At 47.0% G+C, this 288,358-nt stretch overlaps 2 protein-coding genes across 5 annotated transcripts; one reads left to right on the forward strand and one right to left on the reverse strand.

Annotated features, from left to right (window-relative positions):
• Nucleotides 1-16,196: 16,196 nt before the first annotated feature.
• TGFBR3L (transforming growth factor beta receptor 3 like) lies at nucleotides 16,197-195,731 on the forward strand. 4 transcript variants are annotated; one of them, XM_069603994.1, is made up of 12 exons: nucleotides 16,197-16,369; nucleotides 29,169-29,240; nucleotides 49,375-49,632; nucleotides 87,108-87,355; nucleotides 117,315-117,476; nucleotides 118,391-118,483; nucleotides 128,023-128,196; nucleotides 139,110-139,427; nucleotides 143,848-143,980; nucleotides 169,551-169,616; nucleotides 178,394-178,504; nucleotides 195,396-195,731. In XM_069603994.1, the coding sequence occupies exons 3-12, from the start codon at nucleotides 49,563-49,565 to the stop codon at nucleotides 195,500-195,502; spliced, it is 1,482 nt and encodes a 493-aa protein (XP_069460095.1). In that variant the 5' UTR covers nucleotides 16,197-16,369; nucleotides 29,169-29,240; nucleotides 49,375-49,562; the 3' UTR covers nucleotides 195,503-195,731. The 4 variants fall into 4 exon arrangements, with proteins under 4 accessions (XP_069460095.1, XP_069460098.1, XP_069460097.1 ...); XM_069603997.1 differs by having other exon boundaries at nucleotides 49,375-49,512; XM_069603996.1 differs by lacking the exon at nucleotides 29,169-29,240.
• A 51,942-nt stretch (nucleotides 195,732-247,673) lies between these two features.
• Nucleotides 247,674-258,122, reverse strand: LOC138581971 (zinc finger protein Gfi-1b-like). Its single transcript, XM_069652877.1, has 2 exons — nucleotides 257,743-258,122; nucleotides 247,674-248,541 (listed from the first exon to the last, which is right to left on the reverse strand). The coding sequence occupies exons 1-2, from the start codon at nucleotides 257,942-257,944 to the stop codon at nucleotides 248,312-248,314; spliced, it is 432 nt and encodes a 143-aa protein (XP_069508978.1). The 5' UTR covers nucleotides 257,945-258,122; the 3' UTR covers nucleotides 247,674-248,311.
• Nucleotides 258,123-288,358: the final 30,236 nt, after the last annotated feature.

A 288,358-nucleotide genomic window follows, 5' to 3' on the forward strand; every position in this document is an offset into this window, starting at 1 on the left:
ATTTATTTTACTGGATATCTATCATGGATGTCCAGTCAAAAATACCATGCTTTCCCACTTCGCCCCCCAGTGCCAATTGCAAACATTTTGGCTTTTTACCAATTTTTTTTTAAGTATGCTCTAAAATGCAACAGTTTAACCCATTATTTAAAAACAATTCACGGGCAGAAACCCCCCCACAAACACCCATTGATTGGTTCAGGTTCCCTTGCTGCGCTCGGTCGCTATGGCATTTCTGTGGGAAATATTTATGTCCCTCCACTTACAAAATTCAGCAGCTCCCACTGGCCTTCGGACTGTTTTGGGAACGGGGTGAAGGGAGCTCAGGGACTGTGGTGGGAGTAGGATGGGCAGAAGAACTGGGATAGTGGTGGGAGCAGGGTGGGGAGAGCCCAGGGTCTGAGAAGGAGTGGGATGAGGGAGCCCGGGGACTGTGGTGGGAGCAGGTGGGGGAGCCCAGGGACTATACTGGCAGTAGGGTGCTCTGACAGCGTGCAATAGTTCATAGCTATTTTTTGCTATTTTTTTGCATACTGTCCATTTGGCATTTTTGGGGGGTCCCGGCCTGCATTGTCCACATTGATGTTTCCCCGATTTCAGGCAACCGACTCATGTGTGTAAGTGCTGAAATCTGGGAAAGGGAGGGGTGTCCAAATGTCATGTAGCTAGTAATGTCCGGAGGGCCCTAACAGGTAACTATGCAAATTGTGGTGCAGATTGGTGAAACGGTGTGGAATTGTAAAAGGAACAACACTTCATCAAGCCACAAACCCACAAACAAATTTGGACTTGTGCCAAAATCCAGGGAACGGGGTGGGGTGTCCAAATGTCATAAATAGAGGTTATCCGAGAAGATTGGTGAAAAATCATATGAAAAGAGCAGAATATACCAATTGTGATATATGTCTAACTACTCGAGAGAAACCTAAGAACAAACGTCTAGTTTGTGTAACCACATTTAATCCAATAAGTGGAGATGTTAAGAGAATTATTAACAAACATTAGAATCTTGTGAAACAGCCTGGCTCACTAACGCAAAAACCGATGTTTGCATTTAAAAGAAATCAAAATCTCAGACAAAGTTTGGTCCATACTTACAAAGATCCAATGAAAGAACAATCGATTAACAACCAGTGGGGATTGCCCCCCCACTGTGGGTCATTATAAATATGGAAAATGTGTGGCATGTCCACTCACCAAGACTAAATGTGAATTCAGTTATGGAAATAGTGTGGAAAATGAGATCCCATACAAACTGTTTGACAAAAACCGTAATTTATGTGGTCAGTTGTCCTTGTCAACTTCTCTATGTTGGTAAAACGGCACGGGAGGTTAGGCAACGTATATCCGAGCACAGGAGTTGCATAAGGAATAAAGTAGCAGACAAACCGCTCGTCGAACATTTTGTGAGATTACAACACAAAGACACTGACTTAAGATGGTTTGTCCTCCAACACATTAAAAATAACATGAGAGGCTGTGATATGAGTACAGTACTGCAACGTATTGAACAACTATGGATCCATACTCTAGATACGGTCCGGAATGGGCTCAATGTCTCAGTGGAATGGAACACCCTCATTACAAGAAACTGAATGAATGCAGATGTTATTATGAACCGATGTGATATACCTATTTACACTCATGGTTTACACAATGTTAGTCAAAAAACTAAATCATAAAATGAATAACACTGAACATCTATGCACGTTATTCCATTCCCATGTGTTTAGATGTACGTAGATATTGAAAAAACTGTGGGACTAGCCAATTGATATAACTGCTTTGGGATCGATTGACATTGGAACTAATAAACAGACTGTATTATCTGTCATACCCTGTTAGATGCGGAGATGGTGTATCACATGTGAGTGAAGGGTCTAACACAAGATATAGTGGTCTAATACAAGAAAGAAGTGATTTCAGTATGTTGTCTATGTATCTTATAGACATGGGACACATCGAATGAAAATCTATGTACAAGTATAATAATCTCTTGTGGGTCTACTACACATTCGATATGCACAAAATTGAAATCTATGATCAAATCTAAATATTATGAAATCATGTGATAACGACCTAGTTCTTAGGCTTGGGGAGTGTAGTCAACTTGATGTAGGGTTCCACACCAGTAACACTGTTGGCAGTCCTGCATTTGTGGTTATTTTGAGCGCTATTGGGTACTAGTCCATCTTTAGGGTCTAGTTAAGATTAGCAGGACACATATAACAGCTATACTGATTGTTTTCCCCTTTAGTGTGGATTATCAGCACAATTAACCATACGTCCTTCTTTTGTGTCCAGTAAAGATGATGAGGATACATTCCCTCCTCCCTCTTTGTGCTGTGTCTAATGCGAGCACTAGTAGGGAGTAGTCCATTGTTTGTGTTTAGTCAATATCGACTGGCTAAATACAGGGTCCTTCCCCCATTGCTATTGTCACAGGGTCCTTCCTCCATTGCTATTGTCACGGAAGGACTTGTGTGCCGGGGATACGCTCGGCTGTGTGTAGCAGCAATACTTTCACACACGGCAAATACAAACACTGGTGAGTTGTTCATAATAGATCTCTCGTGTGTCTCGCGTTCGCTGTATGCGATAGAGGATTGTGCATATACTGTCATTATGCATGAGACGAGCACAAATTTCTTAGATACGGTCAGGAATATTTTTCGAGTGCAGACCTATGGGTATGCGCGTGTAATGTTTTAGTGTTTCAAATATTGGATTATGCGGAACTTGTTGTGACCATGTGAATATGCCATACTGTAGGCATGGACTTATAGATATGTCCCGGCCAGTGTATTGATATAGTAAGAATTTCTTTAAGAAAACCGGCCCATAAAACTCTGTGAGATATCGCCCATATGGTACTCACCCATTGATATGGGACAGTTTTTCAACACATGGGTGGTTTTCATTGATCAGGTGGCTGACCTTTGCTCATGTTCCCTTTAGGTAATTCAACGGTACGCTGTTGATTGGAATACTATACCCGAGCCGGATATATATATATAGTATCCAGAGGGTGAGTCCATATATACAGTGTGCTTTCACGTCAAAAGAAACTATCTTTTAAAGGCAAATGCAAGTGGATATGTTGGTTTACAATTTGTGTTCCTCTAGATTGACGAGTCTGAGGCTGTTGGCTGACACTCCAGGACATCATAATATAATACTGTGTGTGTCAAAGTAGAGGAGAATGTAAGTGCAGTTGGCATTATTTTGTATTAAATATAAGTTTGAAATAGAGCCATATATGTTGTATGTTACTCACTATATATGAACAAACAGAGAACCAGTATTTTTCTCTGTTGGTCCAAAGGCTCTTAACTGGGTCATAGATGCCAGTGGAGGATTGAATCCGACTACCTACCCGCTTTCTCTAAAGTCAAATACGTGGGGGTGAGTAGGTGCTTATGTGTTTATTAATTATTACACATGCAACAATATCAGTAAACTATCACAAGAAATAGGGATGACAGGTCCTGATGGATTTTTATGTATGTTTTTTAGATTTGAAATTGGCCTATACTATTCCAAAAGCGTGGATCAACTATATCTGGCCCTACGTCCTGAAGAAGGTCTTTGTTAGAAGAGAGACAGTAATCTCTATATGTGGACCAAAACACGTGTCGACGATTAAGTGAACAATCTGGAAAATAAAAAACAGATGTGATATGACACCTGATACTAAGGACTGGGTCATTAACATATTATTGTAACCTATGGAAATTTCTGTGTAGTCCCAGGAACACACAATGTATTATAAGCCAAATTGGTTGTATTTAAGAATGTGCGAATGAGGAAGTATGGGATTGAGAATGAATGTTTGGAATCTGAAAGAGATGTTGATGAAATTAACTAACAGTTTTAAGCTATACATACAGTTATTTTGTCACATGGATATTGATTAATATGGAACATTTTTGAATAATTTGTGTCATCCCGTTCCACTGGTCCACCTTCTGCTTTATACTCATGTACTTTGCCTGAAGCACCAGGGACTGAATTGCAGGTATACCCCTTTATTTACAAATGTCATGTAGCCAGTAATGTCTGGAGTGTCCTAAAAAGGCAACTATGCAACATTTGGTGCAGATTGGTGAAATGGTGTGAAACTGTATAAGGAACAACGCTGCGCCACAAATCTTTCCACAAACACACAATTTCATTGTTATATATATATATAAATGCCAAATTATTATTATTTATATATATATATATTGGCTGTTTACCTTGGGTTGGAGGACGTGACCGCGGCGTCACACGGATCGGCAAAGTGGAGACGTCTGATCCACAGACGGAGACACGGAGCCAGGTGAGTGTGACGGCCGCGGCCAAACCTGCAACGTTAAGCCTAGTATATGCGTATTAGCAATATATGATCCTGTCATTTCACTGCATGCGCAGGACATTGATTTATGCGCACATTTGCCTCATTTCCAACAGTTGTGAACTGCACGTCTGAACATTGTGAGACATATTGTGAAACCAAGTTCTCTCCCGCACAATCATGGCTAGCTCCCAGGCAAATAAAAAAGCAATGAGAAAAGCACAGTCTGTCTCTTTGTTTAATGAAACTTTGAAATCGGGGAAAACGGCCCCCAGCAGTGTAAAAGCTACCGAAGATAACACTGAGATAGGATTATTGAAAGAATTGGAGAAATTGCAAAAGAAGGAAGTAAGTAAATGGTGGGAGGTACACTCCCTGAAAAGCTACATTGATGTAGGAAGGATCCCAAGAGGACTGTGGATCCTAACCATTCCCTCATTTGAAGAACAGGACCCTGCAATGCTCAATGAGTGGAGTGAGGCAACAAACACCTGTTCAAAGACTTTTCTCCAACTCCTAATAAAATAAGCAGGAGTCGACCGATTAAAAATATTGGAAAAGATTGAGGAGGTGGAAGCCAAATTGACTATGACACCCGAGAGTGAAGAGGGTAAAAAACTAAAAATAAATATGGAAAAAAGTCTCAAAAGCTATGAAGAAGAGATAAAACTACGGAAACAGCGGAAATTCCTGCGTGATAAAGAAGATTACGAAAGAGGTATTGTCTACACGTTTGCTCGGAGATTCGACCAACTAAGACAAGTGTCTAAACCAGGGGCACCAACTGTGACTAATGAAACAGAGACAAATGTAGAATCCTCTGCATCCGAATCAGATGCCACAGCAAGCGAGAGTGAAGAACCATCAATACGTCTTAATTTTTTAGACAAAATGAGGCTTCTATGCCAAGATGGGAAAAAACAAAAACAAACAAGAGGAGGTTTCCAAAATCGAGGAAGATGCAGAGGCAGCCGAGCAAAACGAGGAGGAGACAGAGGGGCAACCAATGCTACGGGCAGTATTCCGGACAGATTGCTGCGCTCTGGGAAAGAGACAGCATAAAGAAGGAGGATAATATAAAAATGGTCAATCTGTCTAATCACGTTTTAACTGCAAATCAAGAAAAAGTGCTAAACTTGGGTTTGAACTTCTGTCCGACCGCTCATTTTAATTATGTGGAAACCAGAATCGACTTTGATTATTTTGTGCAGAAATTACGCCTAAGGAAATTCTTTGCGATCAACCAAGGCACGATGAAAAGGCCACTAAAAGAAGGCGAGAGAACTGAAATAACCATTAACGATCTGGAGGCACTAGCAGGCCTGATTGATCTCGAAAGGGAAACAGAACTTGACCTGATCTCAGAGGAAGACATTATCAACCTAGAAGGATTGAATATAAGAACTGATTGGACAATGAAGAGCAAGCTAAAACAGAAGTCTAAATTCAATCCTATTAACAACTTTTTGGGCAATAATATTGAAGCATTTCAAACTTTAGTAATTGAAGACCTCAAACATTTCAGGAGAAAGAAAAGATTGAGATCTAAAGAAAATTTGTCAGCTGCAAACAAGACAGCTCTGCATGAACTACAGACTCTGAATACCTGCATTATTAAGCCCTCGGACAAAGGTCGAAACATTGTTCTTATGAACAAAGATGATTACATCAAGGGGGCATATTAATGATAAAAAATGCTAAGAGAGAATGACAGGTAACCAAAGTCAAACACTGGAGAAGAAAGTGAAAGAATACCTCATGAAATGGGAAAAGAAAGGCATTTTGACGGAAGACAACTGCAAGTTCCTCTCCACTCCCAACTCAGTCATCTCCACAATATACTTCCTTCCGAAGATAGATAAGGTCATCAAGAAACCTCCGGGTAGACCCATAGTTTCTTCCATAGGCTCGACACTAGAAAACATGTCAAGATACATAGATGATGTACTCTTTCCCTTGTATCAGCTCTTCCAACTTACCTGAAAGATACAACAGATTTTCTAACACGTATTGCAAATATACCTTGGGATCCGAACTACATGCTGGCTACGATGGATGTTGTTTCCTTATACACCTCGATAGGACATGGATATGGCATAAATGCATGTGAAAGTTTCTTAAATACCAGATCTTTGAACTACTTAGAACATACACAGATGGTTCTCGAGATGATCAATTTATGCCTTACTAACAATGGCCCTCATTACGACCCTGGCGGAAAGGGGTTTACGCCGGCGTAAAGCATGGCGTACCTTTCCGCCTGACTACGAGTTCCCGTAACGCCATGGTGATTTTTACGCCTGCTTTTTGCAGGCGGAAAAATCCATGGCGCTACGGGACTTGTTGTTAATTACGCCACCGTAATTTACGGTGGCGTAATTAACGCCTTCCCCACTCCCATTATACCCTATGGGGCAAAAATGGGAATGGGGAAGGGTAAATGGGGATTGGGGACTTACCGCCCCGCCAAGGTCGGAATGGGGCGGTAAGTCCGCCAACCACCATGGCGGAGTTGGCAGCTTAGCGCCATGGACCATGGTGCAAATTGCACCATGGATCTCCGCCAGGGTCGTAATGAGGGCCAATGTCTTTGTATTTAACAACGAGTACTTTAGACAAGTGCAAGGCACAGCGATGGTCACAACATTTGCCCCACCCTATGCAAATCTAACAATGGGGGCATGGGAAGCAACAGATGTATGGTCCGATCCGAATCAAATATTTGCGGCAGACATCGTATTATGGTTGAGATATATCGATGACCTCTTCGTGATCTGGAAAGGGTCTGAAAAAGCATGGGTAGACTTTGTACAACGCCTCAATGATAACAAGAACAATTTGAGGTTTACAGAAACACACAGTCGAACCCTTCTAACTTTCCTGGATGTCAACGTTAGGATTGTGGACCAGACACTAATGACCGAATTGCACAGGAAACCTACTGGAACAAACATACACGTGCATGCAACCAGTGGGCACTCAAAACACTTGATTTGGAGTATCCAATACGGGGAGTTTATTAGAATCAGACGGAACAGTTCCACACTAACAGCCTACGATTGAGACAGTAAAACTGCAGCAATCGGCTTCCTAGAACAGTGCTACCCGAAGAAGGTTATAGAGAAGGCATTTGTTAAAGCGAGACAGAGAAAAAGATCTGAGCTTCTTACAGGATCTCGAACATCGGTCGAACCAATTGATGAGAAAACAACTACAAGAATAATCTTGACATTTGATAAAGAAGCACCAGAAATAAGACGCATACTCCGTAGACATTGGAGAATCTTATTGGCTGATAAAGATCTGGCAAGAAGCTTAAAAATGAATCCAGAAATAAGCTTCAGACGAAATCGATCTCTAAGAGACAACCTGGTTCAATGTTTCATGGCATGGGACGGGCCGCCAGACAGAGAGATGTGGCTGACAACACAGAAGCCCGGCTTTCGAAAATGCACTAGGTGTAACATCTGTAAATTTGCTAAAAACTGTACTTTTTATAAGCACCCTGTTTTGGGAAACTCCATTACCATACAGGAGAGAATTACATGCGAAACTGATTTTGTTATTTATGTACTGGCATGTGCGTGCCAAAAATGGTACATCGGCAGCACTATGTGCAAATTAAAGATCCGCATCCAGAAACATGGAAGGGCAATTCAACACCAAGATGTTAACTATCCCATGGCTAAACATTTCAAGGATCACCACAAAGACAAAATGGATACCTGCTGTATTTTAGACTTTGAGAGCAAATCACCCGGCAGGCATAATATAGATGAAGAGCTTTATACATTCCCGGGCTAAAATATTGATAAGAAGACTGTAATCATTGTTGGATCATCACCTGACATATCCGGTTACATTTACACCAAGTAATCGTATGGACATATTTATGTACTGTTTAATGTCTCTCTCTGTCACATTACATTACACTTACCCCCGCACCTGAGCAATTGTTGAGATACGGTTATCCATTTCTATGTGCTTATGACAAGAAGGATGTTGTGTCTTTATGGTTTTATCTCCTCTCTATCCAGTATTTGAAAGACAGTAAAAGCTGTGCAATTTTGTTTTAACTCACATTTTGGGATTTTATGGGTCTGTTTGACCCAACACACATATATCATAGGAATTGTTTTGTAGCTTATAGACATGTGAATAACAACAGAAAGTTTCAACACCTTTTTATGGGCAGGCTGCACTGATATTGGTATTTGTTGTTCTTGAAAACCATAAGCATTTGCACTTTATGATAAAAGAAGAGTATTGGCACTTTAGATATTGCTGCTAGCACGTTGCACTTTAGAATTGAATTTTAAATACCATATTTGTGCTAAATTGGAGGCCAATTGGTGCCTTTTGATAAATTCCGTTGCCATATCGAATAGAATTCGATGATCTCTAAATTAGTGAGTGTCATTTGAGGCTAAAAAACGGGTGCATTACACATTTTTGAAGTTGGCCTTTAATATTCATACTAGTCTATTAGACAATATGATACTATTGTTAGTGGTAACACTATGCGCACTATGCACTTTATCAACAGGCTGCTAAGTAATTACATACTTTAGATCTAAAAAATAACAGTGGAATATGAGTGACACCTTGCACATCGATGATAGTTACATCTTCCAACTGCGTTCCACAAACAGTATATGCATTTGCATACTCAGTACGTCACATCCATATGTATATAATGCCGGCGAGCATTATGCGCAAACAATATATATACTTTATATTTATTGATGACAACACATTGGTGTACACGCTATTATCAGTAATTTGCTGATTAGGATACATTTTAGTACTGATACACTATAGTATGTGGAAGCACAGATCTAATAGAATGTTTTAACACACTAACCCGTTCTATAATGGCCGACATCGTTGGGACTGACACCAAGAGCAGTCCCCTTTCTGTTGTTACTAGCGAGTCACATGAGGTATTTTAACTCACAGCAATGTTTGGGTCATTTGTTGTGAACAAGCGAACGGAAGCCTGCGAAATGCGTTAACCCCATCTAGGATGCGCCAGGCACTTTGGGAGAACCACTATGGGTGTGGCTTTTGACACTATTTTGTCATAAAAATGTGCGAGGATTTTATGCAATTAAAATAAAGTGGAAGATTTTTGTAACTTGGTTTCATATATATATATATATATATATATATATATATATATATATATATGAGTTGAGCAACTTAACCATAACTAAACGGCCGCTACAACAGACTGTATAATATATAGGCCAAGATAAGATTATAATGCAGCATAAATAGATTGCATATATATGAGAAAAAGCCCAGAACTATATAGGATACTATATATTAGAATAAACTGCATCACTAATGGATGGTCAATATGAGCCTAAACCACAGAACACAGGATGCTATATATTCGAATAAATTGCAAGTATGGCAGATATAAGAATACACTGCACCATACAAGGTGGCAGTCTGGCAGATAAGGGAAGAGTATGCATACTAATACATACTTGATATAATATTAAACAATAGAAGTCAAGGTTGCAAATCTGAGAATACATGGGAGAATACACAGTGGAAGATCTGAGAATTAAATGCACAATACAGCGGGTACAATATGAGACAAAACTGCAGAATACAGGATGGCAGTAATTTCAAGAAACCACAGAATCAGAGAAAGCAGGTATGAAAATAAAGAACTGAATTCAACGATAGACAATATAAGAATACATTGTATCATTCAAGGTGGCAGCTAAGAATTCAAAGAGTAGAATTGAAGATAGCAGATACGATAAAAAAAACTGCAGGACTCGAGTATAGAAGATACGAGGATACATGATGTAACTCAAGGTGGCAGATGTGAGATTCAGCTGTAGAATTTAGGATTGCGGATATGAGAATAAACAGCAGAAGCAAGGATAGGAGACATGACAATACGTTGCAGACACCAAGATGGCAGACATGAGAACAAAATGCAGCATGGCACAATGCAAGGTGGCAGTTTGGCTGATATGAGAATGGCATGAAGAAGGCAGGGTGGCAGATATAAAAACTAGCATTGGCAATGCCAATAGTTTTGGCGTTTATATTTGTTTATTGCATTTTACATTTGGCATGAGAGCACGGGGATGACGAAAGGACAACGTCGGAGGGAGGGAATCATTGTGTGGGGGGTTAACAGATAAATGGCAAGATGAGGGAGAATACACAAATCCAACCGATCAAAGCTTGACCAGCAACAGTACTTAGGAGTATTGTACTACATTTAAAGGAAGAAACGACAGTGCAAATGGGGAAGGAAAGAGTGACAGCGCAAATGGGGGAAAGTGACAGCACAAGGGCGAAGGAATGACAGAGCAAGGGGGGCAAGAGTGACAGAGCAAGGGGGAAGGAGCAACAGCGCAAGGGGGAAGGAGCGACAGCGCTAGGAGGACGCAGCAATAGAGCAAAGGGGTATGGAGCAACAACAACGGGGGAAGGAGCAACAGAGCAACAGGGAAGGGGTAACAGAGGAAGGTGGGGTGGAGCAACAGCAGAAGGGGGAAGAAACGACAGTGCAAGGAGGAAGGAGTGACAGTTCAATGGTGGGACGGAGGGACAGCACAAGGGGGAACGAGACACAGAGAAAGGTAGGAATGGGAGACAGAGCAAGGAGGGAAGGAGCAATAGCGCAAGGGGGGAGAAGAGACAGTACAAGGGGGAAGGAGTGACATCGGAAGGGGTAAGAAGCAACAGGATATGGTGAAGGAGCGACAGCACAAGGGGGAAGAAGCAACTGAGCAAGTGATAGGAAACGACAGAGCCTGCAAGTGGGCATATCAGAGCAAGAGGAAAGGAGCAACAACACATGGGGAAGGAATGACAGAGCAAGGAGGGAAGGAGCGACATAACAAGGGGGAGAGAGTAACAGTGCAAGGGGGAAGGAGTGACAAAGGAAGGTGGTAAGGAGCAACAGCACAAGGGAAAGAAATGACAGCGCAAGGGGGGAGGAATGACAGAGCAAGGGGGAAGAAACCACAATGTAATGGTGGGAAGGAGAGACATTGCAAGGGGGAATGAGCTAAGAGCAATGGGGAAAGAGAGACAGAACAAGTAGGGAAGGAGCAACAGTGCAAGGTGGGAGGAAGGACAGTACAAAGGTGGGATAGCGCAATGGGGAAGGAGCAACATCACAAGAGAGGAAGGAGCAACAGAGCAAGGGAAAGAGAGTGACAGCTAAAGTGTGAAGGTGCGACACTAAATGGGGGAAGGAGTGACATCCAAGTTGAAAGGTGGACAGCAGAAGGGGGAAGGAGTGGCAGCCCTAAGGTGGGACAGCGCAAGAGGGAAGGGGGGCCAGCACAAGAGAGGAAGGAGCATCTGCTCACAGGAGGAAGGAGTGACAGAGCAAGGGAGATGGAGTGACAGCTCAAGGGGGAAGGAGTGACAGCGTAAGAGGGAGGTGTACCGGTGTAAGGGGGAATGAGCGGAAGGAGTGGCAGCACATGGGAGAAGGAACAACAGCAGATGGGGAAGGAGCAACAGTGCAAGGGGAGGGAGCAAGAGTGCAGCACAAGAGGGGGGGCCAGCGCAATGCGGGAGGAGGGGCATGGTAACTAAGGGAGGAGTAACACAACAAGCGGGAGGAGGAACAGCACAAGGGGGGATGAGGGGCAACACAAGGGTGCAGAAGGGACAGTACAAAGAGCGAAAGGAGCAACAACACAAGTGGGCAAGGAGCAACACTGCAAGGGTGAAGGAGCGTCAGTGCAAGGGGGGAGGAGTAGATGCAACATGCGGCGAGAATAACTATATGAGCCTTGATGAAGCACGTCATTCTCTGTGATTAGTTCCTGAACATATCCAAAGACAGAGAATTCAGTGAAACCAGCTTTTCGCACTTAAACCTAGAAGCGCGAGAGTCTCTGTTTTTTCACATCTGCAGTGAATCAATTTGTCTTACACATACATAAAACTGCAGAACAGTCAGCCCACACTCAAATGTCTTTTCCTCATTCTTGGTGTGATCCCCTTTGTCCTCAACAGAATGGGTCAATTAGTGAAGTCCTGGTCCTGACGAAGGCGATTACATTGATGCCCTTCGCCGAAACATCCATATGGGCACAACGATACAGTCACAAAAGCTAATGAGCTAGAGGTGGGTGTTGACCCTCGATAACGAGTGCATCATTTGAGCACTTCCTCAACCAGCAGCACACATTATAGTTCTTTCAATCGTGTTCTACAAATCAGATATGATTTCATTAAATGTATATTTATTTACTAATTGAAGTGCATTTGTCTATAGAAGCTCAGATCTACATGTGCTTAAATCAATATGGAAAACCCCACAATAACGTTCAATTCATTTGAATTGTTCTCATTAATTAGAGAAAAGGAATGCAGTTATGATCAATTAATTTGAAATGGTTAAATCAATTTGAATTCCAAATAATGCAAAAAATACATTGTCATTTCTTGAACATTTACTTTTTTTATATATATATATTTGAGTTGAAATAATTTGTTTGCTTCAGGACTGCAAATTCTTTATCATTGATTGATGTATTGAATAGTTTTTGTAGGTGAGATAGCAATCATTACCCTTGGAACACTTTCTCTGTGTAGTTTTCAGTTTTGTAGCCCAGTTCCTAGCAGGCAGGGTTAGGCCCCACGTATATATAGACAGGGGGGAAGGAGTGACCGGGCAAGGGGGAAGGAGTGTCATTGCAAGGGAGAAGGAGTGACAGAGTATGGAGGGAAGGAGTGACATTGCATGGCGAAGGAGTGATGGCACATGGGGGAAGTAGCGGCAGTGCCATGGGTGTAATTTTAGGGGGGACAAGGGTGTTTGTCCTCCCCCAACTTTTGTGGTACACCATTTTGTCCCACTCATTTGTTAAGGACCCCTTACATTTAGATATCACCCCTCCCACCCAAACATTTTCAGCAAAGTTACTCCACTGGATAGTGCGATGGGGAGGGAGCAACCGTGCAAGGGGGGGAAGGAGTGACACTGCAAGGGGGAAGGAGTGACAGTGCAAGGTGGAAGAAATAAAAGTGCAAGGGGGATGGAGTGACAGCGCAAAGGGGAAGGAGTGACTGCAAGAGGGAATGAGTGACAGCGCAAGGAGAAATGAGTGACAGCAAGCGGGAAGCAGTGACATTGCAATGGTGGGAAGGAGGGACAGCACGAGGGGGAAGGAATGACAGAGCAAAAGGGGAAGGAGTGGCAGATTAAGGAGGGAAAGAACGACAGCGCAAGGGGAGAAGTAATGGTACAAGGGAGAAGGAGCGACAGGGCAAGGGTGAAGGAGCGACACCACAAGCGGGAGGTGTGACAGAGCAAGTGGGAAGGAGCGACAGCACAATCGGGAGGGAGCGACAGCACAAGTGGGGTGTAAATCTGTTGGTTGTATGTATAATTGCAGCCTTTGGGCATAGTTGTCCTACTTTGCAGTTTTGATCTCAGTGGGACTCATTTTCCGCCCTGCGTAGCATAAGGAAAATGCATAAAAGCCTTGCGTAAAGGCTTTTATGCATTTTGCTTACGCTGCACCCCAATTTCCGGAGAGGAAGAGCAGAACGCAACCGGCGTTTCCTCCACCTTCCTTCCTCTCTGTCATACAAATGGTGCAGCATTTGCGCGGGCATGCATTTTCATGCCCCTGCAAAGGCTTAAGATCCCTAAGGGGTTCCCAGGCTTTATGTGCCAGTCTGAAGCAGGCAGACCCCAAAGAGATCCATTCTAAACCCTGCCAGGCAAAAGGCGGCGTACACTCATTTCAGCCGCCTTTTGCCCTTCACACTTGCTCTCCACCATGCAAATGACCAGAATTTGGCAAGAGTAGTTGCCTACCTCTATGTCTACACTTAATGGCTGCCCGCCGACAATTTACAGGGAGCTCAAAAAATGTGCCTTAATATGATTTCTTACAAGGACACCAATAGGTCGTCAGTGGTACTACACCTTTCCAAATAATGGCAAGTATGGGAACAGTATCCAGAAAGGGTAACCTACATGTAGCCCAACAGGGCAAGTAAAGTAGCCCAAATATAGCCCAACTACCTCAGTCTCAGCTTCTCCTCCACCTTCTCCCTCCTGGCCATACAAATGCAGCATTTGCAACTGCGCAAGTGGGAGGGAGCGCCATCGCAAATCGGAGGGAGCGCCATCGAAAGGGGGAGGGAACGCCATCAGAAGGAGGAAGGAGCGGCAGCACAAGGAGGATGGAGTGTCATCGTAAGGCAGAGAGGAGGGGCGGAACACAAAGTGAAGTATACAAGGGGGTAGATGTGAAAATAACTGCATGTGAGAATAAACTGCAGAATATTAGTGGGTAGATTTGAGATTACACTGCAGAGTACAAGGTGATAGATGTGAGAATAAACTGCCTGTGAGAATAAACTGCAGAATATTAGTGGGTAGATGTCAGATTACACTGCAGAGTACAAGGTGATAGATGTGAGAATAAACTGCATGTGAGAATAAACTGCAGAATATTAGGGGGTAGATGTGAGATTACACTGCAGAGTACAAGGTGATAGATATGAGAATAAACTGCATGTGAGAATAAACTGCAGAATACAAGTGGATAGATGTGAGAATAAACTGCATTGGAGCATTAATTGCATGAAATTAGGGGGTAGGCATGAGAATAAAATGAAGAATACAAGGGAAAGGTGTGAGAATAAACTGCGTGTGAGAATAGCTACAGGATACTAAGGGGTAAACGTGAGAATACACTGCAGAATATAAGGTACAAGGGGAATGATGTGAGAATACACTCACATTGCAAGGAGGTAGAGGTGAGAATAAACAGCAGAATACAAGAGGGTAGATTTGAGAATACACTGCAGGATACAAGGGGTAGATTTGAGAATACACTGCAGGATACAAGGGGTAGATGTGAGAATAGACTACAGAATACAAGGGGTAGATGTGAGAATAGACTACAGAATACAAGGGGTAGATGTGAGAATAAACTGCAGAATACAAGGGGTAGGTGTGAGAATGCATTGCAGAATACAGGGGGTAGATATGAGAATAAACTGCAGAATAGAGGAGGGTAGATGTGAGCATAAACTGCAGAATAAAAGATGACTGATACAGGAATAAACTGTAAAATACTAGGGGGTAGATGGCAGAATAAAGTGCAGAATACAAGGTGGCAGATATGGGAATAAACTGCAGAATATAAAGTGGCAGGTATGAGATTAAACTCATACAGAGAATGGAGTGGATGTGAGAATAAACTGCAGGATACAAAGTGTCATATGTGAGGATATAATGCAGAATATAAAGTGTCATATGTGAGGATATAATGCAGAATATAAAGTGGCAGATGTGAGGATATGATGCAGGATACAAAGTGTCATATGTGAGGATATAATGCAGAATATAAAGTGGCAGATGTGAGGATATGATGCAGGATACAAAGTGTCATATGTGAGGATATAATGCAGAATATAAAGTGGCAGATGTGAGGATATAATGCAGAATATAAAGTGGCAGATGTGAGGATATAATGCAGAAAATAAAGTGGCAGATGTGAGCAGAATACGGAGTGATATTAATCTGCAGAATACAAGGGGCAGATATGGCAATAAACTGCAAAATACTAGGTGTCATTTATGGCCCATGTGAGAATGTGCCGCGTCAACCCGACCCCCTCCGGCTCACACGTTCTTGGCACGATGCCCCATGCCAGGTGGATGCCAACTCCCTCTGCAGGGCTCTCTGTGTCTGCTCCTCCTCACGCTGAAGTAAACACACAGGGCGCCGCTCCTGCCAAGTCGACGGGGTGTTTGTTCTGTGGCGGCTTATGTGGCTAGGCAGCGGTCACAAGCTATGGCAGCGTCACGTGCTTGGCAATGCCTGCTGCCTATCACTGTGCATGTTCCTCCTGGGCACCCACCGGGCTGGTGCTCGTATTTGGACCGTTCTGCTGTCGTTGTTTTTGGGATAGTCCTGTGTCCGGGGAGCGGAGGGAGGTCGCAGCTCGATACACCCTCCACCCCAGGCCGCGTGGAGAGTGGGGCGCAGCGCCATGGGCGGCCACACCTGCTGTGAGTTGCTTTTTGTTTCCCCGGAGGCGAGGAGGGGCGCGCGCTTTATCGTTGGAACGCTAGACGGTGATTTTGGGCGCTGCCACTTTAGCTCCGGTGGGGGTGCGGCCAGCCCGCCCCCTGAGGAAAAACACGTGGAGCTTTTACGAACCCGTTTAACAACAGGACCTGTTTTGTTTCCTCAAACTCCCCATTTCCTCCCCAGACCGCGTGCTCTGAATCTGCTCCACTGATGGGCATGTTGTTGTTGTGGGTCTCTATAATGTGGTACTCTGGTGGTCCCAAGGAATGGGCAGCGATGGGTATCAGGGGGTTATGTTGGTAAAGTTTACCTTATTATTGCTGTAATACTTAGCTGAAGCAAATGATCACAAAAAGGTTCATATTAAAACACACGTTTTCTCTCTCCAGAATTACCACGTGATTTGATGCTTTTCAAGTCGGTTTTATTATAGTTATATAAAAGTTGCTCAACCCACAAGAAGAGAGCTCTTTTTGGGCAGCTTAAAACGTTGCACTCCTCCCCTACCCCCCCCCCCCCAGGATGAATCCTCCCAAAACTTTTTGCAGATTGATTTTGCGAAGTTTGGTGAGGTTTTGTGCACGGGGGCAGAGTAATAGGGGGGCCCCCAATATGTATAGTTTTTCCCATAGACTCAATGGCAAAAGAATTTTGCTCACAACTACAGCCCAAACCGCTGGATGGATTTTCACAAAATTTGCAGCAGGAGCAGCGACTTGCTCCCAAAATTGTGCTTTTGTAAATGTGGTGTAAATCTGTCCAGTAGTTTTTTTAAAAACGACTAAAAAGTAGGTAAAAAAAATGAGTGATATCCCAGTTCAGTCTGCGGACAGGTCTCCTATTGGCCCAGAGGACGACGTGATGTCTGCACACATCAGTCGCGCCCGCTGATTGGTCTATTAAAAACGTGAGATGCATCAGATTTTTGGAAATGGTCGGCATGTTGGATTCACTGACAGCTGCTGTTAACCACGGACATTGCGGTCAAAACATATTAAAAAACACAATATTGCACTTGTCAAACTAATAAAACAATCTCTGGAGAGGTGAGGGGTGATGAGGATGGGATAGGATATGGCATTAAAAAGCCAAAAAAAGGCTGGCATTTCAACTCTGATGTCTGCGAACAGTCCGGGTGTCCGGGGAAGTCCTGTGACGTTCGCGAACATCTGAGATGTTCGAGGACGTGTATGCTTATTTGTGCATTTGAGGGTTGGTGAAAAGCAGTTTTTTTAATGGTTTATAAATTTGGTGCCACTCAATGAAACTGCATGAAATTTTGGAATTTCATTTTGAAATCTGCTTGTGGGTACAAGTTGAAAAGCTGGATGAGATTGAAGCAAATATGCACCAGGATGGTCAGCAAGAACTTCAAAGCATGGTTTTGAAAATATGTCCTGTGTTTTATTTTTTCAAAAGTGGAAAATGTAGGTACACAACACAGTGATATAACATTGGTGTCTGGGCTTTGCCGTCAGCACGGATACATGCGTACTGTAATTTGCTTATTGGGGCATGCTGCACGGCCGAAGCGGTAGGTTTGAATGGGAAAAAATATTCTTAGCAAAGACCGGAAAGCATGTTTTTGGAAATATGTCTTGTGTTTTATTTTTCAAAAGTGTAAGAATGTAAGTAGAAAAATTAGTGATATACATTTGGTGTCTGGGGAGTGGGCCTGGCCTTCGGCAAACGCACATGTTTACTCTGATTTGCTTATTGGGGAATGCGGCTTGGCCGAAGCCTATGTCCCATGGATTTGGAGACTGGCCATAGCTGCAAGCCATGAGCACTGGCCATTGGTTATATTATTAGGGTATAATGGACACTGAGCTAGGATGCAGGGCAGGTGCAGTGAAGAATAGGGGTGGTTTGGTTGAGGTCATGGTGGAGCATTATGCCGTAGGCCATTGAATGAAGATGTCCATCCCCATCATGCGCTACTGATAACGACAGACATAAGTATGTGTTGCAAAAAATATGTTTCTTAAAGGAGGTTTATAGTTCTTTCATATATAAGAAAAGAGGAATTATTTATAACTTATATACAGTGATGTAACACCATGAAACATTTCCACTTATAAAAACCTATTACATTGACAGAAAATAAAGTTGTTAAAGGGATGTTACGGTTCAGATGTATCCCAACCTTGGGACTCGTCTGCTCCAGTAGTTAGCCAGTGGCATCCCTTGGCATCTAAAATGCAAAAGATTGTTAAGTAGCAGTTGGTGTTTGGAAGCTTAATATGGTCATAGGGTTATATGTACAGTTTTTGGAAGTGATTGGTGGAAGAATGTGTGACTGTTTGAAAGCAGGCATTGAGGGAATGTTACACATGTGAAATTAAAAAGGGTAGAAGGGCTGTCCTGTGCGATGGTGTGCACGTGCCATGTGGGTGTTTTAATGATGCATGGCCTGGAAGGTGGACTGTGGAGACCGTGGATAGTTATAAAGGTTCAATGATTATGGTCCTTATTTTATGCTAGAGAAAAGTATTTGAGACAGAAAATTGGTTCTGTTCTTTTATAATTTTCTCTAGTATACAATTTTCTATTAGCAGCCTGGCCAGGGGAGATAGCCAATTAGGTGGCTAGGAACACGGGCTTGATCCGATGGTACAAGGCTGCATTCCAAGCCACCTGACGGCTAGATCTCCCTGCTGCCATTGTCCCCGCACCCTTTGTCCCATTTCTTTTTTTCACTCCCTAACCCCCTCTACTTACCTTATTTTGGTGGCAGGTGCTGCCGCCGCATTTTCTCTTCCTTTTTGCCTCCCGCAGGCCGCCATGGAAAGGGAAGAGGGGCTCTGTTTAGAGCCCCGCCTTCCGTTTCCATGGTGGCCATCTTGAAACAAGATTTTTCTTCCTACAGCAGGACGCCACGCTTTTTTTTTAGCACTCCTGGTTAACGCTTTGGCACCCGGGGGTGCTATTGGCATTCATCCCCCGCTGCAGAGACTGGGACAGGGTATAACGGCCCAGAGCCCTCGTTATCTGCCTTTGCTTCAGTTGGGCTGATAACTTGGGCTGCCGGCCGTTATCCCCCGATCCATCCTTTGGACCCGAAGATGAATGCCACATTATTTCCATTAGCATAACACAACATGCTAATGGAAGTGTTGGAGAATCTTATTGAGTCTATCTACTTTATTGAGAAAGGTAAAGTAGATGGAGTCTATAAGATTATTTCTATTATTTCTAATTTTTAACTGTGAAAGATGAAGGTGGTTCCTAAAGGAATTTTTTTTTTGCTAGACATGTCAGAAAGTAAGGTGGGAGGGATATGAGAGAAGAGGCACCAATCACTAATATGGAGGGGCAGGTGGGCAGGGGAAGATGTTTCATGTGTGTTACATCTAACGTAGGAGGCAGTGTTTCTCATGCTCCTTGATTACAGCTCCAAAAGCACTTCAAAATTGTTCACCCCTGGAGAGTGGTGTGTTGCAGTATATACAGAGTACTGTTGTCTACGAAAGATATGGATCAACAGCCTCTTTTATTGATTGCAAGTTGATTTTGGGTCCCATAGAAGTGGAATGTGTGGTTACAGTATTAGTTGAAGAAGATGAGGTGGAGGAAGACAGCTTACTACTTGTTGAGAGAAGAACAACCTTTCTGAGAGCATTGCAGTGGTTGGAGGTGGTGTGGCGGCGCTTGGAGGTGGTCCTGTAGCAGTTCTGTGCAGGTAGTCTGCGACTGAGTTGCACTCAGCACATTTCACTTTGGTAGCTTTAGCCTTTGGTACATTCCCAACAGTTGTAAAGAACTGCCACACACATGATTGCTAGAGGTAGGCATCTTCTTTGTCCTCTTCATTGTCTTTGGAAGTACTATACTTTTTTTGGTGTGTGGCTCCTCCAGCTGGTGGTGTTGGCTCTTGGGGAGGAGGGATGGGCAATAGTTGATGCCATTTATAAGATAAATGGCAGTTTTGCTAATATTCTTCCAAGTATGTGCTCTGTGCTAGATTGTTAATGGATAATGAGTAAGAATAGGTGTAGGAGCTGTGCAAGGGTACATGTTGAGCTTTGAAGTTCCTAGATGAGCTGAAAAATGCAATTCCGGACTGTTCACGAAGCACGGACCCATTCACAAAGTGCAGAAGTGGTCGCAAACATGTCATCATGGTCAACAAACACAAAAACACTGGGAAAAGTTGCAAAAAGTGTATAGAAGTGTTAAAAATGACGCACGAAGATGGGGAATGGCAGAGTGTTAAGGTGAAACTTTGTAAATTGGACATACATGTTGTTCTATTGGGGTAAGTTTAATATTAGTAATATGTAGGACATTACAGTGCAATTGGGAAAACCCCATGAAAGTCACTGAAATAACTCTGCTAAAGGGACGTTATGGTTAAGTTGCACTAATAAAAACCTATGAAATTCAATGAAAAAACGTTTTTAAAGGGATGTTATGGTTACAAGTAAAACAGAAACCCCCCAGGAATGTGTCAGTTATGGTAAGCTAAGCAGCCATAACTCGCACCATCACCGGGCACTGCAATACATTCACAAGAAAAACCTTGCCAATATTGAGAGAAAATGTCTTTCTAAAACTATGCAAGTCTATATATTAAATAGCAATATGGATATGCAAAGGTTCCAAGCTCCTATAATGAAATGTGTTCATAAAAAAGGGCAAGACCAAGAAAAATAGAATTGCTATAAGGAACATCTGTTATTTTTCTTTTACTGTAGAATTATCACACTTTGGTTTAGGCAAGCATCGTTAAAGGATGTCGAACTAACTTGTCTGTGTATCTATATAACAACGAATGAGTCTTTTTTCCTTCTCGGTGCTGGTTGGCTCTCATCCTTGACCTCATTTAGACTCTTCTCACGCCTTCTTCACTTTCGTGCTCAATTTTGGCAGACAGGGGGGTCTCTCCTTTTTATGGTTTGACATTGCTGGGATGCAACCAGGCACACTTTCCTTGAACTTTAATTGCAGACTGTGTGACCGATCCACTGAAACAGGGCTTGTGCCACTGCCGTGTAAAGTTCCTGCACAGAACCTTGTCCACAGGAAACAATACCAATGGTCTCGACATGATATCTGGATCTGTTTGTTCATTTGCTTCATTAGTCTTCTTCCAGCCCCCCACGGCACTCGTACCTGTCGAGACATACATTTAAGAGATTCCTTCATAGCTGTCAAATAATCATGCATTTATTTCCTTATCACAGCAGCAGCATATTCTGCATAAATTTCAGATTGAGCGTGAGGGGCAAGGAGCGTATGCATTTGGCTTCCCATCACCAACTCATGTGGAGTCAGATGACGGTCAGAGCCGGGTTGATTGCATAATGCAAATAGGGTCAGAGGAAGGCAATGAAGCCAACCTTTTTACAGTGTCTCTTTTAGTTTGGCAATGCACTACTTTAGGAGACCATTGAGACACTCACAAAAGCTGTTTGCTTGTGGGTGATAAGCTGATGAGAATTTGTGATTTATACCTAACAGCATAGTTATGTGCTCAAACACCTCATTTACAAAGTGTGTTCCATTGTTAGAGTGGAGCATTCACACACTCCTCACTTGGAAATACCTCATGCATGAGGAATTCTGCAGCACACGGGGCATCTGGATGTGTGCATGGACCTGCTCCGATCCATCGGGAAAAAGGACATATGACCAATAGGTTGTATCTGTATCCATTACAAATTAGGAGCATATCTACATAGTCGATATGCAAAAGATGAAATGGTCCAGTGGGACAGGGTATTGCTCCTCTAACTGTTCACACAGTATGCCCAGCAGTGAACCTCTGGCATGTTAAACAATCTATATATATAAAAGTAAAATTGTGTTTGTTTGTGTTGGGATTTGTGGCACAGTATTGTTCCTTATACAAATTCCACACTGTTTTACCAATCTGCACCAAATTTTGCATAGTTACCTGTTAGGACACTCCAGATATTACTGACTATATGACATTTGGACACCCCACCACGTTCCCTGGATTTCAGCACAAGTCAATATTTATTTGTGGGTTTGTGGCTTGTCGAAGCATTGTGCCCTATAATGTTCACCCCATTTTGCATAGTTACCTGTTAGGACCCGCCAGAAATTACTAGCTATGGGACATTTGGATATCCCAACCCTCTCCCCAGATTTCAGCACCTTCACACATGAGACGGTTGCCTGTAATTGGCGCATCATCAATGTGGGCATAGATAGACCGGTTCTGGCCCAAGGAACAAAACTCAAGGTCCTGGCCCTAGATGCATGGTTTCCAAGATATTTGCACCACAATGAACTGCACCACATCAGGTTGAGTTGACAGGTGGGGAGAGAGCACAGAGGTTCCCATTATGCAGCAGCACACCAACTCTCACCTCCCCCCAACGTCTGCACTAGGGTATGTCAGCCAGCCACACATGCTCATTCTCAGTGCAGTTCTCTTCATGGTGCAAAGCACATTATGCGATAAGCAAATTGGAACAGCGACCTACAGGATCAGTGTTATCTTGTTTGTCTACAGAACCTATTCGAAAACGGGTACTTCTGCTAGTTTACAATGAAACCTGTGAAGAGTTCTGCCAATTTCAGAACAAACCAGTCCTCCGAAATCAGTACTACAAGACGCTCTCTTGATGTATGTGGTGTGTAGCGTGATTGGTCTAGTGCTATTGTAAGCAGCCCTAGGGAACTTACTGGTTTCCCAGTGCTGTCCTATCTCCACATTGCATCCGTGGGGGACACGCCCTTCATTTCCATAACTCTTGCTCTTCTGGTGGTGCCCTTCCCTGCCCTTTGGTATTTTGTGCTATGGGTTGCATATTGAAACCCTCCATCACAATGTTGCGTGCACATGTGTATTTGTTCGGTGCAGTCGCAATGTCAGATATTTTAGGAAAATATGCTGCTCTTTTTGCTTTGAGGTTAGCGGCCTCATTGCCACTAGAAATCAAATCTGCACCCCTGGTGTGCGCTGCACAATTCACCACAGCGATGACCAATGGCGGTTCGAGTGCATCTATGAGTCTGTCCAATAGTGGTGTATGCTGCACAGTTATGCCATCTGTGCACATGATGCCACAATTCTTCCAATGTGACAGTTCTGCATGTACTGTTGCTATCACATAGGCGTAGTTGGAATACACTGTTACCGCCTGTTCCAGCAATGCCTGGAAAATGCAGATGCCTAACAAAAGCCAAACTATTTGATTTGTCAGTTGTTTTTCCTACTTTTCACCTCTCTAGCTACACGCTTAGAATTCTGGTGGAACCTTTGACCCGTAGCCCAATTAGGGCAAGCTCCACTATGTTTCTATTTCGTTTTGTAACTTGTGGAAGGAACTCTGGTGTTTCTTTGAAGGTATGTTTCGATAGACCCATAAATTGCATGGTGATATGGTATGATATACGATATGCCGTTTGTAATGCACCTATACACAAGTGATTCAACGCGTGACGAGGCAAAGGAGGGAGAACAAAAGGGAATACAGAGACAACGATCTTACTAGGCCAGGTGCCATTGAGATCGTGTAGGGGAAGGGGAAAAGTGTGAAGGGAATGGGGAGGGGCAGTGCAGTACATGGGTTCACACAGTAAAAACAATAAAAAAGTGTGGCCAGCTGGTGGCAAGTGCAAGGGTAAGTGCAGGCATCAAGTGTCCAAGTGCTGGTAAGGGGGCTGTAGGGATAGAGAAACAGGCCCCTGAGTGCAGCGCAGGTTTGCAACTGGCAGGAGGGGACCTGGGCCCGAAATCAGATGGTAGCCAGGGGACCAGTGCAATTTCAGTTGCAGCCAAGAGTTCAGCAGAGGAGAGGAAGAGAGACAACAGAAGCAAAAAGGGAGGTCTTGAGGTGCTTCCAAAACCAGAGATGGTGCTCCTCAAGTTTCAGAGAGATGCAGAGGGCTTTCCAGAGGGAGGACCCGGCCGAAGAAAGAGATCTACCACCAACTCTTTGCTTGGAGAAGCGACTGACTCTGAGGGAGTTGGAGGCGGTCGAGTGAAGTTCTCGAGAAGGACGATATTTATGAAGAGAGAGTTGTAGGTATCGAGGCCCCAGGCCCCAGAAGGCCTTGTGCACAATGCAGAGGGTTTTGAACTTAATCCTCGCAGCCACTGGGAGCCAGTGCAGAGATTTCAGTCCTGGAGAGATACGATCCCTGGGCTTGAGGCCAAAGACAAGTCTTGCAGTCCTGTTTTGGATGAGTTGCAGAGAGCGCAGAGTAGAAACAGGCAGACCTAGAAAGAGGCTGTTGCAGTAGACCAGCCTAGAGACAACCAGAGCTCTGGAGACAGTGAGCTTCTGGGGAGGCAGAGGAAAGGAAGAATACCTCTGAGGAGGTGCAGTTAGTAGTGTGACTTCTTAGAGACGTCAGAGATGTGAGGCGAGAAGGAGAGTGTGGTGTCCAAGATGACCCTGAGGTTTTTAGCTTCACATATGAGAGCAGGAAGAGGGCCAAGAGAGGCCAGCCAGAGAGTGACAGGAAAGGAGGGAGCAGGTGTGCAGATGAGGAGAATCTCAGTCTTACTGGCATTAAGGCAGCGATCGTTGGCGGTACACCACTCCTGGATAGCAGACAGTCAGAAATGAGAGAAGGAGGAGAGGTGGCAGAAGGGACCCTGAAAATTAGCTGAGTGTCATCCGCATAATACTGAAAGTTGGGGCAGAGAGAGGCTATGAGGTGGACAAGAAGTGCCAGGTATTGGTCGAACAGCCAGGGAGAGAGGTTAGACCCGTGCCTGACACCACAGGTAGAGAGAGAGATAGAGAAGAGGAAGGACCCTAGTTAGATCTGGGAGGGTTGATCGGAGAGGAAAGAGGTCAGCTAAGCTAGGGACTGATTGGTGATACCCAGGTTATCATGGAGACGGTTGAGCAGGATGGCATGGTTGACCGTGTCAAAGGCTGAAGAGAGATCAAGTAAGATGAGGACACAGCGGGTATTAGAATCAGGTTGGAGAGCAGGTCTTCACAGATGGTCAGGAGAGCAGTTTGTGTGCTTCCGGCTGCTCTGAAGCCAGACTGGGACATGGTCAGCTTTTCCTGGAGTTTGCCCAGGAAAGGAGTGATGGAAATCGGGCGATAGACGGGCAGGAGGGGTTGGCTGAGGGTTTCCTTAGGAGAGGGTGCACAAGAGAGTGCTTCAGGAGGAAGGGAAAACTCCAGGGGCGAAGGAGTGGTTGCAGAAGTCAGTCAAAGCAGGAGCCAAGGTGTCAATGTGGTCCTTGAGGGTTTTGGAGGAACAGGGGAGAACCTGTTTTGCCAAGACTATCATAGATCAGACTTGTCTAGAAGCCAGGTGAGAACAGAGGAAAGGCAGATAAGGAGGGAGGAGAGGTGGCCACAGAGGGAGGAGGGTGACTGGGGGAGAGAGAGGACAGGATGTCCTGAGTTTTAGAGATGAAATGAGAAGCCAGTGCTGCGCAGAGGGCCAGAGAGAGGACCGGAGTGGTGGAGACTGCAGCAGGATTGGCAGCTCCTTGCAGATTTGAAAGAGTTCGTCCAATGTTGTTGGAGGCCGCAGAGACGTGGGCTTGGATGTGGGCTCTCTTCTTGGTGTGGACAGAGAGCCGGTATTGTCATTAGAGCAGGCGGCAGTCTAGTTTGTCAGAGGATGCCCCAGAAGCACGTCATGTCCTCTAAGCCACCCTGCACTTGAGTTTAAGGGTGACAAGGTCTGAGTCGTACCAGGAGTTGCACTTGGCTTTGGGTTTCAAGTGGATCCTCATGACAGGGGCAAGAACATCAAGTGTATCAGATATAGCAGAGTGGAGCATGGAAAGGGCCGTGTCAGGGTGTGAGTCAGCCAAAGGCAGAGGGAGGGGCAGAAAGTGGCAGCGCAAGCCTCAACTGACACATGCTTCATAGGTCGGATAACCGAGAAGGTAGGTGGCAGTAGTGGGTTTGGCTTGGCTTGAGGGGTAGAGAGGGTGAAATGGAAGGAAAGGAGAAAGTAATCACTCCAGGAGAGAAGAGTGGTGAAAGGGATACAAAGGGAAAGGTTTGAGGAGATCAGAACATCCAGAGTGTACCCTGCAGAGTGAGTCGTGCCAGAGGGGAGGATAGAGAGTGAGAGAGAGTCACAAAGGTCACAAAATAGTCCAGAGGAAGGACAGGAAGCATCCATGTGGATGTTAAAGTCTCTAAGAAGGAGGAGTTGAGTGGTCGAGGCCAGGAGGGAGGAGGAGAGGCATACGCCCACTCATAGACATAGGAAGAGATCTGACCAGGTGGCCGATAGATGGTAGCCACAGTAAGGGAGTGGCCAGGAGAGAGAGAGAGAGAGAGAGAGAGAGAGCCTGCAGATGAGGCATTCTAAAGTGGTGAGGAATACCTAAGAAGAGACTTAAGTCTAGGTGAACCTCTTAGTGACATTTTGATTATTGCAAGTATAAATAATGCATGGAAATCCAGGTAGCTGTGTGTTTCATTGGATGTTAACACCTAATCGTGAAGTAATCGTAAATGTCACCCTCCTTGGCAGGGAATATTTACATTCATCCCTATAGGATCTGCCTGCTTGATGGAGGTGCAAAAAGAGGCATATTTGATATGAATCCAAAGCTTCTTCACCCTCATCAAAACTGGTTGTGGGCCAAAATAGTCCAAGATGTGTCACACAAAGTGGCTGGGGTTGGTGAAATCACTTTTACGGATCAATTCCCCAGGTCTGTGTAAAAAATCAATCTATATGGCACGATCTCTTAAACTCATGCGTGAAACGGTTTATGCATGGTTTTAAGCACTGTCCACATCCCCTTCACTGTGACAATGACCACCTTTGTGTTATTTCTGATAGGCATTCCTGTTCATGTTGTATCTAGTTCTATATTTTGTTTTCCCTGTTCCACATCAGATCAGGAATAGGGCAGTTTGGTTTCTGCCTGATCCATGGGCCGGTGGGGATTTGGTGGACTAGTGACTGGCGTGGCTCTTCCATCTGATCACATGACACCATTGCATTTGGTACTCTAGTTGACACGGAAGAGGGTCTTGCAAGAGGTGCATTTCTACCTTGAGTGATGTGGTGGCTGCTCTTGCAAGGCGAAGGAAGTGCAACTTAAGTGCTGAACTGATTGACTTGATGTTGGTGCTGTTCTTAGTGTCAGTGGGAGGGAGGTCACGTAAGGATAGCAAAGAGAGAGAATGAGCAGAGGAATGAGGATGACTAGGGTTTCTGACTGCAGGGTTCAAGATGAAGAGTAGCTGGAGATGGAGGACATGAGGCATGGGGCGATGCTGTGCATGCATTTGAAGACAAGAACAAGGATGGGACAGATCTTTCCGGAAGGTTGATCTTGGTGGCAGTGCTGTCGAGGTGTTGAAGTGCTAGAGCTTAAGATCCTTGTCAAAGAGTATTCCAAGGCTAGAAGCACTGGGGGAGCATAAAGGGAAGACGGGGCAAAGACATCTGGGAAGGGGAGGAAGCAGCAGAAGTAGAGGCAAGAGGAGAGATGACTGTTTTAAGAGGAGAATATAAGACAATGAAGAGTAATCCAATAATGGCCAAGGCAACTTATCAGCACTGTACACTTTTGTCCTGTATTGCGCAGTTTTCCTGCACAGTGACAAACATATTTAGGCCTGAGGCGAGAGCCGAGCTGCAAGAGATCTGTGCCACTTGCTACACAAAAGAGGCAATACAGCAAGTGATTTTCCCCACACAGACTGCCACATATCATCACATGGGGAGACATCACACCCAAAGAAGACTATTATGAAGCATCAAGACAATTAAGCTCCTTAGTAGGAGGTAGTGGATTATTCTGGCAAATGTGTATGGGAAAACAAAGAGTTGGTGTGCCCCCAGCACTAAGATTCCTTTTCGATTTGCTTTACTTTTATGCACATGTGTGTGCGATTATGTATTCTCTTGTGCTTTGACACTCAAATCAAGTCATATCCAACACACAGAACTCCCACATAGCAACCACTATAATGCTGCCCCGGTGCAACGTTGCCGCTGGGTTATTTTTCTTAAATGCCACGAGTGCTACAGTAAGTAAACAACAATTCAGGACGGTGGCATGTAAAGTGTTTCCTGTGATCGTCCCACACTCAAAACCATCTTAATTAATCTTTTATTACACACTTAATACCAGAGAACTGTCTCTAAGGGCCTCCTTACATGGAAGGCGGTAAGAGTTAATGGTCACCGGTAAGGGTACCGGTGACCGTTAACCCTTACCGCCTTACTACGAGGTCCCTTTGCGGGACCCGACCTTAACGGTTGGTGTAGACCAGCCGTTAAAGTTGGGACCCGCAAAGGGATCTTGGTGCTAATTACGGTACCCTATGGGGCAAAAATGGGAATGGGGAAGGGCCATGGAGAAAGGGGGAATTACCGCCCCGCCAACCTTGGAATGGGGTGGTAATTCCCCTTTCCTCCATGTTGGTACCGGTATGGTACCAGCGGCAACCATGGTGCTAATAGCCTGTGTTGCTCTGCATTGTTCTGCTTTCAAGAGAAACACATTGCCCCTGAGCTATCCTACCGGCACCCGGCATATAAAAGGCTTACAAGCTACCTATCTGTTTTGTCATAGTAATCTATGACATGACACAAAATATGTGTTTTACCACATTGCATTTATCAGGTGTGTAGGAACACTGGGACTATAGGAGTTCCTATCCTTCCATTGATTGGGCACCCGGGTAACCTATAAAGTGTAATTAAGCTGTTCACAGGTCACAGTGGACTTTGACCTTAGCATATACACGGTATCCTTTGGCCAACATACGCTTGAGTTTCTTCTTTTCCCTCCATTTCCTGTAAAGTGTAGTAGCTAAATGTACTCTACTTTCTTGCCTTTTTCAGCTCCTCCCTCGGACACCTGAGTTTAAAATGGCAGGGCAGCGCTGGAAACCCTACTGTTGCATAATACATAAGGTACTGTACAAACCTGAACAACACACTACTGTTCACCACCCTACTTACTCACGCAGTCGTTTTGGCATTTACCAACTATGCGCTGCTGTTTTGCATCTGTTGCGCGATTATCGCTCCTTGTTGTGGGGGGTTTCTTCTATATTCTATATTCTATATTCTATATTACTGAAACAACCTCTGATCTTGCACACTTTAGTTTCCATCATATTGAACAAATATACTGAGCAGTCAAGGAGCTGATCTGATATCGATAAGTAAGGTCCTTGTACGGCTGTTGGGTATCCTGTGGTCCACTTTCACCTTCTTTGAAGCTGCGGCAAGGGCGGTGGGCTGAGAACTATGAAGGCTCACAGGGTATATTAAAAGTCTTGCAAGGGTAGAGTGAGCAGAGGAGGTTGCATTGGGGAAAGAAGCACTACAGGCATGCACTATTTCATGCATTCAGGATCTCATCTAGTCTACTATGCAAAATGTCAATAGGGGTTATTATTGTGGCATTCAAAAGCAAAAGAATGGTCAGGATAGCTCAGCGGCAACGTGCTCGCCTTGGAAGCAAGACAACACAGAGCAACACAGGTTCGATCCCCAGATCCGCCCTTAGAAACCTCTGGCTGTTAAGCGTGTTATAATTAACCCATCATATCATTTATTTATTATGACAGGTCAGGACCCAATGTAAGAGTGTAATATTCTGAACATTTGATGATTCGCAGTGGGAGAAACAATACTTTCAACATTGCATTTCCGTGACATGCCTTATTGCCACATTGGCAGTCTCATGGAAAATGTGTCTGTGTTTGTTGGATGGAGGCTGTGGTCATTGGTGAGGTGGAGCATTCTCATATTGGGGGAACTGTGGCTGTTGGCAGGGAGGAGAGCTGGTGTGGGTTTTATGCCATTATTTCCTCAAGAACCAATGTATCTTGTTCTTACAATGCTGGGCGTGATCAGCCAAGATGCTAAAGTGAGCAAAGGACAAACCAGTGGTCCTCAGATTAAGAGGCAGGGATGGCTTGTTGTGGAACCAATCTGAAATAATGTTGCTGTTAGTTTTGGAAACTGAACAAATGCTTAAACAGAATGTGGATTGTCCTGACCGCAGAGAGTGTTTGCAGGTGTCAACAATTATTTGTTTGTCCTCTACGCGTAATGGTTCTCGAAGGGGAATTGACGCGTCCATTTCCATTGCGCAGGAGAGGATGTTCTGGAGGGTACAGTCATGGGGCCGCTGTCATTGTGCCAGCAGGTGTGACCAGGAAATAGGCATGGCAGTTGGGCAGGGTGTTGTGGGGAGTGAGATATGATGTAGGGTTGTGACGTGGCTAAGTGTCTGGAGAAGAAGACAGTTTAAGGTGCACTTGCACTGCTCTGTGAGGGTGCTGGGGTTTTAGACATGAGTAATTCATCCACAGCTTCTTGGAGGATGATGCAATGGAGGTCAAAGAAAGTCGCACATGTGAGCAGCCGCTGTGATTTGCCCAGCTGCTTTACCTTGACTGCTTGGCCTCCATGCTGCTTTTCCGCAATGTCTTCTAAGGTATGCACACATTTCTTAGTAGGCCCCCATGCTGCTTTTAGCTACACATTTATTTGAGATCTTCTCGATCCATCATGGGCCTGGGATCAGAAAGGGTGGCCAGGTAACCAGTGCAGTCTCAGTATCAGCCAGGAATTCAGCAGGGGAGAGGGGGAGAGAAAGCAGAGAGGAAGGTTTTAAGGTGCTTCCGGAACCGAAGGTGGTTCTCATCAAGTTTCAGGGAGGCATGGAAGATGTTCCAGAGGGAGGCCCCAGCCGAAGCGAGAGATCTACCACCAACTCGTTGCTTCGAGAAGCGACTGACCCTCAGGGAGTTGGAGGCCTAACACCTTGCTGGGAAGCTATTCCTATCGACTTATGATGCAAACGTCAATGGCAAATTTCCGTGGCGGCTGTTGTGACGGCATCATATAGCAAGACACAGACAACAGATTCAGAATTCAAAACCAAATATTTTATTAACTTAAATGTCAGGATGGAAAAATGCCAACCTTGCCCTATGCTAGATGGGTTTCCCTACCACAATAAAACTAAGGAAAGTCTGAGATAAAGAGTTCAATTTAGGAATCTGTCTGTGTCCAAAACCTTTACGTGCCCTCACAACTATATATCTGTACAATGTCTAAGGATGTCATCAACCAAAAGAACAGTGTTTAACACAAAGTTCTGAGCTTCTTCCAGCTCAAAGCTTTCTTGCAGCTCCCTTCCCCAAGTGTAAAATAGCTCCACAGAATAGTCTCAAAATTACCTTCCTTGGACTCAAAATGAAATTTCGAATATGTAAATTTTGAAGACGAAAATGTCGACTTGTAAATGTTCATATTCGAAATAAGCACCCCACAGCTAAATGCCTTATCTAGACCCCACTCCCACCACCCCCTTACTTAACTTTTGACGGCACAGTTCGCTGTATGCCACAGAGTCCCTGCAGCACCAGTACTCTTCACTTCCGTGGATGGGAAGTGGCGCTGCAGGGACCTTTTGTTTTTAAACATTTTTGTTTTGGATGCAGGGGACATCCCTGCCAACCTAGATTACACCATAGCGAACAAGGGTGCAGTGGACACCCCTGCAACCTCCGCTTCCCTTGTTTGCTATTATGGAAAATGAATGGTTGAAATGTTCTTCATTTTCGGCTGTATGTAATTTTGGTAGAGCCGAAATGTGATCATTTCAACCATTTGTTTTTTTAATTATATTTTTTTACAATACTGTCTTAATCAGGACTCTGGGTTCCCTTCCCTGAGATTTAACTGAGCAACACAATTCAAAAGAAAATTATCCTTGTCTTCTTAATTTTAATTTCCAAAGTTCAGTTATTTTTGTTTGCAAAGATTTGTTCCTATAGCTTGTAGCTTTCACACAGATTGACATCAATACTACTTTAAACTTTTAAAGTTCCATTGTAAATTAAACTTCAGTATCTGTTGTTTTGCAGATTCTTTTAAATCACCTTCATTTTAGAACTCAGCCTACTGTGGTTTGCTTATTCTTTAAAGTTACTTTCATTTCAGAGTTTCAACATACAATGGTTTGCTTGAATTTGAGGTTCTGTTCCCTTACTGGGTTCCAAATATCTTAATTCTGTTTGTTAACAAAGTTTTGATTCAGTCCAGTCTTCAATAGTTATGGGTCTTGCTTACGGCTCATTTTCGCTTCATCTGTTGTGCAATATTCGTTTGTTTTGCTTTAATTGAATTGGCCAGTGTTTGGAGACTCAAAAACTGTGTGTTTCTTGATACACGCGACTATTCCAATCCAAAGTATTCCCAGCAGTTTGGTAATTGACAATGAAAGGATCTGAAACTTTCAAAAACATACTCATTTGAGGCACATGACCACTCCAATACAAAATATTCCTGAATGATGAAGTTCACACTGTCACACATTGGTTTCTCATTCAATAGAAACTCATTGGTCGCTTTAACAGTTCTTGCTGCAGCGTGGATCATATAGCCTCTGCTTATAGTGTCAGGGCTCCAGCTCCTGCTGCTCAGACACTCCTATGTTGACATGTTAACACAGGGGAACGAGTAGTTTGTACAAAATGGAAAGGCACTGCCTTTCCACACGGCTCCCTTCACCTCGTTCAGCCTGATCCAGGGAGTCCTAGCTCCCACACCACATTTGCATGAACCGCCTCTCCCTATACTCCCCAGCATCTCCGCGTCTCTGCTGCTTGCACTGGCCCCTTTGCTGCTTCTCCTGTCACTCTCTTCTCCACTGGGCTGATCTCCTTTTACACACATGCAGCCCCTTGATAGGCTACAGGGATGAAGGTCCAATTAGCTCTGCCTGACCACAATCAAAGGGACATGCCTGACCCTCACAGCTCTTAGCAGGCATCATCCTTGTCCCAGTACCAGAGTGGTAAAAGAGCATATTCTTCATTGCTCTTATTTGTCTCTTCTTCATCCCAGTACTGTCAAGTGTCAATTGTAGAGAAATGAGGGTTACTGGCTTTTAACAGCCACGAAGGTTAGGGAAGGGTTGGGTTGGTTGTCAGTAGGGAAAGGGGAACCCATGTCTCGCCCAAGGGCACCCCACTCCCAGTCCCTAAGGACCCTCCACCCAGGTGATCCTTCCTCTCTTCTCCACCCCCATGGTCGGGATTCAATAGCGATGGCCTTTCCCTGTACACCTGCGCAGAGGATCCAAGAGGGTTAGGAGTGAGAACACCCTCAGGTATCTCACATCTTGCACTAAGCCATATACTGGCCTTCATGCAGGGAAGGGGATGAAGAACCACAAGATCAGGGACGGCTTAAAATGGGGTTTCTTTTCAACACTAACAGTCCTGTTAGAATCCTACCATATTTTCCAGTTGATATTGCAGAGTATCACAATGTAAGGCTGATAAACAATGATTGAGCCTGACCCACTACTGCTCTTTATGGGTGATGTTGGGTAGTCACAAAGTAACCTGCACAGCTGTTGACAAGTGGGCGAGTGCAAAGATCACCTACCAAGAGTCTACGAATATTAAAGGTCATGCCTTGATGACAGACATTGATGCCCATGATTGTGAAGGCATCATCGACTGGCCAATCTACTGACTCAAACCTTGGACATTACTGTGATTGAGGGGAAGAACATCATTCCAGGATATTACTGGTGGTGACTATTGTAGGCAGGAGGAGGGGGATCATTGCCACAAAAAAAATACAAGAAATACTATGTAAAAAAAGGAAACGAGCCTTGGTTATTATGCTGCAGTATTGATGGCCATTAAAGAACATTTCAAACAATATCCAAAACATACACATATCTAAAAAAAACATTTATTATTGTTTGATATGTGTGATATTCTTTTTAAACCAGATTGTTTGAATTGCAAAAAATACAAGGAATGATCACTAGTTGTAAAGAAGACACCAAGTTTAGACTGACCTTTGTGTGGTGGTTGGACTGCCTGATAGTCCCTTTGATAGCTCATCAGGGCAACCAAATCCCTGATTGAATCTGCTCCTCAGAGGTTAGGTACCTACAGTAGATCACACACATGATTCTGAAGATCTTGGACATGCCTATATCCCAGTTAAAGCACTTATTTGGTGACTATGGAATGTAGCAACAAAAACTCAAAGAAATACATACGGTACACCAGAACAGAAAGGAAAAGAGTGTTAGTCGTCTAGGTGCAGCGGATCTTCCATAAGTGGAAAGATTACCTGCTCCTTCAACAGTTCAATTAGCCTATGAGCGCAGTGGCGGAATGCGTGCCTCACCTCTAAGGTGCCTATATTTTACACGCATGGGTGCTCAGGAGCATTGTGTACAGATGATTAAGATTTTTTTTTAACAACGGAGGGTCTTGTGGTTGACAATGACCAACACATAAAGGCAAAACAAAAGAGAGAAGCTCAACAAAATGATTAATTAGGGGCGGGGTATACATTGTGCCAAATAACAAACTTGTAGGGTCTGAACTACTAAACTAAAGAATCAGGATGGTTATTCTGCAGGATGTATGGTGTGCTTCGGGATAGCTTAACAAAAGGAAGTGTCTTCCAGGGAAGTAAAGACAGTTCAATCAAAAGGTTCACCCAGTTCTAAGTAAATTGTGCACTGGATCTCTCCAGGAATATTAGCACATTAGCCAGTGAGCTTCTCGCCCCAGGTTTAAGGGGTTCCTGTATCATTCTCTCAGCTCTGTGGGGTCCCTTCTTATTGATTCGCAGTCCTGGTTTAAAGAAGTTCCCACGCGCTTCTCCCATATTCTACAGAGACGTGCCTTGTCCCGGGTCTAAGCTGTGGAATGGGGCATGTGGGTGGGCTCTGTGTGAAGGCTTAGGAGGGCTTTCATGCAAGGGTGGGGGCCTGTGATGGCAGGGGGCTGGCCCAGTGTCTTGGTAGGTTTATCACTACGCCTTGCTCTGCCTTCCTCTCTCCAATGGTATTGGTAATCGAGCTACTATGACTCTCACCTTCCCATCTTCCATTCAATCCTCTGAATCTTTGATCTCATGAATCCCCACCTCCAGGGTCTACCTTTTCGCAGCATCCTGGGTCTTCCCTGCATCCCCCAGACTCCTGCTCTTGCTGGTTCTCCAGCTCCTTCTGTCCACCTCCTCAGCCAACCTCCAACGAGCTCTGCCTTCCAGCTCCCACAGACCCTGCCTTCTATATGGCTTTGGCCCTCCTTGGTGTCTCACTCTAAAGTAAAGGTACAAAGGTGTGGCAGCTAGGATGGGGATTGCCTGTCGGGCTTCACCCATGGGGGCAACTTAAAGCCCTAATGTAGGGCTGTGGCCTGACTCATCCCTTTGCTTGGGGAAGACTCTCTTTGCCTGCCCCACCCTGGCCCCTGCTTTCCAGGCTCTCACTGGGTATGGGCTCCCAGGTGTGCCTCTTTGGTTAGCTGGTTTAGGGATTGGTTGGAGGGCTCCACCCCCAAGAATGGCTTAAATGTTATGTGTGGGATTTGGGGCTTGCTCATCCTGCCCGTTGGGCAGTGCTCTCTTTGGTGGTCACTCCTTGAGCCTACACCCGGGGCGGACTCTCTCTGTTCTTAACTGCATGAGAGGGAGGCCTTGGCTAATGACTGAGTGACTGCCTTCTGAGTTTCTGGTCTTGTAGGATTTTATGTGATTCCTATCCTTTCGCGAGGGAAGCCTAAGCGTGCACGTGTTGCCGGTTCCACACCCTGCCCCGTTATCTATCTCATATCTAATTCACAAAGCCTTAATCTGGAGCAAATTTGGAACTGCCCAGAGACCCTATCATATTGCCTGGAGCAAATCTTCGTGCATCGCGTTCACACTTAAGTTGGGCATATTTACGGCTGCACCAGCAATACCCAGGTTTCTTCCAGTTTTAGGTTTTGTGAATATGTAAAAGGTTAGCAGCAGCAGATCGGAGTCTCTCAGGGCACCTCCCATTTTGTTGCTTTGGACCCTTGGTACTTTGATTGTAAGTGCAAATCAGGTGCAATGAGAGAGCCATGTTGAAGTCCACAGGGCTCTGACTGCAGAGGCGTCTCTGGCAAGCGAGACAAGCTGTTCACCTCATTCACGGTGCAGGACAAACAGGTGCCCGCAATCACTGGAAAGCAGCAGCGCCTGTAACGCGACACTGGCCCACTGCGCAGCACGCAGGTAATCTCCATCTAAGGCAGCGGCGTCCTCGGCACTTTGAATATTACCTCTGACCTTTAGCTGCTCCCGCAGCATCCGGCAGAAACCCAAGAACTCGTTACAGTACAAAAGGGACTGCAGAGCAGTAACACAGCTCACTGGGGAGAACACAGGATCTCCAATCACAACACCCAGGAGCTGTGAACTTACCTGCTGGGATGCACAGGGCCTCTAATCAGGACAGCCCGGAGCAGTGATAGCACCTACGGCATACCAGGGACCACACATCCTCTGCAGAAGACTAGCGACCACAGGGCCTCTAATCAGGACACCACGGAGCAGAAGACCTACCAGTATACAGGGGATCACACATCCTCTGCAGCAGACTGGAGAGCACAGAGCCTCTAATCAGTACAACGCGGAGCAACCGACCTACCGGCAGCGTACCAGTGATCCCACATCCTTCACAGCAGACTGGAGCGCACAGAGCCGCTAATCAATATACCAGCAGGCAACTGATCTACAGGCAGCGTACCAGTGATCACACTTCCTTCATGGCACACTGGAGAGCACAGAGCCTCTGATCAGTATACCGGGGAGCAATCAACCTACCGGCCGTGTACCAGTGAACACACATCCTTCACGGCAGACTGGAGAGCACAGAGCCTCTGATCAGTATACCGGGGAGCAATCAACCTACCGGCCGTGTACCAGTGAACACACATCCTTCACGGCAGACTGGAGAGCACAGAGCCTCTGATCAGTATACAGGGGAGCAATCAACCTACCGGCCGTGTACCAGTGAACACACATCCTTCACGGCAGACTGGAGAGCACAGAGCCTCTGATCAGTATACATGGGAGCAATCAACCTACCGGCCGTGTACCAGTGAACACCCATCCTTCACGGCAGACTGGAGAGCACAGAGCCTCTGATCAGTATACAGGGGAGCAATCAACCTACCGGCCGTGTACCAGTGAACACACATCCTTCACGGCAGATTGGAGAGCACAGAGCCTCTAATCAGTACACCGGGGAGCAACCGACCTACCAGCAGCGTACCAGTGATCCCACATCCTTCACGGCAGACTGGAGCGCACAGAGCCTCTAATCAATATACCGTGGAGCAACTGACCTACCGGCAGCGTACCAGTGATCACACATTCTTCACGGCAGACTGGAGAGCACAGAGCCTCTATTAAATATACCGGGAGGCAACCGATCTACCGGCAGCATATTAGTGATCACACTTCCTTCATGGCAGCCCTGAGAGCACAGAGCCTCTGGTCAGTATACCGGGGAGCAATCAACCAACCGGCCGTGTACCAGTGAACACACATCCTTCACGGCAGACTGGAGAGCACAGACTCTAATCAGTATAGTGGGGAGCAACCGACCTACCGCAAGGTACCAGTGAACACACATCCTTCACAGCAGGGTAGAGAACACAGAGCATCTAATAAATATACCGGGAGGCAACCGACCTTCCAGCAGCATACCAGTGATCACACATCCTTCATGGTAGACTGGAGAGCACAGAGCCTCTAATAAATATACTGGGGAGCAACCGACCTACCGCCAAGGTACCAGTGATCACACATCCTTCATGGTAGACTGGAGAGCACAGAGCCTCTAACCAGTATAGCGGGGAGCAACCTACCTACCGGCAGTGTACCAGTGATCACACATCCTTGACGGCAGACTGGAGAGCACAGAGCCTCTGATCAGTACACTTGGGAGCAACTGACCTACCGGCAAGGTACCAGTGATCACACATCCTTCACAGCAGAGTGGAGAACACAGAGCATCTAATAAATATACCGGGAGGCAACCGACCATCCGGCAGTGTACCATTGATCACACATCCTTCATGGCAGACTGGAGAGCACAGAGCCTCTAATCAGTATAACCAGTAGCAACCGACCTACCAGAAACGTAGTGGGGATCTCCCATCCACTCTGCACATTGAAGAGCACCATATCGCTTATGAAAACACTGGGGAACCGTGAACCTACCTGCAGTGTGTAGAGCCTCACACATCCCCATAGCACACTGGAGAGCACCAGCTCCCTAACTAGAACACCTGGGAGCAGTGTATCTACTTTCACGTCTTCAGTCGGATACTGAGGTGCATGGAGCACCCGAATAGCATACTGAGTAGCTGATAACCTGCCTGAAGTGTATATCTTATATCCTCCACAGGCACACAGCAGAGTACAGGGCCTTTAATATAAATACCTGGGAGCAGGGAATCTAACGGGAATCACATTTCCTCCATAGGGCACTGGTGAGCACAAGTACCTGAACACCTCAACAGAGAGCACAAAGTGTCTATGCAACACAACTGGGTGCGAGCACAACCAGAACCACTGGGCAATACAGAACATCCGACTACCACACAGTAAGCAAAGAGCATCCGCTCAGTACAAAGGGGTGCACAGAGCATCCACGCAGCACACCAGGAAGCACGGAACCTCCCTGGAGCAAACCGGATATCAGAGAGCAACCCCCGTAGCTTACAGGGAGCACTGTACACTAGGGAGCACAGAACATCCCTGCACAAAACCGGGGAATACAGGGAACTGCTTAGCTTACAGGGAGCACTGTACACCAGGGAGTACAGAACATCCCTGCACCACGCTTGTGAGCGTAGGGCAACTGCGTAGCTTGTAGGGAGCACAGAACATCCCTGCATCACACCCTCGGAGCACAGGGCAACTGCGTACCTTATAGGGAGCACAGTACACCGGGAAGCAAGGAACATCCCTGCACCACACCGGGAGCACAGGACAACCGCGTAGCTTACAGGTGGCACAGAACATCCCTGTACCACACGAGGGAGCACAAAGCAACCACGTAGCTTACAGGGAGTACAGTACAGCAGGGAGCACAAAACATCCCTGCACCACACCGGGGAGAACAGGGCAACCGCGCAGATTACAGGGAGGACAGAACATACCTGCACCACACAGGGAGCACAGTACACCAGAGCGCACAGACCCTCCCTGAACCACACCGGAGAGCACATGGCAAAAACATAGCACACAAAGAGCTCAGTACACCAAGGAGCCCAGAACATCTCTGCACCACACTGGGGGGTACCGACCAGCCACCGAGCACACAGGGAGCACAGTATACCAAGGAGCACAGAACATCCCTACATCACACTGGGGAGTACAGGGCAACCGTGTAGCACACAGGAAGCACAGGGCATTCGTACAGCCCACCGGTAACCAGAGACTGTCACTGCAGCACACAACAGAGAGCTCAGAACAACCTGTAATCATAATCGGAACACACACAGAGCATCTGTGCAGCACACCAGAGGGCACAGAACATCCCTGGAGCACACACCGGGAGCACGGCAACTGTGTGCTCAGCACACTGAGGAGCACAGAGCATCCACGCAGAACACTAGAAAGCAGAACACTTCAGCACAGCACATCAGGGTGCAGAGACTTCAAGTGCAGTCTACTGGGAAGCACGCAGATCCTGTGCATCACACTGTGGAGAGTAAAGCATCCACACAGTACACCAGAGGACAGGGAGGATCCGCGTAACAGTGCACACCAGGGAGGACACAACTTTGGTACAGCAGACCCGGCAGCACACAACAAAGCAAGGTAAGTTGCTTCTCAGATTTTATTAAGCTAGAGGCAGAGGGGCAGAGAGAGCGTTAAGGAAGGTAGAAGAGAGCTAATTAACAAAGAGGAGGGTAGAGTAGAGTGAGGAAAGCTGGGGATTATAGGAGACCAAAGAGGCAATCTTTACAAGCATGTATACGTTACATTCTGAACAGCCTGATAAGATGGTGCTTAGAAAACATGAGGTAAAGTCCATTGCCTCTAATTATTGTATGATTTTATTTTTTTATTGGGTATCATCCAACATTTGACTTTTCACAAAAAAACAAATGTTATCAATACAATACAAAAGATAAAAAATAAATCATAAAACAGAGTTAACACTCATAACATACACTGAAACTTCTCAATTTCTTAAAATGTGTTCACATTGATTTGCATGTCACCATCTGACAGAAGTACCCAGATCGCATTTAAGGGTGAAAACTATAGTCATTCAACTTATTGTGCATAGTTCAGTTCCCTTTCAAAACCTCTAATTTGTAGTAGAAATGCTGCCTTTGTTCATCTACACATCACTCTGCCCCCAAATACAAGCCTTGATTAAAGGATTTAATTCCTTATTAAGGGAGGTCAGACAGAACAGGTGTTCAGAATTTCACTGAGGAACACCTGCTTTTATTCCCTACTGAGCCCAATGAGAAGGTGGCTCCAATCGAGAGACCGCGCCACTTTCAATGGAACTTTGTTGAAGGCAGACGCATAATAACCCATACAGGCAAGAGCCAAAAACCAACAATCTTCTTGAATGGGATCAATTGTCTTACAATCCTTAATAACTGCACAAAACAAATGAATCACCTATTATCAATTAGTGCCAAGTAGTTTTAATTACTGCAAACATATGGTAATAGCCATTATTTGCAAGTACAACGATAAATACATGCAGAAATACACATTGGGCCTCATTAGGACCCTGGCGGAGAGGGTTTTACGCCAGCGTAGTGCATGGCGTACCTCTCCGCCATACTACGAGTTCCCGTAGCGCCATGGCGGCCTTTTCCGCCTGGTTTTACCAGGCGGAGAAAACCATGGCGCTACGGGACCTCGTTGTTAATTACGCCACCGTATTTTACGGTGGCGTAATTAACTCCTTCCCCACTCCCATTATACCCTATGGGGCAAAAATGGGAATGGGGAAGGGCAGAATGGGGATTGGGGATTTACCGCTCCGCCGAGGTCGGAATGGGGCGGTAAATCCGCCAACCCCCATGGCGCTATCGGCGGCTTTCCGCCATGCTTCGCGGTGCATTTAGCACCGCGAAATCCGCCTGGGTCCTAATGAGGCCCATTGTCAAGAAATGTTAATTACTACAAAAATATGGCAATAGCCATTATTTGCAAATGCATTGATAAATACATGCAAAAATTAAAAAAAAATGTGAATGTCACACATAAGTAAAAGGACACTCACAAAATATGAAGCTTTTATGTTATTGGCGTAATAGTCAAAAAGTCCATACCAATCACGTGACTACAACCATACAAGGTAATGCCATCAACTAGTTTCGACAGATAGCGACTCTGTCAACAGCCTCGTCTTCTTCAGGGAAAGCCCACACCATTCTATACATCTCAGATTTGAATTTGAATGTTTAACTATTTTTTTTTTATTCTATATTCCTTTAGTTATTTGTAATCAGATAATAGTATATTTTTGCCCTGATGAAGCGTGAGAATCATGTGATTTATTTGTTATTATATGATTAAGTTATTTTTAAGGATTCCTGTTTTTTGTCTCGATGATTGCAGACAGTGCTTGTACTGCACATTGCAGCTGCTGAATGTCCCCACGCGCTTATGCTCTATGCCCAGGGCTGGATTTGATTGGCTTGCAGGGCTTCATTTGCATACAGAGTAGCTTCCGCGCGCCACATTGGTGCAGTATTCGAACAGGTGATGAACCCAGATTGATATTATTGGTAGTTGCCCAAGGGCTGCCGAAATGACAGCCATTGCTCTCCATAATAGCGGTGCACAGAGTAGGCAATGAGTCACATTTCTTTCTGTGACATTGGTGCGACTGCCATTATTGATCCAGCACTGAATAATATAGTATTGATCTTTGACTTATTGTGTGAGGATCATGTAAAGGCATGAACTGGTGCTGCTGCGTGGCGCCGCCGCACAAGAGCATGCCACAAACAGATGTGTATTGTGCAGCATTTCGTAAACAAGAAACGTGCAAAGATATTTTCAAGGTATTCAATGTTGTGAACTGTGGGGGTGCAAGCAGTGCTGAGTGGGGTAATTGAATAAGTGGTTCAAGTTGGGGTGGTGGCATTTTGGGGACTTCATGTGCGAAACAGATGGTGAAAATGCTGAGAGGATATTATTGAGAATAGGTTAGTCCCAAGTCTTCAATACAGAGATATTTGTTGACAATGTTTTATCTAACAGTTATCCTCAGTTGTGGCACCCACACTTCTGCACAACATCACCGGCCGGCCTCTTAGTGTGCCCTACACCTGCAAGATATGTCTGTAAGTACTGCAATGGGCCTGAAGGTGAGGATGGGCCTCACAGAAGGATGGTACTGGGCTGATCCACTTGTCTACTCTTGCTCCCCTTTAATATCGGATGGATAGGCCCGGGGGGCACTCGATGGATCCTCCCCCACCCCTTTGCTTCTTCCCCCAGCAGTGGCAGGATTTCACCATGTCACCACAGGAAGGCGAGAGGGCACTCTCGCTGGACCCCCACTCCTGGAGAGCTCTACCATCCACACTCAAAATAGGCGGCACAGGTAGTGTAACCCCCAATTTGGGATAGTGCCAGAAAACCGGAAGATCCGGTTAATCACACATCTGGATTCTGTTGAGGCCTGCCTGCACTGCACCGGAAGTGACCTACTTGGACACGGTTGCTGTCTTTACCTCCACCAGAGGGAAAAAAACAAGAGGGTGTGTCATAACTCCAAAGAGCTAAGCTAGCCTTTAACGTGTCTACATGCCAAGTGGGTCACGTCTCTGTGTGCTAATTTGGGCGCGCAACGTGTGGTGATGAGTTTCGCAGCTTCATTCTGAAATGAAGTTATGGAGCTGCCCCAGTGCACGGTGAGCGGTGGCCGGTGGGGGTGGCAGGGAAGTTCATTTTGGCGTGTGGATGTGTGCACTGTGTGAGAGGAGGGTGAGGAGCTTTGTAGGAAACACTGTGGGCGATTTCTGACATACACAGCCAGGGATCCTGGCCCCTGCCGTGATCGCCCGATGAGCACGTTCTGTACACCGCCCGGCATGGTCCTGACGGGCACTAGTCCAAGCTGACCACCGCATACAGCGCTGAGGTTTCAGGTAACGCTAAGTCTGCCAACCAATACACAGGAAGATGAAATGGGTGCCTGGGGGTCCTCATACCTCAAGCAGTGCTTTCTCTGAAGCAAATAGCTTGCCCCCCCTCTCCCCCAGTGCTTTCTCTGAAGCAAATAGCTTGTCCTCCCCTCCACCCCGCAAGTTCCTCCGGAGAAAAAGAAAAGAGGGAGAGGGGGAGAGAGGGAGATGTAAAGAGTGAGAGTGAGAGAGAGAGAGAGAGAGAGAGAGCGAGAGGGGGATACAGAGAGAGAGGGTGGAGAAAGGGAGAGGTAGGGAGAGAGAGAGAGAGAGAGGCAGAGAGGGGCGAGAGAGGGAGACAGAGAGAGAGGGGGAGAAGGAGAGGTAGAGAGAGAGAAAGAGAGGGACAGAGGGAGAGAGAAAGAGAGAGAGGGTAGAGAGAGGAAGAAATAGAGGAGAGGATGAGAGAGAGAAGGGTAGAGAGAGAGGAAGAAAGAGAGAGAGAGGGGAGGGTTGAGAGGGAGAGGGAGAGAGAGAGAAAGATAGGGAGAGAGAGGGGGAGAGAGGGAGAGAGAGAGAGAAAGAGAGAGAGAGAGAGAGGGGGGTTTGAGAGAGAGGAAGAAAGAGAGAGAGAGGGTAGAGAGAGAGGTAAATAGAGAGGGATAGAGAGAGAGAGCAAGAGAGGGGGAGTGAAAGAGAGAGGGGGGGCTGATTTTGATAGGAGCAATTGAGAAAGTGAAACACCTTACACAAAACACGCAAATCTCCCACAGATGGACTTCACACCTCAACACTAATCGAATATCAGTAAGCTCCCCTTAGCCCTATCACCCCCCTTCCACATCAGCAGCTTATGACCCGAAGCATTGCAGACTATCAGATTTTGGGTTCTCCCCTTCGGCTATCATACTCCCAAGTGTTTCCACCAAATCCATAGAAAGAAGATCAGCACTCAGGACTTCGGTACCTCTACCTGCATCCACCAACATCACAGGTTCTGCATCTGCATTTGCCGCTATCCCACTAATGACACCCCAACCTCTCTTTTCATACAGAGCCTCGTGCAGCACAACCAACACACCTGCCAGAAGGGCGCTATATAGGAGGTTTATAGGGATCAAAAACCAGACCAAGACAGAACTCTAGTTGAACACATTTCATTTTGTGGAAATGCAACCCACGTTGGGCCAAATCAGCAGACATGGACCTATAACTATAAATCAGGAACTTAAAGGAGTAGCCGGTGGGGTTAGGCTCTCTCAGGGTGCCTGCCTGCAGCCAGCCTAATTCTGTGTGTAAAGGGATTCCTACACCCTCTCATCTTCATTCTCTTAGGGTGTCTCCTCAGCTGTCTAAAGTTGATCTTAAGCATTTCCAGCATCCTGCTTATCTGTACTCCTCTGTGTCTTTTCCCTCCTCAAGTTTTAGTCTCAGGTGGCTTAAGGGTCTCCGGTGCTCTGCTTCCTTTTGGTCTTCTTGTCAGATCTCAGTCCTGGGTTCAAAGGGTTCCCTGCAGCATATATCACTGCTCTGCTTAATTACTATCTTTTAACCCTGCGGTTCTCTCGTAGGCGACATTGGGTCTGTCAGCCACTTGCACTGGAGGAACTTCTCTGACCGACACATGTAGCTCCTGGGTTTGGTCCTACCCCAATAGGCATGTCAGTTGGAAAGAGTCCTATCACCTCCCACTCCTGCACCACTGATTTGTACCCTCTCACTTTCCTCTTTATGTCTATTTTGGGCCAGGCTCTCCTTAACACATCACACGGTTGTTCCTCCGCCTACTGTGGGTTTAACCTCTTTGTGTCAGTTCCTGCCCCAAGCAACTGCCTTAGACCATTGACCTCATGAACCCTCCCATTTTCCTTATCTGCCAACTTCTGATTTATTCTCAGCTCCTACTTATTCCCCTCTATTACATCCTCCTGCTGTTCTACACTCTTCTCCATGCTTCTCCTACCACTTCTGTCTGATGTTCTCTAGTCTCCTCATTTTTGCCTACCATGTTCTTCTAGTGTCTTCCAACCTCATCTTCTACTGCTACCTCCTTCTCATGTTTTCTAATCTCCTCCTCACTTTCTTCCTCCAGCTCCTGATATTTTTCAGCCTCCTTACGGCTTCCCCTTACCACCTCCTTCTGATGTCTTTAAACTTCCTCCTCACTGTCTCCATGTCACCTCCTTTGGATGTTTTCCAACCTCCCCCTGGCTTTCTTCTGCCACCTCCTCCTGATGTTTTCCAATCTCCCCCTGGCTTTCTCCTGCCACCTCTTTCTGAGGTGTTCCAACCTCCCCCTGGCTTTCTCCTGCCACCTCCTCCTGATGTTTTCCAACCTCCCGCTGGCTTTCTCCTGCCACCTCTTTCTAAAGTGTTCCAATCCCCACACCCCTGCTGGCTTTCTCCTGCCACCACTTTCTGAGGTGTTCCAGCCTGCCCTGGCTTTCTCCTGCCACAACCTCCTGATGTTTTCAAACTTCCTCCTCACAGTCCCCATGTCACCTCCTCCTGATGTTTTCCAACCTCCCCCTGGCTTTCTCCTGCCACCTCCTCCTGATGTTTTCCAACCTCCACCTGGCTTTCTCCTGCCACCTCTTTCTGAGGTTCCAACCTTCCCCTGACTTTCTCCTGCCTCCTCCTCCTGATGTTTTCCAACCTCACCCTAGCTTTCTCCTGCCACCTCCTCCTGATGTTTTCCAATCTCCCCCTGGCTTTCTCCTGATGTTTTCCAACCTGCCCCAGGCTTTTTCCTGCCACCTCCTCCTGATGTTTTCCAACCTCCACCTGGCTTTCTCCTTCCACCTCTTTCTGAGGTGTTCCAACCTCCCCCTGACTTTCTCCTGCCTCCACCTCCTGATATTTTCCAACCTCCCCCTGGCTTTCTCCTGCCACCTCCTCCTGATGTTTTCCAATCCCCCCTGGCTTTCTCCTGCCACCTCCTCCTGATGTTTTCCAACCTGCTCCTGGCTTTCTCCTGCCACCTCCTCCTGATGTTTTCCAACCTTCCCCTGGTTTTCCCCTACCACCTCTTTCTGAGATGTTCCAACCGGTCCCTGACTTTCTCCTGCCACCTCTTTCTGATGTTTTTCAACCCCACCCCTTACTTCTTCCCACCATCTCCTTAAAATTCCACAGCAGCACTGACCTCTAAAAACAGCCCAATAAGGTTGTTTTCATTGAAGTGTACATGCAGTTATGCTAAGGCCAGAAAGATGTCTTGCACCACGCGGGTAGTGTTGTGAGCTCTGATTTTCGTTCTTCTGAATGATGCGTCCTCCCTGGGGGTGGGAGTAATACTTTTGCAGATCAATGAGAAAGGCAGAGATCAACCGTTGATGGTCATCGTCTGAAACCTATGGAAAGAGAGCAAAGATGGGTATGGTTTGGCCACTTTGCATCCTAACTGTTTGTCTCTTTAGACAGACAATAAACCCTTAACGTGGCCTATGGCCATGAAAGGAAAGACTCCAAAGTTATCAGACGGTCCATCAGCCTGCAAGCGATTGGCTTTGATATGTGGACGATATGTCCAAGACAAGTCATGGAAATGCACATGTCCTTTCCAGGAGATTCAGTTGGTTAGACAGTGCAGGTTGTCCTGTTGGGGATTAGCTCTACCAGCTCATCTTTTAAAAAATGTGTATTTATTAGGTATGCTATAGCTCAAAAAGCTTTTCGTACTACAAGTTATCAAAAATACACTACACAAAATAAGATTATAAAAAGAAGTAATATAAAAAACGAACAATAGAAAACTAGTCTCCATGTCTCATGAATGGCAATTCATTCTAGCAATGGTATATTAAAATATGTAAAAGTTTTGTCATTCCATTGTTTCCCACAACTGAACTTTAAAAGTGTGTCAATTCATCAATTCTTAATCAAGCTTGGATAACAAGATTAATATGTCACCACAGAATTTCATTAAACCAATCGTGAGAGCAGGCTGCGTTCTGTCTATGCATCTACCCCAAAACATCTTAGACGCCAGCAAGTCACTATTGTGTACAAAACGACCCAGGTATTCCAGTCTCCTATTGCAGAGTACTGGCCTTTCAATCTTATAGTCTCCACTGTATTTTCTTTAAGGCATAAACGACAGTAACGGGCTTCAGGGGCCAATTCTAAACGAGCACCCAATATAGATAAACAAGGCAATAGGTTAAAGCGTGCCGGCCATCCGGTTGGGGATTAGCCCTACCAGCTTATTTTATGTTATCTTATCTTATCTTATCTTATCTTATCTTATCTCATCTTATCTTATCTTATCTCTAGACTGAAAGTCTGATTATGCCACTCTGTCATAAACTCTGTCATAAATACATTTGGCCAGACATTGTTCATACAAGAGAGTCGATGGCACAAATATTTGGCCATACGTGTTGTGGTTTCCAGCTTGACCTGAACAGTGAGAGCTTCTGTTTCCAGGACCACATATGATCTATTTGTGAATGGTGTCTATGATTCAATCCTGAATCCACACAGGAGACAAAGGCAGGACAACAAGTATTTTTAAATTGTTTGCAGTAGCTCCCACTGATTTGGTGGCTGCCAGAATGTTATTGTGGCGTGGGTTCCCTCCCTAGTCCCAATGCCCCTTAAAAGAGGAAGGTCTGCTACTTTCTGTTATAACCTGGGAACAATTACCAAAGCATGGAGAATGCTAATCCAAAGATTGATCAGATGATGGCCAAGTCAAACATGCAACCTGACAAGACACTTCCTGATGGAGAAGCTCTCTGTTATGTTATTACACATGTAGCTTGCACGTATGACGGAAGGTATTCTGGCGCAAGGATGCAACTCAAAGGAGATACCAACCCAGGCTAGAATAAGAAGGTTTTGAGATGGCGGCAAAATTGAAGATGGTTATTGGTGCATCGCAAACTCACTGCGAGGGCATTCCACAGCTTACTAGCTGCCACTGAGAAAGCCTGACCGCCCTCTCCTGGAGGGCACTGCCTTCGCGACACCCCACGCAGAAACGAATCATAATCCCCAGGGAAAGATGAGGATGCAGGACCCATACCTCTGTCAGGAGGTTTACCCCTACAATTAACCAGCATCAAAAGGAGTTACTAATTTCACAGAACAATCTAATGCAGAAACATTAAGCAATCTGGGAATTTCACATACCAGTGATCTGTTATGGTACTCCTCCGGTGCCGAGAGAAGATTAAAGAAAATAGATATTTGATTGTTTTTCAAAACTGTTAATCAGTAATGTCCCTCTTCCCTCGCTGAGTCTGAAATGTAACACTTCACGCACTTGCACTTGGAGAAATCCAGTCAGGCCTAGTACGCTAGATTTTCTGTTTAGATCATTTGGAAACTTCAAGGCCTAAGAATGACTACTGTATTCCCTTGTTCCCTTCCCACCTTGAAGTGCTTTGAAGCACTTTACCTGTGTATAAGTGCTTTACAAATAAACAATTACAATAACCTGGTTATATGATGGCAATAACTGTAGAATGGTGGGTGTGAGTACAGGAGTTTGGGAATCCTTGTGCATTATAGCGTGGGGAGTTATGTTGGCAGTAGTTTGCATGTGTTTTGAGAACCTGGGCATATGAAGGCAAGACCAAGACAATTCTGTGTGTTTCTATACATAGGATGTTAGTATCTGGCAAATGGTGTGGGTGCTTGGGTATATGATGGCAATGCTTGATATAGGGTGTGGGTACCTTCGGTATAATGCTGTTACATGGCATATGATGGGATTACCTGACCTTAAAATTGTAATAGATGATACATGCTACCTTGAAAATGCCTGGTCTCTGATGATAGTCCCTGGCAAATGATGTTACTCTGGCATTTGATGACTTTACTTCGTGATGATATATGCCATATGATGCAAGTACTTGAGAATATCATAGACATTTTTCTCAAATGATGGCAGTGTCTGGGTATACCAAATGGTATGGTTATCGGGGCAATAGCTGTTAGTAGCTAGCAACACTGAGTTAGTTTCTCTACACAAAGTAATTATTGGCTATAAAGTTGCTTGTTCCTAATACCCTGGACTTTACTTAATTCTTTCACTTTGACTAAGACTCAAAGATGAGTGATTAGTGCACAATACCTGATATTTGTATTTTGTTTTGTAGGTTTTTTGGGCTTTTCTGCTGCTCAGTTTTACTTTTGGTGGAGTCCGTTCCTGTGATCTACTGTGAGTCTGAGAAGCTACCACGCGTAGTTGGTGTTCTCTCTCCCCTGGAGGACCGGAGGCGCGCTGCAACACCGGGGTGAGACCACCAGCACTCTACCACCTGCGGCGACTGCACAGCCTTCTGCCATGCTAGGGGCGGCTGTCTGTCTGATTCTGCCGATCCTGTCACTGGTGCAAAGCAACCCCCGGGCAGGAGGTAGGTTGCTTTTAGTCCTGAGTTATATGAGAGGTTACACATCCAGCTCCTAAAGGGTGCTTGATGAAGGTTTGGTTTGAGAGTGAAATTGGTCCATACTGTTCCCCATGCAAACTGAATTACTTTTTGGAATCTAGTGTGTGAAGTTAGTGGTCAATAACTTTGAGTGAAGACAGAATATATATATATATATATATATATATATATATATATATATATATATATATATATATAGAGAGAGAGAGAGAGAGAGAGAGAGTATATATATATATATAGAGAGAGAGAGAGTATATATATATATATATAGAGAGAGAGTATATATATATATATATATATATATATATATATATATATATATATATATATATATATATATATATATACTGGCCACGGTAAACAGAGATGTTTCCTCAATACCCGTTATGCCGTAGTGCCAAGGACCAGCTTTCTTCTTCTTCAATGTATACAGATATAGCCTATAGAGACAATTTGAAGAGACTACCAAAAAGATTTATTGACAAACAGATTTTCTTTTTTTGATTATATACAAGTAAATAAAAAAAAATAAAAAAAAATAAAAAACCAAAAAAAAAATATATATATATTATATATTATATATTATATATATATAATCTAAACAGTTGGTTTTCTTTTATATATGTTCTAGTTGGGGATGCACCCCCCCCATATCCCAGTCCTTGGGTGTGCGTGGCTGGGAGGGAGCACTCAACCAGGGTGTCAGATTGTGAATCTCCTCTTCCCTCAGAGCACCTGCACTATGTGGCATGCACCCAGGCCTGCCACTGTGCTGCTGGATGTATAGCAGCATGAAGGATCCAGGCGTGGCCAGAGAGAATGCCATCCGTGTCCATGCATTCATGAAAATGAAGGCGCGGGGCAATGACACTCATGCCGCAGTAGCGTCGTAGTCAACAGTTTTAGGAAGTCACAAACGATGAGCTTGGAATTGGGAGTCCGTCAGACCTCTGCCAGATGGCTTGCTGGTCTCCGGCAGACTCTGCACACACCTTGAGTCTCACTTACAAATGAAAATATAACGTAAAGTTGTCAATAAATTGTACAAAGCAGGTTCTGTTCATAATAAGGAACTAAGATAATAAGTGCTAGTGCTGGGAAATAAGTCCTGGAGCGCATTCCTGGCAAACACCTGTATAAATCAAAATCTGGGGCTTCTTAGAAACCCACCACATTCTCAGCCCCCGACAATCTGGGTTCTGTCCTAGACATGAGACTGATACAGCCCTCCTCGACCTACAGATCCGATTCAGCGACTTCAGTGATGCTGGCAAACTCCCTCTCCTCTTGCTCTTCAACCTTTCCGCTGCTTTTGATCTCGTCGACATCCTGACCCTATACCACCAGCTGATTTCCTCTGCCCACTTCTCCCCTGTAGCCGCAAAATGGGTCTCTTCCTTCCTGGCCAATGGAACCTTCAGAGTCGTTTCTGGTGGAGCTATCACACTGTTCACACAAAACTTCTACAGTGTTCCACAAGGCTCCTGTGTCAACCCCACTCTTTACAGCGTCTACACGAAACCTCTATTTGACCACCTTGACTCTCTCGGCTTCTCTTGCACAAATGATGCAGATAACGCCCACATTCTGGTTGGTCTTCCGCGGCCTCTGCTTGTACGATGAGAAAACCGAGCTCCTCTGTGGTGGAACTCCTGCCCGCATTGCCAAACTTTACAATGCCTTTAGTTCATTCAACATTGATGGCCACAAGATCACTGTTGTGCCATCCATGAAAACGTTGGGTGGCTACTTAGATGCTACACTCAACATGTCACGCCAAGTCAACCATATTGCCTCCACTTCAGCCTTCAGCCTATGCCACGAATCCATGCAAGCAAACCTTTCCTCCCCTCTGACGCTCGCCTCATAGTTGCACAGGACTGCCCTCATTGGCTGTAAACTGGACTATTGCAGTGCCAGACTCTGCGGTACGGCTGAAAAAAAACCTAAACGAATTCCATGCAATACAAAACAGCGCTCTCTGTGCTGCACTGGACTCGAAAAACATGACCACATCTCTGATGCCAGAAGATCGGTTCACTGGCTCCCCATCAGTGAAAGGATCTAATTCACAATTCTTTCAATCTTACACACCTTTGCCTTTCAATCAACACGCCTTTGTACCTTGCTCAGAAACTCAACATACTGCTCCTGCAAGATGTTAGGGAGAATTCTCTGTTAAGGCTAATTTCCCAAACCTAGTGAGTCCCCCAGCAGCTTTGCTGGATTTTTGGGGTTTAATGTGTTCTCCTGCTAAGAGTGAGACTCTTTTTCTCCCACTTTTAGACATGATTTGAGATATCCTTTGACTTTGCAATGTGTTTAATGGGTTATGGGGTCTTTTAATCCATAGGGTTTCATGTGGTTTTTGGTAAGTGTGTTACATAGCACCCTCTGTGCAGTAACACAGGGGTGTCATAGTAACCCCCAAACATAGACTCCATACCCTGGGACTGACTACTGTCTCCCAGGGCATGTAAAGTCACCATTGACTTTACTAGTTTTAAATTGGGAACAGAACCAGTACAAACCATCATATTGTGGAAGTACTGGTAGGGGTAATTAGATTGCCCATGGGTCTGTTTTTCGAGGGGGCACTGTGCAGTCCCCCCTCATCGAGTTTCTGGCTGGTGGCAGTGGTTACCACGCGAAATATTCCTTAAGAATATTTACTATGGGATTTTCCCATTCATTTTAAACGCACCACTTTTTGGTGCAATGTTAAAGATACCCCCGGGTTATTTATTTAATATTTATTCCCCGGTTGGGTCTTTTCGCCAGGACTCGGTTTTAAAATGGCGTTTGTGTTCGCCTCTGTAACTCCAACCCAAGTCGAGCCCTTTGTTCCTCTTTTTGGCTGGCTTCTCCACAGATGCCTCCAAAAGCGGTGCCACTCTGTCTGGATCTACAGGATGTGTGGGAGGGGGGGTTTAGGCACCCTGGACTGAGTTGCCTCGGCAACTCAAGTCGCACTCTTCTGTGATTGGCCCAGTGGTGAGCCGCCCGGCTCACCACTTAGCATGTTTGAGTGACAGCTAGGACTGATGAATGGGGGTTTTATGCATGAAAGCAGGGCTTTGGGGACTGGAACTTCAGACGTCGCCACAGGACCAAAGAATCCGAAGAGGGAGAAGCTGAGCCGACCTGCAACGACGACACCACCGGTGGAGCCCTGCTGAACCGACTCACCACTTCTTCCAACGACAGAGGAGATCTTCATCCCGGGGAGTCTTCTTCCTTTGACTGGTGGGGATAACCAGTTTGCCTGCCTTTTCGCCTTCCCGGATCATCCCGTGGCCGCCTTGCCTGTGCCAAGCACCCCGGCAACCGGGATACCACGTTTTACCACTACAGCGAATAAAAGGGTAGTACCTTTTAACCGGAGAACTCCGCGGCTGGTTTCTTCCCTGGCAGTGCAACGACCTTCAGCTTTCCTCCACGTCGAGATCTTCTCTTCCTCTGGACGACACCGTGACTTGCACCTGCTGCCAGGAACAACTGCCCCCGCTGGAGGATTCTCTCCACTTTCAAGGTACTGTGTCTGCCTGGCCTCCCTCGCAACGGTCTGTGTGGGGTGTCTCTTAAATCCTCAAGCACTTGGGTTGGCCCTAGGCTGGCTAACTGAACTTTTCTGAGCTGAACTAATTCCTTTTTGAACTCCCTGCAAGACTTTTCAAGGCTTTTTAAACTGTGTGATCTTGGGCGCATTGGTGTTCTACTGTCTCCAAGAGGGAGCCTGGCCTCTGAACTTTTTGCTCACAAGTAGACTTTGACTTTCCTGCCTTGCTGGGTGCTTCTAAAGTATTGTGTTGTGTGCTTTTCCTAATTTCTGCCTTTTCCCTCCCTTTTTCTTAACTTATTGGAGTGCCATCTTTAGTTAAGCGCTCACCTCTGTCTGGAAATAAGTGGTGTTAACTAAGACTTGTCTAATAAGGAATAAGGGATGTATAAATATTAATAGTGACTGTGTTTTTTGAACTTGCTTACAATAATAGTGCTGGAGTGTTTCTAAGTGTGTCTTTTTAATAAATAATTATATACTTTGATACCAAAGCTCTGGTCAGTGTTTGCTTGTGCTACAGTATTTTGGTACCTATCTTGTATACTCTATATACTGTCTAACTCTTCTTGAGAGAGGTCTGGCTACTCAGCCACAGCTACCAGATAAATCTGGGTGGTACAGACTGCTACCAATTGGGTTTACTGCCAACATCTGTAGTCTTAAGCCTTTTGCAGTGGTCCCTAAGGGAACTGTACAGGTTTCTGCCTAACACTGGTGTACAGCGGTGGGATTTGTATTGAGTATACATTTTAGTGTGCTTATAGATACCTTAGTGCAACTAACCACAAAGCTTAGCACTAAAAAAAGTTATTTTCTAACCTGTCAACTATGGAAAGTTATAGTCAAGAGTCCCTTGCTACAAAAACTGCTGATTGTTTAAGAGTTCTCTGTAAGCATAAGAATCTCCTGACTAAAGGTAAGAAAATGGAGCTAATAGAAAGGTTGTTAGCAAACCAAAGTCTGGATGGTGGTTCAGAGAAACCTACCACTCCAGCAAATGTAGATAACAGCAATGATATTGATATTGATCCTAGTATTGATAACCCTGAGTCAGAAGCAGAAGAGGAGGGTGAGGATGATGTAGTTGTCCCCCCTAGGCCTCTACCTGCACTGCCAGCTGTACCTACTGGACCTTTACCAGGTCCCACACTTAGTCCTCAATATCTGGAACTAGAGAAAATGAAACTTGAATTGGAGTTTAAGAGACTTAATACTCAAGCAGAACAAAGACACCAAGAACTGAATCAAGAACTAAGGCTCAGGGAAATGGAGCTCAAGCATGAGTTAGAGATGAAAAAATGGTCTGTGGAAAATGCTTCTCTCTACGGATCCTCTAGGAGTTCCAGTCCCAAAAGATCCTGGATGCCTAAAGAGCTTGTGGGTATGTATGAGCCTAAGTTGGATGTGTTGGATTGGTTGAGTTTGTTTGAGTATAATCATGGGCTCCAGAACATTACAGGAAATGAGTTACTTTCCTGGTTGTTCTCTAGGCTCCCCCCTGTTGCAACTGATGTGGTAATGGAGTTGGGGGAGGAGGATAAGAAGGATTATGAATGTGTGAAGCTAGCTCTGATAGCTAGATTTGGGAAGACCCCTTCCCAGTACCTTAAGAGGTTTAGGACCCTCAAAAAGCATGATGGTACCCCTTGGGCTACCTGGGTGAGTGAAATTTTGAAGAACTTTGATGGATGGATTAAGGGTTACAAGGTGAACACTTATGAGGGAATGAACAATCTTGTGATGTTGGAGTCAATTTATGATGCCTGCTCTCCTGAGCTCAGACAGCACTTGGCTGATTCAAAGGAATTAGATTCCAGAAAACTAGCTAAGGCTGCTGACTTGTGGGCTGCCAACTGGGCTACTCACAAGGACTCTGGGGTAACTCAGAAAAAGGATGAGGGGAAACAGCCAAAATAGTACTCCAAAGAGAATTCTAATAATTCCAATCCCAAAGAGGGCCCCAAACAAAACAATAAGGGTAAGCCACAAGGGAAACCAAATCAGAGTAGTGTACCTTCTGGTGGTAAACCAGAAGGAGGTCAGAGCAAGCCACCATTCCAGAAAGCATTTGGTAAACGCTATGTTTGTAGCTCGCCTGACCATGTGAAAGGAGATCCCAGATGTAAGGGTAAACCTTCAGGGGTCCAGCTTGTCTCCTTAGCCTTCAATCCAGAGGAGGAAGTACAAATGGCAAGTGGAAACTTTCTGTTACTAGCTGATGAACCCATTGGAGTCGCAGCTAGTGTTTCTTTAGTGTCTCTGGGGTTGTGGGAACAACAGAATTTAGATGTATATAATTCTATCCCAGATAATACTAAAGAGTATTATAAGGACAGTGCCCAGGTGAATGGTCAGGAGACTCCTGCCATTAGGGACACTGGGGCCAGCATAACTGTGGTGGATAAACCATTTTTTCTTCAGGCAGAGGATGTTGCTAAGGCACCCAAATGCCTCACCAAGTTAGCTGGAGGGTCTGTGCATATGCTTCCCCAATTACCAGTTCTCATCCAGTGTAATGACATGACTATGAAGATACCTGTCAGCATACAAAGTGAGGTACCATGAAGGGTTCTGTTGGGTAATGACCTGAAGACTCTTGGAGTAGTGTCACATACCCCCAGACAGTTACAGGAGCTCACCAGACCTGCAAGGGAGAGAACAATGAGAGGTACTCCCAAGAAGAAGATAAAGAAGGAAATCACTCCTACTCCACTAGAGTTATGACTTGCTATCTCTGAACAACAAGAAGCAAAGGGGAAACCCAAGACCTCTAGGAAACAGCCAGCAGCAAGCACTCCAGTGCAGCCAACAAGGACTTCCCCAAGGTTGTCCAAAGTTACACCTGTAACTCCACCTCCAGCTGAGGCTGAGAGGGAGGTACAACCCTGTGTGGTTGAGCTAGACTCTGAAGAGGAGCTAGTGGAAGGCCAATAACTCATTGGAGATCTGGATCCTGTTGACCATCCTGAGCTGCAGTCTTTACTGGCAGAAGGTGGACCCAATAGGGCAGACTTCAGTAAGGGACAGAGGGAATGTCCAACTCTGGAAGGTCTTTGCCAACAGGCAGCTTCTCAGGCTGATGGGCAAGAGCCTGGGAAGTATAGGTTGCACTGGGAAGATGGCCTCTTCTACAGTGAACCAACTGAGTCTGCATCTGGAGACTACAAGCGGCTTGTAGTACCTCAAGAAAACAGACAACAGTTCTTGCAACTGGCCCATGAGATTCCTTTGGCTGGTCACTTGAGTTTCAAAAAGACCAAGGAAAGGCTCTCACTCTACTTTTATTGGCCAAAAATGGGGGCTGAGGTAGATAAGGTTTGCAAGAGCTGCCACACCTGCCAAACTTCTGGTAAGGTTGGTTCCAAGAAAGTGGCACCTTTAGTGCCTCTCCCAGTTGTGGGAGTCCCATTTGAGAGGGTAGGGATTGGCATTGTTGGTCCCCTTGATCCCCCAACCTCCTCAGGCAACAGGTTTATCCTTGTTGTAGTAGACCATGCTGCTAGGTACCCTGAGGCAATTCCTATGAGGACTGTTACAGCTCAGGCTGTGGCTAAGGCCCTCCTGGGTATCTTTACCAGGGTTGGGTTTCCTAAGGAGGTAATCTCTGACAGGGGGTCAAATGTTATGTCCCACTACATGAAAGCCATGTGGAAAACCTGTGGAGTTACTTACAAGTTCTCTACCGCCTACCACCCTCAGACAAACGGATTGGTAGAAAGGTTCAACAGAACCATGAAGAGCATGATAGGTGCTTTAGAAGATCCCCTTAAAAGAAACTGGGACCTTCTATTGCCATGCCTTCTCTTTGCTTATAGAGAAGTCCCTCAGGAGGGAGTAGGTGATTCTCCCTTTGAACTTCTTTATGGCCATCCAGTCAGAGGTCATTGGCCCTGATTAAGGAGGGGTTGGAGAGTGCTCCTTCCCCCAAGCCAGTCAGAGTGACTGACTATGTGAAAGGTCTCCGGAGGAGAATGCCACACATGATGGCAGAAGCTAGTGATAACCTGAAAGCTGGGCAAGCTTTGGTCAAGCATTGGCATGACCAAAAGGCTAACATGGTTGAGTTCACTCAAAACCAGCTAGTTCTAGTTATGATCCCCACAAGGCAGAGGGCCTTGCAAGATAAATGGATGGGACCCTTCAAGGTTGTGGGTAAACTTGGAGAGGTGAACTATCTGGTGGACTTGTGCAATTCCAAGGAGGCTCCCAGAGTCTTCCACACCAACCGACTAAAGGCGTATGTCTCCAGGCCTGAAGTAGGAGCCTTGCTTCTAGCTTCAACAGAAGAGGAAGAAGAGATTGAAGCTCTCCCTGATCTCCTCAGAGGCTTACCCTTGGATGAAAAGATTGAAGGAGTAAATCTCTCTTCAAATCTGACAACTGAGCAACAAGAAGAGTGCAAATCTATGTTAAATGAGTTTGCCTCTTTGTTCTCACTTTCACCAGGCTTGACCCCGTGGGGCCAGCATGATATACTCACTGGTGACTGTCTGCCAGTCAAAAGCAGAGGATATAGAATATCAGAAAATGTAAGGACCCACATCAAAGGGGAGGTCAAGAAGATGCTTGATCTCGGGGTAATAGAGCCCTCTACTAGTCCATGGTCTAGCCCAGTTGTGTTAGTACCAAAAGCAGGATCCAAAGAATTGAGATTCTGTGTGGATTATAGAGCTCTTAATGCAGTCACTAAGACTGATGACCACCCTTTGCCAAGGACAGATGAGTTGGTGGATAGACTTGGTTCAGCCAAGTTCCTCAGCACATTTGACCTTATGTCAGACTATTGGCAAATAACCCTGACAGACCATGCCAAGGAGAAGACTGCATTTCCTACCCCAGTTGGCTTATACCAATTTAAGGTTATGCCTTTTGGATTGAAAAATGCACCTGCAACATTCCAAAGGATGGTAAATCAAGTTCTGGCTGGGATGGATGACTTCTGCATGGCATACTTGGATGACATTGCAGTATTCAGCCAATCCTGGGAAGAGCATGTTAACCACATAGGACATGTTTTGCAGGCTCTTGGACAGGCGAATCTGACCATAAAGGCAAGTAAATGCCAGATTGGTCAGAGTAAGGTGGTCTACTTTGGGCATGAGGTAGGAGGTGGAGAAATAAGGCCTTTGCTCAGTAGGATTGAAGCTGTGCAAAATTGGACAACACCTACTACTAAAACCGAGGTGAGGGCCTTCCTAGGCCTCACTGGGTATTACAGGAATTTCATGGTGGTCGGTCAAAAGACCGAAAAAAAAATCTCGAAATACAATAATCTCGAATCCAAAATCCCGAAAAAAAAAAGTCGAATTTTTTATTTATTTAATTATATGCTTTTTTGGGGTCAGGTAAGTAAAAAAAATGGGTTAAAATAAAAAAAAAATAGAAAAAAGGGGGGTTGGGGGGGGAACCCCCCCATTTCGAACAAAAAACGTCATTAAAAAAAAATTCGACTTTTTTTTTTTCGAGATTTTGGATTCGAGATTATTGTATTCGGGATTTTTGTTTTCGGTTTTATGACTATAAACCGAATTTCATAGAGAACTATGGGACCTTAGTTTCTCCACTGAATGTAATCTCCTCTCCAAAATTATTCCCTAAGAAGGTCAAATGGAATGAGGAGTGCAATCAGGCCTTTGAAAACCTGAAGAAAGCTCTATGCCAAGCACCAGTATTGAGAGCTCCTGACTGTCACCAAACTTTCATTGTGCAGACAGATGCTTCTAATGTAGGTATAGGTGCAGTCCTTAGCCAACTGGATGAGAAAGGTAGGGAGCACCCCATTTGCTTCATCAGCAGAAAACTGAAGCATCCTGAGACAAGGTGGGCAACAATTGAAAGAGAATGTTTTGCTATTCTGTGGGCACTGAAGAAGTTTAGGCCATACTTGTATGGTTCTACTTTTGTCATTCAGACTGACCACCAACCCTTGAGATGGTTGATGCAAATGAAGGGGGAAAACCCAAAACTACTGAGATGGTCAATCTGCCTGCAAGGGTTTGATTTCACCATTGCGCACAGGTCAGGGTGTCACCACCAAAATGCTGATGGTCTCTCTAGGATGTATGTCATTGACTAGAGGTATGAGATTCATCCAGGAGTGGATTAAATCCTCCTGTCCCTTAGTCTGGGGGGGGCGAGTGTTAGGGAGAATTCTCTGTTAAGGCTAATTGCCCAAACCTAGTGAGTCCCCTAGCAGCTTTGCTGGATTTTTGGGGTTTAATTTGTTCTCCTGCTAAGAGTGAGACTCTTTTTCTCCCACTCTTAGACATTATTTGAGATATTCTTTGACTTTGCAATGTGTTTAATGGGCTAGGGGTCTTTTACTCCATAGGGTTTCATGTGGTTTTTGGTAAGTGTGTTACACAGCACTATCAGTGCAGTAACACAGGGGTGTCATAGTGACCCCCAAACATAGACTCCATACCCTGGGACTGACTACTGTCTCCCAGGGCATGTAAAGTCACCATTGACTTTACTAGTCTTAAATTGGCAACAGAACCAGTACAAACCATCATATTGTGGAAGTACTGGTAGGGGTAATTAGATTGCCCCTGGGTCTGTTTTTCGAGGGGGCACTGTGCAGTCCCCCCTCGTCGAGTTTCTGGCTGGTGGCAGTGGTTACCACGCGAAAAATTCCTTAAGAATATTTACTATGGGATTTTCCCATTCATTTTTAAACGCACCACTTTTTGGTGCAATGTTAAAGATACCGCCGGGTTATTTATTTAATATTTATTCCATGGTTGGGTCTTTTCGCCAGGACTCGGTTTTAAAATGGCGTCTATGTTCGCCTCTGTAACTCCAACCCAAGTCGAACCCTTTGTTCCACTTTTTGGCAGGCTTCTCCACAGAAGCCTCCAAAAGTGGTGCCACTCTGTCTGGGTCTACAGGATGTGTGGGAGGGGGGTTTAGGCACCCTGGACTGAGTTGCCTCGGCAACTCAAGTCGCACTCTAGTGTGATTGGCCCAGTGGTGAGCCGCCCGGCTCACAACTTAGCATGTTTGAGTGACAACTAGGACTGATGAATGGGGGTTTTCTGCATAAAAGCAGGGCTTTGGGGACTCGAACTTCAGACGTCGCCACAGGACCAAAGTGCAACAACCTTCAGCTTTCCTCCACGTCGAGATCTTCTCTTCCTCTGGACGACGTGGCAACTTGCACCCGCTGCCAGGAACAACTGCCCCCGCTGGAGGATTCTCTCCACTTTCAAGGTACTGTGTCCGCCTGGCCTCCCTCGCAACGGTCTGTGTGGGGTGTCTCTTAAATCCTCAACTTACCACTTGGGTTGGCCCTAGGCTGGCTAACTGAACTTTTCTGAGCTGAACTAATTCCTTTTTGAACTCCCTGCAAGACTTTTCAAGCCTTTTTGAACTGTGTGATCTTGGGTGCATTGGTGTTCTACTCTCTCCAAGAGGGAGCCTGGCCTCTGAACTTTTTGCTCACAAGTAGACTTTGACTTTCCTGCCTTGCTGGGTGCTTCTAAAGTATTGTGTTGTGTGCTTTTCCTAATTTCTGCCTTTTCCCTCCCTTTTTCTTAACTTATTGGAGTGCCATCTTTAGTTAAGCGCTCACCTCTGTCTGGAAATAGGTGGTGTTAACTAAGACTTGTCTAATAAGGAATAAGGGATGTATACATATTAATAGTGACTGTATTTTTTGAACTTGCTTACAATAATAGTGCTGGAGTGTTTCTAAGTGTGTCTTTTTAATAAATAATTATATACTTTGATATCAAAGCTCTGGTCAGTGTTTGCTTGTGCTACTGTATTTTGGTACCTATCTTGTATACTCTATATACTTTCTAATTCTTCTTGAGAGAAATCTGGCTGCTCAGCCACAGCTACAAGGTAAATCTGGGTGGTACAGACTGCTACCAATTGGGTTTACTGCCAACACCTGTAGTCTTAAGCCTTTTGCAGTGGTCCCCAAGGGAACTGCACAGGTTTCTGCCTAACACAAGACCCTTACACTCCTCTCACAGCCACTGCCTTATCTTACCAAGATTTAACTGCATAAAAGTTGTGGGTTCCAGCATCCTGGTTCGTGTGGCCAGGCTCTGAAATAACCTCCTTCCTCACCTTCGCACTGAACCATCCTACACCTTGTTCAGGAAAAAAGTAAAAACCCACCTGTTCAACTAATCTCACTGCATTCCATCGTCAAACTGTACTTTCTGTAGTTAGCGCCTAGATGCCCTTGGGCTTTGTGTGCTGCTATAAATGCAAAAAGATATTCATTAATTAAGCCCTCTGCCAAATATTTCATTCACCAGTATTCAGTTTTGCACATTCACATTCAATCTCCCAAATTGCAAAAGGCCGCTTTACAATCCAACTAAAAGATTTTTTTAAAAACATATATTGAGACCTAACATCCATCTTCTATAGCCTACTGTTTTTCATGTATTTCTTCCTGATTTACTGGTTTCGACCATCATGATGTCTGAGGACCTGGCAGAGCAGCACGTCTGATGCACTCCAGAGGTTAAGGGATTAGGTGCTGTAGGGGAACAGGCCTGCCTCGCTGGCTGTGCGGACTGCCTGGTTGGTGGCAGTTACTTGTAGTTGATATTGTGTTGCTTTCTGTCATCTCCACTTACATCCAGCAGCCAGCCTGTGTTCTCCATGAAGGATACAAGATAAGATGCTAAGATGGCCGGCCTTTCTCCAGGAAGCCTGCCCGTCATGAGCACACACATTATTAGTTTTCTCTCTCTGGCATCCTTACATGTCCACGCCAGGACGCTGCTGTGTTTTTCCACAAAGTTTAAATGGGAGACACTTATCTCTGAGTGGCAAGGACCATCAGATTTGAAAGAATGTGAAAATAATGTTGGAGTTGTGATGACCGTCCCAATACCAATGTCTAATAAATCCCAGTCGCTTTGGCCTGTACTTTGAAGAAAATCATGACAGGTCCTCAACAGGATCCACACAACAGCAACTTCTCAGATTGGGGCTTTGCCCAAGTGCTCATCTCCTCCCCCGTGGAGACATGTTTCTATGGTGCCTGCCTCTTTCTGTGTACCATGAGAGAAGCAGATTGGCAACATTTAAATGTACTCTACTGCCAAGAGCCATACCCAATTACCAACGAATTGTACCACCTGCTAAAATCACAGTGGAGCCAGCTATTTGTATTTTGAATTTTATTTTGAGATTTATATAGTGCTTTTTACCAAAGATATTCACAAAGAAGCAGTGAACAGTACATTAGAATCAGCATAAACAATTGTATTCGGTATCGGCCAATAGCAATCAAGCAGTAGACTGGCGTAGGTGATTTTTAAAGGAGGAGCGGTTATAGATCGGAGAGATAGTGGAATAAGATTACAGTGGAGAGGGGCCAGCAGTTGAAAGGATCGAAAACGAGATTGTGCACAAGAGCCACGTGGAACAGTAAGTAAGGAAAGTTCAGCAGAGCGGAGAGGACGAGACGGAGAGTAAAATGAAATAAAGAGAAGCGAGATAATCAGGGGCAGGGCCGTGTAAATAGCTGAGAATGAAAGGAGGGCCATCCAAGCGAGTCAAGCTAGCCAAAAGACTGAGCCCAGCAGACCCACTTTGTGGACTGATGCTGAGATGTCAGCCTCACCGACTACAGGCCCACGTGGTGAGCCACCACACCAAAGCAACCTTGAGGATACTGGCATGTTGACTGTGCCTGGTGGTAGCACCCATTGGCTCTAGTTTGCATGTTTCTGCCTGCTGTGCCAGCTTCTGACACCACTATCACTGCCTAGCCCCCACAATACTGAGTGCTCAGCCTTCGGGTATTGGAGAGCAGCACACATTGTGAGGATCCCATGTTGCTACGCCGGCATACTCCTGTGTGCCCCCTCCACCTGAACTGACCCCCATTCACTGGTGAGGTCAGTGCTTTGGTTCCTTTAAGCATCACTGTTTCCATCTTTTTTGGCGGTTGGTGCCCTGCCTCTGCATCTCCACAAAAGCCATCTAACCATCGCTGCCAAATAACCGTGTTTGACCATAGGAAAGCCTGACCGCTTGGGAACAGTGATTATTCTAGTACGGAAAATGGGCCTCGTTATGTGTTTGGAGGTAACCGAAAAAACAAGAGGTAACAGTATTATCTGCTGTTTCTCCTTCCTGAACAAGGCAATACCTCCAGCATACGCATGGAGGTATTATCTGTAAAGAACTGAGGCACTTCCTCTGACGGTATTACCTGCGAAGGTCATTCCTCAATTCTCCAGTTAAGTCATATTGGAGATCAGAATGGAGAATAACAAAATCTCCTTATCCAGCAGGCGGTCAACGATTACCATCGGTACCAACTGTAATTCTCCTGGACCATTTTAATGTTTGAACAGAACTTAAGGAGAAATCTTTGGTCAGGGCACGTCTCGTGGATCATGGCTCATCGTCATGCCACTCTGCTTGCCCAAACCAGGTACTACATGAATAAGCTACAAATGCTGTAAAACCCGGCCACCCATTTGGTGGGTGGCCTACCCAGATATGCTCATATCCTCCCAGTGCTTCGAAGCCTTCGTTGGCTTCTCGTGGAGAGTAGGGTAAAGTTTCAAGCTCTTTGCGTTGTTCAACGCGCGTATTGCGGGTTGGGTGCTTCCTATCTTTGTGACAGGTTTATTCGTTATATGACACCCAGAAATCTTCGGTCTTCTAATCTTTGTCTTCTTCGGGTTCCCCGGTTTCGGAAAGTGACTGTGGGTGTGAGCGAGCGTTCTCCGTGACTGCTTCTATTTTATTGAACCCCCTGCCCCTTTCTCTTCGTTTGGTTGAACACCATCTTTCTTTCCGGAAAGCTCCGAAAACGTTCCTCTTTGTATCACCGGTAGGCTAGTTCTTTTGTTATTCTGCTCACTTCTGTTTTGGTTTCCAAAAAAGTGCCAGGATACCTACAGCTCGCAGTGCGCTATACAAATGATATTCACATAACATAACAACACAAAACTAGTGATACTCTACAATATGCACTACATACTAATGCCCCACATCTCCGAATAGAGCAATGGCCAATAGGAAGTGTTTTTTAGAAGAAATCCACTCCTAAAATCAGGGTGGCCACATTTTTTAAATACAAAAACCGGGTCGGCCACCGACATAGAAGTAGGACTACAGTTTAGCCACATAGGACTCCAATGAAATTGTCGTCCTACTTCTATGTCGGTGGCATTTTTCGCACAAAGTACTTGTAAGTACGTGTTTCATTGAAAGCTCAAAGCTCTCATTGGTGGAGAGAAGTCCTGGAGGAAGCGTGAGGGCATCAAACACAAGCAAAACGCAAGCGTTTAATGCCATCCCCCTGCATAATTTCGGCATTTGTTTGATGGTCACCTGCAAAAAACAGCCAGCCATTCCCAAAACCCGGGATGGGGTTTCAAAACTCAAAAAAGTCTCGGGATGCTGGGACTAAGGGCAAAATAATGGGATGGTCCCGGGAAATCTGGGACGTCTGGTCACTCTACTAAAATGCAGCCATTAAGGGCCAAAAGGTTACATTTTCGAAGACCCCTAGGATGAGTGGGAAATCCCCAAGTGGCATGCCAGCTTTAGAGAGAGCGTGTAGAGAACACAGTCCTTCATCGTTTAGCAGGGGCTCCCTGCTCCATGGTGGCAGAGAGCTTCCCATATTTATGGTGAGATGCTGACTTTATGTTTCTAGTTTCCAGACCTCTCATCGCAATGAACGGCAATGGAGGATGCACCAAAAGTCTCAAATGAGCCCTTGCCCAGGGAACTATGACCACTGTTGCAGATACGTCCCTCTGTATTGGCATCCCTCTCTAGCCATCACCTAGAGTCCATCCATTATATTATTTTGGCTGCTGGATCATTAATATACATATTTCTCCAAGAGGCCACTGGCATGCTGCTGGCAATGGGATACATGTTTTTCCATCGAATCTTTTCCATCGAAGGTAAGTACCATCAACATTTTCAAATGATAAAATGTGCATCGAATGCATTTTTTCTTTAAGGGGGGGTCTCCCCCAAACCCCTGTTTTTCTAACCCTTAAAAACACACCCCAAACAAAATTAACCCTTTACCCCACAAACATATGCAGAAATATGCATTTGATGCATATTTTATAGTTGGAAACAATTCGATGGAAATACCCTCGATGGAAATTTTTTGGGTGGAAAGTCTACATACCCTGGAAATGCTGTGGCTGTAATGCATCCGTGGCTGTGTCAGGCGTGAGTTGGATCTGAGCCCCATTGTCCATTGGTCACTCTCACGACAAGTCCGCTGGGGCTCACAGAGCCTATCAGCACTCGAGTGTGGCAGGGGGTGAAAGTTCGATTTAGAAAGACTGCTCCGTGCCGCACGAAGCGGTCCTTCTAAATCGGTCCTTTTTTCTTTCAGAAATGTTTTATTTTCAGGAACGCTCTCCTTGAGTCATGATTCTTGTAGCGTGGCAATTGCCTAACAAAACTTGGTTCTCAGATCTTTTGGGCATCGTGATTCTCAGGCGTTTCACCTTCTAAAGAGGTTACAAACGAGGGCTTGCCCCTCAGACGTCTGGCCTTGTTTATCCACAAGCTCCTGAGTCTTCTCTATAATGAAAACACAAGATGGCAGGTGAGAAAAGCATTACAAGTCGTTCTCTTTCAGCCCTCATGTGGCCAAGTTCTGCCGTCCATTTACAAAGGGACACGCCTTCGCAGCGAGGCAGCAGAGGGTGACACTCACTCAAAGGGGCCTTTTGGGTGCCACGACCTTGATCCCCCAGGTGTTGGACCCTGAAGGAAGCCAATGCAGTGATGAAAGCGTGTTGTGGAAGGCTCATGGGGAAAGCCACGAGGCAGTAGAAGCAAGACGACTCGCAGCAACACAGGTTCGATCCCCGGGTCCGCGCTTAGAAACCTCTGGGTATTAAGCACGTTATAAATAACCTATCATATCATATCAGTGGAGCCGAGGAACAAAGCTGCAGAGGGCAGGATCGAGCCATGTGCAGCTCAGACCCAGGATGCGGCCACGGGCCATCCATCACCTGAACCTCAAAGAAGGAAGCCTGGACCCTCAAAAGGCCTCCAGCCGGAATGGGAGCCTTTTCTGAGCCACTGAATCCATGTCACAGACCTGCACACACACTGCAGCACCACCTCTGCATGCAGCTTGTACAAAATGGGCCCAGTTACATGCTACCCTTGGAGGGGTCCTGGAGCGACAGGAGTAGTCCTCCACTCTCGTGCCCATGCACTGTGGAAAGTGTGGCACCACCAACCCTGCTGCCCGCCCCCCACGCCCTGTCCTATCCGTTCAACAACAATTGGCAGCCAGGGCGACAACATGGAGGCAACTACTGCAAATGCAGTTACCTCTGCATAAATGCATCAACATATGTGGTAGTACCATGTATGGTAATACCTATGTCTCTAATGTTGTCCAATGGAACTCCAACATGGGGAATGATTACACGGTATGCTTGACGCTATATCATGCAGATCATTCCATTACCGCGCGCGGCAATGGTATTCTAGTTTGCCACTATTTCTCATACCCTTAGTGTAGCAGTGTGGCAAAACACTCAACACACTTTTCCTATCTTTACACCCGGCTGATGAAATAAGGCCCATGGTTATCCAACTCCAGGCCACAAGAGCCGGATCCAAGTTGGATTTTCAGGATACCCCTCATTAATATTAATTACGGGTCCAGCGGTAACCCTGCCAGCAGACCCGAAAAAAGTTACCGCGGCCAGGAAGTCAGGCGCTGGTGGGAATGGGGACACAGGAGCACTGTTAACACGCTGCCGGTGCTCCCGTGAGAACTCTGTGAGTAGGTGCCATCCCGCCCAGTAGGTCTGACCCTGGCCGGAGGCACCCATCCGCAGTGTTGTACTGTGCAGATCCGGAAACAACGGTGCCGGTAGGGTTACCTGCACCCTTGTTTCCGGACCGGCACCGTTGGAATGAGGCCCAATGAGTCTAAATGTATGCACATTTTTGCTCATGAATATTAATGAGGGATAGCATGAAAAACCTGTCAGGTTTGCTGCCCTTGATGCCTGGATTTGGACAATTCTAAAAGCAATGCCAGACAGAGTGATTCCAGAAAAAGAGCAAAATAGTACTTGCCATTTCTATGGCAATTCTGACTCTCATACCTGAACTGGCAGTCGGTATAGTGTGCAAGCAAATGAAAACATGTAGTCATCATATATTTCATGTCAGGTGGGTTGCACTGGCTTCCCAGTTATTCCCATTGTGGTTCAATAGACATTGCCTGCTTTATATGGATCTTCAGAGTACTGTGCCATCATCAACAAACTCCTGTGTGCACAAGCTGCCATGCAAACATGACCTGGGTACATAGGGATGGCCCTGTGTTACTGTAGGGTTAGCTCTGAAGCCCATGTGTTTATCAATGCATGCAGCAATGTGTCTACATGTGTGTGTGTGGTGCCCAGCCTACATACATATTATCCAGGTCAGGGTGGTATTTGATGTCTAGGATTTCTGTGGCTGGGCTATGTGGGTGGACATTGCACACATGTTTGTATTGCTAAGGTTTGTGCCACACATCGGTTGTATGTTTACGGTTTACATGTGCCTGTTGTGGCGCACCTGCCCCCTGGATTTGGTGTGATAAGGGCCAAATGGGTGCACCCCATCACACTCACCACATTATGGTAGCCTACGATGGGTGTCTAGTCAAATGGTCGAATCTAAAAGGTCGACAGGTCAAATGGTCGACTCAATTTGGTCGACAGGTGAAATGATCACATTTTTTTTTAAATTATATATATTTTTTGGGTTTTCGTTTAGGGAAAAAAAAGTGGGTTTTAGCAAAAAAAAGGGGGCTGGGGGGACCCCCCCAAAATAAAAAAAAGTGAAAAAACAAAAAAGAAATTCGATCTTTTGACCTGTCGACCCTTTGGTGTCGACCATTTGACCTGTCGACCTTTTAGATTCGACCATTTGACCTATAACCCTACGATGGCCTAGCACTTCCACTTGACTCTGCTGATAGTGTGCTGCCCTATTGGGAATGGTATTTTGTCACCCACGCAACACAACATTGACTTTTAAAAAGTGGGAAGAATGAATCAGTCAATAAATGTGTTCACTTGCATACTGCACCCAGTTGCGTGAACCTCCTCTTGGCCCTGGTGTAGTCATTGTGGGCTATGGTGCACTGGAAAGATTGGCCATGTTTATATTGCTGATGGGCGCCAGATCATTCAAGACGTCACTCACGATCGAGCTGGTGTGGGTATTCTCATCAGGTGTCGCCCGGTGGGAAGCAACTTGTTAGGGGGTGCTCTGGTGATGCTTGATGGGCCTGAGGGGGGCAACTGTTCTGCCTCACCCCGGGATCTGCCACTGAATGTGATCCATGCTACCACTCTCCGCCCTCTGCAACTCATCCAGAACAGGACTGCGAGACTTGTCCTTGCCTCAAGCCCATGGATCGTATCTCTCCTGCCCTGAAATCTCTGAATTAGCTGCCAGTGGCTGCAAGGGTTAAGATCAAGACCCTTTGCAACTCCCTCAGGGTCAGTTGCTTCTCCAAGCAACAAGTTGGTGGTAGATCTCTTTCTTCGGCAGGGGCTTCCCTCTGGATCAGCCTCCTCACCTCCCTGAAACTTGAGGAGTACCATCTTCGGTTCTGGAAGCACCTCAAGACCTTCCTCTTTGCCTCTGCCTTCTCTCTTCCTCTCCTCTGCTGATCTCTGTCTGTTTCTGCACTGAGCACCTGGCTACCCTCTGAATTTGTGCCCAGATCCCTGCCCACCCAGCTGCATACTCGCACTGTCTCCTGGCAACCCTTTCCACTTGGGTCTGTATCTGCAACCCTACAGTCGCTTTACCCACACTTATTAGACACCTGTTGTCTGCGCTTCATTCTTGCACTTGCCTCCTGCTGGCCGCACTACCTGTTGTTTTTGATCACGTGTTCAGCACTTCCAACTCCTCCCCTCCCCCTGCACTTTCCCCCGTACCTCTCCCCTGCACATGCGCGTTCTCAATGTCACTGGGCCTAGTAAGATCGTTGTTTTCTCCTCCCTTGTAATCCTCCCTTGCCTCGTCGCGCCTTGAAACACTTGTGTATGGGCGCAATATAAATAAAATATCATATCATTCCAAGCCTGCCATTAGCCATTGTATATTACTATGACATGTTGGTCGACAAATTGGGTGGCCACGCTCTGTGTGGTGTACTCCACTGCTGTACAGTCTAGGTGCAGGCTCCTAAACCTCCTACAGAGATGCTGCAGCCACTGCTAGAGGGAGATGTAATGGGCTGGTGCCATATGGAACAGTTCTGTGGCAATTGTTCCCTGTTATATTTTCATTTAGGAAAATGTTTGTTTTTACAGGCTTTCCCTCTCTCTAGAATGTGGCTTTGCAGATAAATGGCCTGTATACAACAGGCCTGGATCCAGGAATGTTCATCTGGGTGGGACAGGTTTGTGATCAGGAGGGCCCAATTTCCATTGGGTGTGGGTGTGAGTGTAGGAGCCCCCTAACCACATTGATTCAGATTTCCTATATCTGTGATCCAGCAAAACAAATTCCCGGATCCAGAAAAGGCAATTTTCTAGACACCTGCCCATAGGACTACTTGAATATCTGATCAGGATGCTTCTAATGATTGCACTCAGTGGCAGATTTAAGGCAAACAGCTTCAGGCGTTGACAGAGGGCCCTGGTTAGGCTGTGCATGTTGTGGAGCTTAGGACAGGAGTAGTTAAGGGCTGTCACAAGTGCAACATATATTCCATGTTTTCTATCTGTTTTTCCTAACAAATTGATTTGCCCAGGATCACTCCATCTGTTCATGTGGGAAATCTGCTTTCCCCCTCCATCCGCTCATCCCTTCCAAAATCACATGCTCTACAGTACCATTGCAAAGTCTTCTGCTCTACTCTTCCATCCGCTCCCTTCCATAAACTACCACATTACGTTTATCTCCCATTTGCTGCTCACTTCACCTTCCATCCACACTCCCCATCTCCATGAGGAAAACTATTTCCAAAGCATGAAAAAAAACTGTACACTGCCGACCTCTAAACAAGAGCTTTAGAGGTGAATCCCAATTAACCATACAGAACAAACGTTGTGTATAATTTTTCAACATAATTCAATAAATTAGCTAGAAAAACAGTACATAGAAAAAGAGAAGCATGCAAAATAGTGTGGCAACATCAATTTACCGATATTCCCATATATATTCCCATTGCCCCTGCACTTGCACAATCTCAATGTCACTTGACCTAGTTAGATCGTTGTCTTGTCCCCCCCTTTGTTCCCCTCCCCTAACTCGTCGCACCTCGAAACACTTGTGTATATAGGCGCATTATAAATGCCATAGCATATCATATCATACCTTCCTATCTGCTCCCCCTTTCTATTCTATCCACTGCTCCTTCACCTTTCACCCCTAAACCCCTTCCATCAGCCCCCCCTCACCACTCCCACCTACTTGGCATGGCTGCAGAGAATCAAGGATGATGCCTCCTCCTAGAGCCGAGGTCTTCAAACTGTGGGGCGTGCACTCCCCAGGGGGTCGCAGCTGCATCCCAGGGGGGGGGGCGCCAGAGCCCAGCATGAAATGTAAAAAAAAAATGGGTTTTTTTGTTGTTTTAGATTGGAGGAAACGGTAAGGGGCAGCTCACATGGACAGACTGGACCATAAGGCGGTCTTAGGCACCAATGAAAAAATGGCCAGCAGTTGCAAATGGATATTCTGTCCTTTAGTCACAGACTGTTTGAATAGTACCCAAGGGGTTGTTTTTTGTTCAAATGTAAAATAATTGTGATATTCAAAGAATATTTATTCAGCAACAATGGTCAAAACTACTAGCTGCATAGTGAAGTAACTCCTCAAACTGGCCGACATTGGCCAAAAAAGTGGCCCATTTTGACTGGCCTACACTAGCATTTTGCATTTTTGGTACGGTCATCGTTATATTGCCCTATAGGCCAGTCCAAGCCTGTCGGCTCATCCATAATGGGTGAGGGGGCGTCCACCCACTGGCCACCTCACTCATTATGGAGGAGCCAAGGAGCCAGCCCAGTGAAACACTGAGCACTCCCTCAGCTGCTTTTTCCAGCGCAGGGAGTGCTCCTGGGCTGGCTGATCTGTCAAAGCGAAACACTGTTTGCCTTTGACAGTTAATTACCCAGCCGCACATGATCACTGAGCCCTGCAATGCTGGGGGTGTTTTGCTTCGCCAGCCTTGCATAGCTCATTGGAAATGCTGGTTGGGGCATACACATACGGGCAGAGCAACCTGGAGCGGGGCATTTTAGCAACCACGGGCAGGCCCCTGCAGAAGGTACGTTTATGGCGATTTATTTTTTATTTAAATGTGTATGGATCTGTGTATGCTTGTGTTATGGGACTGTGGTGGGAGCAGGATGGGCGGCAGCACTGGGATAGTGGTGGGAGTAGGGTGGGGCGAGCCCAGGGTCTGTACTGGGAGTAGGGTGCGGTGACGGCATGCAAACGTTCATAGCGATTTCTACATACTTTCCATCTGGCACTTTTGGGGTGGCCCGGCCTACCCAAACTTTGCTCCGGGGGGGCCCAGGCCAAAAAAGTTTGAAGACAACTGTCCTAGAGTAAGGGGGTCATTTTATTTTGAATCCTACATTGCATGGAGGGGACCTCTCCTGTTTGGACATGTTTGCACAAGGCCCTCTACATGCAATTTTATTTGTTTCCACCAAGTACTGGGAAAGTAAGTCAGGTGGTTTTCCACCAGAATAAAAAGACATGCTGGTGGAAAACCTATCAGATTTGGCAGTGGGACCTGTAAGAGCAGACATACGTGTTAAGTTCACTCTGTTCTGCAACTTTGCCTGCAAAATCATACAAAATCATGCAGCGCATAATATGTGGCAGTAAATGCTTTTAGGACCACTTCTTCCACTTTGCTGGACTTTGGAAAATGGCCTCCTATGAGTGTGACTTTATTTTACCCATCCTGAATGGACGCCTGCAAGTTCCAGCATGGAAATGAATGAGAATTTACAAAAAATCTCAGAACGACACAAAGTGAAATTGATTGCATGACATGGTCATTGTTTCACACAGCTTGTTCTGTACCCCACAATTACTAATCACCCAACAAGCGCACTTAAATAGCTTATTAAAACCTTACATCTTTTTAAGAATAAAGTACCACAGCATCGGTCACTGCCAGTTGCCTTTTTCCCATCTGTAATCACTTCCTGTTGTAAATAGTCTGCAGCTGAGACACATTAAACGATAGGGCCTCACTGGGAGGGTCTGTGCAGCCCTGGCTGTTTGTCTTTCAGGGTAGAGAGGCAGAGCAGGGGGCCAATGAGCATTTGTCTCTTGTCCAACTGTTAAATCCACCTCTGATTGTACTTTGCAGGTAATATTTAAATACTGCTTTTTAGGTTTAAAAGATGTGCCACTTTTTGAAACACAATTTACTTGTTGTATGAGCGCCGTACAAATGCACAATAAATAAATAATAAACTTTACTTAATCAGCTACATTATACGAAATGCGCATCTCGTGTTATTTTCCAGGTATTTATGATTCATCTTCTGAGAGGCAAGTGTTTATTGTGGGGTGGGAACAATCCTTCCGTCACGCTCCCTCTCCCCCATGTCACTGGTGGGATCCCACAGAAAACGATGTCCATTTATGGCGCTGCCTAAACAACCAGCACTCAGCACCCAGCCCATAATACCTAAACACGACTCACGATAAACATGATCTATTCTGTTTGCATACAAACTCTGTTAATAGTTACTCAAACAGTACGAGGTTATCAAGTCAGTACTTATCAGTTTGAATCATGAAACGTTCTGGCTAGGCAGGGTGGGCTTCCGCACAGACAAAGACGCTTCCTATGTGGGTCTGAACCCCACTGGTAAGTATGCATGCGAAGATCATCAGAAATGGCTCCCTACTTGCCATCCTAGCCTTGACAGGTTCAGGTAGGGCCTTGTTAGGCTAACAGTGGGCTGCAGCTTTATTCACTAGACATAGCAAGCAAGGCACCCACATCTGGGCATACACACTTTCACTTACTGAAACCAACATGCATTGGCAAAGCCAACAGCTTTGGCCTTTTAGCAGGCATGGTATAAGGATTTGTCAGGCACTGCCATAAGGGTACCAGCGGCCCATGAGATGGGAACAGATGAAAACTGGTTTGGGTACCTGGGCATATGATGGCACCGCCTGACAAATGCTTTCTAGGTCAAATTACCTTTTTTTCCTGAATCGAAACAAAATCGATTTAGAAAGACTGCTCTGTGACCACCTAGAGCGGTCTTTCTAAATGAAACTGTCAAACCACTGCTGCACATGACTGCACGTAGGGTCTGACAGGCTCACCAGGACCCGGAAGCGGAGTAGGAGGAGATCGGGTCAGTGTGTGCGTGCATGTGTGTTGGTGTGTGAGTTGTGTGTCTGTGTGTGTTTTGGTTTGGGGTAGTCTTGGATGGGGGTGCGATGGCTGAGAGAGAGGGGGTCAGTGGAAGAAACTCCCTGATTTTGAGGTAATGCCACGGCAGAGGGTGGGGCATAGGGAGGAGCAAAGGGAGGCTCGGTGGGGGGCTGGAAACCCCTACAATAAATAAATAAAACACAGCATGTCCGTTTCCCACTTTCTGAGAGCTGCACAAAATCGGCTGAAAAAAAATCAGTCTTTTCAGAAAGCGGGAAAATTACATAGAACTGAAAAATGTCTGTCTAATGCCTATGCACAAGTCAAAACTGTTGGTTTTGCAACAGCTTGTTTTAGGCAGGACTCACCTGCAAGCAACAGATGCACAGCATACATATTGGTTATCAATGAAAAGGTTACAGGCACACATTGTTAGGAGATTGCTTTATTACACCAGGAGTTCATTTACAGAGGCATTTAAGTCATTAAACACTCACATAAATGCATAGATATAACACTGACAGGCCCTATACAGCACACACATTATTTGTTTGTTTGTTTGTTTATTTATTTATATGGCGCACCGGACCAGAAGGTATGATGGCGCAAGCATTACAAGTATATTCTCAGCTTAGTTACAGTGCTGTACATTGTTTTACATTGTGAGCATGGGTAATGCAGTTACAAAGGGCACAGTGAGGTAATGCAGTTGCAAAAGAGACAGTGAGGTACAATTACGAGAGACAGATAGATAAAAGTTACAAGTTGAGCATATTTACAATGTCAGTTATTAGTCTTTGTTCTTTAGCCACTGGATGTAGTTATGTCTAAATTGGTGATAGGGATGATTCCAAGATGGCCGCCGGAGCTAGGAGACGTGCGTAAGTCTCGCTCCCGCCGGGCCACTCAATAGCACCTCAGAAGCAGCGAACCGGAGGGCGGCTGTTCCCCACATGTAGCACCGAGTGCGGTTCACGGCACGGGTCGCATAAGGAAGACGCTTGTTCCCCGTACCTCTACCCCCAGCCGAGCCGAGGAGAGGAGCTCCCCCTCCCCCATCGGGACAAGGTGCCGGCCTACGCTCTGTGAAATCGGCACAGGCCCCCCCAGAGACACGGGGAGGAGGCGGACGGCGCAGGCAGTGAGGATCGGGGAGGCACTGTCCGGAGCCCCAGCTCTGCAGCGCCCGCGGGGACGGGCATACAGTTGGCGGCATCGAGGGATGGGCTCGGCGCCCTCCGACTTCAGCGGACCCCGCAGGAGGCGCGGGGGAGAGCCGGGTGACGCACCGCACGCCAGCCGACACCCCCAGGCGACGGACACCAGCGGTAGTCCTCAATCCGGTGGACAGTAAGGTGAGGCACCCCCCTGGTGCTCCCCGCTCTCCCCCTCGGGCCCCACGAACTCAGAGAGCTTACCGCCGGGGGGGTCCCCATATCCCCCCCACACAGGCGGTGGGAATCACAGGAAGGCCCAACGCAGCTGAAGCGGAGAGGGACAACCCCCCCCCTCCCACACTTAACGCTTACTTGGAGGCGGCCAAGGGTTTGAGCAGCACTGCCTGGCCCCCCTAGAGACACAAAGAGGAGGCGGACGGCGCAATCAGTGAGGTGCTGAGAAGCACTGTCCGGAGCCCCAACACCGCAGCGCCCGTGGGGACGATCATACAGCTGGCGGCGCAGTCAGGAGAGTTACCCCCCCCTCTTTTCCCAGTAAGCCCTCGAAGTAACCCCCAACAACCACCAGCAACTTAAGAAGGGGCGCGAAGCACGCAGCAGGACACGTTAAGGTCCACCTCTCAAGAGACATTTGCCCAACCATCAAAACAGGAGAGGGGGAAGGCACGGGTGAAAGCAAAGGCAAGAACTCATTGAGGAAGTTATGTCTAGAGCGAAAGGGAGGGGGGGATCCCTACAGAACCAGCAGCCCCCCAAACAAGACTCCAGCCTTATTCAAATGTGGGCAGTAGAGACCCCAGTGTCAACTAGGAGTAGACTGCAGGAGGACTCTTCCCTGCAGACCTTGAACACGTCCGAGGTGAGGGGCACCGCCTCTGGCAATCTAACCCCGACAAAAGACGATATGCACTCCTGGTTTAAAGAACTTCAAGATAAACTAATGGCAACGGTCCAGGACCAGTTCGCAGCAATCAAGCAGGATATGCAGCAGGCAATTCAAGGAGTTCAACATGACATTGCCAACCTAGAAGAAAGGACGAACACCCTAGAAAAAATAGTGCAAAACGCAGAAGAAGAAGCTCTTCAGAGCGGCGAAACACAAGAGAACCTATTTCGTTTGACCCATAATCTGGAAATCCAGTGCGAAGACCTAGAGAACAGGTCCCGCAGATCGAATATACGCATTAAAAACATGCCAGAATCGGTCATGGACAGGGATCTAAGGAAAGCGGTACAGGAGGTCTTCAGGGATATCATAGATGCTCAGGACTCGGAGGCAGTGGGGATCGACCGCGTGCATAGAGTAGGCCCGAAACGCACGGGGGCTCCAGGAGAGAGACCCAGAGACATTCTGGCGGCTCTGTCTTCCTATCCACAAAAAGAGCTTATACTACGGAGAGCGAGGCAGTTGGAACAAATCAGGATGAATGGGGTAGACATTCAGCTGTTTCAGGACTTGTCAGCCGTAACACTCCTAAAGAGAAGAGAGATGGCCCCACTCACGAGGGAACTGGTCACTAGAGAGATAAAATATAAATGGACATTCCCTTTTGGTCTGCTGTTCGACTGGGAGGGAAAACAAAGGAGGGTGACCACCATGGAAGAGGGGCTAAGCATCATGGATATTTAGACAGGGGAGTCTTTGACCAGAATTGAAAGAAAGAAAGGGGAACTACAAAACAGACCGGGGGGATGGGAAAAGGTCCGACAGAAAAGAAAACGGCGCGGTAGGGGAAATGATGTGTCAAGCGAAATAAATTAGAGGATGCAAATCTAAAAGTACAAGAGGCCCCGTGCTGTGTGGCTGAAGGCAGTATATGGAACGGCACCCAATGATGGAATTCGTAAACGACAGACTCAGTTGGCCCGGCGCGGAACCGGAACAACCCGCATAAAGGTCAAGGAATGTCGTGGGGTTTAGGACTCCCCACAAAGTTAACCTCGAGTCTACAGAGGGCTGGGAGCGACAGGCGGAACGCCAGAGCTACCTTAGGTACCCGGGCCCTCCTCGGGTGCAAAGTTGGAACAAAGTTAATGGTTGGGGGACCTTTTTACAGTTTGGGGGGGAGGGAAGATCTTCCGGAAGTGAGGAGGGGAAACTCAACTCGGGCACAACACTTGCACAATTTGCCTATCTGAAAAGGGGAAGATTCGATTCGTAACTTTAAATGTAAGGGGCCTGAACTCCCCGGTGAAGCGGAAAAAAGTGGAGAACATGTTAAGGAAAGAAAAGGCTGATGTGTTGCTGTTCCAGGAGACCCACATTAAAGCTCAAGATAGGGGGAAAATACGCCTGAGAGGCTACGATATAATTGTACAATCCAATGCAGCGGAAAAAAGGGCAGGAGTGATGATTGCAGTGAAAGGGAGTGTGGAAGTAAGTGTGATAGACAAAAAATCAGACAAGGAAGGAAGGTACGCTTTTGCTAATATCAAATTACACAACGCCATTCTGACGCTGGCTTCCATTTACGCCCCAAACACGGGGACCTCAATATGGCCTGGCACCCCCATATAGACCGTAGCGCGGGCGGACCCCTCCACCAGAGTGCCCCATCACAGCGTCTGAAAAAACGGATGGGTGGTATGGCTCTGTGCGATGCATGGAGAGAACAAAAAGGTCAAACCAAGGGATACACCTATTATTCACACGTTCACAACACAATGTCCAGAATAGACTACTTCTGGGTGTCAGTGGGGAACCTGGGCAAAATACAAGACATGGAGCTGGGCCCCATATCTCGGTCGGACCATGCACCCATCTGGATGGATCTGTCGACCCCAAGGAAGGAAAAGGGAATTTGGAGACGGACACTCCCACAAGAGATACTATCAGACCCAGTGATGGGAGAATCCATAAGGGACAAAATCGTAGAATTCCTTGGTCATAACGACACGGGGGAGGTCTCCCTGAGCACTGTATGGGAGGCGTGTAAGGCAGTAATCAGGGGCCATTTAATAGCCCTCAAAGCAACGAGGGATAAACAAACACGGCAGTGGGAAACAGAGCTGGAAAAGAAGCTGTCAAATATCCGGGAAGAACTAATGGCAAACCCCTCAAGGGACTTAAAAAGGACACTCAAACACACCGAGGGACAACTCGAACACCTCCGTAGCAAACAAGCCCAGAGATCTCTCCTATATCTCAAACAGAGATACTACATAAAAGCTAACAAGGCAGATCGGTATCTCGCCCGACTGCTCTCATCGAAGCGGAACTCAACGACCATCAGGAACATCAAAAATGCACACGGGGACGTGCTAACGAACACCGAGGATATAGGGGACACATTCAGGGAGTTCTATCAGAATCTGTACTCCACTGAGAACCCGGATGAACCTGACCAAAATAGATTCCTGACATCGATCCCCTTTCAGAAAATACCAGAAGAAGCCAGAACAGACCTGGAGGCCCAGATAACCGAAAGTGAAGTGAAGAAGGCAATAAAGACCTTCCACTCAACAAAGCACCAGGCCCGGATGGCTTCACAGCCCCATTCTACAAAAAATATGTAGACATCCTCGCCCCATTCCTCACTAGACTACTAAACACCTTCAAAGATAGTGGGAATGTTACTCCATCTATGAATGAGGCAAAAATATTGGTTTTTCACAAACAAGGGAAAGATCCCTCCCTCCCGGACTCATACAGACCTATTGCCCTAATTAATCTAGACTCAAAAATTTACACCAAAATCCTGGCAGCCAGGCTCTCCCCGCTGCTTCCCTCCTTAATTAACCCAGATCAATCGGGATTCATTCCGGGAAGGCAGACACATGACAACACGAGAAGGCTAGCCCACCTAACAGAGAAAATTAACTTCTCCCGCACCCCTGCAGTGCTACTATCTTTAGATGCCGAAAAGGCGTTTGACCGTGTAGAATGGTCAATGCTCTTTAAAACCCTGGCGCACATGGGATTTGGGAACCAATATATTAATATGATCAAAGCCAATTACTCCTCCCCCTCTGCAAGGATAGCGGTAAATGGAGAGATTACGGAGAGGGTGGAAATCTCTAGGGGAACGAAACAGGGCTGCCCGCTATCACCACTCCTATATGCGCTGTTCCTAGAACCCCTACTAATTAAAATTAGGGAATCAGACCAAATCAGGGGGATCGAGATGGCGGGGAGACAACATAAGGTAATAGCCTATGCGGATGACATGTTATTGGCACTTGAGGACCCAACCCACTCAGTCCCTGCGGCGATCCACTTACTAGAGCTATTTGGGAACATTTCTGGCTTAAGAATAAATAAGAAAAAATCAGAAATGCTTATATTAGCCGGGAGCTGTGAAACTCTGAGGAGGGAAGCAGGGCAAATGGACTTAAAAGTCGCGGAGGAGGGCATAAAATATTTGGGCATAACACTCACTCATAAGGTAGAGGCACTATATAAAAAGAACTATCCCCCACTCCTAGCCAGGATGCAAAATGATTTAGAGCGGTGGAATCCCCTAAATATTTCTTGGTGGGGGAGAATCCAATCGATAAAAATGAACATCCTCCCTAAAGCGCTGTATTACTTCCAATCCCTACCGATTGGGATCCCTGATTCCTTTTTCAGAGCCCTGGCAAAGTCGGTCTCGTCTTTCATATGGAACAGGAAACCCCCCAGAGTATCCAAAACAATTCTCACATCCAACATCAGGGAGGGGGGCCTGGCACTTCCACACTTTAAGAACTACTACCAAGCGGCACAACTCAGGATCCTGAAAGAATGGCTAGGGGACAATCAACGAACGATCTGGGTGACTCAGGACAGGGCAGTCGCAAGAACACCATTGGAAGACCTCCTATGGACACCAAAGCAGCACAGACACCCAAATCTGCGCATCAGTGAGATCATGAGGGCCACGTTGAACGCCTGGGATGAGCAGACACGGAAAGGGAATATCACCACGGCAACGGCCCCGTTCACTCCAATCTGCAGGAACCAGCAATTCCCACCAGGGACAGAGTATGGTGCTTATGGGAACTGGGAGGAAGCCGGTTGCAGGAAAATAGGGGAGATGTTCGTGGATGGGGAGGTGAGATCTTTTGCCGACTGCAAGTCACTCTGGAACCTCACAAACGCGGACAGATACAAATATGAACAGCTCAGACACTGGCTGACCACGCCCGAGATAACACAAGCAGCGACAAGAGAGCTTACCGCCTTTGAAAAGTTCTCCTTACCAACTCAGGAGACAGAAAACTAGTCTCCAATCTCTATAGGTTCATGAATACTCAGGGTGAAGACATAAAGTGGGCATACATGAAAAGATGGGAAAAGACGCTGGGGGAAGACATCACAACACAGCAGTGGCAGTCGTTGTGGGCCGATATCCCCAAACTGACCAGAGCAGTTCAAACCAAAGAAATGTGGATCAAGATCATCACGCAATGGCACTACACCCCGGAGAGGCTAAATAGCATGTACCCACTCACACCTAACCGCTGCTGGAGAGGCTGTACAGACGCAGGCACGTGGAGACACATCTGGTGGGACTGCCCCAAGGTCAAAATCTTCTGGTCAGAGGTAATATCCGAACTGAAGAAGATCTATCCAGACGTGGATTGTTTCACGGAGAAAACCTGGCTCTGTGGACTCAAAGAGCAACATGCCAATTCACTCACTAAGGCGCAAAGGAGAAGCCTCATGAGGCTAGTCATTGCGGCCTGGGCAACAATCGCACAGGGATGGAAAAAAAGAGACCCACCGATGCTGTTTACATGGTTACATAAAGTCTGGTCCCAAATGTCTATGGAAAAAATAACACACAATCTCCTTGGAACACGTAGCTCCTTCACAAAAGAATGGGGAGGAGTGCTAGAATATCTCCAGTCAGACTATATGGCACAGTGGTGCCCGCACGCCATAAAAATAACGGACTTATTCACTTCTTAATCGGTCCCGAGTACATTGGAACAATGATCACTCTTCCGGAAGTGAGTGGGTGGGGGAGGCGGGATGGGGAATTGAGGGAGTGTTTACTTTCTGTATCACTTATAAATCAATAAAAATATGTTTAAAAAAAAAAAAAAAATTGGTGATAGGTTTGCCGTGCTCTAACGGAAGGTGGTAGGGAGTTCCAATGTTGGGCTGCTTTCACCTGGAAGCTATTGCCGCCCATTTTCATTCGCTTGAATCTAGGAACAGAGAGCAGGTTAGCATTGCTATTTCTCGTTTTTCTATTGGCCGTGTATCTAGTTATTCTGTCGGCTAAGTAACGGGGAGCTGCATTGTTAAGGCATTTGTGAGTGAGGGAGGCTACCTTAAGCAGGATTTTGTCAGAGGTGGTGAGCCAGTTGTGAGTTCTCTTAATATTCGAGATGTGTTCTCTTTTAGGGAAGCTAAGCTCTGCTCTAAGAGCATTGTTTTGTAGGATCTGGATTTTGTTGATAACCTGTTTATTAGCACCTACATAGAGGGAGTTACAATAGTCCAGTTTGGATAATATGAGGGCTCTGGCTAGAGTAATGCAACTTTGGGTAGAAAGGAAGGGTTTGGCCGATCGTATAAGCTTGCATGTGTAAACTGTGGTGGAGGCCATGGAACTGACCTGTTTATGGAAGGAGAGGGTAGAATCGAGGTAGATACCGAGGGTTTTCACTTCCTTGGCTACCTTTATAGAGTTGCCATCTATGGTGAAACTGGAGTAGTTGTGGTCCAGTTTGTTTAGGTTCGTGGCGAATCCCAGGATGATGAGTTCGGTCTTGTCATCATTCAAGCATAGACTATGGGAGGCCATCCATGCCCGGCCAAGTGTTGCTTTTTGATAGAGCTTGCTCAATGAGTTCTCAGGATGGTATGTTTCATCAGGGAGGGGCAAGTATTTGTTGGGAATGCCATAGGGATTAACACGGCAATGGGTAGTCAACAAATTTGTAAATGATTAAGTACACCCATAGGCTGTGCGTCCCACCTCCCCTCACATCCCATCTCCATCCTATCTGTGTTCCAGTGCAAGAGTTCTGGCTTACACCTAACAGTCAAAACTAAAAATGCATGCATACAAGTCTCTGAATCAATCATGGCCACCGGCATTGCTTTGGTCAACCTTCAGGCCATTGTTTGCAAATCAGCCTTCACCCTGCCACTAATGTGAGCTGCCCTGCCCAAACTGCAAGACAACACGGCCTAAAGCTGCTTGTGTTCCAGTTCAGTGGGGCCATGGCCTAGCAATTGAGATTGAACTGACTGTTTGATGGCGGATCCAAGAATCTTTTGCTAATGGCTTGTCCCCTTCTGTAATGGCACAGACATCATAAAGGATTATGGGTTCCATGTCATTTCATCGCGGGATGTTTTTTTGCAGGGATTTTTACCACAAATGTTTTAATGAAAAAACCCATCACATTTTTTTTCATTATTTTTCCGGGATTCCCCCCAGCCCCCATTCCCTTTAATATTTTATATATTCCCGAACACCCACCCCCATATATATAATTTTCTAACCCACCCCCCTAAAATATTCAATGGGTTTTTTCGTTAAAAAACATGCGGTAAAAAACCCTGCGAAAAAATATCTGCGATGAAAGGACATCGTACCGGATTATGGCATGGACGGCTGCCCAGAGCAATGATCGTGGTAATGTTTAATTCAAAGCCTTGCATCTGTCACTTTTTGATTTTACTACACTCTCTCCTCCAGAATAATTTTCTTTCTTATCACCAACTTGATGTTTTCACTTATACTCAATAAGTAAATGCAGAGTAATATACACCTAGAATGTAATTTGTAAGGACCCTCAGTCAGTTGATGCTCCTGCTGCAGACATCTGTGTGCAAGCAACATCACCTGTCATTTATTGTTTAATACAGTTAACCATTTTATTAAGCATGATGGCAATAACTGTTAAATTCCCACACAAAAAAATACTTTAATTTACAGAAACTAACTGTGATTTTACGTTTCAGAAAATAGCTACCTTTTAACTGAGATGAAGGAAATGGAGGTAGGATGAACAGTGCAGTTAAAAACAAAAGCAACACAGGTAGTTACAGGCGGCCTACTTGAGAAATTGTGCTACTTTCTTAGAGGTGTGAATGGCCCACCATCTCCCTGGTCATTTGTGCTTTCAGGGCTGTGGGGCATACATCCTTGTCCAGGCCAAGCAATACAATTCTGGCCGGGCCACCTGCAGTGCACCCCCTCAGAGCGCTAATCGCTCTGAAGTTGCTGCCACATGTTTAAAGCGAAAACCCCCTTGTCTGCCCCGCCTCCACCCCCCCTCTCAATGGTGTTTAACCTCACTGGCAAGGGCTCCTTTCTAGGAGGGAGCTCGGGGTGGCTCTGGGAGGGTCTGGCCCCACGTAGACCCTCTGCTGGTGCAGGTTCAATGTTAGAAGCAGTTAACCCTCTCGTTTAACACCCATTTAAGGCCTGCTGTGAGAATGAGCAATCTGCTGTCCCCTCTCTACCCTTCCAATCACTCCCCATGCAAGTACTAACCCCCACATCACGATTACAAGTGCCTAAAAATGTATGCATATGAATGCAGGTGTTCACAGCGAAAGGTTTCTATGTTAGTAATTGCAGGGCCTTTATTGACAGTGAAGCCCAGGTGTCAGGTAACAGCTGTGCCGTGTTCTGTCCGCCACTGCTCTGTAGGGCACCCAGGTGGAGTAAACATAGCCCAAGATTTCAAGGGTGGGCAGGTCTGAAGCCCGGTCAGCTCAATGGTGTTGCGCCACCTAGTGGTGGCAAGTGACACAGGTGGCAGGGAACTGAGGCGAGCCCCAGCAGATTGTCTTGTCATGAAAGGTTTGGTGCAGTGGGCCATGAAGAGGGAGAAATTCCAGGCAATGGGGAATAGTTCCCGGATCCTGCTTGACTAAGGTGCACAGAGCTTTCTGAAAAGGCTGCCAACTTTCCTTGCCCACTTCTGAAAGTTTGTCTGGCAATCCGGTCTTTGGGGCTTGATCCTGAGAACCCACATTACTCTGACTGCTCTGTCGTGATACGATGAACTACCATCAGGGTTGTCCAACTCCAGGCCTCGATGGCCGGAATCCTGACGGGTTTTCAGGATATCCCTGATTAATATTCATGAGAGGAAATGTGCATACATTTAGAATCATTGAATGCAAATGTACCTCATGAATATTAATGAGTGGTATGCTGACACTCCTCTATGTATCTGGCCCTCGAGGCCCGGAGTTGTACAACTCTACTGTAAAGGATGGTCTCAACGCCTTTTACCTCACTGTCTTTCCAGGCCCCTCTCCTTTCCTCTAGCCTGTCATGTAATTATTATTTCCCCCTCCTCACAGTGCTGAGAATGTATCTTCTGTCCCATACTGGAATGCGCGACTTCAGCAGTGTTTGATGAGTATTTTGTCACGGGCTCTGCCCATTAGCCACCCTGCACTATTCCTTCCCTTATGCTCGTACTACTTTTGATTGGTTTGGGAGACTGGTGACCCGTCCACGTCTCTCTTGCGGAAGAGACTGTATTTAGCCTGCTTCCTTTAAAGGATTTGGAAATTTGGGGTGGGATTCGATTTCAATAGGGCCCAGGACCTGTCCGTTAGGAGGACTAGGCCCACCTGTTCATTCTGAAAGGCCAGAGGTCCAATGACTATCAAATGAATGGTTGGGTTAGCATTTGACCATCTTCCTCAAGATTGGTTCTTATAGCCTTTATCAATGTTTTCAAAGCTAGGTTGAACAGGCTCTTCAGGGATTGGCTAGTTGGTGGTGGCTGGGATTTGGCTAGAAGCCATTTTAAGATTGTTCTGTATCCTCCTGTGAGGCAGGCCTCTGTTTTCCTTCTTTGGCGCGCGCCTAGGTGACGCCGTAGAATGTGTTTCTTCTCTTAGGAACTCTTTTGGCCCTGCTCCATGTAACCGTGCCTCGGTGACCACCCCGCAGGGAACCGACGGGTCAGGGTCAGTGCGCTAGCGATGTCAGAGTCACCTGTACACCGGCCGGGGTGCTGGTGGGTGAAAACTCCAGTTACCAGGGAGATTAATCCAGCCGCCCTTGCAGTAGGCAGCTGGTAGAGTAAACAGATCCTGTATTACTGGAGATAGAAAGACAGGAGGCCTGGGTGACGCGGTGGCACATTTATCTGCAGTGATTTTCCCGCCAAACGCACGCCTTTCCACCCTTAAAAAAGCACTGTGCAACATTTTACGGTGAAACCATGTGCCGTGGAAGCAAAATGACACGGGGCACCACAGGTTCGATCCCCGGTCCACGCTTAGCAACCTCCGAGTATTAAGCACGTTATGAATAATCATTCATATCATGTCCCTCCCAGCAATGAGTGGGTGATGGTCCCTTTGTACAGACGGAGTCTCGGAGAGAAGGTTCTGGGGGTGTTGTGAGTGTTTTTGGCAACTGATGAGTGCCCGTTTGGGCTGCGTAAGGGTAAAAGGTGGGCTTCTAAAGGAGCTCCAGGGGCGCAGCTTACTATCGTTTTGCCGAGCAACTGTTGCAAGTGTTTTGTGTCTCGGGCTGGAAGAAAAGATGCCATGGATGCCACAGTGGTGGCAATAATGGCCAGGCTTCTATTAAAAAAGACTGTGGTAGCTGCGCGGTGTTTCCTAAAGGTGTCGCGCGGTGAGAGGCTGAATATTGTAACTTCTCTCAACCATCTCAGGATGGGGAGAGGAAGATGGGAATGGAGATGGCCTGCCACTCCACTGAAGAAACAGACGACGCATGCCCATAAATGGTCGAAAATGTCGCCCTCTATGGGGTGGGGGGATGGGGGTTTGGAGGACAGGATCCAGCAAACATCCTTTAATATAGTCAAATGAATAGGGGTTAAGCACCCCCATTAGAAGAGTGCACGTGCTTCCATCTGTCACCACGATGGTGGGCATCTAAAAGTTTCTGAGGCAATACCTGTTCCAGCCTAGGTCCAGCCCCCTTCCCACCAGACCTACCACCCGTTCCGTCTTTGCGACTTTTGCATTGGTTCTGCTCGCTCAACGGGCCCATCTATGATGCAATATGAGTTCCTCAGGCGGAGCAGGGTCAGTGAACCAATAAGAGACACTAGGTAATGACGGGGGGCCCTATTGGTTCTGATCGCTCATCGAGTCTACCCTGGTAGGTGGCTAAATAAGATACTTGTGGCTCCAGCAAAGATGTCCCCAGGTGCCCCAATTCCCATCAACCCTTCTCCCTTCTAGCTCTACAACAAGAGCTCATAGCTGAGCAATACCTCATCTCAGGCGGTGGGTGGGTACACTAAGTCCTCGCCATACACCACCCAGTAGACTTTGGTGGCACACGGCAAGCCTACAAATATAGGGCCCTGCACCGGGGCTTGGGGGGGTGGTGATGTCAGAGTGCTGAGTCCCTAAGCCCCACATTGTTCCAGTACAATGTGGGGGGGGAGTAGGTGACAATAGTTTGGATACCATTCCCCAAAAATCCGGCTTAGGGGTCTTCATCTAGGGGTGGGGGCAGTTGGGGAGACCCAATGGCCAGGTTGTCTCTCCACACTCAGTGCCCATCACCACACAATGGCATGCACACACAAAGCCATTTAGACACAGAAATAATAGAGCTGTAGGCAAAGAAATACAGTATAATAAACAAAGCTGCAACCAACCTGTTATTAATGCTAGACGGTCAGTGCAATAGGTGGGGGAAAGCCCCTTGTATTCCTGCTTCCACATGCCACCAACATGGTGGCCACTAAAAGTGACATCTGGGGGCTTATGACATTTCCCTGGTGAACCCCTATTCCTGTCCAGTCCAAGATACTGCCTGCTCTGTGGAGGTTTTCCTTCATCTAGACTGATGTATGTTACCTTATCCTGGTGGAGAAAGAAAGGACATGTATGTAGAGTTGAGGAAAAGCAACGGCGCGGGCAGGAACACTCCATCAGGGAGGGGGATTCCTGCATGCCCCTGTTGTTGCTTGGATTTGCAAAAGAAAAGTTACATAGTTATATCGTTTGGGAAAGTATAGACAGGTGTGAGCCTTGTTTGAGACTGAGGGCTATTGGGGCTTATGGAAGAATCTCCACAAACAGAGAAAAGAGGTTGCACGGATGTGCAAGAGGGCGGGAGAGCGGGATCTTGGATTAGAAGCTGAAATAGTAGTGTCGTGCCAAGATACGAGACAAAAACAAAGATTTAGGAAGCAGGTTTATGCATGTGCATCCACTGATTAATTAAAACATTTTATTAGTGGCAAAATTGTTCTGGAGTGTCTCAGAAGAAGTAGTGTTTAACATGTGTTTCCAAGATGCAGTGATTTTTATGGGGTAGATCAGGTGCATGTATAAAGATCAAAGTTCTGGCAGGATTTGCACTATCCTCACAATATATCGGATGGGTGGTTACTGAGTCTTTCTTCTATCTCCATGCAGAGAAGCCGCTGCTGCAAAGCCTTGCACCCCCAGCCTGGAATAATGGACCCTCACTTCCTGTTGCAAGGTCCGGGCACCGTGAGAACATCACTGAGAAGCTGCTGGGTGACTGGAGCAAAGCCAACCTGTTCATGGCGGGCATGAGAAGCTGGGAGATGCCGGCCGGTAGCAACGGGATCGAGGCTGCCCTCACAGTGACATGTCGGAGGAAGAGGATGGTGGCCCATTTGAGGAAGGACATCCTGTCGGTCAGTGCTTCTCTTCTGCGCAGGTGTTGGTCCTTTAAGGATAATCATTGTAGCAGGTGCCACATGGAGCACTCATGATATTAAAATCACACATACATGCTGACTTCTTTTCAGCAGTTTTACCACCAATAGATACACAAAACAGCTGTTATAGAAGTGTAAGAGCACTGTAAACGGTACAGTTACAACACTAGCAGCTTGAGTGCACCCTACTCTCTCAAACAGAATATTTACAACACCACCAGCAACAGTGCAAACATTTATCAGACAGAGAACAGATACAAAAGAGTGCTGGGTAAGTTTCACACACAGAAAGACACACACAACACAACCGACACGGCTAGCACAGCCGACACGGCTAGCCCAGCGGGTAAAGTTCAAGCTTCAGACAAATAGGCAAGTGGTTTCAAGCAACTGCAGGCAAAACCTCCCTTGCACTCAGAACATGTAAAACACATGCAGCAGTAACACAAGTTCCCTCACAATGGCCCTCATTACGACCCTGGCGGAAAGTGACTGACCGGACCGCCACAGCGTAAATAGCGTTTCCGCCATTGCACGAAGGAGCAAAGTGCGGCCCATTCCGACCCATCGGGCACGAGCACCACGGCATGGCGGAAGTGCAAAGTCCGCGATGGCGGAAATGAACCCAAAACGGCCCACACCGCCGCCGTACGGCGCCCTAGGTGCAATACCGCCACCCATCACAGCGGACACCGCAGTGTGCGCCTACCGGAAAGTACGGTGACCGGAAATATACGGAAACGGAAGTTAAAACACGGGGCCGGAACGGGAAACATCCCGCCGTACACCTATAAAACCACTAAATCCACACAACCATTAAAAATACTACCCTGACACACATCCCAACCCGTCATCCACCCTAGCGAAACCAAGAAAAATGGGAAAAGTAGCGAAGAAAGCGTGCGACCGCAAGCGGCAGGTCCACTTCTCCCGTGAGGAACTCACCGTGCTAACAGAGACCCTCCAGGAGAATGCTGCCGTCGTCTTCTGCACGCAAATGACCAGGACGGCACTTGCAAACAAGAAGGCCATATGGGCTCTGGTGGCACAGCGGGTAAGTGCGGTGGGGACCGCACCCCGCACCCCACAGCAATGCCGTAAGCGATGGGACGACCTGCGGATACGCGTCCGCAGCATACTCTCTGCCAACCGCAACATTGCCACAGCCACCGGGGGAGGTCCTGAATCACCCATCAAGTTGACCCCCTGGGAAGAAATCTGTGCCTCCACCACCGGAATGGAGAGCATAGAGGGAGTCGGAGGGATGGAGAAAGGAGTGCAGACATCCGAAGATTCAGGTAGGTGGCCCAAATAAAACAATGCCAAATCCACAAAGTCCATCCATGTGAAGTACCATGCGTCCACATAGTGCAACAGAAACACATGTCCAGGAGAACGGCCACACACATCGGCCTGATAGCGCACGTTAAAACCCACAATAAATACATAAATAATTAAAAACCCCTAAAACACGCACTACACGTGCAGCAGGCACACCCCAACTGCAGGCTGCCAAACAACTGCACCCTCACTCCACACACAAATGAGAGCACCTCCAAGGCCCCGACCCAAATCACCCTCAGGTACCACCCCAATGCATGTGATACAATGCCATTCCAATTCCCACAGACCCATCAATAACCCTCGCCCTCCTTTACTCCACCACAGGGTCCGATCCAAACGACGAGCTCCAGGACACCCCTACCAGCACACCTGCAAAGAGGGCCAAGACCAACGGCCAAAGACCCTCCACCTCAGCTGCACGCATCAAGACACGGCAGCAGCACAAATCAGGTGGCAGCACAGAGGAGGGAACATCAACAGGCACCCCAGCAGCCAGCATGCCCACAACACCACCACCACAGGTCCCCCCAACGGATGCCACAGAAGGCACTGCCTCCGGTGGCAGCAGCACCATAGGTGACACCCCATTGATGGCAGCATGCTCCGACACAGAAGACGGGGATGTCGAAGTCAGATCCATCCATGACCTGTCCCAATCCCCCTGTCTGTCCCATCCCGTACAACATGAGGATACCACGCAGGGGCACCCACAAGACGACGACTGGCCATCCCCCACAAGCCCTGTGGCAGGGCAACATGAGGACAACAGCCCCTCTGTGACACCCCCGCAACTGGCTATGGCCCAGCAGAGGCAACAGTCCCTCGACCAGTTAATCGTGCAACAGCAGCAACTGGCCACGCTCCTCAAGGACCATGCCGATGAATGTGGGGGCACTAAGGCAGACATAGAAACATCAACTGAGACACTTAGGGCAGAAATGGAGAGAGGTACAGAGACACTAAGGGCACAAATGGAGAGAAGCACCGAGAGCCTGAGGGGGGAACTGCATGCGACGTCCAAGGACGTATGTGCCGAACTTGCCGCAGTGCGCCGTGTGCTCACTGAGCTCTCGCAAACCCTTAGGGACATGCATGGACGTGAGCAGGCAGAGACATCATCCGTTGCAAGTTCCGTCCAGGGCAGCCCCCAACGTAGATCTGGGAGGAACCTGCGCTCCACAGGCAGGGGTGCCCCTGATACCCGCAGAGGGGGCTTGCAATAGCGACTGCCCACTGACAATGAGCATCTTTGGACACTGGTGTTCGGGGGGGAGGTGGGAGGGTGGAGGGGGTGTGTTGGGCTCACTTGGGTGGCGGGTCGATAGGGTGTACAACATGATATCACATATGCCATAAAAAGTGCACGATCAACCAATGAGATGTGTGGACATTGATCTTTGTGTACTAGGCCATCATAGGCGTACAGTCCATATTGTGCATGTCCCAGACACACACAGTGCCACGAGTCCCGTGTCCATGTATCAGCCACCAGGCGTGAGTGCTAGAAGCATACATCAATGAGATGCTGACAAATGTCACGGGCCTCCGGTGCCTCGCAGACTCCTTGAGGTGCTGCCACATCCCCACCCTCATCATGACCATCATCAGGTGCTTGCAGTTCTGCGTCAGGGGGCATGGGCACATTTCTACGTACGCACATGTTGTGGAGCATGACACATGCCATCACCATCTTTGCAACCTTCTCATGGCGGTACAGGAGTGCCCCGCCAGACCTGCTGAGGCAGCGGAAACGACCCTTCAGTAGGCCGAATGCCTGTTCAATGACTACACGGGTACGTGAGTGGGCATGGTTGTAGTCCTCCTCATGCTGGTCCCGTGGGTTCCGGACTGGTGTGAGGAGCCATCTCTTCAGTGGATATCCAGCATCACCTGTATGTGGACGAGAAACGTATGATGTGGAATGCCATTGCTACGTACGCACACCCCCCCCCCTTCCTGCCAGGTCATTGCCGAATCACATACCCCACATTATCATGCATGAAATGAGACTCACCGAGTAGCCAGGATCTGTTCCCTGCGTGTCGCACCATGTAGCGTGGTATTGTAGAGTTCCTCAAGACCATAGAATCATGGGTTGATCCAGGGAATCGGGCACAACAATGTGTAATGATCCTGTTGGAGTCACACACCATTTGTACATTCAGAGAATGAAATTGTTTTCGGTTGCGGTACTGGGCCTCCATGGCATGTGGGACGACCAATTCCACATGGGTGCAGTCGATGGCACCAATGCAACCAGGTATGCCGGCAAGTGCATGGAATCCCACTTTTGTGTTGGTAATTTCCTGCTCCGAGCGTGGTAGGGAGATGTAGTCGTCTGCGTGCTGCAGGAGGGCATCGAGCACTTGCAATAGTGTCCGTGAGAACAGTGGCTGAGAAATGCCATGCAACTGTCCGACTGTGTGCTGGTAGGTGCCTGTGGCCAGGAAGTGGAGTACAGACACCACCTTCAGTAGGGGTGGGATGGCGGTTGGGCTATCTATCATGCTGACAAGGTCAGCCTGTGTCATGTCCACAATGGCGGCTATGGTGTCCCGGTCCAGACGGTAGAGGGTGTGGATCTGCTCATCAGTGAGGTTGAACGGATGTGCTCGGAGGCGTGGGATTGCGGGCTGCCTGCGTGGTGGTAGTGGCTGTGCTGGCGGCCCTTGCTGGCCCTGCCTTGGCCTCCTCCTCCTCCTGCGTCTCCTCCGTGCGGCCGGTTGTAGTTGGTGTTCGTCTTCTTCTTGGTGTTGGAGTACTTGCAGTGCTATCAGGTCCCCCAGGGCCAACATCGCGAGTCCGGCCGGTAGCATTTCGGAGTGGTTGTGGGAGGAGACTGGGCGTGCAATTTATGTGTTTTCAGGCTGAATGGCCTCCACCTGTGGTGATTCATTCCACCTGTGCAAACTGCTCTCCCCTTTGGGCGAGCACGTCCCGCGCACAACGCTGCAATTCGTGGAATGGCATCTTGCTATTGCAATCATGTATTTGTACCCGATGGCCGTGTAACATTGGTTGATATGTTCATTCTGCTGTGGTCCCATTGTTTCACATACTATCTGTGCAGTCGCGAACAGAGTTGTGAAGGGTCAGTGGAACGTAGTACTCGAGTAACGGTGGGCCCTCATTCATCACTGTACCGAGTTGCAACGACGGGCGGGGCGTCCCATTCGTGGGTGAAGGCAGTTGCCATTTTCACACACAGCCGCACTCGATGGATTAATTAGTGTAATCAAACGGCCACAGATGCCTCTTCGACGTGATGTTGCAAATGAGGAATTCGAAGGGCGGCGCTTTCGGTTTCCAGCTAGCGGCGAGGAGATGCCCACAGGTCTGACTGCAAATATAACGTTCTATTGTTCAATGTCCTTGGGACAGGGGCCATGGCGAGAATGCAATGATTGATATGAATAGTATGGGATGCGCAATAGCGTAGTGGACGATAAGGCAGGACGTTCCCAAATACATGTTACTTCACTACACTGGAATTACGGGCTGGGGCACTGTGGATTTTGCAGGCTGCATAACGCACAGACTCAATGGATATTTCTAATGTTATGTGAGTAAATATTCAGGCGTTTTAATCCCGGGATGAGGGAATGATGAATGGATGCATGGGCAGGTGATTTGATACAGAGTTTGCCATGTACAGGGCTTCTTGGGATCTATCCGCCTCCCCTACGCTATGTGATGCAGGGCTGCCATAGTGGGGCCATCGTCTATCTGGCCTTGTTGAGCCCTCCCTGTCTCGACGCGCCCTCAGACACTTGTGTCCATGCACGTTACCAATCCCATCAGATGGATTCTGTTTTCACAGGCGCATGCACAGGTACACTCGTTTGTGATGGTGTTTACACCTCGATATAGATAGTTATGAGTCGCAAGTGGTTTTTGGGTGGTGATGGACCTTTGGAGTGGGCTAGCATGCATGTGGCTGTGGATTTAGTGTGATCATTGCAGTGAGTTGTTGGAATGTAGTACTGATGGCCATTCTGTTCTTTTTCTTTTCTTTTGGTTGACAGGTATCTCCTCCCCTTTTGCCACTGCCATCTGTATGCCACTCCTGCAGATGGGTTTTACTCCCGACACCTGCTGCTTCGTGTTAATCAGTGGAGCAGCATTACGATCTTATGGGACGATCGCCAATGGGCCACATGGCCTTACGCAGTACTGGTGGCTCGGAGCAACATTTCGGCCTTTCAGCTGGACTAGTGCCTCCCCATTGGGACGGCCCTGCGGTTCTGTGCGCTTCCATGTTGCCTTTTCGTACGTGAATGTAGCCCCTGTGTACCATGAGGGAACAGGGCGTCACACAAGTAGTGGCTGGTCATTACTTGCGGATGCAGCCCACAATGGTGAAATGTGTTTTGGAGTTCATGGCCTGATGGCTGTATGGGCTTGGTGATTTTGATGTGCATTAAATTTCTATTCTGATTTGGCCCGTGTAGCGTTCTTCTTTGCAAGTGATGTGGCATATGCCTATTTGGGGGGCGATGTATTGTGAGGAGATCTGCACTGGGTTCCAGCTTCGGAGTTTAGTTCCGTGGTACTGTACTGGGCGCGTTTGCCTACGAAGCCCGTGAGGTCAGGGATGGGGGCTGCCAATATGACTGTTTGAATGTTGTCATGCTCAGGGGCGGGGGATTGGGTTTTGTGTAACAGATGCCGGTCAGCCAGGTGGACTGGTGGAATGATGTGATTTTCGGAATATTGCTGGTCACAGGTGCCTGTGTTTGCGTGCGTTTCTTGGTGGGGGACTGTGGTCATGTCCATTGGGATGGCTTCTGTATTCGTGCCATCTGTGCCCTGCAGCTCCCATTGGCCCCTGTTGTGTTTCTATTGTACGTTGGCATGCATGGGTGACTTGTACATTTCACTGGTTGCATTGTGGCTTCATTGCACCTACGGGGAGTTGTACTTTGTGGGCAGGGAGCGGTGTACGGGCACTCAGTGGGGCCGTTTACGGTTGATTCGCGATGCCGTACTTCTCACCATGGCGGAATGGTGCATTCCGCCATGCTTGATGGCGTTAGGTACATGTCCGCTAGGGTCGGAATTGGCGTACCGTTGCGCCATGGTGGTGTTTACGGTTTGGCATGGCGCGCGCGCGCGTGCTTGGTGCAGTTAGCGTTGGCGTTCACTACGGTGTCGCTAATGGCATCGTACTTTGCGGTGACGGGTCATAGTCGCACCGAGCGCTATTCGATGGCGGTATTGCATTTCCGCCATCGTTTTCCGAATTCCGCCAGGGTCGTAATGAGGGCCAATGTGTCTTTCTGCCCTTTCTCTGATGTCACCAGATTCTGGAGGAACCTAAATGTTTAGTGCACAGAATCCAGCTTCCAAAAGAAGATCAAAAAGTCCTCAGATGGAATTTCAAGCCGCTCCTCAGGTCATTGAAATGACTTCCCTCCTTTGGTGACAGTTCCCACACATAAATGCCTATGCAGATTCCTATAGGTGGCTTATAAAAACTTGTGAGAGGCAAGTGGGATTTTGGACCAATACTAAAACCAATACATCATTTTTCCTATTAACCTTATAATGCCTTCTTTTTCTTAGGTAGGATTTTTTACAAAATCTTATGAGAAGCGCAGGCGGCAGGGCCAGGGTGGGACACGAGACACATATACTCTTCGGAAGGCATTAGGCTGGATATATTGCATTTCTTACGTCATCAAAAATACGACTAAGCCATGCATGAATATCATCATCAAACTTTTACATCATCAATCACATCATCATTATGTCATAACTAGCTGGGGTACCCAGCGTTGCCCGTGTCCTGATCAAGTGTTGTCTCATGTGCCCTGGAGGATGTTGCTCTTGCCCTCTTGTTGGCAACTCTTGCTTCAGTGTTCTCTGGTGTCTCATGTGCCCTGGAGGATGTTGCTCTTGCCCTCTTGTCGGCAAGTCTTGCTTCAGTTTGCTCCGTTGTCTCATGTGCCCTGGAGGATGTTGCTCTTGCCCACTTGTCGGCAAGTCTTGCTTCAGTTTGCTCCGGTGTCGCATGTGCCCTGGAGGATGTTGCTCTTGCCCACTTGTCGGCAAGTCTTGCTTCAATTTGCTCCGCTGTCGCATGTGCCCTGGAGGATGTTGGTCTTGCCCTCTTGTTGGCAAGTCTTGCTTCAGTTTGCTCTGGTCTCTCATGTGCCCTGGAGGATGTTGCTCTTGTCCTCATGTCAGCAAGTCTTGCCTCAGTTTGCTCCGGTGTCGCATGTGCCCTGGAGGATGTTGCTCTTGCCCTCTTGTCGGCAAGTCTTGCTTCAGTTTGCTCCTGTGTCTCATGTGCCCTGTAGGATGTTGCTCTTGCCCACTTGTCAGCAAGTCTTGCTTCAGTTTGTTCCGGTGTCGCATGTGCCCTGGAGGATGTTGCTCTTGCCCTCTTGTCGGCAAGTCTTGCTTCAGTTTGCTCCGGTGTCTCATGTGCCCTGGAGGATGTTGCTCTTGTCCTGTTGTTGGCAAGTCTTGCCTTAGTTTGCTCCGATGTCTCATGTGCCCTGGAGGATGTTGCTCTTGCCCACTTGTCGGCAAGTCTTGCTTCAGTTTGCTCTGGTCTCTCATGTGCCCTGGAGGATGTTGCTCTTGTCCTCATGTCAGCAAGTCTTGCCTCAGTTTGCTCTGGTGTCTCATGTGCCCTGGAGGATGTTGCTCTTGTCCTCATGTCAACAAGTCTTGCCTCAGTTTGCTCTGGTGTCTCATGTGCCCTGGAGGATGTTGCTCTTGTCCTCATGTCAGCAAGTCTTGTCTCAGTTTGCTCTGGCATCTCATTTGCCCTGGAAAAGTTGCTCTTGTCCTCTGGTTGGCAAGTTTTGCTGCTGTTTGTTGTTGTGTTTCAGAAGCTCTTGATATTGATTTTCACTTTGCATCAGATGAAGATTTTGCAAGTGATGTTTGTTTTTTGTGCGGCATGTTTCAGTCACTCAATGACTTCAGCACATTTGAGAAAAGGTACAAGAAAGATTGATTGATTGTACTCTCTTCTCGCGAATAACTTAAGTAAACTGTAACCTTGCCATTTCCCATATTTGGAGCGGCGTGACAAAATATTTTTTATTCCCTTTAAAACTGCTTTAATAAACACTTTCAAACTGTATACGGTAGTAATGAATTTCAAAGTAATAACCAACACATTGAACATTTTGCTTCAGACACTTCTCAAAATATTGCCTCCTTCTAGTACCTACTGTAGTGAATCGGGGTGAGCATCAGTAAATGAGGGTGTCTGCGCAGTGAATTCTTTGCATCCAAACATAGACTACAATCTTGCCCCAGACAAATGAGCAATCCATGCAAAATTTGGTAGCAGTGGCTTCGACAGTGCAGATTTGTATAGCCGGACTAACATACAGAAATATATCCCACTTTTTTTTTGCATATGGTCCACCGGTTGGTGGAGCCAGCATCATCCCAAGGCACTCATCTAAGGCAGCAGGAGCTGTCTGCAGCTGTGTACTGCTTGCCGCAGTTGTCCATTGCCAGGTCATCATGTGCGACACGCCGCTACAAAGAAAACAAAGGTAAGCCCGGAGTACTGCATTGCACTACCGGCACTCTGCTCTTATATGGTAATGCTCAACCCACGACTGCATGTGCCCAACACGCACCTCTGCCCTGCCCGATGCCCTTCTTGAAGCCCACCAAACCTCCTGTTCCAGAAACCACGAAATCCCTGATGGTACCTGTTATGCACGTCGCCCGCACAGCTACAGCCCATGCCAGGCCAAATCACATACCTGCTGCACTCCCAAGCGCGTATCAGACACACCTTCCACAAACAACTGCAGTGCAAGTTCCTGAACAGCTCTGCAATGCACAACCAGTTCATCCCGCCTCCGAGGGAAGAGCAGCGTCGCTGCTCAGCATTACGCTCCCCAGCGCAACCTGCCTCGCAAGCAGCCAAGCCCCCAATGCTCGATGGAGCGACCCGCATACGTGTACCATACCAGCTCATTGCAAAACTATCCCCGCTCAACTATCAACCAATCGCAGTACACAATACACACACCAGCAACAAAGTCTCAGAACTTGCAAGGACTATCAGACATTGCCCATAGACCATCCCAACCCTACTCAGCCACGCCAACCACCATCCTAATGCTAACTCACAAGTTCACAGTCCTGCCGCTACCACACCCCACCACTACACATCCCTGTGCACACAATGGATTCACAAGGTTTTCACCAGGCAGCCTCACATCACTGCCAGGAACGCCATTGCCCCCTCCCACCTACCAGCATCCACCACATACAGAAATGCCCACCTCAATTCAAGAGTAAGCGCCAATCACTCGCCCACCTCTTACAGTTCCCAACAAGCAGCTACCATCATGTCTGCATCCCACCGCCCGAGCACTGCCAACATAAACCCAACTTCCATGCAAGTACCCTCAGCCTCAGGGTAAAAGACCCCTTGCAGCTGTCCCCCTGAACAAAATAACAACCACCACAATACACCAACCTCTTAGCATCCATTGCGCCCTCATCAATGCCAGGTCAGTCCCTGTCCACGCACTAGATATTAACGACCTAATCACTACACATAAACTAGACTTCCAAGCCATCCCCTAGACCTGGCTCCACCAGGCCTCAGGCCCTGCACTATGCCTAGCACTACCAGAAGGGTTCACCATCTTGAGGTGCGACAGGCCAGACTCTAGAGGGGGTGGCATTGCTTTTATCTACAGGGCGACCATGCAAATAAGACTTAGCAGTAGCTCCACTGAGGAACACTGTGAACACCTGGCCATCAAACTATCTACATCTCACAGTCTCTATCACCCTACACATTATCTACCGTCAGCCAGGACCCACAGTTGCATTTGAGGAATATATCAACCACATCATAGGTAGTAACATCAAACCATCCTCCAGGATCACAATTCTAGGTGATCTAAATCTAGGCCTACGTGACTCCTCTGACCTCGCAGCCACCGCTAAGATATTCTCTGACCTTGGGTACACGCACAGCATATCTTCTCCCACCCACAAAAAAGGTAGAACCCTCTACTGGATGGAACACCTCAACAGCCAGGTCACCATCACCGCCAACACCCATTGCCCCTGGTCCGATCATCATATCATCACCTTCTCCTTCCCATCCCTTAAACAAGTGAATGCCACATCACCCACGCTCCCTCTCACCCTAGCCGGTAGCTCCAGTAAAATCACCAGCTATTCCATTGCACCCTCAGTCAAGCCCCTTAGCACATTGCCCCCTGAGGTAAATGATCCACAAGCCAGCACCCTTACCAATGCCATCAACCTGGTAGCTCCACTCATCCATAGGAAAGCTAATCCTTCCTGCCACCTTAACCCCTGGTTCACCACAGACCTCCAAACCCTGCGAAGTAAGAAAAGAGAAGCAGAAGCACTCTGGAAAAAAACTACTAAGCCACATCAAAATCGCCATCGAATATAAACAAGCCATCACAGCGGACGGCTAAAGCTCAAGTATACAACTCCAGAATAGAAAAAGCCAATTCAAACTCTAAGGAACTTTTCAAAATCCTTAGAGAACTATAGACACCGGCCACTTCCCCCAACCCTATTGACAAAGACGAACCATGGTGTGTAAGCATTCAGAACGCCATGAGGGAATAGAATCGGCCTACTACAAAAGAAAATTGAACAAACACCAAACAAATTGAGCCCCTCTAACCCTGCACCCCTCAGCACATTGTACCCAGCGCCTGCCTTTCAATTCAGAGAAATATCAGAAGCAGAAACAGCTAACATCATCAATAACATTAAAACCTCAAACTGCAAGGGAGACATATGCCCTGCTGCCGCTATCAAAGGCTGCTCCGAACACCTTGTGCCCTAAATCACCAAATTCATTAGTGCCTCCTACACCTCCAACACTACACCAACTAGCCTTAAGGAATTCTGGGTCTGCCCTCTACTCAAAACACCTTCACTTGACCCCTCCAATCCAAACAAGTACCGCCCCATAACCACAGTACATTTCTTGCTGAAGATTTTAGACAGAGCAGCATACAATCAGATCCAATCTTATCTTGAAACCAACCACATTTTAGTATTTGCATCTGCTCAACAAAACGTACTCTAGAATACAATCCTGGATGGCCTCAAACTACCTTTGTCTAAACGATGACAAAACCGAGATCTTATTGGCAGGCTCACCTGCAATGCTACAGAAACTTAGCACCCAATACACTGCCTTCAACATAGACGGCATCCCGATCCCGGTTTCACCCGCAGTAAAAACACTGGGGGTCTACCTAGACTCGGCCCTCTCCCTCACCATACAAGTAAATGCGGTGGCATCTTCAGCGGTATACACGGCCAAGCTTATCAAAGCTGCAATTCCTAACCCCTGAAAGCTGTGTTACCGTCGCTAGAGCCACAACCGGAGCAAAACTTGACTATTGTAATGTTCTCTTCTCTGGAATATCAAAAATGAACATCAATAAACTCCAGATCATTCAAAACAATGCCCTGCGGGCTGCCCTAAACATCCCAAAGAGAGACCGCATTTACGCTGCCTGAAGAAAAGTGCATTGGCTCCCCATTAAAGAGAGAATCATTTTCAAAACACTCTCCATGGCTCACAAATACCTGAGCAATTCTGCCCTGCAATACCTGGCGCAGAATATTGAAAGAGCCAACTCTAATAGACCTGTTAGAGCCATCTACGCCCACCGCCTCTCCGTAGCCAAAACCAAAAGAGTGAAAGGAGGAGGGTCCGGCTTCCCAACGGTTGCAGTCAACCACTGGAACTCTCTCCCCTCGGAACTAAGGGCGGAGAGCTCCTACTGGGCATTCCACCAAGCACAGAAAACCTGGTTGTTCACCTAATCTGATTAACCCACTTAGGGTTATAGGCACTTTCTCGCCGATTGAGAATGCTTCCAGCTGTGATATTGTAATCTATGGTAATTTTTAAAGTACATATCATGTAACTGGTTTACGCAACAGCGCCCTGGTGCTTCAGGGTTTGGCGCTTTACAAATGTATAAATAAATAAAAAATACGATTTTTGCATCCAAAGATAGACTACGATCTTGCCTCAAACAAAAGAGGAATCCATGCAAAATGTGGTAGACGGTCGTTCAATGGTGTGGATTACATACACACATACATACATTCCGCTTTATATACAAAGATAACATCATCAATTACGTCATTACGTACTTGAGCATGGAAGAGTGGCAATGGCCATCACCCCACACACGCTCCAGGACGGGCTCGAGGGAAATATGGGATGCCCCTAAATCGACCAGACCCGCTCCCCTTTGCATGGACCAGTGAGGACTGCTCTATGAGCCCCTGGCATGACACCTCACAGTTCCGCGCCAAACCTAGGACTGTAACCTACATTAAGCATTACATCTCCCTTCCAGTGCTTCCAGTGACCCAAATGATTAAACCCATAGCTCAATTCAAGGCAATGTGCCCCAACCTACCGCAACACACCGTCTCAACCACTGATCAAAAAGGGTGGGCGGGAAAAACGAGAAGTACTGCCTTTGCAGCTCACCAGTCCCGGGCAGGGCAAAAGAGAGGGAGAGGACCTTGCACCCCCTCTTTTTCTATCCGCCCGGGACTCTCTGCAGCTGGCACAGAGTGGCAGCACCTGACAGTGACGTTGCCATACTGCTTGGTGCCCGAGTGGTCCACCCCCCTTTCTGGTGCTCCTCCCTTCTTGGCCCGCCACCATGCCTCCCAATTCATTGCCCTGGCTAAATGCCAGGGCTGCTACTGTGGGCGGCGCAGGCGGCAGGACCAGTGTGGGACACCAGACCTAAATATTCTTTGGAAGGCATTAGGGCGCATTTATTACATTTATTACACCATCAAAAATGCCATACATGAATATCATCATCAAACCTGTACGTCATCAATTACATCATCATGTCATAATTACATCATACATTACGTCATCATTATGTATTTGAGGGTGGGGGAGTGGCAGTGGCCATTGCCCCCCATGCTCTGGGATGGGCCTGAGGGAAATATGTGACCCCCTAAGCTGACCAAACCCCCTGACCTACTCCCCCCTGGAATAAACGGGTGTCGTGGGCACTCTATGAGCCCCTGACATAACACTACGTCGTTCCCTGCCAAACCTAGGATCATAACCTCAATTAAGCAATACGTCTGCTTTCCAGTGCTTCCAATGGCCCAAATGGTTGAGCTCATAGCTCATTTCAATGTAATGTGCCCCAAACTACCGTCACAGGGCCACTGGCCTACCGGCCAGAGGCACTCCCCCCTTCCTGAACAGTACTTATGCTCGTCTCTCGCAACTTCGGCCAGACACCATGACCTACGATCATTATCATAACCACATTGTCTCTATCCTGATGCACTTATGGGTCGCCCCCTGCATTGTCCCCCCTCATTATACTGCCTTTCAATTTACAAAAATCTCACACCTATTCTTCAGGTGCCCATGGCAGAAGCCACCACAGGAATTCTTGGATGCTCCCTTCAGATTGGGACAATCGCTGTACTACTCTTCAACCTCTGTGCAACCTCTGTGCAGCCCCGCAGACATTACCACCACCAGAAGCAGTACACTTGTTTGCACTGCTGGCCAATCCACTGGCCAGGATGCCCGTGGTCATTCCCTCCTTTGTTGGGTGTCATCTAGAGATACAAAACAAGACAGGTTAAATATATATCAGATGCTAGACCGACCAACACAACGACCTAGCCAGCCATGCCATGAAACTTGGAGCCCTCACCGGGGCCATAACCCCCTGGCCGGCCCCGAAGCGAGGACAGGTGGCCGCACCCCCAGGCTGCACCACTGATGTGCCCAAACAATGGCCTAGCGCAACGGTCCTTAAGACCCACGAGAAACCGCCAGTCTGCGCACTATGCAATTCAATCACCTACATTCGTCCACTCTACTCCTTGCACCAGGGTGTGGCCCCACACCCGCTACATCCCTCAAGAAAAGATACCCATGGTGCCTTTCCTACCCTCAGCCTTCATCCAGTGCCTCCTGGATCCCTATCTTCCGGTCCCCGGAGACCCTAACTGCGCAAAGCCCTCCAGCCCTGCTCAATGTGGGACCCCCACACCAGGACTACTTGAAGGGGGCAAGCATCTATCACAACAAACCCCCCCAAGAAACCACAACTGAAAACCTGTCATTTGCCCTGGTCCCAGAAAGCACCAATGTAAAAACGTGTCACTTAGTATGGGCAAATGCCCAGCAGAAAGATGAGGCCTCTCCCCAGTCACACCTCCTGACAAACGATACCTGGAGGATCCCACAAACCCTTGACCTGAATCCAGTGCACCAGATTCCAATCTCCTGGCCCCCACAGACCCTACCTGCCTCAAAGCCACCCGGGCCTACTCACAATGGGACTCTGCACACAAATGGTTCTGGACACCAAGAAACCTGGGAAGCCCACAGACCACTGGCCTGCGTCCAGCGCTCTCGGATCCCGACACCATGACCTACGATCATTATCATAACCACATTGTCTCTATCCTGATGCACTTATGGGTCGCCCCCTGCATTGTCCCCCCTCATTATACTGCCTTTCAATTTACAAAAATCTCACACCTATTCTTCAGGTGCCCATGGCAGAAGCCACCACAGGAATTCTTGGATGCTCCCTTCAGATTGGGACAATGGCTGTACTACTCTTCAACCTCTGTGCAACCTCTGTGCAGCCCCGCAGACATTACCACCACCAGAAGCAGTACACTTGTTTGCACTGCTGGCCAATCCACTGGCCAGGATGCCCGTGGTCATTCCCTCCTTTGTTGGGTGTCATCTAGAGATACAAAACAAGACAGGTTAAATATATATCAGATGCTAGACCGACCAACACAACGACCTAGCCAGCCATGCCATGAAACTTGGAGCCCTCACCGGGGCCATAACCCCCTGGCCGGCCCCGAAGCGAGGACAGGTGGCCGCACCCCCAGGCTGCACCACTGATGTGCCCAAACAATGGCCTAGCGCAACGGTCCTTAAGACCCACGAGAAACCGCCAGTCTGCGCACTATGCAATTCAATCACCTACATTCGTCCACTCTACTCCTTGCACCAGGGTGTGGCCCCACACCCGCTACATCCCTCAAGAAAAGATACCCATGGTGCCTTTCCTACCCTCAGCCTTCATCCAGTGCCTCCTGGATCCCTATCTTCCGGTCCCCGGAGACCCTAACTGCGCAAAGCCCTCCAGCCCTGCTCAATGTGGGACCCCCACACCAGGACTACTTGAAGGGGGCAAGCATCTATCACAACAAACCCCCCCAAGAAACCACAACTGAAAACCTGTCATTTGCCCTGGTCCCAGAAAGCACCAATGTAAAAACGTGTCACTTAGTATGGGCAAATGCCCAGCAGAAAGATGAGGCCTCTCCCCAGTCACACCTCCTGACAAACGATACCTGGAGGATCCCACAAACCCTTGACCTGAATCCAGTGCACCAGATTCCAATCTCCTGGCCCCCACAGACCCTACCTGCCTCAAAGCCACCCGGGCCTACTCACAATGGGACTCTGCACACAAATGGTTCTGGACACCAAGAAACCTGGGAAGCCCACAGACCACTGGCCTGCGTCCAGCGCTCTCGGATCCCGATCGCCGGGCCTGTGCAGAACCCACCTGCATGGAGCCCTCCAGCTCTGCATGCAATGAGACCCCCACACAAAAAGTGGCTCTGGACACCAGAACGGTCGCCAGGGGGCAAGCATTTAACACAAAAGCCCCACAAAAAACCATGTCCCAAAAAAAAAACAGACACTAAGAATGGGCAACGTCTTACGATCACCCCCTGACTAGAACGAAAGACGACCAATACCAGAATGCAAAATTCAGCAGAAGGCCGACACCAACCCATGTGCACACACCGTTTCTCTGTGAAGCACCTCACCCGCTAACTCCCAATGTTGATTTGTAGCCGGAGAGGAATGGCCAAGCCCTTTCCCCGACCCATAACACACTGATTGTAGCCTCTCTGTTTGTGCGCGTCCCAACACTATTGTTATCTTCTCTGGATGTATGAATCCCGTAACCTATCCACACCAAAAGCTCAAAGAAATAGATTGCCAATGCTTAGACTTACAAAACTAACTCCAGAAAATGGGCCTCATTATAAGCTTGCCGGTATGGTAAAAACGGTACCGGTAAGCTTGCCGGTACCGTTGTCGCCGGACTGGCAAACTACGAGGTCTGATCGTAGTTGCCTTCCCGCCCGGCAGGTCTGACCTGACGGGTGTACCGGCACCAGCGAGCAGACCATGTTGGATGCACCGGCACCATTCACGAATGGTGCCGGTGCATCCGACCTCCCCATTCCCATTGAGCCCTACTGGGCTCAATGGGAATGGGAGCATTTTTTTCTGGTGCCTGGGAAGGGGCAATTACCGGGTCCGGCGTGGCTGGAATGCCCCGGCAATTGGCCATTCCGGGTGCTGGGAAAAAAATTACTCCGGCGGCAGAGGCGCCAAGTCCTGAAAACGTGCCCCAAGTACAATCATTCCTGGGTCTGGCAAGTTATTGCACAAGATACATCCCAGAATTCGCCACCACGAGCGCCTCCCTACGCAAACTCACAAAGCAAGCTGCAAACTTCGAGTGGGGACCAGTACAACAAGGGCGTTTCAACGCAATCCGGAGAGACATGGCTGCGGCAGTGTGCATGTCCTACTTTGACCCCAACCTACAGACAAAACTGACTGTGGATGCCAGTCCCGTAGGCCTGGGGGCAATCCTTGCACAACATTTTGGAAGTGAACACGCAAAACGGAAAATTGTCTCATATGCCAGCAAGAGTCTCACAGAAACAGAGCAGAGATATTCGCAGGCTGAAAAGGAAGGTGCTGATACTTGTCTGGGCATGCAAGCATTTTCATTTATTTTTGTTCGGAAAATCTTTCACAATAATCACGGACCACCAGGCAATTGTAACAATCTACAGAAAACCTACGGCACAAATGCCGCCAAGAATCACAAGATGGGAGCTATGCCTACAAGAATACAAGTTCACCATACTGCACATACCGGTAAAAGATGAAAACTTCGCTGATTTCTTCTCTTGACATCCGCTCACAGGAAATATGACCTCGAAAAATCAAGCAGATGGCTACATAAACTACATAATACACCAGGCAATCCCACCGGCCATTCCTATCAAGGACATCACAAGCAATACGGCTGAAGATGCCACCCTCGCCCTAATAGCATCGTGCATCAACAATGGAAGATGGAAACTGGCGGAAGAGCCGATTTGAGAAAATCAAGCATTGGATGAAAGATTGTTCAAAATGCTGTCAAGATCCAAGGATGATCTGTCTATCTCACCATCATCTCTGCTACTAAAAGGGGACTGAATAATCATGCCAGCCACACTCCATCAATGAATAATAGAAATAGCACATGAAATCCACTGCGGAATTGTGTCCACAAAACGCATGCTGAGAAGCAAAATATGGTTCTCTGGCATGGACAAATTAATAGAAGAGACACTGAAATCCTGCCATATCTGCCAGAGTTTACAGAGTACATTGTTCCCGGATCCCCTACACATGTCCGGACTCCGAAAGGGAATATGGGAGGAAGTGGCAATAGACTTCTTTGGGCCTCTCAGATCAGGGGAATATATATTGGTAGCCCTAGATGAACACTCCCGCTACACGGAGGTAGGAATAGTGCCCTCCTCGGCTGCCACAGCACTTATACCAGCACCAGACTGCATATTCTTGCTGTTTGGAGTGCCGAAGGTAGTCAAATCTGACAATGGCCCACCATTCACCAGCAAAGACTTTCGTGACTTTGCCAACTACTGTGAATTTCATCACCGAAAGGTGACACCACTATGGCCTGTAGCGAACCGAATAGTGGAACGTTTCATGGCCAACATTAAAAGGGTCCTCCACATTGCAACAATCACACACATGCCTATTGAACAGGTGATTTGTCAACTCCTAAGGGATTACCGCAATACCCTGCATGACTCCATGGGAACATGCTCGGCAGAACTCATGTTCGGACGTCCTGTAAGGACGAGGATTCCCTTGGAGGGCCAGGAAATGGAAGAGAACGAGACAATGGCAGAGGCCAGGGTAAAAGATTATCAAGCAAACGAGAAGATGAAAGAATATGCTGATAAAAGGAAGAGAGCACGAGCGATAGAGCTGACCGTAGGAGAACAAGTACTAGTACGACAAACGCAAGTACACAAGGACATGCCACTGTTTGACCCACTACCCTTGAAGGCCTCCTATGTAAACTGGAGGGGCCACAATGCAAATAAATGGACAATGGAGCGAAGAAGATGAAGAGGTACAAGGAGGATCAGGATACTGTGCGGACGAAGAGGAACCTGACAAAGATGAGCACAGTTGTGAAGGAGAACGTCCGGCTGAAAATGGTGAATCGCCTCAACAAGGAAGACCACACCGTATGGTCAGGAAACCTCAACGATGGATTGAGAAGATGGGGTAGGACTGCAGTTATTTTGGGGGGAGATGTAGGGTCACGCGACTTCACCTTGTTGGGATGTGCCGACACGCTGAGTGGTCAGCAGACCACAAATTAGGTGCGTGCGCATCGCGCGTGAATAAAGCAGTCATGAATAAACATAAAACTCTCACAACCCCGCAAGTACTCAACAAAGCAAACCCAATACAATTGTGCAACCCAGCTGTTTCTACCTTTTCTAGTTCACCTGATTAACGCTAGCTTCAGGGAATCCTGTGTGCCTTCAACACTAAAAAAGGTTTCTGTGACCCCATTGTTGAAGAAGCTAGGTCTCGACCTAAATTTGCCGGACAATTTTAGACCTATTTGTAATGTGCCGTTTCTTTTCAAAATATTGGATAAGGTGGCTACTTTCCAGTTACAAGAATATCTGGAATCATCTAAATAACTGCATCGTAATCAATCCGGGTTTAGAACTGGCTATGGGACTGAGAGTGCACTTTTGAACATGAAGAATTAAATGCTTCAGATTATGGATAGGAGCAAGGCGGGGCTGCTGATGTTGTAGGACTTATCAGCAGCCTTTGACTTTGCTGACCATGGGAAACTATTGGCTGGTCTGGCCCTAGAGGGCTCCTATCCCACTTTTCTGATTGCCCGTAAATCTCGTATAGTGTGGGGTCATGCTCACTCCCATACGAATTATTAGAATATGGAGTCCCTCAGGGTGCCTGCTTATCCCCCTCCTTATTTAACGTCTAAGACAGCAATTTATTTACAAAGCCGGCCTAACGTTCTTATAAGCAATCACACGCATCAGGCACAGTAATTTATTTACGAAGCGGCCCTAATATTTTTGCAAGCAATTACAAGCTTTTCGCCGTAGGCACCATAGCGATGCTAGCATGGTGCGCGCCAAGGGGGGCGGAACAGCATGAGCCAGGTTCGTTTGGCACAGGCGAGCAGTGTTTTAGACTCATCCCTTTAAAGTGACTATAAGAGAGCTTTTATTAAAGAGCCTAAGGTGGGAAGCAAAGCATACATGCCTCGGTTTGTGAGGCTGCATAGATAGCGCAGTGGCTAGAGCCACCTGTTTTGACATCTGTGCAGAGCCTGCTGACGCAGGTTCGGATCCCTTGCCAAGAGAAAACTCGGGATTGATATCACGGTGCGGGCATGTTGGCCAAATAAAAGTGACATGCCGTTGAATGGCAGGGCTGGTAGCACAGCAAATAGAGTACTTGCATTTGACAGATGTGCGGAGACTGCCGATCCAGGTTCAAATCCCAGCAGCGCCAAATCAAGCTTTTTCATCCTTAAACAGACTGCCTTTAGAAATATGTTTAGCCCACTTTTGGCGACACAAAGACATATCAGGCAGAGTTAGAATGCCCCCCTTTTGTAAATGAACAAAAACAATTGTTAAAGCACGTACTTTGCCAGGTTTAACAAACACAGGTTTTTTTTCTGTTAAAACACACCATTGTGCTAACAAACCGTTTTTGCAAACATGTTTGTCCTTTTTATGACACAATTACATATCGTGCATAGTGGAATGCAATGTCGAATGCAAATGACAAATATTGGCAGATCCAAGAGTCGCACATCACTGGGGACGGTAGGCATATGCATGACAAGGGCAAATAATGGTTAATATGGTACAAACCGCAGAACTTTCATGAACGCCTATTGCTGGCTAATGTTGCAGGTGTCTGAAAACCCAACTCTTATGCCGCAGATTCTCTAAACAACCTTGCAAGGCAAACTGTTAATTATACGATGTATCGTGCATGATACGATACAATTTTGAATGAATTAAAGACAAATGCTTGCAGCCCCACAAGTCTCACACCAGTGTGGATATTAGTAACTCGCATGACAGGGGCAGACAAAGGTTTTTGAGTAAGGTTTAAAGCTCAGAACTGGCACGAACACCATGCCAGCTAATAAGTATAATAATACAAACTCTCATTTGCCACAAATAATTTTATGGCAGCCTTCAAGGCAAACTGTTACGTTACACGGGGCACAGCGCCAGACAGTTACCCAATCGGGTGACAAACAAAATCTCAGCATGGAGTTGCACTGCATTAAGGCAGCCACCAATCTCAGGTTTGCCTAAAATTATAAAAATGAAAAGTTTTGTTTCTATGCTACAAACAGACAAGATAAATGGCTCCTAAACGAAAATTGATGGAACCCAGAAGCGTCGGCTTACTACCCACACGACACCAAGATAAGCTATTACCACATGATGAAACAAGAGGGGAGGAAACGATTAGCCCGTGCAACTTTTCAAAATACAAGCAGCCAAACGAGCTTACCAAGGGCGCATCAGTTACAGAGTATAAGAAACATCTACCCAAGCCTCTCTGAAATGAATACGGCAAAAGCTCGGAATTACACCCTGATACGGGGTGCAGCATAACGGTTACCAGGCTGATGAGGGGCAACCAGACACTGAAAAGAAAAAAGAAAAAAAAACTAGAAGGGGGACAACACCAGGTACAGGGCGCCCCAGCGAGAAAACTGGAAGCATGACCAATAGCGGCAACCCAACCTTCAATAAAAAACGCTAGGGGTTTGTCCATTAACGCAGCTATTGAAGCAGAGGTCGATCAGTAACAACATGCAGCCGGCAAGCCACCTCAAGAAAATTGAAAGCAATCGAGGACAGTACAAATCTGATATTCGAACAAGAACAATCACATCAGATCAAATTGGTTGCGCATACACTACAAATGGTGTGACCAGCCATGAACCCAGTACCCCAACTAGCAGAGCTCAGGGCACAGCAAGGTTTAAACATGCCAACCACAAATAAGGGGTACATCATGGCCAGCACGCAACAATCTATAAGTATCAAAGACATGGCAGTTTTTTTAAAATTGCCAAATTGATGGGAAACCACCTGTGCAAAAGCCGGCACAAGCACTCAATTGTTGCACACCCGGACAGAGCATACTGATGCAGTTTGAAGCCTGGCAAAGCCTGCACACAAGCCAATGCACAGCAGCATCAGCCAGAAACAAAGGCCATGAAAAGGAGAACCCTTTGAAAGGGCGCTTCAACAACTAGCAGCTATCCAATACGGAGCTTGCCAAGTATTACTACAAGCAGCTATCCAAAACTGAGCTTGCCAAATATTTCTGTGTACGCAGAATAAACACAGAACCCTGAACAGGGTTTCAACTGAGGAAACCTGTGCTCAGGGGACCTAGTGGCACCACGCTACTGAGGTAGTGAAGTATGCAGGACATTCAGGAGCTAGCTATAAGGAGCCAGGTGAAGAGGGGGCGATGACACCAAAGTCACCACGGCAGGGTAAGTAAGAGAGAACCCCCACAGGACACCAGAAGGACACCCAACTAACCAGGGTCCCAAATAAACACAAACACAGGTAGACAAACAGCGAGGCAGCCCCACAGACGTTTCAATGAACTGGAACAAAGAGCGAAGACAGGTCATACAATCAAACAGTCAGGTCTGCACAGCAAACAGAGAGCGTTTTTGCAGCTTGCAAACCGCACTACAGGGTGGTTCCAGGGCTCAGTCTAGGCATAACAAACACAGCTCAACTGCCGCATAAGTTCAAAGACGCATCCCCCACACATGTCAAACCCTCCCAGAAAGACAGAGCCGGGCCGGTTAGCGCAGTTATCTGAGCCCTCCCCTTAACATCGGCCCCACCCGGCTACACAGTTTCAAAACCCGGTGAAACTTCAGCCTTCACCTCTCACAAGGGCAGAAAAACTAGTGCCATAGTTCAGGGGCGAAAATAGTACACATAAGCAAAGTGTGAGCAAAGTTTAACAACAAACCCAGAGACTATGGCGCCCGCAAACGAGAAGTGTTCCAGACCAACAGGACCACCCGCATGCAGGTAATACTCGAGTGGACGATCAGCTTCCAGCAGTTCGATGTGGCCGAGGCAGGAGAAGAAATAACACCCCACAGATAACTGTCCAAAAAAAACGCAACCAGGGCCAGAATAAAAGCCCCAGCTTGCCGCAGGCCAGCTAGGGTACCAGATAGAGGTCATATTTCCAAAGCATATTCAACACCTCCAATAACGGTACAGCTAGTCAGATAGCAAAGCAAACAGAGCGCTCATTCTGACACCAGGGCTGAGTCTGCTGACACAATTTCAAACTCTGGCAGGGCCTAGCCCAGCCTGTCAATTCTCCAAGGTCGATAAATGAACACCACACACTGTGGGTATTTGTTAGGCAGAAACCTGTGCAGTTCCCTTAGGGACCACTGCAAAAAGTTTAAGACTACAGGAGCAAGCAGTAAACCCAATTGGTAGCAGTCCGCACCACCCAGATTTACCTGGTAGCTGTGGCTGAGATGTCAGACTTCTCTCAAGAAGAGTTAGGTAGTATATAGAGTATACACAACAAGGCCAAAAAAACAGTAGAACAAGCAAACACTGACCAGAGCTTTGGTATAAAAGTATATAATTCTTTATTTAAAAACACACTTATGAAAATACACTGGCACTAATATATCAAGCAAGTTCAAACACAGTCACTATAAGTATATACACCTCCCTAGTTAATTATTCGACAAGTCTAGGTTAAGACACCACTTATTTAGCAAAAACAGAGGTGAACGCGTAACCGTAGATGGCACTCCAATAATTTGTTTAAAAAGGGAGAGAAAAGACCGAGTATGGAAATAACACTTTTAAGAAACCACGCAAGTCAAGAAAGGCAGGGTCTACTGTAGAGCCAAAAGTTCATAGGCCAGGCCCACTCTTGGGGAGAGCAAGGCGGAATGTGCCCAAGATCACACAATGGAAATGCACTCAAAGTCTTTGCAGAAAAGTCAAAAAGAGGTTGGATTAGCAGGTCTGAGGTCACCCCAGTTGGCTTCGACCAGAGGAAGAGATGATCTCGACGAGGAAGAAAGCTGGAGGTCGTTGCACTGCCAGGGAAGAAACCAGCCGCGGAGTTCCCGATTAAGAGGTACGACCCTTTTATTCGCGGTAGTGGTGAAGTGTGGCTATCCAGCCGCCGGGGTGCTTGGCATGGGCGATTCAACCACGAGACATCCAGGAAGGCGAAAAAGGCAAACTGGTTGGTCCCACCAGCTCAAAGGAAGAAGACTCTCCTGGAAGAAGATCTCCTCTGTCGTCAGGGAAGTGGTGAGTTCGTACAGCAGGGCTCCACCGGTGGTGTCGTCATTGTGGATGGCTCAGCTTCTCCCCTCTTTGGATTCTTTAGGTCCTGTGGAGACTTTTGAAGTTCCAGTCCCCAAAGCCCTGCTTTTACGAGAAAACCCCCCATTCAACAGCCTGGCTGTCACTCAAACATGCTAAGTGGTGAGCCGGGCGGCTCACCACTGGGCCAATCACACAAGAGTGCGACTTGAGTTGCCAAGGCAACTCAGTCCAGGGTGCCTAATCCCCCTCCCACACATCCTGTAGACCCCAGACAGAGTAGCACTATTTGGAGGGCTTCTGTGCAGAAGCACGCCAAAAAGTAGAACAAAGGGCTCGACTTGGGTTAGAGTTTCAGAGGCGAACACAAATGCCATTTTAAAACCGAGTCCTGGCAAAAAGACCCAACCGGGGAATAAATATTAAATGAATAAATGAATAACCCGGCGGTATCTTTAACATTGCACCAAAAAGTGGTGCGTTTAAAATCAATGGGAAAATCCCATAAGAAATATTCTGGTGGAATATTTTGTGTGGTATCCACTGCCACCAGCCAGAAACTCGACAAGGGGGGACTGGACAGTGCCCCCTTGGAAAACAGACCCATGGGCAATCGAATTACCCCTACCAGTACTTCCACAATATGATGGTTTGTACTGGTTCTGTTCACAATTTGAGACTAGTAAAGCCAATGGTGACTTTACATGCCCTGGGAGACAGTAGTCAGTCCCAGGGTATGGAGTCTATGTTTGGGTGTCACTATGACACCCCTGTGTTACTGCACGGAGGGTGCTGTGTAACACATATACCAAAAACACATGAAGCCCTAAGGAGTAAAAGACCCCATAGCCCATAAAAAACATTCACAGTCAAAGGAAATTCTCAAATCATGCCTAAGAGTGGGAGAAAAAGAGTCTCACTCTTAGCAGGAGAAAAAAATAAACCCCAAAAATCCAGCAAAGCTGCTGGGGGACTCACTTGGTTTGGGAAATTAGCCTTAACAGAGAATTCTCCGTAACAGTATTTAGAAGCATTTTGCCTGATAGGCCGTAGCGCCATAAAAATATCAAAAACAGAACATGCTATACAGGTGTTTGCAGAACGGAACAGAGAAGGAAATCAAAAGAGGTACCGGAAAATACTAGATAATAAGGGATATGTTTTAAAACACAAGGAAAGACCAATAACACACGTGTAACATCCCAAGCAGGCAGCCAGTCCAGCAAGATGCCAGAGTCTAGGGCGACACGGCCCACGAGGGAGCAAAATAAACCAGAAGGCTGGGGCCAGGGTGCTTTAATAAGCACCAAACCTAAATACGGTCCCAACATAAGTAAAAGCAGTGCGGAATAAAACCACACAGCACAACAGTCCAACGCCTGAGGCGGGGGCCAGAGTGCTACAAGGAGCACGGAATCAGGAAACCGGTTCAACAAAATTGTATAAGCAGGGTGGGGAAAGCTCCACGCAGCACAATACAACAGGTCAACAAATGGCCAACAGCCAGGGCCAGGGAGCTACAACATAGCTCGGGACCTAAAGGCAGGTATAAAACAATCTTTCGTTACCAAACAAGAGTATCACAAGGGGGACTGTCCCTTAGAAGACCCGGAAAATTCCACAATGGTTACCAAACCTCGGGGCATAGGGGGAAGTTACCCACCCATATAAGATAAGGTGCCGGGGTCATTGGAATCAGCTTCCAGGGTCCAAATGTGAGCAACTACACACAGGGCTATCCCACCCATGTTTGCAAATTCTAGAACTCTCAAACCTATACAAACATTTTTTTAATAGACAAATAGGCCAACGCCACAAAGACCAGGGTCAGAAAGCTTCGGGACTCCCCTGGAACAGGTGCTAAAACCAGCTTAAGGTGGGAATAAACATTTTCCCAAACAAGCAGGGCTTTGATTGCCACACAAGAAAGAAATCAAACTTAGAGCAGCCATACATAGGCAATTCTGAGGCCAGCATAAGATGCCGGCTCACACATAACTACAAAACCAAACCCCTACAGGGGCTAACGCCAGGCCCGATCAAGGGACTAGCCAAACCAAGGGGAACAGACTATGCAGCTAGGAGAGAACAAGCAACAACTTTTGCGGAAACCTGGACAGCCTATAACCCATCCTTGTTGTGGCGGCACGGGCCATAGGGGGTAACCTCTGAACCCGGTGCCCTAAAGTATGATTTATTATGATATGCGATTATTGTTTATGTTCCCATAACCATATCTGTAACAAAAAAATCCTACAGCCTTTTATTACCAACACTTGATCATATTGTTGTGGTGTAATATTTCATGGGGAGGGCAAGGGCTGTAAGACATGACGCACACACCCCACAACAACTAAGGTAAGTCTGCTGCATATGGGTTCAACAGTTAATGTGGCGTTCCTCCCTCACCTGGACGCATGCTGACTGAAGGACACAGAAATCGGAAAAAAAAAACGGATGAACATGAAAAGTACTCCCTTGAAGCTCATATGTGCCGGACAGGGAAAAGAGAGGGAGAGCAACTTGCGTCCCCTCTCGTTATACCCGCTCGGGACCCCTTAGCTCTATACATCCGGCGCAGGACGACGGCGCCTGCCAGTGATTTCGCCATGAAGCTCAGCGCCGGGTTAGGCCACCCCCCTTTCTTGTCCCGTTCCCTTCTTGGCCGCCAGCACGCCTCCCAATCCGCCACCCTGGCTAAACGCCAAGGCTACTATTATAAGATTTTTAGACGGTCCCTAGGAGTAATCAAGCCGCAAATGTTTGTATTGGAGCTGGCGGCGAATAGGGCTTTCCTTGGCAACAATGGCGGAGCAATGGCCGGTACAGATCAAATGCACAATAAACACACATCTTCAAAATTCCATACAAATACTTTCAAATAAATAGAATTCTGCAAAATCTATCAGCCCGCAGGGAATTTTCCTACGAGGGAGGGGAAGACACACATGTCGCAGTAATATGATACATAATTGTAAAATGTTGAAAATGTTACTATTTAAAGATAAAGTGGGGCTGTTCTAACTAGGCAGAGCCATTAAGCAGGGAAAGAGAAAGTTGAAGAATAGCAAAGAAATCGATTCATTTATTTATTCATTTTTTGGGGTTTGATAGACCACATTGCGAAATCCAGCTCAGGTGGTGGCAGGACAGGAGCAAGGGAGGTATGGGAGTGGAAGGACCAGGGGTGGACTGCGAACCAAAAGAAGCCCTGGAAATATTTTTCAAAGTGGCCCCATATTACATATTTTCAGCAAGCCCAATCCTTTTCCTATGGGAAAATTTGGAAATAAAATAAGTTGCCCCACAAAAGAGGCCCAGAGTTCAGAGGTCTACTGGGAAATCTCCAAAGTTCCCTATAGGTCAGTCCAGCCCTGGGAAGGACAGAGCACTAGCTTAAAATCACATCCAAAGAACATCATTTTTGAAACTAGATGCAAATGTGCCCAAGAGACCATGCTGATTATCAATGGAAAAATGGCTTTTGGTTTTACATGGGCTAGTCATTCCCTAGCAACGCTGCTTTTGGATTGGTCAGTGGTTGACTTGAAGTCCAAGAAGAATCCTCCTGATTGGTCATTACTTGAATTGAAGCTGTTCTGTCCGTTTTCTCCTACCAAGTAAAGAATAATTTGCGCTCCTTCTTTAGGTTAAGCTGGACGTCTTCCGCCAAGCGAGAACAGCGGTTGCTACTATCATGTTACTCAAGGCGGGATAAATGGCCAGTGTATCTCAGAGGCCGTCTGTCTCTCAATCCACACTTCCACCATTTTTAGGTCACATGCTGCAGCTGACGCAATGATCCATGACGGTTGTCACCTACTGTGTTTGCCCTGTCAATGCTACACTGATCCTCTTTCCAATCTCCCTGATCGGGTGGGTCCTCCTTAATCTTCTTTACCCTGTCCAATAAAACATCTTTTAGAATCTGGTTGGTCAACACTGAGGGCATCTTATTTAAGGCAAGTTGGCGGATCAAACCCTTTCCATCATTGGAGCATTTTTCCAACCTTTTGGCGTAGAGAAATTCATGATTTATCAAGTTGATGAAAGAATGTGTTAATCAAACAATAAATCCATAGCATCTCAGTGACAGCAATGCGCCGTGCAAATGTGTGAAGCCTGGTGTGGTATCCCAGGGATAGGTGTACAAAAGCGAAAGAGCTTCTTGGGTCTGCAGCACTAAGAACAAATTAGGCAGTGTGCCGCGACCTTGCTCCCAGGAGGGGATAGTGACACCAGGCTGCATGACGTCGAGAGCAGGTCAATGTTAGCGAGCAGCCTTCAAGCAGGATTACGGGGTAGAGTCACCCAGTTTCCCTGTGGGAAGGGTAAAGAAAGAGGCATATCGAACCATGTGGGGAGCAGGGCGTGGTGAAAGCCTCCAGGAACTGAGGGTAAGAGTAGGGTTCATTTCGGAGCAAGAAGCGGGATCTGGGGAGCAGACTTGTGGCATGGTGCTTGGGATTCCACATAGTGGTTGAGATGAGGCATGAGATATCCCGCCCACCCCTCCGCTTATGTAGCAACAAAAGTGGGTGCTAAGTTTGCCAGCATTGAAAAGGGCAAGACCTTGATGCCCACATTCTGCAGATCAAAGATAAACAGCTGGCATTTCAGGAAAGAGGCTTTGTCAAGAGGAAATTGTCAAAGTGGAATAAGACAAGATAACATAAACAGAGCAGAAAAGTTGTAGTATTCCCCAGGACTGGCCCTAGCGATGCCTTTAAGCCGGTCTGCAGATGAAGTTGACCTTTACTGGTTATTTAAAACATTCAATAGGGGGATTAAAGAAGGAACGAAGGAGGGTACTGGGCCAAGGGTCATAAATATGAGGAAGAACCCCCTACTCTTTAGCTGAGGGACAGCACAGAGGCACACATTGCCAAGTGCCACAGAGGCAGATGGAAACCATAGATCATTCTCTGCCATTGTTTCACCACTAACCAATCTTAGGTACAGCCAACATGCCAACACAATGACGCACGCCATGCTGCTTGCATGGAAGTGGCTGCTTCTTGGTGCCACTGAGCCGCTCCAAAACCATAGAGTGGTTCACCCTGGCCAGTGTACTTTATAAGTGTTCTTAAATCATTCACTCATCGAAGTAAAAAATGAATCTCCTAGATTGCACTGGTTGGTTGATGTTTTTAAGCACAAGCTTTCTCCACATACACAACATGTTGGGCATTCGCAGCAGGAGTGCAAGCTTTCACATGCAAAAGAGGCACATCACAAGCACAAGCAGCACTATCTTCCTAGTATACACACACAAACAGGTACAGTGCGAACTCCTAACACACACACACACACACACACACACACACACACACACACACACACACACACACACACACACACACACACACACACACACACACACACACACACACACACACACACACACACACACACACACACACACACACACACACACACACACACACACACACACACACACACACACACACACACACACACACACACACACACACACACACACACACACACACACACACACACACACACACACACACACACACACACACACACACACTGCATTGCCAGCTTGACTCACACATGTAGTACAGCTCCAACAATGAACGGTGCAGCACACAGGGAGCAGCAGTGCAGGTTTCACACTCAGTATGGTGGTGGGTGACCTCCTAAGAGGTAGACAGCAGTAATACATGGGTGGACCGATTCATGATTTCATCATACTCAGAGCAGGGGCAGCATGTGCAGCATGTGCAGCAGCAGTGAAGGCTTCCTTCCTATCCAGGGATCATGTGTTATTCAGTGGAGTTTAGCACAGCGTAATGCATCTTCTTAAAGACTCCCCCAGAAGGTTTTGTATTGTCCCACTTTGTAGTAGTTCGAAGAAGTCCACCAGAAGTGAATTCTCTGTTTATGTGCAGTTTCATAGATTCTCAAGTTCTTTTTTCCAATCCTTCCTCCCTAACCCTCTTCACTCCTTTGACGACCTTCCCCGCTTATGGTTCAGACTTACGGCTATTCCACAGCAAAGCCCACCCTGCGGGATCCACAGTGCAAGGCGGAGTCTAACCGTAGCCACTTCCTGTTGAACTCCCCTCTTACTTCCTGTGGCACACTGAGGCTTGTGGACCAGGATGCCGCGCCCAGCATTGTTCTCTACCAGAATTCGGTAAGTATATCTTTGGCACCTGTACACAGTTGAGGGGTCCTTTGAAAGCAATCCATGATTGCATTAAATAATCCCTTAGAGATGGGGGCCACGGACTCTAAAGATAGTTATCAAAAAACAGGTGTAGCAAAGCTTGGTGGATCGGCGGCACCATCGACTCCTACTAAATGATGACGAGCGCTAGTGCCCCTACGCGAGCTAAGCCATACGCTAGTTCAGTGCTGGAATACATTGTCTGCAGGTGCATTACACTACCATTTACTTCATTGGTGCAACCATTACCTTTGGGTTCCATCGCAACTGGGTTTAGCTTTCAAAGAGCAATACATACATTGTGGGAGATTCACTGTGAAACAGGGAGCCAATGTAATCCAACGACAAGCTGGCCTGTTACCCCTCAAATCCACTTAGTGGGCAGCCTCATCACCATGTTGGAGCTAAAGTATTGTAATTCAGCTATAAAATGAAGAAGCATAGGTCTAACTCCAGACTTGTACTGTGAGTCCTGAAATGGCTTCTGAGCGCGAGATGTTGGCCATCCTATAGGATTCCTGTTGCAAGGTTATGACCTCTGTAAGAGGCGGAAGCGTCAGACCTGCATTCAGATTCCGTAACCGAGTGGGTTCTCTGTGATAGTGAACGCAGCTATGACAGCCGAATTACTGTACAAGGATGCTAAACGAATTGGTAGTGTTAGTCCCATTATTGGTACAGTCGTATTTGCATTGCCACCATTCTCCGCCATTACTAAAGGGTTGTGAGATCGTAAAGTTTGCAGAAGTTCAACTATGTCCCTTTTCAATGGTGATCATACACTTTCTCACTTTCTTCACAAACATTTGGAGAGAATTAGGTTTGCTCAGCTGGTTGGCCAATACATAACAAGGACACTGTTTACTTCTTTCCGTTGCCAGATTCTGCTCCGGAGACCTCATGGAGCATCTCTTCACAGCAATGGTTCCACGGATACCCAGCAGGCCATGGAGGAGGATACCAAAGTTATCAACGTAAGTCTGACTTCCAACAGAGCAATGAGCCAAGCTGTGTGCGGCGTGACGCATCAGCGAACGTCTTGATAGGTAAGTGGAGTGAGTGGTTGATGCTGGTGTTTGCCAAGTGACAAGAACAGGAGCTGGCTTGTATGGTAGCTCAGTCGGTTGATGCAAGGTCTACTCCGATGTACCCATTTCGATTTTGAAGCCCTTGGTCTCCATAGAAAATCATTAGACTGATGGATCCAGTTTGAAGCATTGGAAAATCACACCTTTAGTCCCACAGGTGGCCTTTGAATCCTGGACAAGTGCCGGATTTGTCTGTTGGAATGCCTGTTTTTCTTGGATTTGGAACACATGTGACAGTGTTTTCTAGTTGATCAAAAGAGGAAAAAGGTGTTAGTCAGAGAGAGAGATAGGCAGGAAAAAAGAGAGTTTTGCAGTAAATAGAGAGAGGTATATATAGAGAGAGGTAGAAAGACCGCTAGAGAAAGATCAGTAGAGAAAGAAAAGTAGAGGTGGGAGGAGGAGTGAACAGGCAGAGGTAATATTGGGTAAAGATGCCATTAGCAAAAAAAGAGAAGCAAGGAGAGTGTTAGGAATCGGGCGCCGCCTCACCCGACTCCTCACGTGATCAGGGATCGGATGTTGCAGCGCCCGCATCCTCTTCCAGCCAGCCTGTTCTTGTGTACAAGGCCTCCTGGCGCATCACGGCATCCAGGGAGTTCCTTGGCAACGTGCATCAAGGAAGGCACATCATAGGCCAATGAGGGACGCAGGCTAGGAGCGTGACCATGTTGTAAGGTGCTTTACACTAACCACTGGGTCGCACTCCTGCTCGCCGTCATCAGGCAGAGCCAACATTAGGCTCAGAATATCAGAGGAACTGTGTTCTCGCAACGGTAATATGCATGGAGCCATTTTGCAGGTTAGTGTTAGGAAATTAGTTGTTTAGATTAGTTAGTTAGATTTTGATCCAACCACAGCTTCATCCATGTTAAAGACTTAGGATAAAGTAGGACAGCAGTTTACCTAAAGGGAAGATTAGAGGATTCTAGATTCTGGATACATATTGTATTTACCTTATGAGTAAGGCTTGTTATTAATGTATCCCCTTTTGTAACCTACTACAGCTCCTGTGCAGAAGTGAGAACTAGGGTGTGTGTCAAGTAGCACACCCGCCTGACAGGACCTTCCCCTCAGTGTAGCATCTTATTTTAACCTGTGGATTGGTTCCTGCTGTGTGTGCAGTGTAATGTTTACAATCGACTCCTGAAAATCCCTGGAACTTCCAGATCCTGATGGACTGCGAGAACCTTGATTCTCCCGAGTCATGGTGGCAATTATACAAGACCTTGTGGCAACGGTGCAGAAATTACAAGGAGAACATGCCACATCACGCCTGGAAAACGCAGTTTTATTTCAGTCTATGTTAGTCGTACAGAAGACAGTGGAAGGTTTCGTCAAGAAACCTGTTGTAGGTAGTAACCCTTGGGGGTCTGGGATAGGACCAGCTTCTTCTTCCGGTTCCGTCAGAACCACATCCCAAAATGATTCTAGACCCATCCTTGTTCCCGCTACTCTGCCTGGTCCAGGAGGGGGAGAACCCAATATTCCATCACTATCAATACCTACTAAATACGGGGGAGACCCAAAGGAGTTCAAACCTTTCTTGACTGAGTGCCTTATTTATTATCTGAATAAACCCCAACTATATATTTCTGACCAGGCTAAGGTAGCCTTAGTTCTGTTCAACCTGGAGAAGACAGCACTCTCATGGGCGACTCCACTCATCAACACCAATAGTCCCTTGTTGAACAATTATGATCTATTCCTAGAAGCCCTCCAAACCATTTTTGATAGGCACTATGCAGTCCAATCCATCAGGCAAGAATTATTGGAGATCCGGCAAGGGAATAGAGATGTGTTGGTGTACATCGTTCAATTCAATGGTCTTGTTTCCCAAATGGAATGGTCTGAAGATGCACAACTCACGATCTTTCATAAAGGGCTCAGAGAATGGTTGAAAGATGCCTTATGCCAGGTTGTCACTCTTCCGGATAATCTTACGGCTTACATAACCCTAGTCATCCATTTAGAACAATGTACAAATGATCACACGGGTGAGAGAAAAAGATAGGAAGCCCGTAGACCTGTGTTTTTCCAAGATAAGGAAGCACCCACGGCCAATGCTACTGAACCTATGCAAGTAGGGAGTACTAGGGGTCACATCTCTCGGGACAAACGAGAAAGAAGAAGAAGATGAAGGCTTTGTTTTTATTGTGGTGATGCTGACCATGCAGTCCATGTCTGCCCTCATAGACCCTAGGAAATGATCCCAACCATCCTTAATAGGGTTTCTTGGGCCGGGTGAACAACTTCTGCATTCCCAGATCACAAGAATACCCTTAACTCCAAGTCATGCTAACCATTTCTTTGTTTCCATGGACTTCTTCCTAGAACAAAGGAGATAGTAAGGGATAGTTGCCTTGATAGACAGTGGTGCCACTGGAAATTGTATTAATATCGCCTTTGCACATACTCAATAGCTACCCTTGAGACCCAAAGATAGAAATGAACCCATTCTCTCTGTAGATGGTTTGCTCTTAATCTCCGGACCTCTTGCTCTACAGACAAAAACCCTCTTGATGGTATGTGCTACTCACCACCATGAGTATCTATCCTTTGATGCCATTGCTGCACCCTATTTTCAGGTAATACTAGAAATACCCTGGTTGTGTTATCAAAACCCTTTGATTGAATAGAGAAACCAGACCTTCACCTTCCAAGGTGACCAATGCCCATGTATTACTCTATTTAGGATTCTTCCTGAAATAATCAGTGTATCACCTTCATCTCAACAAGCCTTAGTGATTCCCCCACAATTACCTACTGACAATCATGATCTTTTGGATGTGTTTGACCCCAAGGAAGCTGAGAAATTCCCCCCCCATAGGGAGTATGACTGCTGAATAGAATTGCATCCAGAGGCCCGGATTCCACATGGTCGAACATATACTCTCTCTGAAAAAGAAACCTTGAGCTAAAACAGCACATAGAGGATTACCTGAAAAAAGGATTTATTCGACACTCCACATGCCCCACAGAGGCCCCTTTGTTTTTTATCCCCAAAAAAGATGAAACCGAACTCAGACCCTGAATTGATTACAGGCAGCTAAATGCAATCGCAGTCAAGAACCACTATCCCCCCCCTTTGATACAATTCTCTTAGGCCAAGGCAAGGATACCAGTATTTATACCAAACTTGATTTAAAGGGAGCATATAACCTGGTTAGAATGTCTGAAAGAGACGAGTGGAAGACCGCCTTCGCAACCAGGTTTGGACACTTTGTGTACCCTGTCATGCCTTTTGGGCTCTGTAATGCCCCCGCTGTTTTCCAGCAATTCTGTGACCTCTTGGATGTTTTTGGTGTCATCTATCTAGATGACATAATTATACTCTTCCCTTCCTATAAACTACATGTAAACCATGTAAGAGAGATCCTTTGCAGATTACGTAAGCACAAGCTTTATGCCAAGATTTCAAAATATGAATTCCACAACAACGACTCTCCAACTTGGGTTATGTATTGTGCCAGAATGTATAGGAATGGATCCTTGGAAGATATCTGCCATCTTGGAATGGCATGTGCCCTCAACCATGAAAGCCTTGCAAAGAGTCCTAGGTTTTGCTAATTTCTATCAGAGATTCAACCCCCGATATTCCAAAATCCTTGTCCCATTAACACGTTTGTTGAAAAAAGATGTTCCCTTCCTTAAGGAAGACCCACACCATACCAAAGAACAGGGATTGTTATTCCATGTTCCTCCGTTATGGCTACCTACCAGAGAAAGCCAACACACCATGTTACACTGGTGCCACGATCTTCCTGGAGCAGGACACTTTGCTATAAAAAAATCACAGAAAAGGTACAAAGATATGCCTAGTGGAAAAAGCTCAAGGACGATATTGTGGATTACATTCATGGGTAACGAGGTGTGTGCCCAATCCAAGACCCTACAGGGAAAACCGTTTGGATTGTAACAGTCCCTACCTCTTCCAGACCAACCCTGGCAGTTCTGTTCAATGGATTTTATCACAGATTGCCCAACAAAGGAGGATATACTGTGATACTTACAATAGTGGATTCATATACTAAGATGGCTCACTTCAAAGCCCTCAAAGAAGTACTTTCAGCCCCGAAACTGGCTCAATGTTTCCTACAGAACGTAATCTGTCTCCATGGCAAACCCGCCTCTTATATCACTGATAGAGGAACTCAATTCGTTTTGGCCTTTTGGAGAGCCATAAGCAAAGAGATGGGGGTCTAACCAAACTTTTCATCAGCTTACCATCCAGAAAGTGATGGACAAAGCGAGAGAGTGAACCAGACGATAGGACAATATCTGTTGTGTTATCTTACAGAATATGATGTTGGATCCATCCTATTTCCCTATCTGTTTATTCCCCACAGAACTCTCCAGCAGCACATATCTTTGTGAGGCAAATCCAGGCCGGACTGGACAAGGCGAAACAACATTTGTCCCAGGTCCAAGAACAGGCCCGTAGATACGCCAACAGGAAATGCAGATCCTTTCTGGGTTATCAAGTTACTGATAGGGTATGGCTGTCTGCCAGTGACATAAGCCTCCCTTTATTTAGCAGAAAACTTAAACCTTGTTTCATTGGTCCTTTCTCTATTAGCCGGGTCATCAATCTAATGGCAGGGGAATTTCAATTACCCTCACATTACCGTATTTATCCTGTATTCCATGTCTCTCTTTTGAAACCCGTTCAGTTTTCTTCTGTTTATCCATGCCAGATTAGGGCAAGGCCTCCCCTGGTGGGTCCTCAAGAGGAATATGAGATCCAGAAAATAATTGATTCACGTATTTTCTGACGCAGGGTTCAGTATCTGGTTGCAGGTTACAGGGTGGAGGATTGCATGTGGGTTGCAGTGGACAATGTCATGGCCCCGAGACTGATGCATGCTTTTCATGCCATGTTTACCAGCAAGCCTGGTCGGTTTCCTCCAAGTCTTGGTGGGGTGGGGGGTCTGGAAGGAGAATGCTGTTAGTATTCGGGTGCTGACATGCCCGACTCCTCACATTATCAGGGATCGGACGCTGCAGCGCATGCATCCTCTTGCAGCTAGCCTGCTCTTGTGGGCTAACAAGCGACCCTGACGCATCACAGCATCCAGGGGGCTCCATGGCAACGTGTGTGAAGGAAGACGCATCGGAGGCCAATGAGGGACACGGGCTAGGAGTGTGACCGAGTGTTAGGGTGCTTTACTCCAACCACAGGGTCTCGCTCCTGCCCGCCATCATCAGGAAGAGTCTACATTAGGCTCAGAACGTTGGAGGAAAGGCGTTCTTGCAATGGTAATATGCTTGGAGCCATACTGCAGCTTAGTGTCAGATGTTTTGATTAGTTAGTTAGATATTGATCTTGCCTCAGCTTCTTTCAAACTAAAGAATTAGGATACAGGAGAACAGAAGTTTACCTAAAGGTAAGATTAGGGGATTAATGCTTCTGTATTCCTGTTGTATTTACCTTATAAGTAAGGCCTGTTATTAATTTATCCCATTTTGTAACCTACTACAGCTCCTGTCCAGAAGTGAGAACCAGGGTGTGTGTCAAGTAGCACTCCGTGTCAAGTAGCACTCCCGCCTGACAGGACCTTTCCCACAGTGTAGCATCTTGTTTTTGCCTGTGGGTTGGTTCCTGCTGGGTGTGCAGTGTATTGTCTCCAATCGACTCTTGAGAATCCCTGGAACTTTCAGATCCTGACGAAGAGATAGTTGGATCGATAAATAGATACACAGAAATACATAAAGTAAGGTAAATAGATAGACAGTGGATTGATAGGCACAGAGAGAGAGACATGGAGAAAAAGACAGACTTATGGCAACTAGATACATAGATAGAAAGACAGAAACATGGAAGGATCGATAGAAAGATAGGCAGAAACGTTGGCACACAGCTAGATATAGAATAATAGGAACACAGATATAGATAAGTAGGTAGACAAACAGAAAAATGGTAAGATAGATAGATAGATAGATAGATAGATAGATAGATAGATAGATAGATAGATAGATAGATAGATAGAAGAAAACATGATAGTGCGATTAGTTAGATACATAGTTAATGAGAGGAATAGATACAATAATAGATACACCAAAAGACAGAAAGATAGATGGAAGGACATATAGGTGTAGACATAGAAAGATATATATAGAAAGACAAAAAACAATTAGCTAGAAAGACAAAAATAGGAAAGATAATAGGCAGAAGGATAGACAGATAGATACATGTAAAGATGGAAAGGTAGACAGAAAGCTATAGAAAAATTAATAGAAAGACAGATGGGTATAGGCAAATAGGTAGACAAACAGAAACACAATAAGATGGGTATAAGAAAGAAAAAGGACAGAGAGCTAGATTAAATAGATAGTCAATGAGAGGGATAGATAGATACACAGAAAGATAGAAAGAAAGATAGATATAGAAAAGTAGATAGAAAGGCAGATAGATATAGATAAATAGGTAGATGAACAGAAAGATTGTAAGACAGATAGAAGAAAGAAAAAAAGACAGAGATAGATTAGACAGTCAACGAGAGGGATAGAAAGAAAGATAGATACATAGAAAAACATAAAGATGTAAAGACAAATAGAAGATAGAACAATAGACATAGATAGATGATGGATAAGCTAGAACACTAGGACAACAGATAGAAAGCTAGACAGTGAGAGAGAGAGAGATAGACAGCCAGACATTGAGTGGGGCAGGTAGATAGAAAGCTAGACAGTGAGAGGGAAGGATAGACAGCTAGACAGTAAGTGGGAAAGATAGACAGCTAGACAGTGAGTGGGAAAGAAAGACAGCCAGACAGTGAGTGGGATAGATATTAAGCTAGATAGTGAGAGGGAAGGATAGACAGCTAGACAGTGAGAGGGACAGATAGACAGCTAGACAGTGAGAGGGACAGATAGACAGCTAGACAGTGAGAGGGAATGATAGATAGACAGCTAGACAGTGAGAGGGACAGATAGACAGCTAGACAGTGAGAGGGAAGGGTAGATAGACAGCTAGACAGTGAGAGGGACAGATAGACAGCTAGACAGTGAGAGGGAAGGATGAACAGCTAGACAGTGAGAGGGATATATAGATAGAAAGCTACACAGTGAGAGGAATAGATAGATAGACAGTCAGACAGTGGGTGGGAAGGCTAAACAGCTAGACAGTGAGAGGGATAGATAGATAGATAGACAGATAGATAGATAGATAGATAGATAGATAGATAGATAGATAGATAGATAGATAGATAGATAGATACACAGTGAAAGGGGCAGATAGGTAGACAGCTAGACAGTGGGAGGGGCAGATGGATGGACAGCTAGACAGTGTGGGGATAGATAGAAAGCTACACAGTGAGAGGAAATAGATAGACAGCTAGACAGTGAGAGGGAAGGATACACAGCTAGACAGTGAGAGGGATAGATAGATAGAAAGCTACACAGTGAGAGGGGCAGATGGATGGACAGCTAGACAGTGTGGGGATAGATAGAAAGCTACACAGTGAGAGGAAATAGATAGACAGCTAGACAGTGAGTGGGAAAGAAAGACAGCCAGACAGTGAGTGGGATAGATATTAAGCTAGATAGTGAGAGGGAAGGATAGACAGCTAGACAGTGAGAGGGACAGATAGACAGCTAGACAGTGAGAGGGAATGATAGATAGACAGCTAGACAGTGAGAGGGACAGATAGACAGCTAGACAGTGAGAGGGAAGGGTAGATAGACAGCTAGACAGTGAGAGGGACAGATAGACAGCTAGACAGTGAGAGGGAAGGATGAACAGCTAGACAGTGAGAGGGATATATAGATAGAAAGCTACACAGTGAGAGGAATAGATAGATAGACAGTCAGACAGTGGGTGGGAAGGCTAAACAGCTAGACAGTGAGAGGGATAGATAGATAGATAGACAGACATATAGATAGATAGATAGATAGATAGATAGATAGATAGATAGATAGATAGATAGATAGATAGATACACAGTGAAAGGGGCAGATAGATAGACAGCTAGACAGTGGGAGGGGCAGATGGATGGACAGCTAGACAGTGTGGGGATAGATAGAAAGCTACACAGTGAGAGGAAATAGATAGACAGCTAGACAGTGAGAGGGAAGGATACACAGCTAGACAGTGAGAGGGATAGATAGATAGAAAGCTACACAGTGAGAGGGGCAGATAGATAGACAGCGAGAGGGAAGGATAGACAGCCAGGCAGTGAGTGGGATAGGTAGATAGACATCTAGACAGTGGGAGGGAAGGATAGATAGACCTTTAGACAGTGAGAGGGACAGATACATAGAAAGCTAGATAGTGAGAGGGATGAAAAGACAGCTAGACAGTGAAAGGGAGGGATAGACAGCTAGACAGTGAGAGGGAAGGATAGACAGCTAGACAGTGAGAGGGAAGGATAGACAGCTAGACAGTGAGAGGGGAGGGTAGATAGACAGCTAGACAGTGAGAGGGAAGGATAGACAGCTAGACAGTGAGAGGGAAGGATAGACAGCTAGACAGTGAAAGGGAGGGATAGACAGCTAGACAGTGAGAGGGAAGGATAGACAGCTAGACAGTGAGAGGGAAGGATAGACAGCTAGACAGTGAGAGGGAAGGATAGACAGCTAGACAGTGAAAGGGAGGGATAGACAGCTAGACAGTGAGAGGGAAGGATAGACAGCTAGACAGTGAGAGGGAAGGATAGACAGCTAGACAGTGAAAGGGAGGGATAGACAGCTAGACAGTGAGAGGGAAGGATAGACAGCTAGACAGTGAGAGGGAAGGATAGACAGCTAGACAGTGTGGGAGTAAATAGATGAATGGACAGATAATTATTCTGTAATAAGTGTGAATGCATTTAATAAGAAACATGTAGCCCAGAACACTGGAGCTGCCACCGCCTCTGGATACATGACCCGTCAGTGCCGCTTCACACACGACATGCTCACACCTGTCACTGTATTGCTGGCAAGTGTGTGCACATGGTCACTGATCTCTCTGAAGCGGGGTGCCTTATGGAACTCACTAGCTGTGTGGGAGCCAGCGAGAGCACTCATGCCAGTATCACTGCAACCACTAATGCAGAGCAGCGGAGTCTTTTGTAGCAATGTTTTTCTCAGTAGGTCTGCTATGTACATTGTCAACACACTAACCCAGCTCATGCTGCATCCGGTGGTGAACACATTGACCTTTTCTGATTCGGGCCTACATAATATTTTCAAGCAACTATTGTCTTTTGCGTTTCCTATAAATTGAGATCTGATAGCTGATTTCCCTTAAACACAGTTAAAAAAGTCACCCCGTCAAAATGTGAAGCCACATTGGTCGTTAAAGATACGTTAGTGCATTTATGCTGCTTTATGATCCCCTAGTGTGAATGCAGCTCCTCCCATCTTCCAGCCGTGGGGTGCTTTGGGTGGAAGAGCTTAGTAATCTCTGCCGACAGTACTGAGTGGATCTCTGATTTTCTTTTACAGTTCACCTGCGTGTACCCAGTACTGCTGCTGCCTCGTTCCAATGACTTGGCGGCCATTTTGGACAGGCCTCGCACAAGCCGCCCGCTTATCAACCTTGAGGTGTACAGCACGCACATCTCCTCCAAGCATCCCGGGCCCTGCATGGTGGCATCCAACAGCCGTGTGTTCGTCGAGGTAAGACAATAGATCGAGCGGGGAAGGGATCAAACACTTTGCGAGCCATGTCATTGACACATCCTGGGATTGACGCAGGCCCATCTCTCAGAGGATGAGCACTAGCTACTGGAGTATTTCTCCAACTCCCTCTGCCTGTGGCCGCGCGCTTCCCTTCACTCCTGTGGACACATGGTGGGGATATGCTCCAGCGCAGGGTTCGACATCCTTGTTCGCCGGCCCCAGGAGAGGATTACGTTACTGCTCTGACTCTAGTAGGTCCTCCGTCCACTTTACTAAGTGCACCACAAAGGTTGACGCACGTAGGCTCGTGAATGGAAGCCAAGGCACACAACCGGCTGTGGAAGGCGGTAATTGTAGATGTGGATTCCTATACTGCTCCCTTATTTATTTATTTATTTATTCGAATTTGTTGAGCGCACAGCAGCCCTTAGGCATTGTGGCGCTTGTTACAGAAGGTGGTCAAAAACTTAGTTACAGAGGTATGAGCTGAGCTTTGTTACAGGAAGGTAGCCAACATGTTACATGCTTAAACACCGGACATTTTACATCCTAGACGTCTGCATTTAATATCGCCGCTCTTCAGACAACCCAAAATGGCTCAGTCCGAGCAGTGCTTGCTTTACCCAGGCATTCTACTATCACTGAAGCCAGGAAAAAACTGCACTTCTTGCCCATCAAGCATAGGGTATCCTTCAAGATACTCACTCTCACATTCAAATGTTTGATTGACTCTGCACCCATCTATCTGACCCAGTGCATTCATCGCTATGTCCCTGGTTGTTCACTCAGGTCCACTGAGCAAGCCATGCTTAGTCAGCAGCGCTTTCGCTCAGTTAAATTTGGCAAAACCATCTTCAGTGTCGCTGCCCCTGCTCTTTGGAACACTCTTGCACTTCACCTAAAGAGCTGCAGCTCACTAATCTATTTAAAAGAAAATCTTAAGACCCATCTCTTCAACACTTCTTAGTCCTCGCTAAACGGTCTCTTTTCAGATTTCTGTGTCTCAATTGTATTTTCATGTTACTGTCTCGTTTGTTTTATGTGCGTCATGAGGCTCCAGGCGATTTGGCACGTTACTAAGAATTTAAATAAATACATAAAATAAATAAATTACACGAAATACATAATTTAGCGCTAGGGAATGTGGGAAGGTGCATGCAAAGTAGGATGTTGGAGTGGGGGGAGGGTTAGTTGAAGAGGGCAGTTTTCAAGTTTTTCCGGAAGACAATGAGGGATGACTTAGCTCTGAGGTCAGAGGGGAGAGAGTTCCAGTGCTTAGGGGCCAAGTGTGGGAATCCGAATCCCCGGCTTTGGCCCTGTTGATGTGTGGGATGTTGATCTGGTTGGTGTAATTAGATCTGATCTGCTCTTGGACCTACAGGAGCCACACCTGCCCATAGACTCATGACCAGGCCTTTCCATCAGTATCTCTAGCGGTACTCCGGCAAGTATGGAAATCACAAGCGTTTCATAAAAATGTCTACATGCCAACATATATACAATGTTCAAAGATCCTATTTTTTATAGAACTTTGTTTGGGGATTCTTTTATTTTGGTATGACAACACTATTGTTTGGATTGCTTGTTATAAAGACGGGCTGCACACCGGTGAGTAATGTATATATATTTATTACAAGAATTAATGTAATGGGGTGATTAAAGGGAGCCCCGCTGGCACCAGCCGTCTCTCCGCGTCCTTCCATTCTCGTGAGCCCTGCAGAGACAGGGTTCCACGAGAGACTGTAGGATCGGTTCAATTAGTTGCTGACTAAACGTACATGTCCTCGCCATCTTCCTTAGCAGCGTAATATTGCTCTACACGCTCTCCCTGTTGCTGAGGGCGTTTATCACATTTATAGCCTTCCAGAATGGTGCTTAACTTCTTTTCGGAGCACTTTCCCATTTTCCGCATAGATTTCTCGTATTCATTCAGATCACCACTGTCTTCTTCTGGGAGATCCCGTGTGTCATCACCTTTCTCCTGCCCTGCTGAGCCCAGGCAATGTGAAAGAAGCGATGTTCTCCTCTCCACGCTGTAATTTGTGCCACAAAGCACATTAGCATAATCTTTGAAGGATTTTATCCACCTTTTCCATGGTACAGTGGGTTCTTCAACTTCTAGAGAAACAAAAAGGGAGGTGGCAGAACACTGTGGGGAGCCATGTCTCCCGCACCCCTCAAAGATACCGTACTTGCTGCCTTATCAATGATGGTAGGTAATATTTCTGTCTGTGGCCTCTGTAATCCAGTATATTGGTTAAACCTCTGAAGTGACCTTGCAGAGTTTGTTACTAGAGAGTATAGTGTTCACAGGGAAACACTCTCCTACTGGTACTGGGAAGAAGAAGATCAGTGTGGAAGCTGCTTTGCTGTTCTGTATGTCCTTTCCTCTAACTTGTTTCCAGGGTAAGCCTGTGTCGAGATAAATATGCATGTGGGGACACTCCCACTTTCGTGCAACAAGAAGTCTTTTGCCGGCCGTATTGATGAATGTGTAGCGCACTGGGCCGTATTCAAATAAATTGTGAAATGTGCAGCGTTGTTCGCACAGCGAGAAGGAGACTTTCTTATTACCGCGGCTCACTCACCGAGTCAGTATATAAGTTGCCCTGGTCTGAGGACACTCCCACGCCCATCGATCTCTGGGCCGCAAAGTAGCTTCACTTCGGCAGCAGACCCGGGGGTCCCTGCAATGGGTTTCCGCTCGTCGCCAGTCTGTAATGACGTGCTGCAACGGGTGAGTAATGTATATGTAGTTATTACAAGAATTAACGTAACGGGGTGATTAAAGGGAGCCCTGCTGGCACCAGCTGCATCCTCGTCCTCCACCAATCTCTCTGCTTCGTTCCATTCCCAGAGGCCTGCAAGGACAGGTTTCCACGTGAGACAGTAGGATCGGCTCACGAGGAAGCCGACCCTACACTTGTGTACTAGTTCACACCCCTCCTGAAGAGTATAACCTGCCATCAGCCCACGTGACCAAAAGAGGCAAAGTCAGTCAGTGAATTATGTTTGTTTCCTTATAAGTTCATCAAACATATACAATTTAACAAACGCTGTCCATAAAACCGATGAAAATCAACATATAGGTAATTCAGACCAGAGAGTTGTTATTGGCGTAACATGATAAATTCATAAGAGTCACGGATTAAGTGCATTTATGTGCACTATATGAACTGCAATCTGTCCTCAATCGAGGATGCTTTGAATATTGAAATGCTTGGAATCAGGGAATAACCATGTGGTGTGCGCTAGTCCTAATGATTAAAGTTACGTGGTCTACTTGCTGCAAGATTCAGCAGGTGTCGTCCCCCTGAGCCAACACCCTGAAAATATGCAAAACACAGAGTGCTGTCTTGCGCCGAGACCTAATCATAAACTCAAAATACAATTGCTGATTCACAAAGATTAATGTCCATGAATTATGGTTGTGTCCAATAAATTAATTTACTATGTTGCAGCCGACACGTGTTTCGACCTATCAGTCGTTCTCAAGGCTGTGATAATTTTATACAACATAAAATAAAAAAACAAGATTCCACAGCAAAAAGCAAATGCCAGAAACACAACATATAAACAATAAATCACATACCAGATTACATCAATGGCAGTGGCGTTGTGGAACAGAGAAAATCAAATCAAATCAGCAATTTATCTATCATGTCAGTGAGCAAGAGCTCCAAAAGTTAAAAAATGACAGTTCCCCTGGTGAATCACCTATTCAAGAGTGAGTTTGCATTGCCAGCTCCAAACAAGACACCACTAATTGTGATTGTGCCCTGAATTTCAGGCAAGAAAATATATAATAGCTAGTAGAATGAAACTATAGCCCATAGAAACAGAGTATTAAGGTGATAATAGTGTATGTAGAGTCTGAAATAAAGGTGCATTGTTGCAAAGTTATACACCAAAAGAGCCATGCTGGGACTAGGGGATGGGAGTTACCCAATCTGTACAGTTCTATGTAAACTATGGAATAAAAAATGAAGTTACATATAGTTGTAACTATGCATATTTGAAATCTGCGGTAAAATGTGATAAATAGGGAGATTAAAGAGATTCTGTGTGCGCTAATGAAAAATGCTCATTGAAGTACTCACATATTAGAAAGGAGTGGTTCATCAATTTGCTGTTGACGAAATGTATATGAATGTGATTATTGGCGCTCCATGGGTCCAAATACCTGAAATATTGATGGATACGTGTTGTGAGGAAAAATCGCGTGCGCTGGAACCAGACTGCACACAGTACTTGTGCAAGTGATAAATACAGAAATGCTTGCTAATGCATAAGAAGTATAAGTTAAGGCAGTCCTCATCTTAATGTGATAAAGATAATTGATAAATTGAAAAAGTATCAGTGATTGCCCGACAATGAAACTTACCCTATTGCGTGTTATACGGGAAAATCCCTGCGTTGTATAGTAACGTGCGTGCAATCCGCTTGCCGTTTAAAACGAATAAGTGAGCAGCGCGGGTAGTGTTGTCTTTGCGTCATGTTTTCATTCTTACGTATCTCACGTGATCACGTGATCAGCGTGTGTTGTAGCCACAGCGCATGTGTCTATGGGATAAGTAGTTCCAGGACGCAATTTCCTGTTATCCAGTATTGTAAACATGGAAATGAACGTTAGCAAGTATTGTGACTAGTGTACATGTATTAGTGGTGAAGATATTGTATCAGTGCAAATAAACTGATTATCAAAAATTATAAAATAATATTGTTAACATAGAAATGAACATTAGCAAGTATTGTGACTAGTGTACATATGTTAGTGGTGAAGATATGGTATCAGTACAAATAACCTGATTGTCAAAAATTATAAAATAAGGGTGATGAACGTATCTAGGAGAAATATAGCTCCTAAGCAGGTTACCCTAATATAGATAGGTAACTGAATCAAACAAAGCTATATAATAGAATGAGTTAAATTGACCAATGGATCTCAACATAATGTGATTGGCTAAGCGTTACTCACTGTGGGTTCCTTTTGGACCTGGCAATGCAGAACCTTTTCAAACTGATTATAATAAATTTCCCATTTCATGATCAGTATGGAGTCTCATAGAAACACATTGCATCTTGCAAATATATTTAGATTCAATTTGCCTGAGCAAGAGTTGGTGATCACCTCCACGTTTACCAAGTAGGACCTTTTTTAATCCAATAAACCTGATGTCTTTAAGATTGTCAAATTGGTGATGTGTTTGCCAATGATTGGATAGCGGAAGATTATGATCTACTTTGTTCAATAACGAAATATGCTCCCTGATCCTTAGGCACAATTCTCTAATCGTACTTCCAATATAGATCCTGCGGCACACACACACAATTGCATAAATGACAAATTTGCTATGACAATTAATGAACTCCTCAATGCGGACTCAAATGCCTAGTTCATTAGAGAATTCACAGCAGTCTGGTTGTGCATAACAGCACATGCTACAGGTACCACTTTTGAAGAAACCCCTTAAGGGTTTCAACTAATCTGTGCCTTGATGTGTTACATTTTTAATATAAGACGGACAAAGTTTATTCCTTAAATTCGGGGCTTTAGTGTAAGTAAATGATGGTTTATCATACAAAAGTGTAGAGACATCTCTATCCAAGTGCAAAATACCCCAATGTCTATTGACCATATTATAGAGCAAACTGGCCTCGTTAGTGTATCTAGTTATGATGCCAAGTTTGCGTGGAGGTCTAATAATCTCATTAGTGGTCTGCGTGTTCGACATTTCCATCCTGGATTTAGTCTTAACCTTGTGGTGAGCTTCCGAGATTACCGTTATACTGTATCCTCTGTCAGCAAATCTTTTAGCCCTAAAGTACTCTCCTACTGAAATATTATTAATGACAGCTTTTTTGTGGCAGCTTTCTGCATGAAGGGTAGAATTTACTTCTGTAGGTTTCCTAAAAGTTCTGGTCTCTATTGTTCCATGTTCTATATAGATACTCAGGTTGAGAAAGTTAATCGAGGAGGTGCTATATTCTCCTGTGATCTTGATCCCCAAATTATTGTTATTAAGGCATTCAATAAAGTTCAATAAATCAAGTTCTGTTACTTTCCAAATCATCAAAGTATCATCAATAAATCTTTTCCATAGTACCAGATTATCTTTATATTTCTCTTCATAGAACACATATTTCCCTTCAAAATGACTCATGAACAGGTTGGCCAATGACGGTGCAAATTTGGCCCCCATTGCAACCCCCTCCACCTGGGAGTAGTAAGTGTCATTGAACAAAAAAAATTATTATTTAACGTGAACTTCAAGAATTCCTTCAACATATCTATCTGAAGTGCGTAAGATGCTGACAAATCTTGAAAAACAAAATCAATAGTGTGTGAGGCTAGATCATGACTGATAGAAGTGTATGATGCAGTAACATCCAACGTGACCAAAAGAAAATCATCATTCCATGTTATGTCTGTCAGTGTTTGTAAAACATGAGTACTGTGCCTAATGAAGGATGGCATCAATAACACATGTTCATCAATGTATTGTGAGAGGCCGTCCATCACCCATCCAATGCCACTCATTATTGGCCGGACATCTGGTAACCTATCATACTTTATGTGTATTTTAGGTAAAAAAAAATACATTACAGGCATTGTAGGATGTTTAATCTTAAGAAAAACACTCTCCTCATCAGTTAAGGCTCCCTTTTCATGCCAGTTATCCACCAACTGATGTAATTCATTTGTGATAGATTTAGATGGGTTGGTATGTAGAGTAGGATGACAACCAGGAGTGTTCAAATGCTTGTTTCCCATTTCTACATAATCCTTAATGTTCAACAGCACTATATTCCCTCCCTTGTCAGTTTCACATATAACAATAGAGTTGTCCTGTCTGAAATGTTTCAAAACCACACGTTCCTTTCTTGTGAGATTGTCATGATGATGCTTTTTACGTTTGAACCCAGCACTGTCCAAGTATTTATGTTATGCGCTATTTCTCCTAGATACGTTCATCACCCTTATTTTATCATTTTTGACAATCAGGTTATTTGTAGTGATACCATATCTTCACCACTAACATATGTACACTAGTCACAATACCTGCTAAAATTCATTTCTATGTTTACAATATTATTTTATAATTTTTGATAATCAGGTTATTTGCACTGATACCATATCTTCACCACTAACACATGCACACTAGTCACAATACTTGCTTGATTTGGATATTGCCTATGGACTGAATCCATTTTAAGCATCACTATTGCTTGTGCATATGCACAAGGCAGGTTTATGCTCACATAGAAAATATACATTGTGCATAATCCATTTGATATGATTCCTTCCCTATTTCTATCGCAAACCTCCGGAGCCTCTTTCTTACCGGACTCGAGGGATGCATTTAGCGTCTGCAAACAGAGTCAGTTTGTTCAAACTGATTTTACATAAGGACAGCACATCTGAAAGATATGCAATGTTATATTTTATTAGAAGGGGCTTCAAATAAAGTGCCTGTGATGTCTATACTGCGGACATAAGAAGAGAAACATGCCAAGTATGCATCATGATTGCAAGGGGTAAGATGCCAAACCTGTTTCTCAAATAAAGGGCTCGTGCATAGGGGGAACCTTTTTAAAACATAATTGTTTTTTCTTTAACGCGCTTAATACCTGAACCGGTTTCTAAACACGAGCCCGGGATTCGAACCTGTGCTGCTATGCCTTGCTTTGCTTCCAGACAAACACGTGGCCCCGGAGCTATCCTACGGACCTGCACAGCATCAATATAGATTTTGTATCCTAGTTCCGATTTGCAGCACTGGCTTCTTGAATAGAGGAACTAAAAAATACATCTATTTTCCCCTTCAACATTATATCGAAAGCGGCCTGTACTATGTTGTGTGTGGACATCAACACGTTTTGGTTTGCACCACAGATGCTTCGGATCTATGGAATCAGGTTCTGTTCTGATGTGCCTACACCATGGCCGGTCCTTCCCTCCACTCTGTGACAGACGGGTCCGGTCCCCGCCTCTCTATATTTCCCTAAGTGTGGGGAGGCCCATGATCGAGATTAGTGGAATATTGGCCAGATTGCCAATACATCTAAAATGGGTTTTTGGCCAAGCTCTATGTGAATTGTCATGTGTTATGTACTTTGGGGGAGGTTAGTGATCTTTTTTAAAACCTATTTTCTACTACCTGTGATCTAATGGGCTTGGTATAGGCCCTGATTTCCGCACCATACATTGCAGTTGACCTAGCCTGTGCAGTGCTCTGAAAATAGCACCATCCCCGTGATTGTGAGATCATTTAAGTACAGCATCATATTTTTCCATCTCAGCCGGCCGGTTGCCGTTACTCCTGAATTTAGTGCCTAGATAGTCGAAACTGTACTCGTTGAATTTGGTAACCCTTAATGGTAATATCTAATCTTGGTGGTCTTTTATGCGATGGATGGAATACTATCAATTTTGTCTTGCCGTTATTAATTGTCAGGCCACTCTAGATGCACCCCTCATGAAATGTTGCCACTTGATTTGTCAAGCCAGTGGGAGTCGTAGAGACGCAGATCGCATCGTCGGTGAAGAGTAAGAGGGGTATCGTCCCCTGTCCCAACCTTGGGGCGTCGCTGGACTGCTTATTCACAAATTTGTCAATTCATTTGTTGACCTCGATACAAAAGAGAGTAGGGGCCAGTACACAGCCTTGTCTCACCCCCCTGTCCGATGTTCATGAGGGCCATTGTATCCCCTGCTAGGTTTCATTTCACTCTCGCTTTATTGTTGATGTAGAGTCTTGTAATTGCCTGCAGCAGAGAGCTGGGTATACTCAGAACTTGGGGCGATCTCCGCAGTTTGTGCCTCGGAACTCTGTCACATGCAGCTTTGAGGTCAATGAAAGCTGTGTATAGATACAATTTATTCAAAGTGATATAGTTCTGGTGCAGTAAAAATAGTTTAAATGATTGTTCAATCGTTTTCTCCAACCGCGTCCAACAAGGATATGGGTCTGCAATTGGCCTGATTATCACGCTCTCTTTTTTATATGCAGGTAAAGTTATTACCCGTGTACAAGATCTAGGGACCACATCCTGCTCCACAACTGCATTACATACGAGAAGGAAGACTGGAGCCTACAGGTCTGTTTCCTTCTTAAAAATATCGACTGGGCCATATCTGGGCGCTACGCCTTCTCCCAGTTCTGAAGATCGATTGCATCTTTCACTTCATTCAAGGTGAATCTCAGCGCCGCCTCTACCCTCGATACTACTACGTCTATGACATCTAATGTTTCCATGGTAGGGTCACATATAGAAGTGACATATATTTCTGCAAAAGAGGTGCACCTCTTGGGATGTGCTGGTTTTTACCTTAATGATTGAGATGACTGCTCATTTAGTAGTAGTGTGAGGCTGAGTAGGTGCTTTGGCCAACACTCATCACTGCACTCCTGCAGAGCAGTAGTCCTTTTGTCACACATGCATTTCTACCAAATCCTTTGGGCTCCCAACTCAGATTCACCCTATCTCTCTGCTGGCACATGTAGACACACTGAGGATTATCCGGTGCAAGGGTTGCTTAATGTTAGAAAGTGGGGGCTGTTTATGGACAGACCCATTGTATTACTCATACAGTACAAGGCATTGTTCACCACAAATGCCTGCTGAAGCTCAGCGAATCAAATCAATATTCTGACTGCCAATTGGGCCCTAGTGTTTTTTCCTCCTGGTGGGAAGAAGAGGCTTGCCTTTTCTATGAGATAAAATGTTGAAGGTTGATGGGACGTTGGCTTTTGCCATGACAGACCGGTATGAATTATGGGTAGAATTTTCAGATCAATAGGATTTTATCTGCTTGATGTTAATAACATTTCACAATTGATAATTTGATTTGGGTTATACTTTGATTTTCCTTTCCTCTCACTTATTCACTGTAAATCTGTTAAATATGATCATAATATCATTTGTGTGGTGTACCGCGAGACATAATATCTTCTTGTACCTTGCTTCATTAGTTTCCCCCTTGTCCGTGTTGTAGGGGATACCCATCTTTTTGTTTCAGGGAAGGAGAGGCTTGCCTTTTTCTTGGGATAAAACGGTGAAGGTTGATGGGACGTTGACTTTTTGCCATGACAGATCGATAAAAGTCCCTTCCTAAGATTTTATCATTTCCAAGCTGGAGGGCTTGGGGAATTGCCGAAGTTTACAAAGATGCCAGGAGGCACCTTCTGGTCAGCACCAGCTATGTCCTGTCGCCACCTAAATCAAGCCACCCAGCCTTGGCTCTTGAAGCATGCTCACCTCGGCCAAGGCGTCCTCCTGAGCGGCAGGCTCTGGAAAAACTCTGCAGATCCTCACTGTCACCAACCCGACGTATGGCTGTCCACGGTAGATGGGCACTCATAAAAGCTGAGGCGTTGCTGGGGGTATGGGGGGCTAAGGGAGCTATAGCCCTGGGTCATTTGGTTGTAGCCCCGGACAGAATCTCAGGGGTTACAACCAAAAGGCTAGCTAGCCCCGAGTCCTGACATTAGCGTAGCCCCGGATCTTTTCCAGACCTATCAACACCCTGCATAAAAGATTGACCTGTGGGATGGAAGGAGTAGCTCAGCCCCTTAAGTCCTTCAGAAGAATTAAGGGCTTCACACATCACACTTTTTTAAACAATCGGCTCCACAAGGGAGTCAGCATTCTGCAGCTTAGGGCACAGAGGAGAAAAAAGGAAACATTTGAGAAATTTGCCCAACTTGCACAGTTTAGCCACTTCTTGTCTTATTGTAGTTTCTGAAACATCATGTACATAATGTTTTTCTAAAGAATATACAGTTTTGAGATGTCTATGAAAATGTTTTGGGCCATTGGCGTAATGTCTACTTAAAATGAGCTTTTTTATGCCTTTGTATCTGATGACTATTTTGCAGTAATGTTTCAGTTTTCCCCTGCCGCAGGTTTTTCTGTCTCCTCTGGCTTCCGGCGTTGGCTTTAGCCTCCACCTGTGCTTCGTTTCCCCATCCTCAGACCCCTGGGTGCAGTCAGAGTTCCTGCTCGTGTGCGCAGGTTGCGCAGCCGACTCCACCGTGACCTTTTCCACGCAGCGCCCGGCTAACAAGGAGCACCAACGTTTCAGCTTCCGGCTTCATCCGGTCTACAACGAGTCAATCCAGTTCCTGCATTGCCGGCTGGCACTGCACGCTGGGCATGGCGGAGCCGAGAGCTGCACCAAGGAAGAGCCGGACGAGCCAGGAACTTCTTCAGAGAATACTAGGGTCAGCACCCAGTGCATGCGCTGCCTCAGAACTCAGTTGTAGGTGTCTTGCAGGTTTCAACAGACTTCGGTATTTCTGTGTTTTGGGGAGGTTGTATAAAGATCTACAGCTATGCCAATGAAACCATCCCATGTTCTGTAGGTTCCTCCTTTCATTTTGACCCTTGAAATTCCTGATAGCGTACTATTAAATCTAGCAGTGCGGCACAGGCAGCTATTTCGGTATGTCTGTACGTGTGGTCATGTGCATATCAACAGTGCTGTCGCTAGGGGAGGGGTGGGGGGGGTTGGGTCCCTCCTCTCAAATCCTGCACCCCCCCTTGAGCCCACCCGACGTCAGCTAGGCTACTCACTCTGCACGGTCTGCAGTGCTGTGTTCACCCGCACGGGCCACCCACAGTGCCGCAATCAACAATGAAGAGCTGTTAAGTTCCCTCTGCTGTCAAGACCAGCCCCTCCAATCAAACTGTAGCACACAAAACTGTGAATGATGGGTCATTAGTGACTTAATGGTGTTGTGCCTACATTCTGATGCGAGGGGAGGTGCAGTAGGGTTTGGTAGTTGGTGTGCACAAAAGCTTCTCTGCAGGAGTGCTTGTGACGTCACACATTCACTTTCATAGGCGGCCCCCCTACTTTTGTCTGTGGCCCCACCTACTTTTGTCTTTGGCCCCCTCGCTATCCCTCCCTAAATTTGATTCCTGAAGACGCCACTGCATAGCAATTGCTTGCACACATTCGGGATGGAGCGGTTTGGTCATCGGGCACCTCATGTTTGCCACAAACCACAGAAGGGACACTCGGTTACTGGGACATTCCCTTTGTTCTAAAGATGATTGATTATTGATCAAAGAACACATGAATTCACCAAACTTAACAATCAATGAATCACTTACACTTAATGCATTAGCCTTAAATTGAAGAACATTAGGTTCATGTTTAAACTCTCAGTGACCCACAAATCTTGCTAAACCTCCAGTACAGAGAACCAATAGGGGGGAAATAGCATGAGCAGGCGAAGAACAGTGCAACCTGGTAGGTCAGATAATTGTCTGGGGTATTAACCCCCTTCAAAGCATGGACATATGTATTTTGCATTTGTATGTATTTAAGAACATGGTGTCATTTGGATCATAAATGCCCTACGAAGCAGGCAATAACAGAGCGGCGAGGCGGTCCTAGTGCAAGGTGCCCTTACATTGTTGGATTGTTGGATTGAGTGATGTCTAGCAGCTGGAGTAAGAGTGAGAACATAAACCAGGGACAGGACAGGAGGACATTACAATTATATTTAACATTGAGAGCCTGCAGCCAGAATGTACATATTTACACATTGCGAAAAGTAGTCCTGCGGTCAGAATGCAGGAAGTGTGGATTGGGCCGTTAGTTCGGGTGAGAGGGTGAGGGGTCTTGTGGGCTCCCTTCTTCTGCTAGTAGAAGGTGGAGTTGATCCTTGTTTGGAAGGGTTCCACTGAATTGAAGGCTTTTTTTTATGACCGGGTTATAGGATGCCAGTGGAGTGCGTCAAGTAGGGAAAAGTAGGCAAAGTGAGCGGAGTGACAAGGGGACTTTGGGAGTTGGGTGCATATCCCTCAATTGTTTCATATCTGATTGCCCAAGCCAACTATGAGCCGCCACCATTGCCGACCACCCTCTAAACTTGAATGTGGTCCTAGAGGTTTTTTTTAAGACAAACTTTATTGAAGATACCTTACACAACCTGTTAAGAAAAAGGTTACGCTGCAAATCTCTAACTTCCATCGGAAATCCCATGACGAGTCGCGCGTGGAATATGCATAACACGCCTTCGGCAGGCCTTGGCAACCTAAGTTCCCCAGGTCTGATTTGGGGCGTATTGTCTGTCTCTTAAGACGTGTTACAGAAGCTGTGCGTCCCCTTCCACTATCCCATGCACTCAGCGATCGATTTCAGTCAGTATAGTTTTTAGCCCCCGCTATAACGAATGCCCAAAATGTGAACGCCTCTCCAACCAGGACTCGATTGTCAGTAGCCAGGCAGTAGTCTCTGTGTGTGTAAAGATGGGTTTGTTGCAATATAGTTACTGTAATAGCGCTCTGGTGTTTGGCTATTCTCTATCTTATCTAACAAGGGTGGAGCGCTTCCATTTTAAGATTCCCGCTTTTTGATGCAGCAGTTTTGTAGGGCAGTTGTAATGCTGCAGACTTTACACAGTATAGTCTACTGCTCATTTGACACTTCTGCCTGCTTCCTTACTTGAGTGCAGTATTAACCTGACTTTGTGTCTTCTGATTTGTTGCGCTACAGTGCAGTATGTTTGTAATTGTCATTTTTCATTTGTAAAGGGCTTATACACAAGTGAAGTGCTTCAAAGTGCTTCAAGGCGGGAACGGAACAAGGGAAAACAGAGTCATTCTTAGGCCTTGAAGTTTCCGGATGATCTAGCAAAAAGATTAGCAAACTAAGCCTGGCGAACTAGGCCTAATACATTCTGTAAGTGCGCAAACAGGAAGTGTGAGGGAGGAGGAGGGAACAAGTGCGGCCCTGGGTTAAGTGGAGAGAGGTTACCCATCCCAAGGAATGAATTCAGGACTGCAGTAGTGGTGAGCAGAGTGCAGGCCTGGGGCCAAGTGCGAGGACTGGCGGGGAAGCCTGAAACCTGTGTGGCTCTGGAGGTCATCAGGCAACCAGTCAGCAAACAGAGTGGTGTTAGGGAGAGAGGTAGGCGGGAAGTAGGCAAGAATAGGGAGGAGGTTAAGAGGGAGAGAGAAAGAAGAAGAGAAGAGGAAAGTCTTGAGTAGTTTCTGGAACTTAAGGAGATCAGGCTCAAGACGGAGAGAGGCAGGGAGTCACCTGCAGAGGATAAAGATCTGCCCCCAAATCTCTGTTTTGAAAATCGTCTCACCCGCAGGGAGTTGGAAGAGGATGAGTGGAGAGCTCTAGAAGGAGAGTATTTAGGGATAAGAGATTTGTAGAAAGTGCGGCCCTGGCCCCAGAAAGCCTTGTGGACTATGCAGAGGGTCTTGAACTTGATCCTTGCAGCCACGAGATGGAGGGATTTCAGCGATGGAGAGATGCAGTCCCTGTGCTTGATGCCAAGGATAAGTCTTGCAGTTCTGTTCTTGATGAGTTGTAGGGGTAGGAGAGTAGAAGTAGGAAGATTGAGAAAGAGACTGTTGTAGTAGTCCAGTCTAGAAATAACCAGGGCTCTGGAGATGGTGAGCCTCTGGGGGAAAGTGGGAAAAGGCAGAATACCTCTGAAGAGGTGCAGCTGGTAGTGGGACTTTTTAGAGATGTCCAAGATGTGAGAGCAGAAGGAGAGTGTGGAGTCGAACATGACCCCTAGATTTTTTGCCTGACTATTGGGTGAGGGCACAGGGCCAAGAAAGGCTGGCCAGAGTGAAAGTGGGAAAGCAGGACCAGTGGTTCCAATTAGGATTATCTCTGTTTTGCTGGCATTGAGGCAGAGATTGTTTGCAGCACACCAAGACTGAATTGTGGACAGACAGTCAGGAATGAGCGAGGAGGAGGAGGCCGAGGGTAGCCTGAAAGAGAGCTCTGTGTCATCTGCATAACACTGAAAGTTGGAGGTGAAGGCAGAGATCCTGCAGGCCAGAGGAGCTATGTAGACATTGAAGAACCAGGGGGATAGGTCGATTTATGTTTTTACTTGAACTTTTCCTTTTCTGAATACATTTATATATTATTTTTGATATACTATAGCATACAGTCTATTTTTTATGGACTTAGTGTGCCGGGTAATCTGGGATCCTATGGTGTACGGTCAAGTCATTTAGTACATTTTTCAGTTCTATCTCCTTTATATAAACATATAGATCCCTGGGGGACACCACAAGTAGAGATAGTGATAGCGTAGAGAAAATACCCAAGTTCCACCTGGGACGGACGTCAGAGAGAAAGGAGAGAAAGGAGGAAAGCCATGCCAGGGCCTGAGCTGTGATCCACAGGGTGTGACGGAGACGGGAGATCAGGATGTTGTGGTTTACTGTGTCGAAAACAGAGGAGAGGTCAAGAAGAATGAGGACAGAGGGAGAGTAGTTTTAAGCACTGGGTTTTGGCGAACGGTAGCGTGCGATTCTGGTGGTAGTGTGCATACACTGCTGCACAGTACATTTGTAATTTCTGTGATTGGATGGTACACGTGTAAAATACTGCCTTTTGCTAGCTCTATATTGTAGTTTTCCAAATCCTTTGGTTCGGTTGGCCAAATTCACACCAGATTTTTAAGATATCTAGACAAGAAATAGTGTGCTTTGAAGGGCAATTATTTACATAGTAAGTAGTTATCCAAAAATCCTGCTGTGCTTGCGGACCACGTAGCCAAGAGTTGAATGCCTCTGCTCTATATCTATACAATAGTGGTCATTTTCTATGTTTATCATTTTTTTAAATCTGGTATTTCTTTTTTAATGCCACCCTAGGTAGCAGCGTGCGTCGGCACGGGCGAGAGGGCGAACAGGAGTCATATAAGAATCATCTCCAAACCAATGATTGTGACCATGGGTGGTGATGTCGGAGTGACAGGAGATCAAGCCACGCCAAGCACTGCATCAGGTGAAGTCCTCAAACTGGTCCTGTCTGAGACCCACACATGCCAAACCACAAACTCTAGGATACACCGGCCAGAAGGTCCCTAACTGGCCTTTGATTTACATGTCAACTTTGCATGGTGTCCATATTCAGAATTACAAACTCTGATTTGCCAAGCATTTTCCAAACACACATTGGATATTAGGAGCATGTTTTATGCATGTATGTACGTATTTGAACATATACAGGGTAATTCATAGAAATTCGCACAAAAGTGGCGCACACGGCTGGCGCACAGTGTCCCCGTGCGATACACTGCGCCAGCCGCGTGCAAAAAAATCCTTTTCATCGCACAGCGTATTCATGGATTTTAGCCTCCGAAACCAGCCGTGGCGCAGAGTGGCGCAGCGACCCTGCAGCAGCGCCAGTTACGCCCCCAAGAACGCCCTCGCGCAAGGAAAAGCCTTCAAAATCCCCAAATCATCGCAAAGGGCTGCGCTAACCCTGGACCAGTTCACAGGGCTGCCAAACAGCAAACGCCAAGCGTGGGAAGTAACACACGCGATTCCATCAGGGCACGTGTATTCCAGGGGTGCGCGGGAAGTATCACACGCAAAAACAGCAGGGTACGTGTATTCCAGGGGCGCGCGGGAAGTATCACACATAAAAGCAGCAGGGTACGTGTATTTCAGGGGTGCGTGGGAAGTAACACACGCGATTCCATCAGGGCACGTGTATTCCAGGGGTGCGCGGGAAGTATCACACGCAAAAACAGCAGGGTACGTGTATTCCAGGGGTGCGCGGGAAGTACCAAAAGCAGCAGGGTACGTGTATTTCAGGGGTGCGCGGGAAGTATCACACGCGATTCCATCAGGGTACGTGTATTCCAGGGGTGCGCGGGAAGTATCACACGCAAAAGCAGCAGGGTACGTGTATTTCAGGGGTGCGCAGGAAGTATCACACGCGATTCCATCAGGGTACGTGTATTCCAGGGGTGCGCGGGTGTTAGGGAGAATTCTCTGTTTAGGCTGAATTTCCTAACCTAGTGAGTCCCCCAGCAGCTTTGCTGGATTTCGGGAGTTTGTTTTTTTTCCATCCTGCCAAGAGTCAGACTCTTTTCTCCCACTCTTGGACATGTATGTGTGTAATTCCTTCAAATGTCAATGTGTTCGATGGGCTATGGGGTCTTTTACTCCATAGGGTCTCATATGTTTTTCTATGTGTGTTGCACCGCACCCTACGTGCCGTAACACTGGGGCGTCCTAGCGGACCTCCGCCATAGACTCCATACCCGGGGACTGACTACTGTCTCCCAGGGCATGTAAAGTCACCATTGGCTTTACTAGACCTAAATTTACTAACAGGACTAGTACAAACCATCTTATTGTGGACGTACTAGTAGGGGTAATTCGATTACTCCTGGACCTGTTACTCGAGGGGGCACTGTCCCGCCCCCCCCCCGTCGAGTTTTGGCTGGTGGCAGTGGAAACTACTTGTTATGTTCGACCCCGGACCTAACCCTATGGGATTCATCCCATTGTTGGAGATTAATTCTTTTTCTCGTTAATCTCTAACGTACCCCCGGTCTACTTATCTTAAATAAGTTTATCGGATGCTTCTTTCTGCCAGAATTCGGCTTGTAAAATGGCGTCTGTGTTCGTCTCTGTGACTCCTAAACCAAAGGTTGAGCCCTTTGTTCCACTTTTGGCCGGCCTCTGTACAGAGACCCTCCAAAGTGGTGCCATTCTGTCTGGGTTACCACAGGGGTGTGGGAGGGGGTTTAGGCACCCTGGACCGAGTTGCCTTGCCAACTCCGGTCGCACTCTGGAGTGATTGGCCCAAGTGGTGAGCCTTCCCGCTCACCACTTAGCATGTGTTGATTGACAGCTAGGCTGAATGAATGGGGGTTTTCTGCATAAAAGCAGGGCTTTTGGGACTGGATCTTCAGAAGTCGCCACAGGACCTAAGAATCCGACGAGGGTAACGCTGAGCCGACCTGCACAACGACACCTCCGTTGGAGCCCTGCGGAACCGACTCACCACTTCCCAACGACAGAGGAGATCTCCCTGCCGGAGAGTCTCTTCCCCTGGCTGGTGGGAACAACCAGTCACCTTTGCTTTTTATTCGCCTCAGGACGCAGTGGTCGAATTGCCCGTGCAGAGCACCCAGGCAACCGGATAGCCACTACCCCTGAAACCGCGACCAAAAGGTGGTGCCTTGTGACGGAGCACTCCGCGGCTGGTCTCTTCCCTGGTGGTGCACCGGACTTCACTTTTCTTCGACGACGAGATCATCTCTACTCTTGGCAAAGACCCGACGTGCATCCACCACCAGGAACAACTGCCCCTGCCGGAGCTGCCCTCCACAACAAGGTACCGTGTCCGCCTGGCTTCCCTTTCGATCGGTTCGAGTGAGGTGTCTTAATCCTCTCCTTTCCGTTGGGGTGCCTCCAAGCTTTTCTCATTCGTTGTTCTGAACTGGTTCAACCTGCCGATAACAATTTGCTATAAGACTTGAATGCATCTTCGCTAGAGACTTTTGGGACATCGCGCCTTGCCTCTCTCCGAGTGGGCCTGGCCTCTGAACTTTATGACCTATCGTGATTCTTGCCTTCTTGCCTTGCATTTTATCTGCGTAGGATCGAACTGTGTTGATTTCGTAACCTGCCTATCTTTTTCTCTCCCGTCCTAACTAATCTTCGAGTGTCATCTAGGTTGAGGTATACACCTCTGTCTGAAAATAAGTGGTGCCGGTAGAACCTAGAGTTGTCGATATATTGTTAGGGGGATTGATCGTTTTTCTACTTCGTAGAGTAATTGTGTTTGATTTGTTTGCCGTGATTTGCCTTAGTGTTTTCCATAGATGTTCTGTTATAAATAAATACCTTAATATCTTTACACTAAGCCTCGTTGCGTGTTTACTTGTCTTGCTGTGAAGAATTGCCCTATTTTGTATACTCCACATACTGCTCAACTCTTCTTGAGGGAAGTATGACTGCTCAGCCACAGCTACCAAGTGAATCTGTGTGGTACAGACTGCTACCAAGTGGGTTCACCGCCAAACGCCTGTAGTCCTAAATCTTTTGCAGTGGTCCCAGAGGGAACTGTACAGGTTTCCGCCTAACAGCGGGGAGCACCACACGAGAATTGCACGTGTGGGTCCTCCCAGGTGTTCCCTCTACACCCTGCACGGCCCCTGCAGGTAGCCCACACCACAGGGGCCTACCCTGCACATGTCCCGTAGGCACCCCATCCACCATGGCCATGCCCCCCAGCCAACCCACATGTCACCTTACACTACTGCCCACCAACGCATGTCCCCCTGCACCCCCAGCCACCAGGGGCACCCTCCACCAGGCCCCCACTCATGTCTACCACCACCCCCACCCCCCAGCATCCAGGGGCACCCTCCACCAGGCCCCCACTCATGTCCCCCTGCACCCCCACCCCCCAGCATCCAGGGGCACCCTCCACCAGGCCCCCACTCATGTCCAACTCATGTCTCCCATCACCCCCACCCCCCAGCAGTGCAGGGGCAGCCTCCACCAGGACCCCACTCATGTCTCCCACCATCCCCACCCCCCAGGATCCAAGGGCACCCTCCACCAGGCCCCCACTCATGTCTCCCATCACCCCCACCCCCCAGCAGTGCAGGGGAAGCCTCCACCAGGCCCCCACTCATGTCTCCCACCACCCCCACCCCTCCAGCATCCAGGGGCACCCTCCACCAGGCCCCCACTCATGTCTCCCATCACCCCCACCCCCCAGCAGTGCAGGGGCAGCCTCCACCAGGCCCCCACTCATGTCTCCCATCACCCCCACCCCCCAGCAGTGCAGGGGCAGCCTCCACCAGGCCCCCACTCATGTCCAACTCATGTCTCCCTGCACCCTCACCCCCCAGCAGTGCAGGGGCAGCCTCCACCAGGCCCCCACTCATGTCTCCCATCACCCCCACCCCAGCAGTGCAGGGGCAGCCTCCACCAGGTCCCCACTCATGTCTCCCATCACCCCCAGCCCCAGCAGTGCAGGGGCAGCCTCCACCAGGCCCCCACTCATGTCTCCCATCACCCCCAGCCCCAGCAGTGCAGGGGCAGCCTCCACCAGGCCCCCACTCATGTCTCCCATCACCCCCACCCCCCAGCAGTGCAGGGGCAGCCTCCACCAGGCCCCCACTCATGTCCAACTCATGTCTCCCTGCAACCTCAGCCCCCAGCAGTGCAGGGGCAGCCTCCACCAGGCCCCCACTCATGTCTCCCATCACCCCCACCCCCAGCAGTGCAGGGGCAGCCTCCACCAGGCCCCCACTCATGTCTCCCATCACCCCCACCCCCCAGCAGTGCAGGGGCAGCCTCCACCAGGCCCCCACTCATGTCCAACTCATGTCTCCCTGCACCCTCACCCCCCAGCAGTGCAGGGGCAGCCTCCACCAGGCCCCCACTCATGTCTCCCATCACCCCCACCCCAGCAGTGCAGGGGCAGCCTCCACCAGGCCCCCACTCATGTCTCCCATCACCCCCACCCCCCAGCAGTGCAGGGGCAGCCTCCACCAGGCCCCCACTCATGTCTCCCATCACCCCCAGCCCCAGCAGTGCAGGGGCAGCCTCCACCAGGCCCCCACTCATGTCTCCCATCACCCCCACCCCCCAGCAGTGCAGGGGCAGCCTCCACCAGGCCCCCACTCATGTCCAACTCATGTCTCCCTGCAACCTCAGCCCCCAGCAGTGCAGGGGCAGCCTCCACCAGGCCCCCACTCATGTCTCCCATCACCCCCACCCCCAGCAGTGCAGGGGCAGCCTCCACCAGGCCCCCACTCATGTCTCCCATCACCCCCACCCCCCAGCAGTGCAGGGGCAGCCTCCACCAGGCCCCCACTCATGTCTCCCATCACCTCCAGCCCCCAGCAGTGCAGGGGCAGCCTCCACCAGGCCCCCACTCATGTCTCCCATCACCCCCACCTCCCAGCAGTGCAGGGGCAGCCTCCACCAGGCCCCCACTCATGTCCCCCTGCACCCCCACCCCCCAGCATCCAGGGGCACCCTCCACCAGGCCCCCTCTCATGTCTCCCTGCACCCCCACCCCCCAGCAGTGCAGGGGCAGCCTCCACCAGGCCCCCACTCATGTCTCCCACCACCCCCACGCCCCAGCAGTGCAGGGACAGCCTCCACCAGGCCCCCACTCATGTCCCCCTGCACCCCCACCCCCCAGCATCCAGGGGCACCCTCCACCAGGCCCCCACACATGTCCCCCTGCACCCCCACCCCACAGCATCCAGGGGCAGCCTCCACCAGGCCCCCAGTCATGTCTCCCACCACCCCCCAGCATCCAGGGGCACCCTCCACCAGGCCCCCACTCATATCCAACTCATGTCTCCCACAACCCCCACCCCCCAGCAGTGCAGGGCAGCCTCCACCAGGCCCCCACTCATGTCTCACATCACCCCCACCCCCCAGCAGTGCAGGGGCACCCTCCACCAGGCCCCCACTCATGTCTCCCATCACCCCCACCCCCCAGCAGTGCAGAGGCAGCCTCCACCAGGCCCCCACTCATGTCTCCCATCACCCCCACCCCCCAGCAGTGCAGGGGCAGCCTCCACCAGGCCCCACTCATGTCTCCCATCACCCCCACCCCCCAGCAGTGCAGCGGCAGCCTCCACCAGGCCCCCACTCATGTCTCCCACCACCCCCACCCCCCAGCATCCAGAGGCACTCTCCACCAGGCCCCCACTCATGTCTCCCACCACCCCCACCCCCCAGCAGTGCAGGGGCAGCCTCCACCAGGCCCCCACTCATGTCTCCCATCACCCCCACCCCCCAGCAGTGCAGGGGCAGCCTCCACTAGGCCCCCACTCATGTCTACCACCACCCCCACCCCCCAGCATCCAGGGGCACCCTCCACCAGGCCCCCACTCATGTCCCCCTGCACCCCCACCCCCCAGCATCCAGGGGCACCCTCCACCAGGCCCCCAATCATGTCCAACTCATGTCTCCCATCACCCCCACCCCCCAGCAGTGCAGGGCCAGCCTCCACCAGGACCCGACTCATGTCTCCCACCATCCCCACCCCCCAGGATCCAAGGGCACCCTCCACCAGGCCCCCACTCATGTCTCCCATCACCCCCACCCCCCAGCAGTGCAGGGGCAGCCTCCACCAGGCCCCCACTCATGTCTCCCACCACCCCCACCCCCCAGCATCCAGGGGCACCCTCCACCAGGCCCCCACTCATGTCTCCCATCACCCCCACCCCCCAGCAGTGCAGGGGCAGCCTCCACCAGGCCCCCACTCATGTCCAACTCATGTCTCCCTGCACCCTCGCCCCCCAGCAGTGCAGGGGCAGCCTCCACCAGGCCCCCACTCATGTCTCCCATCACCCCCACCCCCAGCAGTGCAGGGGCACCCTCCACCAGGCCCCCACTCATGTCTCCCATCACCCCCACCCCCCAGCAGTGCAGGGGCAGCCTCCACCAGGCCCCCACTCATGTCTCCCACCACCCCCACCCCCCAGCATCCAGGGGCACCCTCCACCAGGCCCCCTCTCATGTCTCCCTGCACCCCCACCCCCCAGCAGTGCAGGGGCAGCCTCCACCAGGCCCCCACTCATGTCTCCCACCACCCCCACGCCCCAGCAGTGCAGGGACAGCCTCCACCAGGCCCCCACTCATGTCCCCCTGCACCCCCACCCCCCAGCATCCAGGGGCACCCTCCACCAGGCCCCCACACATGTCCCCCTGCACCCCCACCCCACAGCATCCAGGGGCAGCCTCCACCAGGCCCCCAGTCATGTCTCCCACCACCCCCCAGCATCCAGGGGCACCCTCCACCAGGCCCCCACTCATATCCAACTCATGTCTCCCACAACCCCCACCCCCCAGCAGTGCAGGGCAGCCTCCACCAGGCCCCCACTCATGTCTCACATCACCCCCACCCCCCAGCAGTGCAGGGGCACCCTCCACCAGGCCCCCACTCATGTCTCCCATCACCCCCACCCCCCAGCAGTGCAGAGGCAGCCTCCACCAGGCCCCCACTCATGTCTCCCATCACCCCCACCCCCCAGCAGTGCAGGGGCAGCCTCCACCAGGCCCCACTCATGTCTCCCATCACCCCCACCCCCCAGCAGTGCAGCGGCAGCCTCCACCAGGCCCCCACTCATGTCTCCCACCACCCCCACCCCCCAGCATCCAGGGGCACTCTCCACCAGGCCCCCACTCATGTCTCCCACCACCCCCACCCCCCAGCAGTGCAGGGGCAGCCTCCACCAGGCCCCCACTCATGTCTCCCATCACCCCCACCCCCCAGCAGTGCAGGGGCAGCCTCCACTAGGCCCCCACTCATGTCTACCACCACCCCCACCCCCCAGCATCCAGGGGCACCCTCCACCAGGCCCCCACTCATGTCCCCCTGCACCCCCACCCCCCAGCATCCAGGGGCACCCTCCACCAGGCCCCCAATCATGTCCAACTCATGTCTCCCATCACCCCCACCCCCCAGCAGTGCAGGGCCAGCCTCCACCAGGACCCGACTCATGTCTCCCACCATCCCCACCCCCCAGGATCCAAGGGCACCCTCCACCAGGCCCCCACTCATGTCTCCCATCACCCCCACCCCCCAGCAGTGCAGGGGCAGCCTCCACCAGGCCCCCACTCATGTCTCCCACCACCCCCACCCCCCCAGCATCCAGGGGCACCCTCCACCAGGCCCCCACTCATGTCTCCCATCACCCCCACCCCCCAGCAGTGCAGGGGCAGCCTCCACCAGGCCCCCACTCATGTCCAACTCATGTCTCCCTGCACCCTCGCCCCCCAGCAGTGCAGGGGCAGCCTCCACCAGGCCCCCACTCATGTCTCCCATCACCCCCACCCCCAGCAGTGCAGGGGCAGCCTCCACCAGGCCCCCACTCATGTCTCCCATCACCCCCACCCCCCAGCAGTGCAGGGGCAGCCTCCACCAGGCCCCCACTCATGTCCAACTCATGTCTCCCTGCACCCTCAGCCCCCAGCAGTGCAGGGGCAGCCTCCACCAGGCCCCCACTCATGTCTCCCATCACCCCCACCCCCAGCAGTGCAGGGGCAGCCTCCACCAGGCCCCCACTCATGTCTTCCATCACCCCCACCCCCCAGCAGTGCAGGGGCAGCCTCCACCAGGCCCCCACTCATGTCTCCCATCACCTCCAACCCCCAGCAGTGCAGGGGCAGCCTCCACCAGGCCCCCACTCATGTCTCCCATCACCCCCACCCCCCAGCAGTGCAGGGGCAGCCTCCACCAGGCCCCTACTCATGTCCCCCTCCACCCCCACCCCCCAGCATCCAGGGGCACCCTCCACCAGGCCCCCTCTCATGTCTCCCTGCACCCCCACCCCCCCAGCAGTACAGGGGAAGCCTCCACCAGGCCCCCACTCATGTCTTCCACCACCCCCACCCCCCAGCAGTGCAGGGACAGCCTCCACCAGGCCCCCACTCATGTCCCCCTGCACCCCACCCCTCAGCATCCAGGGGCACCCTCCACCAGGCCCCCACACATGTCCCCCTGCACCCCCACCCCACAGCATCCAGGGGCAGCCTCCACCAGGCCCCCAGTCATGTCTCCCACCACCCCCCAGCATCCAGGGGCACCCTCCACCAGGCCCCCACTCATGTCCAACTCATGTCTCCCACCACCCCCACCCCCCAGCAGTGCAGGGCAGCCTCCACCAGGCCCCCACTCATGTCTCCCATCACCCCCACCCCCCAGCAGTGCAGGGGCACCCTCCACCAGGCCCCCACTCATGTCTCCCATCACCCCCACCCCCCAGCAGTGCAGAGGCAGCCTCCACCAGGCCCCCACACATGTCTCCAACCACCCCCACCCCCCAGCAGTGCAGGGGCAGCCTCCACCAGGCCCCCACTCATGTCTCCCATCACCCCCACCCCCCAGCAGTGCAGGGGCAGCCTCCACTAGGCCCCCACTCATGTCTCCCACCACCCCATCCCCCCAGCATCCAGGGGCACCCTCCACCAGGCCCCCACTCATGTCTCCCACCACCCCCACCCCCAGCAGTGCAGGGGCAGCCTCCACCAGGCCCCCACTCATGTCTCCCACCCCCAGCAGTGCAGGGGCAGCCTCCACCAGGCCCCCACTCATGTCTTCCACCACCCCCACTCCCCAGCATCCAGGGGCACCCTCCACCAGGCCCCCACTCATGTCTCCCACCACCCCCACCCCCCAGCAGTGCAGGGGCAGCCTCCACCAGGCCCCCACTCATGACTCCCATCACCCCCACCCCCCAGCATCCAGGGGCACCCTCCACCAGGCCCCCACTCATGTCTCCCACCACCACCACCCCCAGCAGTGCAGGGGCAGCCTCCACCAGGCCCGCACTCATGTCTACCACCACCCCCACCCCCCAGCATCCAGGGGCAGCCTCCACCAGGCCCCCACTCATGTCTACCATCACCCCCACCCCCCAGCAGTGCAGGGGCAGCCTCCACCAGGCCCCCACTCATGTATCCCACCACCCCCACCCCCCAGCAGTGCAGGGGCAGCCTCCACCAGGCCCCCACTCATGTCGCCCACCACCCCCACCCCCCAGCATCCAGGGGCACCCTCCACCAGGCCCCCACTCATGTCTACCACCACCCCCACCCCCCAGCAGTGCAGGGGCAGCCTCCACCAGGCCCCCACTCATGTTGCCCACCACACCCACCCCCCAGCATCCAGGGGCACCCTCCACCAGGCCCCCACTCATGTCTCTCATCACCCCCACCCCCCAGCAGTGCAGGGGCAGCCTCCACCAGGCCCCCACTCATGTATCCCACCACCCCCACCCCCCAGCAGTGCAGGGGCAGCCTCCACCAGGCCCCCACTCATGTCGCCCACCACACCCACCCCCCAGCATCCAGGGGCACCCTCCACCAGGCCCCCACTCATGTCTACCACCAACCCCACCCCCCAGCATCCAGGGCCACCCTCCACCAGGCCCCCACTCATGTCCAACTCATGTCTCCCTGCACCCCCACCCCCAGCATCCAGGGCCACCCTCCACCAGGCCCCCACTCATGTCCAACTCATGTCTCCCTGCACCCCTACCCCCCAGCAGTGCAGGGGCAGCCTCCACCAGGCCCCCACTCATGTCTCCCATCATCCCCACCCCCCAGCAGTGCAAGGGCAGCCTCCACCAGGCCACCACTCATGTCTCCCATCACCCCCACCCCCCAGCAGTGCGGGGGCAGCCTCCACCAGGCCCCCACTCATGTCTCCCACCACCCCCACCCCCCAGCATCCAGGGGCACCCTCCACCAGGACCCCACTCATGTCTCCCACCACCCCCACCCCCCAGTAGTGCAGGGGCAGCCTCCACCAGGCCCCCACTCATGTCTCCCACCACCCCCACCCCCAGCATCCAGGGGCAGCCTCCACCAGGCCCCCACTCATGTCTCCCACCACCCCCACCCCCCAGCAGTGCAGGGGCAGCCTCCACCAGGCCCCCACTCATGTCTCCCATCACCCCCACCCCCCAGCAGTGCAGGGGCAGCCTCCACCAGGCCCCCACACATGTCTCCCACCACCCCCACCCCCCAGCATCCAGGGGCAGCCTCCACCAGGCCCCCACTCATATCTCCCATCACCCCCACCCCCCAGCAGTGCAGGGGCAGCCTCCACCAGGCCCCCACTCATGTCTCCCACCACCCCCACCCCCCAGCAGTGCAGGGGCAGCCTACACCAGGCCCCCACTCATGTCTCCCATAACCCCCACCCCCCAGCAGTGCAGGGGCACCCTCCACCAGGACCCCACTCATGTCCAACTCATGTCTCCCTGCACCCCCACCCCCCAGCAGTGCAGGGGCACCCTCCACCAGGCCCCCACTCATGTCCAACTCATGTCTCCCTGCACCCCCACCCCCCAGCAGTGCAGGGGCAGCCTCCACCAAGCCCCCACTCATGTCTCCCATCACCCCCACCCCCCAGCAGTGCAGGGGCAGCCTCCACCAGGCCCCCACTCATGTCTCCCATCACCCCCACCCCCCAGCAGTGCAGGGGCACCCTCCACCAGGCCCCCACTCATGTCCAACACATGTCTCCCTGCACCCCCACCCCCAGCAGTGCAGGGGCAGCCTCCACCAGGACCCCACTCATGTCTACCACCAACCCCCAGCAGTGCAGGGGCCGCCTCCACCAGGCCCGCACTCATGTCTACCACCACCCCCACCCCCCAGCATCCAGGGGCACCCTCCACCAGGCCCCCACTTATGTCTACCATCAACCCCACCCCACAGCATCCAGGGGCAGCCTCCACCAGGCCCCCACTCATGTCTCCCATCACCCCCACCCCCCAGCAGTGCAGGGGCAGCCTCCACCAGGCCCCCACTCATGTCTCCCACCCCCCAGCAGTGCAGGGGCAGCCTTCACCAGGCCCCCACTCATGTCTCCCACCACCCCCACCCCCCAGCAGTGCAGGGGCAGCCTCCACCAGGCCCCCACACATGTCCCCCTGCACCCCCAACCCCCAGCCCTGCGATTTGCCTGGGTACGTGTATTCCTGGGGTGCGCGGGTAGTCTCCCATGCGATACCATCAGGGTACGTGTATTATGGGTCCGCGTGAACTTCCACACGCGATACCAGCAGGCTATGTGTATTACGGTGTTCGCGGGAAGTTCCACACGCGATTGCCCTGGGTACGTGTATTTCGGGGTCCGCGTGAACTTTCACACGCGATACCAGCAGGCTACGTGTATTACGGGGTTCGCGGGAAGTTCCACCCGCGATTGCCCTGGGTACGTGTATTTCGGGGTGCGCGTGAACTTCCACATGCGATACCAGCAGGCTACGTGTATTACGGGGTTCGCGGGAAGTTCCACACGCGATTGCCCTGGGTACGTGTATTTCGGGGTGCGCGTGAACTTCCACACGCGACTGGGCCTGTGAGAGTGGGGTATGTGTATTCCAGGGTGGGCGGGAATATTTACTCGCAACTGGGCCTGGGAGAGCGTGTTACGTGTATTCCTGGTGTGGGCGGGAAGATTCACACGTTCACCTACAACACGCCGAAAAATAAATGGTCCAATCCTGAAACACGTACGCCAGCATGAAGAAGGCGTACGTCGACCCGCGCAGCATAAAAGTGCACGCAAACAACAAACAAGCTCAGACGCCAGGATGAATATACCGTTCCTAGCAGCAGTGGCCGTGGGTTACCAAAGAAGGAGGAGGAGCATAGTGAGGGCCCGAATTTTCACTCCCAGAACCAGCCTTTTTGGGATGCCTGATGACCAGGTGTATGGGAGGTACAGGTTTCTGTTAGGGGGAAACTTGTGCAGTTCCCTCTGGGACCACTGCAAAAGATTTAGGACTACAGGTGTTTGGCAGTAAACCCACTTGGTAGCAGTCTGTACCACACAAATTCACTTGGTAGCTGTGGCTGAGCAGTCAGACTTCCCTCAAGAAGAGTTAGACAGTATGTGGAGTATACAACATAGGGCAATTCTTCACAGTAAGACAAGCAAACACGCAACAAGGCTTCAGTGTAAAGATATAAAGGTATTTATTTATAACGACACATCTATAGAAAACACTCTGGCACTATTACGGCAAACACTTCAATTACAATTACTCTACGAAGAAAAATATCAATCCCCCTAACAATAGTTCGACAAGTCTAGGTTTTACCAGCATCACTTATTTGCAGACAGAGGTGTATGCCTCAACCTAGATGGCACTCTAGTATTCGTTAGGACGGGAGAGAAAAATAAGCAGGTTACGAAATCAACACAGTTCCAATACTTAACGGATAAATGCAAGGCAAGAAGACAAGAACCACGATAGATTATAGAGTTCAGAGGCCAGGCCCACTCGGAGAGAGGCGAGGCGATATGTCCCAAAAGTATCTTAGTGGAAATGCGTTTGAGTCTTTGTAGCAAATTGTTATCGGCAGATTGGACCAGTTCAGAACAACACGCTAGAGAAAGTTTAGAGGCGACCCTATGGAGAGGCGAGGATTAAGACACCTCACTCTATCCGGCAACAAGGGAAGCCAAGCGGACACAGTACCTTGATTGTGGAGAGACAGCTCCGGCGGGGGCAGTTGTTCCTGGTGGTGGATGCACGTCCGGTCTTTGCCAAGAGAAGAGAGGATCTCGTCGTCGAAGGAAAGTTGAAGATCGTTGCACCACCAGGGAAGAGACCAGCCGCGGCGTGCTCCGTCACAAGGCACCACCTTTTGGTCGCGGTACAGGGGTAGTGTCTATCCGGTTGCCGAGGTGCTCTGCACGGGCAATTCGACCACTGCGTCTTGAGGCGAAGAAAAAGCAAAAGGGAATGGTTGTTCCCACCAGTCAGGGGAAGAGACTCTCCAGCAGGGAGATCTCCTCTGTCGTCGGGAAGTGGTGAGTCGGTTCAGCAGGGCTCCACCGGAGGTGTCGTCGTTGCAGGTCGGCTCAGCTTTAACCTCGTCGGATTCTTAGGTCCTGTGGCGACTTCTGAAGATCCAGTCCCAAAAGCCCTGCTTTTATGCAGAAAACCCCCATTCATTCAGCCTAGCTGTCAATGAACACATGCTAAGTGGTGAGCGGGGAGGCTCACCACTTGGGCCAATCACACCAGAGTGCGACCGGAGTTGGCAAGGCAACTCGGTCCAGGGTGCCTAAACCCCCTCCCACACCCCTGTGGTAACCCAGACAGAATGGCACCACTTTGGAGGGTCTCTGTACAGAAGCCCGCCAAAAGTGGAACAAAGGGCTCCACCTTTGGTTTAGGAGTCACAGAGACGAACACAGACGCCATTTTAAAAACCGAGTTCTGGCAGAAAATACCATCCGATAGACTTATTTAAGATAATTAGACCGGTGGTATGTTAGAGACTAACGAGAAAAAGTATCAATCTCTAACAATGGGAAGAATCCCATAGGGTTATATTCGGGGTCGAACATAACAAGTAGTTTCCACTGCCACCAGCCAAAACTCGACGAGGGGGGACGGGACAGTGCCCCCTCGAATAACAGACCCAGGAGTAATCGAATTACCCTTACTAGTACGTCCACAATAGGATGGTTTGTACTAGTTCTGTTAGTAAATTTAGGTCTAGTAAAGCCAATGGTGACTTTACATGCCCGGGGAGACAGTAGTCAGTCCCCGGGTATGGAGTCTATGATGGAGGTCCGCTAGGACGCCCCAGTGTTACGGCACGTAGGGTGCGGTGTAACACACATAGAAAAACATATGAGACCCTATGGAGTAAAAGACCCCATAGCCCATCGAACACATTGACATTTCAAAGGAATTACACACATACATGTCCAAGAGTGGGAGAAAAAGAGTCTCACTCTTGGCAGGATGGAAAAAAACAAACTCCAGAAATCCCCTGCCCCTGCACTGCTGGGGGGTGGGGGTGGTGGGAGACATGAGTGGGGGCCTGGTGGAGGCTGTCCCTGCACTGCTGGGGGGTGGGGGTGGTGGGAGACATGTGTGGGGGCCTGGTGGAGGGTGCCCTGCACTGCTGGGGGGTGGGGGTGGTGGGAGACATGTGTGGTGGCCTGGTGGAGGGTGCCCCTGGATGCTGAGGGGTGGGGGTGCTGGGAGACATGTGTTGGTGATCAGTAGTGCAAGGTGACATGTGGGTTGGCTGGTGGGCATGGCCATGGTGGATGGGTTGCCTGTGGGACATGAGCAGGGGTGCAGGGTAGTCCCCTGTGGTGTGGGCTGCCTGCAGGGGCCGTGGAGGGTGTAGAGGGAACACCTGGGAGGACCCACACGGCCAAATCACGTGTAGTATTTCCCGGCACCACCGAAATACACGTACCCTGCTGAAATCGCGTGTGAATCTTCCCGCGCACCTCGGAATACACGTACCCAGGCCAATCGCGTGTGGAACTTCCCGCGCACCCGAAGTACACATACCCAGGCCAATCGTGTGTGGAACTTCCAGCGCACCCGAAGTACACATACCCAGGCCAATCGTGTGTGGAACTTCCTGCGCATCCCGAAGTACACGTACCCAGGCCAATCGCGTGTGGAACTTTCCGCGCACCCCGAAACACACGTACCCAGGCTAATCGCGTGTGGAACTTCCCGCGCACCCCGTAGTACACGTACACAGGCTAATCGCGTGTGGAACTTCCTGCGCACCCCGAAGTACACGTACCCAGGCCAATCGTGTGTGGAACTTCCCGCGCACCCCGAAGTACACGTACCCAGGCCAATCACGTGTGGAACTTCCCGCGCACCCAGGAACACACGCACACGCTATTTTTCACACAGCGGGTGTCCGTGTTTGTCGGTACCCCTTTGCACCTCATTTGTCCTAGAGGGCCACTGTATGGACCATTCATCATGGCTGCATATGGGTGCTTTTTGTTAGCGCACATTTTGGCGCACATTTTTTTCAGGCGCAGGCACGCTACCGCCTGCTTTCTTGTGGTGTACTTGTTTGGCCCTGTGCGCCTCTTTGACCGTGCGCTGGTTTGCCCTATTCGATTCCATGAATACGGGTTGTAGGCGAGCGTGAGGGTGTTCCGCGCACTTGCCTCCTGTACTTCCCCTGTGACGCCCATATTTTCACGCGTTGTTCCCCATTCCGAGTGTTACGCCCCGTGTTCCGCCTACTTTTGTGATGTGCTCCGCGCTATGTGGGATTTCGCAGTGGCCGTGGCGCATGCTGTTGGATGACCTGAGCGCCGGCGTGCGCGGCGCTCTTTTTCAGCGCACATCCAATGTTTTTCTCGCGCACAGACTTCCATGAATCGATGTGCGCTGGTTTCCCTGCGATTTTCGCACTTGCACTGCGATTTTCGCACTTTTACTGCGAATCGCACGTTTTGGCACCTCTGCGCAGAAATTTTCGGCGCACATTAATTCCATGAATCGACCCCATAGAGATCTTTCCCAACGCACTGCACAACTTCCCAACGCACTGCATAAAAGTCTTACAATAAAGGTAACATATGGTGGTAGGTGATTGAAAAGGCAGCTAACATGATGCTGCATTTGTGTTCAAGAAGAGCTGCTTTTAAAGAAGAGCAAAAAGAAGATATGTTATGATATGATATTTTATTTATTGCGCGGCCATACACAAGTGTTTCAAAGCGCAATGGGGCAGGGGGACAAGACAACGATCTGGCCAAGTGACATTGAGATCATGCATGTGCATGGGAGAGGAAGGGGGGAAAAGTGCAGAAGGAAGGGGAGGAGGAGAAGAGCAGGACAAAAGATACTAACACAAGAAATAAGAAGTACGGACAACAGGTGGCAGCGCAGGTTAAGTGCAAAAAAACGACAAGTGATGGATAAGGCAGGTAGGGAAGGTAGGGCAGTAGGGTTACAGCTACAGCCCCATGTGCAGGGTTTGCAGGAGGCAGTGCAGGTGTGCAGCTGGGAGGACAGGGACCTGGACCCTTGATTCAGAGGGTAGCCAGGTAACCAGTAACAGATAGGTGATCAGCAGGGAAGAGGGAGAGAGAAGGCAGCGGCAAAGACGAAAGTCTTCAGCTGCTACTGCAACCGTAGGTGATTCTGCTCAAGTTTCAGAGAGGCAGGAAGGCTGTTCCAGTGGGAGGGGCCCGCAGAAGAGAGAGACCTGCCTCCAGCGCGTTTCTTGAAAAAACGCCTGACCCTCAGGGAGTTGGAGGTGGAGGAGCAAAGGGCTCAAGTAGGAAGACACTTCAGGAGAGAAAGATGGAGATATTTTGGTCCCAGACCCGAGAAGGCCTTGTGGATGATGCAGAGGGTCTTGAATTTGATCCTTGCAGCCACTGGGAGCCAATGGAGAGAACTAAATGCTGGAGAGATACGATCCCTGGGCTTGAGGCCAAGGACACGTCTCGCAGTCCTTTTCTGGGTGAGTTGCAAAGGGCGGAGTGTAGAGGCAGGCAGATTAAAAAAAGAGACTATAACAATAGTCAAGCCTAGAGAGAACTAGGGCTCTAGAGACAGTGAGCTTCTGGGGGAAGGAGAGGAGAGGGAGAATAACCCTGAGGAGGTGCAGTTGGTAGTTTGACTTCTTAGAGACGTCAGAAATGTGAGGAAGTAAGGAGAGAGTGGAATCGAAGATAACCCAGAGGTTCTTAGCCTCGCAGGTAGGAGCAGGGGGGGCCATGGCGGGCAGGCCAGAGAGTGATGGGAAAGGAGTTTGCTGGTGTGCCAATGAGGAGGATCTCTGTCTTGCTGGCATTCAAGAAGAGATCATTGGTGGCGCATCACTCTTGGATTGCAGAGAGACAATCCAGGATTAGAGAAGGAGAAGAGGCAGCAGTGGAGATCCTGAAAGCAAGCTAGGTGTCATCCACAGAGCATTGGGAGTTGGTGCAGAAAGCGTCAATGCAGAGGGTGAGAGGCGCCAGGTATTGGTTAAAAAGCCAGAGAAAAGGGTTCTGGCTTTTCAGAGAAAAGACCCCTGGGGAACACCACAGGTGGAGAGAGAGATAGAGGAGAGGAAGGACCCAAGTTGGACCTGGCAGGGTCAGCCAGAGAGGAAAGAGGTTAAGCAGGCCAGAGCCTGATCAGTGATACCCAGATTATCACGGAGTCAGTTGAGCAGGATGGTATGGTTAACCATGTCAAAGGCAGAGGAGAGATCAAGTAGAATGAGGACAGAGGGGAGATTAGAGGCCAGGTTGGAGGTCAAGTCTTCACAGATGTTCAGTAGAGCAGTTTTAGTGCTCTGAAACCAGACTGATGGTCATGGAGACATCCAACAGATTCGGTGTGAAGATTAAGGTGGGAGATGGACAGAATTTCCAGGAGTTTGCCCAGGAAAGGAGTGATAGAGATTGGGCGATAATTAGCCCAAAGGGAGGTGTTGGCTGAGGGCTAAGAAGAAGACAGAGAAGAAGTAGGGCATACAGAAAGGGAAAAGTGTTCCAGAGTTTAGGAGAGAGAATCGCAAACAACCGGAACCGAGATTAATGTATGCATTCAGTATCGCCCAGATGGATAGTCCATTCCACATTGAAGATACCCAGAGGTTTGGGGCTACTCATAATACTTAATGTTATCATTGCTGGATAACCTCTCATAGATTTTAAATTGGCCAATATCATTTAATTATGGAAACATTGAAGGTACCCAGAGGTTTGGGGCTACCCATAATACTCAATGTTATCACTGCTGGGTCATCTCTCATAGAGTTTAAATTAGCCAGTATAATTTTACTATGGAAGCTGGCTTTTTTTGCTTCAGACTGTTTTGGCGGACCGGCCACTGCAAGGGAACACGCCTTCCCCGGCACTTGGTCAAGTCGGAACGCACGGAAAGACCAATCCTGTGACAGGGCTTATGAAAGAGGAACCCTTTGGAAGTCAGAGATTCAGCTGCCGATGGGTGCCCCTCCACGTGGACCCCGTCCTGCAGGTGCAAAGTGCACCTGCAATTTCCACATCCGTCACGCAAAATACGCATGTGCCATCACCTTTTGGAATCAGGGCACATAAGAGTTACTGTTTATTTTTTCAAACTGTGCTAGCAATTTGCGAGTCAGAAGTTTTTGGGAGAGAATATCCCCATTATGTCAGGACCAATTGATTGCGGATGTGTATTCAACTTATTAACACAGGACACCTTTACAATTTACCAATGCATAATACACCAGAAAGGAGGGCGTACTTCTATCAAAATATAAATATAGAAACATTAAAACAAGCATATAAACATTTCTCTGTTCATTTATAACCTGCTGGGAATCACTTATTTTGGTTGGAACATACACGAGCATGTATACACGTCACATTACATTCGTGAGATGTTCATAATATTCACATGACATTATATTGGGGTGGGATTGTCAACTTTGTTCTACTATCCACAAATATTAGGAAAAGTTTGTGATTTCTTTAATATTATGTCATTTCATTTTTAGCAATTATTCATGTTAGTGTGTTCTAGCAATGTTTGAATTGCCCCAAATGTATGCTTAGTTGGCAGCAACACCAATAACGAGGCCTGAACATGAATTGCAGAGAAAACTGATGGGGCGGGGGGGTGTTTGTAGGCAAATTATACAGACTATTTAAAAAGAGAGCCAATATATTTGCAAAAAAAGGCAAAGGAATCCATCTCTGTATGTATGTTTCTAAGGCACTTACCATCCTGTTGGCTCTGGGCGACTGGGAGCCTGAAGGTTAAGCAGGACAGGCTTGCAGGAGGGGAAGGTATTTAACTCCCAAAGGAAGGACATTTGCTTTAAAAAGCCTTATGTTCCTTTGGCTTTGCAGTACAACAGAAACAAAGCTGCATTCTCGCATGCTGCCAGCACACACTGCTCAGCATGTTAAAAACTGGCAGTAACAAAATATGTGCTCTTAAAATGGCAGCTGGGTTAGCAAAGTACAGGTATTAAAGCTAAAAGTTGCCATATCAAGAATTCCTGTGCTTAGGGAATTATAGGTACCCATAGGGCAGTGTGCATTTCCGCCTACCAGATTAACATACAAACGAGCCGACTGGGAACCAAACGAGGCTCTGGAAATAATGTTCAAAGTGGCCCCATATGACACATTTTCAGCAAGCCCCACCCTTTTCCCATGAGAAAATTTGGAAGTAAAATAGGTTAGCACACAAAAGGGGCCCAAGGTGCAGAGGCCTACCAGGAAATCTCCAGAGTTCCCCCGTAGGCCACCCCTGCATACAAATCTGAAATGCACTTGCTGTACATTAGATAAGATATTATAAAAGGTTGACTTTGCACACATGCAGGATGGTATGCAGACTTTCCATTGAAAAATGTCTCATCGAGGGGTTTTCCATCCATTTTTTCCACCGAAAAAATGTGCATCGAATGCATGTCTGCATATTTTTGTGGGGTAAAGGGTTAATTTTGTTTTGGGTGTGTTTTAAGGGTTAAAAACGGGGGGTTGGGTGGACCCCTCCCAAAAAAAGAAAAAATGAAATGCATTCGCTGCACATTTTTTGTTTGGAAAAATTTGATGGTACTTACCTTCGATGGAAAAAATTCGATGGAAAGACGTAACCATGCGCCTGAGCAGGCGCTCCACAGATATCAAAGCGAGCGCTCAACTCTCTGTGCTATCTACGATGAACTTGCATTGTCTTACACATCCAGTCTGTCATTTACTCGGCTGCAATGACAGCAATTGGTATGCAACCAACATACAGTGGCTGTGCTTACTTTTTGATTGCGCCACACTGGATGTTGCAGTGGGCCAGTTATCCACATGGTTTCCACTGGATCCATTTTCAGCCGATGAGATTAACCCAAGGAAATTACGCTGGTTAAACGAAATACCTAATTCGAAACAATGGTCATCAACACAAACGCTGTGGCTTTAGAAATCAGACTGAAGTCTGACTGGAGTAGATGCAAATGAGCACAGGTGAGAAAGAATGCATTCAGCCAATGGGCAACAGATGAAGTTTTCTTTTGATGAAAATATATATTAAGACTTTTCATTTTCAGTGAAGTTAGAAAGCTGGTGCCTGCAGCTCAATGCCAACCAGGAGTAAGGAGCCCGCCCTGCGTTCACCATCGACTCCGAGATGTGCCATTTGGCCCCTTCTTCTGGTAAGCTGGCTGCTTGGAGACTTGCTAGCCAGCGGCTCTCTGCACTTCCTTTCACAGAGCCCCCCTTCATCGAGCTAGAACCGGCTTAGCGTGTCCTTCGCTTCCCTGTTGGTTCAATAAAAGGAAGCCACACAAGCTTATATTTGGGAGAAAGTAAGTCACAGGTTTATGAATCATCTTGGCTAAGCTTACAGGTGATCCAGGTAGCCGTGATCAGCAGCTCGCTGAGAGTCGTGCGTGATCTTCAGGCTGTGCTTCACTTCTAGAATTCATTTCCGGGTCGAGTGGCCGCTTGTGCCATGCACCCTCTCTGGCATGCACTCCAGCATTGCTACCAAGTATTGACCAGCCCCTCCACTGTTCACTATTCTGCAACTGGCCAAAAGGATTAGAGAGCCTTTGCTGACTTCCAGCGGACCTGCAGTAGTGGTTCTCCTGTAGCCCTTGATCTTAGTTGATAGTTAACTTCACCAGTTATTCCAGTTTGCGGCTCATGGCCTGCTAGATTGCCCCGTAACTCCATCTGTGACAAAACAGCAATCATGTATTATACTAACATTGTGTGGGATGAGAAGGTGGTTGCTTCCTGCTGACCCGGAGAAAAGATGTCGAGGCAAGGTCAAAGGGTCCCGTGGTAGGTCAGGAGAAGGAGGCAGACAAAGAGGTGGCATTTACACCTGTGATTTTATCAAAATAATAAACAAAAAGCTTATTTATCCCAACCAAAAAGGGATTTTCCCTACGTCACAGAACCGGGTGCTCGTCTTCAGTGAAATCGTCCAGATCAAAACAGTCCGTCCTCTGTCCAAAAGCTACCCTACTCTGACCGTACCACTATTTATCAACTAACAAAACTAAAGGGGTTTCAGAAAATGATTGGCTTCCCCTGGACAGACTTTCTCAGCCTTAATAGTCTATCTTGCGATAGTTCCTTGTGACGTAGTTAAGTAGTTAATCAGTTCCTTTAATTCCTCAAAAGGGCTCTTCCACCTTCTCTCAGGTATCCCCTACCTTCACTTATTTACAGTTTCTTGTTTCCCTACTCGAAATGTCTTGACCTTTATTCCTCTGGATTTCCTTTACATCAATATCTCTCTTTCTTTGTATTTGTTTCACAGTCTCTCACTCCCCAGAGATCAGTGACCCCGGTTTCTTTCATCACTTTGTTATATTATAAATGCTTTCCTTTTTGGGAACCACCATGAAGGTTCTTCTGTTCCTCTTTGCTATTATATTGGTCTTCCCAACCACTGAAACAAGTATTTTGACTTTCTTCAATATCTTTACTGCTTTTGTAATCATGGGGACAAGTGTGAGGAGTCCCTCTGAATTCAATATATATTCTTCTGCTTTTACCGTTACTGAGACGAGCATGGTGAGTCTCTCGGTATTCGTTATACTCGTTACTACTGCTACAAGTACTAGGATGAGTATGATGAATCTCTTGGTATTCATGATACTCTCTGCTGTTTAGGGTCTGCCCATAGCCCCTCCTTGGTCTCCCGAGATTCCCGTTACCTCTTGATTGTCAGGTTGGCGTTAAGGGTCAGGTTGGCGTTAAGGTTTCTTCCTGTGGGGATCACGCTGTCACGATGAATGCTTCCAGTGTCTTCCTCTCCTTTTATATCTGGTTCTCCACAGCTCTGCTGAGTATCCCGCTGGATGTCTTGGTGTCGTTGCCGGACTGCGCGGTCCAACCTTCTTTGGTTTTTATGCATCTTAGCTGGGTCCTGCCCAGCGGAGGATCATTGTCCTTCTTCTATTTCTCTGGATTATTCTTTCTTACTCCCTAGTTCCCACTCTTCACAGTATTCTCTATTTGCCATAGAGGAGTGATCAGCATTAATCTTCCACTCTTCATCTTCTTCTCAGTGGATTTGTGATGGGTTCTAGTATTGGAAGTGGTATCACAATAGCACAGAGTGGTCTGTTCAGGTTGTATCTTTGTATCTGAGGCAGTGATGGTCTGAGGGGTTCACAGGAAAGTACAGTGTGGAGTTCCTTCACGGAACAGGTGTCCTTGTCTCTAAAAGGGGAGTCTCTCCCTGTGAGGTCCCGTTAACCACCACCCGTAAGGGAAATGTCACGTTACAGGCTCACCTCCCTAGACTCATAGGAAAGGTCCCCCACCCCTGGGTGAAAAGTGACGAGATCCTGTGAATCATCACAGTCCCAAAGTACCTTTGTCCTACGGGGCGGGCTTCCCTGCGGTGATATCACCTTTTTGCTCCTGCAGGATAGCCAAAAAGGAAGAGACGGAGTAAATGGCCCCTTCCTATCATCTTGGGAAGGAAACCGATGAGCTTGCCCGTCTATGATCACCTACGACAATTGAGTCATAATCCGCTTCAGAGCCAAGGCAGACACTGTGGGTGCTTTACTGGCATCTTGAGCAGCCATACCTGCACACAGCCTGGTCAGCAGCAGCAGCAGCAGTAGGATGGGTGCCTCTTCACTCTATGCTGACATTGGAGTGGAGGCGGACAGCATCAAGGAATGCCCCTAATTACCGTAACGTAGAAAACAGCTGGATTACTAAGGTGTACATGCCAGTGATCGAACACTGCGGCTGACAAATACCTGGTCTAGTCATGCGCGCCAGTTGTGAACTGTGGCTTTTGACACACATGTGAATGTGGTCAGTGCAGATCAGGAGCAATGCTAGCAAACATGTTTTCATGGCAGCGACATATTAGCTTGGTGCATTCTCCCAGCAGAAGTGGTGCAGACAAAAACAGATTCATATCATGGAGGAGCCGTGGTTTGACCAGGAATGGGTATGAATGGTCCTAGGCATTAGCATTGCTGTTAGAATTGAATAGGTGGGTGCATCGTAAAAAGATTGCCATCTCCCCTCTGTCAACAGGTATTAGCATAATTGACCTAAAAACATTTGACCTAAAACATTTGATAGAATTCTTTTGACCTTTTTTTGTCAAATATAATTAAACATATATATGGGGGTGGGTAAGGGTATAGGATATAGATGCGGTTGAGGGGAAGTGGCAGTAGGTGTGCGGTGGGGTCTCCCAGGGGGTAGACCAGAAAAAAGGTCAAATAAATTCAATCAAATGTGATTAGGTCAAATGATTTAGGTCAAATAGACCTAAACCTGTCAGCACTCTCTAGCCAATACTTTTTCCTCCCTGGGTGTCGCTAACACATATAAGCCAATACTAAACGAGTGGCAAAATGTTGATGGAGCCAGCAACCAGATTTTCAGATTAGAATGCTGTGATGAAAATGTGAGGTCCCGATAATGTCGGATGAAGTCAGACAAGAGTGGAAGCTGTTCCTCAGATTGGCCAGAGAAGACTTTGTTAGCCCTTCAAGCATTACCTTTGGCTAGCGTGCAATGACGCGACTGTGCTCTCAGTTGGTGCCATTCAAAACACCAAGAAATAACTAAATAAATATATAACTTCAACAACACCAACATATTCATAATCGGAATTGTTTCGCGGAATCATAGACTGAAATTCTGACAAGAATGTTTTTGCCATCATTACACCAGGAGGATATGTCGGGAGCAAAGCATTTGTCTTGGAAGCAAGACAACACAGAGCAATACAGATTTGAATCCCGGTTCCGCGCTAAGAGGCAGGTCTCCAGTATTCAGCACGTTATAAAAGATTCATTAATTGGAAGAAGCTGAAAAGAATTTGATTTAAACACTGGAGACACTGAACATTTGAAGTTTAAATTTTAATAAAGACTAAACCGCAGGGCATTAACCAATAGAACTAGTGAGGTCAAGGAAGGCCGTCAACATAGAACCTGAACAGAGGACAGTGATGAAGACTCCAAAAAATGCTCGATCGGGCTCCGGCGAAGCTTTAAGGGGTGTTACACAGGTGGGGTATATTGTCTGTTGATGATACCTTACTATTGGATTGCATAGTCCTTGCGTACTGGCATAATGAACTGCCCGATCGAGCAATCAGACTTCCAGCATCTCCATGTACGTTTCTAAAAGCATGGGTGACAGGATAGCCACACAGCACCTGGCACCGCCTTTAGAGAGCCGCTCGACTTGCAGGAACCCATCTAAATAAACTGACTGCGCTCACTCAGAAAGACCAGAACAACTGCAGGCGGCCGGCACGTCGCCCTATGCAAGTGAACAGAATGCCAATCAACGCCCCATGCCCGACCGCATCACATTCTGCGACGTGATCCGAATGCACGTCTACCACCTAGATGGAAGCTTGCCAGTGCTAATCCTTACTAGTGTAATGAGGTGATAATGATTCAAGGTCTTAGGGAATCTAAACATTTCTCTCTGAGGGGACAGGGTATCAAGAGTTGTCATACGGGAGATACTTGTTAGCACAGTATCACCGGTGGGGGGCACAAGCATTAAGCCCCATTTGCTACCATGCTTCCAGCTTAAAGACAGTCAAAAAGGGAAAGAATTTAAAATAACTAAATCCACGTGGCCCCTCAGATGTTGTGGCCCAGGACTCCCATGTTCTCTCACCATTGGCCATGCCGGTTCTTGGGGGGTGTAGGATAAAGCGACTGGGGGACTGCAAGTGTTCACTGCAGGTCTAGATGATTTGCATTTTGATATTTCTATTTGTTTTATTTATAACGCGCAAGCCATCAGGCCCGGAGGCATCAGGGCACAATTTGTACAAAGTTACAGAAATGCATACATACAGACATAAAAATGACATTGACAGAAATGTTAACAGAGTATCTATCTACATATAATACAGTGGTTTCAGTGCCGCTTAGGCTTGACAGTGGATATACCCATAGGGTGTATAGAAAAAATAGTAACGGAGGTCAGCAGGCCAGAGTATGTAAAACAAGGGCGATGTATGTATGTATGTAGACAATGTATGTAGACAAGTATGTACACAATCTGCATCACAAACAAGAGTGTCTCATGGCTGGTGGCCAACAAAGGCAACCACATGATGGTCGCAACAGCCAACCACCAAAGACATTTAAGACTTAACAATTTAGCTTTGCCAATTATAGGACCTAAAGAGTTCCCATGAGCGTGGGTGGCGATCTAAACTGGACAGACAATCTGCATTGTGCAGAGTATAAATGTCAATATCGTCATGGGCTTTTGTCACATTCTACCATGTTCCTCTTCTTTGCAGGCTGGAAACCACGCATGATGAAAGATGAGAGGCCTTCGGATGTGCATGTGGGCCTGCTGCAGACTGGTGAGTGTTTCTGCATCAAATTAAGAGTTCACTACACATCCGCCAAGGTGTGTGACACACCACCTTTCTGATCAGTACCATATTTATTTTGAAAGCTTTAAACCCCCTGCTTAAGGGGCAACTAAGCACTGCATGAATTCCGAATAGCTAAAACACAGGAACTGTATCGTGCAAGTAACATTGCACACGAAATGTCAGATGGAGAAAATGGGTAATACCAATGGACGCACAGACTGCCACTAACGGTACTGCACTACTGTTAAAAGATGCCATGCCAAATGCTGACCACTACCTGCACCCTGACCAGCGTGCAACTGTTGAGCTTGGACCCCACTTTAAATGGTTTATAGTTATATTTTCGAATGCAATTGTTTCAAATGCAATATTTCCGACTCAAAAGGACCGGGAAAAAAAAATTATTTTTTTTTCTTCTTTTTTTTTGGGCGGGGGGTCCCCCCAAACCTCTGGTTTCCAAACTATTGTATTTAAAAAAAATGCATTCGAAACTTTGACTGGACACCCTTTAAACAATAAAATAACAAAAAAATAGGTCCTACAAGGCATAGGGAACGGTTTATAGTCATAATGTCGAAAAAAAAATGTCGACAGACAAAAATGTCGAAAAAAAATGTCGAAAATAATAATGTCGACATCCTATACTTATAATGTAAAAAGTCATTTTTTCGAAAAAAAAATGTCGACATTTTTTTTTTTGACATTATGACTATAAACCCTTAAAACTATCAACACCTCACCCAACACCCCCCTGCCACCCCCCCCCACACCCCCCAACCACCCTTTCACCCCTCATACTCAACACATACCAATTATTTATTTATTTATTTATTTATTTATTTATTTATTCAATAAATAAATAACCTAAAAAAGGATCATTTACTATGGGGGGTCCCCCCCCAACCCCCCCTCACCCAACACCCCCCTGCCACCCCCCCCACACCCCCCCAACCACCCCTCATACTCAACACATCATATATATATATATTTATTTATTTATTCATACACTAAATTAAATTTCGAAAAAATATCGAAAAATGTCGACATTTTTGTTTGTCGACATTAATAAGATGACAGCAAACCCACACTGAGTCTTGCAGTGTGAACCTTCTGTTTTAAAAATGTTTTATTATTAAGTGTATACAGGAGGCATTTAGCGTCCTTTCGCACACAATTCAAGTACTTACAATACACAAAAAGCACATAAACAGTTCTAAAACCATATTTCCTAAAAACAGCTGTATCATTCCAAAATCACAACATAGAATAATCACTTATAAAATGTGTACATAGAATGAATCTTAAGCTAGACGTAAAAAGCAGATGCCATAATAACATAGTACTCTGCACAATATAAAGTGCTCCCGAACTGATCTGATCCCCTTGCATAAAGAGCACGAAGGGCCGCACAATTGGTCAGCACATGGCGCACTGTTTCAACTTGAGTAGCACACAGGCGACAGATACGCTCCTCTCTGTTTAGTCCCCTCCAAGCTCCTGTATTAGCTAATGCCGCAAGCAAGTGAAATCGTAGGTAGAGAAGGAAGCGTGTTAGAGCAGGAAGGCAGAGCCTAACAAGATATTTCCTCAGGGAATCCCCAAATAAACCCTGGTGTGTATAAGTGGCATATAGGCATATAAGCGCATTTCCGCCAACCTCCTCAAGGTGGATACACGATCAAATATGCACGATTTGCGATCCAGGTTGCTCAAAAATATCAAAAATATCAAGTGTCCCCGAGCAATTAATATCTTGGCAATGACTTCCCACCATAGATTCTCGGGAGGATAGCTCAGGAGCAACATGCTCGTCTTTCAAGCAAGACAACACGGAGCAACACAGGTTCAATCCCCCGGTCCGCGCTTAGAAACCTCTGGGTATTAAGCACGTAATAAATATTATATCATAATATCATTCCAATACCCTGAACTATACGCTTCTTGTTAAGCAACCACTGTGGCCCTGTGTGCTGTATAACACGGTTTCAGTCGAACTCCAATTGTATTTTGTATCAAACCAAAATGTACAAGCGGCCATTTTCCATAAGGACGTTAGTGACAGGAGACCCAGCTCCAGCCTCAAGGCCTCCACTGGCACATGAATGTAAGCGTCCCCAAAACGCACCCCCCTTAGTGAGAGGCAATAACGGACACACCCCAGGAGGGAATGAGACCAAGACCAAGTGTGGGTGAGATCAAAAGGGTTTTTATCTAAACCAATATAGGGCATGCAAAGGACTCTGCAAACTCCGAGAGCACTCTGTCTGACAATAGCAAAGCCAGTCCTACTTATTACAAAACTACGTCACGCATGACGCAAGCTATAGGGGGCACATAGTCTTAGGGATTGGGTGGGGATGGCTAGGTGGTATACATTGTATACAGTTGCTGCTCCAGGATTGGCGGACGTCCGTGAGGTGCCACGCGGGGTGGATGGGTCAGCTGGGCTCATCGGGGTGGAGCGCTGGGCCGGACATGACTTGTAGTGATGATAAGTGGCGACTCTGATACTTTGCCCTTGTAGCCAAACATTCACATTCATTCATCATGCTATACAATTTCAGTTGTCTTGTAACTCTTGTAATACATTGACCTCAGATCGAGAATGAGACAGGGACATTGATATATAATAGGAAGTACCCCAATACATCTGTTGTAAGGACACCTTAAGTTCAAACACGTTAATCCCATGAGTCCATGTGTGGGGTCAGGGGCACAGGAGGGGTTACTTGCTCGTCCTGTCGGTGAGGGATGGTATTACAATCTGTTGGTAGAGGGGTGGGCGCCCCCTTTCGAGGGTCATTAACTTTGCATGAACAGGGATACCAATGGGCCGTGGGGGGCATGTAACTGGTACCCGGGAGATGGTGGGATTTAGGACCAGGTAGCTCGTAATTCATAGTCAGGCTGTGGAGGCCTCTGACATGGGGAGGTGGATACTTGAAGCGGATCCAGTAAGATTGGGAGGGCAGGTGAGGCTGTGCTGTTCGAACACCAGCTATCCCCATCGAGCCTGGGAGGGAGGATGGGGGAGACGACCTTGCAGCTCTGAGCCTGTCTCCCTGCACAGGGCAGTGTGTTGTACCATTGGCAAGGGGCAGGTGACAACACTTGGGGGCTTCTGAGTTGTGCACATATATTTACGTTAGTGAGAATATAAGCTGGGTGACTTTGTCATTTAGCACAATATTTCTTAACAACAGTTGACATACGAACATGAGGTAGTGTTAGATTAGTTGGTGTGCAAAAGAGGGTAATACATATTATACCATGATACAGTCTGGCTCCAGTCCCTTGGTGGGCCTACATACATTTCAGTGGTTCATTATTACACTATGTACAGGGACTGTCAAAAAGCTATCACATATCATATGGTCACTCTTCTACACAATAGCATCAAAAGTTAGTCAACGCGACAAATATCACAAAAATGGTTACCGCACAATACAAGGTGCCTCAGGGGTGGGCGGGGGTAAGGGTCGCCACACAGTCCAACTTTGAGGGCTTGGTACAGGGTCAGGGCATGCAGGATTGGGCTGGTTTCGGTTGCTTCCTAATGAGCTTGGTCACGACTGTGGCAATGATGTACTGCGGAAGGTTAAACGATACAGTGTTTATTTTGTTGTTTGTTCGTGTTTGGTTGCTCGTGAGAACAAGCTCTTCGCGGATCTACCATGAGGTGGAGGCCGGGGGAAGTGCAGGCCTCTGTGAACGCGGTCAAGCAAGGGTCAGGCTGTAGCTTTCTTTGTGTGCAAGTTTTTCTGCCTGTGTTAGGTTTTAGTGCCTTTGACATAATGGAGTTGTCTAGTACAAAATGGTGTCTGTGTTGTCCCATATATGTGGTCGTGCAGCCTCACGTGTCGATCCACAGCTACCTCGCCTCCCCGGGCCCTGGGGCGCGGGGGTTGCCGACGAGTCATGAGTCTTCACCTGGGTAGGAGATGTAGGCTAGAGAGGGGTCCTATTGACCTGCCCTCCCCTACACACAGCACTTGGTAAGTGCAGCAGTGAGCGAAGAATGTTTGTGAGTACTGCCTTACAAGTGAACCTTCATTGATGTGTCAATCATAGATAGCAAACCAGGGCCATTATTATTTAACCAGCAAGAAACAAAACCAATTTGTTACAGTTCATGTGCAAAAATGTATTCCATGAATATACAAATGAAGACAACACGGTCACACTTGATTCAATTCACAGCACCCTAATCACACATAATATTAATTACAACGCAGATGATTGACAACACATTAACAATAATTTCAAAACACTGCACAGGTGTTTCTAGTGAATGCCCTTAACACCTTTACAATATTTTCCACAAACAGTGCAGGTGCTTAAGTCCATGCACTTCACACCTGAGATTTACACGAAAACATGAGCACAAGTAGATTTTTTAACATGAAGACAAGAAGGTTAGGAAATTAACCCCAATTAACGCGCTTGATTATAGGAGTTGATAAATGGGGATGTCGCAAAGAAGCCAAAATTAAAGACGCTTCCCTGACGCTCTTGTTCGTATAGTCAAAAAACAAAGGAAATTGCACTCAGTTCCTAACAGCGCCTTTCCAGAAAAGATTAATTGTAAGCTAATTTATATTTAAATTACAATTCAGTTTGTAATGAACTAAGGACCGCCAGGACCGAAGTCCAGACTGAGGACAGGGATGCCCGGCCTTCAGGAGATCTCGCCCATCTGCAGAGGTGTTGCTAAGAGGTGCGGGGGGGCTGAGGGGGCTATAGCCCCTGGTCTTTTGGTTGTAGCCCAGGATGGAAGCTCAGGGGCTGCAGCCAAAAGTCTAGCTAGCCCTGAGTCCCGACAGTTCCGACATTACCGTAGCCCTGAATCTTTTCCAGACCTAGCAACACCCCTGCCCATCCATATTGTTAGGCTTTTAAATCTACAGTACTGAAACTAACAGACCGGGCCTGCTGCCACACAAGCCTGTGCCTAGCTTAATCGTTAGCTTGGCATGGTGTTTTTTTATGACTCGAAGATATATATATATATATATATATATATATATATATATATATATATATATATATATATGAGGCACATTCCAACATTCAACGAGAGAGTCTTCAAATTTATTCCTATGAATAAACAATAAGAAATCTAACATTGTTGGACACCTAACTGCCATCAATTGATTACACAATTCAACATTTCATTTTATGATTACTATTATTTTTGGGGTTCAGGTTGTTGATTTGCATACATTAACGTTGGGTTGCACATTAATATTACTAACACCAAGGTAGCTGGATACAATGGCATTTTGTTGTCATACCAACTAAGAGGAATGTTTCTTGAGCCCTGAAGAAGAGCAAAGTTTGAAACACGTGTAGGGTCACTAAGATGTGAAAAATACAAATGATTCCTTCTGGTAAAGCGCTGTTAGGAACTGAGTGGAATTTTCCTCATGTTTTTTGGATTTTTCAACACCCAAGAAAATGTGATTTGGTTGTCACTTTGTAAGTTGGTTGACACCAACAGGTGTTTCGGCTTTAATGTGGGTGTGCTGGCGAAGTATAGTGGGACATTTCCCTTATCCCATTGTTATTGCCATTGTTGAGAAGTCCGTAAATCCCAGTTTGGGATTAACCGTCCAGCCCTCCCACATCTTCGTCAGGGGGTGCAGTAATTTTGGGAAATATGAAATAGAAAAATAAAGTCATGAACACATGGGGCATCATCTTAATTAATCTATACGGCATCGCCTGTGTAATCAAAATCGAAAAGGTAGACGGGTGAAAGGCGAAGGAAAGGTTGTTCGAACCCACATTATAGCTGATGGTTTGGTGACTCAGCTTAGCATGGCCAGTATTTACATGCAAGTGCTATGGAGAGAAGCTCCTATGTTATACAGGCACTGTGTTATGCTGCACAGCTAATGATGAAAAAAGGCTGTGCTTACATGTCAGCCTCATTAATGATATACATAGAAATGGGGGAAATTGCCAACCCCTCCATCAGCTGCTTTTCACCCCTAATTGGTGGCCTACCTCTCAACCCCCATTCCAGGATCCTTAATGGTGCTCCCTCGCCTAGCCATCATTCGCTCGTTTGCAGGCTCTGTTTCTTTCTTCTGGCCTAAAAAGGACACCGTGAGAATCAATGGGCCATGAATATCACTGGGGTGGGGGCCACCAGTGTTAAAAGCAGGATACCTAAATTCTGGGCACACTATTGTTTTCCAAATATGCAGACATTTCCAAACAGAAACATGCTTCTTAAACTTACATTCAGTAGTTTTCTTTAAAATGTGTTTATTTTTTTGTCGGACTGCCACCAACCTTGTGATTTCCGTGCCCCTTCCTTTGTGTGTTATCACACAATTTAAATGTGTGCATAGAGGGTGCAAACAATGCAGTTCCTTTTCCTGCATGAAAATCCTTCCCTAGTAAAGATATGTTTTAAAGAAAAATCCTTCCCTACTACAGTTTTACCTGCAACTGGGGGACATTAAATATGTTCTTGTGGACTGATGTGAACCAGTGGTAACATGTTGTGTGGCTATCATTCACTTGCACTACATCACACTGCAAACTAAGATGGGGGTAACATGGCAAGGGTCCAGAAGAGTGGATAGGCTGGCACAGGCCTGCAGGTACCCCAACCCCTCATCACACAAACTGTTGGGCCAAAAGACAATGGTTGGTTAGGGCTTTGATGTGAGAGGTGCTCACACCTTTCACTTCAAAGGGGAATGACATGAAAGCGCTAAGTCAGGCAGGGACCATCTTAAACTGACATGGCACTTTTCTGAGGGCAATGTTAAACTGGCCCAGTAATTCTATGATGCTGATGTAAAACAAGATTAGAAAATGTATGTAGGCAACGGGAAACTGGCAATGGGAAGTGGGGTCTGGAACTCTGGAAACTAGGGTATATTATTTGTTGAGGAAAGAGAAACTGGTATGGTGGTTTTCTGTGGTTTTCTGTGGACACTGATGTAGAATGATATAGAATGAAAATGCAGCAAACTGGGAAAAGTTAAAACTTGAATGCATAGTGCCGGGCAGTGCTTTAAGTGGGCCATGGCAGTCTCCAAAAAAGGCTCCTGAGCCGGGGCCCTGCCGGGGCCCACCCCCCACTAACCCGAGCCATGCTGACACTTGAGGCAGCTCGTGTAGCGGCTGCACGGTTACATGAGCTGCCTGCAGGTGTCAGCACTTTAGATTAGAAGAAAAGAAAAGGCTAAACAGAAGTGTGGACACCTGCAAGCAGCAGGTGTAACCGTACAGTGCGGGCTGCCTGACGGCTCTGTACTCTGAAACAGGAGGAGGGCTGGACTGGAAAGCCCTCCTTTTGTTTCTGAGTGCCCCATGGCTCCTGATGCTGGCTGATGGCTATTTACTCAGAAACAAAAGAAGAGATGGGCAGTCCAGCCCTCCTCTTGTTTCAGAGTATGGAGCCATCAGCAGCCGGCAGCACTTTCACTCAATGAGCCTGTGGTAAAGCATTGCACCACGTGGCTCCTTGAATGAAAAGGCTGCCTGCCGGTTATGAGCTGGGGCACACTGGTGTCACACCTTTGGTGTGACCAGCCCCTTCTTTTGTTTAAAAGGAGGGTCTGGGCGCTTCAAAGGTAATAATGCCAGTGCGCCCCAGCTCTACTTCTTTTAGCAGCCCCCACCCTTTATGCGAGGGGGGTTCTTGATAGGGGACGTGTCCAAAGAACACCTGTACTTAGGCCACAACCCCTAACAAGAGCCCACCCTCGATTTCTAATCCCACTTAAAACACTTGCACCCCGTTACAATGGGTATACGCCTGTCTCTCGGACACTGTGCCTGGCGACGCGCATGGTTGGCAAATTGAGGAGCTGGTTTCCGCGCTGGAGACCGACATTCAAATCCAGCAAAGACCGCTGCTGCTGTTGGATGCATGCCAGGCCTATCGCATTATGTCTTGGAGTGAACTTGAGGGATACTGTCTACACTCTTGTTCACACTGGATTGCTCTCTGATTGCTCTTCACAAAGAGCCTATGCTTTGTACTTTGCAACAAGTTCAGAGGAGCCGGAAGGTTAGCTCAGATGCAATGCATTTGACTTGGGTGCAAGACAAGGCATAGCACTGTTACCAGTCCCGCTCCCACACAATCAATTAAGCTGCACGATCAATTAACACATTATATAAAATACTGGTGTGTATCATAGTCCCCTGAGGAATAGGCATTTATTTACGGGGGTCTGTTTCTGGGTTTTTTCGGAATGTACTGAATTCTGGAAACCCTAGATATAAATACATGAGAGCAAGATTCTCACTGCAAGTTATTACTTATTTTGAAGCACAACACGAAAATGTTTTTGATCCATTTATATTAACCTGCTTGAACTATTTTCCTGCAACATATGAGAAGCTGCATATTTGTATTTTTAATCGAAACAGATTGAACGTTGATACTATGTACAAGCAACTGGAAGGTCTCTTCCATTGCATTAAGGTAGAGGTCAGTTATTAAGAGGGATGACACTATTTCGACATTTATTGTAAGGAATAAAATATTCCCAACCTTTGGAAAAAGGATAATATAAGTCACTGTGGAGTTCCATGACCTTATACAGGAACTCGGCTGGGTTCTTTATCCCATACCCAGCACCCTTTCTCTATGCCTTTATATCACTCAATAGGTAATAGCTGTCTACCTTCCAGTAATACCTGGTACCTTTATACCATTTGTATGGATGCCTTTCTGCCATTAAACCTTTATTGGCCTTGTGATGTGGTTTTTTCCCCCATCTTCTTTGCAGCTCAAGTGCACCAGGGACTCGGCTTGGAGGCCATTGTTGGCATCGTCTTTGCTGCCTTTGTGATCGGCGCTCTCTTGATGGCAGGCCTCTGGTTTATTTACTCCAAGACAGGTATTCAATTAGTAAAGCTGTACTTATACTGTACCTAAACAGAACTTACATTGCATGCCGATGATAAGCTTAGTCTGAGAATACCATCATACCGCTGATAAAATGTTAATACAAAGAACACGTGAAGCAGGAATGTAAGAGGCAAACCAGGGTGGGAATCCATCTGCCTTTCACGTGTCCTTGAACTATTCTTTTCTTGAGGTCCCCAGCCCCCTTAAAAGAGCTTCAGCTGCCAATTAAGTATTCTAATAAATAGGTCAGCGACATACATACTCTTGACTAAGGTGAGAAAGGGGCCGGAACTTGGCAAAGTCTGTCTTGCTGGAGTCTGCGCCGTCCCAAGGCCCAGGAAGGAGTGTTCTGGAGCTGAGGCTGCTGAGCTCTCACCCATGAGCAGCTAACCCCTTCGAAGACCCAGCACAGAAACAGCCAAAGCAATGTACAGATATAATTCTGTTATGTCGAGTATTGTGACCAGTCAAAAGCGCAGATCCAACTTCCATTACTCACTGAAAGGTTTTCTTGCTGAATCACTTGCACAGACATATTGCAAATAGAAGATTGTGGGCATTCTTTTGTTCCAAAATGCTCTTTGCATTTATGCAAATCGCCAGGCTTGGGTTCCATAAAGAGATAGGGCATTTCTTGACCTGGCTTGGGCCGCTCGCCATGTTCCCAGCCCCTCCCTGCCACTAGGAGGAGGCCGTTCCCAGAGTAAATCTTTCCCATTTCCAGCCCTGCAGGTGTCAGCATGTTTCAAATTGGCAGGGTATCGTATTAGTCGGTCGGGGTGTGTTTGTTCATTTCCTGCGCCTTTGCTCTCAGTGTAATGAATATCTGAGCACAACTGCTGAAGTTTTAGAAAGGGTCTTTCTGGCTCCTGCGTCTGTGATGTTTGTTTCAGGAAACATGGGGTGTCTGTATATGTACCCTTTCTTTTTGGGGAGGTCATATGCATCTCCATTATTTAAATTCTAGAAGGACCCTCAAATTGCAGTGCAGCCATCTTCCATCTGCGAGGGGGCCTAAGCCCACATTGACGGTGGTGGCCGGGTGGGTTTGCGGGGAGTGCGAGGTATATACACTTTGTCACAGCCCCTCTAACCGACAAACGCATGAAAGCCTCACATGTGGCAAGGTTGGTGCTAGACAAAGTAGGCATTTCCTAGAAGCAAAAATGCCTACTCTGTGTTGTATTTTCAATACTTCCTATTTTTCAAACACCACCTAATAATGAGTCGGGATTCCATGGGGTTGCTACGTCATGGAGTACATAAAAAGCATTGCACAGGCTAAACCTTTTGTACACCACGCACATGTTTCTATGCTTTCTATGTAAGGTCATTGAGCCAATTAAATACTTTTAATGCAAACTTATTCAACCCATTGACTACTTTCTATGTACCCATTCTGGAATACTTCCAAGCGATCACAATTCATGAATAGGTGGTATTTTGAAATAGGAAGTATTTGAAATGCCACTTATTTTTACCATTAGCAGCATACTCACAATGAGGCTATCAGTGCGGTCGGTGCTTCAGATAGGATTTTGGAGTGAGAGTAATTTACTCTCTATTTTTAAAATTCGAGAGTCATTCCAATTTCAAGAGAGTGAAAATGAGTTTCCTCCTTCACAAGAGAATAAAACCTATCTGACAACTTTCCGATTTGTGCATAACATTAAAACGGTGTTTTGAAAACATTAGAGACAAAACATTTGCATTTCAATTATATCTGGGTCAAATTAATGTATTGCACTTGTGGAGAACATTATCCCCCGCAATAACCTGTTGATGCACGCTACCCAACTGCATCTTCATGGTATGTGGACACTAAAACACTGTTAAGAACTACTACCGATACTAGCGCGTCACATCAGGTGATTCATAAATCAATTCCCTCTCTCTTCCTCCATGTATTTAATCTTGCTACTCCGTTTCCCCTGTCTCTCACTTTCTGATTTTCTGCCTCTCACCATTAAGTGTTGCTATGCCACGTTTTGTGGTCTGTTGCTCTCTGTCACTTGGTCTCGCGCGTCTCTGCATCCTATTATTGCTGTTTCTCTCCTATTATGTCTTGCTGTCTTGGTTGAAATAACTCCTCTACCTCTCTCATATCATTTTTTGGCTATGTCCCCTTTTTCATTTTCTCTGTTGTGGTTGCTACTCCTTTTGATTATCTTTCTTCCACTGCCTCTTATGTTATTGGCCTGTCTATCTCCATTGTTGCTTTTCCTATTTCTATCCCCCCACGCGCCCTGCTGTTGATCTTTATTTTTATTTTTTTTTTAAATTTTCCTTTATTGGTTTTACAAAAACAGAAGACAAAAGAAGGGCAAACAGTATCCAAAGAAAATTGTACATCATCCAGAGGTACTTGTCAGAGAGACAATGCAAAGTAACAGACACTATTAGAATGGCTTAGTTTCGTGACAGTTCCATTTGCCTGGGTATGTCTCTTACACTGTTCACCCCAACCCGCTCCCACCCCCCTCCCCCACTTGGAATAATGTACATCGTAAGTATAATCATTTAACATAAACATTGGGAGCACATATTTGGCATAGTGCAACATCTGTCATCACCGTGGCCACTGGGAATGAGTCTCCGATCCTTTGCAGTGTTCTTTGGAATTTGACATCGTTAAGTTAGGCTTCTGAGGGTTCTTCTGACTGGGAGTCTGTGATAGGTGTGTGTCACGACTGGCTGGCACCGGCGTTCCCTGTGGCGACGCTGGAGATTGCGTGCACTCGCCGTTTTCCCCTCTTCCAAGATGGCTTCTCATCCTCTGGGTTACGGTGCAGTGTTTTCACGTTCACAAGTCAGATGTCCTCTGACGTCATCTCGTTCTCTCACGGATTCCGGATATGGTCCAGCAGAGCCAAAGCCCAGAGCGTCGCTACTCTCTACAGACGCTACGTGAGTTCGCAACTAGGGGGTTTACTATTCTATCCCTCATGCCTATGCTTACCTTTTCTTTTCTACTCTTTCATACAGCCGTACCATCCTGCCTAGCCTTCCCGTTCCGCAGTCCCCTTTCAGACAAATTAGGTACTTACCCAATCATTATATTGATTCCTCTCGTACCTAGTTCCTTCTCTCATCTCTCGTTTACTTATTTTAAATCAGGACTTCGCCGAGGTACAGTGACCCGATCCAGTGATTCCTGTAAAACTTGAGGAACTGCAGCCAGCGCAGACGCGACCGATCCAGCTTCTCATCCATTCCAGCAGGGTTTTTTCCCCCAGGAGGGTTTCCCTGGGATCCCTTGCACACCCCTTCGGTTCCCTCTTAGGGAGGAGGGAGGTGTTAGGGGCCTCAGGGGACTCCCCAATTGCCTCGTAGATTGCTGCACGAGACAGGTGAGTGTCAAAACATTACAGTGTGATGTGTTTATTCTTAAAGTCGGTCCATAGGGTTTCACATTTAGCTGATTTATTGTGCAGGGAGGCTGTGATCGTTTCCATCACGTAAATGCTCGTGGCCAGTTTAATCCATTCGTTTTTTCCTGGGGTTAGAGGAGACTTCCATTTGATCGCTATCAGGGCTCTCGCCGCCAACAGCAGCTGGGGGGCCAGACCTCTCACCCGGAGCCAGTCTTCATCGTCTCTCTCAAGGCCGAACAACACAAGGTGTGGGTCGAGCTCCCTTTGGATTCCATCGATCTCCTTAATCCATCCCAGGACCTCGGTCCAATACACTGTGATATGCGGGCAGCTCCACCACATGTGCCAGTAATCAGCAGTTGATCCACAGTTCCTCCAGCATCTCGGGCTCAACGACTGGAACATTTTAGAGAGTTTGAGTGGATCATAATGCCACCTATGTAGGAGCTTTATGGCATGGAGCTTGTATTGATTGGACAAGGAGGCTTTGGGTGCAGCTCTGCACATTAAGTCCCATTGGTCGGGGAGTATCTCTTCACCAAAGTCTTTTCCCCACCTGGTTCTGAGGGGGTCTGTAGATCCACCCCCCGCTGCTATTAGCGTCTGATACATCACAGATATAAGACCTTTCTTTTCCGTTCTGGAGTCTAGTAGTTTCTCGAAGGCGGTAAGGTCTCTTTTCAGTTTCTCTCTCCACTCAGGTTTCGTTAGCACCCCCTTCAATTGGAGAAAGTGGAATGTCGATAAGTTACCTATCCCCAATGTAGTGGTTAGGTCCGGTAGCGTTATGAACGAGTCCTTTCTTTGGAGTTGCCCTACCCTCTCCAGGCCCGCCTCATACCATGACTGAAACTGTTCTAGATTCGGAATGTGGTCGTTTATGCCAGGAGACCACAAGTGACTGAGCGGGGATGGCCAGGTTGTGACTTCTCGCATCTCTTTCCCAGTGCGCCATATGCTCCATATGGTAGTCAGTATGGGATGGTGTTTGATTCTCCTCTGGACCCTCTGGTAAGGTGACCATAGCCATTCTGCTACCGTGGCGGGGGACATGTAATGATTGTCCATCTGTACCCATTGCAGGTGTTTGTGGTCTCTAAGGTGTGGAATCAAGACACGTAACTGGACGGCTTTGTAGTAAGTAGTTAGATCGGGAAGGCCTACACCTCCTTTGTCTTTGGGGAGTATGAGTGTGTCATATGCGATCCTTGGTCTTTTCCCCTGCCAAATGAATCGCATCATGATATTACGGGCCTCTGTGAAGAATTTTTTGGGCATCTCAATTGGGAGCATCTGGAAAGGGTAAAGGAAGCGGGGGAGGCACACCATCTTGACGGCGTTGATACGCCCCAGCCAGGAAATCGTCAATCTACTCCACTTATCAAGATCTGTCTCGAATCGTCGGAGGAGGAGGGGGAAGTTGGCCTCATATAAGTCGCTTAAGGATCTAGTAATCTGAATACCCAGGTATTGCAGTTTCGTATGCTCCAGGTTGAGCCCGAGTGATAGGAACTTGGCATTGTTCTCATCAGAGGTGCCTTGGAGGGGGACAAGAGTGGACTTTGATTTGTTTACTTTAAAGCCGGAGTATTGGCCATATTCTTCTATTAGTTTTAGGGCGTGGGGAATAGAGTTATTGGGTTTGGTCACGTGTAGAAGGATATCATCTGCGTACAACGCTGCCTTATATTCTGTTTCTCCCAACCGTATACCCTCTATTAGGGGATCTTCTCTATGTTTTTGGGCCAGGGGTTCAAGGGATAGTGCAAACAAGATCGCGGATAGGGGGCATCCCTGTCTAGTCCCTCGCTGTAGCGCAAACCACCTGGAATACTCCCCGTTCACGAATATCGATGCTTTGGGGGAGGTATATATTGCATGTATCCCATCGCAGAATTTGGGGCCTATCTCTACTTTCTGGAGGACTGCTCCCAGGAAATCCCACTCCACCCTATCAAAGGCCTTTTCTGCATCAATGGATAAGAGGACCGGGTCCTCTGGTAGATAGTGTGCTGCGTGAATGAGGTGCAGAGTTTTACGCATGGTGTCGGCACCTTGCCTCCCAAGAATAAACCCAACCTGGTCAGGGTGGATCAATTTAGGCATTAAGGTTTCCAGTCTTGCGGCCAATACTCGAGCATAGATCTTGGCGTCGAGATTGAGGAGGGAGATGGGGCGGTATGATCCGCATAATTTGGGGTCCCTGCCTTCCTTAGGGATAACTGTTATGAGGGCTTTCTTGAAAGATTCCGGAGTGGCCCCAGTGTCCACTATCTCATTAAAGAGTTCTGTGAGGAAGGGAGAGAGTTGGTCGCTAAAGGTTTTGTAAAAGCCTGCCGTGAAACCATCCTCCCCCGGGGATTTCCCTAGTGTTAATCGTTTGATTGCATCTCGTACCTCATGCTCGAGTATTGGAGTATTGAGGAGCTCGGCTTCCGCGAGTGTTACTGTAGGCATGTTGATTGAGGACAAATAGGAGGATATGTCAGATTGGGCAGAGATCAGCTCACAGGTATATAAGTTTTGGTAGAAGTTGGCGAAGCACTCGGGTATTGAGCGGGGGGGGTCGGCTGGGGGAGTAGTGGGCTCTGTTATCTCTCTCACCTTACGTTCTTCCCTCCGTTCTCTTAGCCTGGCAGCTAGTAGTGCACCGGCCTTGTCCCCTTTCTCGTAATATGTTTGCTTGAGGAATTGTAGTTTTCTCACCACCTGGCCATGTTCTAACAGTCGTAGTTCTTCTCTTTTACGGTGGGCTGTGTCTAGCTTGGTGGGGTCTACCCCTGCATTATCTCTTACTTCCGCTTCCAGCTGGTGTATTTCATTACGCAGTTTATTTTCTATGATCTTACGTTCCCTCTTTTTAGAGGAGCCCTCGCGCATCAGTACTCCCCTCCAGGTGGCCTTCCCAGCTTCCCAAATCACTTGTTTGGAGACCTCCCCATTGTTGTTTACCTTAAAATATTCTTCGATCTCGGTCTCCATTTAGTTTTTTTTTAACACTGCATCAGTCCAAAGGGACTCATTGCAGCGCCAAGATCCCCCAGCGACTGGTAGGTTGGTCCAATTGACATCCGCTAAGACCATATCATGATCAGACCATGTTATTGGGACGATTCCAGAGTAGCTTGTGGATTCTGAAAGGTCAGGAGAAAGGAATATGTAATCTATCCGTGTGAGTGTGCCATGGGGATGCGAATATAAGGTGAAGCCACTTTCGTCCGGGTGTAGAGTCCTCAGTACGAATTCAGTATGGTTCCCTTTGTGTTGGGTCCTCAGGCCCGGCGTGCCTGGTCTCCAGTCCACGGCGGGGTCTACCCATTGGTTGAAGTCACCACCTAGGATGAGGTGACCCGCGGTTTCTAGTACAATTTTGGGGATCGTCTTTCTAAGGAATGCGGCCTGTCCGCTGTTGGGTGAGTATATTGTAGCAATTGTGACCTGGACTCGTGCAATTCTCCCCACTATTAGAAGGGCTCGACCACTCACATCCGACCAAGTCTTTTCCAATTCAAACCCAACTCCCTTCTTGATGAGGATTCCGACACCTGCCTTCCTGAGTGGGCCGGAGCCCCAGTATTCCATACCCCCAGGATTCTTCGCTCCTCTCCCCTTGCAAATTTCGTCTCTTGGATGAGAAGAATGTCTTTGTTAGATCTGCGGAATTCTCTGTGGACCAGTGATCTCTTAGTAGGAGAGTTCAGTCCCTTCGCATTGACAGTCCCAACTCTCAGGAGACCCTTGCCCTTAGATTTCTCAAGTGATGCCATCGATGATTTGGGTTCGAGGATCGCTCATCTGTTGCGGCAAGATAGGTTTGCCGATTCTCAGTGACATTTGGGCGCCCCCCATTGTGAGTGGGCCTCCGGATCTGGCCTTCTCCAGAATCCTGGTTTTGTCTTGATAGCGGTGGAATTTTGCTAGGACGGAACGCGGGCCGCCGGGCGGTCCACCAGCTCTATGTATGCGTTCAGTCTTGGGCTCATCAATTTCCTCATCAGCGGTGAGTATTTTTATGATATCATATATGATATCTCTGAGGTCTTTTTCAGTTTCTCCTTCGCGCTCTGGGATACCGAAAAAGCGGAGATTGTTCCTCCTCTCCCTATTTTCTAAATCGTCCATCTTGAGCCGCGCCTCAATCTCTCTTTTTTCAATGTTACGAATCCGTACATCCATCTGAGTTTCAAGGGTGTCAATCGACGCTTGATTATTCTCCACACATTCCAACCGTTCCTCAAATCTGTCCATCCTCTGGGTAATTTTATCGATTTTACCGCCTAGGTTGGCTCCCATGTTTTTTATCTCATTCAGTAATGTGGCAATGTCTCCTTTGGTGGCGGCAGCACTCTCCTCCGATGAGTCAGTGGACATATTTACTGTAGGCCTGCGTGGCGGGGGGAGAGGGTCGTAGGCAAATCTGGCTAGTTTGTGAAGTGGGTCCATACAGTGCGACCCGGGTAATAGGAGGCACACGCCCCTGAGTAGGGGGCCCTACCCTCTATGAAGACATGCAGGACTGCAGGTTCAAGGCTGTCTTCTAATTTTGGTATCTCGTGTGGGTTGACGTGAAGCCATCGAAGGTGCGCATTCCATGGGAGGGTGCTGCAAGTGCTCTAAGTGGTACTTTCAGAGTTGTGTTCTGTGGGGGGGCAATGATTATCGAGTCTGCAGTCCTGTGCTTCGGACCTCTCCCCCAGTGTCTTGCTCCCGGGGTCCGTGCGTAAGATTGAAGGTACCTCTCGCGGGGGCACTGTTTCTGTGGAGCTTCAGCTTGTTAGAGAGTGGAGGGCTCGAGGGTGATTCCCACAGTCCCACCGTTCGTCGTGCCCTCAGTTCGTGAGTCTCCGCATCAGAGTTTTACTCTCGTGGAGAGGGGGAGGCAAGCCCCCACCCTCTCGCGCTGACCAGTCTATAGGGCGGAGGACAATGGCGGCTATTTGCTATCTAGGGGGTCGGGCGCTTCACCTTGGGTCCCACGCCACCCCTATATTCCCACGTGGCCGCAGTCAGGATCGGGGCCACATAGGGTGATGTATGTCTATGCCGGGCGCTCATAGGTGGGGGGGTCCGGTTCAGTCCACCGAGTGACAGGCTTCGGGACTACGAGGCACCTTGATCTCAGCTGGCTGTGTAGGCCACCCTCGGCTCGGGGTGCGGCCTACCTCCCTGGCAGGTCCTTCTGTTGTTCCACAGGTCAGGAGTGGGGGTCCGCGCTGCGGGGGCACTCCAACACTGAGGGCTGCAGTCTGGGGGAGACACGCCGACGGGCACTCCAGAAGTCGAGTGTTCTTCTCTAGGCAAGCCCGCCTTCCAGCGCGGCCGCGTCGGGTCGACTTAGTTTCGTTTTCCAGCTTCCGACGAGGTGAAAACTTCAGATGGGGTTTTCCTGGGCTTCCCAGCCCCGATTTCGGTCGGGTTTTTTCCTGCTCCGTGGGGAAGTGTTCCGACGCCTTATTCACGGGTTTGTCGCCGTGGGGGTGGTCGCGACGTGGGGGCTCAAGTCACTTCGCGGACCATCGGCGACAGAGCTCACACGGAGTAGGCGATCATCCGTGCGCCCCCTGGTGGCCACCTTGATCTTTATTTTTAACTGTCTCTACATTTCTCTTTTGTTCTGCTTCTATCCCTCACTGTGTGTCCTATTATTTTCCTCTGTTTTCTTATTCACTTTGTTTGTTGTTCTTTCTCATTGGTCTCTGTCTTCCTGTTGCTTCAATTCTTGTTTTGTATTGGCTGTTACGATCTCTGTTTCTCTGCCCCATCTCCCCCCCCCCCCACTCTGTTCCCCTATATTGCTTAGGTGCAGAGTTGATCTTCCTCGCCTGTTTTTCTGTTTACCTTTTGACAGTGTAACAATAAGCTGCAAAAGTATTTTCTATCTCCAAGTCTAATGCAGCACATTGAGAGGTCATTTTAGATGTGGCTGGGAATGATAGAATTAGTGGTTGCCTCACCAGCTTCACTGCAGGTGCTTTACCATCACTGTATTATTACAAGTATAGCATCCTTCATGAAATCTGTGTGTTCTGAATCGCAGAACATTTAGTAGTCTTTTTCATAAGCTAAGTTCGCTCTATTACAGTTCAATTTGATCTGCATCTTAAACACTTACCTTTGATGCAGACACATTAACTCACTTATCAACAGGATTGGAGTTATCACGTTACACACTGATCTCTTCAGCCGGGCTATTGACCCATTGAGCTAACTTTCCCAACAGAGTGGTGACTCTGAAAGGCGCATATGGTTAGGGCACTGAGAGTTCCATGTGTGGGTTCCATGACATGACTGGCTTGTAAACATCTCTAAGCCTATTTAAACTATCCTACATGTGAGTCAGGAGAGTCATTGTGAGGCTTTGGAAGGTGCTAGGTTTTTGTCAGTGTTGCTCAGGAATCAGCCATGGGAGAGGAAGATGTTATAAAAAGGGCAATACCGAGAGTAGGAGGGATTGAAATCTTTGACAGCAATGCCATCTTCATACACTGTCCGCCAGTGTGCATCACACCAGCTCAGTACTTTAGCTCTTTGCAGAAAATGCCAACACATGTTGGTGCTGTATCATTTCTGCTTCTTTCTTGATAAATGCATGTACTACCCCAAAACATAGCAGTCCTGCTAGGAAATGTGGGTATGATGCAATCAGTCCTGCTGTGAATAGTTGACCATGAAAGGCATTTAGCATCTCTGCCCAAATGTACTGCAGACCTGTTGAGATTCTCGCCAACACAAGCAATCGTAACACTATTAAAAAACCCATATTCATATTTAAAACCAAAAGCTTTTCCTTATCACAAATGCAAGACACAACTGCTTGCTGAGAGACTCTCCTAAAACTTCAAGACATCGAGAACCTCAAGCCATTAAATGCCATTGATGTGCTTCTGTGATGAAAAGAAAACATATGAAAAATGCAATCCATATATTGGCCACGTCTTTTGGTTGTTGCCGCAAGTGATAATGTACACAATGCTTAGAATTAGCACAAACACGTGTGAGCTGCAATGCCACCACAAGGCTTTTAACCATGCACAATGAATATAACGGGCATGCAATAAATATACAAAGGGTTACATTAAGCAGAAATATGCCTGAGCTGCCACACCATCAAAAATGCAATGCATATATTGGCCAGGTCTTTTGGTTGTAGCCCTGTATAGAAGCTCAGAGGTTACAACCAAAATGCTAGCCCGCCCCGAGTCTTGACTGTCCTGACATGAGCGTAGCGCCAGATCTTTTCCAGACCTAGCAACACCCCTGCATAAAAGCCTACCAAGATCCTCCCTCACTTCTGTGCACCAAAACCATACTGGAGGGCTATCCATGCACAATCCTGCTCTCTTGTAAATTCCTACCCCTCATCTACACATATATTGACTGTCTTTCACCCCTCCCACCCTCTCTGCACTGACTGTATCTCTCTATACTTTCCTGATGGAGGTCTACGATCCTCCTTCCTCCACAACCTCTCCATTCTCCGCCCATATGCCTCTTCCCATTTCCACTCCTCTCTGCTCGCCCCCTCCACTGGAAGGCCCTCCGCAGGGACATCAAAACCAGCTATTCTAGACATTTCCTAACTGGCCACCACAAACTGGGGCTAGCCCATTGCCTACCAAGGGCCTCATTACGACCCTGGCGGAGTGGGTTTACGCCAGCGGTATTCGCGGCGGACCCTTCCGCCCTACTACGAGTTCCCGTAGCGCCATGGAGCGGTTTCCGCCTGGTTTTTCCGGGCGGAGAAATCCATGGCGCTACGGGACCTTGTTGTTAATTACGCCACCGTATTTTACGGTGGCGTAATTAACGCCTTCCCCACTCCCATTATACCCTATGGGGCAAAAATGGGAATGGGGAAGGGTAAAATGGGGAATGGGGATTTACCGCCCCGCCAAGGTCGGAATGGGGCGGTAAATCCGCCAACCCCCATGGCGGTATCGGCAGCTTTCCGCCGTGCTCCATGGTGCATATTGCACCACGATCTCCGCCAGGGTCGTAATGAGGGCCCAAGTATGTTGGATATGCATGTTCAAAATGCAAGTATGTATATGTACAACATGTAAATGGCACTAGGACCTGGTATTGTTTATCCTATTTACGTCTGTCCTAGCCTTTATCTCTTTATGAGACCCTACATCAACTGGGGTACTATTGTTCATAAAGATGCTGCCTTTTAGTTTTGGCTTTTAGATGGCCCTAAAACACCACCTATAATCCAGAAACTATTGCATAAGTGTACATCTACGGAGAAACGGCACATGAGGAGGGACACAAAGCTTGTAGGTGTTGTTTGGCTTTATCCATCCATTGACTGCCTATGGCCATGCTAATCCCTATGGCCACTCTTACCCATTTTCTGCCCCTCCCTGCCCTAAATACATCCTCCTGGGATCTCTTTGAGATAGCTTTATCAAGCCTTGCCGTCAAACTTTGTGCTTGAAGTGAGTGCCAGTTTTTTTTTAAAACAATCTTCTGAGAGCTAATGACTTAATTGGGACTATAAATGGGCTACTGGTGTAATCAAATTGTTTTAGCTAGATCTGCCTTCAGCCACTCGATTTAATGCGCTATGCCTGTCCTTTAGTGTAATCCTGTTAAAAATGCTGGCAAAGCTAAAAGTTTTGGCTTGTGTATAAGTATAAGCATTTTCCAGGCACTGTTATTAGATGCCCTGGTACTCGCACCATTTTGCTACCATCAATGGCCAGTTATTACCACTACGCCAGTGCCTGCCCAATGCCTTTTGCATGCATACACAAATGCCCAAACTGTTGGCATTGCCAATGCTTGTTTGTAAAGGCTCCCACCCAGCTGCTGCCTTTGTCATTTATGATGCTTTCTATGAGCATTATTTTTGATCAACATGGCATTCCTACTGTTCAATAAATATAAACATTTAATTTATGTAATTATCCTTCATTTGCTGGAGCCTTACCAGAACCAGTGATAGAAGTGTACAAAAAAAGTAGCTGAACTGCCACCCCGGCGGGGGAGAGAGTAGGAAGGAAAGGAGCAACGTGCAACACATTTTTCAAGGGGTGCAGCCATGCTGGTCGACAGCCAATTGAGTTGAAAGAGATTACAGTTTAGCTGTAACTGCTATCAGGTGGTAAAGTGGAGAAGTGTGCTTTAACTTCACAGAGAACAGTTCCGGAATGGTGAAAATGGTTGCAAAATGTAGTGGAGCAGTTAACAGTAAAAGATAAAAGTAGTGGAACACCGCTCCTGACCGTTGCCGCTCACTTCGACCACTGACCATAATGGCTGAAGATAAGACCCTCAAACAGGTTCACATGCATGCCTGTCTTGGACTGAGATTCGAGGGTAAATGCAGCTGCTCTGAGCAAATCGCCAAGGCCAACAAATCCTGGATAGGGCCAGTCAAGCAGCAATGGGGTTTGCCGCGTCACATGGCAAGGCAGCCTCTATATATGGCTCCGAGTTATGGGGACATGTGAAGGTTGAGAAAGCAGCAATCATTTAAAAAATGTTCTCAAGGAAGCTGTAGTGTCTGCTGAAGGGGACACCCAAGATCCCCATTAAAATGTAGCTCAACTGGCGTGGCAAAAAAACCCGATCTAGCCATGAAACCAATCTTTTACTCGATAGGGGCATGGACACCTCCCATGTTAGCTAAACTGAGAGATGCACTTATAGACGCCCTCTCTCAAGATGGTGGCAGAGCACTTCCGTGCTGCAGGAACGTACAGATCTATGCTCACCTCATAGGCCTTAAAGGACAATGGGAAGAACCCCCGACGTCTAAAGCCTTGATGAAAGATGCCCACTATAAGGTCGGACTGGGCCATAAAATTGCCTCGGCCATCAAAGTGGCCCATAGTTGCAAGTGTCTGTTCATTCCTTTTGTGACACTGTTGGAATAGTACCCAAGGGGGGGTTTTCTGATAAGGTGGGATGTAAATTGTGTATTTTAAAGATTAGTTATTCAGCAACACTGGTCAAAACGTCTAGCCGCAGAGTGAATAAACTCAGCAAAGTGGCCCAAATTGGCCAAGAAAGTGGCCCACTTGGACCAAAAAAAACTGGCCCCCACCAGCATTTTGTGTTTTTGGCTCGGCCCTGGGCCTATTGCCCTATAGGCCAGTCCGAGCCTGGCCCACTATAGTTACAGCTGCGGGCAACTGAATACTCCGCATCAGGGCGCTCTCTGGCACGCACGTGTTGGTAAACAAAACACGAGATCTGCTACGAATTGATTTTAGATTATATTCAATGGCAATACGCAGGATCTCTATAGGTTGGATTCAGAATGCCCCCCCCCCCCCCACATAGTCGGAACTCAGGGTACCCAGATTTATGCATTTACTGCTCTGGAACAACAGACGTTTTGCAGAACGTTTTATTGCTGTGCCAAACGTATGGAGACTTCAGAATAGTAAGTGCCAGGCTATTATGTAAGTCTATGCAAAAAGGACGAGCATTCTCGTCCTTGGCACGTAAGGTTAAAGGCCATTCTCAATGGACAGGGTGTTCGACCCATCAATGGGGAGGAAGGATAGCTCAGGGAGGTTTGAATCCCGATCCCACACTTAGAAGCCATCTCTGGTATTAAGCGCGCTGTAAAAGAGTAATTCTAATGAAGCCGCGTCACTGTGTAAGTCACCAACACGTGAAAGCGTTTTCTCAAAAGTGGCAGCGCTTATGCAGCACCGTGGGGCCCAGAAACCGCGCATTGCGTTGGATTGCTCGTTCATCCTATTACATCAATCAGGGATCCTTTTCTACTACTTTAATCAATAATGTAACTTGGACTTTTTTTATCTTGAATGATAAATAAAGTCATTATTGTTTGTTCCTCGATTAATAATTGTTTTCATCTTTTTAACCAGTTCAACAGAGGATTGTACTTTTTAACATTTTACCAAGGGGTTTGAAGTCTGCGATGAATTGGTAATGAAGATGGTTTTTATGCTCTGGCTTTTATGACAAATGTCGAATAAAGACTATTTGCTGTTGATGATGTTCAAGAGCATTATCTTGGTGTTGTGCAGTCATACTTTGAATCCTAACACCAGTCCATGTTACCTTATTGGAGGAGTAAAACAAGTGTAAAAAACAGGCGTTAAAAAGAGTTCACCTATTTTTAAACCTGTTTACCACTTCCTGGGATTCTCCTGGTTTTGGCAGGTGGAGCATGGCATAGCATAGGATTGCCATGCCGGCCTGCCTATCCCACTCCACCTGCCAAAACCAAATGGTTTTCGACACGCAAGCATGTTATTTTCAGAACGATTAGATTTCTACAGAATCCGCCTGTAGAACCCAAAGGGATCCCTGGTACATGCCTCATACAAGTGTAACTTGCGGGAGCCAGTGACATGTAAGCCTGGGTGATGGGAGCCGGCGTGTAACTTGTGGGAGGCGTTGACACGTAAGCCTGGGTGATGGGAGCCAGCGTGTAACTTGCGGGAGCCATTGACACGTAAGCCCGGGTGATGGGAACCAGCGTGTAACTTGCGGGAGCCATTGACACGTAAGCCCGGGTGATGGGAACCAGCGTGTAACTTGCGGGAGCCATTGGCACATAAGCCTGAGAGATGGGAGGCAGCTTGTAATTTATGGGAGGCATTGACACGTAAGCCTGGGTGATGGGAGCCATTGTGTAACTTGCGGGAGCCAGTGACACGTAAGATTGGGTGATGGGAGTCAGCGTGTAACTTGAGGGAGCCATTGACAGGTAAGCCCGGGTGATGGGAGCCAGTGTGTAACTTGTGGGAGGCATTGACACGTAATCCTGGGTGATGGGAGCCATTGTGTAACTTGCGGGAGGCATTGACCCATAAACCTGGGTGATGGGAGGCAGCGTGTAACTTGCGGGAGCCATTGACATGTAAGCCCGGTGATGGCAGCCAGCGTGTAACTTGCGGGAGCCATTGGCACATAAGCCTGGGTGATGGGAGCTAGCGTGTAACTTGCGGGAGCCATTTCACGTAAGCCCCGGTGATGGGAGCCAGCATGTAACTTGCGGGAGCCATTGCCATGTAAGCCTGGGTGATGGGAGCCAGTGTGTAACTTGCGGGAGTCATTGCCGTGTAAGCCTGGGTGATGGGAGCCAGCGTGTAACTTGCGGGAGGTATTGACATGTAAGCCTGGGTGATGGGAGCCAGCGTGTAACTTGCAGGAGCGATTGACACGTAAGGCTGGGTGATGGGAACCAGCATGTTACTTGCGGGAGGCATTGACACGTAAACCTGCGTGATGGGAGCCAGTGTGTAACTTGCAGGAGCCATTGACATGTAAGCCTGGGTGATGGGAGCCAGCGTGTAACTTGCGGGAGCCATTGACATGTAAGCCTGGGTGATGGGAGCCAGCGTGTAACTTGCGGGAGCCATTGACACGTAAGCGCGGGTGATGGGAGCCAGCATGTTATTTGCGGGAGCCATTGACACGTAAGCGCGGGTGATGGGAGCCAGCATGTTATTTGCGGGATCCATTGACACGTAAGCGCGGGTGATGGGAGCCAGCATGTAACTTGCGGGAGCCATTGACACGTAAGCGCGGGTGATGGGAGCCAGCATGTAACTTGCGGGAGCCATTGACACGTAAGCGCGGGTGATGGGAGCCAGCGTGTGACTTGCCAGAGGTGACACGTAAGCCTGGGTGATGGGAGACAGCGTGTGACTTCCCAGAGGTATTGGCATGTAAGCCTGGGTGATGGGAGGCAGCGTGTAACTTGCGGGAGGCATTGACACATAAGCCTGGGTGATGGGAGCCAGCGTGCAAAGAGAAGGAAAGGATGCTAACCTGTTTCCGCCAGGTTTACCGCGTAAATGCACTTCCTAGTGCAAATGAGGAAATTCGCACAGAGGTGGCCCAAGGTGACGTAACTAAACTCGATGGTGGTGCCCTCTGCGCAGTGACCCCCATTATGTCTGGGCCAGCATGCAAAGTCCTACATGTCCCGAACCGCAAAAGCGGGGGAAGGCCTTCAGAATGTCCAACGACCCTGGCAAGTGGCTCCGTCGAGTCCTGGGAAAGTGGACCTTCCTGGCGTGTGCCACTTGCGATTTGACATTATCTGGTTAAGCTGCCGTCGACAGTCTTTAGAACGACGCAAAAATAATGTTTTTTACTTTTTGTTTTCTTTAAGTGGGTGCTTTATATAGGAATGTCTTGTGTACCTATCTAACTTTTTCTATTTAAGGCAAACAACGCGTCACCGCGGCACCGAGGCACTCGGCTCTCCACACAGAGGGTACTCATCAGCACTCAGTATCCCATGAGGTGTTCATTTAAAGTGTCTACTCCGATTGGTGGAGGTAGTTTGATCCAGAGCCTTCAGCACAGCAGAACCCCTATGTAATCAGGCCGTTAACAAGTCATAACTCACATAGGCCCGTGCCCCCACCCCGAGCCCCCTCTCCCCTCTCACATTGCACCGGTTCTCCCTTAGCGAAGGGTCACTCATGACTTGCCATCCCATTAAGAGCAGAGATGATCGTTATGTACAAGTGACTCTTCTCTCTGTGCTGTTCTATTCTCCAGGTGAGCCATGGTCCCTGGCCAGCGCTGAGAATCACCAGACGGGAAGACATAGGCCGAAGAAAACCTCCAGCTGGAAGCTGCTCTGCTCGGATGTTTCTCATCACTGACTCGACGCGGGACCCCCAACTCCACCCGCCTGCTCCCAGCCTTCTTGCCCTCTTTATTGTCCTACTGAATGCGTGCATTGCTTTTTAAAAAGATCATGCGCTCTCTCCACCATACGAGTACAAACTGTACATTATGTCATTGTGAAGATGGCCACTAGATGGTAGTACATAACTATGCAACAATGCATTCATGCTGTTTCTTTTGTTAAATATAGACTGGTCGTTTTAATGTGTACTGTTTTAATCGAGTACAGGGTATGGGAGAATGCGTGATGCTTTCGAAAAGTGCCGACCTGGGCAGGCAGAGGGGGGATGATGGACAATATGGCGGAAGTTATATCGAAAACCTGATTCCAACGCCACAGGGGCAGGAGAGGATGGCCAGTCTCACATCTTACCTTACAAATAGCCTACGTGCTTCCTCTAAGACCCACGAGGCAGGCACACGGAGGCTAAGGCATTACACAGCTTACACCTACTGTATAAACAAGCATTGGTAAAGCCAATAGTTTCGTCCTTTGTAAAGTGAAAGGGTATTTGTAATGTCGGGTATTTCCATTGAAGGTCCTGAGGCTCAGATCTTTTGCCAGGTGATGCCACCATTTGCCCACTATTGGCTGCACATGCGCAGTCAGTACCATTGGTGACCCCCCCCATACTATTCTCAAGTACATGCTTCATGTGAAAGGCATTGCCACCGTGCCGTATGCCAGGTGTTGCCACCATCCGCCCATGTTGTCACGCCATTTGCCAGGTATTGGCATCCTTTGCCCAGCTACTTCCACCATGTACAATGTTCTGCCAGCATATGCCATGGAACTCTCATAAAAGGCTACATTCTGCAATTAAAAGGCAGACAACCCATCAGTCGCCAGGTGTTGCCATGATATGGCAGGTGCTTCAGTTGCTTGCCAGACAATGCCATGATGTGCCCAGTTGCTCACATCATATCACAGCTGTTACCAGCGTTCACTAGGCCTTGCCGTCCTATGGAAGGTGCCATTTGCCCAGTAATGACATCATATGGCAAGGCAAAAGACACTATTGGACTGGTATTGCCATCCTATGACAAGACACTCAGATCAAATGCTAGTTTTTGTTTTAACTTCACAGGCATTGCAGTCACATGTCTAGGAACATCACTTGTTTGCCATATACTTTTGCGCATATCATATAGCAATTATTGCGTTGGCATAGCAGGTTTTACAAACATATGCCCAGGTATCAATTAACAAATACTGACATCATATGCCCATATTCTCACACCATTCGCTAAGTACTGCTATCATGTTATTATTATGAATATTATCGTATTTATTGAGTGAGGACCTAACTCCAAGAAGCAACGGAGCGCGTTACGGTGCTATACACCAACACAGATCCATAACAGAGTGCTTTACAGAGGTGCACAACATTACAGATGCATAACAGAGCACTTTTCAGTGGTAACAACAGAACAGATTAATAGAGGGGGGTAGGATATAGAGGGGCACAGAGGAGGGGTACTGCTGTACCGGGTGGCGGGGAGTAGAGGGGCGTGCGATGTCTAGTGAGTCAGGTGGAGCAAGGGGCGACGTGATGGCTTACGTGTTGGGGAGAGACCCTTGAAGAAGTGAGTCTTGAGTTCTTTTCTGAATTGCAGGAGTGTGGGGACGAGTCTAATGGTGACGGGCGGATGTCAAGTCTGCACCTGCCCTGGCTTCTGGTGGTGCGCTGTCTGCCGGAGATGCTGAGTTTCTCTGCAAGGTAGCTGGATGACTTGAGGGTGTCAGCCTTATAGATGATTCAGCAAGACTTGAAGGTGATTCGTGTGTGCCGTGGAAAAAGTGAAGGTCGATGGGGGCATGGGTGATGTGGTCGTATCTGCGCAGACCCTTGGTGCGGCATGTGTCCGAGTGTAGGACACTTCTCATGGGCACAAAGGAGGACGACAGGCTTGAACAGTGGATCTAAAGCTGTCCGGAGGGATGAATGGTTTGATTTTCTGCAGGAGGGAGAGCTGATGCCAAGCTGTTTGAGTTTTCTTAGCTATGTGTGTCTTGAAGGAGAGAGGTTTGTCGATGTGGAACCTGACAGACTTGGCAAAGGTGGTGCGCTCAGGTGTGAAGCCCTGAGAGTTCTTGGTTGATAGCCAGGTCTGTATGTCTGTGTGTCTAGTGTTGTTGGTGAGGAGTAGGAATTCGGTCATCGGCCTATTGGTGGATGTGGATATTGTGTGTGGCCAGGCGGCCTGCCCGTGGCTTCATGTATAGATTGAGGAACACTGGGGAGAGAATGGAACCCTGTGGGACTTCACAGGTGATGGGTGGCATTGGCAATCTAGAGGAGTCCATCTAAACAAACTTCTGGCGGTTGGCGAGATAGGACTTGGACCAGCATAGGACAAGGTTGCTGATCCCCACGCGCCGATATAGGGTGTCCATAAGTGCCTGGCGGTCTACTGTGTCAAAAGCTCACGAGAGGTCGAGTAGAACCAGAAGTCAGGGGCGGCCATCCTCAAGGATGTTGAGGGCATCGTCGACCACCTGTATGGTTGCCGTCTCCGTGCTGCAATCGGGTCTGAATCTGGATTGGTAGGTTTGGAGAAGATTGTTGGTGTCAATGTTTTGCTGCAGCGGTGGCGCTACCTCTTTCCCGATGATCTTACCTAGGAAGTGAAGATGCGTGATGGGGCCATAGTTACCTAGGATGTCAGGATCCAGAGTGGGTTTCTTTAGTAGTGGGAGGATTTGCCCTGTCTTTAGGGTCGATGGGAAGGTGCCTTGAGTTAGGGAGCTTTTGATGATCTTCGGTGAGGGAAGGAGAGCTTCTGTGGAGAGGGTCTTGATGATGGATACAGGGAGGATGTCACCTGTATACGATGTGCATTGAGGGGGTCCAGGGTTTCTACCGGGTCCTCTGTGAAGAGTGTCTTGAATGTTTTCCACAGTGTGGAGATTTCACAAGGTTGGACGTGAGGTGGCTCGTGGATGCAGAACTGGTATCTATGTGTTGGTGAATCTTGCTGAGGGTTTATAGTGAAAAGATCGGAAAAAGAATCTCGAAAAAAAGGTCGAAAAAAAATTCTCGAAAAAAAAAAAGTCACATTTTTTTTTCAATACTTTTTTTTCGAAATGGGGGGGTTCCCCCCCACTCCCCCTTTTTTCATTTTTTTTATTTTACCCCTTTTTTTACTTACCTGACCACAAAAATACATATAAATAAATAATAAATTCGACCTTTTTTTTCGAGATTTTTGTTTCGAGATTATTGACATTCGAGATTTTTTTTTCGACCTTTTGACTGACCACCCTTGCTGAGTTAGTCGATGAAGAAGGTATTGATGGCAGTCGACGCAGTGCTTGACCGCTTTGAAGAGGGCCTTGTTTTTGTTGTCGGCTTCTGCTATGGTGTTCTGATAGTAGGTGGCCCTGGCTGTGTTGATTAGTTGTCGGGGGGGAGGGGGTTGCTCGGAGTTCCTCAAGGAGCGCCAGATCAGATGCAGTCCTGGAGTGGCACCAGGTTTTCTCTTTTTTCTTGATGGATTTTTTGCTGAAGTTGAGTTCTGGTGTGTACCAGGGTTCTGACAGTTTCAGTTTGTAGGTGCTTTGTTTCAGAGGTGCATGTCGGTCAATGGAGGCTGAGAGGGTGGCATTGAGTGATTCAGCCAGGTGTCGGTGATGAAGATGGCATCAAGGTTGTGTGTATTGATGAGGTGGGCGATGTCTGCTGCATGGATGATAGCTGAACGGACATTGGCGAGCATCAACTTCCGTGTTGTGGATGCAGAGGGGGTGCTGATGGGCTGGGGCTAATGTGGGTGAGGTTGCTCTATTGCGGAGTCCATGCCTTAGAGGAGGGGTGATGTTGTTGGCGTTACTTGATTATGGTGGGGATGCCTTTGGGAACGGAGGGAGAAAACACATGTCGGCCCATACTTACCTGTTGTCTGAGCCCTGGGTCCACTCTGTCCCAACAAGTCCAAACAGAAATTGCCCATTTCTTCATCTGCCCTTCACTTTGGAAGGCCGGGCAAGAGACGCCCTTGATCTTAGAGTTGAGAGCAGAAAGGAAGAGACAGGGCTAAGAAGATGGGTGGCGCTTAGGCCACGTGATCTGGATCCACTTGTGCCTGTTCACCAATTGCAAAAAGTCAGAGCCCAGAGGGCTGCTCAGCCTTCATTCACATACACTTACACACATCAAGCCACCCGTACATTTACATGTGCATACTTTCACCATACTCACTCATGCACACCCAGGCAGCCACCCATACATCATGCATTAACACACACTACATTACATTATATATATAAATATACACACGCACACTTAAATGCACGCACGCACACACATTTAAACTAAATACATGTTCTTACCTTTTCTAATCTGTTGTCCAGGCAACGAGACATTCAGCTCGCGACAGCAATCACGAGCGCGTGTTCCCGTCATTTGCAGAGGAGTTGGAGGCTTCCATGTCATGGGGTTGAAGTAGCCCTGGAGCTTCAAAAAAATATAGTTTCTTTTACCTTCATAAAGACATTATTACTGTAATGGAACTGTAATGGAAATTATTGTAATTTCTTATATTTTCATTATTAAGCAAACGGAAACATATTACATCATAAAATGTTACCTTAATCAAATTACATCATCAAAAGGAAGAAAAGAGAATAAAACGAAATTTGATATTCAGATCCCCCCAAAACAGCACATACATTTAACAAAGCATCAATGAACACAATCTTCCTATTCACAAAAATATCAAACTCTAAAATCACAGAATTAAAATTTTATCATAATCTTAAAATGATAAAAAAACCTGATAATCTACAAGGCCAATTCTCTTCAGAAAATGCAGCAGTGCAAGTGTAGAGCTGACCACGTGCCCACTTCTGAACAGCGCCTACATCACATCATTGCCACAGGGAGGAAGCCGGCTCTGGATATCAGCGCGGCAGCTGGATCTCACCTTAACCAGTTTAGGGCATATTAGTAAAATATGAAGAAGTGTCTCCAGCTGTGTGGGTGTATTACAATATCTGCAAACATAACGCCTTATCAACTCTGGCTCGGGCACCCAAAACTACCCTAGTAGGTAAGAGATTAAACTGAAATCTTACAAATGTATTTCTATAAAATTACTTCTGGAAATTTACTATGGTCGTTTGGAGGCCTTCCCACGGCCTTACTTTCCCCCTTTAAAATAATGCACGATTTATAGACAGAAGTCAGCGCATTCCTGTTGCGTTTCAATACAGCCAATTTCTGATTTGTTTGCTTTTGCTTTACCTGGCTGCTGTATTAAAAGATCCAAGGTCTTCTTTACTAGCATGCTCCCTGCAATCGGTTGCCCAGGTTACCACACCACGATCATGGTTCGTCCTCATATTGTCCTTTATGACACCAAACATCGACTTATCGTCACCCATCCAGCACTTCCTGTAGAGTGACAATGCTTCCCAGCGACCATTAGCATGCAGTGACAACACACCAAGTTCCCAACCAACAAACTGAATTGGAGTTCTTCCCGGAAGTGCTTAGAATTTTTTCTAAAATATGCCTTCGAGTAAATTCTAAAGAGCAACCTCAGAAGCATACATCAGTGTGGGACCCACCTTTAATCTATAAAAATGGATCTCCTGCAGAAGGGAGATGTGAACACATTTGTTATGCTTTGCCAATCCCTGTGCAGCCAAAGCTTCTGCCTTCAATTTAACGCTACCACATTATGCGAATCACTCAGGCTTGTGTTCATATTGAAGCCTTGATATTCCTAGGTCTCCACACAGAACACCCAATCATTATAGATCTTCTATTGTAATCTGATAGGTTCCTTGGAGCGAGGTGGCTTCAAAATCATAATGTTAGATTGGATGTATACGTTTTGGCCGTGACACAATTGTCCACGGCCGGATTGACAGTGGGTCATTCGGCTGCAAAGCAACTGTTGCCTTCTTGCCGTCCGTGCATGTTGTGTCCCTGCAGCGCCGGATCCATCCCTCCTATGCGGGTCAGATCTGACCTGCCAGGTCCACTTTTCTTTTCCCCTGCTTTTTTCTTCAGACCTCCTGGACACCCCTGCTACCACCAAAGGCAATCATACCAACAAAACCCCCGGTCCCCCTATGTTTGGTAGTGATTACCCAAATTGGTAGTTTCCAAACGACCAAATGGTACTGGCCGAATTCAGCCAGTTGTACCATTCGGTCAATTAGAAGCTACCAATTTGAGTAATACCGTTAGATTTGTTCTAGTTTATTTTCAAGTGCTTCTCCTCTCCATAGGTCTGCAAAGCATTCAGATGCCTCTTCAGGTCAATAGGATCAAATCATCAGCGTATAAAAGCCATTGGAGGGAATAACCATTAAAACGCAGAGTGAAACAACAAGCCTTATCTAACTTTAGGCTCAGGTCTCCAATATACAAATTAAATAAAGCAGGGGCCAAAATGCACCCCTGCCACAAACCTCTCCAGGTTAGTATCCTGCCAGATAGCTCCACCTATAGGATGTATCAGAATACAATTCCCTGATGACTGCAATTAGATGCAGAGGACCGTTGCAGCTGCTCAATTTATGCCATAACTACCAGTGGTCGAAATCGATAAAGGCCATATATAACATTTCACCACTTTCTAAAAACTTGGTTTTGCATAATTTAAAATGGACCCATTAAGTGACGTTCCAACCCCTTTGATGAAACTAGCCTGATGCATGGCCGCAATCTCACAGTCTCCGGTCAAATGATTCAATTGCTTTAAAACAATTGAGACCAATATTTTACCTGGAGCATCTAATAAGCATCTAATGTCGATAATTTGTAGGATCATACCTATCACCCTTTTTAAAAATAGAAATTAAAATCGCTTCTTTCCAAAGAAACCAGAATCTGCGAGAAAATTATAAAAAGGACCTCCACCCAGCCATCAACGTACTACTTCAACATCAAGTTTCTTTAGAAAGACAGAGTGACTTCAAAAATAAACTATTTCTTTTTGAAGTCCGAGGGCCCCCCCCTCTCAGGACATGTGCCAGGGAGGGCCCCCACACCACAGGGGCTGCGGAGCCCCCAGTTACGCCAGTGTATGAGTGTCATGCATGCTGAGATGCTTGTCTACATATGGCATGCTTTCTGCCAATTGGTTACTGTGTATAACAAGGTGTGGAAAGCTTGTTTGTTGAGTACTGTTTCTGGTGTTGGTGATCCCATTCAGGGTGTGGTTGAGTGTGCAGAACTAGGCATTGACAATAACAGAGCAATTGGACATGAAGGCCAAGGCGACGAGACTTGCTTCCAGTATGTCCATGCGGTAGTTCTTGTAAGAGTGGTGGGGTGTCTTGGTTGGTGTGGGTTGGCCTTGATGGGTGATGGTGCATGATGGGTATGGCTCCATGAACTGCCCAGTACAAGGGTAGGGGGAAGCAATATGGCAGCTGGGAAAGTGGTAAATACCAGCTGGAGCGTGCTGCCTTTGTTGTGGGTTGGTTCTGTCACAAGCTGCTTGATATTCATGGTGTCAAGCATTTCAGTTTCAGTTTTTTATTAAATATGTGCTCAGCCATCACTGGCTTTACATATTACAAACATATTATACATTCTTAGAAAAACAAATCTTTAAAAAGCTAATACAATTTATAGTTAACCTCTTAGAATAAAATTCCAACCGACAATTCTCTTAAAATAGATAAACTAAGTTCATAGAATTTCATCATATGATATATAAGATTAATATCATTTCCATCCAGGAGATTCTGCCATATCACCTCAAAATGTTCTACCATACATGAGTTATCATATCGCTTCAGATAGTTAATTCTGAACTGGTATAGGCTTTCACAAACACTCATTAGATGTTTCGCCATTTCTATCTTGTCATTACCACATAATCGGCATAACCTCAGCGTTCTTGTAATACCAAGTCTAGCTCCGAGACCTTCCATTGTATCACATTTATTAAATTTAAAAAGCAGATACAGTCTCACTGTCTTCGGGTGGGGGAACGTGTTTTGGTAATTGGGTATTCCTCTATCTATAGACCAATTTTCAACAAATAACCCACTTGTAGACAATGATGCTAAGTGAATCATATCTCGTTCTTTTGCTTGAGTGTATATAGCCATTTTCAATAAGCTTTTTGCTTTTACATGTGATACAGACATCCATCTCAACATATTCTCCTTAGCCCATTTGATATATATCATACATATGCTGTGAATGGTTTGGAGTTTACAAAAGTTCTCAATCTCATTAAATATTTTCATCAAATATACCATAAATGTATTATTATTCAGGGTATATAGCTTCACAAACAACATTGCCGATTTATATTCTCGAATGCCGCTGGCATATCTAAAATTGCATTCAAGTAAAATATATTCACAGGATACGGCAGATGGAAGTCTAAAAAGCTGTCTTAAAATATTTCCTTCAAGCTTATTAAAATCTTTTCTTAAATTCTTTCCCCACACTTCAGCTCCATACAAAAGACATGACACCATTTTAGCAGAGTATAGCAATAAAATCGTTTGCACAGAAAACCCACCTTGTCTGCCTATAAATTGGTTGAGCGCTCCTGCTATTTTTTTGCATTTCAATTTGGTCTCTGACCAGTGTTGGTTCCATAACAATTTATGGTCTATGATGACTCCTAAGTATTTGTACCATTCAACAAGTTCAATCTGAGTCTTATCCGCATACAACTTGTAGGTATTAGATCGACTCAGTTTGCTATTACCTAAGAATGCCATCACCTTGGTTTTACCAATATTTATCACAAGACCATTTTTCCCTAGGTATTCTAACAATGCATTCAGCTTAATTTGTAGCCCAGCAGGATTATAATCTAGCAGCACTAGGTCGTCTGCATACCCAAGCCAACCCAATTGCAATGTAGAGATCTTAACATCATCAGTTTCTAACCCATTAATCGCATCCGGGATATCTGCCAGGTAAAGGTTGAACAGTGTTGCCGCCAAGGTGCAACCCTGCTTAACACCTCGACAGGTAGATATCGCTTCTGACAGTTTATCTTCTCCATCTAACCTAATACGTATAGAGGTGTCTGAAAATAATAATTGAATCATGTGTAGGAGTCCAGGCGGGATCCCCCATGTTCTTAACTTGATCCATAGTTTGTCTCTCAGAATGGTATCAAATGCTACACTCAAGTCAATAAATAGAGCATAAACAGGTAGTTTCCGGACCTCCCATGAATATTCTACTACAGTTACTAAGTTGACAATATTATGGATAGTGGACGATTGAGCTCTAAAACCAGATTGGTTCCTCAGTAAAATGTTGTTATTACTAATCCATTAACTCAATTCAGTCAACAGCACTTTTGCAAATATTTTAGCAGGGATGTCTAACATGGCTAACATCGGGTAATTTGATGGTTCTTTCCAATCTCCTTTCTTGTGTACCGGGAGAATTATACTTTCGTGCCATGAGTTGGGAAGATTCGCAAATTTCGCTATCCAACGAAATAGGGTAAATAATGCTTTCGCCCACAACTGTGGTGCCATCCATAATAGAGCATTACAGGTGCCATCTGGGCCTGTAGCCCTCGAGATCTATAATTGCTCTATCAGTTTTGTTAGACTATCCACCGTAAATCTACCAAGCCATCTAGACTTGACTATTACGCACACCTCACCATTCGACCCATGTAAACCAAGTGTATTTTTGACATGTGTAATCCATACATTTTCTGGTACACTATTAATATGTATACATCTCTTCTTTGTTCTATTAATGGCAGCCCACATGGCCTGATGGTTATTGTTTTGGGCGTGTATAGCAATATCACACCAGATTTCATTGGCCTTAAGTGTACGATATTGTCTAAGCCAACTATGATGTTGTTTTTTGGCAGCTTTAATCAGATTAGTTGCATCACTCGGTTGGGCATTTTTTATATCATTGATTTTATGCCTTAGTTGTTGTTTTGCTTTTTGAATTGACCAATCAAAAACATTGTGTTTTTTATTAGAAAGATTCCATCTTTCACTCGTGCTAACATTCTTCCTTTTGTGATTAGAAACCTCTTTGATATTATTAACCACCTGTTGAAATTTAATTATTATATCATTCGTATATTCCTCGACCGATTCAGCCATCTGCTCATTAAATAGTGTAATTTCAGCTTCGGCTATCACTTTGGCTTTACCTAATTTAGTAGGGTTCCATGTGATCCGATTTGCTGACCTATTGATCTCAATATTGCCGTTAAGTTGGTAAGAGGTCTCTTCTTTAATATATTTCATCAGCATATTGAGTGGAAGATGGTCACTTTCTTCTCTAAAACCTATTGTCATATCAATCACTAAATCATTGGCACTATCATTCTTCACTCTATAATCAATTGTTGATAAGCTTTGACCTCTCAAATGAGTCGCGCTGCAGTTAGAATCACTACTTGTATTACCATTCAGCATTTTCAGTTCATACTTGAGAAACAAATTAGCACAGGCTTTCCCATATCTATTTGAAAAACCATGGACTATCGGCCCCGAACAAGCGTCATCATTCTCTATATTTACAGGTATCACTATCTTTGCATTAAAGTTGCCGACTAATGTGCAGGGCAAGCCATCTTTAGCTTCATTCAGGATTTTAGCCACCGTACCAAGATTGATTTTATTGAAACCCCATTTGGAGGGTTGTAGATATTAACTAACAGTAGCTTAGGTATCTCAGGTATATTAGTCCTAATATCTACTGCCAATACCATTTCCGTAGACCACTTAGTATTCTTCCCAACCCATGGATGTTTAATAGCTGTAAGCAATCCACCTTTTGGGCGGCCTCCTAGTCCCTTCACTGCCAGGCTTTGAACAGTGCACCAACCATCTAGATCACAGGGTTTATAGAGCCATGTTTCTTGTAATGCAATCATACAGAAGGAATGAAGATTCACTAGCAACCCATCTTCAGCTATATAGTGATGGTTACCTCTTGTGTTCCATGATAGCATTACACCTACCTCGTCAGGGACGTTGTTCAAAGTGAGATTTGAATGCTATAGGTAACCATTGCCAGTATCCATTGGTCTGCAGGGTGTTCCTAGATATGTCAGACTGGTTACATTTCAATTCTGTTGGACTCTTGGACCTATTTGGATCAGAGTTATTCCCCGATTTTTATTTGATTTGTATGCCGGTTTAGCTGACACAATATCATCTTTTGCAACTCTATTTTTATTAGGTTTAGGAACTGATATTATCTCCTGATATTTAATTTTTTGCATAGATGTTTCCTTACATGAGTAACCAAGTTGGCCAAATAAATCACTATGGATAAGAATGTAACCCAAAGTGACATTATCAGTGCACCACACATTGGTGGTAACCAGACTTGGAGTAATCAATTGGTCTACTATCTTAAAATCTCTAGAAGATATCATCTGCAGCGGAACAATGACTGCGCTCAGCTCTAATATGCGACTTCTATTCAGTATCTCTACTACATTAGACTTAGCAGTTGCCTGGAACTGTAGAGCTCTGACATAGTTAGTTGGGTCATTTTTATAGTTAGAGTGGCTATCATCTAACATTGTCTTCTTTTGAGCCTTTACCAATTTCGTAGTAGAAGGATCAGCATTATTTCTCTTACCCATTTTTGGTTTCATTGTTAGAACTGATATAATATTGTTTCGTCCTCATTGTATATGTTGGCCTATGCCCAGTCGCTTTGCGAGGGAATTCGTATTACAAGGTCGTGACCTTAAGTGAATCAAGCCTCCATTTTAGGTTAGAGCCGCCATTTTAGTTTATTGTACAAAGTCACCCTGTGGTCTAAAATGGACGCCTCGTGTGCTCTTGTTCTTGCCTTAACCTCTTCAACCTCTGTAGGAGAGTTAATGTCCAACCTGCCTTCAGGCTACATGTTAGGGTCATGTAGACCTTGTCCTTTGTTGACCTCGGGATCAGGGGATTACTTGAATCAGCAATGTTAACCTACAAGTATACAAGAACAATAACGCTATCCAAATACAACATGCAAAACATTTGTTTGAATCTGTATAAAAGTAATGTGTAAAGATAAACTTAGAGAATAATAATGTTTGTTAGTAAATGTATTGAAAAGTATACCGCATGCACGGGATATGTAAATTAGAAATGAACCTGGCGTGACCCTAGCCAAGTGCATGATTAACTTGAAAGAATTCCTCGACAAAACTGCACAATCCGATCCCTGAATGGTGAGCTGTAGCCCGAGACGACGTCTTGACGAGGGTCCATATATCAAGGTGGGTAAATTTGCCGAAAATCACCAGACACGTGGGTCCTTAGCATTGTCCTTAGTAACCCGATCGGGCCTCCCAGTCCTTTGGTCATGTGAATCGTGACCCGATTCTTAATTTAACCTTGACAATTTGAATTTGGCGCATTGTACTCGCAAGCACAATTACTTGACCAGGTAACACCAGAACTTTGATATGCCTGGGAAATTGTCTGCCTGCTTTAGGGCATTATTCCGCAGCGACAGATAATCTTTGGAAGATAGCCATCCCGCACCACAGGAGGGGTCGCCGGCATGTACTATGTACTGTAAGAAAGGCTTTGGTAGTATAGCATTTAATGACATTTGGCACAGACAGACCAGACATAATTCTAATCTTCGATGGCCAACCAATGGTAGTTTTGAAATCCCTCGTATAGAATATCTAGAGTCTGTATTAGTAAAGAAAAAGGTTAGACCTGCAGCATTTGACGCATTGCATAGTTGGAAAACAGAAGCTTTGCAGCAGCAAAAAAGTAGAGAGAAACATGCGTAGACACATGACAAGTGTCGAAAAGGCACGGTTATATGATCAAAATAAACAATTGGAGTCAGTTAGGAACACGGACAGGGCGTTTCAATTAGGCATTCAAAAAATTTACCCTTCAAAAGATTTTCATACGTCAGATGAATTGATTAATAAACTTTTGCATGAACGAAGGCCCGATGCCTCCGCGCCACCCCCGTACGTCCCTCCTTCTGGCGCTTTACCCCTTCCCGTTGTTATTCCTCCTCCTATAGCTCCTCCGGTCCTCCCTGCTGTTCTTCATGTTGTTCTTCCAACCGTCGCTCCTTTGCCTGCCCTTTTGCCTCCACCTGTTGATATTCAGAATGTGCCTACTCTTCCTCTTCCAAGTGATTCTGCATTTGTAGTAGATCAGGGAGCAAGACCAAGGGTTGTGACTCGTAATACTGTGCCCCCAGAAAAAAAGAATGAATTGATTGCTTGGGCTAAACATTGTATGGAGAAGGGTGAACAAGCTGATGTTTTTTCCACACTCGAAAATTTAAAAAGTATTCTTGAGAAAAATGTTTTTATTGAAGGATCAGAAACTCATTTGGGAATAATGTGGAATAGATTAAACAATGTAGATTTCCCACAAGGGTTACGAGATTTGAACGCCTTAGCGTTGTCCAGAGATTCTGCGGAGAAAGCATACGAGCATGTCGAGAAGATTTTTGAGTATAGGAAGGAGTTGAAAGGGTTACAGAATGAGGAAGCAAATGGTGGTAGTTTGTGTATTATGTACTTACAGAAACGGTTTTCTCCTCGCCGTGAATTAAAAGGTGAGGAAGTGCAAATTTGTACAAAGGATGCGATAAGATGGATTTCGGATATGTCGATAACTCCAGATGAAGTATATGACACATATAGTCAGTATACATTAGAAATGCAAAAGAAGGTGATACAGGTGATGGTAGAATACCTGCAGAATGAGTGTGTAAAAAGAAAGATTTATTGTTCCGCAGAATTGTTGAGTGTTTATAAGAGAGCCTTTTCGATTGATACTTCTTCGACTGGCTTAGCGCTTGATTTGGCTCTGTTGCTTAGTAAGCGTTCGGAGCTGCCTACTTCTCAGTTTCCTATGAGAGAGGTCCCTTCGACATTTATCCCGAAAGTTGAGATTGTGGCCGATGCTGCGCGAGGAATATTCGCGCTGGACATTCCTGCACATTACGTATCGCAGTTTGTTCACGTCCCGTTTTCAAGACAGGAAGTGAACACTATAAAGCAATCTATTCCCAATGTAAGAAAGAATCTGACCGGGTTCTATAACGAAATAGAGTCAGTCTTACAGTCGTCGGTATTCACCTTAAGTGATATTGATTTATTATTTCCCGTACTCCTGCCAGTTGATTTTTGGAAACAGATTAGGACTGTAGATGATGTACCTGGGTTGGGAGATACATGGGATAACATGGTTAGGCTAGATAGAGAAAGACCAGCTGGCGAGCGACCGCCTCAAGTGATATTAACCTTGCTTGATAGGATTATTGTAAAACTGAAAACTATAGTTCCTGAAAAAAGAATCATTTGGGACAAGGTTACGGCCTGTGTCCAAGGAAAGTCTGAGGGTGCTACCGATTTTTTCAATTGGTTTGAGCAGGTTTTTTCAGATTTCAGTGGACAAGACTTAGGCACAGAGTCAGGGAAAAGGCTGTTTGTCGACAAATTTGTACGTGGATTGCTGCCTGACATCCAGTTAGTTACAGATTATGTCTTCTGAAAGCGCTTGGCAGGCGAAGTCTCAATCAGACGTACTGCATATGGCTCAGTACTATGAAAATCGTGTGAATAATGAAAAGGAAAAACTTGAGAAAAAAAAGGGTGTCCTGAAAACAAAAGTCCTATTACAACATATTGTTAGAAACCCTAGAAGGGAAGTACGCCCCTGGCTCCGGTAACCATTAACCAGTGTGCCTATTGTCGACAGGAAGGCCACTGGCGCGCACAATGTCCGACCTTGCAGCAAAGGTCATTTGGGAACATGGGTAGACGGTCCAGAGGTTGCCCAGGTACAGGGGGCCCTTGCGAGGTCAGTTTGCACCAGAATCACAGCAACCTCCTTCACAAGATAAGCTAGTTTTGAATGTGGATAATAGAAACATTTCTGATCACCCTTCTGCCGCGTACCTCTCTGAAGAACTTCCTTCTGATAATATTCTGTTTCGCTAGGATTGCCCAAAGCAGGATTTGGAACCGAAGCCTATTTCCGTTCATCAGAAAGGTCCCTACGTTGAGATGGCGGTGGCAAATAGGAAGCATCTATTTTTAGTAGATACGGGAGCACAGAAATGTTCCATTGACCATTCACGGGTTCCAAATATTCCCCTGTCAGGGCAGTCCAACGTTTCCGTAGGGTTTTCAGGCACACCTGTAGTTTGTCCGGTCTCTCTGCCGGTACCGATAACACTGGGCCCCTTTACGGAGCAGTGTCCATTTCTACTTACCACAAACTGTGGGGAGAACTTGCTGGGGTTAAATTTGTTGAAGGCATTGCATGCAGTAATACATTGTTCTCCGGACGGAGTTCGGTTAACAATTTCACCTTAGCAATCACTCGCCTCTCAGTTTTTGACTCGACATTTACCGCCAGAATTCAGTAATGTTCCAGAATGCTTATGGGCAATTGATGATAATGATGTGGGCATTCTTCAAATTGAACCTGTTAAGATTATTCTGAAACATGGAGTAAAATTGCCTCGCATCCCGCAATATAAGATCTCAGTTGAAGGCGAGCAGGCTTTGAAATGTATAGTCTCTGATTTTGTACATTGTGTAGTAATTGAGGAAATTACAGGTAGCCTATGTAACAGCCCCATTTTGCCAGTATACAAAAAAGGTGATAATGCGATTCCCTTTCGGTTTATAATTGATTTACGCGCTATTAATAAAATTGTGGCTCCTCAAATTCCTATTGTACCTGATGTTACAATGATACTAACCATGATTCTGGTTTCTGTTTTTCAGTATTCCTATACACAAGGATAGCAGGTATTTGTTCGCGTTTACCCTAGGTGGACGCTCTTTCACATTCACTCGTGCACCACAAGGGTACACTGAGAGTCCAAGTATTTATAGTAGGGCATTAAAAGAGCAGCTCGATACTCTCGAGTTGCCTACTACTTGCACGTTACTACAGTATGTAGATGATCTCCTCTTGGCTGCTGATTCTGAGAGTGCCTGTAAAGAAGGTACCGTGTTGTTGCTTTGTCATCTAGTGAAACATGGCCACAAAGCTTCACTCAAAAAATTCCAATATTGTTGTCAGGAGGTCGCCTATCTAGGCTATCTCCTGTCAAAGGAGGGAAGACGGTTGACACCTGAATGAATAAAGACTATTTCTGGCATGTCTGTCCCAAATACGCAGAAGGAAGGTAGAGCCCTGATAGGTATGGCTTCTTACTGTAGATTGTGGATCCCTAACTTTTCGTTAACGATTAAACCAATGCTGGCTTTGACAAAGAAGGGCATTTCTTTGCCATTGCCATGAACTTTGGAACACCAGACAGCATTTGATTTGCTGAAATCCGCGCTGTGTTCAGCACCTGTTTTAGGAAATCCGAATTATGACAAGGCCTTTGTGTTGTATGCGCATGAACGTGATGGATGTGCTTTGGCTGTGTTAAGACAGGAACATGGAGGGAAGAATAGGCCGTGCGACTATTTCTCATCCGCCCTTGATCCTGTTGCATGAGCTTTGCCGAGATGTTTGAGAGCTGTCGCTGCTGCTGCTGCGTCTGTAAAACAGAGTGAGGGAATGGTCCTGGGTCATGCGTTAACCCTAATGGTACCTCACTCTGTAGATATTTTATTGAATAGAACTCAAACGCAACACCTCACTTCTGCACGATTGACAAGATATGAACTAATCTTGTTTGCCCCCCACATTCAAATTCAGAGGTGTTGTGTATTAAATCCGGCTGAACTATTACCTGTCCCGCAAGATACTGTTGAAGGTGATGAAACGTCACACAATTGCCTTTATGCGACAGAACAAGAGACTAAAGGTAGAATCGTTTTGAAAGACACGCCTTTGGATAGCCCACAAGGAGAGCTATTTTGTGATGGCTCTTGTTTTAAACTTCCGAATGGTACATACACGGCTGCTTATGCCGTTACTACTTTAAGTACGATTGTGGAAACCAAAAGAATTATGTATAATTCCGCGCAGGCCGCAGAAATGATAGTGTTAACTCCAGCTTGTGAACTTTCTGAAGGGCTTACAGTAAATATATATACCGATAGTCAGTATGCTTTTGGGGTGGTCCACAACTTCGGTAGACTTTGGAAAGAACGAGGTTTCTTGACCTCGCATGGCATGAAAATTCAGCATGGCACTTTAATAGTACGATTACTTTTGGCACTCGCACTCCCTGTTCAGCTAGCTATCATAAAATGTGCAGCACATCAAACGGTTACAGATGATGTAGGAAAACAGAATGCTTTCACTGATCAGATAACTAAACAAACTGCTACTGATCTTAGTTCAGAAATGTATGCTGTAAGAGAAACTGTAAATATTTGCACTTTGGGTGAAAGTATCGATTCTGTAAAAGACATTCAAGCAGATACTACTATAGAGGAAACTAAGAGATGGGTCGAGGGTGCAGGAAGACTGGATGATGATGGGTGTTGGGTGGACAATGTTGAAGGAAAATGATTACTCCCTGACACCTATATTGCAATGATCGTTATTATGGCTCATGGTCCGACACATGTCTGTGCGCGTTAATTGACTAAAATGCTACACAGTGTATGGGCCAATGATAAGATTTTCAAAACTGCCGAGCGCTTTGTCCAAGGGTGCATGCTCTACTTGCAGCATAATGTAGGAAAAGATACCTCGACTCGTAGAGGAATTTTTGCTCCACCGTCTGTTCCGTTTGAGGTTATTCACTTTGATTTTTATTGAAATGGAACGTTGCAACAATCTTAAATATGTGTTGGTTGTCATTTTTGCCTTTAGTAAGTGGGTTGAGGCCTTCCCGGTTAGAGATGCAACGGCCATAACCACGGCAAAAACTCTGTTGAAAGAGTTTTTTCCTAGGTTTGGGCTGCTGAGAGTCATCTGGTTAGATAATGGGCCACACTTTATTGCTGCTGTAATCATACAAATATGCAAAGAATTACAGATTGATAAACGGTTCCATTCGGCCAGACATGCCCAAAGTGCCGGATTAGTGGAAAGGCATAACGGCATTATAAAGAACAAGCTTGCTAAGACGTGTGCTGGCACCAAGTTAAAATGGCCGGATGCCTTACCGTTTGTGTTGCTGTCGATGAGGACAACCCTTCAAACTAGGACTGGGCTCTCTCCCTTTGAGGTGGTAATGGGGAGACCTGCTAATAATTGGGGTTTGCCAAAAAGCAGTTAGTTTCGGGATATAGAGAATGTGCTTCTTTCAGATTACTGTAACCAGTTGACTAAAAATCTGTTTTCAATTTATCACCAGGTACGAGAGGCATTACCTGTACGATACGAGGGTCCTGGTCACAGTCTACGACCGGGGGACTGGATACTCACAAAAGTTTTTGAGAGGTCGTCTTGCCTTGCACCTCGGTGGAGGGGTCCCTACCAAGTCCTGCTAGTCACCCAGACTGCCGTGCGGGTAGCGGGTCGTAAGAACTGGATCCATGCAACGCACACCAAACGGATCCCGCAGCCCGTGCCATACGATACAGAAGACACAGAATCCCTTCCCACTGCTGTAACTAACGTACCTGAAACAGCAACAACCGACAAGAAAGTATTCAAGACCGTTCCAGAATTTACAAGGCCAGACAAAACGGCCATCTTGTCTCCGCACTCTCCAACAGTGGAACTTCCGGATCAATCCTTTTCTGATCCCATTTCCGTTCACTCGCCACCTCCAGAAGGAAGTGACGTCACTTTGTTCACACCAGAAATTGTGAAATATAATTTACGTCCAAGAAAATAGGCGTACAGCACGGTCTGACTGTGCGATTGAGGAAAATCATTTCAGGGCTTGCCTTTTGGCCTGACTGGACGGGAGGATTCTGTTGGCTAAGGGTTGTGGGAAAGACATTAAGAAGACGCGCGACTGGAGTCGCCAGCAAACAAACAATTGGTGTTTTTTCGATTGAAGACTACAATGCCTGCACCCGCTGCTGCTCGTGCCAAACTTTTAGATAAATATGTGACTAGCAGAGACAATGATCAAGCATGCAACTGTTGGTTTTGGGATATGGTATCTGGAGGAAGCATATCCGCTAGAGGACTTTTTACCTATTGAAAATGTATCTGTTATCCCCACTCCTTCCGTGCAATTGTATACTTTATCGCCTAGAGATTCTTCGCATAGACGGAACTATCAGAATAATACCCTTTTGTTAATCATGAATGCCACTCATGCAATTTTAAATAGAACCAATTGCTGTATCTGTTCACATCTACCGCAACATGGGGATAAGGGGCTAGGTTGGTATATTCATCCCCTACCTTTGACAACTGCCTGTTACCCTTCTCTTAGAGCACTATTCTTTGGCCGATGGAATGACAGCATCTCAGGGAACTTTGATGGTACAAATTTGAATAGTTTTGAAAAACGTGTTTTGATGCCCCTGGGATGCTCGCTGTTTGCAAATAGGAGTAAACCGAAAGTTGCTTCTGTTAAACCCTCTGATAGATTGTCTCGTCCTTTTCAGCCCTTGATGGCTTTCAAAATGGCTCCTATAGGCAATAAGGATGCCATGCCTCCATCTTATTCTGTTAATCAGAGCCCCGATTCAGTATCCTTCTGCATACAGAGGAATGGAACACCGTCAATGGGTAATTTTAGAAAGTGCGTCAACGTTGCGAATTTGACTAGTGAGAACAGACCTCTGTACATAGGCGAACCTGTCTATTTTGTTTGCGGTAATGTGGCGTTTCCATGGTTGCCCAGGGATTGGCAAGGAAACTGTTATTTAGGGATTCTATTACCTGGGGTATTTATTGCCAGTACTGCAGAAATTTCGAAAACTCGTCCACGACGAGGTGTGAAAGGGGATACTTCAGCACAAACTCTAGGGGACATCATGAAATCCTTTGTGCCGTTTTTTGGGCAAATTACGAATTCAGAAGATATCAGGGGTCTAGCGAGAGTATTGGAGAGAACCATCAACCAGACCACTGACATACTCTATAATATGACGTTAGAACAGAAAGCGATAAGATTAGTGGCTCTTCAGAACCGGATGGCATTAGATGTCATTCTGGCTGAGCGTGGAGGAGTATGTAAATTAGTGGGGTCCGCTTGCTGCGTTTACGCACCAGACCCCTCTCCAACGATCTTTAGGGCTATCCAAAATCTACATGTTCTTAGTTCAGAAGTGCATGTTCCTGAGGGAAACTGGGATGGTTTTGGGACCTCCTACGGTCGTGGGGATGGAAGTTGTTTTTGGCCCTGCTGATTATCTTGGGAAGTTGTCTATTCCTTTGTTGTTGTATACAATGTCTCCCTGGTATATGTTCAGTATTAGGGGGGTGTTGCGCGCAAGCAACAAGTGTATTAGGGCATAAAATATATGCCCCAGATAAGGTTTCCAAAGAGTATGTGCTGAAAGAAACTCTGGTGTCTGATCTGATGGCAATAGATATGACCGACAATGATTCGGGGTGTGTAGACGTTGAAATGTGGAGTTAATCGCAAAATGATTGAAGGTAGTTTAGCGCTTGGCATAGACCAAAAGGAGGGTTTGTTAGAACTGAGATAATATTGTTTCGTCCTCATTGTATATGTTGGCCTATGCCCAGTCGCTTTGCGAGGAAATTCGTATTACAAGGTTGTGACCTTAAGTGAATCAAGCCTCCATTTTAGTTTAGAGCCGCCATTTTAGTTTATTATACAAAGTCACCCTGTGGTCTAAAATGGCCGCCTCGTGTGCTCTTGTTCTTGCCTTAACCTCTTCAACCTCTGTAGGAGAGTTAATGTCCAACCTGCCTTCAGGCTACATGTTAGGGTCATGTAGACCTTGTCCTTTGTTGACCTCGGGTTCAGGGGATTACTTGAATCAGCAATGTTAACCTACAAGTATACAAGAACAATAACGCTATCCAAATACGACATGCAAAACATTTGTTTGAATCTGTATAAAAGTAATGTGTAAAGATAAACTTAGAGAATAATAATGTTTGTTAGTAAATGTATTGAAAAGTATACCGCATGCACGAGATATGTAAATTAGGAACGAACCTGGCGTGACCCTAGCCCAGTACATGATTAACTTGAAAGAGGCTGTACATCGTTATAACGAAAATGTATAAATACGCCGATGTCCAGCTAGCAAATCCTGCTCACTGCTCACATTGAACCCTGCTGGTGGTCTCTGTGATGCATTGACGGCCAAATAGCTATTTGTGTATTTTGTTTTGTAACTGTTCAGTTTTGTAATAAAGATTCTGGGAATCTTTACAAGCCTGTGTCGGTGTATTTTCCTTTTGCATGGTGTAAAAGCCTTAATATTGTATTTTTCTGATTCTACATCATATTATCTTCTTTCTCTATATTGGGTTCTACGAATATCCTTTGAATGTCTAGCAGTATTGCATCTGCTATACCATGTGGACTCCCCCTTTACTTTTTATTGATTTCTTCTTTTTGGTCGTCGCTAACCATTCATCTAACGTTGGGAGTATACTAACTGGCACAGGTTTCATAATTTGAGAGTTTTGTCTAGATTTCACATTTTTGAATAACCGTTTCTTTAGTCAAGCTTTCTCTAACTGTTCATGAATGGACACTATGTGGTCTCCAACAAAATTGGGTTCTTTAGTTAGTGGAATCGGTCTGGGTGGGTTAGAAATATTGGGGGTAATAGTGGGAAACATAGTAATCGGCTCATCCACAAAACTAATATCAATCGCCGCTTTCACTATACACCAATTTTTTGTAACTCTCCCATTTCCACTACTATACATGGCAGCTTGGGATATAACTTTCTTTTTCATTAGTCTACTCTTTTTTAGTCTCCTGGCGGCCTGTCCATGATTTTGCAGCCTTAGCCATATCAGAAATGGTATATTCCACTGTCGCCTTAGTGGTAATTGTCTCTTTATTGGATACAGCTAAATCACCTGTAGTTGCCAATAGGTGGGTCTTTGATATCTCAGGCTCTGTATTGACACCTATGTCTCTTAGCGTCTTTCTGGCTTTGTTAATACTCTTGTGGAGAAGGACAGAGTGTATGTCTAACTTGCGCTCAATAGTATCACATTTATCTACCAGATATTAGAAATTAGGCACCAAAGATAGTACGCTTTCAATACCTTTATAAACCGGCATTTGTGCTTCAGCATGTTTAATTATTCCAGTGATTGGGTCTACAACCAATCTATCTTGTGAATTGTCACTCAGCTCTTCTTTAATAAGTACAGGAGAGCTAGATAGCTTTGTCATGTCAGAGATAACATTGAATTGTCACGGCAGGCCCTTGGTATCTAAGTTACTCAGCGACTCTTTAGAAATTATATTACCTATAGCTTTGTGGTTTAACATCAGCTCACAAAGATTACTTCCGCTCACAACATCAAGACTCTGCCTCACCTTAGTTCCCATAGGCTTTTCGCTTATAGCAATCGTTGGTCAGTCCTTCACTATATCGCTCTGCAAACCATTGAGGCATCTCTTTTCATTATTCATGTACAATAGGTCATCAGGCTCTTGTAGTACTTCAGAAAACAATGTAGTGCCAATACATGGTAGGCTATATCCAAGTTATTCAATTAACTCGTTCATAGGGTTTACCTTTTCTCCAGCACTCATCTGGGCCGGAGTTACCCAACTCGACGAATCTATTTTATTAAAAAAAGGTGGTCATTTTGGCCAGCTCACCTTCAGTAAGCAGACCTGGTTTGGAGATGATTTTCCGTTTGCACGCTCTACTCGGTCTATTTCCTGTCTCTGACTGGGCAACTTCAGCTTTCAATTTCATATTATGTTTGGGAACTTTATACTGGACACTGCCAAATGATCGTAATTCCATACAGTTTACTAACTGAGAGCATGACTCGCACGGATAAGGTGCTACTTTCTTCCAACAGTTGTAGATAAAAAAAGGACCGGTATTATTAAGAACTATTACCCTCTGCACGCTGCACAAAGCAGCAAACAGCCAACAGCGCTACTTAGAAAAGCTACTTCTGGAAAGCGCGCGCGCCAGTAAGCTAGCGGACCATTGTTTAAGTAGCTTCCTATGTAGAAGGGGCGGGGCTACAGACGTACACTCTAAAAATCAAAAGATAGAATATTTAGACAATGTCCAAATGATGTCCAAATGATGTTCACAGCGTATACTTTCAGCAATGTAACATCCACTGTCTTTAGAGTGCTTCAAAGTTCAATATAAACACGGATCGTATCGTAGCAGCCTTCAGCTTCACTTCTGAGCAGCGCTTCCTCTCAGCCAACAGCGCTACTTAGAAAAGCTACTTCCGGAAAGCGCGCGTCAAGCATTTCAAGAAGAGTCTCTCTTTGGTTTTCTTGGTGGTTTGCATCACGGCTAGGTTGTGGTTTCTGAAAAAGATGTTAGTTTTGTTATTGACAGATGCTATTGTGATGAGGTCTGTGATTTCGTCCAGAAAGGCCTTGGTGGTATGGGGTAGTTGATAGATTGTGTGGCAGGCAGCTGTTGAAGTGCCAAGTGAAGCGTATTGTGGATGCAGGTGTTGTGTGCTCCTGGTTGGTGCATGTCCATGAGGTCTTATGGATAATAGTGAGCCCTGCACCAGTCTTTCTCTTGTGGTTCTTGCATTGGATGTTGTAGCCTGTGGGCATGAGGACGTTGAGGATGTGTGTGGGGGTGGGGATGAGCCATGTTTCGGCGATAAAGATTGCATCTAGGGTGTGCGTGGGGATGAGGTGAGCAATGCCTGCTGTAACTAGTCCTGCAGAGTGAACACTGATGAGAAAGAGGTTGCGTGTGTGTTTCCAGGCAGGCACCAAGGTGGTGATGAATTGGCCTTGGGTACGGTTCTCTGCGTTGAGATGCATGGGAGCAGGGTGTGGCCGGGTGTTCCCATGCGTGGGTGCGGTGTGGTGCACATTGTGCTGGCTTATCTGAGATATGTGGAAACCACGATATTGACAACTATTGTCATAGAAATTACAGCTTCTCATACTGGTGGCAGAGATGCCATCCTATGCCCAGATACACAGTGACCACAGCTGGTCCAGTTAGCACATCATTTCCAGTTTCCCTAATGTTTAATTAGCACATTGTTGCTATTTCACTTTATGTCCAGTTAGGAAAGCATGCACAGTGTCTAATCTGTCAAGTAAGTACCTCTTGCCCCATTCCAGAGTGCCCAGTTTGCGGATCACAAGCAGAATCCATTATGTCCAGTGAGCACATTTTGGCCCAGTAACATTTTGCCAAGTTAGCATCCCATTGTTCAGTTCCATTAGGCCCAGTTATCCCATGATGTCTAGACATTATTATAATAAATAGTAAACAGCCCCCTCGCCGCCCGCTTGCCTCTGACCTTGACAGGGCAATTAGAGGGGGGGCAGTCGTGGCTATGGGGACACTGGCGCATGGGAGCCCTACACTCCATGCGCCCGACCATCTACTCAGCTTCCCTGCGGTGAGGCCAGGGGCGCGAGCTCAAGAGGCAAACATTCAGCAACCCCTTTGCATGAGGATGGATACAGTTCAGTGGATGTCCTCAGCCCTGTAACATGTAGACACAATTGATGAAAACTACACTTCCATTCAGCCAAAATTATTGAAAGAGAACTTTTAAAAGAAAGAAGAGTGTGTGCACCATGAAGACAGGTCGCAAGGCCGTACAGCGAGTTCACGTGTTATGAGTTAGAATATTCTGGGAGTCTGCAGTTAGTGCATGGCAATAAGGCCAGATAGCTGCCCGACTAAATGGAGAAGCTGTGGCCTTCTAAGGAAGTTGTAGGATACAGCGGAGGCACACTAAAAATAGTACCTTAGTACTTCTTCTTGTTTCTTGTGGTGGTAAAGCACCAATGAGGAGCCACAACGAAACAGTTTCTTAATTCTGTTATTAAAAACAATAGAAGAGATGTTTTCTAAAGGTTTTCACTTGTTTTTTTTATAGTTATACCTACTACTCTCATGCAGCGTCATAGCGCTGTAAATACAGTGTTACTGTCATCAAACTCAGGACGACCCATTTTGTTGATCGTGGAAGATCACAAGACTGAAGCAAGCTGCAGTAGGTGCATTATTGCGCAGAGCTATTTTACTGTGTGACTTATTGCTTGTGCACCTAGAGAGCCAGATGTTGATAGCCGACAAGTTAAGTGCTGGTTTCTGGCATGGGTGCAGCCTGTACTTGGCAAGGTTGACTCCTGTGGCAGGGCCGGACCAGATGTTCATCCCTTGAGTACCGTTACATTGGGTAAAAACAACTGTTATTACAGCGCTTAGAGGTGGGAGGGATCCGGCTTTATTTCGGTGTAAAGAAGCATAAAAGCAGCATCGTACATAGATTATCAGACAAGAGCAAGTAAGCAATTGATAAGAATAAGCAATAAATACATACATGGTTACTACCTATTACATAAAATGTAAGACAGTGACAATTGCTAAAATCCAATAACTCTTATATGTAAAATTCATTCAATCCCTGTGTGTAGTAGTCAATATGGGTTGGAAGCCCGCGGCTGAAATGTTCGAGGGAGAAAAGATCGAAAGTTATTTTTCTGAAAGTAACTTTCGGTCTTCTCTCTCCCCTGAACATCTCCGCATTTGCCATTGCCCCCACCAACACCCTAACCCCCTACTTACCTGGCGGCGGCACACTTCGGTGAGTGCCACCGACTCGCTGTGTCCCTGCAACAGCTGTTCCCCTTCACTTCCGTAATCGGGAACCGGCGCTGCAGGGACCTTTCCTTTTTTTTTTTTTGTACTTTTTACAGAACCTGCTGTGGGGGCCACCCCTGCAACCCCCACTAACAATATAGTGAACAAGGGTGTGGGGGACACCCCTGCAGCCCGCGCAGCCCTTGCCATCGGATGGGGGATTTGGTCAAACTTTTCGGCCGTTCGGAATTTTCATATCTCCCATTCAGTCTTTTTTTTCCAGACTTTTTTGACGTTTCCGTCAAAATGTGTACTAAAAACATTAAAAACAACAAACAGCAATAGTTCATAATAGAAATGTGTCGATCAGCACAATGCTAAAATCCTGGGCCTAAGACGATAGGAGCAGTATAACAAGAAACCTTATAGCTATTATCGAAGCTTCCCATTACTACTCAACACGATCCTCCTTCTAAGCCATGCTCCATAAATATACTTAGCGATGTGGTGTAAAGTGTTGGAATCATCACAACTTCTGCTAAATTCCAAAGCTTCTGACACCCTCCTGAGGACTTTTTGTCTGCATAATTATTAACATCGTTGTGCCATATACCCCCAGCTGGCATTATGGCCTTGAACCTCAATACATGGAAAGCTCATGGCCCATGCTGCCCTCCACGGAGAAACAGCAAGAGCTCACAGTGCAGAGAAGGGCAGCAGAGTGGGTGGAAGCCCTACTACTAGGGGCCTGCCCTTCAACACTTGTTGACACTAGATGCTGTCATTCACCAGCGAGACCCGCCTTTCTGCACTGATATTACCCAGGGGGCGGATGTCTGTTTCATGGTGTCATCCTGGTGCCCCTTTGCGGTAACACTGCCTGTCATAGCCTCCCATATCCTACGTGAGACGCTGACCATTAGAGGCTTTCCACAGACCCTAAGTGTGCGGGTCCGAGTAATTGATATTGATATTGATATTTTATTTCTATCGCGCTCGTACACAAGTGTTTCAGAGCGCGACAAGGCAAGGGAGGGGAACAGGGGAGAAAAAAACAGCGATCTTACTAGGCCCAGTGACATTGAGAACGCGCAAGTGCATGGCAGAGGGGGGGAGTGCATGAAAGGGGGAGAAGTGGAAAGTGCAAAGCAGAGGAGAAACAGATAAATAACAATAAATAAATAATAAAGGCAACAAACAGTGGTAGTGCAGCCAGCAATTTGCAAGTGCTAGGTTAAAGTAAGCAAACTGGGTAGGTCTGATAAGTGCAGGAAGAAAAAGGGGGGGCTGTATGGGTACAGATACAGACCCCAGTGCAAGGGGAACTGTAGGGTTACATATACAAACCCAAGTGCAAGTGTTGGCGGAAGGCAGTGTGGGTGTGTAACTGGGCGGGCAGGGACCTGGGCTGAAATCAGAGGGTAGCCAGGTGACCAGTGCAGTATCAAACATGAAATCAGCAGGGGAGAGGAAGAGAGAAGGCAGAAGCAAAGAGGAAGGTCTTGAGGTGCTGCTGGAACCGGAGATAGTTCTCCTCAAGTTTCAGGGGGGCAGGGAGGCTGTTCCAGAGGGAGGCCCCAGCCGAGCTGTACATTCCTAAATTCCTTGTGTCGTACAGAACATCTATCTGAGTTGAGACCCACAGGGAAGAGGGATGTGCGGGACTGGGGATGTCTGTCTGAAACGGTCTTGTTTGTTAAGTGTGTGCTCCTGGTTCACCTTCCGTTTTGCTACTAGTAAAGTTTACCGTACAAACCTCATAAGAATCTGGAGTCAAGTGTTTCATGTTTTCAGCAACCCAATGGTCCGGCAATCAGGCCTCTCTCATCTTCAATATTTGCAGAATATCTGACGACTAAGAGGGGAGGTTTTCACTTCTGCCTACTCGTTGAAGTGCTCTTAGCCAGGAGCGCGCTTCCGATAAATTGAGCCAGAGGTGGGTCATGTTCTGCAAGGCTGTTATGTGATTACTCATTATAAAGGTAAGGACATCTGGGGCTCCACGGATCTTCTGTGGTCGAACATTTCCTGGTTCCCTTCAGAGGAGCTGCCAGATCGTCCTGAACGGGTCATTTTTCTGCAGCCAAAATCTTCTGACAAAACCTCATCAACGATAAGGGTTTGCAATGAACGCAGAACAGGATTATGTGGCGGCAAGCATGATGGTCCAAAAGGCAAGGAAATTCAGAAGTGCTCTAATTAAAAAAGACAGAGCACCATAGGTAAACATTTTATTAAAGGAGTTGGATCACGTAGTTTGATACGCCTTGAAGGGGTAACCCTGCAATCTGACAATGGGACAAGTGACCTCCTCTATTACCACGGGAGAATGAATATGTTGGGAGGAACTCCCAGGTATGCCAGAGGGATACTGGAAGTCTGCGGACTTGGAGGGCCCAACACCCTACCCCTGACTACACGGAGGACTCAGTCAATGGCAAGTACAAACTGCTGTTTATTACAGACAAGACCAACAGGGACCAGCACAGGAACAGAGAAATACTCATGCCCATCTCGCTCTTCCTCGGCTCGAGGCCGGTTTTACTCTAGAATGGGGTCAGCATTTTGTCACAACCTGGGCCCTTCTCCAGAAAACCTATCAGGCCGGGTGATTGGGTATCGAGTATTCTACCATCTATATAGGATCTTATAGATGCTATTCTACTGGCCCTTGCATGTTAGGTGGCTAGCCTGTTCCATCCCCAAAGTCTACATCTATAACATTGTTGCAGTGTGGTGGACTTACCATTGGTTCTTGCCTGTTGCTACCCACCATTAGGGCACAACACTGTAATTGGCTAGAGCTGACCTCCCCAGGCCTGGGACCCTAGATGGTTCTCAGCCCACTGTGTACCTTTTCAAGGAGATGAGAACGATTGTGTGTCTGTATTGTAATTTGTGTGTACCACTTTTGCCTTATGAGAATGCCGTCCAGTCTGGTGCAACATTGGTTGCATGCTGGTGCATACTTGTTGCAATCCGTGTCTGGTGGTCTGAGATCAGCTCTCCTTTCCCAATGCTGATCACTGTCCATTGTCTGCTTCGGCCGCATCACATGTTCTGAGACCACGGATTTGAGCGTTGCAGCTCTGAATTATGAGGATTTATTTGCATTTTCTGCAGCTGGTCGCCTGAAGATTGCAATGTCATCCATATCTCTTGACCTTGGCAGCGGGTTTCGTCTCACGTATCTGGCTCCCTGTGCAGCCTGGAAACAGCTTTGCTCATCTCCTGCTCTGTGGCCTGAAGCTTTCTGTACTTTTCCAACAACCATTTTAATGCAATTTCTACAATGTCCACTTTATACTATATTCCCCATAGGTTAGTAACACTTGGCTCTGTCAGGTCCCATAGGTGTTCCTGCAGTTACATAGGGTTATTTGCATTTAAGCATCTGCAAACTTTGCTCAGGATCTCTTGTGCCTTGCCGTTTCTGCGTAGCTATGTTTAGCTAATGGCAAAATAATAAAAGCAAATTACAGTATGTATATGTATCTGTCCTCTAACTATAGAACTGTGCACTCATGTTCATCATGTATTTGAGTGTGTGTTTGTGTCCCGAAGTGCGGATGTCACGTGTGCGTCATGTCCAACGTTGCTATGTCGTGGTGTCTCTAGCGATGTCAGCAACATGGCTTCTTGGTGCGTAGTCCAGACTGTCCATATAAGTCTCTCTGGCCATGGTATGAGGCTGTTCATCCACACATGGATAGATCTGTACCACACCTGGTCTGTATGGCTGGCTGATGGGATACCTCTCAACATACTTGTCAATCATTGGTGCATTGGGAATACGTCCAAAATAAAATAGATGATTGCAGTGTTTCCTGGCTTTCTTTCTTGTCATGAATTTAGTAGGCGGGGCGGTGGTGGCAGAATCCTGAATCCCTCTTCAAATGCACTCGTGTGGCCTAGAAGAGTGGCACTGGGATACGCAGGAAACATACAAGAAAAAAAGAGAAAATTATGGACGAGGGCAGTTTTGAATGGAGGATACCAGGGGAAACAATGGTAAATGGGGCCGAGGATGAGGAAAAGCAGCGAAAGCAGCAGGATGTGAGCAGCGTGCCAGCCACGGGAAGAACACCAGTGAAGAAATACCCTGTAGACAGAAGACCCTGACTCAGAAGTGCAAGTCCATTGTGATTGAAATGTATTAGGCATTTCAAATCAGATCTGTCGGATGCTTGGCCCTAGGCAATTTTAGGAATTGCAGGCCTGCAGCTCCAAATGTCCCAGGGCTCCAGTGGTGTTGGGGGTCGGGTGCTAGAGTTTACTTCATGACATAGAAAGGAGGATTGCAGTGATTAAAGCAAAATCAAACGTTGATAGCTGGAATATTTTGAATAAATCATAACCACAGGCACAGCTCTTTGCAACCCTCCAGACCATCGTTTTTCAGCCTGCAAAGTCATTACATAAGGGGAAAGACTGTATACAAATCAGGTTTGTCCCCACCCCAAATGGGGGGATCAGCTGAACTGCTAGGCCACGTCCCCTCTGCACGAGTCCGGGAGCATCCCCAGACATGTTTTGGCCTTGTTGGGCATCATCAGTGAGAAGTAGCTTGGGGCTCTAGGCCCAGCAGGCTCAGGACACACGTCTGGGCATACCTGTCCCACTCAGGATGACAAAGGCAAAACCAAAAGTTGATGGCTGGAAGGTTTTGAATAACTCATAACCACAGTGATTGGCATGAAGGCTGATTCAAGAGGAGTGAGCAGCATCATAGGTTCACCACAGTAGCTCTGTATCTGGTTGCTCAGGAGCGTCTTAGAAGGTTGAAGGTTCCAACAGGGCTTTCCCGTCGCTGGTCTAAAGGTCAGTGCCTTCTTGTGAACCACCTTCTCTCCAGAGAGGGAACCCCAAAGTCCTAAATTGCCACCATCCTCCACTCAATCATCTCTCACCACTGCCACCAGTGGATTTTGTGGCTTGTAGAAAATAAAAGTGAAACAAATTCAAAATCCCATACTGACAAACGGCTATACATTACATGGTTGGTATGTAAAGGTAAGTAGAGGGATGAAAAACAGAAAAAAGAGGATGGGGAGAGAGAAGGTAAAGGAATGGAGTGGAGTGGGGGCAATTTGGTAGTCCAGGGGAGGAACACCACATAAAGAAAAGACAAAAACAAAGTGTGTAAAGACAAATATATATTTTGCATCACAACACTACGATTTCAGCTTCTCGTTCAAGATCCCGCTCTCCCGCCCTCTTGCACATCCGTGCAGCCTCTTTTCTCTGTTTGTGGAGATTCTTCCATAAGCCCCAATAGCCCTCAGTCTCAAACAAGGCTCACACCTGTCTATACTTTCCCAAACAATATAACTATGTAACTTTTCTTTTGCAAATCCAAGCAACAACAGGGGCATGCGGGAATCCCCCTCCCTGATGGAGTGTTCCTGCCCGCGCCGTTGCTTTTCCTCAACTCTGCATACATGTCCTTTCTTTCTCCACCAGGATAAGGTAACATACTTCAGCCTAGATGAAGGAACGATGGACCCCCACCCTGCCTGAACACCTCCACAGAGCAGGCAGTATCTTGGACTGGACAGGATTAGGGGTTCACCAGGGAAATGTCATAAGCCCCCAGATGTCACTTTAAGTGGCCACCATGTTAGTGGCATGTGGAAGCAGGAGTTCAAGGGGCTTTGCCCCACCTGTACACAAGTGTTTCTAGGCGTGACAATATAAGGGAGGGAAGATAGAGGGAGGACAAGACAAACGATTTTACTAGGCCTTGTGTCATTCAGATCGTGCAAGTGCGAGACCGAGAAGTGCAATGGGAAAGGGGGGAGTGCAAGGGAGAGGGGAGGGAAAAACAGGGCAGCAATGCTCTGAGCAATTGCAGCTGGTGCAGGGTGGCTCTGGGTAGTGCAAGGAGAACAAAGGAATGTAGGGTTACAGTTACAGCCCCTAAGTGCATGGTAGGCCCAGAGGCAATGCAAGGGTGACTGGTCAAGAAAGAGTCTGGACTCATTGAGACTCAGCCAGACAACCAGCCGGTACAGCAGACAGGTAGGTCAGGTAGACCAGCAGGGGAGGGAGAGAGAAAAAGCAGAGGAGAAGAGGACAATTTTGAGCTGCTTACGGAACCTCAGGTGGTCTGGCTTAAGTTTAAGAGGGGCAGGGAGGCCATTCTAGAGGGAGGCACCTGCAGAGGAGAGATATCTACCCCCACTCTCTGCCTGGAGAAGAGTTTATTCCTTAGAGAGTTGGCGGTAGCTGAATGAAGGGCTCGAGAGGGAAGGTATTCTGGAAGAGAGCGTTGGATGTAGTGTGGGCCCCGGGCCCAGAAAGCCTTGTGGACAATGCAAAGCATCTTGAACTTGATCCTTGCCGCAACCGGGAGCCAGTGGATAGATTTCAGGGCTGGAGAGATACAATCCCTGGCTTGAGGCCAAGGATAAGTCTTGCAGTCCTGTTCTGGATTAGTAGAGAGTAGAGGAAGGCAGATTGAGAAAGCGGCTGTTGTAGTAGTTTAGCCTAGAGAGGACCAGGGCTCTGGGGACAGTGAGCTTCTGTGGGAAAGTGAGAAAAAGAAGAGCCCCTTTGAGGATGAGCAGCTGGTAGTGGGACTTCTTGGCGACGTCCGAGATGTGAGGGGAGAAAGAGAGAGTGTAGTCAAAGATGACACCAAGGTGTTTTATCTCACAGGAAGGCAAAGGAAGAGGGCCCAAGGTGGGCGGCCAGAGTGAGAGAGGGAAAAGCAGGGGCAGGGTTCCCAATGAGAAGGATCTCCACCTTACTGGCATTAAGGCAGAGATGGTGGGAGGCGCACCAATCCTGAATCGAGAATAGACAGTCAGGAATGAGCAAGAGGGGCGAGGAATCTGAGGTGACCCTGCAGGAAAGCTGAGTGTCATCCGCATAACACTGAAAGTTAGAGGAGAAGGTAGAGATCAGGTGGGCCAAAGGGGCCAAGTAGCGGTTGAAAAACCAGGGTGAGAGGATTGAGTGCTGGGGAACGCCAGAGGTATAGAGATGTCTGGCGGAGAGAAAAGGATCGAGTTGGAGCTTGGAGGGGCGCTCCAAGTGGAAGGTCAGCCACTCAAGGGCCTGATCCATGATGCCTAGGTTCTCATGGAGTCGATTGATCAGGATGGCGTGGTTGACTGCGTCGAAAGCAGAGGAAAGATCAAGGAGGATGAGGACATGGGGAAGGCTGTAATAAACGTTAGAGAGCAGATCTTCATGGGTGTTCAGGAGAGCAGTTTCTGTGCCTCTGGGAGCTCTGAAGCCAGACTGATGCTCACAGAGACAACAAACAGATTCAGTGTGGAGAGTAAGCTGGGAGATTGGCAGTTGCTCCAAAAGGTTTACACAGGAAAACGTTTATGGAGATTGGGCAATAGTTTGGATCGGCAGACGACTTCTTGAGGAGTGGTTGCACAAGGGAGTGCTTAAGGGGAGAGGTGAACGTTCCAGTGGCGAAAGATTGATTACAGAAATCGGCCAAGGCTGGAGCAAGGGTGGTCAATATGGTCCATGATGGTTCTGGAGGAGCAGGGGAGCACTTGTTTGGATGACACTTTCATAGATCAGACTTGTCTAGAAACCTCGTCAGGTGTTGTCAGAGAGAAAGTGGAGAAAGGAGGAAGAAAGGTAGAGATGGCCAAAGGGGGACTGAGAGAGGAAGAGGGAGAGGAAGAGTAGATGCAGGACAGGATGTCCTAAGTATTAGCAGAGAAGTGAGAGGACAGAGCCATACAGAGGGCCTGGGAAGCAACAGGAGAGGGAAAGACTGCAACAGGATTGGCCAGTTCCTTGCAGATTTTCAAGAGTTTGGCTGTATTGTTAGAATCCACAGAGACCTGGGCTTTAATGTGTGTTCTCTTCTTGATGAGTGTTATTGTTTCGACTGGCATTTTGGTGAAACCAGTCTAGGTATGTCTAAATGTGCCCTGGCATACTTTAATATAATGTTATCACGTGTCTACACTGATCTACATTGTGTAGCCTGTTGGACATGTTTTCATCCTGGCATGGCATTTTTAATGGCAAAGCATTAATGTTCCTGTGCACTGTTGGTGACTTGCAGGTATTGGATTGGTGTTACCCTACAAAAAAATTGCAAACACTCTGGCTTTGTAGCCAATTTTTCTCAGAAAGTGTGCTGTATGTTACATTAAAACACACATGTATATCTTTCTCCTAGTGCCGTGTGCGGCATACCCCTTAGCAGCATGTTCGTGCGTATTGCTCAAGCGTGATAATCTAGGCCGGCCCAGAGTATGACGTGACCTGTGATTTGTTGCGGAGTTGGGGAGGCCCCCTCAGCATTGTTCGCAGGGGGGCCCCCTCATTTTGTGTTACACGTCTGATTGTATGCATCCGAAACTACTGTACCCTCCGAAGATGTCTTTAATGCCTTGCTTGTGCTGTCCCCATTGAATGTGACCAGCTCTCGCCCTCCTGCAGCAGGCAAATGAATTAACTAGTTTGTTTGTTTATTTATTTGTATCGCGCTCCAGACCCAAAGGTATCAGAGCGCAGAGGTTACAAGGAAATTCACAGCCTAGTATATCATGAACACGTAAAGTAGCACATGCCACATGTGCACACGTATGAGATCGTCATTACAGCATTACCAAATCACGCTAATTAACCACAGCCCATGGCCCAAAGCCGAGAGAGGGAAAAATGCCTCTCACACACAAAAGAGAGACGTTGTTTTAACAACAAAACCAGGCACCTACTCGTTTCCTCTGAGATTTCAACGCCCACGAAACTGGGTGGTTAGAGAGTGGTTTCCACAATGAAACCGAAACCGGCTTAGCGGTGTGCCCATGCTTACAGTCTGAAAACAGAATGTCTCAGGGGGGCAGGAAGAGGGGGCCTATCCCCCATTCTACATATCACACCTTGTTTGTCCTCACTGCCTAGTATTTGCAAATATTTTCATTGGATTAACTAAAATGCACTGTCAATCTTGCCACAAATGAACGTGGGCTTCCAGTGGTTTTAATTGTAAACCAGTCTAGGCAATGTAAGGGGTTGTAAAGGATTTACCTGCCTGGGCACTGTCCAGTTTCCTATTCATACTGCTAATGCCAGGTACCCAGGTCTTGTGATTTTAAGGAAATTCATTTGTTTTCTAACAGGTGTTCATGCAATCCAGATAGCGGGCAGTTATATATTTGAAAAAGGGTATGCGCACACACACGCATGCGCTCACACACACGCGGATATGCGCACTCTCACACTCCCATGCGCAAACACACGCACACTCTCTCTCCCCTCTTCGGCTTCCACTTCTTTCCAAACTTTGTTTTATTGCAATTCTTCCTTCCATATGTTGATTTTTTAATTATTTTACTGGAGGCCATTTTTCAGTTTTAAGAGAGTTTTTGTTTTATGTACGTGTATATTCACTTACCGCACCCCTCCCTCTTCAATTTTTGGATGGAACGTTAGTTTTGCTATACAAGCACATTAGGATACATTGCATTTTGTCAAGCCATATTGTGTCCTGTCGCTTCACACAATGCCTACATGGGCTGTGAAGCAGCGGGAAGGTGGCATATAGTCCTCCACATACTCCAAATAATTAAATAATACATGTTAGCGGCACTCAGTTCAGGTGATATGATATGCTATGATGTGGCGTTTATAACGCGCCCGTATACAAGTGTTTCTAGGCGCGACAAGACAAGGAGGGGTAAAAAGGGAGAACGAAATGACGATCTTACTAGGCCTTGTGTCATTCAGATCGCGCAAGTGCGGGGGAGAGAAAGCGGAGAAGTGCCAGGGGGGAGGGGAAAGGGGAAGTGCAGTTAACTCACAAGTGCAGCCAGCGGGTGGCTCATAAGTGCAGAGAGAAGGGACTGTAGGGTTGCAGATACAGACCCTTAGGTTCAGGTGAAGGGCGACACTGTCAATGTAGAACTTCAAAAGCAGACTCTACAATCCTTCTTGTATCTATGGATACCCATCCGCTCTCAGGACAAGGTAGCTGAAGCCCAGGTTCAGAAGGGGAGACAGGGCTGGATTATGCAACTTAACTCCCATAAGAGGCCAGTGTCAGGCCAAGAGGAATCCAACCTCCTGCACCACCATTACCATCCCATAAAGGTCCTAGAAGGCCCTAAGTACTTCCAAACAGCCCTAGTCCATGGTCTTGCACCCAGCGGAGCCTCAGACCAAAAGCCACCATCATTTCTGAGCTCCTGTACTTCTTCCTTGTCTATAGAACCTGGCCATCCGCAGCCGTCAGGGCGTGGTGAGCCATTGGAAGAGTGTGTGCTCTCCTGCTCCTCTGGGCATCACTTGAATATGCCACGATAGGGCAGTAAGGCCCAATGCCTACACTCAAGGGGCCAGACAGCTTCTGCTTAGCGACCTTATAATGGATAATAGCTGCCGGGAGAACTGAACTTAACGTCAAAGACTCCTTCGGCTTAATCAGCTTGCCAGTGCATTATTTCACAAGCTTACCTTTATTTCAATTCTCTCCTCCTGCCTTCTAGTGGCTTCTTTACCAATTCACCACATTCAAGGGAAACACTCGAGGCCAATATGGCATGGCAGCGGCCTGGGAGATCCTTTTTTGTCATACTTTCCTTTTGTGCCGCTGAGCGCTGATTCTGCATACAACCGTATCCTTGTTCTAATACCTCGGTCAGCAGAGTAAGCTTTCTCAGAGCCCCCTTGCCTCCGGCCATAAGCAGGAGGGGATCCAATATGATTATCTGGTTTGCAGCTCCCACTAGGAACTCTTGAGGACATCTGAAGGCCATTGTGCATCCACAACATGACTTAAGGTAATACCACCATCACGCTACAAACGGCCTCCATGAGAGTTCTATCGGCCAATAAAGGAAGTTCTTGTTCCTTTGTCGTAATTATATTTTCTTCTTCTCGAAACCGTGCAGACTATACATCCATCCCAACCATCACTCACTCTTTCCCCTACAGTGTGTGAGTTAAGTTTGTATGTTTTTATCTCCATGACTTTGACCGCTCCTCACTTTTCCACCCTCCTTGGCCCGGTTTCCTTTTCATCCCAGAGACCACAGTCCTGCTGACAATTTGCCTCTACACAGCCATGCCTTGTTGCGTGAAGGCCACTAGGGTGATGATGTGTTCCGTCTAAAAGACAAATAACGTAGCATAATATATCCTTTCGGATGCTCTTCCGTGAGGATGACACTCTGACCTTTGCCATGTCTTCTACCGTTGTGTTACACATTCAACTTTCATATACCCCATTGAACCACTGCACACCTCCTTTAAATAGACCGTGTTCTTCCCTCCTACCCACGCAATTCTGATGCGTTGGAAGACTGGGTGGAGCCTTTTTGCAGTCCACTCAGGGAATAAGACAATGGGCCTCATTATGACATTGGCGGCAGCCGTGCCTGTGGTACAGGCACGGCTGCCGCCGGTGTCATCTTTTTCCGGCGCCCCAGAATTGGCAATTACCGGGTCATTACGGCCCAGCTGTACCCGGTAATTGCCCATTTGCGGGCGCCGGAAAAAGATGCTCCCCATTCCCATTCGGCCCCATAGGTCTGAATGGGAATGGGGAGGTCGGATGCACCGACACCGTTTAAAACGGTGCCGGCGCATCCGACATGCTGTGCTCGCAGGTGCCTTTCTGCCCGCCAGAATCTGTGTGCACAACTCATAGTTTGCAAGCTTACCGGTACCGTAGTTCCCGGACCGGCAAACTTATGATGAGGCCCAATGAACCTCACTGCTGCTTGAGCCATTGAAGCCAGAATATTGACCATTCCAGAGTAATGCTTCTGACCAGGGGAGTTGCTAGGTCTGGAAAAGACCCGGGGCTACGCTAATGTCGGAACTGTCGGGACTGGGGGCTAGCTAGCCTTTTGGCTGTAGCTCCTGAGATTCTATCCAGGGCTAGAGCCAAGAGACCAGGGGCTATAGCCCCCTTCGCCCCCCCCCAGTAACGCTTCTGCTTCTGACCCTCTCACCTGTCACTTGAGGCTATGTTATTGTTATTTGTCTGCCATTGGCAAGACCCTGTAGCACTCAGGCGTTTATGGGATTTGCATTCCCAAAAGACTTTGGGATTTTGTGTAGATCAGGTGCCAGCAGGTTGTGGCTTCTTGCGACTTGTGTTTGTGGGATATATGTTAAAATACAGAAAAAAACTGAGGCTGAACACTTTTTTTTCTAAATTATAATTGTTCTTTTATAACGCACTTAAAAACAACGAGTGGTTCCTAAGCGTGGGATCGGGATTCGAACCTGTGGTATGCTGCCTTATTTTGATTCCAATATAAATGCGTTGCCCAAGAGCTATCCTTTCTCCCCCACTCCTCCCCACTTTCAATTATTCCCTAGCCCAACCACCCATCTATTAGTTTCGAAAAAAAGGTGCAATAATACAGAAAAATGTGATTAAAGAAATGTGGTGTTTTCTGCCTTGCTATTTTTGCATTTGTTTTTTTCAGGCGATACCTGTTTGTGCAGTTATTAAACTGTCTGTGTACTGGCTGGCTGGCTGCAATTTTGTTAAGGGTTTTCAGTGTTTTTGGTAGAGGCCAGTTTGATTGTTTTTATGGCCGATTGCTGGGCCGGGTTGGTCCAACGGGCCCTGACCAGAGTCGGTTCCATTGATGCGATACCGAACCAGCATGTTGTGAGCAACTCTGAGGGTTATGTTTGAATCTGAGATATTTGAGAGGAATTGTTTCAGCCTTGCTCTATGTTCTGTGAAGTGAACACTAATTACCCTTTGACGAGGGTGCGTAATCAATTTAGGTCTCAATTTAGTTGCGCTAGTGTCCAACAACATTTTACGCACCATTCTGAGAGACTTCGGTAGATGCTTGCAACCAGATAAAATATTGTGGTATGGGCAATCCAGAGTCTGATAGAAGAAGCGTAACCATTTGCTCTTGTATTGGGTTCTTGTGAATGAGTTGCTGGCTGCTGTAAGGATCTATATAATTTACGAATGTGGGGCCACGGTCATTTCCTTCAGATTCAGGCGCTGGACCTCAATAAGGCCTAAAGCATCTTCCCTTGTTTTCTTTAGAGGAGATCTTTGGTTACTGAAAGAAGAGAATGGTTCTTTCGCAGGTAAAATATTTCTGGGAAGTCTAACAACTATTAGAGCCCAACAGGGACTGTTGCTAAATTCTATTCCCTCCCCATCCCACTCTATCTTTCCCTCTCTTTATAGGACTCACTTTCCATTGCTTCACCTAGCCACAGACCCTTCTACATCTGCTGCCTCGGCCCTCTTGACTCTTCCACCCATCTTCCTCCATCCAACTCTCCATATTCCTGTGCTGCCCCCTGCCCCTTCTTTTCCTGCATTCTCTCTCTGTCTCTCTCTATTTTCCCACAAGTTAAAGACTTAACACATGACTAGATGTGCCTCTCCCTCTTTCGGTCTTCTAGGGGCACACACCTGATATTTGGATTGTTGTTCCACGACTGATCTTGCAAAGGGACTAGCCTAAAATACAGAGTTTGAACTGGCCTGCCCCTACCATGTCAGACACTATCCCATCCCCGCCTGCTTTCCTGAGGGCACTCTAACTAGGAGGGCTGTCTTCTTCCTTTCCTTCACTTCAGTTCCACTGACCCCTGCCCCTCTTATCACAGTGTACTATTGATACCTTGAAGACTGCAATATGTGACAGGTTCAACATCTAATGCATGCCACTCTAAGCACAACTACAAATCATGTACATTGATAGGCACAGATGAAGAAAAAAACATTCCCAGTCAAGACATTGTTGGAGGTTGACATCAATCTACGAGCCTATGGTGGCTCAAGAATAGATTTAATTGAATAGTTCGAAGCCTTGTTAGACTTTAAAGGAAGAGTGGCCGCAGGGAAAGTATATGTCACAAAAAAGGGATCTATGCCCTTACCTAGCTGGTTAAAGCAAAAAAGACTACAAATCAGACTTAATCCCAATGAAGAGGAGTGTGTGTGCTACAAGTTGACAAAGCGGACATACAGAATCAGACATTCAATGACAAACTGGGTTGCCTGAAAGGATTTGTCCACAGAATTCGCCTTTTACCAGATGCTGAACCGGTTGTTAAAAAAGTGACGACAATCCCTTTGCCCCGACGAGAAGAAGTGAAAAATGAATTGAATAAGTTAGAGGAAAGTGGCATTATAGAAAGAACTGAATCATCAAGATGGGTCTTACCCCTAGTAATTGTTGCCAAACCCAACGGCAAATTGAGGTTATGTGTAGACATCCATGCACTAAACAAGTGCATGATACCTGATTGCCATCTTCTTCGCAACATCTTAGAGACTTTATCAACCATGTATGGTGCAAGAATATTTTCTTCATTGGATCTAACAGCAGCTTGTCATCAAGTCAATTGACATCATGAATCTAAAGAACTCACAACGTTCGTGACACAAGAAGGATTATTTGAGTTTGTGAGAATGCCCCTTGGTCTAGTCTCATCAGCCTCCATATTCCAAAGGATCATGTACAAACTCTTTAAGAATGTAGAAGGAGTAATATGTTTTCAGGATGACATCTTGAGATTTGGACCAAATCAACAAACACATGATCATAGGCTGGACAGGGTGATGAAAATGCTGATCAAAAGAGGGCTAACTTTGAGCAAGGAAAAGTGTAAAAACAATCAAACCAAGATTGAGTATTTGGGACATACTATGTCAGCGGATGGAGTCAATGTAAAGGGCAAACTTACCAATAACAAAGAATGCAATGGAACCAAAAAATAAAGATTCAGTGTGTACATTCTTGGGCATGGCAGAGTACTACTCAAGATTCATTCTCAACTTTGCAATGCGGGGTGAATTCAAAGACCCCAAACAGAAGTCCCTTTTACATGAACAACAGGATTTAAAACACTGAAACAAAAGCAGTTTGCCCTTTGTATTTCTCAAATAAAATTGTAGAGCCATGTGGAAAAGGGGCCTACCTTTTTTTATTAGGGGAGGGAGCATAGTTCAGGGGCAAAGTGTTTGTAGTGGGAGCAAGACAACACAGCGCAACACAGGTTCAAATCCCGATCACGCAGCTAGAAACTACTTATTGGTATTAAGCGCGTTATAAATAGACGATTACAAATTATCAAAGGAAAAACAGCTTTTTAATTTACAAAAGAAGGAGGAATCAAAGATCCCTTTCGCATGGAAAACAGGATTTTTAAACAATTACACAAAAATGGCTTGCATTGGTGTGTGAAAGTAAAAGCAGTTTAAATGTGAAAATGTATCACTGCACACAGGAAAATGTCAGTGAAAAGATATCATGTGCAGGGTTGACAAAAAGCAATGTACATTATATTTCACATACAAAAGCTCCAGTGACATTTGAAAAGACACTTTGTTTTTATGGAAAAATGTCAGCCCACGACAAACCCTTTTGCTTGCTGTGGGACACTTCACAAAGAAATCTCCCTCTGGTAGTCTGGATGTTACAAGTGTCCTGCGAAAGGTGTCGAAAATCAGTGTTCTCCAGACCTGCTGGCTCTGAAGGCATTGACTGCAGGAGAAGTTCCTCTTTGCAGGAGCATGACTAATATGTGTGAAAATGGGGGCAATAACTTCAAAGAACAAGCTTCCAACACAAAGAGACTGATACAAAAAAACTCTGGGTACAGGCGGACCCCGTGAAAACAAATGGCCAGAAGGCAGGAACATGGACATTTGTACCACATGAAGATTCACAATTAATTGAAAAGGACTATTATCATTTAGGCCTTTTTCTCAGCAACCATAAGCTGGATTATCTTCATCTATGTACCATTATTTGGGTAATTTGCAGTCAATTTTGGAAATATAAAATGCATCCACCTGTGGCTCATGGAACTGTTTTGGCTATCGAAGATGTGTTTCTGACTGATCTGAACATGTCCCAAATGTGAGAGTTGGTAAGCGGATGGAGAGTAAAATTAAGGATATGGATAATAACTTACATATCCATAACTGTTATGCTTTTTATGGAAACTGCAGAAATGTGCCACATGGCCGTGCTACATGGTACGGACCTGGTGGTCGGCTTATCTAATTCCCAATGATAAGCTCAATCAGAAAATGTGTATATTATGGCAGTTGCGAGTAACATTATGAAGTTTTGATATATAACTAGTTTTTGACACAAATTTGAAAGGAGAACAAATGGCTATTACAAATAGGAATTGCCATATGTTGCTCCAGACCCCTAAACCAATCCTGACTTGGAAGCTGGGTTTGTGAGGGTGAGAAGGGTAACTACCCAATCCTAGTTGCAGGAAGTATTGCAGGGTACTTCCCCAAGATTGTAAACTTGGTGTGCCATCACTGCTATATAATGGGGAGGGGATACAGACACGGGAACAAACAGAGAGCCAGACAGACAGACAGACAGAGAGGGCTGCTGAAACAAACCATCTGACAGCTGGAAGGAAACACCAGAGGAGATTGCTGAGAGTGCATCTGGATGGAGCTGTCTATTTCTAGGAAGGCCTCAAAGCTGACTGGGTCCTATGGCGGAGAGCGGGAAGCCATCTTTGAGAGTGGAGGGACCAGACCCCTGCCCTATCGTTCCAGAGTGCCCTGAGATGCAGCTGGCTTTCCTGAACTTTAAACAGAGGCTTTCTATGTAAGTAGAACTGTGCCCTAGGAAACCAAAATGTGGGGGAGTCTGCTTGCCTTGAATCCTTTCCTTTCATAGTGGGTGGGGGGAGGGGAAATAATTGTGTAGATCCTTGGCCTATTTAACTAAAAATATTAATTTAATTAATTCCTCATTTGGCAGAACACTACGGGGTGAATTGTGTGAAAAAATGGAAATTAACAAAGCTCATTTCCCAACTATAGCCTACAATTTAATTGGGTGATCCTTTTTGTCCTGCTGACCCCGACTTCTTTAAGGAAGAGGGGTGTCTTGGTTCTTAAATCAGTCCAACCTTTTTATCCAGCTTCCCCAACACGTGCCTTTCAGTGGAAGGGGGTCTGAAATCCAAAATTCCCCAAATCATTCAAATTTGTATGCCGGACTTCAACACAGAACAAAGTATGGGGGTCTGAGAAACCAACCTCTAAATCACCCTGTGTTTATTTTAAACCAAAAGTGTGAGCGAAATCATAATTACATGTGTATGTTTACCAACCTTGAAATCCGACTGCTAGCCTTTTAAGCCCACACGAAATCAAAATCGCACAACACTACATGATAATTGCTTACGTTATTGGTCTGTGTAATTATTTCTTGAAGTGAAATTTGTAGAAAGTGAAGAATTGTTATTGTGTTCTTTTCAACTCACTGTTGTGATTTATTTATGCGGAGAGAAGGTGATTGTGTAGTGCCACGGAAAAAGTGGTGTTTAACATGTTTGTGCTAATTTCTATTACTTTTATTTAAATAAATACTAATATATTTCCTGTACACCGGCCTGGTTCTTGGCTCATTGTAAGCTCAGGGGGGAGAGATCCAAGGGGCATGATATGTGTCTGAACTAGGCCTGAATAAAAGAATCTGTTAAACAGTTTGTTGCGTGACACCTTAAGTGGGGAAGGAAGGAAATCACTGTGTTCAGGGTGGCTTCTAAATAAACCATTACAGCAAGCATGACATAAATATGAGGATGCTTCTGAAAAACAATGCTCAATTCATATGGAACTCGGAATGTGCCCAAGAATTTGTTGCTATCTGAACTGCATTAGAGGGCACACCTTCTCTTAAGACTCCAAACTATCCAGGAAATCGATCATTTCAATGAAGGCTTGTAACACAGGACTGGGGCTGTGTTCACTCAGGTTGAAGGCAACAAGGAGTTTGTCATTGCATTTGCATCACGTTTGCTAAGGGGAGCTGACGCATATTTCTCTACTATTGAAAAAGAACTTCTCGCTGTCAAATGGGCAATTGAGGAGACATTTAGAAAATTTCTATGGGGAACTGGATTTGTGATATGCACGGATCACAAGCCATTGAGAGAAACCCTGCAAATGAAGGGTCTGGATGGTGTATCCACGCGCATAAGAAGATGATTGCACTGCACTGCAAGAATATTGATTTGGCATGGAATATGTACCAGGAAAGAAGAATACCCCAGCGGGCTGTTTGTCTCGCATTGGTGTGGATGGAGAAAATGAAAATGAGTACATGGAAGAGGAAGATTGTGCGCTGTATGTTGAGCCCATGATGATTACGAGTGATGAGTGGAAGAGAAGTGTAGAAGGAGATAATATTCTCAAGAAAGTGAGAGAGATGTTGGAAAGAGATGAAGAAGTGAGGAAATAGATAGTTGTGGGAACCAACTTAGAGGGATACGTAAGTTAAGTGAGGAACTGCATGTGGAAAGAGGTTATGTTATGAGGGGGATAGAGTGATTACAGGTCAGTACCTGAGAAAACGAATAATTGAAACAGCTCATGACGGTCACCAAGGGATCACAAAAATGAAACAGGTGTTGAGAGGTGAATTCTGGTGGCCTGGCTGTGACTTGGAAGTGAAGAGGTGTGTAAGGGACTGTGCTCCATGCTGTTTAAGGGTGAAAAATCTTGTGCCAAGAGAAAGTCCCATGTCACTAGTAAGAGTTCCCCCGAATGCCATCGGAAAGAGTAGGCATGGGCATTGTTGGACCCATTCATGGCAGGGGTGTAGACAAGTACTGCATTGTCGTAATTGACATATTATCGAAATGGGTGGAGGTGAAAATTACGAGGTCCATTACGACGAGGGATGTTATCATTTTCATGAAAGATTTATTTAGGAGAGAAGGTTGCCCAGTGGAACTGTTAACAGACAATGGCGTTCAATTTAAATCAAGAGAGATGGGTGAATATTTAATGAGAAATGGTATTCAACATAAGGTGACCACAATGTATCATCCCCAAACCAATGGGATAGCCGAACGCTTTAACAAAGTAATCAAAGATTGCATCAGATGGGCCTGTGTGAATGGAGAGGATTAGGAGGTTGTTGTGAAGAGCTTGATGGTGGCACACAGATTTTATTCCCACTCTACAACTGGAGTATCGCCATTTGAGTTGTGTAGGGTGAAAAAGCCAAACTATAGATTGCGTCCCCCGTGGATGGGGCGAGCAAAATGGATGTGGGCGAGTGTGCAGCAGGTGAGAGAGAATGAGGGAAACACACATAAGGAACAAATGGAGGTACAATGAAAGGAAATCAGTAAAAGAAAATGAGATTAAAAAGGTGATTACGTGGGGATTAGACTACCTGGTCCATTGAGGCATGGTCCCATGTAAGGTAGTGAAAGGTTTGCATAATTCTGTGAGAACAGATGATGGAAGATTTTGGAACATGAACAGAGTTCTAAAAGGGACAAGAGAGGTATGAAACTATGAATGAGCAAGTGGAGGAGAAAGAGGGTTTCACAGGTAGCAATGGTCTGAGGCATGATGCTGACAGACCACACAGATCTATCAATAAGCCTGAAAGATCCAAACATTTTATGTTGTATTAATGTTGTGTTAATAGGAAGGAGGTGTGTAGTATCCAGCATACACATCGTAAATGATGTATGGTAGGGAATGTCAAGAGGTGAAGGTTCTAGAATGGAAGGCAGGGAGGACATAGTGAGAGAACGAGAGCCTACAGCATTGAAGGGCACTCTGCTGCTGGTGGGCATGTCAATGTTATCTTGAAGAATAAACGAATCCTGAAAAGTATGCTTTGTCCTCATTACTTCAAACTGCAATGCTGACATGTGTTTCAAAGACTTTATATCATCCCCGCCTGAGGCCTTTCAAATAAGCAAATAAATGACTTTGTTATTCTAATTAAGGTATCAACTTGTTGTTTTCTTTTGAATCAGCACTCTATTCAACCTTTGCAAACGGAAATATATATTTGCCCATCTAGGCCTTTTTGTCCTTTCTTAACCGGTCACATTCCCCGCTCGCTCTGTCCATCTCTGTCTCTCTCACTCTCTGGCCCATCTGTGTACCTCATTTTTCCATCAAGCAAAGTATGTGAAAGGAACCAGTAAATATTGATGCAGTTCAAAACTCTGGAAAGCGAGCCACTGCCAGTCCCAGCTGCAGGAGAGCAAGTGCAGTGCACAAAAGCCAATCTGTTCCCATCATGTGATCCATCAGAGCCCCCATTCCATCCAAGGTGCACATCTCCAGGCTGTATTCTTCTTACTCTGAAAAGCTACTCTGGCTTCCATGTCCCTGGCTGAAGCACGTACCACCACCCCTCCAGCCCCCCCTCCCACTCGCCTTGTAGCTTTAGCAGCAAAGCCTCCTTCAGCAGCAAGTTCGACTCCTTTCGATTGCTACTCGGGCACGTGCGTGCAGGGGTTAACAGCAATAGAAGGTTTCAGCATCACGAACACTGAAGGTGGGGCCGGGGCAGCATCAAGTGCAGAGATGGGGGAGGCAGCTCTGCAAATTGTGAGGCACTGCCAGTGGTGCTAGGTGTGATGTGGGAGACTCTGTTGGTGCGAAGCCTCCAATGGATGCTCCAGCCTACGCAGGCATTGGGTCGCAGCGCGGAGCAATAAAGACACACAACCAATTTGTATGCTGCATAAACCTGGACTGGCGCCAAACCACCAGTTCCGGTGATTCCTTTATTTCCGGATCCAACCCCCCTGGCACGTGACATCACATTCCTCCAAAATGTTGAATTATTTTATCCCAATCATCAACAGTAACATTAAAGATTTGTGCAGTCCATTCTAGTCTCTTAGGAGCGTGGCCTGGCCGTGCCCGATCGGTGGTAGACACCTTGTATAACGTACCCTTGGAAGCGGGAGGATGGTCGCGGCCTCTCTCTCAGATGGTAGCGGGGGTGAGTCCTCTCGGCCTCTTCCTCTGGAGGCGTCTCCAGTCGGGCATCACTCATGCATGGTGTCAGTTCTCGAGATTCTGGGGGTGTGTCGTGTCCGTCTGATGGTTCTGGGGCTTCCGGTCGAGCAAGTGATCTAGGTTCTTCTCTCAGGCTTTCCGGTCCTTCTTCCCACATTGCCGTCAAGACTTTCCTGGTCACTGTTTCGCTCCCTCTTGTGGCCGTGACCATGCTGTGGTTTGTGGTGCTGACTGTCCATGGTCTGAACTCGAAGTTTAGTGACATCTTCTTGGGCGGTGCCCGGTTCTTGACCAGCACGGTGTCTCCTGGCTGCAATTCTCGGTGGTTGGCACGGCGAGTGTGGCTCTCTTGTTCATTCCGTTTGACTCGTCTTGCCTCTGTAACAGGGATGTCTGGATCTGGTGCTACCCAGTTTGGGGAATTCCGCTTGGATTGGCACCCTGAACATGAGGGCTGCGGGGCTGATCCCGGACAAGGAGTGCGGGTCTGGCGGTGAGTCCTCAGGAATCGGTACACGGCAGTTTGCCAGGAATGTTCCCATTCCTTTGCAATGCGGATTACTTTGTTAAGCGATCCCATAAAAAGTTTGGCGTCGCCGTTGGCTTGTGGCCAGCATGGGGTGATCCTTTTGTATGTTGAGATCTTGGAAAAATTGCTGAAGTTCTTGACTGGTGAAGGGGGGCCCGCTGTCGCTCTTGATTTTGGTTGGGATGCCGTGTTTCGCAAATATTTTCTCCAGGGCTAGGATCATTGTCTCTGCGTTGGTGGACGCCACATGTTCAACCTCTGGGTATCGACTGAATTCATCTACCAGAACTAGCAAGTATCCCCTCACGCGATGGTGCAGTAGTCTATGGTGACGGACTCCCACCTTTTGATGCTCCTTGGGGCACTGATGATGGGTTCTGGGGTTTCAGCTCTCCTGGTGGCCTGGCATGCTACGCAGTATTCTAGGAGGTCCATAACTCGCTGTTGCATGTGTGGCATCCACATATGGGATTTCAGGTATGAGGTTGTTTTTACGATTCATTTGTGCCCACTGTGGGCCACCTTGAAAGCTTGCTTCTCTAGTGTTGTTGGTAGTGCAATTCGGTGTCCCTTAAGTATCACCCCTTCGGGGGCAACAGTGAGTTTGTGGCGGATCCCGAAGATGGCTTGCAGCTTCTCCTGGGCTGGTTTTGTGCGCAGGGCCATAGTGGCTAGAAAGTTCTTCCAGTTTCCTGACTGGATGGCTTGCATGGTTTGGGTTAGGATAGTGTCTGCCTTGGTTTCTTCAGCTACTTCATGCAAGGTGAGGGCCTGCGGTCGGGCACATGCGACCACGTAACATACATGTTTGTCTGGTTCTGTAGCGTGTTACTTTTCTTGGTCTGTGGCAGGCAGCGGGTGGCGGGACAGATAGTCAGCAGGGTTATCTGCTCCAGCCCGGTATTCTACTTCGATATTGTAGGGCTGAAGATGTAGCATCCACTTTTCAATGCGTGCCGGGGGGTGTGGTGCCGAGCCCTTGAAAAAGGGGATGAGGGCTTTGTGGTCAGAGAATACCCTTGCTTGCCTTCCCAGTAGATATACTTTGAAATGTCTGCACCCCCAGAGGATTTCCAAAGCCTCTTTTGCAATATGCACATAGTTTTGTTCAGTTTTGGTCGATGCGCACTTGGCAAACGTGATGGGGTGTACATTGCCTTTTTCGTCAATTTGGGTAAGCACGGCTCCTAGGCTCACCGGGCTTGCGTCGACAAGGAGTCCTGTGTTTCTTTCTGACCAATGGACGCGCCGGCCTGCGCAGGCCTTCGGTCGTAGCGCGGAACAAGAAAGACACACAACCAATTTATCTGCTGCATAAACCGGACTGGCGCCAAACCGCCAGTTCCGATGATTCCTTTATTTCTAGATCCCGCCCCCCTGGCACGTGAACCGATCTCCCATGACACGTGACTTCACACTAAGGTAGAATATCTGTGGATTAGGTGGGCAGAGCCGGCAGCACAGGGCTGTTTATATTACATGATTGGCATAGCACCACATAGTGCTATCATTGCTGAATGACCACAAAAAAGTCACAGAAAAGGGGTTAAACACGAGCACAAGGCAGGGAGCTGGAAGATTTGTTCATTTATTTAAGGGGGGAAACACACAGCAGCTTCGGGTGGTCAGGCCCCTCGAGTCCCTCCCCCCTTAGCAAGTGGCCTGGCTAGGTGTCGCAGAGCAGACCTGAGCCAGTGACAGCGGGCCTCAGACTAGGTTAAACGCCCCCTGTAGCAAGTGGCATGGCTAGGTGTCGCAGAGCAGACCTGAGCCAGTGACAGTGGGCCTCAGACTAGGCTTGGCCAGCCCCCTGTAGCAAGTGGCCAGGCTAGGTGTCGCAGAGCAGACCTGAGCCAGTGACGGCAGTCCTCAGACTAGGCTTGGCCCGCCCCCTGTAGCAAGTGGCCTGGCTAGGTGTCGAAGAGCAGACCTGAGCCAGTGACGGCCGTCCTCAGACTAGGCTTGGCCCCGCCCCTGTAGCAAGTGGCCTGGCTAGGTGTCGCAGAGCAGACCTGAGCCACTGACGTCAGGCCTCATACTAGGCTTGCCCCGCCCTCTGTAGCAAGTGGCCTGGCTAGGTGTCGCAGAGCAGACCTGTGCCAGTGATGGTGGGCCTCAGACTAGGCTTGGCCCCGCCCCCTGTAGCAAGTGGCCTGGCTAGGTGTCGCAGAGCAGACCTGAGCGAGTGACGGCGGGCCTCAGACTAGGTTTGACCCCGCCCCCTGTAGCAAGTGGCCTGGCTAGGTGACCTGTGCCAGTGACGGCAGGACTCAGACTAGGTTGGACCCCGCCCCCTGTAGCAAGTGGCCTGGCTAGGTGACCTGTGCCAGTGACGGCGGGACTCAGACTAGGCTTGGCCCCACCCCCTGTAGCAAGTGGCCTGGCTAGGTGTCGCAGAGCAGACCTGAGCGAGTGACGGCGGGCCTCATACTAGGCTTGGCTCTGCCCCGTGTAGCAAGTGGCCTGGCTAGGTGCCGCAGAGCAGACTTGAGCGAGTGACGGCGGGCCTCAGACTAGGCTTGGCCCCGCCCCCTGTAGCAAGTGGCCTGCTTAGGTGTCGCAGAGCAGACCTGAGACAGTGACGTCGGGACTCATACTAGGCCTGGCTCCGCCCCCTGTAGCAAATGGCCTGGCTAGGTGACCTGTGCCAGTGACGGCGGGGCTCAGACTAGGTTTGACCCTCCCCCTGTAGCAAGTGGCCTGGCTAGGCGTAGCAGAGCAGACCTGAGCCAGTGACGTCTGGCCTCATACTAGCTTGTCCCCGCTCCCTGCAGCAAGTGGCCTGGCTAGGTGTCGCAGAGCAGACCTGTGCCAGTGACGGCGGGCCTCAGACTAGGTTTGACCCGCCCCCTGTAGCAAGTGGCCTGGCTAGGTGTCGAAGAGCAGACCTGAGCCAGTGGCGGCCGTCCTCATACTAGGCTTGGCCCCGCCCTCTGTAGCAAGTGGCCTGGCTAGGTGTCGCAGAGCAGACCTGTGCCAGTGATGGTGGGCCTCAGACTAGGCTTGGCCCCGCCCCCTGTAGCAAGTGGCCTGGCTAGGTGTCGCAGAGCAGACCTGAGCGAGTGACGGCGGGCCTCAGACTAGGCTTGGCCCCGCCCCCTGTAGCAAGTGGCCTGCTTAGGTGTCGCAGAACAGACCTGAGACAGTGACGTCAGGCCTCATACTAGGCCTGGCTCCGCCCCCTGTAGCAAATGGCCTGGCTAGGTGACCTGTGCCAGTGACGGCGGGACTCAGACTAGGTTTGACCCTCCCCCTGTAGCAAGTGGCCTGGCTAGGTGACCTGTGCCAGTGACGGCGGGACTCAGACTAGGTTTGAACCTCCCCCTGTAGCAAGTGGCCTGGCTAGGTGACCTGTGCCAGTGACGGCAGGACTCAGACTAGGTTGGACCCCGCCCCCTGTAGCAAGTGGCCTGGCTAGGTGACCTGTGCCAGTGACGGCGGGACTCAGACTAGGCTTGGCCCCACCCCCTGTAGCAAGTGGCCTGGCTAGGTTTCGCAGAGCAGACCTGAGCGAGTGGCCTGCTTAGGTGTCGCAGAGCAGACCTGAGACAGTGACGTCGGGCCTCATACTAGGCCTGGCTCCGCCCCCTGTAGCAAATGGCCTGGCTAGGTGACCTGTGCCAGTGACGGCGGGACTCAGACTAGGTTTGACCCTCCCTAGGTGTCAGAGAGCAGACCTGGGTCGGTGGCCCCTGAAATTATATCTGGCAAGCCTCAAAGCTCGCTGCGGATGCTGGCTCTGCTGCTTACTGTTCACCATTAGTCCTCAGCTGCAACTCCAGGACCGCTGCTGCTTCTCCTGACAAATGGCTCTGCCAGCCAATCAGAGCCACCGGCCTCCATCATCAGAACCCAAAGACCCCTCTGCAGAAGAAGGAGCAGGGAGAGGAATGCACCTGAAAGACATTCATGCAGAAGGACTTCCCCTTTAAATCTGAGCAGGAGTCACTGACAGCTACACTGCCTAGTGCCTCGAAGTATGTGGGCGTTTTGTTAGTTGACAGTGTCGCACAGGGATCTCACGCGATAGAAGGAGACTCCCGGGCGGCCATTTTCCTCCAATGCGAATGGTGCAAACAGGTCCCCTCTGTGCAATGCTAGTCATTTGCGCAACGAAGTGCACAACCAAGGTGTCAATGCAGGTGGAATCGCATAGTGTAAAAGGAATGAACACCACCTGCCATTTACGCATGGCTGGAGGCCCATGGAATCCACCTTCTTTTTGCTGATGTAAGAAGCAGGCAGATTTCAGAGCAACCCAAAGCATTTGCGCCAGCATGAAAAGGTCATGCTGACATACACGCTTGCATTTGTATGATGGAGAGAATGGGGGTGGCGGAAACCTACTTTCTATTCCATCCCCTCCTCCACTGTGCAATTGAATGGAAATGTGGAGTAGAGTGAAACTGCACGCATGCAATGTGTATGCGTGCTGTTCACACATGCTTTTGCGAAGTATGCTCGTCCTTTTTGCATAGACTTGCATACTAGCCTGGCAGTTAAGGGGTTAAAATTGCCTCGTAAAGACACTGGACTACAGGTGCCAACAGTGCTTGCTCTTTTGGTTTCATATGAAAATCTTGAAAGTATAAAAGATACAAGACGTCAAAATTAAATGGCAAATGTCATGCCACCATATCACACTACTACGCTTACTCTCTCCTATACACCATCATTCAACTAGAACACAGCTATACTATGACACATTCGGCCTAGCTGTTCTCATACTAACATGACCCCACGAACACCTCATCATCCCAATAAAACACAGCTAGCTAGCACATACCCACTATCTTAGGCGTCTCCTCAGGCCTAACGCAGCCAGAACTCAGTCTGGGTGTCCCCCCTCCAGACTGAACACATCCAACTGATTTCATCAGCACAATACCTACCGCTAAGAAGCAGCTATCATGCAACAACCACACCAGCTGCACACATATCCGGTGCGCCCACCATACGACACTCTCTCTCTCTCTACTGGCTTGAACTGCGGTTCCCTAGGGCGTTCAACCTACCAGCACTTTGAGATCATATCAATGACACATAAGGTGCTATATAAATGCCAAGTAACATAACATAACTATTAATTTATAAATAAAAAAAAATAAAAAATCGCAAATTGAATGGCTTAATGAATGAAAGCATAAACTTCATATAGTTGGACTACATAATAACCCCTGACCTAAGCCCTGCCACCGTCTTACCTTTTCTTTTGGCCACTTCTACTCAAATAAGGGGTAAACTCCTTCACACTACTTGTACACACCCTTAAGTTCTACCCGACAACATTGTTGCCAGCTGCCTCACCATCCTTCTTGCTTCATCCAGGCTCTGGAAGCTAACAGGGAGAAATCAACTTTTTCTTTTATTACACATTTCCAAATTCATTATTTTGTGTTTTCTAGACTTTTCATTCCCCATTTTGAGCCTTCTCTCATTTTCATTATATATTTTGGGCAGCGACCGTAAGTTTATGGAAGACCTTCACATGCCTTGCCATGTACATTTTAAATTGCCATTTGATAAGCACAATTTAAATTGAACTTAAAAACAATTTCCTGACCTTGCAGCCACCACCATTGATGACTACCAGGCCTCCATAACTCAGGAAGCTCCTTCCCCACACATACATTAAGTGCCGGTGTGCAAGTCGCTGATTGCTGAGCGACCGGTGGTCACACAATGTAGGGGTGACACTCTACTTAGGAATCAGGCATAAGTGTCACACAGTGGATAACCATGAGTTCTGAGCTTTGCGTCACCCACAAAGTCACTTTCAACAGACTTGGCTCACGTTTCTCTGGTGCAGGCTTCTAGGTTTCTATCTATTGCGTAAATAAATATCCCCCATAGCGGGGAAATTGATCAGGAGCTTATTCCAAGTCATAGCTATACAACTTGACGTCATTCTGGTGTGTACATCTTACTCAACGTATCCTGTCCGATATTGTGGTCACCCATGAGGTGCACTCAACATTGTGCTCAGAGCTCCTGCGATGGGGGTCGCAGACTTAGGGATCCAGCGGCAGGCGCGATCTTAAAGGCAGGGTGCGCATCCTGGTGCCTCCGCAGGTCCACCTTGCGCTGAAAGCCCTTTCCGCACGAGCCGCAGCCGAACGGCTTCACCCCGGTGTGTTTGCGGCTGTGAGTGATCAGGTTGGAGCTCTGGCTGAAGGCTTTCCCGCACGCTTGGCATTTATGCGGCTTCTCTCCTGTAGGGAAATGGAAAGAGGACAACAGCACTTTGAGATAGTAGTAGCCAAGGGCTAATCCCTCAATCGCACACATTAGAACGCCTTGTACGAATATTTAGGAGAGAGGTAAGTCTGAATGGCTAATGCAAGGGGGCACGGTCTTACAGCAATACTCAATGAGAGACCTACTAGCAAAAAAGAACAAAAGGATCAAAGGATAGCTCAGCAGCAGGGGTGTTGCTAGGTCTGGAAAATATCTGGGGCTACACCAATGTCTGGATTGTCGGGACTCAGGGCTAGGTATAGCCTTTTGGTTGTAGAGCCTGAGATTCTATCCGGGGCTACAACCAAAAGACCTGGGGCTATAGCCCCCTAAGGCTCCCCTTAGCAACACCTCTGCTCGCCTTGGCATAAAATAGATGCGGGGAAACACAGGTTCAATCCCCGGGTCCGCGCTTAGAAACCTCTGGGTATTAAGCACGTTATAAATAAGTCATCATATCATATCCCGCATCCTAGGATGAGAAGGCCTTGGAGAAAGATTCTTTCATCCCATGAAGAACTAGAGGTGGGGTTTTAGAAAGAGATGATCTTACCCCTCTCTCATATCCACAAATGTCCTTGCCCTTCCCAACCTGCGCCACTCCCTTCACCAAAAGAACTAAAACAAGAATAGGAACCGCCCCAAATAAGTCAGAGAGCCTGAAGTGTGCAGCAGCTTCAAGTTTAGCGAGGGGATACAGCCGGGAGTAGGACTGAGCAACTGCATTGCGGACCTGCAAGAGGACTCCATACGGTCTTCTCGAACACCGCTCCTGTTGCAGGTGCCATTTTTAAGCGTATGTAGTGATTACTGTATAAAGCGTTTAGGAGCGTCATCCATCCCCCCATGTATATCATTATATATGCTTACACGCACACACACGCACACACATTTAAGCACATTAGTTTGCTTTATCGTTAACCTTTTCTAGTTTGTACCCATTCCATTTGGATTTTATATAGTGTAGCCATTAACTCCTTTTTTGAAAACTGAGGATATTGCTCTTAGATATTATTTCTATGCAATGGCCTCGAGGCCTGGTGTTTGAAACCTGCAAATCTCCAGATTTTTATTTTATTATTTATTCGATTATAAAAATCGCAGAGCTCGATCGAGAGCAGAGGAGCGCTATACAGAGTTTGGGTAGCCAGTATTTGGGCTGGCATCTTTTAACACTAGCGAGTTGAGGTCTGTGCGTCAGTATGTGCGTCCAGTGGAAGTAGTCCTTGGTCAGGTGTTGTTGGAAAAGCCATGTTTTGAGAGATTTCCGTAATTGGAGAACTGTTGGGGTTTTCCGAGCCAACACCAGGTTCAAGTTGCAGAGGGTGGGTGTCTGACAAAAGAAAAATTGTTTGCAGGTTCTCCCTTTGCAGACGAGTTGCGATTCAAGCTGATTGGTCAATTTGCTGCGCTAGGAGCATGTGCCACCAGATATGTAGAGCTTCGGCTCCATGTACGCTGAATTACTACTCATGACTACAGATGATAAATTCAGTCTTGGACAGTCACCTGACCTGGAGAGAAAGCCAATGTATTTCACGTTGATTCGGTCAAATTTCTGTGCACCGGTAATAATACATTCTTCAGGATGGAGGTCTTCTTTTAGGGGAGCCAAGTCAGTAGCTGGGTGCCCAATCAGGAGGGCATTTCCCGCATCACTGTGTGAGACCATAAGGCGGGATGAAGAATGGAGATTCGGAACCAGGCCTACGTGTTTCTGGAATACCAGGTTACTGTCGATGGTAAAGCCCACAGATTTTGCTGAGTCTGAGGAGTTGTGGATCAAATACTTCTAGGCGCATATCCTTTGCACTTTGAGTCCCATGATTCCTCACCATTGTCTATGCTGGAAAGAGCGGACGGATGGTAGCTGTAGTCCAAAACATCTGGAGAGCCAAAGGTTGCAGACCCTTGCTCCAGCCTTTTAGATAATGTTGGCAACCCCCCCCCCCCTACGTTGACTTTTCTGAAGCTGTCGAAGCTCTCTGAAGAAGGGGCACTTTCGAGTAAGATTCAGTGGAGGGAAGCTTGCCGTGATAATGCACTTGCTGTAACATTGTAGCCAAAGAGGCGGGTATAAGAAACACCAAACGACTGCGCGTGCCAGAGAATGAACGATGCGTAGCCAGGCTTGAGTAGGTCCCCGAAGGCATTCATACCTTAAATGTCTGATAAGTGCGATAACATAAAGAAGAACATAGATGACGAATTGGTCCACTTCCTGAATATTTTAGCTCATTGCTTGCACATCAATGGTTAGAGTTCAGTGTCTCAGAGGCAAGAGATCATGTATTGCTGCTCAGATTACAAATGATATTGGCTTGATTTTTCTGCTGGTGCCCAATGGATGGCCTGCAGGTTGTTTGCTCTTGTTTCCACCTTCTTTGGGGCCACGTGCATCAGATTGATAGGTTTAAGCTTCGAAGATGGTTGACGTGTCCTTGATACGTTAAACTCCTTTCTGATGAAAGGCGCGTTCATGTTTCCAATTTGAGCCGTTTCTTTCTGAGATGTAATCTCTTAGAGGAGGGCAGTCTCTAAAGTTCATTCAGGAGCGGTATTCATTCATTCTGTTTTGGTTTTATGAGGTGATATTTTCAGGTGCTTGTGCAAAAAAGCGCCGTCCCGTGTAGGTTCCTAGCGTCTGTTTGCATGGTATGCCTACCGCAGTATATGTAGCACGCAAACAGTAGTTAGGACCCGAAGCTGCCGGAAAGGGCAGAGGAGGGGAGGGCATCACTTTGGCTAAAGCAGCTGGTGCCAGATATTGGACTGGCTTATAGGACAATAGGCCCATGTTCGAACCAAAAAACACAAAATGCAGGTGTGGGCCAGTTTTTTTGGGTCAAAGGGGGCCACTTTTTTGCCCAATGTGGGCCAGTTTGGTGAGTTGCTTCACTATGTGACTAGCCGTTTTGACCAGTGTTGCCGAATAAATATTCGTTAAAATGCGCAATTTGCATCACACTTTATCACAAAACTCCCCCTTGGGTGCTATTTAAACAATGTCACAAAAGGAATGAATTGCCATTTGCATCTGTGGGCACTTTTTCATTGGTGCCCCAGACATTGTTATGACCCAGTCCGACCCTGGCTGGTGCTGTTTTGAATCAGCATATTGGACCGAACCCATCATTTATTGGATGAACGCAGAAGTGTCTAATCAAAAGAGCAGAGTTTCAATGATATGCAAATGAGCAGGGTCTAATAAGCGTTGGTCAGAGCAATGAAACTACAAATATGGCTCCCGGGAAAACAAGAGCCGTTGCCATCTGGGCATATCTTAGCAAATGGGAACTCTGTTCATTTGCAAATCACAAGAATTGGCAAAGCAAGATCTATTGGCTTCGCCAGTTCTCATTAGTTTCACTTTCACCCAGTCAGGGAGGAAGGGTGTGCCTATACGTATGCGCGGAGACACATGGGACCCAGCCGCGCTTCACAGCGTCACAATATGTCTGTGGATGCCTGCGTTCCAATGAAGAAAGAAAGGGGACTATTGAAATAAGCTGAGTCCGGTAAATTGTTTAACAGCTTTATTTCCTGGACCCCCAGCAGCAGCCGCCACCAGAGAAGCCCATAAACCAACTGGCCCTTGTGGAATGTTGATCCATGAAGCTGGAACAACATTCCACACGCGCCCGCAATTCCAACCAACAACAAACATTATGAAGCACATTTTTAATGTCCTCCTTCCGCTGCAGTCTCAACACAACGTTCCTACGATTCAATGATTTTCTTTTCCTCTTTACACTGACAAATACGTGAGGCTGCTCTCGACTATTTAACTATTAGGAACGTCAAACGTTACAAACACATCAAGTGCGTTTTCAAACTTTCTTCCTTTGTTAAAAAATCTTACTTAGATTAAATACAAATACAAATAAAAAAAAAAAAAAAAAAAACCAATTACAACATATCCTCTTCCCTTCAACAACAATGGAATGCAATAACAGCATACACAAAAATGAACAAGAAAATGGAAACATCAGAAACAAACAAAAAAACAAAGCTTAAATGCTTAAGATAAAACAATGACTGTTGTGTACATCATATTAGCAGTGGGATCACCTTAGTGAAACAGAACAATGAAATGCTGCCTACAACCCACAGTCCTTCAGTTTAACAGGAGGTCCACAACGTCTAGCTGGACGCCCCTCCCCAACACGCTCTTCTTCAGCCGTACTTCCTACATCACCACCAGCCTGGTCAGCCACAGCATGTTCCACCCCACTCGCACCACAATCCACCTCCCTGCCCACTGTTTCATCCACCCTGTCAGGCGTAAAATCCAAAACATTACCTGCTTTATCGGTAACATCTCCATTGGCCTGGTTCTTACAACCATCAAGAACCACTATGCGTCTCTTGCTCCAAGTGGAACCTCCAACCGTACATGTCCTTTCCCACATTTAACCACTTTCCTGGCCGGTAAAAATGCACTATATCATCTGTGAACAGGGGGGGTCTCTCACTGTGAAGGGGTGCATCTTATCTGTACAGAAAACCCTTTACCTGTGCAGCGTGCGTGTCCCTCTTGTCTCACTGTGCCGTGTGTGTGCCTCGCTGTGCAGGGAGTGGTTTTTCTATGTGTGCATGGTGTGTGTCTTACTGTGGAGTATGTGCGTGCTCTGTGTCTCAGTGTGGAGTGTATGCGTGCTCTGTGTCTCAGTGTGGAGTATGTGCGTGGGTGCCCCTCGCTGTGCCGAGGGCGTCTCTCTCTCCTGTGCAGGGAGTGTTTCTCTGTGTGCGTGCTCTGTGTCTCAGTGTGGAGTGTATGCGTGCTCTGTGTCTCAGTGTGGAGTATGTGCGTGGGTGTCCCTCACTGTGCCGAGGGCGTCTCTCTCTCCTGTGCAGGGAGTGTTTCTCTGTGTGCGTGCTCTGTGTCTCAGTGTGGAGTTTGTGCATGATCTGTGTCTCAGTGTGGAGTATGTGCGTGCTCTGTGTCCCAGTGTGGAGAATGTGCGTGCTCTGTGTCTCAGTGTGGGGTATGTGCACGGTCTGTGTCTCAGTGTGGAGTATGTGCGTGCTCTGTGTCCCAGTGTGGAGTATGTGCGTGCTCAGTGTCTCAGTGTGGATTATGTGCGTGCTCTGTGTCTCAGTGTGGAGTATGTGCGTGCTCTGTGTCTCAGTGTGGGGTATGTGCATGGTCTGTGTCTCAGTGTGGAGTATGTGCGTGCTCTGTGTCTCAGTGTGGAGTATGTGCGTGCTCTGTGTCTCAGTGTGGAGTATGTGCGTGCTCTGTGTCTCAGTGTGGAGTATGTGCGTGCTCTGTGTCTCAGTGTGGAGTATGTGCATGGTCTGTGTCTCAGTGTGGAGTATGTGCGTGCTCTGTGTCTCAGTGTGGAGTATGTGCATGGTCTGTGTCTCAGTGTGGATTATGTGCGTGCTCTGTGTCTCAGTGTGGAGTATGTGCGTGCTCTGAGTCTCAGTGTGGAGTATGTGCGTGCTCTGTGTCTCAGTGTGGAGTATGTGAGTGCTCTGTGTCTCAGTGTGGAGTATGTGCATGGTCTGTGTCTCAGTGTCGAGTATGTGCATGGTCTGTGTCGCACTGTGGAGTATGTGCGTGCTCTGTGTCTCAGTGTGGAGTATGTACGAGGGTGTCCCTCGCTGTCCCGAGGGCTCCTCTCTCACCTGTGCAGAGAGTGTTTCTCTGTGCGCTGCGCAGGGTTGGTGTCTCACTGTCGAGTAGGTATCGGGTAATATTGTCCCCATACATATGGGCGCCATACATAATGTCGGCGGGAAAAGGTTGCAGCGACATTATATATGGTGACCATCAGTGCTTTAGGTGGCCCGGGGATAGTGGGGCCAGGCCCCAGCAGTCTCCAAAGGGTGAGGCTGAGCCAGGGCCTTGATGGGGCCCCCCAGTTCCACTGCATCACGGCGGGACTCATTGTCCTGCCATGGCCGCAGCCATGATGGGAGATGCGCCCGCCACTAAGTCAGGCAAGCTGACAGAAGTGCCAGTCAGCCACAGCGTCACTGTGGCAGGCTGGCACTTCTGTCAGTCAGGGTAACTTCCTCTGGTGACCCCTCCAGAGGAAGTTGCTGCCCTTTTGTTTCAACCTCCCCAGGTCACTGAAGCGTCTTTGACCCTCGGCGAACCTGGGGACTGAGTGACTTATTTCTATGTTTATAAAAGGTGGCTTTAAGCCATCTTTTATAAAGCTTTGCTGACGGACAAAGACGCCTCAGGCTTTGTCTGTAGGCAAAGCTTTATAAAAGATGGACTGAATTGTGTACTTTTCAACATATTTCTACATTTATAAAAGATGGCTTGCAGAGTACACAAACCATAGTAAGGTACGCATACAAATATATAAATATATAAATGCTTACATACATTTATATATTTGTTTTCATACCTTACAATGGTTTGTGTACTTTTCAGGCCATCCCCATCATGCAAGCCACACGCCCAAATGAGGGCCCCCCTCAATTTCTTACCCTACTTAAAGCCCCGGTGACCATATATATGGGGTCAAGGAGAGCAGGCGTTGCGAGAGTGTCCTGCGTTCCGCTTGAAAAAAAAGGTTTTTAGGTTGCGGGGTGTCCCCCACATGTTAAATGTAATAATGTCCCTGCAAAAAACGGTCATTTTTTGGCGACTTTTTTGCCAAGCGACATTTTTGTGGGGACATTAGTGGAGTATGTGTGTGCGTGTAGCTGTACAGAGGGCGCCTCTCTCTCCTGTGCAGAGGGGGGTTTTCTGTGGGCATGGTCTGTGTCTCACTGTGCAAAGGGCACGTCTCTCACCTATGCAGAGGTATTTTCTCTGTGCGCACCGTCTGTGTCTCACTGTGAAGTACTGCTGTGGGTGTGCGTGTGTGCGCCTCGCTGTGCAGAGGGTGCGTCCATCACTAGTGCTGGGGTGTGTCTCTCTCTCTCTGTCTTGCTGTGGGTGTGCTGCGAGCGTGCGCCTCGCGTCCATCACTAGTGCTGGGGTGTGTCTCTCTCTCTCTGTCTTGCTATGGATGTGCTGCGTCCGTAGAGGGCGCGTCCATCACCAGTGCAGGAGGTGTGTCTATCTCTCTCTCTGTCTTGCTGTGGATGTGCAGCGTGCGTGCGCCTCTCTGTGCAGTGGGCGTGTCAATCACAAGTGCAGAGGGCGTGTCTCTCTCTCTCTCTGTCTTGCTGTGGATGTGCGGCGTGCGTGTGCCTCTCTGTGCAGAGGGCACGTCCATCACTAGTACAGGGTGTGTCTGCCTCTCTGTCTTGCTGTGGATGTGCTGCGTGCGCACGCCTTGCTGTGCAGAGCGCGCGTCCATCACCAGTGCAGGGGGTGTCTCTCTCTCTGTCTTGCTAAGGATGTGTGTGTCCATCACTAGTGCAGGGGGTGTGTGTCTCTCTCTGTCTTGCTGTGGATGTGCTGTGTGCATGTGCCTCACAGAGGACGGGTCCATCACTAGTGCAGGGGGTGTGTGTCTCTTTCTCTCTGTCTTGCTATGGATGTGCTGCGTGCGCCTCGCTGTGCAGAGGGCGCGTCCATCACTAGTGCAGGGGGGGGGGTGTCTCTCTGTCTTGCTGTGGATGTATATGTGTGTGCTTCACTGTGCAGAGGGCGCGTCCATCACTAGTGCAGGGGGGGTGTCTCTCTCTCTGTGTCTTGCTGTGGATGTACGTGCGTGTGCTTCTCTGTGCAGAGGGCGCGTCCATCACTAGTGCAGGGGGGTTTCTCTCTTTCTGTCTTGCTGTGGGTGTGCTACTTGTGACTGGCTGTGCAGAGGGCGTGTACATCACTAGTGCAGGGGGGATCTTTCTCTGTTTTGCTGTGGATGTACGTGCGTGTGCCTCCCTGTGCAGAGGGCGCGTCCATCACTAGTGTAGGGGGGTGTCTCTCTCCTTGTCTTGCTGTGGATGTGCGTGTGCGCGCCCATCACTAGTGCAGGGGGTGTGTCTCTCTCTCTCTGTCTTGATGAGGATGTACATGTGTGCGCTGCGCTGTGCAGAGGGCGCGTACATCACTAGTGCAGGGGGGCTCTCTCTCTCTGTTTTGCTGTGGATGTACGTGCGTGTGCCTCCCTGTGCAGAGGGCGCGTCCGTCACTAGTGCAGGGGGGTGTCTCTCTCCTTGTCTTGCTGTGAATGCGCGTATGCGCGCCCATCACTAGTGCAGGGGGTGTGTCTCTCTCTCTCTGTCTTGATGTGGATGTACATGTGTGCGCTGCGCTGTGCAGAGGGCGCGTACATCACTAGTTCAGGGGGGATCTCTCTCTCTCTGTTTTGCTATGTATGTACGTGCGTGTGCCTCCCTGTGCAGAGGGCGCGTCCATCACTAGTGCAGGGGGTGTGTGTCTCTCTCTCTGCCGTGCTGTGGAGGGGCGTGCGTGTGCCTCGCTGTGCAGAGGGCGCGTCCATCACTAGTGCAGGGGGTGTGTCTCTCCCTCTGTCTTGCTGTGTATGTACGTGCGTGTGACTGGCTGTGCAGAGGGCGCGTCCATCACTAGTGCAGGGGGTTTGGGGGTGTCTCTCTCTGTCTTGCTGTGGATGTGCTGCGTGTGACTGGCTGTGCAGAGGGCGCGTCCATCACTAGTGCAGGGGGCGTGTCTCTCTGTGGGTGTCCTGCGTGTGACTGGCTGTGCAGAGGGCGCGTACATCACTAGTGCAGGGGGGATCTCTCTCTCTCTCTCTGTTGTGCTGTGGATGTACGTGCGTGTGCCTCCCTGTGCAGAGGGTGCGTCCATCACTAGTGCAGGGGGCGTGTCTCTCTGTGTATGTACGTGCGTGTGACTGGCTGTGCAGAGGGCGTGTCTCTCTGTGGGTGTCCTGCGTGTGACTGGCTGTGCAGAGGGCGCGTACATCACTAGTGCAGGGGGGATCTCTCTCTCTCTCTGTTGTGCTGTGGATGTACCGCGTGCGTGTGCCTCCCTGTGCAGAGGGGGCGTGTCTCTCTGTGGGTGTCCTGCGTGTGACTGGCTGTGCAGAGGGCACGTCCATAACCAGTGCAGGGGTGTCTTTCTCTCTCTGTCTTGCTATGGATGAGCTGCGTGTGTGCGCCTCGCTGTGCAGAGGACGCGTCCATCACTAGTACAGTGCAGGGGGTGTCTCTCTCTGTCTTGCTGTGGATGTGCTGCGTGTGACTGGCTGTGCAGAGGGCGCGTCCATCACTAGTACAGTACAGGGGGTGTCTCTCTCTGTCTTGCTGTGGGTGTGCTGCGCGCGTGCGCCTCTCACCTGTGTGGATGTAGGTGTGCTTCTTCATGTCGGACTTCTGGTGGAAGCGCTTGCCGCAGTAATGGCAGGGGTGCGGCCGGGTGTCGGAGTGGATTAGCAGATGAGTGGCCAGAGTGGACGAGCGCTTGAAGGCCTTGCTGCAGATGTGGCAGGCAAAGGTTTTCTCCTGGAGGGAAAAGATAAAAGCCCGTTTAAGCGCCATCTTCTTCCCTGCACGGTCAGCTCATCAAGCCCATGACGGGCAGTGCACCACTCATTCCTCTGAGATGTTGACCAATGGCAGGGCGTCCTGGGAGCACACGTGTGGGTTAGACACAATTACCATGTTTACAGTGAAGCTGCGATGGCATTGTTAATGCTGTTGGTTAACACGGCATGAATGACTACACATCGATGTCATGGCTCAGTGTTCACACACCTGTGCGGCCCGGGTGCATCATGTGAAAGTAGAGCGAGGTGGGATCACTACCCTAAACAGACAGCGCAGATTGTGGTTCACAATAGGGTTCGTCTCCCCCGCACCCATCTCAGGAGCCTCAGCGTTACAGCGACACTTTTCCTGAACACGTCATTGTGATGAAATGACTAATGCCCTTCAAGAGTGCAAGGATGCCTACTGGCTAAACCGCCTACTCACCTTCACACTTCCACAGAGCAAGAGTGATACCGAGCATAGCGGCACAGTAGGGACAGCGAAGAGATGCCCCTCCTTTGCCTTTTGTGGTAACGTGGGCTGCGGGCAGGCTCTACTCTTAAGGGAGGTGTGAATGTGGCACGGTAGATTAATTCATCTTTAACCTGGGGCCAAATACCTAGGAAACTAAAGGAGGCGTTAATAATTCCTCTATTAAAAAAACCCTCTTTCGACGTCTCGATTTTAGCAAACTACCGCCCCATATCGCTGCTTCCCTTCCTTATGAAGGTCTTGGAAGCTGTAGTCCCTCCTCCATTCCTCCTCCATGTGGAAGAAGAAAAGATCCCAGACAGTTGTCAGATGGGATTCCAGCCTATGATAGGCCCAGAATCGGTTCTTGTATCAGTGCTCGACGATCTTACCATGATCAGAGACGAGGGTGGTACAGCAGGCCTTATTTTATTAGACCTGTCGGCCACCTTCGATACTATTGATCATGGGATTATGATATCCAGAATGAAGAAAGAAGGGTTCTTGGGGGTGGTTATTTGCAGAGTACCTCAGGGGTCAGCAATGTCACCTTTGCTTTTTAACCTTCATATCCGTCCTCTGTTGACTCTCATCCGCCTATTTGGATTTAGGGTGTTCTCCTATGCGGATGACACCCAAATTGTGTTCAGGCTGCATCCTGACCAGACAGAAATTGCGGAAAGCCTTAGAGGTTGTTTGGAAGCTATCTGGGGATGGATGGAGGTAAATTGGCTTAATTTAAACGGTGGAAAAACCAAGATATTGATTAGTGGCTCACCAGAGGTAGCTAGTGACTGGACTTCAGTGTTCTGGCCAGATTCATTGGGTCCACTCCCTGAGCCAGTAAAAACGGTGCAAAACTTGGGCATCAAAATATTGCAGTCCTTGTCTCTGGAGGCCCAAGTGAATGCAGTATGTGGCTATGGCTTCACCAAACTCAAGCAATTAAAGAAAGTACTTCCCCTTATACCTGAGAAGTTTCATGCTCAGATTGTGACAGAAGGTACCAACGGTAGCATTGATTATTGCAATGCGATCTACTTGGCTCATCCATCTTATCTCCTCCATCGCTGGCAAGTGCTGCAAAATGCAGCAGTGCGCCTGGCGAACCATGTCACTTTTGGAAGAGGAGCAACTAGGGCGCAGCAATCACTACACTGGTTGTCTATTGAGGCAAGGGTCAAGTTCGAGTCATTGGGCATGATTCATTGTGCCCGAAATGGCAAAGGATGCTCGGCCATTCATGAGAAATGTCATAGTTATAATCCTAGTCGACCTTTAAGATCCACAAATACCTCTCTTTTGTGTGTGCCTGGGTACAAAAGAGAACGGCTGGTTGGAAGAGTCTTCTCCGTGGCTGGACCCAAGTTATGGAATTCTTTGCCCGTACATTTAAGAAATAATGATGGCTTGGCATCATTCAGGAAAGGGCTCAAGACGTTTCTATTTTCATAGGGGGTTCCCTTCCTTTTGGTATCTCTGATCTCTTCGTTCCCTCGGTGTAAGCGCCATGATGCCTTAGGCGAAAGTGCGCTCTAGAAGAAACAAATTGATTGATTGATAGCAACCCAAAAGCAATAGCACAATATTCCAAAATAACAGTATGTCCAATCAAGGTTCTATACAAATAACTAAATGCAACAACTCTATAAAAAACACCCCCATGGAAAGAACGTAGAATATGCAAGAAATAGAATGATGCAGCACTCTGGGCAGTAAAAGAGGGGTGAAAGGCAATCGATAACCACAATGTTTGTAAAAAGATATGTCTTGTGCTAAGAAAAGGGACCAAAGGTAACCTAACCAGTCTCTAGGGCCCGAAGTTAGACTTGTGCGGCAGTTTGGAGTCAATGATAGCTTCTCGTTGTTCTTGGCGGTTAAGCTTTGTGCTGCTCTGCAAGCGGTTTGAAGATCAGGAGAGTGCTAAAAGCAGCACCCAAGGATCCTAGTGGTGCAAATGGGTATAATGGGAGAGAAACGCAGCTCGAAGCACTTCCGCTGCAAAACACAGGTGTTCAGTCTGATCTGTCACTCAGGCTGCTGACAGTCCCAATCCAGGGGCTCAGGGACAAGATAAGTACTTGCTCTCGTTATCACAAACACCTGACCTGAAGGGGTCCTTCACCTTCGGTGAGGTCTTGGGTACCGGTGTATCTGGCAAAGAGATAGGTCTTGCTCCAGCAGCAGGCCACCCCACCAAATGTGCCCTTGGAAATTCTTCTTAAAGGGTTGAAGTCCAGGGATCAATCACATGAGAAGAGGGTGACCCCCTCTTTTATAGGCAGAAGTCCACAGATGATTGGACAAAAGCAAGCCTGCTTTAAGGGATCCAGTCCCTGTCCTTGTCACAAGTGGTCTTTGCCTTCTGACATCATACCCAAAGTGCTTTGTGCTAAAGGAAATGAAAGAGACAGGAAGGAAGGTGAAGTGCAGAGAGAAACCAGATGGTGGAAACGTTACCAAAATGTGTGTAGCTCCCTCTGCCTACTCTAACCCTGCTCGCTTCTCAGACCCAAAGGTTGGTATGCAACACCCTGGTATAAATCTAGTCCTTTTGTGTAGGATGTGTCTTTGATTCCTGTTTCCCAGGACAGTCTTGCTGGAGAGAAGTGCTACCCGTCTTCACAAAGGATCAAAGAGAGGCAGGCCCGATGGTTGAAGTTCTGCTGGGTGCAGCATAGACAGCCGGTCTGGGGGGAATGCACACAGCATGTCTGCAGCTGGACTGGGCTCACAGTGTTTACATGTGTATGATACCAAACAAATATGGCTTTATCCAAGAAATATTAGCCACCAAAATTATGAGAAATACTAGCCACCATACCCTAAATTCAGGAATATCCTATATTGAAAGTTTACAACTGCCACCTGAATAGTAACTCTCATTATGTGATTTTGGGACAGAGGTGCAGAATCAAATGCAGCCTCTGCACTGCAGTGACTTAGCTGTCGCAGCAGCTGTCAAACAGGGCAACCGGGACCTGTAAACCTGCCCTGTGCCACTGGATAGGAGGAGCTGCAGATCAGGAAACTAATGCAGCCGGTGTATGTTATGCTTTTGGCAAGGAGCTTAAAGGGGAATCTGATTAGCAGACCACACCTTTTGTGATGGCATTACCCACATAATTGTAATAATTAATCAAAATAAAAAAGCCAGGGCTTCCCTAGCCAGATGGCAATTCCCCACGTTCATTCGCTGCACAATCAGGGAAGCAAGATCACAGGGTTTGTGTGCCACGCAAAGACACTGAGAAGTGGTCCTGATTGACGTAGATTCCACATTTCCTCTTCAACAAGGCCGTGCAACAAAGTCCAACGTTTGAGGCCCTGGGAGCAAGGCTGTAGAAAGAAGAATGGAGGGGTGTGATAAGCAGGTGAAAGAGGAAAGGAGGCAGGAAAAGAGAAGTGAAATAGGAGAGCGGAGGCAGGAGAGATGGGACTGGGGTGACCATGGTGGCTAGGTGGTAGAAAGAAGAGTGGAGGAGCATGGTAAAAGAATAGGCATAGTTGAACGAGTAGAAGAGGCCTTAAAAGAGATGTGAAATATAAAAGCGGAGAAAGGAAAAAAGTGTCAAGAAGAATCGAAGGAGGAATAGAAACGTACAGGAAAAGAGGAGGAGAAGAAGAATAAGAGAGGGACAGGAGTACAGGAAGGAGACCCCTTAAAAGAGAGGTTGTGGAAGAGAAAAGAAAGAACAAATTAGAGTGGGGAGGTAGGAAAAAGCTGAGTAGCGGAGCGGCGAAAAGGCCAGAGAGGTGGAAGGTTAAGTCGAACGGAGAGAGGAGAAGGGATGAAAGGAACATACAAGGGGAGGAGAAGAGAAGAGAAATGGAGGAGATCTGGAACAGGGATATGAGGGGCAGGGGGAGATGGAGGGGAGATCAACTCTGAGCACACTCCTGCAAAGGTGGAAAAAGGCCAGGTTGCAGCTAAAATCCTAGGGGAATAGCTAGCCGGGCCATGCCCACTCCACCAACCCTAGCAAGCTGGAGACCCAATTGTTCCAAAAGGGTGTGGTACTCGGCCATCATCAGGACAGCCCAAGGTACCAGCGATGGTCGTGCCATGTATTTACAGACTACAGGTGAACTAATGCAACAACCCGTCAAGTCCAACCCAGTAACAGATTGACGGAGCTTTGTGCCAAGTAAGAAGTGTGGGGCCATTGAAAACCCCAGAAACCTGGAGTGACTATTTGCAGCTGCAAAGGAGATGAACTTAGGAAAGAGAGGCAAGGACTGAGAACCACAGACCTACAAGAAATAGACCCTTTTGTACCCAGTCCAGAAACTCCTGTTTTTCAGTTGTGTCCAATAAAGAAATTTTCTGTCTTCGAGTTGTCCAATTTTTTCAATGTATTGTATTGTTTAAATCATGGACCTAGCCCGGGAGCAGCAGAGCACTGTACGGGGTGTGGGTAGCCAGCGTATGGGCTGGCATCTTTTAACAGTAGCACAGTACTGTGAGTTATGGTCTGTGAGTCGGTCTGTACATCCATTGGGATTAGCTCTTGATCAGGTATTGTTGAAAAAGCCACGTTTGGAGAGATGTACCAAATCGGAGAATTGTGTGGGAATTCCGATGACCAAGGATCCTTTGGCCTTGACAGCACAATAGACAACATTCTATTTTGGTCAGAAGAAGAACAAGTGTGGGGGGGGGCGACAAAGGCTAGCTCAGTGGGACAAAGGATAGCTCACGGGCAATGCATTTGACCTGGAAACAAGACAACGTGGCGCAGCACAGGTTCGAATCCCGATCCCGCCCTTAGAAGCCACTCGCTGGTATTAAGCGCGTGAACAATGAAAAATACAAATAAAGGTTTCTGTCACAATGACCAAACATGTACCACCACTCGGCTCAAAGAGGTTTCAACCATAAAGGTGAAACAGGTCAAAGTGGCTAGCATACCTCCTTCCCCGCTATTATGGAAGACCGGGACGAGGGAGGCCGGACACTTCATATATGTGCACCTGGAGGAGAAGCTTCCAAATAGCGACAGTGTGCTAAGTAGCAAACTATGAGGCGTGTTTAAGCCGTCTCAATAAAAATAACTCTCTTTACTAAAAAAAATAGAATTTTCTAAACAGACTAATTGCCCACCCGTGCGAGGGAAAGCACACAGATGCTGAATGGTTCTGTACGGTTTCATCTTCACAATATTTAAATTGGGCTGTTTGGTCATGGCATTTTCACTGCTGCCATATCATTGTTTTCTTATTTTATTTAATGGGTATACTCCACACCTCCTTCCCTCAACCTGTCCACCCCCTTCCCTCTTTGGCTCTCCCATCCACAACTTCCCCGCCCCCTATCTATATAGGCCCTTCGCTCAGTCTTTTGGGGCACATGACCCCTGGTCTATCCCTGGGAGTAGCTCCTTGAAGCCATGTTATATAATGAGTTCTGCTGATTCATCCCGCTTCCAAGCACTGTGAAGATTGAAGGCTTCATCGACCAAGGGAGGTGTCATTTACACACCTGTGAGGTATTGCCCTAGGTGAAGATAAGGGCTGGGTCATTATCCTGAGTGACTACGACCCCTACGAAGGTCCCTAAGGATATCATTGTGGGAAAATGAGCCGACACAAGTAGGTTGTGATGTTAAATTAATGAACATGGAATCTATAACGACACACTTGCCCACGTTGTGTTTCAGTGCATTTTGCTACTTTGTGGAAATTGACAGCACACCACTCCTCTCTACCTTTGCAACTGAAGAGAGTTGCCATGGTGATGCTGGTCAGTCAGGCCGCAGCTGCAGTGAGAATGACTGGAATGAGGTCTGGAGCAGAGATTATAGACTGCATTTCCAGCATTCTGATTGGTGGAATGAATCTATGTGCTAATTAAGCGGTATACGCCCGGTCCAGGTGCTTTACCAGGTGTTACGGACCCTGAACCTCGACTTAAAGACCAACGCGCAGCCAAGGTGTTTAACGAAGTTTAAGCCCCATAAGGCCCAGAGAGAGGAAAACAAGATAAATGGGCATGAGTGGGGGTGCAAGCAAAGCCTTTATATGCCCACATAGAAGTGGCGGGTTTGCGTTCTCTACTGAGTGTGAGACCCGCTCTGTTCTTCTTGGTATCTACATTGACAATGGTTGCGAGATATTGGCTGCCGTACACTGCGTGCTGCCCGTGGGCCTAGCATCCGGGGTTCTGAGCATTCTGCGGCTACCCTTGTTTCTATAGCCTGTAGATGTTCCCATGAGAAGGCGTGATGAAGTCGCCATTGGTTAAGATGGATGGCTTTGTTTCCCGCTTCTTGCGCCTATCTGTTGGTAAGAAGAGGTTGACCATGCTTCCCTCACCTCACTGTTCATCTCCATCCTTACACCCACAGACAGAACTAAGTGATTCCAGCTGGCGGGCTGAAAACCTGAGCTATCAGGGTTCATCAGAGGATATGAATCGTTGGAGCCTAAGGGGCTGTTCGCTAAATGAATTAGCATTGCGAGGACTTGTGCGACTTTGGATCTGAGCCCAGTGGAGTAACTTTGCTGAAAATGTTGGGGGGTGGGGAGCGTCATGACATCTAAATGAAAGGGACCCCTGCCAAATGAGTGGGACAAAATGGTGTGCCACAAACATTGTGTGGGACAGACACCCTTGCCCCTGCCCCCCTAAAATTACGCCCATGTCTGATCCTGGATGAGAGAATTGATCTACAGCACAAAACACGAGTAGGCGGGGGAGGGCCTGCAGAAGAGAGCAGGAGGGGAGAGGCGGTGCCTAGGGCTTAATCCCTTAAAGCCCCATGTTGACCCCATTCCTTGGTGACTGTGTTCACTGTATCTGCTGTAAAATGAAACTTAGTTTTACTCTCCCCCGAACTCTGCACCGCTTGTTTTGTCTAGTCCGCTGGATGGGTGTCCGCTAGCAGACTCAGGTTACACCCGGACCTGCACAAGGCCTCGTACTCTTAAGCGCTCGAGGATTTTACTAAAGAGACCCCTCTGAGGTTTCATGGGCAGGGTGTACATCTACATAGGTTATCTCACCTTGGAAGGCTGCGCTCTGCCAATATTACATGAGCCTGCCTGCTCAAGGTGGCGAGAGCCGGCCTATGTCACAAGATCCCCGAATTACATGCAAGTGGGGAACATTGTACACTTAAAATCATGCACACCATAACGACAAGGACATTTTAAATGAAAAAACTAAAAATAATGTCATGTATTATTCCATCCCGGTTTATTTTCTGTCAAAACACGTGCACCTGTTTCAAAAATGAGTTTGATGTTCTTACCCATTAGTAGAGTTGGGGAAGCCGCTGCCAATGTCCTCGAGCTCACGTTAGCACCCCTTAATTTGCATTGACCTATTCCCACTTTGCAGTTATGCTTTTGAAACTGGGCGGGGCCCCCCCTCCCCGATCTCCATATAACTCTCTTCCACTTTTCTCTCCTGCTTCACACCATACTGCTCCTAAACAGACGCTTTTCTTTTTGTTTATTTTGATGTATATTATGCTTTAATTTAAATAAATATCAGAGTCAGGCTCCTTTGTTGCTTTCTTCATTTTTAGATTAGTTATTTTCTGCAAAACCTATTTTAGCTCCTGCTTTTCAGTCATCTTTATGTTTCATGTTTATTTCAACTGGGTACTAGCAGTGGCATAGCACAACATCTTTTTTTTTTTTTTATAGTGTAAATGTTTTAGTTTACATTTAAACTTTTATCACACTTTCCATTCCATTTCATTTCGTTTCTTTTCCTTTCATTTCACTTTTATATCATGTCTATCTTTAAGTCCTTCACCTCCAAAGGTATATGTTTGTTTATTCACTTAATTCATCCAGTCTTTGGCGTGTTTTCCTCAACTAGTTTATCGTCTTTTTCATTGAGGATTTTGTCCAAAAAGTTTACACCTGCACATGAGAATCTGGGATTGTGTCCTTGAATAAAATAGTCCCATCGTTCCTCGTCGTTGCATTGGGTAATTTTTAACATATACCTTGATAGCATTCGCTTTCTTTCCTTTGAAACGGCAGTGCAGTTCGTTATGAGATGCATCGGTGTCTCTAGTTGCCACTTGTTTTGACAGAATCTGCAGCGCCCTTCATTTGTGCCCCTTCCTCCAGTTCTGTTTTTATAGTCATTAGTTGGGTAGACTCCCAACCGGATTTTTAAAAGTGTTGCTCTATGTGTGTAAGATGGAAATTTTGCTACATACTCTGGAAGCACGTTTCTTTTTCTATGTTCAACTGCCATGTTTTTTATGTTCTTTAGCTTCATCTTGGCCTCTCTTGTTGCAATCCAGTCCTGTCTCATGAGCTTTTCTTTTACTTTCTTGTGGTTTGTGACCAGTTCTTCTTTAGATGAGTCCATTTTTGATAGAACCTGCGACCATTCTCTTTTCCAATGGTTGAGGTAAGTTGAACTTTTATCTAGTCCTTTGGTTGCCAGTAGTTTGTAGCTCTCGGCTGGACTGGCTTCACAGATTTTCCTCAGCATGCATAATGATTTCCATTTCATTATGGCTTCAAGAGACTCGAGCCCCAATTCCGCTCTTATTGCCACTATCGCAGTGCTCCTTGGAAGCTTCAACACTGGTTTCCAAAATCCACTTTCCAGTTTAGACCATATTTTATATGATAGATTCAATCCAGCTTTGCTCCCATATGCTAAGGAGGGCAGAACTTTTTGAACATAGAACATTCTTACCGGTGCTAATGAAAATTTTCCATATTTACCATCTAAGACCCTTCCTTGAGCGCTTAGATTTCTGACTTTTGCCAGCAGAATATCTTCCCAGCTCTTTTCCACTGTTAAGGCATTGAGTCCGACACCTAAGTATTTTATCATCTCTATTCGTTCGAGAGGTTCTCCTTCTATAGGCCAGTTACATTTTTTCATTATCGCGTTGTTCTTGCCATTTATCGTCAGAATCTTTGATTTTTCCACGTTGAGCGTCAGGTCATTTTTTTGCATGTAAGTCTGTAGGTTATTTATGAGTCGTTGCAGCCCGATTCTGGTTTCGTCTAGTATTACTATGTCGTCTGCATAGCATATTATCAACACTTCCTGGTTGTTTATTTTCGGGCTGAAGTGTCTTGTGCATGTTGTTATTTCTGGTATGTCCGCTAGAAACAGTTTGAATAATGTGGCTGCAAGCTGACAGCCTTGCTTCACACCCTTGTTGATTCTGATGTTGGCCGTCAGATCCCCTCAGTCGTTCACTCTGATTTGGGTGGTCGTATTTTGATGTAACACCCTTATTGGGTTCAGTAATTCTGGTGGACACGACCATGATTTTAACTTTTCCCATAACTTTCTTCCGTTTACAGTATCGAATGCTTGGCTTAGATCGATAAATGCCAAATGTAGTTCTTTTTTTAACTCTATAGCATTGGTTTTTAGCATTGATATGATGAATAGGTTTAGATCAGTTCCTGTTCGCTTAGTGAACCCTGATTGGCGCGGATCGATGATGTTGTTCGTCTCTGCCCATTTTGTCAGGTTTTTCTGTAAATCTGCTGCAAAAAGCTTTCCTGTTCACTTAACGCTAGTAACGAGATAGTAGCTAGTAGCTAGTAACGAGATCGGTCGATAATTTGTTGGCAGATCTCGTTGACCCTTTTTATATATTGGCACTGGTATGCTTTTTGTCCATGTTTCTGGGATCTTTCTTTGCAATACAATTGTCGTGAATAAGATGTTTATTATCACTGCCCATGATTTTGGATCCTTCTTCAGGTGGATATTCGTTAACCCGTCAGGCCCAGCAGCGGAGGAGTCTTTTAATTTCCGAATTGCGGTTTCAATTTCCACCTCGTCCATCATTTTCATCCAAGCGTGTGTTGTAATCCCTTCAGGTAAGTCCACGTCGTCAGCTTTAGCAGAAAATACTTCTGTATAATGTTTTATCCAATCATACTCAGAGACTCCGCATGTTAGTCTACTTTGATGGTTCAGGGTACAGTTGTTTATTAAGTCCCATGTTTCTCTGGTATTGGACTTTTGTAGGGTCTTTAGCATAGATTCCCCTTGTTCTTGGTGTCGTCTGGTTTTGAAATCTATAAGCCAGTTTTTATAGTGATTTCGGCATACCTTGATGCTCCTTTGTTTTTCTGTGTTTGAGTCTTTTTTCCTTTTTTTACAAGCTCTTATTTCCTTTCTTAGTTGTTTCCTCCTTTCTACTAATTGTCAGCTGTATTTGTGCTTGTGTATTATTGCATCAGTTTTAAGTCCTGCAACATTTGGGATCCACCCTGCAAGCCTTGCTGAGGGCACCCACCACCGATTGTGGGTTGCATCACACTCTGGGCTGGCCTAGACTACCACCCCAGCTGCCAAAATCAGCTCCTCTGCCCAGAATTACCTCCACGTCCCTTTTGTCACCTTGTCTCATAGGTAAGTACTGGGATGAGGAATAGTGGGATTAGGAATAATAAAGATTACAGTAAACTAAGCCAGGCATTTCATCCACGTCACTCTACCTCGTCCCAGTACTTGTGTATGAGGCAAACTGCCTCATACACAAGGACTGCAACGAGGAAGAGTAAGAATAGGACTAATGAAGATCACTAGAAAGTAATCGGTGCATTGACCATACTCTCACACACGCACACCCAGTCACCCATACATTTACATGTGCATCCTTTCACCATACACTCACACCCGCACACTCAGGCAGCCATCCATACCTCATGCACTCACTCACTAACATATACACACTTGCATGCACGCACACACATTTACACAAAATACATTTACTTACCTTTGAATCCGTTGATCCAGCGCAGGGAAGGAGGCCTCCAGTGCAGCAGGAACGCTGGTTCATGTCACAGAGCTGGGGGGTCTCCATGTCATGGGTGGGGGGACACCTATGACTTCCAAAACAAAGAGTTTCTTTTGGAAGTCCTTCTGTCATTTAAGAAACGATTGTCGTTACAGGACCGTATCGGAAATAATTTGTTTATGAAGTCCAAGGGGGCCCTCCCCACTCCAGGCCAGGATATATGGCAGCGAGCGAGCCTCCGGTATGCCATTGTGTACCAGGGAAAGCATGACAATGGACACCGTCGATGGGGTCTGCAACCTGTGGCTCTCAAGATGGTTTGGACTAAAACACCCATAATTCCTCAGTATTGACTATACTCAGTAGGGCTGTTGGGAGTTGTAATCCAAAACATCAAAAGAGCCAAAAGCTGCAGACCGGATCTGCACATTTTGGCTCTCAGATATTTTAAACCGCCCTAGGCAGCACATTCAGCTGTGAGGGATCAAGGGAGTCGGAGTCAAAAACACCCGGAGAGCCACAGGTTTCAAATAACAACTTATAGTGTGGTTTTCTAGTAAAAAATAAAATCTAACTCTGTCGCAAGCTACCATTCCTAACTGAATTCGGACCTGTACATGCTTGCCTCCGTGTCAATCTTCTAGAGTGTGCCAGGAACTGCTGAAACGTTAAATAACCTTCAAAGGAACGAAGAGCCAGCCTGGAGGCCACATTGAGAACTCTGCGTCCAAAAGCTCAAACATCGAACTTCTACCTAACTTGTGGTTTGTAATTTCTTCTTTTGCTTTTCCCTGAAACAACTTTAGAAATTGCGTCAACTCTGGTGTTATATCAGTCAAGGAATAAAATCACGTTTGAAGCATTTCCTTTTTGGCTGCCTATTTTCATGTTCAGTAATGCAGCAGCCTTTGATAAACGACATCATCCCCAGAAAAGGCAATCCAGTAAACGTCTGCTGCACTCAGCCTATTTTTACCATATCCAACATGTGTCAGTAAAATGGCAGCCAGATGTTCCCAAAGGATTTCAAAGGGGTTGTCATGAAGTCCCCTGCCTGAGTTTGCTGGTCGAGGGTGGGGTCGCCTAGTGGGCCTGAGTGCTGCCAGACGCCAGGTGGTGCTGGGCCCAGGAGTAAAGTGGGGAGGATCTCCTGGCTACACCCACCATGTCCACGTACGGGAGGCAGCGGCTCATCACAGTGACACCTTGGGCCCTTTTGTCCACTCAAGGGAATTGAGCGGCGATCCCCTGTATTCGGCTGCAAGTACATGCTGGAATCCCCTTTCACAGGTAAGGAAAATATATGTAAAACCACAGGGTGAAAGAGCAGTGTGCCAACCAGGAGACAGATACAGAAGCAATCCATCACTCACCTCCCTAGTGCTCCACACTCGAACCTAAAAAAGTAGGCGAAGGCAGTCCAACCTGAGAGCAGGGCCAGGGTGTGGCAGGCAGAAAGAGGACCACTCAAATGGGAGGGACAAGCCAACCCCAAGACCAAATCAGGACTTTCAGCCTTCACCAGTGGTAGGGCCAGTGCTTAATTTGTAAATAAACAAGTGCCGGGGCTCAACTATTTTCTAACACGCCCATGCCATGTCAGGATGGACGGCCCCCTGCCCACCGTTGTCACCTCCCAGGGCTGCTCCCCATGCTCTCAACATATATGAGGTTAAAGTTACAACTCCCAGCGGCTTATTGTGGTTGATGGATGTACTCACTATGGCAGAAGTGTGATTTACAAATACCAATCAACATGCACATAAAATAACATACTCGGCGTGAGAGTGTGTTTTATATTTTATATCAGTACCAACAATGAGGAATGTTAATCAGCGACCAGTTGGTGGGCATTATCCCTGCACCTCCTGTGTGGCTTGTAAATTATCATTGAAAATTCAGTCTTTTGAATAGGTGGAAAAAACATGGGAACTACGTACCTTCACTTCTTGTAAATGTAAAAATGTGGTGTATGGCACCTTCTGCCCTTGTAAGAAACTCTATGTAGGAAAGACATCTAGAGAAGTACATTTGAGAATGAATGAGCACCAGTCTAAAATCTGCAACGAGATCGCAAACGCACTTTTGGTTTCCCATTTTTTGGAGCTAGGACATGCAGTGTCGGAATTCAGGTGGTTCTGCATTGAGAAGGTCCAAGATTCCACTAATGCTAGAACAGCAAGGAGATTAATCTATAAAAAACAATTGTGGATCTTCTCATTAAAAACTCTTGAAAGTGGACTGAATTCCACTTAGGAGTGGGAATGGTTAGGCAACTAATTCCCACCCGGGCTCCTCTGGATGTTTATTTCCACTGTAGCCTCCACATGTATTCTCCACTCTAGCTTCTATTATTTATTTTGGGCAATTTCTTTACCAGCTATTTAGCTAGTGGTGTCCTTTTATAGTGACCATCCATCCTTTGTAGACCCATGCACAAAATGGCGATCATTTAATAGATGATACACTGGGTGGTCTTTTTTCTTTTCATAGCTATACATAGAAGTGATGCTGGTTACAGTGGTGACTTCTTTAATATTCACTTGTTCTATCATGGCCACCCGCTCATACTGAATTTGAGTCCTATTTCTGTTTTGAGCTACGGCAGGAAATTATTCATTTTTGCGTGCCCCGAGCCAAGAGTGGAGAGCATCGCAGTATGCTAATGCGTGACTTCTTCACTTTCGGCGCTGCTGGTGCACAGCTTGATGGCTTCCTATTATGTGGTGAGAGGCCAACTATAGTTAACCACCCTTAGTTGCTTAAGAATGCTCTTCAATACAGGGGGTTGCTGTCCGTTGCAGCATGGCCACCCGATTACAGTGGATTCTAGTCCCTCTCACGTTTTGACCAACGGCACACCAGCATTGTCTCTTGTGTGCCCCGAGCAATCAGCTGTGATTCGCACTGCATTTATACACGTGACTCTTTGATTTCTGGTTATGCCAGTGCACATAGTTATTGGGCAGCAAGAGGCATATATAGTACATTATTTTTATGTTGTGAATTGAACTGGGCGGTTTGGTACCTTTTGGATCCCTGATATATATACATTACATTGGTTTTTTCCTCCCTTCCCTCTTGTTTTGCTACAGGCCTTGTTGAATTGTTCCTCATGACGCGGGGTACCATAGATTGGTCCCCTGCTCAGCTACGCACAACTGGGCAATGTGTTTCGCTTGTGTGGTAAGCATATATCAATGTATTCATATAGGCCACCAACAAGTGTTTTTGAGCCAGGGTGGGATTGCTACAACTTTTGCAGCCCCCCGTCTTTTTTTAAATCACTTTCTAGTTTTAGTACAGTCGATTGGCTGATTTACTTTGGGTTTCTTTTTTTGTTGTGTTGTTGTTTTGTTTTGGTTTATGTGTTCTGCAGTGCTTTATTCCTCGCCTCTACATACTTCATGGCACCAGCTTTGTGTTGCATGGCTGATTGCGTAAACCCGTTGGCTATGCACTTGGTGGATTAGTTTTTAGATTCTAATAGGTATTGGCTCAGTGTAGTTATTACTTGTCCCCTTCTCTTTTTTCTTTCAGTTATCTTTACTCACAATTCTGTGTGAGCACAGAGTAGTAGGGCTGTTCATATATTCAATTCCAGATGCTTTTCTTGCTTGCAACATGGGTGATTGTTGGGCCTTTTAAGAGCATGCATGAGGTGTGGTAATTAGGGTGTACCTTTGGTGGTGGGTCTATGTTTCGTTTCTTACACAGCTCATGGAGTTGGTCCTGGGCATGGTGGTGTTGCGATTAGAGGAACATCACACCTTTCCCATTTTTCGTGCTAAGAGGTGTCCCTATAGATGGTGTACACCTAGCTAATGACCCAGTTTTCTATGCAGGTGCCCATAATTGTGGTTGGTCTCCTGTGGATGTATAGGTCTTTTTGAAGTGTATGGCCTTAAAATTGTAAGTATAAATTGAATCTGATTTGCAACATCTGGCATAATTGATGGCCAAATGTGTTTTTTAAGTATTGTCAATACTTTTCGTAGGTTTTTTTGTTTTTGTTCCGCTGATGAAGACGTTCAAAATAATGTATTCACGTAAAAACCGGTCAGCGATGTGTGGAAGTAGCCGGAAGACAACAATACCATTGTGATTTACTTGGTCTCCAATTGGCTACACATTTGTTCAATCTTTTTTAATTGTTGAATTTGGGATTTTATGTTTATATAATCCACACTTTCCTTCTTTGTTTGGTTGTTTGAGTAAGTTGATACACACAGTATGTTGTGGATGTGATGTTTGTGCATATGGTGTGAATTAGTCGATTGGATGTAATTAGTTTCTAGGTTTCAATGATTGAATTGTTGCTGTTGTATGCACTGATGTATTTTTGTGTTCATGAATTGTAAATTAAATTTCTTACAAAATTGTCTTTGATTAAATAGCCTTATTTATTAATTGTTCCAGATTTATTTTTTCAGTTTTGTTAAACACAATCTTCATTTACATTTTCCTCTTATTCTATAGGTGTTTATTATGTGACTGGCAGTTAAAATAATAAAGTTGCCAAAACACCACATCATAATCAAACTGTGTCTGAGACAATAAGTGCCGGGGCTCAGTAATAAGTGCCAGGGCTGAGCCCTGGCGAACACCCCCACACATTTAGCACTGGTTAGGGTCTGTCAACCATGCCCCATAACAGTAACCTAAGACGGAAGAGGTAGTAAGGAACTTGAAGATGGTGGACACATCTCTTGAAGCCGTAGTCAAGCAGACACAGGAGACAGTGAAAATAGAACTACGAATCCCAAGTTCCTCACACCAAGCCTGCACACCTGAGTACCTACACCAGAGAGAGGTTGGAATGCAGGGCCAAAGTTAGAAGTAATGTATCATTCGGAGCTGGCTGAAGAGGTGAACAGAAGGAGGAGTCTGATCAAGAGCAGAAGACAGGAGACTGGAGGAGAGCCCCTGGAGCCTGGGAAGAGCAGGAGACAAGAGACTGGAGGAGAGCCCCTGTAGCTTGGGGGGAGCAGGAGACAGGAGGCTTTGGGAGAGGTCCAGAATCTTGGGGTAAGAAAGAAACAGAAGGGTGCATGCAAGTTCCAGGAGGCTGGGGAAAGACTTGACAAGGCTTCTCACTTGATATTCTGGATATTGACCACCCAGGGTTAGTGAAGCTAAGTCAGTCTGACACAAGCAATACATTTCCCACTACCCCTTTACACTGTGATTGCCACATTCATCCACTCTCATATGAGTCATTAAATACCCTTGAAATTGTACAGAGGGCTTACTCGAGATTTTAGGCTACACACCGAGGACTCATGGAGGACATCTCTTAAAGGGGTTTGACATCTCAAGACTTGGCATTAGGTCTTCCTTTCCATTTTACAGTTTACCACTGGTCCCAAAGGCTTGTCAAGGTCCTCCTTTCAAATCACTGCAATATAGCCTTCTGAGGTACTCGTAGAAATTTATTTTTGGTTGCTACAAATTCAGCTAGCACGGTGGTGAGTTGAGTGCCCTCCTTTGCTCACCTCCTCACCTGAGTTTCTATCCGGAAAGCTTGATACTATAGCAATCACCCCCTCGTCTGGCCTTTGCCGGCCCTGGTATGCCCCTTGACACAGGGGTGACAGCTAGTCACACCCCGGGCTGCATCCAGGGTGCAAATAGTTATATTTTATTTTTTCCACAGGAGACTTGTTTCACGCATATTGTGCAAGCCCAATCCCCCATGAGAAAAAAAACAACAGATGGCCACCACCAGAGAATCTATTTCTACGGCAGGTGCTGAGGAAGGGAATGGAGTGTTGTGACCAGCGCAGAAAGCTCTTGTACAGCAGATAAGGCAATAGAAAGGTATGGGGGTGGAAGAAGGGGTGCAGGATGTCTTGGGACTCGGGTGGCTTGAGAACACGGCCGGGACACCGGCAGTACACTCCCACGTCTCCATCCAACTAATTGACGAAAAATCCTTTCCCCTAGGTGCGAATATGACCCTAGCCCCTTTTCAGACATAAAATCCTCTCTGACCTCCAATTGAACGTGGACAATGCTCGTCCTTCTCTTTCTTTTCCTCCTCAATTGTCAAGGATGCCAAACCCTTGATGTGAATATGGCAGTCAGAGTTTGGTTGGAACACCCTTCTGCGATTCACTCTCCTGAGGCACCATCTCTAGTCTTTGGTCCCAGGCATCTGGGAAAAACAGGCTCGGGCTCCACCTTGAGCAGCTGGATTTAGGCAACCATAGTCTTGGTTTTGTTTGTTTGTTTGTTTATTTATTTTTAATGCACACCAGAACCCAAAGGTAGGAGGGCGCAGCAGTAAGGAGATGCAAGTTTGGGTTTTTAAATAGATTAAGGCAGTTTCCGTCCCATGTAGTGGACAGAAGCCAGATAGTTTAGCTCCTAAGAGCTTATGTAGTTCCAGGTGCCTTTGAATCTGGGTATAAGCTACTTTGTCCAATATTTTAAGTAAAAATGGTACCGTAGTAATAGGACGGTAATTGGTGGGGATGAGAGGATCCAGTGTCTGCTTTTTGAGGAGTGGGAGCACCCAGGATAGTTTTAGATTGGCAGGTATGGTACCAGAAGAGAAGGAGGCGTTGATCAGTTTGGAGATGAACGGTGATAGGTCTCTGGCAGCATCTTTTATTATCTGTGCAGGGCAGATGTCACCTTTACAATTTGAGGGTTTAAGAGATAGGATGATATTTTCTACCTCTAATGTAGAAATTTTCGAAAAGTAGAATTTATTGGTTTGGCTAGTCACTAGATGGTGAGATTTTGGATGGGTGCTGTGGGTTCAGAGTATCTTTTTTATGTTGTATTTTATTTTGGAGTATATCTATTCTGTTTGCTAGCGCATGTTGAATGTTCACACACCAGGTCTTGTCCTTAGTACATATGTCTGGTGTGGCAATTGGTGTCTCCAATTCCTTCAGTATCGAAAAGAGGTCTTTCCTGCTTGAATTAGAAGCAGCAATACGTTCATTGTAGGAGTTCCGTTTGGCTAGGCAAATTTCACTTTTATATTGCCGGGAGATGGGCGTTAGGTTAGCTTTATTCTCAATGGACCGGCATTGTCGCCATGCAATGGTACATTTTCTTTTCATGAGACGTAAGTTCTTTAGTTCAGGCGTAAACCATTTGTTTAGGTATGCTTTAGGTTTACTTGTTCTTAGTTTAAATGGGGCAATTTTATCCATAGTAGCAAGCATGATTTTATTGCATTCATGGACTAATGTACTGGGGTCCTGGTTATCTGGCAATGCATTTAGGGTAGGAAGGATAGCAGGGACCACTTTGTCTGCTGTAATGTCCCTTTAATTTCTGGTTAAGCATGGTGGGGCCATTGGCAATGCCGTAGGAATGTGTCTGGCAGTTGCAACTTTAAAAGACACAAGTGAATGGTCTGTCCAGGATTGAGGCAGGATGGAAGAAATGGCTATCAGCTACCCATTATAATATTCTTCCCTTCGTATGGGTAGGATTGGATTGTTAACTTTTTGAGTCAATCCTAGTGCATTGATGGTGTTGGCTATGTCCTTGGAAAGCTTATCCGCTGGATCATTATAGCCTAGATTGAAATCACCTAGAAGCAGTAGTTGGGAGGTAGTTTTCACGTTGTTGGATAAAATATTATGCAGGTCCTCCTCAAAGGTCTGTATATTAGATGAATAGTAAGTGTTTGGGAGTTGTTTATCGGGAGTTTAGCAGTGAGGATTTCACACGATTGCAAGGTAGGAGAGGGGATTTGTCTTAGGGGTAGGCTTATTTTCGATATAATGGCGATTCCACCGCCTCGGGTGCCATCACGGTCTTGCCTGAAAATTGTGTAAGCATCAGGGATAGCTAGTGTGAGCGCCGGTCCTGCAGCATTATGTAGCCAAGTCCCTGTTATCGCAAGGAAGTCTAAATTGCCTTCTATAATTAGGTCAGCGATATCTAGAGCATGGGCAACAAGCAATCTCAGAGTTGAGGAGTGCTCCTTCAAAGTAGTGAGCCTCCGTAGCAATTGTAACCTGACCAAGGATGTGTGTATTATAGATCTGAGGTTTAGACTTATGTCGTAATGATTGGAAGGCGTCCAGGGCAGGAGCTGGTTGGGAGGAAGGGCTCTTAGTATGGTTAGGTTTCGTTCTTTGTAGGCAGTTGGTCTTCAGGTTAGAGGGTGGGAGTAATCTAGTAAGTGGGTCGTACAATTTAGGGAGCCTGGCCCTGAGTTTATATACTGATGGTGCTCAAGTCGATAGTTGCTATATTAGGCAGGCAGGGTGGGATAGGTTCTGTTTCTAGTGGGGACAGCGTGGTGTATGCTTCCTGGCTATAGGTATCACTTGCAAGGAATGTGATAGTAGCCATATATTATGCTTAAGATGAGGGATAGCGCAGAGTTCTCATATGCACAGTCTACAGATAAGGTTGAGTAGAGTATGGGCTCATACAGAAGATAGATTACAGTAAGAGAGTCTGTTTACAAATGGAGGCATGAATATAGCACACACAGCCGGTTATGGCTTTGTAACAACGCGTACCCTCTGTGGGCAGAGTTTCCTAGCAATATCACTTTACGCAGATTACAACTGGGTTGGGGAATTTGTAGCAATGCCTAGATTCGAAGTCCCTGTATGAGCGGAGTCTACTAGCAGTAACACTTTGCATTAATTGCTAATAGGTAATAGATTTGTAACTGCACCTAAATTCGAGTTCAACATGATCAGAGTTTACCAGCATTAACACTTTGCACTAAATACTAATGGGTAACAGATTTGTAACATGGCCTATATTCCTTTTGGTGAACCAACAGGCAATATCTGTCTAATAGGAAGGGTTCAGGTGAGATTTTACAATAGCAATTGCTACTTTTTGGGCTTTGACTAAGGTAGCTAAAGACAAGGGCAAGGTGGCCATCCTGCTCTTGTTGGATCTGTCCACAGCCTTCGACTTAGTCGACCACAAAATTCTCACCGAACACCTCTCTTTTGCTGCTGCATTCTCTCAGGATGCCACCAACTGGATTCAGTCCTTTTTATCGGACAGAACAACCAGGGTCTTCTACCCGTCGGGTGGTGCTGCTGCCGACCCTGGTCCAATCCAATGCGGAGGCCCCCAAGGCTCATGTATCTCACCCACACTTTACAACATCTTCACCAAGCTCCTCTTTGACCGTCTTGACAACCTGGGTGTCACCTATACTAATTACGCGGATGACACCCAGGTCCTCATCAACCTCAACGGGGGCTATGACGAGGATGCTGCTAAACTGAACGAGATCTATCTAGAGATTCAAGCATGGATGGCCACCCATAGCCTCTGCTTAAATGATGATAAGACGGAACTGCTTATTGTCGGATCACAAAATCGCCTCAACAAACCGGATTCAAGATACCACTCCTTCCCATTGATGGCAACATCATAAAAGTGTCGACAGAAGTCAAAACACTGGGGGTATACCTTGACTCTACACTCTCTCTAAAAAAAGAAATTAACGCCACCATGTCAGCCACAGCCTATACCAACAAAGATATAAACGCCTGCAAATCATTCATGTCCACCAATAGCCGCCTCACTTTTGCTAGAGCCCTCATACTGTCCAAGTTGGACTATTGCAACACCCTATTCCTAGGCTCCACTAATAACAGCTTGAACAGACTGCAAATAATCCAAAACAATGCTCTCCACTGCGCTCTTAATCTCCCACGAAAAGTACACATCTCCAAAATCAGAAAGGAAACCCACTGGCTCCCCATCCATGATAGAACTAAACTGGGGACGTTGTTCATCACTCACAAATGCCTATACCATACTGCCCCATGCTACCTCTCAGCCAAATTCACAAGACAGATCTCCTCCAGACCTACCAGATCACCCTACCTTCACCAACTCAAAATACCTAAATTTAACCTGAAAACAGCTGGGGGAATTAGCTTCCCTGTACAGGCAGCTATACAGTGGAATGCATTGCCCATGGCTATGAGAGCTGACACCTCATTCTGGTCATTTAGAGCAAAAGTCAAGGATCTGCTAAGCACCCAACAATAATAAGATTCAGGCTCTCAGACCCTCCTAACGGATCCAATACCGCACTTATTTTTCTAAAACTACTCTATTGCCCGCCTGATCAATGTAATGTATGTTATGAATACTGCAAACCTAATTGTAACTGCCTTGTCGTAATATACTATGCTTCTGCAAGGACCACTTTGTAACCAGGTCCTCGAACCATACAGGAATGTACCATTCTCACCTACTTGTATGTGCAACATTCTGTAACCACTGCTGTACTTAAAGAATTACTGCCCAGCTACCCGAGGGTTTGGCAGCGCTTTACAAATAAACAAACTAAACTAAACTGTCTCACCTGACATATTTGTATCACACTACAAATTTAGCATAGATTGTTCGGAGACCTCTTTAAGATCTGCTGTGTTGGACGTTGTCAAGAAATTAATCTGTTTTGTTTTTGGTCTTCAAACTTTTTTGGCCTAGGCCCCCCTGAGCAAAATGTGGGCAGGCCACCCCAACACCCCCAAAAATGCCAAATGGCCAGCAAGTCGAAAATGGCTATGAACTATAAAGAGTTGCAAAGTGATGAACCATAAGCGTGGCCATCGGTTCACCCAGTTAGCCCGTTTAGCCAAAGTCACCAGTTATAATGCCAGAGATGCCTTATTATTTCAATGAATATCTGGTTTGGCTCTGTCAGCCTTTAAAACGACTTTGGTCGAAACACGCGTCGGCTGACCTTCTAAAGCAATGAAACAGATTACGGCTTTAATAAATCTATTACAACTTTTGGTCTTTGTTACACAGTTAATAATGTGGCGCATCTGATAAATATTGGGCTGAGCGCGATACGCCAATCTAGACATTTCAATTTTACAAACTCCACAGGTGCTCATGGGTATACTTGTTCCTTGATTAGACGACGCAGCCGCTCTAACACATATAGCATAAGTGGTCAGAGCGCTCTCCACAGGGTCTATTACCCATACCCCTATTCTGTTCAACGTGAAGATGGGCTTGCTGTGGATGAGGGATATGGAAAAGTGTTGCATCTCTAAGCATGATGGTGGGTATCTAATGTTTTTACAGAAATGCTTGCCAAGAACATGTGGCGTAGGTAATGAGGCCAATCCCAAACCCAAACCTTCGCCGACCAGTAGGTTGTGATCAAGAGAAGAGGAGAATCCAAAGAGTGCCAACTCTCTAGGAAAAAGACATAAAGTATTTAACATGGTTTGAAGAAGGGAGGGTGATCCCCGATTGTGACCAGAGCCTAGGAGCATCTCATTAGTTTAGGAACAAGACGGTAAGTCTGTATGAAGTTTAAATACTGTGATGGGCACGCAACTCTGTGTGGCGGTAAACAAGGGAGATCTTGTGAGGGAGCAATCACTGCTGGACTAAGACTCCAGGTAATAGTGCATAGTCTAATAACCTCAGTATGTGCGTTAGAAGAATGCCACTCAAGGTTTAAGATCCTTCAGATAAATCCTAGATGATTTGGGATCAAGGAAGGGGAGCTCCAAAAGCTGTTGACATTGTTAAGTAGGAAAATAGAAACAACTGCACAGGAAGGTAAGGGAGATGCCGGTACTACTAAAGAAAAGACAGAACAGCGAGCAAAGCCTATTCAAACCGGGGACCTCTGCACAGGTGATGCAGATCATGCGTGAAAACAGGCAAAGCAGTCAACTGCATTTAAATCACTGCTATCTCTTTGCAGATGCATCTGCACTGGATTGCTTTCACTGTACATTCTGTTACTCAAATCAAGTCCCTACTTCCCTCCTGTCCACCCTTTGCCCCAGCTGTGTGTCAACCCTATGAATCAAGGGCCGGTATCCAGTAATTTTTTCAAAACACAAAGTTTCCAATACAAATCTTGAGAATACTTTTTGTAGAAAAGTCATTTTGTTCAAAGTCATTTTTTTGAAAAAAAATGTGATTTTCATATCGAAATATATCTAAATGAAAAATGATCTAAAATAGGGTTACGGTTGGGGCTTGGGTTAGTTTAGGGGTTAAATTAGGGTTAGGGTTGGGGCTAGGGTTAGGGTTTAGGGTTAGGGTTGGGGTTGGGGTTAGGGTTGGGGCTAGGGTTAGTTTAAGTGTTAAAATAGGGATAGGGTTGGGGCTTGGGTTAGTTTAGGGGTTACATTAGGGTTAGGGTTGGGCCTAGGGTTTAGGGTTAGGGTTGGGGTTGGGGTTAGGGTTGGGGCTAGGGTTAGTTTAAGAGTTAAAATAGGGTTAGGGCTGGGGCTTTGGTTAGTTTAGGGGTTAAATTAGGGTTAGGGTTAGGGTTGGGGCTTGGGTTAGGGTTGGGGGATGGGGGTGGCACGGGGTTTGGGGGTGCTTCGGGGGGAACCCCCCCAATATACACAAAACTTTAAAACGTTACAAGGGGCTGGCCAGTGCTGAAATTTCAGCACTGGACAGCTCCATGTAACGTTTTAAAGTTACAAAAAAAGCATTGAAATGCTACTTTTAACATGTGAAAGTGCATTTCAGTTGAAACCAGTCCATGTCTATTGTCAATGGATTGGTTTTGAGAGAAATGCATTTTTGTATGTTAAATATAGCTTGTCAAATCTTTTTTTTTTAAACTTTGTTTTCGAATGTTTTGTTATTCGAAAGTTTTTTTTTTAAAAAACTCACTATAAACCTCAAGGGCCAGTATAAAGTTGGTGAGGAGCAATGGCTGTGTGCATCCTACTATCTCTGGGGTAGTTGCGAATTTTGCAATTGGAAAAAGTGAGCAACACTGTACTGGAGGAGCCGAAATAAAGATAGGGAACCAACAACTGAATGCAGTAGGGGGCTGCCCCCCCACTTAAACCTAAGCAGAGAAATGTGTATGGACAAATTTGGTGTTGTAATTATGTGAAAATGGTATTCATACTGTTAGTATATACTAGTATTCAAAAGGGCGTCGTGTTTATAAGGTCGACATTGTCATTATCATGATGTGGTAAGGTGGCAAGGCACAGAATGGATAAATAAGGGTTTCTGTATACAGACAGAAAAGGGCTCTGACAATGCCTTTTATTGAAAATGCATCTAACTGAAAATGTGGCTAAAATGAGAGAAATTAAGTAATGCAGAGTGTGTAGAATGAGGTAGTTCTAAAGTTGAAACAGTCAAAGATACCATGCTTTCAGAAAATTTGACAAATGGGCAGAAACCAGACATTTAATTGGGCCTTGTCTGAAAACGTATCTGAAGGTTCCAGCTGCATCAACCATAATTGGGCAGAGCACCGGGGGAAAAAGCAAGATTGTGCGCAGATTGTATTTTATTTTGAAGGTTTAGTTCAATTAAAAAATAATTGCCCTGTGAGCTAATGCTTAACGATGAGTTTGCCTAGACTGTGTAGGAAGAGTGGGGGCGGAATGCTCCATCCGAGAGCTATAAGAAGGAGCTACGTTTTGAGTCTGTGGTGGCTGAGTCTGTGTACTTGACCACAACGCTGGGTGTGCTCTGTGTCTGCAATGGCATGAAATAAAACTTGATGAACTTAACAGTCTCTTTGCCAAATCCTTGAGTTGTCTCTATTTATTGGTGTTGGAGTATGTGAATCCAGCACCCCATCCACCTCAAGGTGCAGCTGTCTTGTTTTAAGGTGCCAGAGGGCGAGCTCTGAATCTCATGGGCCCGTTCAGAGGTCTCTCTGCCCTCAAGTACAACACAATGAGCAGGTACTGGTACAGAGGAGAGCTTGTAGCTCCCAAGAACTGGAGACTAACTCCTGCAAGAGAGACCTTCCCAGGGAATTGTGTTCCTCTCATTACACTGAGTCAGTAACACATTTGCATCAGTTTCAGGGACATTTGATGTAAATCTTAGTATCAGACATGTTTCTAACCAATCAGGGTGACTCAGGGAACCTTAGACTGTTAACTCAGAGACAAACGCATGCACATACACACTCCCATACCCAAGTGTGCACACACAAGCACACACACTTTCTCACATTTATAAGTAAATAAATAATTTGGCCCACATTGTGGAAGGTATTTATTATGTATTGTGGCTCTGTACACTGATAATCAGTAAAGGCTGTGTCCTTTTCCCCTTATTGTTTATTCTTTATAGCAACAGCCTTGACAGCACACTTCAACCGGTTTCTTCTGATGTCCATAAAATATCTAATTGTACCACTCCACCTCTGTTATTTGCTGACAGTGCTGAGCTAAATGTATTAGCATCCTCTTTGTGCAGTGTTTGAGGAGCAACTGAATGACCTGGACCTATAGAATAATCGTGGGAAGACAAAGAGAATGACTATTGACTCCAAAGTTAAACTTCAAGCAGCCTATCTAATTAAGAAGCAGTGTATAGAATTGGTCCCCTTGTATATTTGGGCATTTGTTTTGCGACAAAGCTGAAGTGGTTAGAACAAATCGGGAAACCAAAATTAAAAATGAGGCATCTTCAGGGGATATGTTATCTTTTTATAGGAGAATCGACAGTGTTTCAATCCAAACACCTTTAAAAGTATATAAAGCAAAGACGCTATACGGGACAGAAATGTGAGGCCTTTCTCTTCCTTAAGATCGGGAAATAATTGAGAACAAATGCATCACTTTGTTCCCGGATGTAAATAAACTTCTAATTGTAGTCTTCAAGTATAGGTCTTTGATGACCGAGGAATGGTAGGAAGGGTCTATGTTGGGAGAAAAGGTAGCAGTGGTACTGGCGATATCTAAATTTCTAATTGTTTTTTTTAATTTGTTTTTTATTACTTGTATATAATCACTTTGTGATTTTTACAAGGAGGGACTGAACGCTAAAGTTTCTCCAAAGAGATGAGGTTTCGCATGCTTAGCAGCCTACAGAACTTTAGTTTGCCTGCAGATTGATTTTGCTGAGGGCGATGGTCAAAAGTTTTGCTACAGTGTTGGTTCATTTAGCATTTTCCCCAGACAGTAGTCGGTTCCACCAGACGTCTTCTTCCAGAAACGAAGAGGCTATCCCAAGAGGCGAAAGGTAGGCAGCTCTTTCCTGATTTAGTGCTTTCCAGTGCAACAATAAATGTCTTAAGTTTTCAGGTTCTTCAGATGTGGCACATAGTCTGCATTCCTTGGACCCGGACTGAAGCCTGATGCAGAGGATTTCCCATGTGGGAAGTAAGTTCAGGCGTGCTCTCAAAAAGATCTTCATGAGGCCTTTGTCTGGAAATTTGGAACAAATCGATAGTGGAACTTTGAGTTTGTTGAAGCTCGGCGGCAGATGTGTGGTTAATTTGTTCCCCTGTGCTTTATCGACCGTGTTGATCCAGTCCAGTCCAGCAATTCCATTTTATATTTTATTCTCTGAGGATTCGACGCCAGATCTTCTTCAGTACATTCTATTTCTTCTAGCATTGCTTTTTGCTTCAAGGACCATTTTTTTAAGATGTTGGTGTGACCGGCTATAAGTTATGCAGCGATAAATTTGTAGATAGGGAGTGTGTCTGGAAGAAGGATTCTTCTGAAGAGTTGCGTAGAGTTCTGTTTTACTGCTGACAATAAAGACAGCAGGCCTAGGTCACGCCTGATATTTGCGATTGAAGCTGAATTCGGGAGGCCCAGGACTGATCTCCACAGTAGCCCTTCCAATTTTGCCCAGATTGAATTTGGCATGGTCAGGGTTGCTCCCATTCCATAGGTTAACCCTGGGACGACGTTGCCTTTGTAAAATTGGATTACAGGAACCAGCGAGAATTTCCCATATTGCTTGTCAATGGCTCTCATCTGTGCCGCTAGATTCCTGGCTTTGCCCCACAGTACGCTTTGCATGGTCTCTTCCTGTGCTGAGCTTTCAATCGTTATGCCCAGGTATTTGTAGTGTGTGACTACTTCTATCTTGGTGTTTTCCAAGAACCACCCCCTGTTGCGTCTGTTGTAAGGGTGGTTTTTTGACAGAATCATAACATTTGTTTTTAGCTTGTTGATTTCCAGGTTATTTGAGCCTATGCACTGCACCAAGTTTGTCAATTGATGCTGCAAGCCAATCTCCGTCTGATCTAACAAAATTAGATCGTCAGCGTACAGTAGGCGGGACACATTGATATTTCCTATTTTTGGTGGAAATGCTCGAACTGAAGATTCTGTGTCCTTAAAGTCGCCCAAGAAGCTGATGAAGAGGGCCGGGGCTAAAGGGCAACCCTGTTTGACCCCACGCTCTGCAGGAATCTACTTTGACAGCAATCCTTGGTTGTTGAGTCCGACCCGGAGTTTGGTTGCCGTGTGGAGTGCCATGATTGGGTCTAATATTTCACTTGGGCACTTCCACTGTTGTAGTGTAGACCAGAGCAGGCTCCTGTCCACTCTGTCAAAGGCCTGTGAAAGGTCTATAAAGGCCAAAAACACTGGCGGAGCTCCCTGCTTGACTTTAGCTTTGATTAGGTTCAACAACAGGATATTTACAGATGTTCCGCTGTTTTTTAAGAACCCCATCTGGAATGGATAATTTGCAGGTGATAGCTTGGCCCATGATTGGAAACGTTTGAGTAGTAATGTAGCAAAAATGTTGCCAATGATATCCAACAGTGCTATTGGGCCGTAGTTCTTTGGCTCTTCCCTGTTGCCACATTTAAACAGTGGAACTATTATTGCTTGGGTCCATGATGACGGGATTGCTTTTAGTGACTCACAGTGCTGGAATAGGATGCTGATGAATCTTGTCCAGTCCTCTGGGTGTTGTTTGAGGTCGATGTTACAAAGGCCATCTGGCCCCGGGGCTCTTGAGGATTTGAGATGTTTGATGATGTCTAGAATGTCATCTTCGGCTGATAGATTGACCCATGGGCCGCTGCTCTTCTGAGCTGGCATTTGTGACCGGGCCAAAGGTGATGCGAACAGTTTTTCCAATTTTCCTCAGTGACTGAATTTGCCAGTTGCTTTACTTGGGTCTTGTCTGTGTTCTTAATGAGTGCCCAAAAGTCACTGGATTCTTTGGTGCTTAGTGTTCTCAGCATACTCTGTGTGTCATTTTGGTACACTAGGCATCTACGGCTGTGTAGCCATAATTTATAGCTGTTTATTTTGTGTTTGCAATCTTGCCTAGCAGATTCAGTGTTCTCTGTTTTTGCTCTTCTTTTCACTTTCCTCAGGCTCTTTCTTCTTTCTACCAGAGCTCAGTCGAACTCATGGTTGTATGTTCTGCCTGGTCCCTTGCTTTTCTTAGGGTTTGCCTTGAATTTTAGTAAGAGCGGAAGGTAGTCTGGGCGCTCTGTTTCATTTGATTTGCCTGCCACAGTTCTTTCATATTGATCGGTGATGGCCTTGATGTTGGCAGCAGTTAGGCGAGGTCTGGTTTGTTGGCTGTTTGCTTCTAAAGACGGAAGGAACAATTCGCCCTTGGAGTGTCCCTTGGAGTGTGCTGACGTCCATGTCATTGCAAGCAGATTATGATCACTTTCTGTAGTTCGGATGATTTCGAATGATTCGATTAGAGACAATAGGCTGTTGGAGGCGAAGATATAGTCGAGTGTTGCCCTGGAGTTTTCGTGTTCCCACGTTGGGATGATGTTTTCCCAAGGTTTCAGCCATGCCACGTTGTGAAGGTTTCGTGAGTTCATCGAGGCCATCCACGCGGTTCTTCTTTCTTCTGTTGACAGTTTCTGTTTGGTTTGATCTGGGCAACATTTTCCAGCTAGCATTTAACGTTCAGGTCTCCGCATATGATTATATAGCTTGTGTTCATGTCGATTCTGATGCTGTCGATGGCATCGGTTACCTGGTTGCAAAAAGTTGTGATTGTGGTTTTTTGAGGATTCCAATAGAGGTTTATGATTGCTAGTTGGGACGCATGTGGTTTTCTAGTTATTATGTCCTGAAATGTCCAAGTTGTAAGGACTACAAGCATTCCGTAACACTCTATTAGTTTTCTTGAGATCTTAATGCCAGACCCAATCCGAACTGCGAGAAGGAGGCCGGAGGACGGACGTCCGAATAAGCCCCTTGTGGCCGCTGAAAGTTCAATCTCATAACCGTCCAAGGTAGGTTTCTCTGTCAGCCAGGTTTCCTGGAGGCATATGATGTTGAAACACACCAGGTCCTGGTTGTTTCTTTTGGTGAGATGCGAGTGTCCTCGGGTGTTCCATGAGGCCATTGATAGTGTGTTGATCACGATTGATTCTTGGGCTGAAGCAGATGGAGCCCATTCTGATTGCTATCTGCTGGACTTCCCTTTTACGGCTGTCTTCAGCCATTGCCATGGTCCTATCGGATATCTTGATTCACCCTGTTCGTAAGGTTTTTCACTGGATTGGGTAATGCGCCCTTCTAGTTTTCCTGATGGTGTCAGATCTGATCGTGTGCGTGGGTTGTAGTCTGATTTGACTGGTCTATATGTGCCAGATCTTGACGAGACCTTCCCACGAAGGTCATTGATACCGGGTGATAGGCGCCTCTCTGGATGATCCCTATGAGATCTGAGATGGGATAGTTCACTGCTGGAGTTGTAGTTTTAGACCTAAAATGATGTATGGATGATTGTTGAATGGTAAGGGAGAGGAATTGTAGATTGAGGCTGAGGGAAGGGAGTGGGGAATGATGCCCCTATGAAATGGGGTATTATGAGAATTTGTTGGAGACAAACTCCTAATTGTGGGGAAGGTCCTGACGGTCAACCTTGTTTTCTTTCATTTGTCCTTCTATACTTTACACCCCCCTTCTTTCCTTTTTAATGTTCTTTTTTTATGGCTTTAACGAGGAAGTAAGGAATCATGAAAGGTTTGTAAAAACCATAACATGTTAAATAAAAAGATTTAAAATAAATAATATAATTCACCAATAATCTGATATTCCATAGGGGACAGACCTGAGTGTAGAGCTAATATAGATTACAGAGCAAGCATTCTGATGGACAAAGATGCCTCACTGTTAAAATCATGAGTACAAGACCCCTGTTCTGGGGACCCACGGGCTCGGGTCCCATGTTAAGGAGATCTGGTTTAATAACCCTGAAGAAATAACCCTGATTTATGTTCAGTTGAATAATCAACAGTTTCTTGCAACCAGAGAGGAATCTCGACTTTGTGAAAGGGCTTTCAAATCTACTTTGTGTAATATTATAATGTAGGCGGTGATTACCTATTCTCCCGGGATCTGGAACTGATCCCCAATCCTAAACATAGACCGCTAATGACTAGTTTCCACCTTGATGTCCTTCCATTAAAGCCAAATCTGGCTAGATGTATCCAAATGGAGGGGCATTCTTAGTACAGTGCCTACTGTGGATTGGGTATGTG

This window comes from Ambystoma mexicanum, chromosome 3q, assembly GCF_040938575.1.
Source record: "Ambystoma mexicanum isolate Mex_15411 chromosome 3q, UKY_AmexF1_1, whole genome shotgun sequence".
Taxonomy (NCBI): Eukaryota; Metazoa; Chordata; class Amphibia; order Caudata; family Ambystomatidae; genus Ambystoma; species Ambystoma mexicanum.

Bases quoted from the DNA above. Each gene is read 5' to 3' on its own strand.
- TGFBR3L (XM_069603994.1), top strand. From the start codon at position 49,563: ATGCTAGGGGCGGCTGTCTGTCTGATTCTGCCGATCCTGTCACTGGTG. The intron at 128,197-139,109 runs GTAAGACAATAG...CCCCTGCCGCAG, and splicing joins ACAGCCGTGTGTTCGTCGAG to GTTTTTCTGTCTCCTCTGGC. The intron at 169,617-178,393 runs GTGAGTGTTTCT...TCTTCTTTGCAG, and splicing joins TGTGGGCCTGCTGCAGACTG to CTCAAGTGCACCAGGGACTC.
- LOC138581971 (XM_069652877.1), bottom strand. From the start codon at position 257,944: ATGGCGCTTAAACGGGCTTTTATCTTTTCCCTCCAGGAGAAAACCTTT. The intron at 248,542-257,742 runs GTGAGAGGCGCA...ATTTCCCTACAG, and splicing joins GCACACCTACATCCACACAG to GAGAGAAGCCGCATAAATGC.